The following is a 288,358-nucleotide window of genomic DNA, read 5'->3' as shown; positions in this document are numbered from 1 at the left end:
TTTAGGTTCTCATTATGACCATACATTGTTGCACTAAGATACCTGAGCATTTTAAAAATCATTATTTTAAACTCTGCATCTGGTAGTTTGGATACTTCCATTTTATTTACAGTGGTACCTTGAGATACGAATTTAATTTGTTCTGTAACTGAGCTCGTAAGTCAGTCAACTTGTATAGCAAACTGCCAAAACTGGACCCGAACACCAATGCTCCAACTAGCGGCAGCTTCCCGAATCACGACTCATATCTCGGAATTTCGCTTGGATCTCGAACAAAAATATTGACCGAGTTGCAGCTCATATCTTAAAAATTTGTATGTTCATCTGTTTGTATCTCAAGATACCACTGTAGTTCTTTTTCTGAAGAATTTTCTTGTTGATTCATTTAGGTAGTATTTCTTTTTCTGCCCATTTTGTCTGTTTATTAGGTAGAGCTGTCTGACTTTAAAATTTGTTGTGATGACATTATGAGGAAGATGGGCTAGGTGGTACTGACCTCCAGGACACCTGAGTTGCTTCTTCTAGGATTGTTTATTGAGGGTAGTATTTACCCTCTTGCTGTATGTGAGTATTGAATTCAGTGGGTCCTTTTATGGGTGCTGTTATTCTTTCAGGCTGACTGGCTCTAAGGGTCAGCCTTGATCATGTGTATTAGACACTGTGCAGTGTTTATCCAGTTGGGCATATTTATATTCCATAGTGTCTGGTGCCTGGTTGACCTCTTTTTGGAGCATGCTGCTTGTTTAGCTAGCTGAGTCTAGCATTTGTGCTTTCTACCACCTATTACTCATTGTGTTTGTTCTAGATCTTCTTGGGAAGACATCAATTATTTTTTGTAATCTGACATGGGCTACCTGTATGGTGCTACTGCTCTGTTTTCTGTTTTTATCTGTGTTTTCTGTGCCTGAATACTGTTGGAAGGGCTAAGCTGTCTATAAGAATCAGCTTCTTCCTCCTTAGAGATGACAGAAACTCCATAAAAACCACAAACTCTGTAAAATTTGCCTCCACTATTCAGTTGCTACACCTCCTCTTAAAGCTGCCTGGTCTTCTCATGGACTCTTCTGTAGAAAGACTGTAGTATAGACCCAGACTGGCCTCACCCAAACATACCCTCTAGAAGTTTCAAGCTTGGTGGGTTAAGGCAGCTGAATTTGGGAACTTGACATTAGTGGGATCACCTACTGCAGAGGTCTCTTGGTCAGGATCTCTGTATGAGGAAAGTTGCCCTTGCTCAGAGCCTAATTTGTCAGCCACTACTGGATACCCAAATTTTATTTTTCTCCAGCAAGTTGAGCAGCAGATTCAGATTGAGTGGGGCCGACAGGCCCCTTTGCAGAAGTTCTTCCAGCTGGTGAGAACTTGGTCTCAGATAGTGTTGGTCAAATAAATTTGTAAATATGATATATATGTTCGCTTGCTTATAGTTTGCATTGGGTGTGGGGACAGGCTGTAAGCAGGCAGGGTGATTATAGCTTAAGGCTTAGTTTTAAGGCTAAGCTTTTCCCCACACCCTTGACTGATTGCATGATGTGGGGTGGTGCACTCTCATGAGGAATCCCATTATACCTCAGATAAGTGACTTTGTATCAAAGACTTCCTTATTTGCATGTTGGATTAAAGGTTTTGATTTCTACACTATAAAATAGGGGCAGACTGGGAGCTTGCTCTTTTGGTTCCTGAGATTAGCATTAGAGAGGAGAGCACAGAAGAGAGCGGAGGCCAGGAGAAGCAGCCAAGATGGCAGAGTGCTGAAGGAAAAGCCAGTTTGTGCAGGGAGAAGGAAGGAGATGGGGAACAGAGGTGAATAAGGCTAGTGAGCTAGAAACCTTTGATTCTAGGAAAACTCGGATAAGTCAGTAGCTTTGTGAGCACTGAATGAGTGGGTTTTAGAGCCCAGTGTGAGTTTTTACTTGCTCGCTGGGTGCAAGCTAGGATTAAAGATAATGGCCCACCAGTTTTTGGCTCTGTTGTTTCTTTACTGACTGTCTGAATTCAATGCAAACCTGCATGGGCCGGGTGGCTGTGATGGTGGCCCTGGCTACTGGCTTTACAGATAGGAAGACTGAAAGAATCCTACCCTGGAACTGACTATGCCCCCAAGATTTGGGTAATCTCCTCAACCAAACCCAATAATAGGCTTTAAATGTCAGTGCTCCAAACTTCTCTTCCTTCCCTCTGTGGAACCTAGCCTAGTGGGGAAGGATATCTAACACACATGCCAGCTGAATGTGAAGCTCCACCCTGTCCAGTGGACATGAGCTGCTGTGCTGGTGCTGATCACAGAAAATAGAACTTGCTTCAGCTGGGACAGGTGTGAGGAGACTTTCCTTAGGACATGCCACCAACAAGGACTGTTAGGTCCTGAACCAATGCTCTCCACAGCTGGCCACTGCATGTGCTGTGCCTGGACCTCCCTGGAAAAAACAGCACAGGCCACTGGGGGACACTACCTGTTACTGGTCCTCTGCAACCTTATTGGAGCTACAAACAATCCATAGTTTGTGGCTACCTTTGCTGGGCCCATGTGCACACAGAAATACCAAAAAGTACCCCTAGGCTGGCTTCTACCCACACTGGACCCAAAGGAAGGTCCACAATTTTTGTGGACCAAGGTTCACTGACTCCTCCTCCTACAATTTCTGTCTGCTGGCTGATTGTTGGGTTTGAACACTAAAAAAAATCTCTGCTAGAGTCTGTAGCCTGGGGTAATTCAGGGATTAGGAAGGGTGGTGGGTGTGGCTCAGCCCCAGGTGTCAGTTTGTTCAAACTTTTTTATTGACCTCAGTAGAATGTAGCCACCAGGAATCCATGGGTTGTTGCCTCTGAGACCCAAAGGTGTGGTCTTCTTGCAGTCTGGACAGTTTCTATTGAATCTTCCTCAGAAAGGAAGCACCAGTCATAGACTAGAAAGCATGCAGGGTAAAGCTCCAGCCTCAATGCCAGAAAACTGAGTCACTGATGCATACCCTGCTTCCTGGTTGACTTCTCAGAATAGCCCAATCTTCACTGAGTGGGGTAGGAAAGATTCTTGAGTGTAGGGAAGTTGCTTTCCCCCAGGCTGATGCTAAATGGAGGGGACTGTTCCACCCTAGAAAGATGGTGACTACAGTATTGAAGAATGACTCAGCATGAGTTCTGGTGGTTGTCCTCCATGGTGTTTCCACTATGGGCTTCCAACTTCACAGTGTCCTCACACAGCTTTAGTCTTCTTAGCACTTCCTCTGCCAGAGCCTCTGGTAAGTGGCTGTGAATAAAATTTTCTGCACTGGCCTTTTTATATGATGCCTGTGTCTTTGAGAGCTCTGTCTCTTTCTCACAGACAAAAACCTCAGCTCTTTTCACCACCAAAAGTTATGTGGGTGCCTTTTCTATGCTCTGGGCTCTAATCTATGGCATCCACCCTGGGGTTTAAGACCCTGTTGGTCAAATAAGTTTTTAAATATGATATATGTTTCCTCGCTTATAGTTTGTATTGGGTGTGAGGAACAGGCTGTAAGCAGGCCAGGTCATTATAGCCTAAGGCTTAGTTTTAAGACTAAGTTTTACCCCACACCCTTGACTGATTGCATGATACGGGGTGGTGCACTCTCATGAGGAATCCCATTATGCTTCAGATAAGTGACTTTGTATCAGAGACTTCCTTATTGGATTAAAGGTTTTGATTTCTACACTATAAAATGGGGGAAGACCAGGAGCTTGCTCTCTCTCAGTTCCTGAGATTAGCGTTAGAGAGGAGAGCAGAGAAAGGCCATGTGGAAGAGAGGAGAAGCAGCCAAGATGGTGGAGTGCTGAAGGAGAAGCCAGTTTGTGCAGAGAGAAGGAGATGGGAAACAGAGTTGAATAAGGCTGCTGAGGTAGAAACCTTTGATTCTAGGAAACTCAGATAAGTCAGTTGCTTTGGAAGCCCTGAATGGAAAAGGAAGTGTTTACCCACTTTATGTATTTCTTGCCCATCGAGTGCAAGCTAGGATTAAAGCTAATGGCCCACCAGTTCTTGGCTTTGTTGTTTCATTACCGTCTGTCTGAATCAAATGCAAACCTGCACGGGCCAGGCAGCTGTGCTGGTGGCCGTGGCTACTGGCTTTACAGACCCTCACTTTTCAGGGTGACCCTCCCCATAGTGAGAATCCCTATGGACCCTCAGCCACCACTAAATCCTGAAAGCCAGGCAGCCCTATTCATGTCTCTGCACTTCCTACCAGTCTCATTGTGGCTTCTTCTGTGACCCTTGTGTATAGACTCCTCTTCAATTAGTCTAAAGTTGATTTTTCACGATGATTGTTCTTAAATTAAGTTGTAATCTAACTTGGTCCTAGAAGGTGGCAGTTGGTATGTTTGCCTACTCTGTCACCATCCAAGATCATGATTTTGTTTACAGCAAATATATGCCCAGAAGTGGCATTTCTGGATTATATGGTCATCTAAATTGTTGAGGAACAGATATACTGTTTTCAAAATGGCTATATCAATTCACATTCCCACCAACTCTGCACATGGGTTTTCTTTTCTCCATATTCTTGTCAATAATTACCATATTTCCCATGTATAAGATGTACCTCTTTTTGAAAAATTTGGGGTCTAAAAATTGGATTTGTCTTATACAGTGATTGTAAATTTTTTTAATTGAATTTCCCACTTTTTCACTTGGATGAGGAATTCTATGAGTTTTATGATGAATAAAATTTGAATTCAATAATTTTATATAATACTATTTTTTTCTCAAATTGCAGGCCCCTAAAATTAATGAGAAACTTATACATTGGAGTATCTTATGCATGGGAAAATATCTCTTAGGATTTTTTTTTATTGCTTGTTTGTTTGTTTTGGTTAATAATCATCTTAACAGGTATGAGGTGGTATCTTATTATAGTCTGATTTGTATATATTTAATGACTAATGATGTTGAGCATCTGTTCATATACCTGTTGGCCATTTGTATGACTTCTTTGGGAAAATGTCTACTTGGGTCTTCTGCCCATTTTTTATTGAATTACTTCCTTTTTGCCATTGAGTTGGATCAGTATCTTATATATTTTGGATGTTGTGGAAGTGACACAGTGTGAGTCTGAGATGAGATGAGAAAATGTGATTTCCATTACTACTTGCTGGATCATTTACTCAAGGAGACTTGAGCCACCATATAAGGCATTTCACTATGCTGAAGTCACCGTACAGTGAGGATGCCAGCTATGTGCATGAGTCACATGTAGGCACTTAAAGACTTTGTGTTTTCCCATCTCAGGCATCTAAGTGAACAAGACTTTACATAATCTAAGGCCCTGACCATCAAGTAAACCCAGCCTTTGCTTGACTTAGTGGTGATGAAGTGAATACAGTGTCAAACTGGAATGCAGAGGAACTAGGTTTAAAACCCTGAGGTCACGGACTTGAGTGCATGTTTATTCAGCTTGAGCACAGGCTCACCAGCAGGAAATTCAAGTACGGGATTGCTGGCTTGAGCGTGGGATCATAGACATGACCTCATGGTTGCTGGTTTGAGCCTAATGGTTAATGGCTTGAAGTCCAAGGTCACTGGCTTGAAGAAAGAGTGACTCGCTCTGCTGAAACCCCCAAGTCAGTGAACATATGAGAAAGCAATCAATGAAAAACTAAGTTGCCACAACAAAGAATTGATGCTTCTCATCTCTCTCTCTGTCTCTTGCTGTCTGTCTGTCCCTATCTGTCTCCCTCTCTTTCTCTCCCTGTCTCTGTCACACACACAAAAAAAAGTAAGCCCAGTATTCAAGTTTTCCCAGGGAAGGTGCCAGACATCATGGAGCAAGAAGGCTCTCCTTTTTCTGCCCTTTCTAAATTCTTGACCTACTGATTTCATGAGCATAAAATCATGATTGTATTTAGGCTACTAAATTGGGCAGTCATTTGTAACTGTGTGTTTGAAATATTTGGTATTTTTTCAATATTTATTTATTTTTAAATTGAGATATAATTAACATATATACCACAATATTAGTTTCAGGTGTACAGCATAATTATTCACTATTTGTATATATTATAAAATGAACATGACAATAAGTCCAGTTTACTTCTATAATACTATATAGATTTTCATTTTTTTTTCTTGTAAAGGAAACATTTAAGACATTCTCTGTTAGCCTGACCAGGTGGTGGAACAATGGATAGAGCATCAGACTGGGATGCGGAGGACCCAGGTTCGAGACCCCAAAGTCGCCAGCTTGAGTGCGGGCTCATCTGGTTTGAGCAAAAGCTCACCAGCTTGGACCCAAGGTCACTGGCTCAAGCAAGGGGTTACTCAGTCTGCTGAAGGCCCATGGCCAAGGCATATATGAGAAAGCAATCAATGAACAACTAAGGTGTCACAACAAAAAACTCATGATTGATGCTTTTCATATCTCTTCGTTCCTGTCTGTCTGTCCCTATCTATCCCTCTCTCTGTTAGTAACTTTTTTTTTCTTTTTCTTTTCCTGAAGTTGGAAACGGGGAGGCAGTCAGACAGACTCCCGAATGCGCCCAACTGGGATCCACCCGGCACACTCACCAGGGGGCGATGCTCTGCCCATCTTGGAACGTTGCTCTGCCACAATCAAAGCCATTCTAGCGCCTGAGGCAGAGGCCACAGAGCCATCCTCAGTGCCCGGGCCAACTTTGCTCTAATGGAACCTTGGCTGCGGGAGGGGAAGAGAGAGACAGAGAGGAAGGAGAGGGGGAGGGATGGAGAAGCAGATGGGCGCTTCTCCTGTGTGCCCTGGCTGGGAATTGAACCCGGGACTCCCGCATGCCAGGCCAATGCTCTACCACTGAGCCAGCCAGCCAGGGTAGTAACTTTTAAATATATAATACAGTATTGTTAACTATCATCACCATGCTGTACATTGCATTATAGTCACATAATTTATGTTTTATATCTGAAAATTTGTAAATTTTGATGTTCTTGACCCATTTTACCAATAGGTTTCTTATATAAAAAAATACTGTGACATTTTATAGATAAAAAAGTCCAAATTTTACATCAGTCAAAAATATATTAACCATCACTTCTGTGTGCAGATAAAAACAAATTAAGGTATTTTTAATTTTAGTTCGAAGTGTAATTGTGTGCCATGTAAGCATTAAAAATGTAGCACAGGGCCTGACCAGGCGGTGGCGCAGTGTATAGAGCATCAGACTGGGATGCGGAGGACCCAGGTTCGAGACCCCGAGGTCCCCAGCTTGAGTGTGGACTCATCTGGTTTAAGCAAAGCTCACCAGCTTGGACCCAAGGTCACTGGCTGGAGCAGGGGCTTACTCAGTCTGCTGAAGGCCCATGGTCAAGACACATATGAGAAAGCAATCAATGAACAACTAAGGTGTCACAACAAAAAACTAATGATTGATGCTTCTCATCTCTCTCTGTTCCTGTCTGTCTGTCCCTCTCTCTGACTCTCTCGCTGTCTCTGTAAAAAAAAAAATGTAGCACAGGGTTCCCATCCCACTTCTTACACCGAAAAAAAATATAGCACAATTTGCTTAAGAAAGCAATGGTGCAGTAGTTAGATTGTCCCCCTGGGATACTAAAGACCCAGGTTTGAAACCGAGGTCCCTCGCTTGAGTACAGACTCATCTGGTTTGAGCATGGGGTCCCCACCTTGAGCATGGGATCATAGGTATGACTCCATGATCACTAGCTTGAGCCCAAGGTCACTGGCTTGAGCAAGGGGTCACTGGCTCACCTGGAGCCCCTAGTAAAGGCATATATGAGAAAGAAATCAATGAACAACTAAATTGTCACAACTACAAGTTGATGCTTCTCATCTCTCTCCCTTCCTGTCAGTTTCTCCTTGTCTGTCTTTCTCTCACACTAAAATATATATAGCACAATTTGAGTAACCTGTTTGGTATTTAAAATGTATGTCTATGGGGAATCTTAGTACCTGAAAATCATCCCCGTGTGTCTTGCTCTGTGAGAAGCCCCAGATGATACTAAAAACTGTTGTCATATGTACAAGAGAAAAACTGTCATATGTACAAGAGTTCTTTGTCTTATGAGTGCTTCTGCACCCCATCATTTTTTGCTACTGCAGATTTTTATCCCACCCTCTTTCATGTTATTGTTGTCACAGATTATCTTCGTTTTTATTGTGGCCTTGTTGGAGGTTTTAGTTTTGATTTGCGTGTGTGTGTGTGTGTGTGTGTGTGTTTGGTCAAATAATCTTCTTTAGTATCTCCTTCAGAGTGGTTTTTCTGGTAATTAATTTCCTCAGCTTCCATTTGTCTGTAAAAGTTTTCATTTCTCCTTCATATTTGAAAGATGACTTTGATGAATATAGTATTCTTGGTTGGTAATTCTTCTTTTTGTACTTTAAATATTTCAGTCCATTCTCTTCTGGATTGTACAGATTCTTCTGGGAAGTCTGATGATAACTTAATGGGCTTTCCTTTTATATGTTATGTTCTTCTTTTTCTTAGCTGCCTCAAGGATTCTTTCTTTGTCATTGATTTTTGACAATTTTATTATGGTGTGCCTTTCAGTAGATCTGTGTGTGTTGAGGTAACTCAGCATTCTGTTTGCTTCTTGGATTCAAGGCTCTAACTTTTTCCATATGTTTGGGAAATTCTTATCAATTATTTGTTTCAAAAGGCTCTTTATTCCCTTCTTTCTTTCTTTCTTCTTCTTCTGATATACCCATTATTTTTATATTTCTCTTACTGATGGAGTAAAGCAATTCTTGTAGAGCTCTGTTATTTTTTTAAATTTGTGAGTCTCTCTCTCTCCTCTTCTCTCTGTAGCATCTCTTCTTACCTGTCTCTAATGTCACTGATTCTTTCCTCTATCTGGCTTGTTATATTAGCTAAACTTGCTACCTCAGTCTTCAATTCATGTATTGAGTTTTTGATATCTGTTTTAAAGGTTTCAGTTTCCTTGGTGAGGTATTAATTTTGTACATTAATTTTTTTCTGAGCTCATTAAGTTTCCTATTGATGTCTTCTTGCATCTCCATTAATATTTTCAGAATTTCAATTTTGAATTCTCTTTCATTTAACTCCAGGGTTTCCATGTAATTGAGATATTTTTCTGGAGATTTTTTTATTTCCTGTCTGAACTCCATCTGTCCTGTGTAGCTATGGTAGTCAATTTCTTCTTGAATGTAGTTGAGAGTGGTATTGGCAAGAACCCTAACAACAACAAAAAAGCTAAATAAAATAAAATAAAAAATACAATAAATATAAAAATTTTAAAAATTATAACAAGAAGACAAACCACAGAAAAAAAGACTGAAAGCAAACAAAAAAAAATCAGAAATAAAACACTCAGAAAAAAACATAAAAATTTAAGAAATGAAATTCAAAAGAGAAAAAGAAAAAGTAAAACAAAAGAAAAAAGTGAAAGGGGAAAAGAAAAATTAAATTTAGTGTTGAGACATTTCTTCCAGTAGGTTTCACTTTATTACAATTTATTGCTCTCTGAAGTTCCTGAGCTATCCTCTACTGAGATGTTGCTGTGACAATGATGTAAGCAGGGCCCAAGGCACAGTGATGAGTGGGGTGTTTTGTAAGGGTTTTACAACTTTGACTTTATGGCATTGGATTTCCTGCTTTTCAGTTCGAGCAATGGTAATCTCAGGTCTCCAGCACTCTTTCCTAATTCTCAAGAGACCTGGGGACAGGACATGGAGCACCTCTGTTCTTCAAGGAAGAGAGTAAATCTGGAGAGCTAGCTGTGGGGTTTGTCTCTGCCACTCTCTGTACTGCAAAGTGAAGGAGGCAGGGCCTAGAAGGCTGGGAGGCTGCATTTAATTTTCTCTGTCTTTGCCAAGTACAGGCTGCAGACAGACTGTGGGAACACTGGCTATGACCCAGAGCTCTGGCCACTTTGGTTTATCTCCCCCTCTACCCTTCTACCACACTGTTCCTCCTGGCAGAAGGAGGAACAGTGAATTTCCCTCTCTGTATCCCTCAGACAAAACCCAGAGAGCCTGAGCTTCACTCTTCCACATAGTCAAGCAGAGAGAGAAAAAAAATCACTCCAGGTTTGTCTTCTCTCCTCTCCAAAATTCATCACAATTGTGTTTTATCTACTGCCTCCCTTTCTACCCCATCCCACCCTTAGTCCATTCAGTGCATGGATCTTTCAGATGAGCCTGCAAACCTAGCTGGGTTTCCTTCATTGCACTATAGTTGTTAAATTTGTTGAAACTTCAGTGGGCTAGATCAGGAATATCTTTCATGCCACCATTACCCTGACATCATCTGTCTAGATGTGGGGTTTTCAAATGCTAAGTCCCTTCTGTGAATTTAAATAGGATAGCAGCACACAGGGTTACCATAGCTACTGCTATATTGCACAGGCTTTTGTTTGATGCCAGAAAAGTGTGTGTGCCAGATTGTGGTCAGCCCATTCCCTGCAACTCTAACCTAGCCTTAGAATCTCCCTAATCTGCTAGAAAATACAGGCCTGCAGAAGGCTCTACACAAGCTTCTATCTGATTCTCAGTGACTGCCCAAGGAAACTCAACTTGCTGCTGCTTCTTTTGAAACTAATACATTATGCCCTGTGAGTAGGAGTAATTGCTTGCTGAGAGAACAAAAAGCTCCTCTACCTTTTTTTTTAATGGAAGAATGCTCTATCAACAAATGATGTGCCTTGGTGGTCTTTGGCCCTACCTCCCCTTGGCTCAGTGTCCACAGACTCTGCTAGGTTGGGGTTAACCTCTTCTATGTGTCCTTCTTTTCTTCTCATCTGTGCTCTTCTGCTCTTTTCTATTGTTTCTTCCTTGCATCATTTCCTCTTCCACCTTTCTTTCTTTTTTTAATCTGTTTTCTTTTCCCTCCTCTAGCTTTATGTTTCTCCTCCATCTTTTGGGCTTCCCACAAACCTTTCCTCATTTTACTCTTTTGTTGCCCTTTATTTGATCCTCTACTTTTTTCTAACTTATTTTTTTACATTCTCCTTTTCTTTTGCTTTTCTCTGTTTCTTGTTTTCTAATTACTTATTTCTCTCATCTTCTTCTCTGATCTCTGAGCTCAGCTTTATCTGTCATTCTTTATCCAAAGGTTGCAAACTGGTGACTTGTGTGCCAAACTCAACGCATAGTTGGGTTTTGTTTGGCCCACAGGGTATTTTTTTCTAATATATATATATATATATATATATATATATATATATATATATATATATATGTGTGTGTGTGTGTGTGTGTGTGTGTGTGTGTGTGTGTGTGTGTTTTCTAATATATGTATATATATATATGCATATATATTTGCTAACATTCAACAGTCATGACACTTTTTAAAAAAAATGGATTTTGAACTTTACTGGGAAAACAGTATCTGGTAAACTTGGCCCACATTCCCAAGGTGGTTATCTGCCAGAGTTGAGTTAAGCTGCCTTTGACAAGACAGGTACTCTTTAGTATGCCACAGGCCCAACAAGTCTGTTCCCCCCACAGATACTACTACCTGGTTAGCCCTTGTAAGTATAAGGATGTTTGTTTCCTTATCCTACATTCTTTATTTCCACAACTTCTATTTGGAGGCAGTAAACCCACTGGTTAAGCTCCTAACCTTTGAGGTCACTCAGACCTGGCATCCAATTTCAGTTTATCAAACTATGTGACCTCAGGTAAATCTCTCAACTTCCCTGAATCTTACTGTCTTCATTTGTAAAATGAATATAGGCTTATTAATGCATTAATGACTATCTTATGAATTTACTGGGGAAATCAAATGAGATAATTCCTGTAAATTATTTAGCACAGTGTCTGACACATTGTAGGCCCTCAATTAATTATACTTATTATAATTCTACTCTTATTTACATCTGCTCCATTGCTTTTCAGCCTTCCTTAATTCTTTTTCTTATAGCATTTCTTCCTTCTTTTTCGTTCCCTCCCTAGAGTCTGTTCACTTGTACATTTGCATGTATGCATGTGTATGTATGTGTATGTGTATGTGTGTGTGTCTAGACCCTATTGTTCTCATTTTTTGCTCTTATTTTCTTTCTCTATTTCTTCCCCTTCTCTCATTTTTTGGAGCTTGTTCAATTATTTACCGTTCCTCCACTCTTTCTTCCTTCCTTACTTGAGTTTACACCTTGCTAACTTTCTCCACATTGACATGCCCCAATCCTTCATGAGTTTAGACATATGAAGTTTTAGTACTGTGAAATATTAGTATATATATAATATTAAGATATTTCTCATTGTCAGACCTTGAAAGAAGTCTGGATGGAAATGGTAGAAATCTCAAGATTCTCCCTTGTGAGGCAAAGAAGAGCAAGAAAAATGCATCCCCTCTTCTATTTCTTTAGGCTCTGGTACAACATGCTCAACACTGTAGTCTGAGCTCTTTACTCTATCCAAGACACTGCATTCCCTGAAAACTCTTAAAAATTTTATTGTGAAATAGTAAAGACATACAAAAGGTATATGTACATTCTTGTTTAACTACCACTCAACTTTAGAAATAAAATATCACCAATGCAGTTGGAGCCCCCTTTGTGCCCCTTTCTGGCCACACATTTTTCTTTTTCTCCAGAGATTTCCTCCATCCTAAATTGGGTGATTATCAATATATGTCTTTCTTTATTCTTTTTACTTACATATGTATGTAGCATCAGGAGCTCTTTTAGGGGCTCTGTCGGGTTCGTAGTAATAAGTTTGCATCATCCGTGCAGAGATAACAGAAAGTGAAGGTTTTCTTGATTCTTTGGGGCAGCAAGTTTCAGCTTCACACAGAGTCTATGTGCTATATAGGCTGCTAAGAGCAGAGTGTGGTGGTTATTAGTATCGTTGCTTCAGCCACACTGACTGGGTCCAAATCCCAATGCTATACTTTCTACTTATATAATCTTGTAAAGTCTTTAAAAATAGTACCTGACACATAGTAAGTTCTTTATAATATAAGGTTTAATTAGTAATAGTAAAAGACACTTTCTAAAGAATGAAGATGAATGCCTTTTTACTTGAACATCAACAAAGAAAGGCTTTAGCTAGATATTGAATAGTCTTTGGGAATCCAAATGGGAGGAATATTTTTATGAATCTGGGTGAAATTCATCCAGAGTAACAGTGTTTTGAAACCTGCTTTACTCCAATTGATACCTTGCAAGGTGTTTGATCCTTGCAACAGAATTTATGCAAACCCCTTGAGATTTCCTTCTAAGAGTATATTCCTTATAGGAGCTTAGAGGTTATACTATGAAATGATAATATAATAAATGTGTATGTGATAATTATGAAGCTAATTTTGATCTACCACCTCTCTTTCCCTCATAAAAGAAGGCCAATCACAAAGAACAACAAAAACAGAAAAAAACAATGGATTCATCTTAAGTTTTTGCTGTTGACTTTGAGGTTTATTTCTTGGACCTTGGGAGTACAGTTGTGCCACTGATACGCATAGGAAAGTTGATATTGGGAAGATATTTTGAGTAAAGGACCCTGAGTTTAGATACTTTGAGCTGAAAATTATGATGTACTGTGTGAATGGCAGTGCTCGCTAAGCAGCCTTGTAAAGCAGTAAAACAATAGCTCTATCTGCTAATTGAGTAAATAAAAATTTAGGCAAATGAAATAATTTGTTCAAAATAAACAGCAATGATTCTTAATTTTAGGTTGTATCGATTGGTCTTGGTAAGGATCAGGAATCTCCATTTTAAATACTATTTCAAACAGCCCTGTTACAGGTGGTTTTTGTATGAAGCACACTTTAAAATTTTCTTTTTTTAAATTATTACAATTTTATTTAAATACTGAAGACATTTTAATTGAATTCTATTGTAGTGACACTTATTAACATTCCTGATACATGCTGTGAAAGAGTTTCATTTGGGGAAGAAGTTAGGGTTCCAGGATAATGCAAAGGATAAGCGATCAAAGACTAATCTGGCAAGCTCCTCACAAATGTTTGCTAGGAAGCTGCCCAGCTGAACCAGATGTTTCATTGATAAGTAGGTTCAGTTCCTTCCTTCCATTCCAATTCAGCCTTATCTGGTCTGACTGGGTAATACATCATATATATCTTTGCACTGTTATATTATCATCTAGTTGTTTTTTTTTTTGCTGTTGTTGTATCTGGATTGGGAAGATATGGGGAGTAATCAATGTGTGGGCACAAGGAAGTGTTTGCTGCATTGGGATGGAACCAAGGCCTCTGAGTTTTGCAGTGAGGTTGTACAGTGTAACATTTTCAAAGCTTGCTACTTTGAAAGAAATTGGTCTTCCTAATGGGGTGAAAGATCAGTACTATAGATGTATGTTTCAGAGATATTAGTGTAGATGATAGGTTATAGTGCCACTACACAAATTGATTTGGCAATTAAGCTGTCTATTTGTCAGTATGGACAAGTGATTTGAATAATTCAGGTCATCCACAATGACCATAAACTACATAATTGCCAACTCCCAATCTCACTTTGGACTATTGTAAGCATTGTTCCAGTTACCACTTGGGAAACTTGCCTTGGGAAAGATCAAATGAAAAGTGAAAAGATCTAGATAAAGTGAACTGAGCTTGAAGAATCATAGAACTGAGAATTGCTTTAAGATTGTCAAATCAGAGGAATACTAAGCCAAAAGAGACATAGACTGGGGGAGGGCAGCTTGAAGCTGTTTAAATTTCTGCTGTAACCAAAAAGAACCAACTGACTCCCACTCTTCCTTATAATCTACAAATAAATAAGGGATTATTCAGTGCAACCAATGGCAAATAAACATGGAACAAGTCAAATGAATCATGTATTCTTATAGTATGTGACCTTTCTGTGGAAGTCACTCTTGCAAGAAGCTGTAATGTTGAAATCATACTTTAGAATGGATGGCTAAATTCATAATCTGTTCTAATAACATCTGCCTCATTATCCTAAGTTAAGGAGAATTCATCTTCATATTCAAGTTCCAGGGCCTTAACTTGGCATGTGTGTGGGAGAGTGGGGGCGGTCAGCCTCAAGAAAGATTCATGTCTCCTAAGCACAATCTACAATTAGCACACAGCGTGGCTTTTCTTTAGCTGGTTTGGGTTAGTGTACAGGAGGCTGGCTCTGTTTGGCTCTCACTTCCCTTGGAGCTTTTTTCAGCTTCGCAGAATTCATGATTCATAAAACTCTCAGTACCACTCAATTCAGAGTTGTAAGCATGCTTTAAAAAGTTCTAGCTTAACACTGTCATTTTTCAGATAGAAAATGACTGACTTATGGTCACAAGCTTAGTTATGTGCATGGACAAAGGAAGAAATGTGGTCAAACTAGTATTTGGTCTGGTACAGATAAAATACTCAGGTGTTTGTCTGAATTGACTTCATCAGTGATTCTCAACACAGGTGGTAGAAGTGGTATTCAAAATATTTAATAATGGGTACAATACTGGGCACTGACTAATTAGAATGGAATCTGGCTAAATGCTGAAGCAGAGTTCTGGACGACTCCTGCTGGGCCAAGCATTAACCTTTAAGTTACTGATTGTGGAGAAATCTGGGGGTTCTGGGCTGGAAGAGGTGAAGTCTCCAGTGCACTTGGGTCTCAGTGCATTTGCCAAATTTTATTGAAAATATCTCTCAATATTTTCATAACTTGTATGGCTATACCAGTGAATCTTAACTTATCTTGCTTGGCCTGCACACTAGAATAATTTGAGGATCCTTTAAAAATATCAATACCTGAGTAATTTTAATGTGCAGCCAGGGGTGGGATGTTGGATTAGATGTTCTTAGCATCTAGCTCCTTAAGTTTACCTTAAAACCATCACTCAGGAACATAATTAGACTAAGAACCTGTGGTCAAGCTTGTTGGACTTCTTCTAAGATCTCTGGATTTCATCTTAGTTCCTAAATAAGCATTTCATGGCTTGTCTGAGAAGGCTCTGATGACACTACCTATGCCCCACTTTCTGTACAAACTGTCTCTGCAATAAACTGAAGTTATCATATTTGGTCTGGATGTAAAGGAAAACAAAAACTCCACACAAGGTCATCTTTCACTGCACAAGGGAAGTATATCTTTCTATGTCCATTGCATTTTCTCCTGTGCTGTGAGCTTGTATCTCTGCCAGTGTTAAGCCTGAAAGCTAATATTTTACAGTAGGAGCCAGCAATGGTTTTGGAGCCTCAGCTGGGACAGGGCAATGAAGAGATTCAGTGAACAAGCCAACTGTATCCCTTATCACCAGAGAACAGTCTGAAATAGAGTTAGTGATAAATATGAGATTGGTACGTGGTGGAGGAATAAGAAGTGTAAGGGGACAAGCTATAACCTAAGGAACAAAATCAGAAGAAAAAATTCAAATAGCAAATATGAGTGAGCGTGAAAAAGTCAGAAACAGAAAGAGATGTAGAGAGTAAAGAGATACTACTTGATGAGTCACAACCATCATTGTTTTTTTTCTTTAACATTTTACTATCAATATTTTAAAATATACAGAAAAGTTAGAAAAATTTCACAGTAAATATGCATAAACCAAGCACTTAGATTGTACAACTTACATTCTATTGTACTTTGCCTTATTGTATACTTCATTTCTTATCCCACTATTCATATTCATAACCAATCTTGTTATTTATGTACTTGTCAAAAAATTTCAGACAAAAATATGCTTCTCCCTAAATACTTCAGCATGTCTATCATGAACTAGAGTCCAGATTGTTTATGTTAATTTGTCCTTTTGAGTTTAAAGTTACATAAAATGATATGCATAAATCTTAATTGAACCACCAGTGAGTTATAAAAAATTAATACGCATGTGTAACCTAAACCCCTTTCAAGATATGGAACATGACCATCACTTCAGACAGTTCTTCAAGCCCTTTTCCAGCCAGGCCCCACCCTTCTCCCTGTCTCAGGCAACCACTTTTTATTCCCACCATCTCTTAATTTTGTCATTTCTGGAACTTTAGATAAATGGACTCATACAAGTTTTGTGTAAAGATTCTTTCAGCATAATATTTTTAAGATTTATTCATGCTGTTTTCTGTATCAGTAAGCCATTCCTTTTTATTGCTTAATAGCATGTCATTTTATGATTACCACAAGTTTTATCCATTCATCTCTTAATGTATACATGGACTGTTTCCAATTTGGATGTTTTATGAATAAAAATACTAGGAGCATTTATATAAAGCTTTTTGGATGAAAAAATAATTTTATTTTTCTTTGTAAAATATAGAGAAATAAAATTTTTAGGTATTAGGGTTGCTTTATATTTACTTTTATAAGTAACTTCAAGATATTTTTCCAAAGTGGTTATTGCACTTTATGCTGCAACCAAAAATGTATGCAAGTTCCAGTGGCTCTACATTCCTGTCCTATTTGGTGTAGTCAATCTATTTAATTTTAGCTATTCTTGTGGATGTATAATAACATCTCATTGTAATTTTAATTTGCAATTTCCTAATAACTAATGATGTTGACTATATATTCATGTACTTATTGACTATTCACATTTTGTTTTGTGAAGATTCTATCAAAATATATTGTTCATTTTTATTCGGTTGTTTGTCCTTATATATCCTGAATACCAGTTCTTTATCACATATATGTTTTGGAAGTATTTACTCATAGTATGTAACTTATCTCTTTTATTAACGGTATCATTTGATGAAGACATGTTTTCAATTTTTATAAAGTTTAATTTATCATTTTTTATTATATGGTTATTGCTGTCTGTGTCTTATCTAAGAAACTTTTGCCTACTCCAAGATCATAGAGATATACCCCCTGTGTTTTCTTATGAAAGATTTATGGCTTAAGCTTTATATTAGATTTGTGATCCTACTCAAATGAATTTTTGTGTATGCTTTGAGGTAGGAATGAAGGTCCACTTTTTTTTTTTTACTTGAATATCCAGATTCCGAGCAGCATTTGTTGAAAAATTTTTACTTCTGCATTGAATTGTTTTGTCACTTGTCAAAAATAAAATGATTTTTGGTGGAAGTATGAATCTATTTCTGTGCTTTATATTTTTTCCACTGCACTATTTGTCAATGTCATATGGTTTTAATTACAGTAGTTTTACATTTAGCATTGAAATCAAGTGATTAAGTTTCCAACTTTGTTCTTTTAAGTTGTGTTTTTAATATGTAGGTTCTTTGCATCTAGAAATAAATTTTAGAATTAGCTTATGCATTTCTGTGAAACAACAGATGGTACTATATTTAATATGTCATTGAGTATTGTTTTAGAATTTCATTTCACATTAAAATCTGTTTATTGGCTCTTTAGTTACATTTTGTTGTGTTATACATTTAGTGGATACCCTGGGGATTACAATATACATCCTTAACTTTTTAATCTTTTACATTTTCACATAAAATATAAACAATTTCATCTGTTGAAGTTAATTTACCTCCTTTCCCATCTACATACTATAGTTGTAAGATCTATTTTCTTTTCTTTTTTAAAATATTGTATTTATTCATTTTAGAAGAGAGAAAGAGAGAGAAGAGAGACAGAGAGAGAAAGAAAGGGAAAGGAGCAGGAAGCATCAACCCCTGTATGTGTGTTGACCAGGCAAGCCTAGGGTTTTGAATTGGTGACCTCAGAGTTCCAGGCTGACACTTTATCCACTGTGCCACCACAGATCAAGCTGCAGATCTATATAGTTTGAAGTATACTGACTACTTGCGTTGTCATCTACATTCTGCTGTTAAACCAATTTAGAATTTTTTTAAATTTTAAATATTGTATTTATCCATTTAAAATTTTTCTTTTTTCCTTTGTAACTTAAAAAATATTTGTTCTTTTTATTAATTTTAATTTATTGTGTTAACATGGATTCAAGTGTCTCACTAAATATAACATCCTCACCCCCAACCCTTGTAACCCATTGCACGCCCTTTATCCCCCTTTCCCTAACTCCCTCCCCTCTTCCGTCTGGGACTTCTGGGACTTGCTGCCCTGTTATCTGTATCCCTGTGTTATGTATATATAGTTTCACTAATCCCTTCAACTTATCTGTTCCTATTCCATCATCCCTCATCCCTCTGATCACTGTCCCTCTGCTCCCTGTGACCCCACCTCTGCCTCTAACTCATTCCTCAGTTCACTTTGTTAATTAGATTCCCCATATAAATGAGATCATATGATATTTGTCTTTGTCTGCATGGCTTATTTCACTTAGTACAATAGTATCCAGGTCCTTCCATGCCATTGCAAAAGGTAAGATTTCATTCTTTCCATGGCCACATAGTATTCCATTGTGTATCTGTACCACTTTTTTCATCCACTTGTCCACTGATGGACACTTGGGCTGTTTCCAGATCTTGGCTATTGTAAACAATGCTGCAATAAACTTGGCAACACATATCTTCTTTTGATTCAGGGATTTGATATTCTTAGGATATAATTCTAAAAGTAGAATAGTGAGGTCAAAAGGAAGTTCATTTTTAATATTTGGAGAAAAATGCTTACTGTTTGCCACAGTGGCTACACATGGCTGCATTCCCACCAGCAGTGCAATGGGGTTCCCTTTACACCCTCAACAGCACTTATTGTGTGTTGATTTGTTAATGAGCACTATTCTGACAGATGTGAGGTGATATCTCATTGTGGTTTTAATTTGCATTTCTCTGATGATTAATGATGTTGAACATTTTTTCATATGCCTATTGGCCATCTGTATGTCCTCTTTGGAGAAGTGTCTATTCAGTTCTTTTGCCCATTATTAAATTGGATTGTTTACCTTCCTGGTGTTGAGTTTTAGAAGTTCTTTGTAAGTTTTGGTTATTAACCCCTTATTAAATGTGTTAGCAAATATATTCTCTCATTGTGTGGGTTGTCTTTTTATTTTGTTCATGGTGTCTTTTGCTGTGCAAAAGCTTATTAGTTTGATATAGTTCCATTTGATTATTTTGTCCTTTATTACACTCACCTGTGGAGATAAATCAGCAAAAATATTGCTACGAGTGATATCAGAGTTTGCTGCCTCTGTTTTCTTCCAAGATGTTTATGGTTTTGTGACTTACATTTAAGTCTTTTATCTATTTTGAGTTTATTTTTCTGAATGGTATAAGTTGGTGGTCTAATTTCATTTTTTGGATGTACCTGTCCAATTTTCCCAACACCATTTATAAAGAGACTCTCTTTACTTCACAGTATGCTCTTATCTCCTTTGTCAAACATCAATTGATCATAAAGGTGTGAGTTTATTTCTGGGTTCTCTGTTCTGTTCCATTGATCTGTATGGCTGTTCTTATGCCAGTACCAAGTTGTTTTGATTACTATGTACTTGTAGTATATAACCTGATATCAGGAAGTGTGATACCTACCACTATACTCTTCATTATCAACATTGCTGAGGCTATTCACATTCTTTTTTTGGTTCTATATAAATTTTTAGAATATTTGTTCCATATCTTTGAAGTATGCCATTGGTATTTGAGTAGGAATTGCATTGAATCTGTAGATTGTTTTGGGAAATATAGACATTTTATGATGTTTTTCTTCCTATCCAGGAACACGATATATGCTTCCACTTGTTTGTATCTTCCCTGATTTCTTTTTCAATGTTTTATAATATTCTGAGTACAAGTCTTTTACCTCCTTGGTTAAATTTACTCCTAGGTACTTCATTTTTATTTTTTTATTATAATAGTAAAGGGGATTGTTTCCTTAATTTCTCTTTCAGGCAGTTTATTTTTGAAACATAAAAATGCCACTTATTTCTGAATATTAATTTTATATCCTGCTACTTTGCCAAATTCATTTATCAGGTCCAGAAGTTATTTGACTGAGACTTTAGGGTTTTCTAAGTACAGTATCATGTCATCAGCCAATAATGATAGTTTTACTTCTTTTCCAATTGGATATCTTTTATTTCTTGTTTTTGTCTGATTGCTGTGGGTAGGACTTCCAGAACTATGCTGAATAAGAGTGGTGAAAGGGGGCGCCCCTGCCTTGTTCCTGATCTTAAGGAGATTGCTTTATTTTTTGCCCATTGAGTATGATATTGGCTGTGGGTTTGTCATAGATGGCCTTTATCATGTTGAGGTATGTTCCCTGTATTCCCACTTTGCTGAGATCTTTGATCATAAATGGATGCTAAATTTTATCAAATGCTTTTTTAAAATCTATTTATATAATCATGTGATATTTATCTTTCTTTTTGTTTATATAATGAATTACATTGATTAATTTGTGAATATTGTACCAGCCTTGCCTCCCCAGTATAAATCTCACTTGATCATGATGTATGAATTTTTTAATGTATTGCTAGATCTGTTTTGCTAATACTTTGTTGAGAATTTTAGCATCTAAGTTCATTAGGGATATTGGTCTATAGTTTTTTTCTTTGTAGTGTCTTTACCTGGTTTTGGAATAAGGGTTATGCTTGCCTCATAAAAGGAACCTGGCAGTCTTTCCTCCTCTTGAATTTTTTTGAAATAGCTTGAGACGTATGGGTGTTAGTTCTTCTTTAAATATTTGGTAAAATTTGCCTGTGAACCATCCGGTCCAGGACTTTTGTTTGTTGGGAGTGTTTTGATAACTGTTTCAATTTCATTTATTGTACTTGGTCTTTTTAGGTTTCCTTATTCTTCCAGATTGAGTTTTGGAAGATTGTATGTTTCTAAGAATTTATCCATTTCACTCAGGTTGTCCAATTTTTGGCATATAGATCTTCATAGTATTTTCTTACAATCCTTTGTATTTCCGCAGCGTCAATTGTTACTTCTCCATTTTCATTTCTAATTTTATTGAGTACTCTTTCTTTTATTCTTGATGAATCTGATTAAAGGTTCGTCAATTTTGTTTACCTTTGCAAAGAACCAGCTGTTAGTTTCATTGATCTTTTGTGGGGTTTTTTGTAGCCTCTATGTCATTTATTTCTACTCTGATCTTTATTATTTCTTTTCTTCTACTTCCTCAGAGCTTTATTTTTGGTCTTTTTCTAGTTCTTTTAGATGCAGGGTTAAGTTGTTTATTTGAGCTTTTTTTTTTTTTTGCTTCTTAAGGTATGCTTGTAATGCTATAGACTTCCCTTTCAGGACTGCTTTTGCTGTGCCCCATTAAATGTAAGTTGTTGTATGTTCGTTTTTATTTGTTTTAAGGAAATTTTTTATTTCTTCCTTGATCTCATTGTTAATCCATTTGTTATTAAATAATATGCTATTTAGCCTCCAAGTGTTTGAATGTTTTTCTACTGTATTTGATTTCTAGTTTCATGCCATTGTGATCAGAGATGATGCTTGATATGATTTAAATCTTAAATTTATTGAGACTTGTTTTGTGTCCTAACATGTGGTCTATCCTAGAGAATATACCATGAACACTTGGAAAGATTGTATATTCTGCTGTTTTGTGGTCAAAGGTTCTAAAGATATCTATTAAATTCAGTTGATCTAGTGTGTCATTTAAGGCCACTGTTTCTTTGTTACTTTTCTGTCTGGAAGATCTATGCATTGATGTTAGTGGGGTATTATAATCTCCTACTATAATGGTATTGCTATTGATCTTACCCTTTATGTCAATCAAAATCTGCTTTATATATTTTGGTGCTCCTATATTAGGTGCATAAATATTTACAGTGGGTATATCCTCCTACTGGATTGCTCCCTTTATCATTATGTAGTGACCTTCTTTATCCCTTACTATAGCCTTTGTTTTAAAGTCTGTTTTGTCAGATATGTGTTGCTATTCCAGCTTTTGTTTGTTTGTTTTTTTGGGTTTTTTTTTTTTTTTTTTGGTCTGGAAAGTTCTTTATTTCTCTTTAAATTTTAAATAATAGCCTTGTTGGATAAAGAAGTCTTGGTTGTAAGTTCTTGTTTTGCAACACTTTGAATATTTCTTGCCAATCCCTTCTGGCCTCAAGTGTTTCTGTTGAGAACTCAGATGTCATCCATATAGGGACTCCCCTGTAGATAATTAACTATTTTTCTCTTGCAGCTTTTAGGATTCTTTCATTGTCTCTTAACTTTGGCACTTTATTTATGATGTGTGTTGGTATAGACCTTTTTGGGTTCCTCCTTCATGGGACTCTCTGTGCTTCTTGAAGTTGTGTGACTTTTTCTTTCTTCAATTAAAGGAAGTTTTTGTCTATGATGTCTTCAAACAGATTCTCTATCCCTTGTTTGTTCTCTTCTCCTTCAGGAGCCCCTATGATACAGATGCTGTTTCTCTTCCTCTTGTCACAGAGGTCTCTTAGAGTTTCCTCAGTCTTTTGGGGCCTCTTTTGTATTTGCTGCTCTGCTTCTATGCTTTCATTTATCTTGTTCTCTAAATGCTGATTTGATCCTGCTGTTGATTCTTTCTAGTATAGTCTTTATTTCTCATATTATATTTGTCTTTTCTGACTGGTTCTTTTTATGATTTGAATGTCCTTTTTGATGCTTGCTATCTCTTTATTTAGGTGCTCATTATGTCCATCCATTGTTGCTCTGAGATCCTTGAGCATCCTATAAATCATTATTTTAAACTCTTCATCTAGTAGTTTGGTTACTTCCATCTCATTTAGTTCTTTTTCTGCGGATTTCTCTTTTTGATTCATTTGGGTCACATTTCTCTGTCTTCCCATTTTGTCTGTGTATTAGATAGTACTGTCTGACTTTGAAATTTTTGTGGTGTCTTTATGAGGAAGATGGACTCAGTGGTACTGACATCCCGGCCACCTGTTTTCTTTGTTCTAGGAATGCTTCTTGAGGGTGCTATTTTCCCTCTTGTTGTATGTGTGTATTTAATGCAGCTAGTCCTTCCATGGGTACAATTATCCCTGCAGGCTGTCTGGCTTTAAGGGTAAACCTTGATCACATGCAGTGTCACTGTCATTACACACTGTGCAGTGTCTGTCCTGTTGGGTGTATTTATTCTTCACAGTGTGTGATGCCCACTACACTCCTCCTTTAGGCATGTTGCTTGTGTAGCTAGCTGAGTCTAGGGTTGGTGCTGTCTATCACCCACAATCAGTTGTGTTGGCTCTAGATATTCTTGGGTTGGCATCAACTGTTGTTTGTAACCTGCTGTGGGCTACCTGTCTGCAGCTACTGGACTTTTTGCTGTTTTTGTCTGCCTTTTCTGTGCCTGGGTGGTGTGGGAGGGCCAACCTTTTGTATAAGGATCAGCTTCATTCTGCTTAGAGAGCTCTGTAAAATTCCCAATTTCCATACAATTTATCTCCACCTCCCAGTAGCTCCTTCTCCTCTTGCAGCTGCCTAGTCTTCATAGAGTCTTCTGTAGAAATACTATAGTGTGGGCTCCGACTGGCCTCACCCTACCAACCCCTCTATAGATTGCATGCTTTATGATTTAGGGCAGCTGAAATTCTGAATACAATGTTAATGAGACCTTGTACTTCAGGAGTCTCTTGGTCAGGAGTTCAGTACAGAGAATGTGACCCCTACTCCAGAGTTTAATCCCTCAACCACTACTGGATACTCAAATTTTATTTCTCCCTCAAAAGGTGAGCAGCAGGTTCAGACCTAGTGGAGCCAACAGTCCCCTCTGCTGAAGTTCTTTCAGCTGGTGAGACCCTGGTCACAGGGAAGAAGGCTGAGAGAGTCCTCTCCTGTGACTGACTGTGCTCCCTAAAAAGGTGGCTAACCCCCCCAACCAGATCCAACAATAGACTCACAGGGACCCACACATTAAATGTACATGCTCTAAGCCTCTCTCCCTTCCCCTTGTGGAATCTAGCCCAGCAGGGCAGGATATCCAGCACCCAGACAGGCTGACGGTAAAGCTCTACCCTATCCAATGCACATGATCAGCTCTGCCAGTGCTGATTACATTTAGTAGATCTCGCCTCAGCTAGGCCAGGTGTGAGGAGCCCTTCCTTAGTACACCATTTTAGCAGAACTGTTAGGTTCTGAACTGGTGCTTTCCAAAGCTGGCCACTAGATATGCTAGCCTTGGGCCTCCTTAGCAGGAACCCAGTGAGGGACATTGCCAGTAACTGGCCCTCAGCAACCTTCTTGGAGCTACAAAGCAATCAGGAGTTTGTGGCTGCCTCTGCTGGGCCCAGGTGCACATGAAAATACCAGCTGCACACCTAGGCTTGCTTTTACCCACACTGAGCCTAGGGGAAGGTCGCTTAAAAGATCAAGTTTCCCTGAGTCTCACCTCCTGCAGCTTCTGTCTGATGGCTGCTTGTGGGGCTCAGTCACTGAAAAAACCTCTGCTAGATTCTAGAGCCTGCAGTAATTCAGAGATTAGAAAGGGTGTTGGGTGTGGCTCTGTTCCTCAGCCCCAGGTAAACTTTTCATCTTTTTCTTTTTTATACATTTTTTCTCTTCTGAGATTTCTAATTTTCAGTTGATTTTAAGCATATTTTGATTCACTAAGTATAGTTACATTAGTTGCTTTATGTAAAGTCAGTAGCCACGGCCACCATCACAGCACCCTGGCCCATGCAGGTTCGCATAGGATTCAGACAGATGGTAATAAAACAATGGAGCCAAGAACTGGTGGGCCATTTGCTTTAATCCTAGCTTGCACCCGGCAGGCAAGAAATACACACAGTGAGAAAACACTTCCCTTTCCATTCAGGGCTCCCAAAGCCACTGACTTATCCAAATTTTCCTAGCATCAAAGGTTTCTACCTCAGCAGCCTTATTCACCTCTGTTTCCCTTTTTCTTCTCTATGCACAAACTCTGCACAAATTGGCTTCTTCCTCAGCACTCCGCCATCTTGTCTGCTTCTCCTGGCCTTCTCCACGTGCCCTTTCTCTGCTCTCCTACAGCATGGGCCTCTCCTAGAATGTAATAACTCTTCTCCCAGAACAACATGATCTCTCTTCCTTTTAAAACAGGAGTTGGGAAACTTTTTGGCTGAGAGGTTCCCACATATTTTAAAATGTAGTTCCGTGAGAGTCATAAAATATGTTTAACACTAAATACAAGTAAATGTGTGCATTTTATGTAAGACCAACACTTTTAAAGTACAATAAGTCTCTGAATTCTTTTTAATAATGTTGTTATGCTGTTGCTATCCAATGATGAATAAAGTACTTCTTACCATTAATATGACTCCTGGTGCTGCATGGTTTTGCTGATGGCTTTGTAGTCTGGTTGATACGTGGTGAGGTTAAGCTTCATGCAGGCGTTGAGACTTCCATCCGTTAATCGTGATCATAGGTTGGTCTTAACTTTCTTTAGATGTGAGAAAGACTGCTCACATGCATACGTAGAGCCAAACATTGTCAGTACAGCAATACTCACTTGCTGCAGTGTGTGGTATGTGACAGGAAGTGTGTTCCAAATTTTGACTATCAGCTGGTCTGTGGGTTGAAGTTTTTTCATTTCTCCCCACATGTGTTTGCTTGCCAACTCTGTTTGCTGTCGTGCTAGTCTTTCAAAATCTTCATTCAGTGACTTGAACTTATTCACCCACATGTCTGAGGCCTTCAGGTCAGCAGCTTGTAGCTCAAAATCTCTGAAGGAGACACCAGGGATCTAACTCAGGTTGACGCTGTCCACTGCACACTCGTGTGGATGGGTGATGAACTTAAAAAGATGAATGCACTCACAAAATTCTCCAAAGTGCACTTTGAATGACTATAGGAGATTAGATCTGAAGCCCACTAGCTGCTAGAGATCAAGATGTTGAGCAGGGTCACTTGCTGTGCATGCATCATTAAACTCTTCCAGTTTTTCAAAGTATAGTAAGCAACCTGTTTCAATGTCGGTGATGAAGAGTTCCAGCTTGTTTTCAAATGCAAACACTGCTTGTTGAAGGGATAAGATGTATTTCCAATGCCTTGCATTTTCATATTGAGCTGGTTCAGATGTTCAGTCATGTCCACGAGATAGTAGAAGTTCAGGAGCCACTCAGTGTTATCTAACTCAGGATGCTCGACATTTTTCATTTCAGTAAAAGTCTGGATTTCACTCAGACAAGCCACGAAATGGCTGAGCACCTTCCCTCTTGACAACCAACACACATTGCTGTGCAGAAGCAGATCAGGATAATTATTCCCAACTTCATCCAGCAGTGTTTTAAACTGACGAACATTTAAAGCTCAGGCAACAATAAAGTTGGCCACCCGAATGACCAGCGACATCACCTCACCAAGCTGCTTGCCACACATCTGAGCACAAAGCGCCTCCTGACGTAGGATACAGTGAAAACTTAGGAAGGGTCCCTTTTCATGTTCACGAAGAAGCACTACAAATCCTCTGTTCTTCCCCACCATGCACGGAGAACCATCAGTACACACCAAAATAAGTTTATCCATCGGTAGATTTTTTTCTTTAGTGATCTCAGTGAAAGCCTTGAATAAATCCTCCCCTCTTGTTGTCTCTTTCATAGGCAAAACAGCAAAAGTTTCCTCACATAGTGTGTCACTGACAGCATACCTTGCAATCACTCTGAACTGGGATAAATGGCTTATGTCTGTTGACTCATCCAAAGCGACAGAAAAGAATGGTGCTGCATTTATGTCCTTCACTTGTGTTGCCTCAATTTGATTTGCCATCATGATGGTAGGATTGTGAACAGTTCTTGCCAACAGAGGCACGTCTTTTATTTGTTTGATTATCTTGTCTTTATCCAAAAAGTTCATTGGCAACATCAAGCATGAATGTTTTGGCATACTCCCCATCTGTGAATGGCTTTTCATTTCTCACAATTGCTAAAGCACCAGCAAAGCTAGCCGAATTCCAGTCAGCTTGTTGGTCCAAACACGGAGTTGCTGCTGACTAGCTTGCACTCTTCACAGTAGCTCTTGACATGCTTTCTTCCTGTAGTTCCCCGCTGGATATTACAATGCAAATATAGTATGGCATGTGTCAAAGTGCCGCTTTATATTTGACCGTTTCATCGATGCAATTTTATCATGGCATATTAGACACACTGCTCTCTCCAGAAAGGTGAATTCCTCTGTCCATTCCTGCTAAAAAGTACGATACTCCTCATCTTCTTTCTTTTAGCCATCTTCTTCATCAAAAGGGTTTCTGCAATTAGCTAGCCGACTACTCGATTAAAAGGAGGGAAGTTTACTTCCTGACCTCACAACAACCCATGTACGTTATGCATTATCCAATAAAACTTGGTGTTGTCCCAGAGGACAGCTGTGATTGGCTCCAGCCACCCGCAATCATGAACATGAGTGGTAGGCAATGAATGGATTGTAATACATGAGAATGTTTTATATTTTAACTTTATTATTGTTTTTATTAAAGATTTGTCTGCGAGCCAGATGCAGCCATCAAAAGAGCCACATCTAGCTCATGACCCATAGGTTTCTGACCCCTGTTTTAAAACCTTTTGGCACAAAAGCCCTCCCCAACACATATTAACATAATCACGCCCATTTCAAGCAATCACCTGGGTGACAGGCTTCCATGTGGGCAGCGCCATCTTTAACAAAGTGAGCATAATATATTTTATCTGCCTAACACTTTAAAATCCTTATTTGCTAACTTCAACATGAGCTATTTCAGAGTTGATCCTTAATTAATGCTTCTTCTCCAGAAAATGTGTCATATTTTTCTAATACTTCATACATCACATAATTTTGGACTATAGCCTGAACTTTGTGGGTTTAGTTGATTCTAAACAACATGGGGCTTAGGGGTGCTGACACCATCCCATGCCATCAACTATTGTCACATACTAGTCAACACATGATGGATGGAGATGCTAAGAAATTTTTTTCTACTAGATATTTCTTAAGAGTATAAATATGTTATTTCCCTCATTCTTAAATCCAAAACCTCTTCTTGAGTCCAGTTCCCTCTCCTACTATGGCTCAATTTTCCCCCTTTTTCTCTTTATATAAAAACTCTTAGAATGTACTGTCTAAACTCTCAAGTCCCCTATTTCCCCCCTCCTACTCTTCCTTGAATAGACTTTAATAATGTGTTGGCTTTCCCCATTTCTCCAAAACTGTTTCTATCAAGGTCACCAATGACATGCACATATTAAATATAAGATCAAACAAGTTTGTAAATGTGATATATAGGTTTGCTCGCTTATAGTTTGCATTGGGTATGGGGGACAGGCTGTAAGCAGGCAGGGTTGTTACACCCTAAGGCTTAGTTTTAAGACTAAGCCTTTCCCATGCTAAGTGACTTTGTATCAGAAACTTCCTTGTTTATATATTGGATTAAAGGTTTTGATTTCTACACTATAAAATGGGGCAGACCAGGAGCTTGCTCTCTCTCGGTTCCTGAGATTAGCATTAGAGGAGAGAGCAGAGAAAGGAGATCAGATAAAGGCCATGTGGAGGAGAAGAGAAGTAGCCAAGATGGCGGAATGCTGAAGGAGAAGCCAGTTTGTGCAGAGAGGAGGAGATGAGAAACAGAGGTGAATAAGGCTGGTGAGCTAGAAACCTTTGATTCTAGGGAACTCAGATAAGTCAGTGGCTTTGGGAGCCCTGAATGGAAAGGGAAGTGTTTTCCCACTGTGTGTATTTCTTGCCCACTGGATGCAAGCTAGGATTAAACTAATGGCCCACCAGTTCTTGGCTCCATTGTTTTATTACCATCTGTTTGAATCAAATGCAAACCTGCATGGGCCAGGCGGCTGTGATGGTGACTGTGGCTACTGGCCTTACAGTTCTCATCTTAATTGATCTATCAGCATACTTTTTCACAGCTTATCACTTTTTTCTCAATATATTTTCATCACTTGGCTTCAGGGTACTTCATTTACATCTTTATTCTTCTTCCTCTATGGCTACAATTTATGTGTCCTTTAATAATTTCTCCTTTTCTTCTCTTCTAAATATTGGGCTGCCCAGGGCTCAACCATAGTACTGATTATCTTTTCTATCTACAGTTATTCTTTGGAAGATCTCATTCAGGGACTTAATTTTACATAGCATCAATACAATATAATTACAGCTACTTATTTGATATCCATACTTATAAGTCAGTTATGTATCTTAAACTTACATGGTAATTCTATTGTTAAATTTTTGAGGAACCACCATAATTTCTTCCATAACACTGGGGAACAAAATTTTTGCTGCATCCACAAAAACACTTGTTCTTACCTAACTCGAGCATGCTGATCTCAAATCTGACATTAGTTTTTCTCAGTAAGTTACAGTTTTTTTGCAATTCAAGATTTTAGGTTTACATCTTTTCGTAAAATTTTCAACATTTAGTTTAACATAATGAAGTAGAATATCTTCTTGGGCATTATCTTTGTGAAAATATAATAATATATATAATGCAATAAATACACTAATACACTAAAAGATATGATTGCATCAGAATTTGTCTACAATTTTGAAATAGAACATATTAAAACACTTATTTTATTCATAAAATTTGTGCTAAACTCATTTAAATTCTATTCTAGCAAAAATTTGCGTTTGTAGTTCTTGCATTTGTGTATTTGTTGAGGACAATCTTGTTTGATGCTCTAGAAGTAGTCTGCTCATCAATAACAATTCCAAGATTTTTGGGAAACTTATCAAGGTGACTGTTCAGGAAGTGAATCTTAATGCTCATGTTATATCCAATGTCACAGAAAGCCAACAGCATCCTTTAAACCAGAAGTTCCTAGTTTTCTGCTTTTCTGTTGCCAAGGAAGTTCTTTGTAAATGCCATGCTGCTTTCTCCTTCTTATTTATCTTTCTGGCAAATTCTTCGTCACAGATGAGGGTTCGAATTTGAGGTCCATCAAATACACCTGCTTTTATCTTCTCAAAAGACAAGGCAGGAAAAGCAGAAATCATATGTTGAAAGCATTCACTTTCTCTATTCAAAGCCTGAACACAGCCCTAGCTGGTTGGCTCAGTGGTAGAGCATTGGCCTGGCGTGCAGGAGTCGCGGATTTGATTCCCAACCAGGGCACACAGAAGAAGCGCCCATCTGCTTCTCCACCCTTCCCCCTCTCCTTCCTCTCTGTCTCTCTCTTCCCCTCCTGCAGCTAAGGCTCCATTGGAGCAAGGTTGGCCTGGGCGCTGAGGATGGCCCCATGGCTTCCACCTCAGGTGCTAGAATGGCCATGGTTGCAACAGAGTGGTGCCCCAGATGGGCAGAGCATCGCCCCCTGGTGGGCGTGCCGGGTGAATCTCGGTAGGGCACATGCGGGAGTCTGTCTGACTGCCTCCCCATTTCCAATTTCGGAAAGCTACAAAAAAAAAAAAAAAAAAAAAAAAAAAGCCTGAACAAACTGCTTTATTAAGCCAAACTTGATGTAAATTGGAGGAAAATGATTCTGTCTCAATTAACTACAGCAGGGGTAGTCAACCTTTTTAAGTTACCACCCACTTTTGTATCTTTGTTAGTAGTAAAATTTTCTATCCACCCACCGGTTCCACAGTAATGGTGATTTATAAAGTAGGAAAGTAACTTTACTCTATAAAATTTATAAAGCAGAGTTACAGCAAGTTAAAGCATATAATAATAATTACTTACCAAGTACTTTATGTCAGATTTCACTAAGTTTGGCAGAATAAATCTTTATAAAACAATTTACTATAATTAAATCTATCTTTTTATTTATACTTTGGTTGCTCCGCTACTGCTCACCATAAAAGCTGGAACGCCCACTAGCGGGTGGTTGGGACCAGGTTGACTACCACTGAACTACTGGTTCATTCACAATATTTTGCATCCCTACTTCCAGAGCTTCACGTTTCAGCCACTCCTTCTGTGTCCAGTGTTTCTCCTGAGTTTGGCTGTCCCACAAACAAAATAAGAGGGTGTTTTTTATCAGATACTAATTTTTTACATTTAAAAACAACTACAATTATGTCAAAGTGATGTTTGTAAAACATTAATTGCCTTGTGGTTATGTTCAATCCAAGAGTCGTTTGCCCTTTAACTCCAATTTAAAAACCAATGCATGCCATTAACTGTAATAAAAAGAAATTAAAATTGCATAAAAACTAGAGCATGCACCAAAAATAGACTTCAGATTTGGAATCAGCAATGCAGAAATATATAGACACAGTTCTAAAACCTCATGCAACAGTAAATGAAAAAAAATGTGTTCCCCAGTGTAATAATGGTTGTACTAATTTTTATTCCCATTAATAGTGAATGAGGGTTCCTTTTACTCCGCAGTCTCTCCAATGCTTGTTATTATCTGTCCTGTTGATTGCAGCCAACCTAATTAGTGTGAGATGGTATCTCTGTAGTTTTGATTTGCATTTCTCAAATAGCTAGTGAAGCTGAGCATTTTTCATATATTTGTTAGCCATTTCTATGTCTTCTTGGGAGAACTGTCTGTTCATATCCTCTCCCCATTTTTTTTCTTTTTTTCCCCCCACTTTTTTTATTGGAGTGTTTGCTTGTTTGTTGCTGAGCTTTGTGAGTTCTTTATCTATTCTGTATATTAATCCCTTATCAGAGTTATTGTTTGCAAATATCATCTCCCATTTTGTTGACTATTTCTTTTGTAGTCAATTTCTTCTGCTGTTTAGAAGCTTTTTAGTTTGATATAGTACCATTCACTTATTTTTGCCTTTACTTCCCTTGCTTTTGGGTCAAATTAATGAGTTGTTTTCCATGGCCAAGGTCCATTAGTTTAGTAGCTATGTTTCCTTCTACACAATTTATTGTTTTAGATCTTATATTTAAGTCTTTGATCCATTTTGAATTATTTTTTATGCAGAGGGACAAACTGAAGTCAGGTTTCATTCTTTTGCTTGTCATTTTCTAATTTTCCCAGCACCATTTATTGACGAGCCTTTCTTTTCTCCATTGTGTGTTTTTGGCTCCTTTGTTAAAGATGATTTGCCCATATATATGTGGTTTTATTTCTGGGATCTTGATTCTGTCCCATTGGTCTGTATGTCTGTTTTTTGGCCAATACCATGCTGTTTTGATTATTGGGGTTCTATAGTATAATTTGAAGTCAGGTAGTGTGATACCTCTGGTTTCATTATTTTTTCTCAAGATTTCTTTGAATATTTAAGGTATTTTATGGTTCCATACAAACCTGGTGTTTTTTTTGTGTTTTTTGTTTGTTTGTTTGTTGTTGGTTTTTTTTGTTCTATTTCATTAAAAAATGACATGGGGAATTTGATGGGGATTAAGTTAAATTTATATATTGCCTTTGGGTAAAATGACCATTTTAACAATGTTGATTCTTCCAACCTATGAACATGGAATATTTTTTCATTTCATTGTGTCTTTTTCAATTTTTTTCAATAATGCTTTGTAGTTTTCTGTATATAGGTCCTGCAAATCCTTTGTTAAGTTTATTCCAAGGTTTTTTGTTTATTGTTTTTGTTGAAATTGTAAATAGAATTGTTTTTCCGAGTTTATTTTCTAAAGTTTCATCATTGACATATAGAAAAGCAAAGGATTTTTTATATTAATTTGTGTATTGTGACTTGACTGTGTTTATTGTTTCTAATAGCTTTTTAGTGGAATCTTTGGAGTTTTCTATATACAGGATTATGTCATCTGCAAAAAGTGATACTTTTACTTCTTCTCAATATGGATGCTTTTTATTTCTTTTTCTTTCCTGACCAATCTAGCTAGAACTTTCAGTACTATGTTGAATAAGAGTAGTGAGAGTGGACTGTCATGTCTTGTTCCTGATTTTAGAGTAAAAGCTTTTAGTATCATTTAGAATGATACTAGCTGGTAGTTTGTCATATATGACCTTTATTATATTGAAATACTTTCCTTTTATACACATTTTATTGAGTGTTTTCAACATAAATGAATGTTGTATCTTATCAAATGCTATTTCTTCATCTATTGATAGGATGATATCATTTTTGTCTTCTTTTATTGATGTGGTGTATTACATTGATCGATTTATGCATGTTGAACCATCCTTGTGCTCCTGGAATAAATCCCACTTGATCATGACATTTTATTTTTTTAATGCGCTGTTGTATTTGATTTGTTAGTATTTTGTTTAAGATTTTTGCATTTGTATTTATTACAGATATTAGTCTATAGTTTTTATTTTTGTGTTGTCATAGTCAGGTTTTGATACGAGGGTTATGTTGGCCTCATAATATGTGTTGGAGTGTATTGCTTCTTCTCTTTTTTGGAAGACTTTCAGAAGGATAGGTACCATATCTTCTATGAATGTTGGGTAGAATTCACTAGTATAACCATCTGGTCATGGACTTTTGTTTTTAGGGAGGTTTTGGATAGTTGTTTTTACTTCCTCTTTGCTTATACGTCTAGTTAGGTTTTCCACTTCTTTGAGACTCAGTCTAGAAAGATTGTATAGTTCTAGGAATTTATCCATTTCCTTTAGGTTGTTGAATTTGGTGACATATAATCTAACATAGTATTCTACTATGATCCTTTGTATATCTATGATGTCTATAGTAATTTTTCTTTTTAATTTATAATTTTGTTTATATGAGTCTTTCCTCATTTTTCCTTAGTGAGTCTAACCAGTGGTTTGTCAATTTTATTGATCTTTTCAAAGAACCAGCTCTTTGTTGCATTAATTTTTTCTATAATATTTTTGTCCTCTATTTAATTTAGTTCTGATATAATTTTTACTATTTCCTGTCTTCTGCTAAATTTTGTGTTGTTTTTTTTTTGTTTGTTTTTTAGTTCCTTAAGGTGTGATGTTAGGTTGTTTATTTTGGATCTCTCTTGTTTCTTTTTTTATAATTAATTTATTTATTTATTGTGTTTACATAGATTTTAGTGTCTCCCCAAAAGCATCCCCCCTCCCCTGTATTCCCTTTAACATCTTTTGTTTCTTGATATAAGTCTGTTATAATATAAACTGTCCTCATTACTGTTTTCACTGAATCTCAGAAATTTTGATATGCTGTATTGTCATTTTCAATTGGCTGTATAAATATTTTGATCTCTGCTTTTATTTCTTCGTTAACCCATTTTTTAGAAATATGTTAATTTTCATATGTGTGAGTTACTTTAGTTCCCTTTTGCAGTTTAATTCTAATTTCAAAGCATTATGGTCAGAGAATATAGTTGCTATAATTTCAATATTGTTGCCTTTGTTGATGTTAGTTTTGTGGTCCAAAATATAATTTATCCTTGAGAATATTCCATGCACACTAAAAAAGAATGTATAATCTGATGATGTGGGATGACATGTTTTGCAAATGTCTATTATGTCTATTTTGTCTAGTGTGTCATTTAAGGCCAATACAGGGGGTACTATGTTTATGACAGTCTCGATATATGACATTTTGAGTGTGTGACATTCATTTTCATAAAAACTTGAAGAAATTGGGACATGAGTGTTTCATCTTATGCCATTAGTGTCATGCTTACAGACTACGTGGGCAAACTAGTTTGGTTGTGTGCAGCAGAATACACAGTAATGAGGGTGTTTGAGTGAGGGAATTGGCATCCTCCAGTACACTTACCTACACCATTTTGGATTGTTAAAAGCACAAATATTTTATTTTTGTAAGGGTAGGTTGTGTTTTGACTTACACAAAATTTGGGATACATCACTGTCATAGGAATAGAGCTTTGTTGTAATCCGAGGACCCTCTGTATTTCTTTACTGATTTTTTGTTTGGATGATCTATCCAAAGCTGTCAGTGGTGTGTGAGATATCCAAGTATGGTTGTATTTTTGTCTATTTTTATTTTTAGATAAGTTAGTAAATGTCATATATTTTGGTGCTCCCTGATTTGGTGCATATATGTTAAGAACTGTTATGTTTTCTTGGTTCAATGTCCTTTTTATCATTATAAAATGTCCATCTTTGTCTCTTGTTACTTTTGTTGTCTTGAAGTTATCATTGCCAGATATTAGTATGCTACACCTGCTTTTTGGGGGGTATTATTTGCTTTGAGAATTGCTGTCCCACCTTTTACTTTGAGTCTACTTTTGTAACTGCAGTACAGATGTATCTCCTGAAGGCAGCATATGGTTGGTTTGGTTTTGGATCCAGTCTACTGTTGTGCTCCTCTTTATTGGTGAGTTCATTCTATTTACATTGAGTGTAATTATTGACACTTGAGGATTTCCTGTAACCATTTATGTTTTGTTTTCTAGTAGCTCTGTGTCTCCCTTGGTTCTTTCCCTTTTTGTTTCTGTCAATTGTTTTTGTTTGGGTGTAATACATGTTTCCCCTCTCTATTTCTTCTTCTTTTAAGTATACACTTCAGTTTTGGAAGTTTTTTTGTAGTTTGTTACTGTTACATTATTGAGAAAGAGTTTTCATATATAAAAAAATCCTTTGTTTTGTGAGTGCTTCTGCACTCCATTCTCCTTTATTATTTCAAGACCTATATCTTCTCCTCTTTTATGTTTTTCTTCTCACAGATTATCCTTGTTTATAGTATAACCTTGTTGAGGCTTTTACTTGTTGTTTTCTGTTGTTTGGTAGCTGGTAGAATAACTCCCTTGAGTATTTGCTGCAATTGGAATATTTTGGTGTTAAATTTCCTCAGGTTCTGTATGTCTGGAAAATTTTTTATTTCTCCTTCATATTTGAAGGATAACTTTGATGGATATAGTATTCTTAGATGGTAATTATTTTCTTTAAGTATTTTGAATGTTTGAGTCTACTCCCTTCTGACCAATAAGGTTTCTGCTGAGAAGTCTAATGATAACCTGATGGACTTCTTTTATTTGTTATGTTCTTCTTTTCCCTAGCTGCCTTGAGGATTCTTTCTTTGTCTTTGATTTTTGACAAGAATTTTACACTGTGACTTAGGGAAGGTCTGTTTGGGTTGAAGTAACTCTGCATTCTTTTCACTTCATTAGTTCAAGGGTCTAACACTTTCCATAAGCTTAGAAAGTTCTCATCAATTATCTGCTTAAATAGGCTTCCCATTCCCTTCTTCCTCTCTTTTTCTTCTAAATACCCATTACTATTTTTTAATTATTTTTATTTTTTTAAATTTTTTAAAGCAAGAAAAGGGGAGATAGACAGAGGTGTGCTGGAATCCACCCAGCAACCCCCATCTTGGGCTGATGCTCTGTCCATCTGGGGCCATGCTTACTACCGAGTTATTTTCAGTGCCTGAGGTGGAGGATCCATGAAGCCATCCTCAGTGCCTTAAGGTCAACATCTTTGAATCAATTGAGCTGCAAGAGGGAAAGAGTGAGAAAGAAAAAAAGAGGAGGAAGGGTGGAGAAGCAAATGGTCACTTCTCCTGTGGTCCTAACTGGGAATTGAACTTAGAATTTTCACATGCCAGGCCAATATTCTACCACTGAGCCAAGTGGCCAGGGCCAAATACCCAGTATTCTTATATTGCTTTTTCTGATGTAGTCAGACAATTTTTATTGAACATTCTCATTTTTTACATTGTTGAGTCTCTTTCTTTTTCCCTCTTTATCATCTCTAGTTTGTCTTCAATGTCACTGATTCTCTTCTCTATGTGGCTTGTTCTGTTAGCTTAACTTGATAACTCATTTTTCAATTCATGTGTTGAGTTCTTCATCTTTTTTTAAGGTTTTATCTTCTCTGTGAAGTATTCATTTTGTTCATTAATTTGTTTTCTGAGCTCATTAAATTGCCTAGCAATGTTTTCTGCCATCTCAGTGAGTATTTTCAGAACTTCAATTTTTTTTATATAATTTTATTTTTTTAATGGGGTGACATCAATAAATCAAGATACATATATTCAAAGATAACAAGTCCAGGTTATCTTGTCGTTCAATTATGTTGCATACCCACCACCCAAAGTCAGATTGTCCTCTGTCACCTTCTATCTTGTTTTCTTTGTGCCCCTCCCCACCCCCTATCCCTCTCCCATTCCCCCCTCCCCCCCGTAACCACCACACTCTTATAAATGTCTCTTAGTTTCACTATTATGTCCCACCTACGTATGGAATAATACAGTTCCTGTTTTTTTCTGATTTACTTATTTCGCTTCGTATCATGTTATCAAGATCCCACCATTTTGCTGTAAATGTTCCGATGTCATCATTTCTTATGGCTGAGTAGTATTCCATAGTGTATATGTGCCACATCTTCTTTATCCAGTCATCTATTGATGGGCTTTTTGGTTGTTTCCATGTCCTGGCCACTGTGAACAATGCTGAAATAAACATGGGGCTGCATGTGTCTTTACGTATCAATGTTTCTGAGTTTTTGGGATATATACCCAGTAGAGGGATTGCTGGGTCATAAGGTAGTTCTATTTTCAGTTTTTTGAGGAAACACCATACTTTCTTCCATAATGGTTGTACTACTTTACATTCCCACCAACAGTGTATGAGGGTTCCTTTTTCGCCACAGCCTCTCCAACATTTGCTAGAACTTCAATTTTAAATCCGTTATCATTTCTTTCCAAGGTTTTCATGTAATTGAGATTGATTTATGGAGATTTTTTTAAATTTTCTTTTTGAATTGTGTCTCTTTCTTTGGTAGCCATGTTATTCATATTTGTTTTTTTTCTGCCTGGAGGGCATTTTAGAGTGGCATTTTAAAGAAATTTCAAAAGAAACTCACCAACATAAAAATAAAGATGAAAATAAAAATAAAATAGAAGACTCACAAAAAAACCCAAAGATAAAAACCAAAAATCAATAATCAAAAACAAACAAAACAAAAACAAAGAAGATAATGAAAAAAATCAGAAGAAAAATGTTCCCCAAACACTCAAGGAAACAGATTTCTGAGAGGTTTTTCTATTTTTTCCAGTAGGTGGTGCTGGATTACAAGTTTAACTCTGTGAAATTCCCAAACTGGCCTCTGCTGAGAAGCTGCTATCATGATGATGGAGGCAGGGCTGTAGTCACAATGATAGTTGTGGTGTGATGTGAGGTTTATGTCTGGCAATGGCAATCTCAGACCTTCAGGAATTCCTCCTTGCACCTCAACAGACTGGGAACCAGACATAGAGTACCTCTGTACTTCATGGGGGAAAAGTGGCTCTGTACAACTAGCTGTGGAGTATGTTTCCATCACACTCTGTACTCCACAAGGTGAAGGAGGTGGGATCAGGGAGAATCAGGGTGCACTTTGTTTTTCTGTTTCTTTGTGGAATGTAAGCTGCTGATAGGCCTCAGGAAACTGGCCATGATTTCTTGTTTTGCTGCACTTTGGTTTAGTTTCTTCCTCACTGCCCCTCAATCTCACTGCTCCTCTCGGTAGAAGAAGACCCAGTCACTCTAGATTTCTTCCCTCTTCAAAGCCCTGGCAGACAAAAACCAAGACATTTTGGGGTTTTCCCCTCTGGAGCTGACCATTTGTGCATCTTATCTTCAGCTACCATTCTCAAACCTTCCTACCTCTAGTCCATTTCGTGCAAGGATCTTTCAGGCAGGCTTGTGAGCCCAGATAGAGTTTTTTTGCAAGTTATAGCTGTTCAATTTGCTGAAATTTCAAGAGGAGAGATCGAGGGTATCTCTCACTCCACAGTTAATGTGACGTCATCGGTGTATTTTAAAAAATCATTATCAGTAGCATATTTTCACTTTTTCTTCTATGTTTCACCTTTCATTTTTGTGTATCTTGCATGTTTGTGGGAAGTGGACAAAGAGATGAGTGAAGAAAAAAGTAGTGTCCCAAAATAATTTTCAACCTCTTTTGCTCCTTTGATATCCTTATCATTGCAGCTGCCAACAAATACTTCTTAAAGGTGTATGTACATGGCAATAATATGGAGAATAAGCTTTGAATTGACAACGGAAGTTAAGTTAAAGGAGTATAAAGCAACACCTCGATGCCCACTGGCTAAAGAAGATAAAACAGTGACTATCCCACTGCCCCCTCCTGCAAGCAAAGAGCTGCCTGATCTTTTTTCCTTAAATCAAAGTTTATAAGCCATAGACTATGTAATTGAAAAGAAAAAATATCCTTTAAGCAGCTTCCATGTTTAAATAATTTTGTAAGTATCCTTCCTTTTGAAAACACACATACAAACACACACACACAAACACACCACAAGCACACACAATTTACAACCAAAATCTCCATTAAAACATTTTAAAGTGTTTTTCCGCTACGTGAAACTTGCTAATATCATGAGGTACTTAACTGTGACAGAAAGAAAAATACATTAAGAAATATAAATTGGATATATTTGGGCACTAGTGATGGAGTTACTTTAATGAAGTCAGTGTTCTTAAGTAAATGGAGAGAGAATTTAAAATAGGACTAGAGGATACTAACATCAATGCTGAGCTAAGAATCACATTTTTTCTTGAATTTTTCCTTCCTCACTTATCTGTCTTATGAGAAAAACTAGAAAGAGAAAGAAGATGAAATAGGTTAAGTGGTGTACATTTTACCTTTGAACAACATGTTTTTGAACTGCACAGGTCCACTTATATGCAGGTATTTTTCAATAAATACATACCTTTAATGTTTTCAGTCTGCAGTTGGAAATCTGCAAATGCAGAAGGCCAATGGTATGCATTGTTCTATACTATTTCATATCAGGGGGTTGAGCATTTGGTATCCACGTGGTGGTGAGGGGTTCTTGGGACCAATAAATATCCTGTGGATACTAAGGGACAACTTAAGTTTATGGGGATCCAAATGTGACATGCAAATTTTAGGGTAATGTGCATCCCTAACCGCCTCCTTGTTCAAGAGTGAACTGTACTGTATTTTTACTATCAAGACTAGGATTTTAGAAAACAAGTCCTTTCAGGTGCTTTTTCAGGGGGTCATCCCCATTCTTCTCTCCATTTAACCAATGAATGTCATGCTTAAGGTTTAATTGTGAAAAGAAAAAGAAAACAAAAAGAAAAAAGGACAGAAAACAAAGCCATTGAGTTTGTATCTTCAAACCAATGTATGGTTTCCTTCTAAGTGTTTCCTAGAAGTTTCCTGGAGTTATTCCATTATTATTTTCCCATTCAAGCTGATTCATTAAAATCAGCATTCATCATCTCATAGTATGGATATCACAGCATGAATAATGGTATAAAGAAAAGAGTCAATTTGTTGGCTTTTAAACATCATAGAGAAACAAACCAAATGCCCATCCTTGTGAGTCTGGATGAATAAGCTATGATATGTTCACATGATGCAATAATGTACAGCCATCTAAATAAATGATCTAGAGTTACATACACTAATGTTGATGAAGTTGACAATATAATATTAAATGAAGAAAATAAAGTGCTGAAAGATTTTCATAAAAATTGATATTCCTTTAATAGAATTAAAAGCAACAATGATTTTAAAAAGTAAAAAAATAACTTTTCATAAGACATGTAGATAGAATAAAATTATATCAAAAAGAAAGCAAGAGAATAATGAATATGAGATTCAAGATAAAAGATGGATCAGGTAGGGATGTCAAGGGAGGCAGGGCTATGATGGGGTGGAACATATGGTTAAATGTAAGATATTATTAAGGTTCTAACTTTCTAGCCTTTGATTTGAGTGAGGGTGTTTTGAGTGTGTATTACAATTGTTACAAATAAATTGCTAGTTTAAGTATATGTGGAGCCATATGTGGAACAATAATAAATATGTCTCTTAAAACAAAGATTATGATGAACCCACTTCTGTGAACCGAAAGACTTATTTAAAAATAATAGAAAGCAACAAATATCTCTTAGCAGATAGTCATTTAAGAACAACACGTTTTGAGCTTACTTTTCACTTAGCCTGAGACGCTGGGCATGAACAATGCCTATGGAGAAGAGTCTTCTGCATTTCCACAGCAATACAAAGATCTTCCAAAGGGGGAGTCAGAGAGGCAATAGGAAAACTGGTACTGAGTAAGCATAGTGATCCCTGAGTGAGAGGCCCTGTTTCTGATACTTCAGTGGGAGAAACCTTGGAGACAAGAAAAACCATGGACTTTGCAGCTAGTTTAGGAAACCAAAAAGGAGAGTAATCCTGTGAACCTGAAAAACACAAAAAAGTAATTACCCACACCACAGATTATGTGAGATTTGTAGAAATGTCTCTTAATGAGTGTGAGGCAACCCCACTGGATTTCTTACAGCTCCAAAGAGACAAAGTGAGGGGGAAATCTTGTGTTCCATGGGCCAGAGAGACATGAAAGTGGTTGAGAGGAAAGCTAGACCTGAAGAATTCCTATGATGGAGAGAGCAGGACAATATATCAGCAACCTGCTTGAATTCACTGCCAAGAACCAGACAAGATACTGCACATACAAGCAGATGCCAACATTTCCCCTCCTCTAGTATCTCCCCAACCCCATTTTGGGTAAACTCTGGAAACTCTTAAGAAGCTAGGTACAACTCAGCAGAAAGGGGAGGGACCCAAAATGAGAAGACCAGAAGTGACTAAGATTGATAGTCTACTACTGACCTGAAAGAAGACTTTATATAGAGATCAGATTTAGTTATAGAAGATATAACAAAATCAGATTTTTTAAATATAACTGAGCTTGTGGCCTGAGATATAAAATTCTTGCATGCATAAGCTATACAGTCAATCTTTATGAATATCTGATATGGAGGCAGAACATACAGATTAGCCTGATCTTGGATCATGTGACCTTTAGCAAATCTCTGGCCCTCAGTCTAATTTATATAAAATAAGGATGATGGCTAGAACTCAAGTCAAGCTCTAACCCTGCCAGTAAATCATTGTGTTACCTTAGACATGTCTCTTTCTTTCTCTAGGTCTCTGGTTCCTCGTTTTTAATACAAGGGAGTGAGATGTAATCTACGTATTTTTTTTTTAGCTCCAACAATCTATAATGTAACTTTTATTTGAACTTCAAATGGTGTGCTTACAGCTAATATCCTCTGGTTTCACTATTTATATTAAAGTAATTCTTATTTTCTTTTAAAAATTAGACAGCCAAATTGAATTGTAGAGTGTCATTTATCCAAATCTACAGCCTGTCACTCAGATGTCCAGAAATAGCTGTTAATATTTAACCATGAATAATCAACAGGATTCCTTGACAGAGTTACAGTCAACTTTTGTTACTATTCTAAATATTATTGGCTTGGTTGTTTCTTCTTGAGAATGGTTTCTAAGGTTATGAATATAATCAGAGAGTCTTCTTCTTCTGATCCAACCTTTAAAAAGACAAAATAGGTCTATTTTTTTAGGACTGTGCATACATTTTGGCTCCCTGCTTATTCTATTTATTTGGCTGTGAAACACCATAAAGATGAGAAAGTGCAGAGAATAAAACACGATGGACATAGATCTGGTGAGATAGAAATCTGGGGATGGGGAACCAGAGGCATTCCCTATCAGGGAGTGTGTGGGAAAATATAAGCAGTGGTACCTCCTAAGATATGTGTAGACACATGGCCTGCACTTTTGAACCCTTGGAGATACAGAATGGATGGGATAGCATAGGTTTTAGATTCAGACAGGATGGGTTTGAGGTCTGATGGTACTTCTTACTAGCTGTGTGACCTTTCTAATTTGTAATAGATGAGGTGAAAATAATAGCACCAACCTCATAGAGTTGTTATGAGTCTTAAATATAAGAATACAAGTAAAATTACTTAGCATTATGCCTCACAGAGTTGTACATAATAATTGGTAAGTAGTATTCTGGTTATTAGTAATTTCAATTTCACAGATTCCCAAAGTTAAGAAAAACTCTTAAAATCACTTAATTCAGTCCCTTGATTGTAGAGATGAAGTTACTAAGATCCAGAGAGGTGAAACAATTTTCTGTTGGCACATAGCTAGCTAATGACAGTATCAGGACTAGGGGATGGTCTACAGAAGTAGGTTCCTAAAATCTTTCCCCACATGGAATATATATACTTCGTCGTAATTGTGATAAGGGTCACTTTGGTCCTTTATGAACTTCCACACCTCTTTTGCCCATTCTGGTCTGAAGACAAAGGTCTGGGTGATTCTTATTTAGGGTAGATTTAAATCCCTGAAAGCTGTCTTAATGTTATGAAAAATCATGGCAGATAAGAGTTGCAAAAGCAGCTTTGTAAGTAGCCAGAGCTACCTTCCACTAAGCATGCTCTCTGCACACCTACTTTGTTGCATCTGGACTTTACTAGATGCCTTCCTCTATACACGCAAGCTTGCTGCAGTGCCAGTGCTCATGGCTTTGGGACTGCCCTTGGGACTGCCCTTGGGAGTTAAATAGCATGCTGTTGTTTTTCTGACGATCATATGAGCTTTTTTTCAATAAGTTTATCTTCAGTACCACCATCAATTTTGTGTTGTACTTAGCGTGATATCCAAAATTCATTTCTAGTCCAGCAAAGGCAGTAACCAACTAGAAAACATGTCAGAAATTCCACTGTCACAGAATAACGAGGGCCTTCTTCTCTGTCAGCCAGTAACACTTTAGGTGTAGATCATTGGGAGAACTGAAGTGTCCCAGGAGAGGGGCAGGAACAGTGGGAGCTTCAGGGGACACTTGAGGAAGCTTGGGTACAACTGCTCTGAAGCTTCCTGCTCTATGTCATTCTGGATGTACTCAAGTAAGGCTTTAAGTGTGATGCTGACATAAGGAACCAACCAAAGCTGGACCTAGAACTCTAGAAGAATTCTAAAACAGCTGAACAGAAGTATGGAACCCCTTGGAACCACTGCCTGCAGCACATTGTTCCAAAGGTTAATAAGTCTTTCTGCCTAGATCTTTAGCATCTACTGACAAGGATCACAGGAACTTTAAGACATTGAACTTACTACTTTTAAATGAAGAGTCTTTGTTTTGCAATGTATGTATGTATGTATGTATGTATAGATGTATGTATGTATTTATTTATTTTGAAGAGACAAGAAGGGAGATGAGAGAGAGATGAGAATCATCAATTCACAGTTGCTTCACTTTAGTTGCCCATTGATTGCTTCATATACATGCTCTGACCAGGGGGTTCAAGCTGATCCAGCGACCTTGGGCTCAAGCCTGCAACCTTTGGGCTCAAGTCAGTGACCTTGGGATCATGTCAGTGATCCCATGCTCAAGTAAGTAACCCTGTGCTTAAGCTGGCAAGCCTGTACTCATGCTGAATGAGTCCATGCTTAAGCTAGTGACCTCAGGATTTAGAAACTGGGACCTTAGCATCCCAGACCGATGCTCAATCCACTGCACCACCACCAGTCAGGCGATTTCATATTGTTTTGAAAAGGAAATGAAAGGAAAGGCGGTGCTCTGCAGGGGACCCCAATATCTTTTTTAATCCTGATGATTTGCCACATAGCCACTCTCCTTCTTCTTGTCTTATGTGGTAAGGTGTTTCAAGAAACCACAGAATCACTGGATCTCAAAAATGACTCTCCAAAGGCATATTTAGCCTACTTTGTTTTGAAAAAAGTCAAGCTCGTCAAATGGGCTGCCTGAAGATGATAATTAAATTAAATAAAATTAATCCCAAGAACTACTATTATGGGATTGGCTGATTACATAGGTAGCTAAGACCCACTAACTACCATTTTCCCTGCTGGACTAAAAAACGACATTTTTCTTATGGATGAATAAGTAGTAAGAGCAGCACTGCTCTGTCCACAAAAGGAACTCTTCTTTACATGTAGTGTAAATTGAGAGGCAGGACAGAGTCCACGCGTGCACTTTAGCCTTACGGTATCCAGCCTGAATGCTCCTTGCTGTGCTATGCCACCATTAATCAAGCTTTCTAGGTTTTAGTTAATTTCAGGACCCCAATAAATTGGTTTGTACTGGCATTTGGCCAGCCTTGATAATTTCACAGCCCTGTGCTTGGAAACTGCTACAAGTTTGCACAGGACTTAGCAAGCAGGGAGCTGGTGGAGAAAGCATAAAAGAAACTCTTGTTTGGCTTCAGTTCCATTAATAGTAGGGAAAGCTGAACTCTAAGTGACAGAAAAACATGGTTGAGCTCATGGACTTTGTAGATGGGAGTGAGTTTCTCTGCGTTCTTTATACCCTTCCCCCAGCCCCTGCTAGATTTGAAAACAATAAAGTTAAATAAACTCAAACTTTAATTTGACATTTCTCTGTGTCTGATTGTTCTCAAATTTTTGTCTCTGATTTTACAAGAATCCCTTAAGGAATAAGCACTGGAACCCATAATCTAGTAAAAGGTTCCTTTAGGTTTAGACTTTTTTGTTCTTAAAGGTATGATTCTTGGAGATTTTTTTTTCTATTATAAGCAGCTTTTGTGACTGAGAGGTTACTAGGAAAATTTAAAGGTAATAAGAGGAGGAGTCTCTGACCATAATAGATATTTGGGGTTGCCTGTGTAAATTAGTTGCTGTGGAGAACAACCCCAACTACCAAGTTTTGTAAGCTTTCTGGGACTCAGCAATGTCTCTGGCACTTGGGTTCTAAAATGTTCTATAGCTACCAAAACTCAGATTGAAATAGGTCAATAAGCTAAATGAGCAGGCACCTATAATACAACTTTACAATCAAAGATTCTTAGAGCTTGTACTAACTTGAAAAATCAGTTCCACTCTTGCATTTTACATATGGGGAAACAGGCACACAGTGACCAAGAGTTAGGAATATGACCAACACAGGCAGTTATAGGACTGGAGCCAAGAGTTCTAAATCTCAGTTACAGAATTTCCCCACATTCTGATGCTGCTTCTCTAGTGGCTAGAACATCATATTTTCTTTACTATGAAAAGGGGAAAAAGATTTTGACACTTGGTTATAAGGCCAACATGAGAGTGGCTGTTTAGATTTTCAGATTTTCTTGGCAAAACTAGCTGGACGTGCAGATTCTCTCTGCTAGGTTTTAAAATCATCCAAACACAGAGCAAACTGGAAATGAGTGTTTGACTCTGTCTACATGATGCCTAAACAGACAGTTGATTCAGTCAAAAAATATTATTCATGTTGCTGGTTTGGCAACACAACTAGTTGGTGCACTAAATCTTTCACTTTTTAACTCATTGAGACACAGTATAAGGTAGAAGAAAAAGCCCATATTGGTTATCAAAAAGCCTGGCTTCCAGACACATTTGAGCTAATAATACTTCTTTATCTGTGCCTCAGTTTCTCATGTGAATTAATCAGATTTGGGCTAAGTTGTCTCTAAGGTGCCTTAAATTTTTTACTTTCTAGGGTACTATTATATGCATAGTGAGTCATATTCCAGTATAGAATCGAAGAGGATGATGCCCTTGTTAGTGGTATTTGCCATCTGCACATGTGTTCTGCAGCCTCACAGTTCTAGTTTAGAAGAGGTTTCTGGATGTAATTCACAGTTTGTTTCCATTTCACTCCGACCTTGGCTTCTAAATAGGTAGCTGGAGATGACGTCAGAGTAATGGCGGAGTAGGAAGCGATACCGATAAATCTCCCCCAAACCTCAACAAGATCTTCAACCAGAAACAGAAAAACCTATCCTTGGAGCCTCCAGATGTTTCGCAATACACCCAAAGGTATGATCGAGCAAAAAAATGGCTAAATATATAACCAAACCCCGAAGGAAATAGGGAGTAAGAAATGTTCCACCTTTCTCACTAACCTAAACAGGGCGATTTTCACTGGAAACTGAGAATATAGAAACTAAGGCGGGCAAAGGGGGTGAATAGATCCAGGCCACGGCACAAACGGCCGAACCAGGCTGTGGCACGGAGATCTAAGCCAAGGAAAAACTGTTCCTGTGACAACCTGGGCAATACAGCTAACACTCGCGCCAAACCCAGACAAAGAAAGACAAGCGGGGCAGCCATTTTACCTGATCCCCTGGTAGGCGCATAGTGGGCGAGAGATTCCTTCCAAAGCCCCCAGAGGGTGCACCCGTGTTACCCCACAGAGAGGCAGAGTCAGAGGCCTTTGTGTGGGCCAAAAGCCTCCGGGCTGCCCCAGCGCCCGGGGAGAGCCGCACACGGGGAGGAAGCGAGAGCTAATTCCAACACTGGAACTTTTCAGTGCGGGCGGGAGGTTTCACTCAGAGGGCGAGACTCCAGCCTCACATCCTGGTCTGCGCGCACGGAGAGTGGGAAGGAGACTCCTCCCAGCATCTCCAGAGTGGGAGCCCGTGTTGTCCCACGGAGGAGCAGAGTCGGGGGCCTTTGTGTGGGCCGAGGGCGGAGTCACGGGCTGCCCCAGCGCCTTGAAAGAGCGGCACACGGGGACGAGCAAGAGCCAATTCCAACATTGGAACTTTTCAGTGCGGGCGGGGGGTTTCACTCAGAGGGCGAGACTTCCAGTCTAACATCCTGGTCTGCGCGTGCAGACCCGCCCGTGTTACTGGACAGAGTGACAGAGCCAGAGGTCTTTGAGTAGGCGAAAGCCCCGGCTGATTATGTTAGCAGCTCTGACTGACTGAGCCTTACCCAGAGCCCTGTGCTGAGTGGAAATAAGAGTGAGGAGTTGCCCGCTCTTTGAGCCTCTTACTATCCAGGCAGAGGCAGCAGCAACCCCATAGCTGGATTCTCAGGCTGCTGGTTGAGGAAGGAAAGACTAGGAGAGAGGCTCCTGGAACACGGACTCTCTCACTGTCGGAGCCTATAAACGCTAATGAGCCTCGACTGCCAACGAGACTGAAGCACAATACATGACATCGCCATAGAGACTTATCAACTGCAAACCTCTACCTGAGCGTGCCAAAGGGGCAGAACCCGGGGTACAGAGTCACCGACCAGGAAGAGGGAGAGAAAAGAAAAAGCAAGAAGATAACCTCTCAAAATCAGAATAATCCGCAGACTTTATAACCTATCACATTTTATTATATTTGTTCGTTTGTTTCTCTTATCTTCATCTTTGATTTTTTTTTCTTTTTTCTTTTCCTCCTCCAATTTGGTCGTTTAACTCCCTACCAGTCTTAATCTCTCCTCTCCTTGAACTACACTACCCATAAGTGTTACATCTCCCATTATCTTTTCTTTCCTCTTCCTTTCTCTCTATGAGGGTTGCACTCCAAAACCCTTAACTCTCTCTCTCTCTCTCTCTCTCTCTCTCTCCTCTTTTTTCTTTTTTCTTCTTTTAGTGGTTCCCTCTTTTTTTTTATCTCTCTCTCTTCTTTTCTCCCTCTATATTAGTTTCTTCCTTTTTCCTTTACATCTCCTCTTATTCAAACCTCAATAACAAACAAATAATTTTATCTGGGACTCAAACTTATGTTTGTGGCATTTTGGGGGGGTTTTACTTCACCTTTTTAACTCACTAGCAGTGCTCCCATCCCTGGCTCTCCATTTTATCAAGCTCTTGTTCCATTAAATACAATAGTAATTTTTTAATTTGTCCCCCCATTTTCCTGTTTCCCTCTTACTCCTCTCATCATAACTCTTAGTCAACCAACACCTAAACGCTAATCATTTTTTTCTTGATCCAAATTTTTTCATTATTTGCTTTTTGTGGGTCCATACCCCCACCCCTTTATTTATTTATTTATTTTTCTTGCCCCTTTATTACTTTTCCCCAATTCAGGCCCTCCATTACAGGCATTGTTTGTTCTATTAAATACAATATAATTCACAGTTCACCACAAGATTTTCTCAAGAAAGAGGGGAGAGGAGAGGAGAGAAAAAAAAGGAGGGGGGGAATAATTTCCTTTTTTTTAATTTTTATTTTATTTTTCTTTATTTCATTATTAATTTTTTAAAAAAAAACTTTTTTCAATTTTTTATTTTTTTAACTTTTTATTTTTTATTAAATCTCATTAATACTATCAACAAAACCACCCTCAGATGCCATTAAGGAAGAGAAAATCGAATATCATGGATACAAAAGAAAGAGAGGTAACACAGATAGAAGAGGAAAAATCTATGGAGAAAAAATTTAATATATTGGAAACCTTGGAGTTAAATGACAGAGAATTCAAGATAGAAATCCTAAAAATACTCAGAGATATACAAGAAAACACAGAAAGGCAATTTAGGGAGCTCAGAAAACAACTCAATGAACACAAAGAATATATGTCCAAGGAAATTGAAACTATAAAAACAAATCAAACAGAGATGAAAAACTCAATTCACGAGCTGAAAAACGAGGTAACAAGCTTGTCACCACAGAAGCATATGAGATAAAAAAGATAGCAACAGTGGAAAGATGTATGGAATACAACTAAATAAAAACAAAAGATAAAAAAATGAAAGAGAAGGATCAAACAAGACACAAAACTAACAGAAAGCAATCTATAAAATGGCAATAGGGAACTCACAAGTGTCAATAATTACACTAAATGTAAACGGATTAAACTCACCAATAAAAAGACACAGAGTAGCAGAATGGATTAAAAAAGAAAATCCAACTGTATGCTGCCTACAGGAAACTCATCTAAGTAACAAGGATAAAAACAAACTCAAAGTGAAAGGCTGGAAAACAATATTCCAAGCAAATAACATCCAAAAAAAAGCAGGCGTAGCAATACTCATATCTGATAATGCTGACTACAAGACAGCAAAAGTACTCAGAGACAAAAATGGTCATTTCATGATGGCTAAGGGGACACTGAATCAAGAAGACATAACAATTCTTAATATATATGCACCAAACCAAGGAGCACCAAAATATATAAGACAGCTACTTATTGACCTTAAAACAAAAACTGACAAAAATACAATCATACTTGGAGACCTCAATACACCGCTGACGGCTCTAGATCTGTCATCCAAACAGAGAATCAACAAAGATATAGTGGCCTCAAACAAAACACTAGAGCACCTGGATATGATAGACATCTACAGGACATTTCATCCCAAAGTGACTGAGTATACATTTTTCTCCAGTGTACATGGATCATTCTCAAGAATTGACCATATGTTGGGCCACAAAAACAACATCAGCAAATTCAGAAAAATCGAAGTTGTACCAAGCATATTTTCTGATCATAAAGCCTTGAAACTAGAATTCAACTGCAAAAAGGAGGAAAAAAATCCCACAAAAATGTGGAAACTAAACAACATACTTTTAAAAAATGAATGGGTCAAAGAAGAAATAAGTGCAGAGATCAAAAGATATATACAGACTAATGAAAATGACAATACGACATATCAGAATCTATGGGATGCAGTAAAAGCAGTGATAAGAGGGAAGTTCATATCACTTCAGGCATATATGAACAAACAAGAGACAGCCCAAGTAAACCACTTAACTTCACACCTTAAGGAACTAGAAAAAGAAGAACAAAGACAACCCAAAACCAGCCGAAGAAAGGAGATAATAAAAATCAGAGCAGAAATAAATGAAATAGAGAACAGTAAAACTATAGAAAAAATTAATAGAACAAAGAGCTGGTTCTTTGAAAAGATCAATAAAATTGACAAATCCTTGGCAAGAGTTACCAAGGAAAAAAGAGAAAGAATTCATATAAACAAAATCCAAAATGAAAGAGGAGAAATCACCACGGACACCGTAGATATACAAAGAATTATTGTAGAATACTATGAAAAACTTTATGCCACTAAATTCAACAATCTAGAAGAAATGGATAAATTCCTAGAACAATACAACCTTCCTAGACTGAGTCAAGAAGAAGCAGAAAGCCTAAACAGACCTATCAGTAGAGAAGAAATAGAAAAAACCATTAAAAACCTCCCCAAAAATAAAAGTCCAGGCTCAGACGGCTATACTAATGAATTTTATCAAACATTCAAAGAAAACTTGGTTCCTATTCTACTGAAAGTCTTCCAAAAAATTGAAGAAGAAGCAATACTTCCAAACACATTTTATGAGGCCAACATAACCCTCATACCAAAACCAGGCAAGGATGGCACAAAAAAAGAAAACTACAGACCAATATCTCTAATGAATACAGATGCTAAAATACTAAACAAAATACTAGCAAATCGAATACAACAACATATTAAAAAAATAATACATCACGATCAAGTGGGATTCATCCCAGAATCTCAAGGAGGGTTCAACATACGTAAAACGGTTAACATAATACACCATATCAACAAAACAAAGAACAAAAACCACATGATCTTATCAATAGACGCAGAAAAGGCTTTCGATAAAATACAACACAATTTTATGTTTAAGACTCTCAACAAAATGGGTATAGAAGGAAAATATCTCAACATGATAAAGGCCATATATGATAAACCATCAGCTAACATCATATTAAATGGCACAAAACTCAAGGCTTTCCCCCTTAAATCAGGAACAAGACAGGGTTGTCCACTCTCTCCACTCTTATTTAATGTGGTACTAGAGGTTCTAGCCAGAGCAATCAGACAAGAAAAAGAAATAAAAGGCATCCATATCGGAAAAGAAGAAGTAAAGGTATCACTTTTTGCAGATGATATGATCCTATACATCGAAAACCCCAAAGAATCCACAAAAAGACTACTAGAAACAATAAGCCAATACAGTAAGGTCGCAGGATACAAAATTAACATACAGAAGTCAATAGCCTTTCTATATGCCAACAATGAAACAATTGAGAATGGACTCAAAAGAATAATCCCCTTCACAATTGCAACAAAAAAAAATAAAATACTTAGGAATAAACATAACAAAGAATGTAAAGGACTTATATAATGAAAACTATAAACCATTGTTAAGAGAAATTGAGAAAGATATAATGAGATGGAAGAATATTCCTTGTTCTTGGTTAGGAAGAATAAATATAATCAAGATGGCTATATTACCCAAAGCAATATACAAATTTAATGCAATTCCCATCAAAATTCCAATGACATTTTTTAAAGAAATAGAGCAAAAAATCATCAGATTTATATGGAACTATAAAAAAACCCGAATAGCCAAAGCAATCCTAAAGAAAAAGAATGAAGCTGGGGGCATTACAATACCTGACTTCAAACTCTATTATAGGACCACGACAATCAAAACAGCATGGTATTGGCAGAAAAATAGACACTCAGACCAATGGAACAGAATAGAAAGTCCAGAAATAAAACCATATATATATAGTCAAATAATTTTTGATAAAGGGGCCAAGAACATACAATGGAGAAAAGAAAGCCTCTTCAATAAATGGTGCTGGGAAAACTGGAAAGCCACATGCAAAAGAATGAAACTGGACTACAGTTTGTCTCCCTGTACTAAAATTAACTCAAAATGGATCAAAGATCTAAACATAAGACCTGAAACAATAAAGTACATAGAAGAAGACATAGGTACTAAACTCATGGACCTGGGTTTTAAAGAGCATTTTATGAATTTGACTCCAATGGCAAGAGAAGTGAAGGCAAAAATTAATGAATGGGACTACATCAGACTAAGAAGTTTTTGCTCAGCAAGAGAAACTGATAACAAAATAAACAGAAAGCCATCTAAATGGGAAATGATATTTTCAAACAACAGCTCAGATAAGGGCCTAATATCCAAAATATACAAAGAACTCATAAAACTCAACAACAAACAAACAACCAATCCAATAAAAAAATGGGAAGAGGACATGAACAGACACTTCTCCCAGGAGGAAGTACAAATGGCCAACAGATATATGAAAAGATGCTCATCTTCTTTAGTTATTAGAGAAATGAAAATCAAAACTGCAATGAGATACCACCTCACACCTGTTAGATTAGCTATTATTAACAAGACAGGTAATAGCAAATGTTGGAGAGGCTGTGGAGAAAAAGGAACCCTCATACACTGTTGGTGGGAATGTAAAGTAGTACAACCATTATGGAAGAAAGTATGGTGGTTCCTCAAAACACTGAAAATAGAACTACCTTATGACCCAGCAATCCCTCTACTGGGTATATACCCCCAAAACTGAGAAACATTGATACGTAAAGACACATTGTTCACAGTGGCCAGGACATGGAAACAACCAAAAAGCCCGTCAATAGACGACTGGATAAAGAAGATGTGGCACATATACACTATGGAATACTACTCAGCCATAAGAAATGATGACATCGGATCATTTACAGCAAAATGGTGGGATCTTGATAACATTATACGAAGTGAAATAAGTAAATCAGAAAAAACCAGGAACTGCATTATTCCATACGTAGGTGGGACATAAAAGTGAAACTAAGAGACATTGATAAGAGTGTGGTGGTTACGGGGGGAGGGGGGAAAGGGAGAGGGAAAGGGGGAGGGGGAGGGGCACAAAGAAAACTAGATAGAAGGTGACGGAGGACAATCTGACTTTGGGTGATGGGTATGCAACATAATTGAAAGACGAGATAACCTGGACTTGTTGATCTTTGAATATATGTAACCTGATTTATTGATGTTGCCCCATTAAAAAAATAAAATTATAATTAAAATAAATAAATAAATAAATAGGTAGCTGACTGCTTTCCCTGGTTTCTTACCCTAGTTGCCTCCTCATAAGGAGAAAAGGAGTTCAGTATTCAGTTGACAAGAAGAACTCAGCAGTACTGTCAGGAGGCCTGTAATTTGTCATTTGGTCTCATCAAGCTGGTGCCAACACTTCATTAGTCCACAACTACTTTCCAGATTACCTATGTTCAAAGGCTGAATAATTTCCCTGTGGGATTTTTAAAAAGAGGTGGTGCCCCTCTTTTTAAAAGAATGAAACATGCAAAAGAATGAAACATGACTACAGTTTGTCCCCCTGCACAAAAAATTAGTTCAAAATCAATCAAAGACCTAAATGTAAGATCTGAAACAATAAATTACATAGAATAAAACATAGGTACTGAACTTATGGACCTTGGCTGTAGAAAACAATTTATGAATTTGACCCCAAAGGCAAGGGAAGTAAAGGCAACAATAAATGAATGGGTCCTTATCAAACTAAAAAGCTTCTGCACAACAATAGAAACTGACAACAAAACAAATTAGGCATCCAACTATATGGGAGATGATATTTGCAAAGGACAGCTCCATTAAGGAGTTAATATCAAAAATATATAGAGTGAAAAAATATATAGAGGGTGCTCGCTTTGGCAGCACATATACTAAAATTGGAACAATACAGAGAAGATTAGCATGGCCCCTGCACAAAGACTACACACGGGTTCGTGAAGCTTTCCATATTTAAAAAATATATATATATACATATATATAAAATATATATATATGTATATATATATATATAAAATATATATGTATATATATATATATAACTCACAAAGTTAAACAACAAACAAGCAAACAATCTAATTAAAAAATGGGAAGAGGATATGAACAGACACTTCTCCTAAGAAGACATGCAAATGGCCAACAGATAATGAAAAGATGCTCATCTTCACCAGCTATTTGAGGAATTCAAATCACAACTACAATGAGATACCACCTCACACCAGTTAGATTGGCTATTATCTACAAGACACATAATAACAAATGTTGGAGAAGCTGTGGAGCAAAAGGAACCCTCATTCACTGCTGATGGGAATGTAAACTGGTACAACTATTGTATTATAGATGAAAGTATGGTGGATCCTCAAAAGATTAAGACTATAACTACCACATGATCAAGCAATTCCTCTACTGGGTACCTACCCCCAAAACTCAGGAACATTGGTATATAAAGACACATGCAGCCCCATGTTCATCACAGCATTATTTACAGTGGCCAAGACTTGTGTCGCTCGACAGAGGATTGGATAAAGATGTGGTACATATATACAATGGAATACTATTCAGCCATAAGAAATGATGATCTATTGCCATTTACGACAATATAGATGAATCTTAAGAACATTATACACAGTGAAATAAGTAAGTCAGAAAAAAGAAAAAAATTAAGAACTTTATGATTTCACACATAGGTGGTATATAGAACTGAAGCTCATGGACATAAATAACATTGAAGTGGTTACCAGGGGAAGAAGGTAGGTGGAGGAGGTGGTGGAAAGGAGTAAAGAGGGACAAATATAAGGTGATGGAAAATGATTTGCCTTTGGGTGATGGGTATACAACATAATTAACTGTTCAAATGCTATAGAAATGTTTACATGAAACCTATGTACTCTTATTGATCAATGTCACCTTGTTAAATTTAATTTTCTAAATAAAAAATAAAGAAAAAGAGGTAGTGCCCATCAGTAGGTGAGTGGACCAAAAAGCCATGGGTCATGTACACAACAGAATACTAGTCGGTTGTAAAAAAGGAGGAAATCTTACTTTTTGTGACAACATGATTGGACCTGGGGATTATTATGCTAAGTGAAATAAGCCAGTCAGAGAAAAACAAGTACCATATGATTTCACTCATGTGTGGAATCTAATGACTAAAATAAACTAACAAACAAAATAGAAACATACCCAAAGATAAGGAGAACGGCCTGACAGTTGTCAGAGAGGAGTGTAGTTGTGGATCTGAGTGGAAAGGTGAAAGGGTTAAGCAAAAAACAAAACAAAACAAAACAAAATAATACCCCAAACCAAAGGAAAATAAGCCAAATAAAACCTCACAGACACAGAAAACAGTAAAGTGATTACCAGAAAAAAGGGGTGGGAAAAGTAGAGAGGGTAAAAGGGATTAATAGTGATAAAAGGAGACTTGACTTGGGGTGGTGAACATACAATACATTGTACAGTTGATGATTATAGAATTGTACATCTGACACCTATATAATTTTATTAACCAGTGTTACCCCAACAAATTCAATAAGTATTAAAAAAGTGGTAGGAGAAAAGGAAATAGTGTTGACTTAATGATGGGTTCCATGTCAGGTGCTGAATCTATTTGTGGTTAGTTTCTGACTCTTACCTTGTGAATAATATCTCTTGGCTCAGGCCCCTGACCATCCCATTTACTTAATGAAGCTTTTTTGAGTGGATTCAAGTCAGTGGTTATTTGGAGTCAGCTCTCACCAGATTATAGGAGACAATTGTGTGCATCTTTTATCAGCTCTACATTAAGTGACAACACATTGGTAGTTTGAAATCAGCCATTTTGGAAACAATTACATAACAAAAATTAGAAATTTCTACAAATAAGAATGACTTTTCTCCCTAGAAAGCCAGTTCTTAAACAGTTATCACTGTACACTATGGTTCAAACTCAAATATCTCTAAAGTCTAGAGAGTTAATATGAACAAGGAAAACAGGCTTGAAGGTGCCATAAAAAAATGATGACATATTGCCATTTGCAACAACCTGCATTGATCTTGAGAACATTATACTGAATGAAACAAGTAAATCAGAAAAGCTGAGAACTATATGGTTTCACACATAGGTGGGTTATAAAACTGAGACTTACTTGACCTGTGATGGCGCAGTAGATAAAACTTTGACCTGGAATGCTGAGGTCGCCAGTTTGAAACCCTGGACTTGCCTGGTCAAGGCACATGGGAAAAGCAACTACTAGTAGTTGATTCTTCTTCGTAGCCCCACCCTGCCTCTCTCTCTCTCTCTCTCTCTCTCTCTCTCTCTCTCTTAGTCCTCTCTCTAAAAATCAATAAATAAAAAAAAACTGAGACTCATGTACATACATAAAAGTAAAGTGGTTACCAGGGGCAAGGGGTGGGAAGAGGGAAATAAAGTGCAACAAATATATATATATATATATACTGTGTAGGTGGGATATAAAACTGAGATTCATGGACATAGATAAAAGTGAAGTCCTTACTAGGGGACAGAGGTGGTGAAGAGGGGAGTAAACAGAGACAAATATACAGTGAAAAAAAAAAAGGTTTGACTTCTGGTGATAGGTACACAATGCAAGCAACAGTTCAAATGTTATAGAGATATTCACCTGAAACCTATGTGCTCTTATTGATCAATGTCACCACATTAAATTTAATTTCTAAATAAATTAAAAACACAGACCTGAAAGTAACAATAAGGACAAGGTAGGGGATGGTGGGAACTGTGTCAATTAATGAACATATCTGCTCTATAAAAGTAGCAGCCACTATTGTGTTCTATCTTATGTTACCAAGCAGAGAAGTCAGCCTAGTGTTGGCAGCAATTCTAATTTTTAAAGAGGAACTGAAAGTAAAAACTTTTGTGTGAAATCTCCTAATTATAAAAAAATAATCATAATAAAGATTACTTGGAACCAGTTCAAAGTTTGAAAAAGAGTCCCTTTTCAGCCCAAGCAAAACATGTGGACAGACTCTCCTCAGCATTTGGTTATGCAGCTTGCCATCTTGCTTTTTGGATCCCCTTTCTCCTGTTCTTATTCTCTGGGTTATAGTTCTGATGTTGAGTTGCCAACATCGTTTCCTAATCATAAACAAAGAACAGGGAATTCAGATCTGAGAATATCCAGGTGGCTTCTTTTGATTCTGGCTTGTCTTGTTTCTTGTCTATGTGCCATGAAGCTGGAGAAGATGATCCTAGGCCCAAATCTTCATCTAAGATTTTAGTATGTTCTTCCAGCACCAGGACAATACCTGGTGCTTGTACACCTGGGTGTGAGGAGTGAGTGACTTCCATTTTGGCATCAATCTTTTTACTGTTCTACACGAAGGCATGTTGGCACTCTGCTTTCCAACTCATTCCCTGCCTAGAAGAATAGGGTAGGAAAGTGAGCTAATTATTGGTTTTCTCTTCCTGCTTTTATCCACACTTTTTTCTAAAGATAGGCAAACTGAAGCCTGAGTAGCTAATAAAGGACTTCGCTAAATGTGAAATAGCTCACCTTTGGACTAAGTAGATAGGAGCAGAGAGGGCAAAGTGAGCATGGAAACAAATAATGAGCACCTACTGTATGTTAGGCATTATGCCAAGCACTCCATATAAGTCCGGCCATTGAATCTCCACAGCAACATTATTATCATTTCCCTTTTATCCATAAGGGAAGAGTTTCAGAAAAGTTTTACACAATCTTTGTAAGACTGCCAAGAAATGCAGTTAAACTACAAATTTTCAATCAGAAGAGAGTATCTTTTATGCTTTGCCTATTTGACTCATTCATAATAATAGTGGGCACACTACTTTTGGATCAAGGAATGCACTACCATTCTGCAGTATAATGAGTTTGCCTTGTTTTTTAAAATAAATCTATTATCGAAATTTTTATAAACCAAATCTTACTTTTTGAAAGGCCTTTTGGGTAAATCTGAAGACATGCTCCATTGAGAACATTGCTTATAATGCTCCCAAAATACCATATAATCACTTACAAAAAATATTTATACAAAAATATCATTCAGATATAACACAAAACCCAAATAAAAATACCTTGGGCCATATTTATTTGATTCAATACTGGAAAATGACACCATAACTCAAAAGAATATATTGAACCAAAAGAAAAATGCTGTATTAACTCTGTTTTTAAGATTTTCTAAACTACTCTCTTTACTTCTCTGGTTTTCATAAATTGCTAAGAAACAAGATTGTTCTTACTCTTTGTATCAAGTGGGATTAGCCAGATTATACTGCAACATTAAGCAACCTCTTGAAGCCTGACACTCACTTTAGATATCCAAAATAGTGAGTCTGCAGAAGGGGCTTTGCTCATCTTAAGCACTCAGAATTCCAGGCTTCATTTTAATACATGTGTTCATGATTCTTGTGATAGTGTGAGGGAATAGGGCAAACCATGCACTGGATATTAATTTTTCCATCCAGAACTGACATGTCACTATTGCTAAAAAATCACCAGCCAAAGCAAATCTGATGGTCATGCTCAACCCCAAAGAGAGAAGGGGATAAAGTTTTACCATGAACCTGAAAAGAAGAAAAAGCTGGAAATATCAATAGTATGTGAACCACACTAATGACAAGCAATTCTGTATTCTAGCACTTTTTTATAAATGACTATCAGAAAGAAAATACAACAAAAAGATATAAATTTGGTAACAAATGAGAATATGTACAAGAAATAAAAACAACCATATTAATATAAAGCTTAAGGGCTCTAAAAGGTCCATAAAGTTATAATAATTGTCACCTTCTAAATATGAAATTGAGTATCTGGTTAATGCCAACTCTAGGTTGTTCTGATTTTATTTATAAAAAGTAAATGTATACCATAATATAGTCCTCATCAATCTTTATGTACCCTGCCAATTTTTGGGAAGTTAATCAAATAACTCAAGTTTCCCAGATTCAAATGTGACAAGAAGCATTTGAAAGGCTAAAATCTCTATCCTCAAAACATTGTTCAATATTAATCATTCTGTAATACCTTCACTTTCACATTCATTTCTGCCATTTGTAACAACATAGTTGTACCTTGAAGGCATTATAATAAATGAAACAAGTCAAAAAGAGAAAGACAAATACTGTATGATCTCATTTATATCTGGAATCTAAAGAAAAAAATTGTGGAAACAATAGAATAGTGCCTGCCAAGGGCTAGGAGCTGAGGGAAATGCAGAGATGTTGGTCAAAGGCTATAAACTGCCAGCTATAAAATGACTTAGTTCTGAGTATCTATATACAGCATGGTGACTATAGTTAACAATACTGTATTATATACTTAAAAGTTGCTAAGAGAACCTTTTTTAAAACATTTTTTATTTATTTATTTATTTATTTATTTATTTATTTATTTATTTATTTATTTTGTGACAGAGAGAGTCAGAGAGAGGGACAGACAGGAAGGAAGAGAGATGAGAAGCATCAATTCTTCATTGCCGCACCTTAGTTGTTCATTGATTGCTTTCTCACATGTGCCTTGACCAGGGGGTACAGCAGACTGAGTGATCCCTTGCTTGAGCCAGCGACCTTGGGCTCAAGCTGGTGAACCTTGCTCAAACCAGAGGAGCCTGCGCTCAAGCTGGCGACCTCAGGGTTTCAAACCTAGGTCCTCCACACGCCAGTCAGACACTCTATCCAATGTGCCACCGCCCGGTCACGTGCTAAGAGAATCTTAAATGTTCTCCCTACAAAAGCATTGTAATCATGTTAGGTAATAGATGTGTTAACTTTATTGTGGTAATCATTTTATGATATATACATATATCAAATCATCATATTCTACACTTTAAATTCAAACAATGATATCCAACAATTACATCTCAATTAAGTGGAAAAATAAATATAATGAATATGAGTTCTGCAAACCACAGTATACAAAATCTGCCGACAACAATTGATGGTGTCAATATATCATAACAAGGCATATTGGAAACTGAAATTTAAAACACCACAATATTTACAACGGCACCAAAGAAGATGTAAAATATATAGGTATGAATCTAAGAAAACATGTTCAGGATCTATATGCTAAAATCTACAAAGCACTGATGTCTAAAATCAAAAAAGACCTCCGTAAATGGAGAGAAATACTGTATACAAAGATTGAAGGATGTAACACAATAAAGTTGTCAATTATTCCTAAATTGATCTACAGTCTTACGGCAATTTCTATCCAAATCCAAGAAAGGTTCCTGTAGACATAGATGAGGTTATCCTAAAATTTTTTACAGAAAAGTATGAGGCCCAGTTTAGCTGAAACAATCTTGAAAAGAATAACGTGAGAGTAATCAAGATTGGTAAGTATCAAAGCCTATTATATGTCTATAGTGATCAAATTGGATGTTGTTGATACAGAACAAAAGAAAAAAAATACAGAAATAGACCCACACAATGCCTAACTGATATTTGATCAAGTTGTAAAAACCGTTAAATGGAGAAAAGATAGTTTTTTTTAAAAAAAAATGATTCTGGAGCAATGGACATTCATAGACAAAAAAGTGAACCTTGATCTAAAGTCCGCACCTTATATAAAAATTAACTCAAAAAGGACAGTAGATATAAATGTAAAACTTAAAACTATAGCACTTTAAAAATAGGAGAAAATGTTTGCGATCTAGGGTTAAGCAAAAAGCCCTTAGAATTAATTTTAATACAATCAATAAAAGGAAAAATTAATAACTTGTACCTCATAAAATTAAGTTTTGTTCTATGAAAGCTTATGGGAAGAGGATGAAAAGACAAAGTATAGTCTGGGTGAAAATATTTTCAAACCATGTATATAACAAAGGACTAGTATCTAGAATATATAAGCAACTCTCAAAATTCAACTGTAAGAAAACAATCCACCAAAGAGAATATATGCACATCAAATAAACACATAAAGAGATAGTAGATATTATTAGGTATAGTAGGGGTCCCCAAACTACAGCCTGGCCGGCGGGCCGCGTGTGGCCCCCTGAGGCCATTTATCTGTCCCCGCCGCACTTCCGGAAGGGGCACCTCTTTCATTGGTGGTCAGTGAGAGGAGCACATTGACCATCTCATTAGCCAAAAGCAGGCCCATAGTTCCCATTGAAATACTGGTCAATTTGTTGATTTAAATTTACTTTTCCTTTATTTTAAATATTGTTCCCGTTTTGTTTTTTTACTTCAAAATGAGATATGTGCAGTGTGCATAGGTATTTGTTCATAGTTTTTTTTTATAGTCGGGCCCTCCAGTGGTCTGAGGGACAGTGAACTGGCCTTCTGTGTAAAAAGTTTGGGGACCCCTGAGGTATAGTATTAAGGAAATGCAAATTAAAACATAAATGAAATATCACTTTATGCCTATCAAAATGGCTTAAATACATAAATAATGACAACACATGCTCACAATAATGCAGAGAAATTGGATCTCTCATGTGTTACTGGTGGAATATAAATAGCACAATTCTGAAAAAGCACATGGCAGTCCTTACAAAACTAAATGTACATTTACCATACAATCCAGGAACTGCACTGTTGGGTCTTTATCCTGGAGAAATGAAAATTTATGTTTATGCAAAATCTGTAGACAAATGTTTATTTTTAATTACCAAAATCTCAAGTCAACCCAGATGTCCTACAATAAATGAATGGATAAAAAAGCTGTAATACATCCATACCATCGAATACTACTCAGCAAGAAAAGAAAAAAATGTGTACCTGTTCAACTTGAATGGACATCCAGAGAATTAATGTTGAATGAAAAAGGTCACTCTCCAAAACATACATAGTGTATAATTCTATGTAATATTGTTTTTTTCAATTCATTTTATAGTGCTTTATTTTTAAAATTTATTTTTATTTATATTTTTCAATTATAGTTGACCTTCAATATTATTTTATATTAGTTTCAGGTGCACAGCATAGTGGTTAGACAATTATACAGTTTACAAAGTGACCTCTGTGATAATTATAGGACTCACATGACATCATGCATAGTTTTTACAATATTTTGACTATATTTCCTACATTATGTTTTATATCCCTATGGCTATTTTATAATTAAAATGTGTACTTTTTAATGCCTTCACCTCTTTCACTCAGCACCTAACCCCTCCCCCATCTGGGAACTTTCAGTTTCTTTTCTGTATCTATGAGTCGGTTTCTGTTAGTTTGTCCAATTACTTTGTTCTTTAGATTCCACATATGAGTGAAATCATGTGGTATTTGTCTCTCTCTGTCTGACTTATTTCACATAGTATAATACCCTCTAGGTCCATCCATGTTGTCACAAATGGTAAAATTTCGTTCTTTTCTATGGTTGAGTAATGGTTTATTGCATATGTCTACCACTTCCTTATCTACTTGTCTGATGATGAGAACTTGTGTTTCAATTTCTGAATATCAACTTTATATTCTGCTACTTAACTGACTTCATTTAATAGTTCTAGTAGTTTTTTTGGTGGAGGTAATTTTTAAGGTTCTCTCTATATAATATCTTGGTAATTGTAAATAACACTTCAGTGAACATAAGGATGCATTTAACTTTTTGAATTAGTGTTTTGGATTTCGTCTGATATATACTCAGAAGTGGAGTTGCTGGTCATAAGATACTTCTGTTTTCAATTTTCAATGAAGCTCTCTATACTGTCCTATGCAGTGGCTGCATCAATTTGTAATCCTAACAATAGTGCACGAGGATTGTTCCACATTCTCATCAACATTTGTGTTTGTTGATATTGGTAACAGCCATTAAGACAGCTGAAAGGTGATATCTCATTGTGTTTTTTATTTACATTTCTCTGATGATTAGTCATGTTGAGCATCTTTTCAGGTGTCTATTGGCCATCACTATGTTCTCTTTGGAGAAAAGTTTATTCAAGTTCTCTGCCCATTTTTTAAAATTAGATTTTTAAAAATTTTATATATATATTTTTGGTGTTAATTTGTATAAGTTCTTTATAAATTTTGGATATTAATCCCTTATGGGATGTATTATTGTTGAATATCTTTTTCAATTAAGTAGGTTGCCTTTTTGTTTTATTGATAGTTTACATTACTATGCAAAATCTTTTTTGTTTTATGGAGTTCCATTTGTTTATTTTTTTCTTTTGCTCCCTTGCTCAAGGAGATATATCAGAAAAAAAAATGTTACTAAGAGCAATGTTAGAGTTTATTGCCCGTGTCTTCTTTCTAGGATGCTTATGGTTTCAGGTTTTACATTTAAATATTTAATCCGTTTTGAGTTTATTCTTGTATATGGTGTAATAAGGGGGTCTAGTTTCTTTTTTTTTTTTTTCATTTTTGTGTTCAAATTTTCCAACACCGTTTACTGAATACTCTGTCTTTACCCCATTGTATATTCTTACCTCATTTGTTGTAAATTAATTGGCCATATAAGCATGGATTTATTTCTCAGTTCTTTAATCTGTTCCATTGATCTATACGTCTGTTTTTAGGCCAGTACTGTGCTGTTTTGATTACCATGGCTTTGTATTATAATTTGACCTTAGGTAGCATGATAGTTCCAACTTTGTTCTTCTTTCTCAAGATCGCTATAGTTCCATATAAATTTTAGGATTAGTGTTCTAGTTTTGTGGAAAATGCCATTGGTATTTTGATAGGGATTGCATTCCATCTATAAATTGCTTCAAATATGAACATATTAACAATGTTAATTCTACCTATCCATGAGCACGATAATATGCTTCCATTTATTGTATCTGCTTTAATTTTTTTCTTCAACGTATTAAAAATTTCTGAGTACAGGTATTTTAACTAAATTAAATTTATTCTTAAATATTTTATTTTTTGGATGCAATTGTAAATGGAATTGTTTCCTTAATTTCTGCTTTTGATAGTTCATTATTGGTGCATAAAATTGAAACCAAAATTTCTGTATATCAACTTTATATTCTACTTACCTGACTTCATTTCATAGTTCTATTAGTTTTTTAGGGGAGGTAATCTTTAGAGTTCTCTCTATATAGTATCATCTCTTCTACAAGGAATGACAGCTTTACTTCTTTCTCCTTTTCCAGACTGGATGCATTTTATTTCTTTTTATTCTTTGATTGCTGTGGCTTTGTTTTCCAGTACTATGTTGAATAGCAGTGGTGAAAGTGAGCTTCCCTGTGTTCTTCCTGATTTTTTTTTTTTGTATTTTTCTGAAGTTGGAAACGGGGAGGTAGGCAGACAGACTCGCGCATGCGCCCGACCGGGATCCACCCGGCATGCCCACCAGGGGGCGATGCTCTGTCCATGTGGGGCATCGCTCTGCCGCAATCAGAGCCATTCTAGTGCCTGAGGCAGAGGCCACAGAGCCATCCTCAGCGCCCTGGCAAACTTTGCTCCAATGGAGTCTTGGCTGCGGGAGGGGAAGAGAGAGACAGAGAGGAAGGAAAGGTGGAGGGGTGGAGAAGCAGGAGGGCGCTTCTCCTGTGTGCCCTGGCCAGGAATTGAACCTGGGACTCCCGCATGCCAGGCCGACGCTCTGCCACTGAGCTAACTGGCCAGGGCCTGTTCTTCCTGATTTTAAGGGAAATGTTTTTAGTTTTTGCCTGTTGAGTATTATGTTGGCTTTGGATTTGTCATTTATGGCCTTTATTATATTACACTGAGATATATTTCCTCTATTTCCACTTTGCTGCTAGTTTTTACCATAAATGGATTCTAAATATTCTCAAATTCTTTTGCTGCATCTATTGATATAATCATTTGATTTTTATTCTTCATTTTGTTTATCTGGTGTGTCACATTAACTGATTTACAGATATTGAAACAACCTTGTAAATCCTACTTGATGATAGTGTATGATCTTTTTAATGTATTTCTAAATTTATTTCTATATATTTTTTCTGTTCTTATTGAGGTGTTTTCTGCTACCTTATTTTGCAAATCCCTGATTTGATTTTCTGTTGCATTTAATCTATGGATTTTTTAAATAATATTTTTATTTTTCAATTACAATTGACATACAACATTATCTTAGTTTCAGTTGTATAGCCTAGTGATTAGACCAGGGGTAGTCAACTCTTTATACCTACTGCCCACTTTTGTATCTCTGTTAGAAGTAAAATTTTCTAACCGCCCACTGGTTCCACAGTAACAGTGATTTATAAAGTAGGGAAGTAACTTTACTTTATAAAATTTATAAAGCAGAGTTACAGCAAGTTAAAGCATATAATAATAATTACTTACCAAGTACTTTATGTTGGATTTTCACTACGTTTGGCAGAATAAATCTTTATAAAACCACTTATTATAGTTAAATCTATCTTTTTATTTATACTTTGGTTGCTCCGCTACCGCCTACCATGAAAGCTGGAACGCCCACTAGTGGGTGGAAGGGATCAGGTTGACTACCACTGGATTAGACATATAATTTAGGAATTGGTCACTCCAATAAATTTAGCATCCATTTGACACCATGCATAGTTATTAGAATATTATTGACTATATTCCATATGCTGTATTTTACATTCCTCTGACCATTCTGTAACAACCTGTTCATATTTCTTAATCCCTTCTCCTTTTCACTAATCTCCCCAATGCCCCTGCCATCTGGCAGCCACCAAAATATTTTTCGTATCTTTGAGTCTGTTTCCATTTACTTCTTCATTTATTTTGTTTTTTAGATTTAATTATTGATAAATATGTATTTATTGCCATTTTATTATTTATATTTTTGTATCTTCTTTTTTTTCTCATTCTTCTTAAAAGAGACCCTTCAACATTTCATGTAATACTGGTTTGGTGGTGATGAACTCCTTTAGCTTTTTCTTGTCTAGGAAGTTTGTTATATGTCCTTCAATTCCAAATAATGGCTTTGCTGGGTAATTTTTGTTGTAGATCTAGTCTACAGTTGATTGCTTCTCATGTATTCTTCAATTTCGCCTTTTTTTTTATGGTTTCTGTGTCATTTTTAATGTTTGCTATCTCTTTATTGAAGTGCTAAGTTCCTTGAGCATCCTTACAACCAGATTTTTTCTTTTTCTTTTTTTTCTTTCTTTTTTTTTTTTTTTTACTATATATCTATCTGGTAGATTGCTTGCATCCATTTCATTTAGTTCTTTTCTGGGGATTTTTCCTGTTCTTTCATTTTAGAGATTTTTGTTGTCTCCTCATTTTGCCTTCCTTTCTGTGTTTATTTCTATGTACTAGATAGATTTCCTATATCTCCAAGTCTTGGCAGTGAGGTTTTGTGTAGTGGGTGTCCTGGGGGGCCCACTAGGACAGTCTCCCTTGTCACCTAATCCAAGTGCTCTAAATTGTCTTTTGTGTTGGTTGTGTTTGTCCTCTTGTTTTAGTTAAGTGTTCATTGCTGTTAGCACTTCAATGGGTGGGACTGACATTCAGACTGCTTAGTTGTGAGAATTGGCCACAACCATAGCTATGAACTGCTGTGCAGGAGATAACCCCATGAAGAAAGATTTACCCCAACAGAATCTGGTACCTGCCAAGATTACACTTTAGATGTGCTATTTTTGAGCTAATCAAGTGGTGCTCTGTTTTGTTCTGAAACTGGACACTGGGTGTGATGGTTCTAGGGCCTATTAAGATGGGTTCTGGTACATGCCAGTATCAGATGCTGTCTTTGACAATTCCAGGGCTATCTGTTAAGAGTTATAAAGCAATAAGTAATTGGTAGCTAGCTTTCTTTACTAGGCGTGACTGCACATAGCACAGGCCCTGCTGTGAACTGGGGCTATCATAAGTACTGAACCTGGGGCAGGCCAGCATAATGCATGACACTCCAAGATCTGCCACCACTTACCAGATGCTTATAAGGCTCAGCTATTGAAAGAGCCTTAGGTAGTCTTTGAGTTGAGTGAGGCAGGGTCTCAGGCAGAGTCACCAGAGTGGGTCGTGTAGTGTTCAATATGTTATTTAATAATCAGATTTAGTGCCAGTGCTGAGCCTGAGGCCACTCAACAGAAGTCAGTGTACACCAAAACTAGCTGTCGCCCACATGGGGCCTGCAGACCTTTGCAGTGGGGCAGGGTGTCATCAGGGTGGAGCTAGTAGAGTTCACCAGGTTAATGCATATTCAGATTTAATCATGTAGGGGAAGGACTCAACATTAACCCAAGGACAATGGTGACCCCCCCCCCAGGTCTCATACTAAAGTCACACAACTCAGTTTCCTGTATATATGGTATCCTCTGAGGTTAACTGGAGTTCCTGGAGATGTTTTTGTTTTGTTTTTAGAAAGGCTGCAATTCAGGCCCAGGTTAGCTGCTACTAAAAGAGTTTAGGATAATGCATGACTTGGCTATGATGAGGTCTCAGGAAATCATCAGGTTGGAGTGGGTGGAGTTCACCAACCAAGCTAATACAGATTTAGATTTGGTAATGTTGGAGGAGGATGGGTTGTAGGAGTGCTCAGCAAGAAAGATGAAAGCTGTGAGCCATATGGAAGATGGTTCAACACTAGGACAATGGTGGTTTCTCTCTAGAGCTCACCCTGAAACCACACACCTCAGTTTCTCCTTTTATGTCTATGGTACTCTCTGAGCTGATGCCCCTCTGGTCGAGTCCAGGGTGGGTGTATTTGAGCAAGAGTTTTTGTGCACACTTTTTAAGGAAATGCTTAGGTTTCCTACCAACCTTCTGTCTCACCCTGACAGATGAAAATCCCCCTTATTTTCACAGCCAGATGTTATGTGAGCTTCTCCCCCACCACTGGTGTTCTGAGTTGGGGAGTCCTGTGGGACGGAGACCCCTCACCCCTAAACAAGGAACACTGCAGCTGAAATATTCTCAACATGTAAGTATGAGGCCAGCCCATTTAGCATCTCCATTCCTCTTACCAACCTTGATGCAGCTTATTCTATTTAAAAAAAATTTTTTTTTAGAAAATTAAATTTAATGGAATGACAATGATCAATAAGAGTACATAGGTTTCAAGTAAACATCTCTATAGCATTCAAACTGTTGATTGTGTTGTGTACCCATAACCCAAAGTCAGATCACTCTCTGTTACCACATACTGGTCCCTCTTTATTCCCTTCTCCCATCCCCCCCACAATGCTCTCCTTCTGGTAACCCATGTGGCTTATTTTATATATCCTTAGTATAGAACTTATGTTCACTTAATCTTCAGATTATATTTCAATTGATTGCTCTATTATTTAGTTGTAATTTTGATGTGGTCATGGGAGGAAGTGAATACAGAATCTACCTACTCTGAAATCTTGAATAAAGCTTTTCTTTATTAAAAATTCTAATTAATTCTTTTTCCATTACAGTTGACATTCAATATGATTTTATGCTAGTTTCAGGTGTACAGTATAGTGGTTACACATTTTATAATTTATGAAGTGATCTGCTCTGACTAGTCTACTGTCCACTTGGCACCATACATAGTTACTATAATATTATTGACTATTTTCCTATGCTATACTTTATTCTGAAATGAAATGACAAAATTATAGACATGGGCAACAGTTTAGTTGTTGCCATAAAGTAAAAAGAGGGGAAGAAAAGATAGATGTGATTATAAAAGATTAACGCTGGAAGTTCTTAAGGTGTTGGCACTGTTCAGCATCTTGACTCTTGTGGTAGTCACATGAACATACACATGGAATAAAATTTCATAGAGTGATAGATACAGGCAAATAGATGGATATAAAACTGGTAAAATTAGAATAAGGTGGATGGATTATATTTATGTCAGTTTCTTCTTTGGGATATTGTACTACAGTTATGCATGATGTTACTTGTAGGTGAAGGGTATTTGGGATCCCTCTTAAATTTTTTTTGTATTTTTCTGAAGCTGGAAACGGGGAGAGACAGTCAGACAGACTCCCGCATGCGCCCGACCGGTATCCACCCGACACGCCCACCAGGGGCAATGCTCTGCCCACCAGGGGGCGATGCTCTGCCCCTCCAGGGCGTCACTCTGTTGTGACCAGAGCCACTCTAGCGCCTGGGGCAGAGGCCAAGTAGCCATCCCCAGCGCCCGGGCCATCTTTGCTCCAATGGAGCCTCGGCTGCGGGAGGGGAAGAGAGAGACAGAGAGGAAGGAGAGGGGAAGGGGTGGAGAATCAGATGGGCGCTTCTCCTGTGTGCCCTGGCTGGGAATCGAACCCAGGACTTCTGCATGCCAGGCTGACGCTCTACCACTGAGAAACTGGCCAGGGCCATCCCTCTTAATTTTTATTAACTTCATGTAAATCAACAGCTGTCTTGAAATAAAGCTTTTTAAACAATGAGTATGAGGTTTATGTTTTAATGGTCATTTAATAAATAGGCATAGAGAAAGTCATCAGCTTATTTTGAATAAGATCTAGAAAGAAGTCTAAGTTAAGACTCACTCAAATTGGAGTTTCCAATTCAGAAATCAAGACTTGGAGTAATAAAAGGACCATAAGAATTTATATTAATGAAGAACATTTCAGAGAATTCCAGCAGCCCCTTACACATTTGTCAGTTATATGACATTCCAAGCAAAAACTGCCCAGTTGAAAGAACTTTTGTATCATAATAAGTCATTTTAAACTTTTAAGGTTTGGGGATGGTTTGTTATGCTGCAATCAGAATACTACATCAAGCTAGGAGAGTAAGTGGTTGTAGCCAAATAGATGAGTTCTGAAATCTCAGTGAGTCTACTGATTTGAAATGTTAGGATCCATGTTTGTCCCAGGCTAGTTTGTAAAACCCATTTTCCTGAATACTCTCTAAGCATGTCAAGAGTGATGACAAGGGTTTGGATACACAAGGAAAAAGGAAATTGAATAACCAGTCCTTACCCATGAAGAACTCACAGTCTAGTGAGACAAAACATCAGTGCATTAAGTAGCATGAGAACAGTTATAAGGCAACAAATCAGTAAGTTCAAAGTAATATACTACAATGGCAATGTATGGTTACCTAAGCACCAGAATGAAGCTAGACATTTTTGGCCCTGAAGGCAACATTTCAGAAAGGACCCCCCTTTTTTGTTAACAGTGAAATAAACATCTCCAGCAATGCTGGAGCCAGATGGATGATATTAATACTTCTGTAGAAAGAAAAAAGATGGTTAAAAAAAAGAGAGAGAGATTAACATTTAGGGACAATTATTCTTGTTTTAATTTTCTTCCGATCTCTTTTCTTGATATTTGTATTGTTGGCAAGCCACAATTTCACTGAGCATCTATTTCCTCATCTATAGAGTGGACATAAAAAACCAGAGAGTAGTTGTTTGAAAGTCGGGAAATATGAATTAGAATCTCAAGTATATCACTTATTGGTTGTGTAACCTTGGATACATCACCTCCCCTCTCTCCTCTTCCCCATCAACTTCCTCTTCTGTTAAATAAAAAGGTTGAGTTGAATGGTACCAACTATAAGTTTGAGGCCACAGATAGCTGATACTTTGTTGTGAGAGTTTAAAAAGTATTGTTGATCTATATGAAAGTACTCTGTAAGTCATAAAATGGTATGCCACTGTTAAGGATATCAATATTATCCAGGTCTATGTCCTGGAAAAAAGGCCTGTAGCTCTCCTCCAAGTTAAGGGGCTTAAAATATAAATTGGTACTGTCTGTCAAGGCAGTGCTTTCAGGCCTTAGACATTTCTGGTAATTCTTTGTAAATACTGATCACTGAATAAACACAAATTTAGAATGGTCTTTCACAAGCTCACCAAGGCATAAGCAGTGCTATTGTGATTTCAGGGTTGAGTTCTTGACGGAACTCAGAGTGGTATAAACTACTAAAACTAGAGGCTATGCTGAGCCACTCCAAGTTTTCTTCAAGACCCTTAATGATCATAGAAGTCCTTTCCAGGGGACTTGGGAGCCCTCTTTGTGGGAGAAAACATATTTCTAAGTCACTCCCTCTCCCTCCATGCACACCCTCATCTCCACCCTGCCTTTAAGTACACCAACCCTTTATTAGTTCATTAGCTGCAATGAGAATTTGGGAAACGCCCCAAAATGCTAAGCAGCCTACTAGGACATAATTCATGAGGCCAGCTCATCCTGTGCCCCATGCACCAGCTCAGAACCAGACCAGGTGCATGCACTCAGAAAGGCCATTGTGCCAGAGGAGACGGGTGCAGCCTTCTAGACAGGAAAGTGGTTTGGTAGCTGGGGTCTCATGGCGGCGCAAGAGGTGGTGAGCTCCTGTGTGCATCCTGCTCAGAGGAGGAGAGGCCTGACGAGATGTGCGGTCCCTTTAAGACCCCAAAGCTTGCTTAGCCAGCGGAGGGTGGGTGCAGTGAGGGCGCTGTGTGATGGGAAAGTCGCCGGCTGAGCCTCACACTTTCTCCCGATTCCTTAATTTTCGGGTGTGGGGAACAGGAATAAAGCCTTAGTGCGGGGGCCGAGAACGGGTGCGGGCTGGCAGCGGCTGCGCACTTGCATACTTCCCGCCTGCGCCTAGCAGCCGGCCTTGCGGGCCAAGTGGGGAGCGGGGAGCGGGAGCGGACGGCGGGCAGGTGGCCCCGGGCAGCCGGCGCCCGCGCTTTGGCTCTGCCCCCGGGAGTTGAGCGAACTGCTGCTCCCTCGTGGTGTGAGGGCGGTGATGTTTTTCCTCCCACCCACTTTTGGGTCCCCCCGCCCCCGTCGCGCGCAATCTAGCTCTCGCCACAACCTGCAAGCCACAGACCTCGGAGGAGCGCCCTGGGGAGCTCGGAGCGCGTGCACCCGTGGAAGCCGGAGGAGGCCAGTGAACAGGTCAGTGAGTAGTGTCCGGCGTCTGCTTCCCCAACTATCCTTTCCAGTCTTTGCACAGGTGGGGTATCTTCTGCTGGCCTGAGCCACTCCTGAAATTTTCCCGTGGACGCCTCAAATTCTCTTGACCTGCCACCCAACTCGCTCTAGGTTCCAGCTGCCAGCTTCCCCGGGTGGAGGTGAAGCCCAGGATACAGGATCTAGACAGATTGGGGACTCTGAATTCGAACTCACTACTCTCCACTCCCTACTCAGCCTTCATATTTCCATGTTCTGGTGTTTCTGGAGGCCAATTGGAAAGCTACCTAACGGATTCTGCAATTCCCTTAGTTATCGCGTGTATCCTGATCCCTTTTTCTCACTTGCTGAAGTGCCCTGGACCAGTGGGGTGATTAATACGTGCTAAAGTTAATGAAACAGGGCAGGACGGGGGAGAGGCTCCTCTAAGTCTCTGGGCGATTGCCTCATTTTCCAACCTAAACCACTGGGGTCAGAGTTTGAGATGCTAGGCTCAGAAAGCAATGCAGTATTTCCAGAGTTCAGGGCCTGGAAAGCCTGCATTCTAGTCTCTCTGGCCTAGCCACTAAGTCAGTGAGAAGGGATAATTGAGTGCTCTTAACTCGAGAGTGCCTGAGGTTGTTGTGGAGGATAAAATGAAGTTATAACAAGGTGTTTTGCAAGCCTTTGTTTGTCAATACTAAATAGTAATGAAGGGATTGACGCTGACAGGAGACATGAGGGCTAGAACTGCCATTTTTCAGCAGCAATCCACAATCAGTGAACTGAGGTTTTCTTGTTGGGAGATGGAGTGGGGGAAAAATATTAGCCAGCACTGCCTGAGCCTGCGGTGTCTTCTTATTGTCAGAAAGAGAATTGATACTCTGAGGGCTGTCTCACAGATGATAGTGAATGTGAGATTACAAAATCCTTCTAGCCTCTTAGGGAGGATTAAAGAGACACTGTGGGGCGTGAAGAACTGGCTGACATGTGCTCAGCCCTTAGCCTTCCTTTGAGAATGTTTCTGGTTCTGTTCTACCCAAGAAACCTCTTCTAAGAATGGACAGGCTACTGACAACTTGATGGTATAGACTGCCTTGCAGTTACAGCTGAGCAAGGAGACTTTGGGTCCTTGCTGGATGCAAATGAACAGTGCAAATGCTTGTATCACGCACACACCTTAATCTACACATTTCTTTAAGTTCTGACATGTTTCTTTTACTCTTGTAAAGCCCACTCTCTCTTTCCCTTCCTCAGTGTTAGTTGCAGAGTTTTGTTTTCTTTGTTGTTCTCTCGTGGCCTGGATACCCCTCCAAACATGTCAATGGCTACATTTCTTAATATCCTATAAAGAACCAGTGCGAGTTCAGTGGCACAACAGCCTGTGTGAAGCAGAGAGTTAATGCAGAAATAACTCCAGTTAACTGGGTCAAAGTATAATCTGAAAAATTAAGGACAGTTTGGCTCTTTGCAAGTGTAAGAGTCGGCATGTTTGCTGAGCAATTCTTGCTTGTTTATTGCTACAGTCCCAACAAAATGTCTTGTACTACCCCACTCCACAAAAGAAAAAAGTAAAATGGATAAAGAGAAATTGAATGGTGAGGAGATCTGGGTAGGGAACTCTTCCCAGATTATTTTTCTGCACAGAATACAAAGGCAGGACTTCAGGATCTTGTAAATCAAAAGTAAAGATTTATAAATGATTAGTTTTCTGATTTTCTCTATCAAAGCCTGGGAGGCCACACAGATGACAGAAACACCAACACAAATTAATTGCTCTCTCATCACAAACTTTTCTATTTGCTCATAACATTAGTTGGGACACACACACACACACACACACACACACACACACACACCAATCAGTAAATAAATAAAATAAAACTTCTAAGAGCCATTTTCTTGCCAGAATGAGTTATGAAGCAATACTACTGTTCACCGAGTCACCCAATCATTGTACAAAAACAAACAAACAACAAAAAAACATTGGTTCTTGCATAGGAAGACCTGAAAACTGTGGTTTGATAAATACCTTCTGAGATCTATATGTGACTGTGATAAATTGGATTTTAGTGGTTTAAAAAATCTTTCTCGTTTGGAGGCTGGGGAATAAGCTTATTCAAGTAGAATCAAGAAGAACCTCCCAAATGTTCATGCAAATGATTTGGTTTAAGGGAACCTGGTAGTTCTCAGAACACAAACATTCTGAAGGTGGACCACAAGCTCACAGAGACCAAGACATCAGAGCCCAGACCTTTGGAAGGCTACAAATATGTCCCAGGAGAATTTAGTTCTTGTTTAAGGAACAAGGAGGAGGTAGAGAAAGCAAAATGATACCGCAAATCCTGGCTGATGACACAAATTATTCTCTATGATTATGCTTTAGTTACATATTCATATTTTGAAACCATGGATTTCCAGTTATTCAGACAACTTCATAGCATTTAAATTAGGAGCTGTGATATCCATATCACAGCCCAAAGACAATTCAGTTCTTCAGAATAATCATCTTGCATTCTTTCCAGCTCTTTATACTAGATATTTAGGTTGAACCTTCTGAAAAGATCAATGAGCTGAGTTCCCATTCAAGGTTAACCCCAGATTGAAATGTGGTGTTTCTGGAATACTTAAATATTTTTAAATCACAAATTGGAAGAGTTTTGCAAAGTCTAAAGCCTATGAAATGACTTGTGACTGGATGAAAACTAGAGCCAACTTTCTGTGGTTGAAGGCTCAAGAAAAAATTGAGACTTCTACACCTTAAACTGGAAATGTCTCATATATTTTTAATTTTTTAAAAATTATTTTTATTTATTTATTTACTTATTCATTTTGGAGGAGAGAGAGAGAGAGAGAGAGAGAGAGAGAGAGAGAGAGAGAGAGAGAAGGGGGGAGGAGCAGGAAGCTTCAACTCCCATATGTGCCTTGACCGGGCAAGCCCAGGGTTTTGAACCGGCGACCTCAGCATTCCAGGTTGACATTTTATCCACTGCGCCACCACAGGTCAGGCTAGTCTCATATTTTTAATCATGGTTGCTTTAATGGTCTTTTGTATGGTTGTGTAACGTGAAGACATAACCTATTTAATTTTGCCTAAATTCTCTGAGAAGCATCCCGTTTTAAATTTCCAATTCACAACATGCCTGAGCCATTCAGGTATTTCACTGCATCCATTTACTGATTACATTTATGTTTTCCAACATAAGTAAGCCAAACTGAAGAGTCCTATAGATCCAGTGGAAGACACAGGAGACACACTGATCAATCTGTGCCTCTTCCCTGAAGGATTAGTAAAATAGTAGTCTTGAAGCTAAGATCAGTTACTTTTCATTTCAGAAATTGTTTGGATCCCATGCCTATTATTTTTATCTAGTTTGCCAAAGTAGCTGTTTTGCAAACCCCAGTTTCCCTTTTCTCCCAAAGAAAATCTCTTGAGAAATCAACTTTAATTCCCTTAGAAAGGAAGGTTTTAAAATTTATTTTTATTTCCCTATGACATGCCTGTAAGGATTTTGCCTTAACATTTGGATAGGAATGCATGTTCATCCACTTGAATTTTTCCCCAAAATCTTTGCAAGACAGGAGGGACAGTTTCTCTTTTATACACAGGAAAACAGTGCTTGCACTTATGTAAATTCTCCAGGTTTTTTTTTTTCTTAGCAGTTAAAAGCCTAAGCATCAGTAATCTTTATCACTTTCAGAGGGTCCGTTTTAACTCTTCTTTCTGCTTTCTTCTCAACAGCTTGACTACACCAGGACCTGAATGTTTTAAGTTGCCTTTTGCAGTGGCAAAAATGAGAAAAAAGTGGAAAATGGGAGGCGTAAAATACATCTTTACCTTGTTGCTGTTCTTTTTTTTCCTAGAAGGAAGCAAAACAGAGCAAGTGAAACGTAAGTGTCTCAAGTTTAAAAGACAGGATGCTCTCTTGTAATTTCTTTCAAAATATGGTTATAATCTATGTTGATTGTGATGCAGCCCAAATGTGGCCATGCCATTATTCTTAAAGAAGAAAGTGAATATTACTTGTTTATGAATGAGTTGATAGAAGAATAAGAGCTTTGAATCAGGCCAGATAAATTAGGGTTGTTTTTCTGATTACAATATATTTTTCATCTCATAGAACTGGTGACACATTAGCCTATTTTTCTTTCCCTGTTTTTAACTGTACAAATCCCATTACATTTACCATAACTCTAGAAATATCTGACAGATGAGCTGGATTTTTACCCAAATTTCAGACACTTCAGCAAAGATTTTCAGTTTATGAAAAAATAATAATAGAAAAAGTAAAAGTAAATTGAGCTCTACCTGTTCTCTTATGTCAAAAAATAAAGAAAGAAAAAGCTTTCACATGAACTGGATTCAGATGAAAAATCCTTTGAGGAAATTGAGATTCCAGGGGCTCTGAGCAAATTGGATGCCATTTATTGAAAGGAATAATTCCCCACAAAGCCAGGGAATATTTCTAGAAAGTCAGCGATCCGTGTGATGGGCTAACATGTTGGAGAAAGCAGAGTAGCAGGAAGGGGGGCTAATTAACCCTCCTGCCCTCCACATTTGGGAGATTTATGAGTAACCGTTGACATCTCTGCTCTTGTTAAGGCACTTTCTGCTGCCTTCACACAGTATGAGCCTCACCTTCTTTGGACCACCTGCAGTCACCTTTGAGGTGGACACTTGCTCCAAATCTGAAAGAAAAGCCATAACTCTAGTTCTTCTTTTTGGCTGTATCAAAAGAAGCACAAAGTGGAACTGGTCCAAGAAGGGCATTCTCTGCTCCGCTGAACTTATTCATTAGAAGGAATTGTGAAAATATTCTTGGTAGGAGCTGAAGCAGCATCTGAAGTCCATCATTTATACATTTATTTCCTTCATCAGCATAAGTTAACATATATTAGCCATGAGGTTTGTTGACAGGGATACAATGTCAAGCCTATTTTATTGTTTTGTGTGTTTCTGTACCACTGTGATTGTCATGGTAAACTTAGACTTCTTTCTGGGAGAAATAGTGATTTTAATTAGGCTTTTAAATATGAATGATGTATGGTGATATCTAGCATGATTGGGCCATAAGAGGAAGTTGAACAAGGCATGATCTCAGCATGGAAGCAAAATCAGCCTCTTCCCTTGTATTCCTTAAACAACTTCCTTCTCCTAACACTTAAATATAGTCCATCAGATCCCTCTTTTCTAGAATTCCTTCTTGATTTAAGTGGACCTGATAGAAAAGTTGTCCATCCATTCTCAGCTTGGCTCAACCAAAAATCAGCTGGGATTTAAAAACCTTCCTCTCTTAAGAAGAAACTTCTCTTATGGTCTGTTAGTAATGGCACCATGGGGAAATTATGCTACTCTTAGAACACCATCTCTTCTGGGAAGCCTTCCATAATTGTGAAAAATTGAGGAATATTGTTCATTCAATATAGAGCTTAGCTGACAAATCAAAGGACAATACAGCTTAAAAACTACCATATTTCCCCATGTATAAAACACTTCCATGTATAAGGTGCACCTTAATTTTGGGGCCTGAAATTTGAAAAAAAAAATATATATATATACAGTGTATCCTTAAAGGCATGGTGCACTTTTAATCGGTCACAGGAAAGTAACAAAAGATGATAGAAATGTGAAATCTGCACCAAATAAAAGGAAAACTCTCCCAGTTTCATACCTATTCAGTGCAGTTTCGATGTGGGCTTACGCACGGATTTTTTACGGCTTCTTAGGTAGCTATCCCATATAGCCTCTACAAACTCGTCACTGACTGATGGCCTACCAGAATGGGGTTTCTCCACCAAACTGCCAGTTTCCTTCAACTGATTATCCCACTGAGTAATGTTATTCCTATGTGGTGGCACTTCATTATAAATGTGCTGATATTCACATTGCACTTTGGTCATGGATTCGAATTTAGCGAGCCACAGAACACACTGAACTTTCCTCTGTACCATCCACATCTTGACTGGCCGTGGGCTGCTCCGCTGTATACACGGTTGTTACATCATCATCTGCACAGCGCACATGCTGCCACATCATCCTACAGAAACCGGGAGGGTTTTCCTTTTATCTGGTGCAGATTTCACATTTCTATCGTCTTTTGTTGCTTTCCTGTGACTGGTCAAAAGTGCACCATGACTTTATGGACACACTGTATTACATAAAGTTATTGAACTTAAGTTTTATTCATCATAAAATTTATACAACTCATCACTGTCAAAACTCCCACCCATTAGCTTGTCCTCATCTGTGTCTGATGACAAATCACTGTCTTCATATATTGCCTCATCCTCAGTTCCATCTATGGCATTTGAAATGCCACATTTCTTAAATGATTTGACAACGATCTCAATCTTCATATTATCCCAGAATCTTTTCATCCAGGTACAAACTTCTCCTATAGTTGGTTTCTTCACTCTTCCTGCTGGTGTCAAATTGTCCCCAGAAGACTTCGTCCATTGGTTCCATTCATCTCTCATGGCAGCTTTGAAGGGTTTGTTAATGCTGGCATCAAGTGGTTGAAGCTAGGATGTCAAACCTTCAGGTATAATGGCAAGTTTTGTTTTTTGCTCTGCAGAAATCTTCTTTGTGTTTTTTGTTATGTGTGCCCTGAACTGATCAAGCACCAATAGGGCAGATTTGCTTAAGAGCCCACCTGGTCTCCTTCTCCAAACATTCTCAGACTAGATCTTCATCCCATCTGGATTCATCCAACCCTTGTCATGAACGTGGGCAATCACTCCTTGAGGAATGTCTTCTTTTGGCATTGTTTCACACTTGAGAATCACCATAAGAAGCAGCTTGGTTCCGTCAGCACAACAAGCTAGAACAACTGTATAATGACTCTTTTCATGTCCACTTGTCTTCACAGTTACAGTTTTCACCCCCTTCTAATCAACAGTTCTGTTACTTGGGACATCAAATTGAAGGGAGACTTCATCCATATTTGAAATCTGTCCCAACTCAAACTGATGTTGAGTGTCAAAATGATGACATTTAAGGATCTTGTGCTCATATCTTTCAGGCATCCTTTGGGCATGTCTGGTGCATGTACACATGCTTAGTCCATTTATGAACCTGAAGCACCAATTGTGTCCTCCTTTGAAATCAGTAACTTCTTTTTTCATCAGCAAGTCTTCTTGCCTCATGCTGAACCATCTTTGTGGACACAGGAATTCCAATTTCCCTTTGCTTTTCAATCCATATTTTTAATTCTCTCTCTAAATCAGGTCATTTTTCTGACTTGCCTCTCATGGCCGCCTTCTGCTGTGGCAGTTTCAGTAGGGATTTTTCTTCCTGTAGCCAGTCTCGGATTGATTTCTCAGTTGGAGGAGGACCAAACTTATGTTCAGCAGCATGATTTCCATTCACTTTTGCAAACTGGATCACTTTTAACTTGAATTTAACACTGTATGAAAATCTTTTCTGAGTTATTTCTGGGAAGAACATGGCAAAACGTAACCTACCATAATATACCAGTAACAAGTGCGAAACAATGAGCGCAAAGACAACAAGTGTGAAAAAGCAGGAAATGCAAGTAAAAAAATCTACAAGCACTGTATAAGATGCACCCAGTTTTTAGACTCCAAATTTTTTGAAAAAGTGTGTGTCATATACATGGGGAAATATGGTATTTACAAAGCAAAAACTATGCCTTTTTAAGGTTTCCCACTGCCCATGAATTTGTCCCAAGCCCTTTTGATATTCAGTTAGTGTCAAAATGATGATGTAACACATGGCCTAGAGCAGTGGTCCCTAACCCCTGGGCCGTGGACCAGTCCCGTCCGTGGGCCATTTGGTACCAGTCCGCAGAGAAAGAATACATAACTTACATTATTTCCATTTTATTCTTATTTAAGTCTGAATGTTTTCTTTTTAAAAAATGACCAGATTGAGCCCCTGGAAATGGGCAAGGAGGCACCTGATTGGTGGTGCTGTTCTTATATCAGTCAGGGGCAAAGCAGGTGTTCAGCCCTAGTTCATCCTAGCTTGATACCTGTATTGGTGGCCAGAGCTGTTTCATGCCTAAGGCACATTAAAAAAAAAAAAAAAAAAAGACCAGATTCCCTCTGTTACATCCATCTAAGACTCACTCTTGACGCTTGTCTTGGTCACATGATACATTTACCCGTCCCATTCTAAAAGCCGGTCCGTGAAAATATTTTTGGTCATTAAACTGGTCCATGGCCCAAAAAAGGTTGGGAACCACTGGCGTAGGGTACCAGTTTTGGTCTGGTGTTTCTGGCTTATAATCAGAGGATGAGGTCAAGGTAATGGCCATTCCCTGAATGAGCCGTTCAGCATCATTCTTTGAGTCCATACCAAGGTTTACTGTTTCAAAGACACATGCGAACTTATCTCCACTAAAGGAGAAATCTCAAAGGATATGCCCTATGTATGTTGCCTACACATACAGCCCCCCCCACACACAAACACAAACACACAAACAGTGCATGCACTCTTTATACTGCAGCTCTACCAGTGAGAAATTAGAAGCAGTGGAAATATCAATCCACTGGGGAATGGTTACATATTACATGTAATGTTTTATCATGCAACTATTAAAAAATCTAATTATTGAAAATTTGATAGCCCTGGAAAATATTTATATTAACTTACTATATTAACGTATTTTAAAATGTGTTATATTATAAAATTAATAATACTCTACAAAATGATATGAAAGTATATAAAGAACATGTATTCCACAACTCCCATCCCACTCCCTGGAAGTAGCCATTATTAAGTTTGCTATGTGTTCTTCCAAACACTTTCTTTTGTGTTATAAAAATAAACATATGTCTGTAGAAATTTTTCTTTTACAAAAAGATGGGACATATGTATTTTTCTATAATTTCCTTTTATTCAGCAATGTGTTTAGGACATCCTTCCATGTCAGAATATTGAATATAATAGTACCATATTTTTTCTAATGTCTTCATAGTTTCCAGGTGTGTGTCATGGTTTATTTAACCAGTATCTATTTGTAAATATTTAAGTTATTTTTAATTTTTGATATTAAAAGTAAGGCATTAATAAACACTGTTAGGCACTTAGACAAGTATTTGTGAGGAATTGTAGGTAGAAGTATATGGTCAGTTTTAATCTTATAAGTACTGTCAAGCCTGACCTGTGGTGGCACAGTGGATAAAGCGTCAACCTGGAAATGCTGAGGTTGCCGGTTCGAAACCCTGGGCTTGCCTGGTAAAGGCACATATGGGAGTTGATGCTTCTAGCTCCTCCCTCTTCTCTCTCTCTCTGTCTCTCTCTCTCCTCTCTCTCCCTCTCTGTCTCTCTCTCTCCCTCTCTCTGTCCTCTCTAAAAATGAATAAATAAAATAAATTAAAAAAATTGTCCTCCAAAACAGTTTTATCAATTTATACTTCCATCATCTTTGTATCAGTGTCCATTTCTAATTCCTTCACCAAAAGTTTTATTAATTTTGCATTTTAGGGTAAGTTTAATAGGGAAAACCTTATATCAGTTTTTCTATGATATTTTCTCATTAAGAATTTTAATGTTTTACCTGACCAGGTGGTGGTACAGTGATAGAGCATCGGACTGGGATGCAGAAGACCCAGGTTCGAGACCCCAAGGTCGCCAACTTGAGCACGGGCTCATCTGGTTTTAGCAAAGCTCACCAGCTTGAGTCCAAGGTGGCTGGCTTGAGCAAGGGGTCACTCGATCTTTGGCAGCCCCCCCTGGTCAAGGCACATATGAGAAAGCAATCAATGAACAACTAAGTTGTTGCAATGAAAAACTAATAATTGATGTTTCTCATCTCTCTCTCTCTGTTCCTGTCTGTCTGTCCCTATCTATCCCTCTCTCTAACTCTCTTCTCTGTCTTTGTTAAAAAAAAAAGGAATTTTAATTTTTTTGTGTGTATTCAAAGCTGTGATTACTTTCCTTTATGGCTTCTGGGTTTCTTCTTATTCCTTGGAAGGTCTTTTCAACTCCATATTCTTGTAAATTCTTCTACTGCTTCCATAATTTGTGGTTTTATTGATAGTTCTCTATTCCATCTGAAACATATTCATGTGTAGTGTGTAATAGGGAACCAATTTTCTTTTATCTCCGGGTGATGTAGGTTCATGAATGTCATTTTTGTTCAACTTTGTGCTTCTATTTATTCCAAAGTCCTCCCAATTGGAAATAATTACTTTTCCAAAAGAAGAAAAGACCTTTAAGGTAAAAAATATATATAATTTCCCATTTATTACTGTCCTACTCTAGAGAAGTGTAGGCATGAGAGTGGAATAATGAAAGAGAGGTTTAAAAAAAAACTAAGAGAAACCTGAAATAACTTCAGGACACATATAAGTATAAGGGTAACAAACCTTTACATTTCTTCTTGTTGCCACATACCGTTTTACCCAAGGAGGCCAAGGTTTTTGATCTTTCACGAGATGGTTAGAATATAACCTTCTAGATCAAGGAAGGTGCTCTGTAGCCTGTTTGCTCTTCTATTTTGGGGTATCAGGATGTAATGAAGGGGAGTGCCATTATAGTCAAAGATATTCGATTGGCATAAAATCTGAAGAAGTCTTGGAAAAGGCTATATTTGTGGAAAACTATTTATACAAGGAAATGTTAAGGTGGGTGCTACCATTTGCTAGTACCTAATTATCCATAGTTATAGTTGCCCTCCCAGGAGAGAAGACAAGCTCAGGAACCCAGGAAATACTAATGGTGCACTGCAGCGAATGAATGAGCCATTTGTGTCTTATATAAAAGTTTGTTGCTGTCCAGAATCAGCAAGGTTTGAGTTTTAACTGGAAAATGTCTTTCTATAACTCCATTATGCTCTGTTGTTAAAGTTCTGGTCAAAGAGGCCAGGAAGCTCTTTTGAAATTCAAAGGAGCGTAACATTTAGTGCATAATATTCATGCAAATATGGGACAAATGGGCTGAAGAGTTTGCCTCTTTTGGCAGCTCTAACTTAGGTAATGAACTACTGATCAAAGTGAGGTGGAAGAATTGAGTTGTGAGGAATATTCAATTACGTACTTTGAATGGATCAGCCTGTGCCAAGTCTGGCAAAGGTTCTAGAGAGAGAAGTTGCTCGAGTACTTCACAGAGTCCATTCCTGATTTATAAGATGAATTATCTGGATCTTCCAAGGAACTGGAGTCTCACGTATATATCTCCTCAGGAGAAAACTTCCAACATTCACATTTGGCTGAAAATGGGCCACTGGAGTTCTCAGGAAGGACAAGTCTCCAAAAGATATAAGGGAAGGAATAAGATACTTAGAAAATGTCCAGATATGTGAAGCATGGCCTTATGGAGCCTACCCAGAACCTCTCTATTGTTAAAAGCAATGAGACAGAATTGAATTTCCTCATCCATATTCTCACTTCAACATTTGAAGTGATTATTGGATAATAGAAAGAAGCAAGGAAAAGAGTAGACCTATTCATGTCTTAGAACTTTGTCAGTGAAGTAGAAGAATGGAAGAATACCTTAAAATTAGAAAGCTTAATGCTTTTGAAAGGACATTTCTAACTATTTTTTTATGTTGGAGAGGCAGTGCAGTTGGGTCTAGAGGCCCTGGAATCCACTTATATCAAAATTGATCTCCATGACTTTCTTTTCTACTTTGGGAATGTCCCTTAACCTCTCCAGCTTTAGATTGTTTTGTTTGTTTGTTTGTTTTATCAGTACAGGGGGGGGGTGCAAATAGTAGCATAATGACCATCAGTATGGGCATTTGGAGAATAAATGAGATTGTGTACACCAAGTGATTTGCAAAAGTGGCTGACATATAGTTAGTTTTTAGCAAGTGATAGATATTAGAATAACTCTCTTGAAAGCCAAGTGGTATTATCCACTTAATTTTTTTATGAGAATCTTGAAAATGAAGTCAAGTGACTTTGTACAAGGACAGACAGCAAGTCTAAACTAGGACCAAAACTCAAACCCTGGTCTCCAAATTCGGTGTTTTGTTCACTGTACTAATTTGATTAACAATTCTCTGAGAAAAGTAGTTGTGAGGCTTTTAAATAGACGCCTAGTCTTTTGCACATGGCAGCCAATTATCACATAAGAGATGAGCCAGGTGAATGAATAAAGAACTTTGTAATCAGAACTCCTAGGAGACAATATACAATGTGAGAATTAAAAGACAGAGACTAAGACTAAACTTATTCATAAACCTAAAAAAGCTAAACCAGAGGAGATTTGTGAGGAAGGTTGAAAATATGTGTCTTTATGTCCATACTTCTTATATTTCCCTGACTTCTCAGTAGGATTGGAATGCCCTCAGAGGCTAGTGGAAAGAACACTGTGCTTTAAGTCAGGAGACCTGGTTTTTGGTCAGCTTTGTTTTTTTCTGTGTGGTATTGGTTGAGTCATTTATGCTCTCTGAACTAAAGATTCTCTACTTATAAATTGAAAGGAATTCTTGCTTTCTGGACAGCAAACCAAAGGATGCCAGAATAGTGTCTAAGGAGGTGAAACAAGGGAAACCATGGCTCTGATTTTATGTTCTTGGAGCACACCTGGATTTTGTCACAAGATTTTTGCAATAAGTACTGTATTCATTTAAGACTTATAACTTGTTTGAGTATAAAAATATTAGATACAGGTTATATGTGAAAGAATAGTTGTAAGATAATGTTTTTAAGGATGAAACAAAATAGAGGCCATCTGAAGAAAGTAGAATGAGTGGATATTTTTAACACTTGGTTTGGTACATTATAGTATTAGCACTCTAAATTTGGCTTGTGCTTCCTGGAAGGCTAAAAAGAGGAACTTTGGGTTTGTTGGTAAGAGAAAATGACAGTTTCATCCACAAAAATCACCTCCCACCTATTCAAACAGTATTGACCATGGGATGTTTGAATAAAACACATCTGTAACCTTGTTTTCAGAGAAGAAAAAAGAATTCTCTGTTTGACATTTCTTTATTGACCTTCTGTAAAGGAAGAGGGCAAGTATTAAATTATAACTCAGTAAAGGTCTTCCTACAAGTGCTAAGAAAATGTGGTCCAGGCACTTTAACTTTACATGATCTAAGTTAATAAAAGGTTAGAACATGGACATGTTAAACAAATGGCTGTTTAATATATCTAGTAGAATGTGTTTTCAGTTAACAGATGGCCTAAGCAAGCTTTATATTAACATAATTTCCCCCTGATTTTAAAATAGATTCTCTTTGTTGAATAAGCATTCAGAAGATACATGAAAGTTTAAGGAAAACAAAATATATTGGTAATCTCAACATACAAGATAACCATGGTTAATTTTTTATGTATACTTCTACTCATTCTTTTCTGTGCTCAGCTATATATACATATTATTTTACAAAGATAAAGCACTGTCATATAACCAGTTTGGCTTATTATGACAATTCACAATTGATTTTTAAAATACACCTGTAGTGGAAATAGATCCTAAGTTGTCTGAAGTGAAAGCTTGGTGTTTTAGATACCAATAACAGGGCATGCAAAGTTGACTTTGTTGTGAAAAGTTCAAGATCATAACTTGAATTCTTGACCAAACAGACCACCTTTAGCAGAGATTTGTGCAACGGAGGCGCTGATTGGGGGAAAAATGTTTAACAAGAGTTTTGATTTTGCCTAAAATCCTATGACAGGTGACATATAAGAGATAGTTTAAGGCAAACACACATTCAAGTCAGAATATAACCAGCCAAGCAGTCTTTCTGTAGAAGAATCTCCCCTTAGCTTCATAATGAAGACTGATGAAAATACCATCAACTTCAAGTTATCTGTGTAATGGCGGGAATTTTTTAAACTTTTTTTTAGAAAATTAAATTTAATGAGGTGACATTGATCAACAAGAATGCATAGGTTTCAGGTAAACATTTCTACAGCATTTGAACTGTTAATTATAGTGTGTGCTCATCACCCAATGTCAAATCATTTTCCATCACCATATTATTTATCCCTCTTTACTCCCTCCTACCCTTCTCCACTTGGTAACCACTTCACTTTTATCTATGTCATAGTGGGAGTTTTCTTCCAACAATTTAAGTTTTTCACTCCACGCTCTTTATGTTTTCATAGTTACTGAAGAGAAATCAGATATAATTCTTATCCTTGTTCCTCTATAAATAATGTATTTTCCCTCTGGTTTCTTTCAAGATGTTCTTTATGTCTTCAATTTTCTGCCATTTGAATATGATATGGCTGGAGTGTAGAATTTTTCATATATATTGTGCTTTGTGTTCTCTTCTCTTCCTTGATCTGTGCCTTGGTGTGACACTTATTTTGGAATATTCTCAGCCATTATTAATTCAAATATGTATTTTATTCCTTCTGTATAGAGAAAAACTATCCTTCAAAAGTGAATGAGGCCCTGGCCGATTGGCTCAATGGTAGAGCATCGGCCTGGCGTGTGGGAGTCCTGGGTTCGATTCCCAGCTGGGGCACACAAGAGAAGCTCCCATCTGCTTCTCCACCCTTCCCCTTCTCCTTCCTCTCTGTCTCTCTCTTCTCCTCCCACAGCCAAGGCTCCATTGGAGCAGCGTTTGCCCGGGCGCTGCGGATGGCTCTGTGGCCTCTGCCTCAGGCGCTAGAATGGCTCTGATTGCTGCAGAGCAACGCCCCAAGATGGGCAGAGCATCACTCCCTGGTGGGCGTGCCGGGTGGATCTCGGTCAGGTGCATGCGGGAGTCTGTCTGACTGCCTCCCCATTTCCAACTTCAGAGAAATACAAAAAAAAAAAAAAGGAAAAAAGTAAATGAGAAATAGATTTTTCAGACAAAAATAAGAAATCTGTCACATGCCTTGCAAGAAATGTTAAAAAAAATGTTTTAGAAAGAAGGAAAATGATATAATTTAAAAACTCAGTTCTGCATAAAGACAGGAAAAGCATCAGAGAAAGAAAAATAAAGGTAAAATAAAATATTGTACTTTTTATATTCTTAATTTAAAAAATAATTATTCAAAATAATCATAGCAACAATGAATGATTATAACTTAGAAAAAGTTGAAATGAATGACAATAATTTTATAAAAGATAGAATAAAAGGGATTGGGAATACACTGCTACAAGGAACCTGCACTATCTGTGAAGCAGTATAATGTTATTTGAATGTGCACTTAGATTAGTTGGGCTACTACTGATTTTTTTAAAAAATTACAATTGTTATGCTAAGAGAAGAAAGAAAAAATATAATAAAAAATGCTCAATTAAAATCAGCAAAGGTGGGAAGAAAGGTACACACACACAAAAGAAAAATATCAAGGTCAATGAATAGAAAATCATTATAAATATGGTCAATATTAATTTAGCTGAATCAGTGATTACTTTAAAAGTGAATTATCTATACACACCAATTAAAAGACATCATATCAGAATGCATTAAAAACAAGAACTGACTATATGTGGTCTATAAGAAAGCCATGTTAAATATGAAGATGCATATACATTAAAAGCAAAGAGATGGAGAAATATAAAGCATGCTAATGCTAATGGAAAGAATCATGGGAATAGCTATATTAATTTCAGATAAGTCAGACTTCAGAACAAGAAAAATTATGTGTATGCTACTAACAGCATCAAAATATGAGAGGCAAAAACTGTTTAAGTTTAATTTATTGGGGTGACATTGGTTCACAAAACCATACAGGCTGCAAGTGTACAACTCAATAAAACATCATCTGCATAGTGCATCAGGCACCTATCACCCCAAGCAAAGTCTCTTTTTGTCTTTGTGCTCTTTGGAGAAGTGTCTATTCAGACCCTTTGCCAATTTTTTTAATTGAATTGTTTATTTTCCTGGTGTTAAGTTCTTTATATATTTTTTAATTTAAGCATTTATCACATGTATCATTGACAAATATGTTCCCCCATTTATTGGGTTCCTTTTTCATTTTGTTGATGGTATTAGTTAGCTGTAGTCCCATTTATTTATTTATTTTTATTTTTTCCTTTTGCTCCAGGAGATATATTAGCAAAAATATTGCTACAAAAGATTTTACTACCTATGTTTTCTTCTATAATTTTTATGGTTTTTTGACTTACATATATTTAAGGTTTTTATCCATTTTGAGTTTATTCTACTATACATATGGTATAAGTTAGTGGTCTAATTTCATTTTTTTTGCATGTACCTAATTTTCCCTACACCATTTATTGAAGAGACTGTCTTTACTCCATTGTATGCTCTTTCCTCCTTTGTCAAATATTAATTGATCATAAAGGTGTGGGCTTATTTCTGGGTTCTCTGTTCTGTTCCATTGATCTGTATGCCTGTTCTTATACCGGCAGCAGGCTGTTTTGATTATGATGGCCTTGTAGTATATTTTGAGATCAGGTAATATGATATCTCCAAGTCTATTATTCTTTCTCAATGTTGCTGGAACTATTCAGGTTCTCTTTTGGTTTCATATAAATTTGCGAAATATTTGTTCTAGAACTGTGAAAAATGCCATTGATATTTTAATAGGAATTGCATTGAATCTGTAGATTGCTTTGGATAGTATTGACATTTTTTTTTTCTGAAGCTGGAAACGGGGAGAGACAGTCAGACAGACTCCCGCATGTGCCCGATCGGGATCCACCTGGCACGCCCACCAGGGGCGATGCTCTGCCCACCAGGGGGCGATGCTCTGCCCCTCCAGGGCGTCGCTCTGCCGCGACCAGAGCCACTCTAGCGCCTGGGGCAGAGGCCAAGGAGCCATCCCCAGCGCCCGGGCCATCTTTGCTCCAATGGAGCCTTGGCTGCGGGAGGGGAAGAGAGAGACAGAGAGGAAGGAGGGGGAGTGGAAAAGCAAATGGGCGCTTCTCCTATGTGCCCTGGCCGGAGTCGAACCCGGGTCCCCCGCACGCCAGGCCGATGCTCTACCGCTGAGCCAACCGGCCAGGGCCTAGTATTGACATTTTAATGATGCTAATTTTTTCAATCTGTGAACACAGTATATGCTTCTACTTGTTTATATTTTCCTAATTTTTTTTTCTTCAGTATCCCAGAATATTCTGAGTATAGGTCTTTTACCTCTTTGGTTAAATTTATCTCTAGTACCTTATTTATTTATTGCAATAGTTAATGAGATTGTTTTCCTAATTTCTCTTTCTGATAGTTCATTATTGGTGTATAGAAATGACACTGATTTCTGAATATTAATTTTGTATCCTGTTACTTTGCCGAATTCACTTACTAGATCTAGTTTTTTACAGGTCTTTAGTGATTCTATGTAAAATATCATGTCATCGGCCAATAATGACACTTTTACATCCTCCTTTCCAATTTGGATGCCTTTTAATACTTCTTCTTTTCTGACTGGTGTGGCTAGAACTTCCAGTACTATGTTGAATAAGAGTGGTGAAAGTGAACATCCCTGTCTCATTCCTGATCTTAAAGGAAACACTTTCAGTTTTTGCCCATTGAATATGATGTTGGCTATGAGTTTGTCATATATGGCCTTTGTTATGTTGAGGTATGATTCCTCTATTCCTACTTGATGAGAGTTTTTAACATAAATAGGTACTAGAGTTTATCAAATGTTTTGGGGTTTTTTTGCATCTACTGATTTCATTTTGTTTATATGATGCATTATGTTTATTGATTTGCAAATATTGTACCAACTTTGACTCACCAGCATAAATCCCACTTGATCATGATGTATGATCTTTTTAATGTATTGCTGGATCCTGTTTGCTAATATTTTGCTGAGAATTTTAACATCTATGTTCATCAGGGATATTGGCCTATAATTTTCTTTCTTTGTAGTATCTTTATCTGGTTTTGGAATTAGGATAATCCTGCTTTGTAAAAAGAGTTTGAAAGTATCCCCTCTTCTTGAAATTTTTTGGAACAGTTTGCAAAGCATAGGTGTTAGTTCTTTGAATGTTTGGTGTAATTTGATTGTGAATCCATCCAGTCCAGGAATTTTGTTTGCTGGGAGTTTTTCTGATTACTGCTTCAATTTCATCAGTTGTAATTGGTTTGCTCAAGTTTTCTAATTCTTCCTGATTCAGTTTTGGAACCTTATATGTTTCAAGGAATTTATCCATTTCACCTAGGTTGTTCCAATTTGTTGGCATTTAGTTAGTTATTCATAGTATTTTCTTAAATCCTTTATATTTCTGTGGTGTCAGTTGTTACTTCTTTATCATTTCTGATTTTCTTTATCTGGGCCCTTTTTTTAAATTCATGAATCTGATTAAATTTTCATTAATCCTGTTTTTTCTTTCAAAGAACTAGCTCTTTTTAAATTTATTTTCTTTGTCTCTATGTCATTTATTTCTGCTCTGATCTTTATTATTTCCTTTGTTCTACTTACTCTGGGCTTTGTTGTTCCTTTTTTCATTCTTTTAGGTGTAGGGTTAGATTGTTTACTTGAGATTTTTCCTGCTTCTTGAGGTAGGCCTCTAATGCTATGAACTTGCCTCTCAGAGCTATCTTTGCCCTGTCCTATAGATTTAAGCTGTTGTGTATTAATTTTCATTTGTTTCCAGGTAATTTTGACGTTTCCTTTAATCTCATTATTAACTATTCATTATTGTTTAATAATAAGTTATTTAGCCTTCATGTGTTTGAAATTTATTTCTGTAGGTGATTTCTGGTTTTGTACCATTGAGGTCATACACACTGCTTTCTAAGTTTTCTTTTTTTAATTTTTAATTTATTTTTATTTATTATTTATTTTTTAAGTGAGAGGAGAGGAGATAGAGACAGAGTCTGGCATGTGCCCCAACTGGGATCTACCCAGCAACCCCCATCTGGGGCTGATGCTCAGGTTAGCCCAGCGATCTTAAAAACCTGAGGTCAACACTCAGACCAGTCCAGCTTTTCTCAGCACTTGGGACTGACACTCAAAGGAATTGAACCACTGGTTGCAAAAAGGACAGAGAGAGAAGGGGGAGAGGGAGGGGAAGAGAAGGAGATGGTTTCTTATCATGTGTGTCCTGACTGGGGATCAAACCCAGGATTTCTTCATGCTGTGCTGATGCTCTATCTATTTACTAAGCCAACAGGCCAGGCAGGACCTATATGTTTTCAATCTTCTTGAATTAATTAAGACATTTTGTGTCCTAACATGTGGTCTATCTTTGTAAATGTTTTGTGTGCACTTGAGATTAATATACATTCTGCAGCTTTGGATGAAACATTCTGTAAATATCAATTAAATTCATACAATCCCATGTGTTGTTTATGGTTCCTGTTGCTTTGTTGACTTTTTGTCTTGAAGACATCCATTGATGTCAGTGGGGTGTTAAAATCCCCTACTGTGACTGTATTTTTGTCAATCTCTCCCATAATGTCCTTCAAGATTTTTTTTTAATATACTTAAGTGCTCCTATGTTGGTTGTGTATATGTTTACAGGGTTATATTCTCTTGTTGGATCAATCCCTTTAGTATTATGTAGTAACATTTTGTCCCTTGTTATAGCCTTTGCTTTGAAGTCTTTTTTTTCTTATACTGATACAAGTATTGCTACCCCAGGTTTTTTCATTTCCATATGCATGAAATATTATTTCTATCCCTTCACTTTCAGACTGTCTGTATCTTTTGTTCTGATGTTCTGAGGCAGCTCTCTTTTAGACAGCTTTTATATGGATCATGTTTTCTCATTAATTCAGCTACCCTAGGTCTCTTGATTGGAGCATTTAATCTATTTACATTTAAGCTTATTATTGATAGGTACTTATTTATTGTCATTTTTCTTTATAACTATGTTTCTCTCTCTCTTCTTCTCCTTCTTCTCCTTCTTCCTCTTTTTTTTCCTCTTCCTCCTTCTCTTCTTCCTCCTGCTTCTCTTCCTCCTCTCCTCTTCTTTTCTTCTTTCTCAGGCCATATAATATTTCTTGGAATATTGGTTTGGTGGTAATAAACTCTTTTAGCCTTTTTTTTTCTGTTTTTCCGTTTGTGGTCTAAGAAGCTCTTTATTTTGGCTTTAATTTTAAGTGATAGTCTTACTGGATAGACTATCTTTGTTGTAGTTCTTTGCTATTCATCACTTTGGGTATTTATGCCAATCCCTTCTGGGCTGAGGTGTTTCTGTTGAGAAATCAGCTGATAGCCTTATGGGAGCTTTCTTACATAACTGTCTCCCTCTTGCTTCTTTTAAGATTGTTTCTTTGTCTTTAATATTTATCGTTTTAATTATGATATGTCTTGGTGTGGGTTTCATTGGATTCATCTGCATTGGGACTCCCCATGCTTCTTGAATTTGTTGTGAATTTTCTCTTCATCTGGTCAGGGTAGTTTTCAGCCATAATTTCTTTAAAAAGTTTCTTTATCTTATGCTCACTTTCTTCTCCTTCTGGTATCCCTATTAAGTTGTCCCAGAGGTCCCTTTGACATTTCTTATTTTTTAAATTTTCTTTTCTTTTTGATGCTCTGCTTGGGTCCATTATGTTATCTTGTCCTTTGAACAACTGATTTGATTATCTGCCTAATCTAACCTGCTAATGATTCTTGCTAGGATATTTTTCAATGAAGATATTCCGTCTCTTTATTTCTGACTGTTTTTTTTTTATTCTTTCTATGTCCTTTATAATGCTTATTATTTATTTGTTTAAGTTCTCACTGAGATCATCTATTATTCCTATAAAGTCCTTGATCATTCTAATAACAATTGCTTTAATCTCGGCATCTAGTAATTTGGTTGTTTCCATTTCATTTAATTCTATATCTTAAGAATATTTCTTGTTCTTTCATTTGGGACATATTTCTTCATCTCCTCATTTTGTCTCTGTGTATTAAGTAGATCTGCTATGACTCCCAAATTTGTTTTGATGCCTTTATTCTAATGATGTCTTGTTGGGCTTAGTGGTGCAATCTTTCAGACCACCTAAGCTCCATGCTCTAGGAATGTTTCTTGTGGTTTATGTGCAACCACTTGTTGTAGTTGAGTCTTGAATGTTGTTGACATTTTCAGGGGTGGAGTTAACACTTCAGGCTGACTGGCTGTAAGGATAAACCTCAGTCACTGTTTATAAGTCTCTGTGCAGAGGCTTCCCTTTGAGGCAGAGTTGTTCCCAGCAGCATCTGGTGCCTGCTGGACTCCCCTTTTAGGTGTGCCACTTATGTGCCTAGTTAATTCAAGCTCTGGTGTGGTTGTATTGGTTCTGGGTTGACTTGGGTGGGTTTTGGGTATAGGTCAATGACAGACATTGTGTGTAACCACCCTTGGATTACCTGTCTGAAGTTACCACACTGTTCACTGTAGGTGGTTGCCTCTATTGGGCCTGGGTGTACATGGAAGGGGCTAATCTGTGTACAAAGGTTGGCTTTCTCTAGCTTAGAGCTGAAGGCAGATTTATAAAAGTCCTTGACTCTCTGAGTTCCATCTCTACCTGTCTGCTATTCTGCCTCCCCCTGTTGTAGTTTAGTCTTCCTCTAGAGCCTTCCAAAGAAATAATGGGCCCAGGATGGCAACTACCCACAGAGACTTCCACAGGTCGTGAGCTTGGTAGGGAAGGATGACTGGATTCTAGAGGATGGGGTTAGTGGGTCACTTTCTTGAGAGCCATGTGGTCAGACACTCAATGAAGGGAAAGTGGTCTCTACTCCAGAACCAAACCATTCAGTCTCTGCCCAAGCCTCCAACTCTGGCTCCTCCAGGGGAGGACACACTGAAAGCTCAGGTTGGATGCAGCCAGCCATCCCCTCTGAAGAAGCAAATTCAGTAGATCAGAACTTCTGGGGTGAGGTAGGAGACAGATCAAAAGAGTCTCCCATTGGGGTGGTGCCACCTGAGGGGTCCAAGAACTTTGTCCTGATCCAAAAGAATAGCCTTCAAAGGAGACACACTCTGAAGGCCCAGCTTGGGACTGCCTTCCCCCTTGGAACTGAGCTCAACAAGGTGAGACCACTGAAACTTGGGGGAAGACAGATCTAAAGAGTCTCAAATTAGGGATGGCGACAAGCCTTTAGGAGGGTGATGAGCACTTTTCCACTTCCCAGAATAGTACAGGCTGAGCTTTCAGGAGAGATAGAAGTACCCCCCACTCTGCAGTGTAGCCACATAACCCAGCACCCACCAATCTAATTCCCCAGACAAAAACCTCCCTGGGCGATGACACTACAAAAGTCCCAGCTCTAAACAGCACTCTAGTCCCTCTGTGCTATTGAAATCAGCAAGGCAGGACCACGAAGTACTAGGACAGGCCCAGTGATTCAACAGGTTGGGGCAGTGGCAGCTGTGCCCTGGAGGTGAAAAAGAATGGTTCCCTTTCCAAAATTCATAGTTCAATCAATATCTGAGTCTGCTAAGAGCTTCTCCAGAAAAAGAGCTCCTCAAACATCCCTGCAAGATGCAGCCAGCAGATCCCTGTGGAGGACCTGAACATGGCACAGAGGTGTCATAAGAAGTTAGAAAGCTAGACAGTGCACTCCCCAGGTTGGTGCTATAAAAATAGGAGGGTTCAACCCTGGGAAGATGGCAACTGGGCCTTTATCGAACTTCCTTCTTTCCCAAGTGGACTGAATCCCCACTGATTTTCACCACCAAATGCTATGTGGGCCCCTCTTCATGTTTCTGTTGCTGTGGGTTAGGGATCCCAGGGATGGGGAGTTTTGTAGTTGCAGTATCCCTCTGGTTTCTTATCTACCCTTTCTGAATCTCTGCCCTTCTTACCAGTCTAAGTGTTTGTTTGTTTGTTTTCTGTAAATCCTTGGTGATAATATTTCAGTTCAACTATCCTTCCCTTAATTATTCAGGTTGAATACTCTATAATTTGACTGTAAATCCAGTTTGGTGCCAGCAGCAAGTGAGTGTAGCTTTCACCTGCTCTGCAACCATCTTGGAATACTGAGGCAAAAACTGTTATAACTGCAAGGAAGAACAGATAAATTTACTATTATATTTGGAGATTTTATACTCCTCTATTAGTAATAAAGAGATCCAGAAGATATAATATCAGTGAGGATATAGTTAAACTGAAGAGCACAGTCAATCAATCAGATCTAATTGACATCTATAGAATATTTAGTCTAACAATAGAATACGCATTTCTTCTCAAGCTCACAAGGAGCATGAACAAGATAGACCAAATTTATGCATCATAAAACACATCTTAACACATTTAAGACAATGGAAATTATACCAAGTATGCTCTCAGACCACACTGCAATTAAACTAAAAATGAATAACAGGTAGATAGCTGTAAAAATCCCCAAATATATAGAGATTAAACAATATACTTCTAAATATCACATGGGTCAAAGGAATCTCAAGGGAAATTTTTAAATATTTTGAATTATTTAAAAATTAAAATATAACATCAAAATTCATGAGATATATTGAAACTAGTACTTAAGATAAATTTATAGCATAGATTAATATATTAGAAAATAAGAAATATATCAACAATTTAAGCTTCACTTTAGGAAACTAGAAAAAATCAAATTAAACTAAGCAGAAGAAAACAAATAAAAGCAGAAATCAATGAAAGTAAAACCAGGAAAACAATGCAGAAAAATTGAGACCAAAAACTAGTTCTTTTTTAAAGTTATTTTTAATTTATTGTATTGACATGGTTTCAATTGTACCATTCAATATAACACCCTCTATAAACTTTATCATGTTGCCCTTGCCCCATGCAAAGTCTATTTCCACCCCCACTTACCCCCTTTACCTCCAACCTCCACCCCACTTCCCTTTGGCAATTGCTAACCTGTTGTCTGTATATATGTGTTATGTATATATGATTTTGGTTAATAACTTCACCTTCTTTGATCTGATCCTCTCTTCTCCCTTCTCTCTGATAGCTGTCAGTCTGTTCCTTTTGACTTTGCCTCTGTTCCTATTTTGTTCCCTATTTTATTGTGTTTATTAAATTCCACATGTAAGTGAGATCATATGGCATTTGTCTTTCTCTGCCTTATTTCACTTAGATAATAATCTCCAGGTCCATTCATCTGGTCATAAAAGGTAACATTTCCTTTTTTTATGGTCACATAGTATCTGATTGTGTAAATGTACCACAGTTTTTCTATCAACTTGTCCAGTGATGGACACTTGGACTGTTTCCAGATCTTGCTATTGCAAAAAATGCTGCAATAAACATGGGAGTACATATCTTCTTTTGAATCAGTGATTTTGTATTCTTAGGATATATTCCTAGAAATGGGATGGCTGGGTAATAAGGCAGTTCCATTTTTAATTTTTTGAGGAAATACCATACAGTTTTCCACAGTGGCTGCACTAAGTCTGCATTCCTACCAATCGTGCATGAAGGTTCTGTTTTCTCTACACCCTCGGCAGCATTTGTTTGTTGATTTTGATTTGTAAATGAAAGCCAGTCTGGCAGGTGTGAGGTGATATCTCATTGTGGTTTTAATTGCATTTCTCTGATGATTAATGACATTGAACATTTTTTCATATATCTATTGAAATACAGATCTTGGTGATCTGTATGTCCTCTTAGGAGAAGTGTCTATTGAGGTCCTTTGGCCATTTCTTAGTTGGAATTGTCTTCCTGGTGTTGAGTTTTATAAATTCTTTATAAATTTTGGTTATTAATGCCTTATCATATGTATCAATGAATATGTTCTCCCTTAGAGTGGATTGTATTTTTATTTCCATAATGATGACTTTTGTTGTACAAAAGCTTTTCTTTTTTTTACATTTTCTTTAGAAAATTAAATTTAAGCGGTGATCTTGATCAGTAAGAGTACATAGTTTTCAGAGAAATGTTTCTATAGCATTTGCACTGTTAATTATGTTGTATACCCATCACCCAAAGTTAGATAATTCTCCATCATCATATATTTGTCCCTCTTTACAAACTTCCCCCATCCCCTCCCCCTCAGTCCCCTCCCTGTTAACCACTTCACTTTTATCTATGTTCATAAGTCTCAGTTTATATCTCACCTATGTGTAAACTCAAACAGTTCTTAGCTTTTTCTGATTTACTTATTTCACTCAGTATAATGTTCTCAAGGTCCATTCATTTTGTTGTAAATGGCAGTATGATATCATTTCTTATGGCTGAGTAGTATTCCATTGTATATATGTACCACTTCTTTTTTTATCCAGTTATCTATTGAGGAACACTTTGGTTGTTTTCATGTCTTGGCCACTGTGAATAATGCTACAATGAACATGGGGGTACATGTGTTTTACGTACTACTGTTATCGAGTTTTAAGGGTAGATACCCAGTAGAGGGATTGCTGGGTCATGTGCTAGTTTTTTCTTAACTTTTTGAGGAAACACCATACTTTCTTTCATAATGGTTGTGCCAATTTGCATTCCCACCAGCAGTGAATGAGGGTTCCATTTCCTCCACAGCCTCTCCAACACTTGTTATTACCTGTCTTGGTGATAATAGCTAGTGTAATCGGTGTGAGGTGGTATTTCATTGTAGTTTTGATTTGCATTTCTCCAATAGCTAGTGAAGATGACCATCTTTTCATATATCTTTTGGCCATTTGTATGTCCTCTTAGGAGAAGAATCTGTTTAGGTCCTCTTCCCATTTTATTGGATTGTTTGCTTGATTGTTGCTGAACTTTGTGAGTTCTTTATATGTTTCAGATATTAACCCCTTATTTGGAGCTGTTGTTTGCAAATATAATCTCCCATTTGGTTGGCTGCCAATTTGTTTGGTTGTTGGTTTCCTTTGCTGTGCAGAAGCTTTTCAGTTTGATATAGTCAAATCCATTTATTGTTACCTTTACTTCCCTTGCACTTGGGGTCAAATTCATAAATTGTTCTCTACATCCAAGGTGCATGAGATTAGTTACCTATGTTTTCTTCTATGTAATTTATTCTTTCAGATCTTGTATTTAGGTCTTTGATCCATTTTTAATTAATTTTTGTGCAGAGGGAAAAACTATAGCCACATTTTATTTTTTTTGCATGTGGTTTTCCAATTTTCTCTGCACCATTTATTGAAGAGGCTTTCTTTTCTCTGTTGTGTGTTTTTGGCTTCTTCATTGAAGATGATTTCTCCATGTATATATGGTTTTATTTCTGGGTTCTCAGTTCTGTTTCATTGGTCTGTATGTCTGTTTTTCTGCTAAAATCATGCCATTTTTATTATTGTGGCTCTGTACTATAATTTGATGCCAAGTAATGTGATATCTCCAGCTTTTATTCTTTCTCCTTAGGATTTTGTTAGATATTTGGGTTTTTTTATGGTTCTATACCAACCTGGTAACTTTTGTTCTATTTTTTTAGAAAATGACATTGGGATATTGATGGAAATTGCATTAAAATTTGTATATTGCTTTGAGTAATATGACCATTTTAACTTTATTTATTCTGCCTATCCAAGAGCAAGGAATATTTTTCCATTTCATTGTATCTTTTTCTATTTCTTTCAATAATACTTTGTACTTTTCAGTATATAGGTCCTTCACATCCTTTGTTAAGTTTATTCCTAGGTATTTTTGGTTGTTGTAATTGTACAAGGAATTTTTTTTTTGTATTTTTCTGAAGCTGGAAACAGGGAGAGACAGTCAGACAGACTCCCGCATGCGCCCGACCGGGATCCACCCGGCACGCCCACCAGGGGCGACGCTCTGCCCACCAGGGGGCGATGCTCTGCCCCTCCGGGGCATCGCTCTGCCGCGACCAGAGCCACTCTAGCGCCTGGGGCAGAGGCCAAGGAGCCATCCCCAGCACCCGGGCCATCTTTGCTCCAATGGAGCCTTGGCTGCGGGAGGGGAAGAGAGAGACAGAGAGGAAGGAGGGGGGGTGGAGAAGCAAATGGGCGCCTCTCCTATGTGCCCTGGCCGGGAATCGAACCCGGGTCCCCCGCACGCCAGGCCGACGCTCTACCGCTGAGCCAACCGGCCAGGGCCTACAAGGAATTTTTTTTAAATTTATTTTCCGCCTGACCAGGCAGTGGCGCAGTAGATAAAGCATGGGATGCTGAGGACCCAGGTTCGAGACCCCAAGGTAGCCAGCTTGAGCACGGGCTCATCTGGTTTGAGCAAAGCTCACCAGCTTGGACCCAGGGTCGCTGGCTCGAGCAGGGGGTTACTCTGTCTGCTGAAGGTCCATGGTCAAGGCACATATGAGAAAGCAATCAATGAACAACTAAGGTGTCATAACAAAAAACTAATGATTGATGCTTCTAATCTCTCTCCGTTCCTGTCTGTCTGTACCTGTCTATCCCTCTCTCTGACTCTCTGTCTCTGTAGAAAAAAAATAGAAAAAAAAGTATTTTCCGAAGTTTCATCTTTAGCATATAAGAAAACAATAGACTTTCTTATATTGATTTTGTATTCTGCAACTTTACTGTATTGGTTTATTGTTTCTATTAGTTTTTTAGTGAAGTCTATGGGATTTTCTATATACTGGATCATGTCATCTGCAAAAAAGCAATATCTTAACTTCTTTCTCAATATTGATGCTTTTCATTTCTTTCTCTTGCCTAATTGCTAGGGCTAAAACTTCTGGAATGTTGAATAAGAGAGGGAAAAGTAGTCAGCCTTGCTTGTTTCTGATTTTAGAGGAAAAGCCTTGATTTTTTCACCATTTACTATATTAGCTGATGGTTTTTCACATGTGGTCTTTATTTTGTTGAGGTTTTTTCATTCTATTTTAATTTTATTGAGTATTTTAAACATAAATGAATGTTGTATCTTATCAAATACCTTTTATGCATCTATTGATAGAATCATATGATTGTTGTCCTTTATTTTATTGATATTTGGGTATTACATTGATCAATTTTTGTATGTTGAACCATCCTTGAGTTCCTGGAATGAATCCCATTTGATTGTGATGTATTATTTCTTTAATGTGTTATTGTATCTGATTTACTAGTATTTTGTTTAGGGTTTTTGCATTTGTATTCATTAGAGATATTGGTCTGTAGTTTTCTTTTCTTGTATTGTCCTTGTCAGGTTTTGGTATCAGGGTTATATTGACCTCATAAACTGTGTTAGTGAGTAATGCTTCTACTTTTTGGAAGACTTTGAGAAGGATAGGTACCAAATCTTCTTTGAATGTTTGGTAGAATTCACTAGTGTAGCCATCTGGTTCTGGACTTTTGTTTTTGGGGAGGTTTTTGATAGTTCTTTTTACTTCCTCCCTGCTTATAGATCTATTTACGTTTTCTACTTCTTCATGATTCAGTCAAGAAAGATGGCATTGTTCTAGAAATTTATATATTTCATTTAGATTGTTGAATTTGGTAGCATATAATATTTCATAGTATTCTACTATGATCCTTTGTATATCTATGATGTCTGTGGTAATTTTTCCTCTTTCATTTCAGATTTTTATATGAGACCTTTCTCTTTTTTCCTTAGTGAGTCTAGCTAGTGGTTTGTCAATTTTATTGATCTTTTCAAAGAACCAGTTCTTTGTTGTTCTAAATTTTTTTATAGTTTTTTTGTTCTCTATTTTATTTAGTCTGCTCTAATTTTTACTGTTTCCTTTCTTCTACTGACTTTGGGTTGCCTTTGTTCTTCTTTTTGTAGTTCTTTAAGATGTGATTTTAGGTTGTTTACTTTGGATCTCTCTTGTTTCTTCATATAAACCTGTGATAATATAAACTTTCCTCTTATTACTACCTTTACTACATCCCAGAAGCTTTGTTATGTTGTGTTGTCATTCTCGTTTGTCTGTATATATCTTTTGATCTGTGCTTTTATTTCTTGTTTGACCCAGTCATTTTTTTAAAAGTATGTTGTTTAATTTACATATTATTGTGGGGTTTTTTACTTCATTTTTGTCGTTGAATTCTAATTCCATAAGCTTATGGTCAGAAAATATCTTAGTATAATTTCAGTCTTCTTGAATAGCCCAACATATGGTTTATCATTGAGAATGTTTTATTATACACACTTGAAAAGAATGTATAATCTGTTATTTGGGGACAAAATGTTCTGTAAATATCTATTATGCCCATTTGGTCTAGTGTGTCATTTAAAGCTGATATTTCTTCATTGGTTTTCTGTTTGGATGATCTATCTAAAGCTGTCAATGGTGTGTTGAGATTTCCAAGTATGATTGTGCTTTTGCCTGTTTTTATTTGTATATCAGTGAGTAGGTGTCTTATATATTTTGGTGTTCTCTGATTTGTTGCATATATATTAAGAAGTGTATCTTCTTGATACAATGTTCCATTTGTCATTATGAAATGTCCATCTTTGTCTCTGCTTACCTTTGTTGTCTTAAAGTCAGCATTGTCAGATGTAAGTATGGCTACACCTGCTTTTCTTTGGGTGTCATTTGCTTGGAGAATTATTTTACAACCTTTCACTTTGAGTATATTTTTGTTCTTGCAGCTTAGATGTGTCTCTTGATTGCAGCATATGGTTGGAATTTGGTTTTTAATCCAATCTGCTACTCTGTGCCTCTTTATTGGTGAGTTCAGTCCATTTACATTTAGGGTAATTGTTGACGCTTGAGGGTTTCCTATAGCATTTTTATGTTGTTTTTGTTTTTTTTCTTGTAGATCTATGTCTCCTTTGGTTATTCTCTTTTATGTTTGTATCAGCTGTGTTGGTTTGGTGGTATTTCATACTTCTTTCCCCTGTTTCTTTCTTCTTTTTTTAATCTATGTGTTTCAGTAGTGACTTTTTGTGGGTGGTTAACATTAGTTATTAAGAGAAAAAATGTTCATATGTACAGGATTCCTTTGTCTTATGAGTGCTTCTGTACTCCATCCTCCTTTGCTACATAAAGTGGGGAGACCCTTTTATGTTATTTTTGTCACAGATTATTCTTGTTTTCATTGTAACCTTGTTGGAGCTTTTACTTGTAGTTTTTAATTGATTTGTGCCTTGTATCTGGTCAAGTAACCCCCTTGAGTATTTCCTGCAGTGGGGATGTCTGGTGATAAATTCTCTAAGTGTGCAAAATTTTTATTTCCTCTTCATATTTGAAGGATAATTGTGATTAATATAGTATTCTTGGCTGGTAATTCCTCTCTTTTAGTACTTTGAATGTTTGTGTCCACTCTCTTCTGGCTTTGTAGAGTTTCTGCTGAGAAGGGTGATGATAATCTAATGAACCTTTCTTTATATAAAATACTCATTTTGTTCATTAATTTGTTTTTTGAGTTCATTCAATTGCCAATCAGTGGTTTCTCACATCTCATTGAATATTTTCAGAACTTCAATTTTTAATTATCTTGTTTAACTACAAGGTATCTTTGTGATTGAGATTGTTTTCTGGTAATTTTTCATTTTCCTTCTGAACAACATCTCTGCCTTATGTAGCTATGGTATTTGCTTTCTTCTTCCCTGATAGCATTTGAGAGTGATATTGTTAAGAACTTTAAGAAAAACAACTTTATTCCATTTGGTGCATGTATCTTTCAGGCAAGTCTGCAAGCCCTGCTGGGATTGCTTTGCTGTATTATAGCTGTTCAATTTGTTGAAATTTCAAGGGGAAAGATCAGGAGTGTCTCTCATTCTGCCATTACTTTGACATCAGCAGTTTCTCTCAAAGCTATATGTGCCCTTACTATCTAATCTATCAACCATCCTTCTAGGTATTATTTATATAAATTTAAAATTTCTTTCCACACAGAAACCTTCACACAAGTGTTTATAGCGCTTAATACACAATTTTCAATAATTTGAAGCAACCAAAATGTCCTTCAATAAGTGAATTGATTAAACAGGCTCTATGCTCCATTCAATTTATTATTTAATGATATAATATTATTTAATGATATAATACATGAGCTGTCAAAACATAGAAAAACATGGAAGAACTTTAAATACATATTGGTAAATGAAAGGTGCCAGCCTGGGAAGACTGCATGACCTATATGACATTGGAATCTATATGACATCTTGAAGATAAAACTTTAAAGACAGTAAAAATATCAGTAGTTTTCTGGAGTTTGCGAGATAGAGGGTATAAGAGATGAGTAGGCAGAGTACAGGGATATTTAGGGCAGTGGGATTATTCTGTGTACTATAATGGTAAATATATGTCATAACACATTGAACTATACAAAACAAAGAGTGTACTCTCCTGTAAACTATGTGCTTTAGTTAATATTAATATATCCGTATTGGTTCATTAATTGTAACAAATGTACTATACTAACAAAAGATGTTAATAAGAAGGGGAAAGGGAGTGGGGAAAGAGGAGGATATGTGGGAAGTCTTTCTATTTTCTGCTCAATTTTTGTAAACCAAAAGTTGCCCCAAGAAATAAAGTCCATTAATTTAAGAAAAAAGAAAGAAAAAAAAAAGACTAGAGGGACATTACTAAATAGTTAAAGTTTTTATATCCTGGTGGTAGAATTATATGTGATTTTTCTTTCTTTTATATATTTCTTTTAATTGTTTTATTAAGGTATGATTTAAAAAATTTACCTTTTCTCTTGAATACAGTTTTGTGAATTTTGAAAAATACATACCGTTGTTTAGGCAGCACCAGAATCAAAATATGAAATAGCTCCACCACCCAAAATTTTTACTTTGTGCCTTTTCATAATAAAATCTTTTCCTCACCCGAGTCTTTGACAACTATGGACTGTTCTCAATCCCTGTAGTTTTGCCTTTTCCAAAATAAAAATATTTGGAATCATACAGTTGGTAAAATTTGAGTCTGGCTTTGTTATTATTATTTAGCATAATACCTTTGAAACTCATGTTTGTGCACATCAATCTTTCATTTCTTTTTATACCTAATATTCCGTTGTTTGGATGTTTATAAATTCATCAGTTAAAGAACATTTCACTTGTTTCCAAGTTTTGCTGACAACTAATAGAGTCACTTTATAGATCTATATACAAGTTTTTGTTTGAATATACATTTTTACTTCATTCAGGAAAAAATACCTATGAATGAGATTGCTAGGTTATATAACAAGTGTATTTTTTACTTTAAAATTAACAAATTTTTTTCCAGAGTGTATGTAACTTTGCATTTCCACCAGAAAAGTATGGGAGAGTTCCATTTGTTCATCAGCACTTACTATTGTCAGTTTTTTGTTTTTTGATTTTAGTTTAGCCATTTTAATAGGTGGGTAGTGAGATCTCATCATGGTTTCAATTTCCATTTCCCTGATGACTCATGATATATTTAATATCTGTATATCTTCTTAGCTGAAATGTCAGTTCACATTACATTCCTATTTTTTAAATTGGGTTGCTAGTTTTCTTATTCTCAAATTTTAAGGTTCAATGATTTTTCTAGATAAAAGTTATCTATCAGAAATTTTATTTGCAAATTATTACTCCTATCTATAGTTTTTCTTTTTCTTTTTCTTTTTATTTTCTTAACAGTATTTCAAAACCAGAAGTTCTTAATTTTGATAAAATCCTATTTTATAATATTTTATGGGTTGTGATTTTGGTGTCATATCTAAGAAATCTAGGCCTAGCTGAAAGACGCAAAGATAACCTCTAATGTTTTCTTCTAGATGTTTTAAAGTATTAAAGCTTACATTAAAGTCTATTGATGAGTCACTTCAAGTTAATTTTTGTATATGGCATGAGTTATGGATTAAGGTTCATTTTATTTTATGTTTTGCATATGACTATTAAAATATTCTAGCAGCATTTGCTGAAAATGTTTTTTTTTCTTCATTGAATAACCTTTGCAACATTTTTGATGATCAATTGACCACATAGTTGTGGGTTTATTTTTTGATTTTTCATTCTGTTTTGTTGACATATTTGTCTTTTTTTTTTTTGCCAATTCCACATTGTCTTCAAAACTCTAGTTTACAATGTCTTGAAATCACATAGTATGTATCCTCTAACATCTTTCTTTTTCAAAAGTGTTTTGACTATTCTACTTCTTTTGACTTTCCATATAATGTTTTTAATTAGATTACTAATTTTTACAGAATATCCTGCTCTATTTTGATTGCAGGAATCTAAAAGTCACTTTGGGAAGAAGTAAATCCTTAACAGTATTGTGTCTTCTAGTCCATGAACAACATACAACTCTCCATTTCTTTTTAGGCCTTCTTTGATTTATTTTACCAGTATTTTGTTGTTTTCTGAGTGTACATCTTGCACATATTTTATTAGATTTATACTCCAATATGCCATGTTTTGGTGGAGTTATATTATAAGTGGTACTTTTTCTCATTTCAATTTCTGCTCTGCAGTCCGGGCTCTTGCCTGCTGCACCAGACCTGCCTGCTCTCTAATTTCAACTTCTAATTGTTCATTAAAGATTATATAAATGTGATTGGCTTTTGTATACTGACCTTGTATTCTATGAACTTACTAAATTCTCAACTATTTATAGTTACTTTTTTTCCTTTTCTTTATAGTTACTTTTAAATAGATTATTTGAGATTCTTTTCTTTGTAGACAATTGTATCACCTATAAATAGAAATAGTTCCTGCTCTGGCTAGATAAGTTGATTGGCCATGGTCCAGATAGTCAATGGTTGCTGTTTGATTCCTGGTCAGGGCACATATAGGAACAGATTGACATTTCTGTCTCTTTCTCTCTCCATTTCTGTCTCTCTAAAATCAACTTTAAAATAGTTTTACTTTTTATTTATTTCAATATGTGTGTCTTTTACTTCTTTTTCTTGCCAGATTTCACTGGCTAGTATTTCCAAGAGTAATGAAACATACATCCTTGCATAATCCCAAGTCTTAGGCAGAAAACATTGTTTTGACATTAAGTATGATGTTAGCTGAAGGTTTGATTGTTTTTTATATATAGATGTCCTTTATCAGGTTGAGGAAGACCATTTCCTAGTTTGTTAAGAGTTTCTGTCATGAATGGATGGATGTACAATATTATCAAATGATTTTTCTGCATCTGTTGCAATGATTATATGATGTTTCTTCTTCAGTTTGTTGATCTGATAAATTACATTGTTGAGTTGTGAATGTGGAATTAGCCTTTTATTTCCAGAATAAATTCCATTTTCTCATAAAGTATCCTTTTTATGTATTGTTAGATTTAATTTGCTAAAATTCTGTTAAGAATATTTGTATCTATGTTCATGAGGATGTTAGGATGTAGTTTTTTGTGTTTTTTCTTGTAATGGCTTTATCTGGATTCAGTACCAATGTAATGCTTACATCAAAGATTCTTTTGAGAAGCACTCCATCCTTTTCATTTCTTTGAAATATTTGGTAGAATACTTGATAGAATTAACCAATGAAGCTATCTAACCATGGAGTTTTCTTTGTGAAAAAGTTTTTAACTCCAAATTTAATCTTTTTAAAAGTTATGAAACTATACAAATTATCTGATCTTTCTTGAGTGACTTTGATAATTATTTCTTTCAAGAATTTTTCCATTTTACCTAAATTGTTAAGTTAGTGTAAAGTTATTCATAATATTCCCTTTTTATGCTTTTAATATCTGTAGGATTTATAATGCAATCTTCCCTTTTATTCTAATATTGATAATTTACATCTTCTCTCTTTTTATCTTTGTTACTCTTGTTAGAAGTTTATCAATTCAATTGGTCTTCTTGAAGAACCAGGTTTTGGTCTTATTGATTTCTTTCTATTAGGTTTCTGTCTTTAATTTTATTAAATGCTATTTTTTATTTCTTTCTTCTATTTCCTTTTGGTATATTTTGTTCTACTTTTTCTAGTTTCTTAAAGTATTGATTTCAGATTTTTCTTCTTTTCTAATATAGGTATTTAGTAATATAAATTTCCCTTTAAATATTTCTTTAGCTGAATTTTGATATGTTGTGTTTTTATTTTCACTTAGTACAAAATACTTTAAAATTTACCTTTTGATTTTTTTTTTCTTCAACACATGAGCTATTTATAAATTACTAGCATATTAAAAGTGGTTGTCTTCTTATGCTGGATTTGTGTGTAATATTTATTTATTCTATATATCATACCTTTATGTTTTTATTTTGTTCTTTTTCTGTATCTCTATATGTTTTCCAATTTTCTACATTAAACATTTTATTTTTTAGTTATAAAATAATTAATATAAATTTACATTCTATATTTTATAGCACTTTATAATTGATAAAGAGCTTCATTAAATCCTCCAACATCTGCATGAATATTTCTCACATAAACCATATCTCCCACATGTTGAAAACCGAGATTGAGAGTTTAGATGACTTGCTCAATGCCATATATGTAGGCTGAGCAAAGATTCAAACCCACATTTTCTGATTCTAGTTCATCATTCTGAAGAAGTTGAAAATAAAGATTTGAAACATAAATTTTAATTTATTTTATGGATTGTTGGAAAGAATCATAGAGGTCTTTGAAACAATAAAGTGACTTGAAACAGTAGTCTCTGTGTAGTTTTCACTTGAATTGCTGATTACTGGGGACGCAAACATTTTTTCGTTGATTTTCTTTTTTTATTTCTTCTCCTCTAAATTGTTATTTCTGTCCTCCGACAATTTTTCTAGTAGATTTGTTGATATTTTACTGATTGATTTGAATAATGAAAGATGTGCAGATACTAATATTTCAAGTGTTGGAAATATCTTCTCCAGTTTCTTGATCATCTGTTTCTTTTCTTTATTTTTTCAATATTAATCATAAGGGAAATGTGTACTCAATATTGAGGGGAATCAATGTCTTTGTTTTAAGAGGAGTCTTTGTTTATTTTGACCTGAATCATCGGAATCAAGAAATAGAAGAGTATGGGATTAGAAGACAAACTACATGGTTTTAAACATCATCTGTCAATTATTTCTATTTATTAGCCAGTATGCTAGGCCATGTGATAGAGTGTAAATTAAAAAATAAAAAGGTTGCCTACTTTTAAGAACCTTTTACCCTGACAGAGAAATAAGATATGTAAAATAAGAGGCATAATATAGTATGTGCTTAGGTAACTATGGTCTAAGATAAGCTGTCACAATCAAAAGTCCTATACCAGAAAAGGGGAAGGAGATAATACTTTTGAGTTAACTGGGGAGTTGTTGATGCATGAAGAAGTCGATTAAGTTGAATGAGAGCAAGGACTGTGTGTATTTTTATTACCATTTTATCTCTAGTGCTTAGCATGGTACCAGACAAAAAGTGCTCAGATATTTGTTTAATGATTTAATGATGTTAGCATTTATGGGCAAAGCCATTTATACAGACCTTACCTAATGCATTTAATTCATCAACCTTCCATCACCACCAGGCAACTCTGAAAATGTTCTGATTGATCAGCATTTCAGACATTAGCCTATTTTTACAAAGCAAGGTAGTGCAACCTTTTCCAAAAGGACATATGTCATGCTCCTTTATCTTACCATGATAATAGAGCAGTAGTCATGATGCTGGTGACTTCACTGTCAGGCAAATGTGGTTTTGAGTCTCATGTCAGTTACATACTGGCTATATGACCCTCATCTATAAAATGAGACTAACAGTAGTGGTTATCTTACTGAATCATTGTAGGATCAAATAAACAAAACATGTAAAACTTTTAGCTGTAGTAGGTGTTCTGTAAATATTCCCTATAGTTCTTCCTTTGACGGACATTAAAACAGATGGAACTTGTGATTGCCTTTGGATTTTGTGACTTGGTCATGTTTTCTAACAGTCATATTCTCCATCTCCTTCCTCACAGATTCAGAGACATATTGTATGTTTCAAGACAAGAAGTACAGAGTGGGTGAGAAATGGCATCCTTACCTGGAACCATATGGTTTAGTTTACTGTGTGAACTGCATCTGCTCAGAGGTACAATCCTTCATGGCATGTGATTTCCCAGTTTTTTCCTCAGCATGAAGAGGTGTTTCAGTGCCCAGATGGCCAAGGAACATGGTTGTTAAAATCCTAAAAGAAGAAACAGATCACAAGAAAAAATACACTTCTCCTGTCTATTTTCTCTATTACTTTTTGTCTTATTTTTCATGGGATCTCTGGATATTTTCTATGAATGTATACTGATGATATCTTAGCTAATTTATATAGGACATGATAGGAGAAGGCAAAATAGCTTGATAATTAAAGTAGAGGAAAAAGTTCAAAATAATGTCTGCATTGTCAGATTAAAAATATTCTTTTGAAAACCATTTTTAAGACTGTCCTTTAGAAAAAAAGAATAGGACACATTATACACTGGTTAATTGAGAGACTGTATTTTATGCTGTCTCAGTCAATAACTGTAATTAGGACTGAAGTTCTGAAACCTTGGCCTGTACCTGGTGAGTATTAGAGTTCTTTGGCTTTGCCTTGGTTCATGTCAAGTCACTCACAGTGGCGTTTGGATAACTTAAATACTATCTTTGCAATAAACAAAGAAGGTAGTCCCATTTTCTTTACATGACCTTAATCCAGGACCACAGCTGTGGTCCATTTTTCTCTAGGCCAGGGTTTCTCAACATTAGCACTGTTGACATTTGGGAACAGGTAATTTCTTGTTGTGGGGAATGTCTTGTGAATTATAGAATCCCGGACCTGTACCAACTGGGAAATAGTAGCTGTAACCCTAGGACGAGTGATTTTTGATGTGCTTTGATCTCACTTCAAGATGATACACCTGGCTCTGAGGACTGATGCTTAAGGGGGACTCTGCGATATTTCCAAACATAACACTCCAAAAGTTTCTTCCAGAAAGCACATGAGAAAAGGAGGAGGTTTGTGGTAAGGTGACTCAGATTTGGATAAATGAAGCCTGCCTTTTTAAATGACTAGGCAAGCTATTGAAAAGAGCATCTAGGCCCTGCTTAACTTCCTGGTATGTCACGATTATATCAGATTCTTTACCAACACACTGGAAATGGAAAGCTAACCTTTGTAGGGCTGAGGCTTTGCTATTTGCAATACAGTGAAAACGTTAATATGATCTCTGTGGCAGTAAGTATTTCCTTTCTCCATCTTCTTCATCACCTTCTCCTCCCACAATAGCTTGACAGAACAAGTAACCCTCTCTTCAACTGAATTATGGATAGAAAATGTTGATGCAAAATTGATTTTCAAAGTCTTCCTTTTATTCTAGCAATAGTTGAGAGCTGTCAGAGGTAGAAATTTTGTAACTGTAAATCAGGCAAGGACTCAGTCACCCTACCCAGGCATACTAACTAATCAGTTCAATTTCAAACTCTAGCTTGTTCTCAAAAAAACAAAAATTATTATTATTATTATTTATTTTTTTACTAAAAGGGTAAATGAAGGGTAAATGAAGAAAGAAGGCACTCAACCTTCTGGATCAAAGCAGAGTATATGAAATCTAAGATCCCTTTGCTAGGAATGTCTCTGCCCAGGAGTGGGTAGCGGCTCAGGAGACCCATTGCTCATTATCCCTTTCCTTCCATGACATTGGGCAGGTAATTATGAAATAAGACTAGGCTCTTGGAAAAGCTGTGCAGTTAGAACTGGGGAATGGTAGAAACACCATAAAGCCAAGCCAGAAGGAGACTCCCAAAATTAGCGGAAAGCTTTGAAAACTGAAACAGTAGTGATCCCATCTTAGAAAAATACGTCGTTAAGCTATCAACCAACCCAGCGGCAGTGCTAGTGATGAGAAAAGGAAAGAAAAATGCTGATTTCATTCAGTTTCTCAGGAATGCGTTATTCACTGTCTGGGTGAGTCCTTACATAGTTATTTCCCAAACTGGCATGATCCCAGTGACCTTTGAAAGAAATTTGATTTTTTTTTTCTCATTGATTCTTCTCTTTCAGAATGGGAATGTGCTTTGCAGCCGAGTAAGATGTCCAAGTCTTCATTGCCTCTCTCCCGTACATATTCCTCATTTGTGCTGTCCTCGCTGCCCAGGTAAACTGGTTCACCTCTTCCTTTCCCAGCTGTGGTTTTCCTTTTTCCCTCTTCTACCCAACCTACTTCATCTCCCTAATTCCCCAGAAGGGAAATTTCCAGACAGAAATAACAATAGGACACTTTTAGGCAGCCCACACTGGCCCCTAAATACTGTTTATAACCCAAGTGGGGCACATTCTAGGCACTAATAAGTTATTGGGTACCTAGTAACTGATGTTCATTGGACTTTTAATCATTTGAAGGTCGATGTCAGTGGGGGGAAGGGAATTGTGGCCCAGAGATTTTTTGCTGTAAACAGCCTCTTTCTGCCACGGGCAATTGGCACCGGGGGAGTTGTAGCATAGCGGCACGTGTCCTATGCAATTAGTGCTGGAATTGAATTCGAGCATAGCTTCTAAATGATGATGGGCTATTCATAAATCAAAGGAGCTGAGCCAGTGAATTTTATGACAGTATAAACCAGCCTGCCTGCTGAATAGTCACCTCTTCCAGACTGCAGTTACTATATACACATTGTTAAGAGCAAATCTAAAAGGAAGGCAGGCAGAGACTTTTTCACAAGGCTGTTAGGATTCTACTTTCACAGTTTGTGGCTTGCATGTTTGTCTGAGGCAGGGGCTCCCTCAATGACACTTTGTTCACATCTGGCTGAGGGTTGGCTCCCACACCAGAGACGTGCAAGTGTGGAATGATTCAGAGAATGCTTGTGGGCCCAACGGCAGTCCTAGGAAAAGCTAAAAGACAGTCTCAGAATCTGGTTAGTAGAAGCCTTGTAGTCCTCTAAATCTTTTTTGTCTCTCTCTCTAATAAGGAGATTCTACAATTAGGGTTTGTAGGTGAGCTTTTTGGGGTCAGAGAACCCTTTTAAATTGTTTTCAGTTTTTGGTGTAACTATATATGTGTGTAAATTCCTTTAGAAAGGATTCATAGCTTTATTGGTATTCCTAAAGGTGCTGGGTATGACCCGAAAAATGTGAAGGACCACTAGTCTAGGGCATAGATGATACTTTTCTAGGTAGTAAAGAGAGAACTTATATAAGAAAGAAAGCAAAAATTTTGGGCAAAAATAACAGGAATGGGGTTATGAATGAGATTTAGTAAAAACTCAGTTAACTGAAATGTTACAGGAATACATTTTTGTTTAATGGGAAAAAAATTCCCAACCCTTTTTGTCACCACCTTTATAGAATGAATTTTCCTGTATCAATAAATGAACTCTGATGAACACAAGGAATTCTTGACTAGATGGCAAAAGACCATCCTATGTCATAGTTGTGCTATTCTTGTTGGTGATGATACTATATGCTCCAAGACGTAAGAAGGTGTTTAAGAGACTGACTCAGCATATGGTCTACCTAAAAGTTATTTTTAGGAATCAATCCCTAAGTAAATGAGGTTTATTATTTTTGTATCTGCTTATTTTCTTCTTCTACTTTAACTGAATTTTAAAAATGTGCTGTGGGAGAGATTTGGGTAGATTGGAACAAAAGTTCAGATAAAGAGGCTAATCTGCAGAGCTTTTGTTTTTAATCTTCCAGGTTACTTGTCATACATAGCATTATAAAAGCTGTTTTTTTCCACTTGAATACTACAAAAGTGGTCTAAAGTCATAGGAATTTTTTAAAACTGATATGTAGAGATTGTTCTTCTCTGAAAAAGAGGTTAAGGCACTAGGCAGACACGGCATACAGGTCGAAAAGCATAGAGTGGATATAGCTGTCCTTTACCCCAGCTATATAACAGGAAGAAAATATTGAAAAAAAGAGCAAGTATAAGCTAGCAGTTGTTTTGAGAGAAAAAGAAAGTATTTAAAAATTGAGGTCATAAATTCCAGAAAAGAGAAAATTGAAAGAAATAAACACATTGTCTAGAGGACTTAAAAAGCCCATTTTATGGAGTATAGAAACCAGCTGTTCCTTTTCTTTTTTTCTTGTTCTTGCAGGTTACTTCCTTGTGAGTTTATTTTTCTTCTCGTTAACTCTAACCTTTAACAGTTCTTCTTGTTGGTAGTGGTACTTAAAGTTCCCTATTCCTTCCATGCAAAAATGTCTTTATTTTGCCCTCATTCTTGAGTGATAATTTGGCTGCATGTAAAATTATAAGTGAATGTCTATTTTCCCCTCAGAACTTTGAAGATATTAATAAATGGTTTGTTGACTTCCTTTGTTTGTGGATAAGAAGTATGCTGTTTGATTGTAGTTCCTTTGTAGGTAACCTGTTTTCTGCTTCTTCTAGCTTTCAATATTTTATCTTTTTCGTTGAGGCATGCTATAAGATGTGTAGATGTGTGATCCATTTTTATTTATCCTGATCAACTCAAGAATTTTTCAGCTGAACGACTCAAATGTTCCTTTATTTTTAGTCATTAGTTTTGAAAATTTATCTCTTCCCCTTCTTCCTTTTTCTCATTCTTAAAGTTATCTTTGGTGTATGTTCTTGCTGTTCATTGAATTTATTCTCTGTGTCTCCTTTTTTAATATCTTATTTTAATGATTTTGAGAGAAAGGAAAGAGAGACAGACAGACAGACAGGAACATCAATCTGTTCCTGTATGTGCACTAACCGGGAATCAAAATGGCAACCTTCACACTTCAGGACAATGCCCTAACCAACTGAGCTATCCAGCCAAGGCTATCCTCTGTGACTCTTAATGTCTCCTTTATTTTTTTCCATTTTGGTATATTCCCTTTAATGATATATTACTTCAATTCTGTCCTCCAATTCATGAATTATTTCTCCAACCATTTTATGCCTATTACTTAGGCCATCTGTTGAGTTTTGTTTGTTTTAATTAATTTATTTATTTATATTTTTAGTGAAGGAGAGAGGTAGAGAGAGGGACAGAAATGGATAGACAGAAAGGGAGGGAGATGAGAAGCACTTTAGTTGTTCATTCATTGCTTTTTCATTTGTGCCTTGACTGGGGGTCTCTAGCCGAGCCATGACCCTTTGCTCTAGCCAGAAACTTTGGGTTCATGCCAGTGACCTTGTGCTTTAAGCCAGCAACCTTTGGGATCAAGCCAGGAACCATGGGGTCATGTCTGTGATCACACGCGCAAGTCAACAACCCTGCACTCCAGCTGGATGAGCCCATGATCAAGCTGGTGACCTCGAAGTTTTGAACTTGGGTCCTCAGTGTCCCAGGCCAGTGCTCTATCCACTGTGCCACCACCTGAGTACATGGATTTTGTTTAGAAAATTAAATTTAATGGGGTGACATTGATCAATAAGAGTACGTGGCTTTCAGATAAACATTTCTATCTGTCTCCAGCTCTCTGTATCCAGTCCCAGCTGCCAGTGGAGCATATGGCTTTGGCTTCTATCACTGTTGTACTTTTTTTACTTCTGTGTTTTATTTCTCAAGAGTCTTCTTCGTCTCTATGATTTTGAAATTTTAAAGTTTATTTTTTATTTTAATTTTGCATTTTATCTGTAACTCTTCTTTGGCAAAGAGCAAGGGCTATTCTCTTGTACTCTCTGCCATATTGAACTGAAATTCATACCAGCTTTTCTTCTTTATTTCTTTTTTTCTATTGAAGATAAAACATGAGTAAATGGGTTTAAACCATAGTAGAGAAAGATGGAATTTGATAAAAGGAAGAACTTTAGGACAGAGTGGTTGTTAAATCCTAGAATAAATGACTAAGGATATTTTTAGTCTCTTTGTTTTATATTTCTGGATATTAAAGCATACCTACCCATTTGAGATAGAGTTGGCATAGTTATGCTTTGAGACAGGGCAATGGATATGTTGACTCCTCTGTATTTCTTTCACCCCAGTGATTATTTGGCATGAGGAAGCTCATGCCTTCAGGGCCACAGGAATGTTCAGTCAAAGGAAAAGGGTCTAATTTTCTCTCTTAGCCTAATGCAAGGTACTGTGATGAAAATTTCCTGACTTAAATAAAATATTTAAAGTTATGATAATGAAAAAGTCTTATATAAAAAAGAGAAAACAGACAAGGAAACCATAAACCCATGGCTATGGTTTTACACATTATTGTATAGTAGTATCAACATCAGGGAGTGTTCAGTGGAGTAGTGATCAACTTGGTTGGTAAGTCCAGCTAGGCATGCCTGTTGCTTATCTTCCATTGAAGAGGACAGAGGAACCACCTCTTCGTTCATGTCTGTGTTTCTGATGACCTTGTTTTCTAATCTCCCTATACCTGCAATTTTTAAGGTCCCGACCTGCATTTGAGTTTATCTTCTGAATCTCCTGCTGAATGGTGAAAATTAGAGTATGCAGATGCTTTTCCAGAATTACAAGAGAGGGATCTCTACTGATTCCCATGAAAAGCAAATTAATTTTTTTTTCATTAACATTTTCCAAAGTTTCCATGGCAGAGGTCACATCTTGATCATAGGACTTTACTGGGCCCTAAGAGGGCCCAGTATTACATTGAGGCTAGAAGATAATTAATGGAAAAAGTCAAGACTGTGTGGAAGTCAGAAAGGCCATGAAAACTACCCCAGTCTCTAAGCAAGACTCTATGTAGCCCCAGTAATAAGATATCTGTAAGAGTGAAATTCCATATCTTCTCTTTTGGGAAAATGAAGTGGTAAAGGAGAGAGGGGAAGTGAAAGACTATGATGTGTCTCCATTAGTTCTTTATATATAATTTTATCAACAAAAGAAAACTTTTATAAAGACTATGAGCCTAAATCATGATAATATATGATTATTTTTTCAGTTTTATTTAAAAAATTAAATTTAACAGGGTGACATTGATCAATAAGAGTATATAGGTTTCAGGTAACTATTTCTATAACATTTGAACTGTTGATTATGTTGTATACATCTCCTAAATGCAAATTATTTTCTGTCACCATATATTTGTTCATCATTATTCCTTTTGCCCCACCCTTATCCCCCGCCCCCTCCCCTGATAACCACTTTACTTTTATCTATGTTCATGAATCTCAGTTTAATATCCTACCTATGTGTGAAATAATATACTTCTTAGCTTTTTCTGATTTACTTATTTCACTCAGTATAATGTTGTCAGGGTCCATCCATGTTGTCATAAATGATACTACGTCATCTTTTCTTATGGCTGAGTAGTATTCCATAGTGTATATGTGCCACATCTTCTTTATTCAATCTTCTATTGAAGGGCACTTTGGCTGTTTCCATGTCTTGGCCACTGTGGATAATGCTGCAATGAACATAGGGGTGCATGTGTCTTCACATACCAATTTTTTCAAGTTTTGGGGATATATACCCAATAGAGGAATTGCTGGGTCATATGGTAGTTCTAGTCTTAGTTTTTTGAGGAATCACCATACTTTCTTCCATAATGGTTGTACTAATTTGCATTTCCACCAGCAATTAATGAGGGTTCCTTTTTTTCCACAGCCTCTGCAACACTTGTTATTACCTGTCTTGTTGATAACAGCCAATCTAACAGGTGTGAGGTGGTATCTCATGGTAATTTTAATGTGCATTTCTCTAAAAGCTAGTGAAGGTGGGCATTTTTTCATATATCTGTTGGCTGGCCATGTATATGTCTTCTTGGGAGAAGTGTCTGCTCAGGGTCTCTCCCCATTTTTTAATTGGATCATTTAACCCAGTGTAATTTTTTAAAAGAAATAGAACAAAATCTCACCAGGTTTGTATGGAACTACAAAAAATCCCAAATAGTCAAAGCAATCCTGAGAAAAAAAAAGAATGAATCCAGAGGTATCATACTACCTGATTTCAAATTGTACTATATAGCGACGAGAATCAAAACAGCATGGTTTTGGCAGAAAAACAGATATACAGACTAATGGAATACAATCAAGAGCCTAGAAATAAAACCACAAATGTATGGACAAATCATCTTGGACAAAAGAGCCAAAAACACACAATGGAAAAAAGAAACCCTTTTTAATACATGGTGCTGGTAAAATTGGAAAGCCACATGCAAAAGAATGAAACCTGACTCCAGTTTGTCCCCATGCACAAAAATTAATTCTAAATGGATCAAAGACCTAAATATATAATCTGAAACAGTAAATTACATAGATGAAAACATAGGTACTAAACTCATGGACCTTGGCCGTAGAGAACAATTTATGAATTTGACCCCAAAGGTAAAGGAAGTAAAAGCAAAAATAAATGAATGGGACTACATCAAACTAAAAAGCTTCTGCACAGCAAAAGAAATGGACAAGAAAACAAATAGGCAGCCAACCAAATGGGAGATGATATTTGCAAGCAACAGCTGCAATAAGGGGTTAATATCTGAAATCCATAAAGAACTCATAAAGATCAGCAACAAGCAAGCAAAGAGTTTCTATTTTTTAATGGTTATCCCATTAAGAATTTTCTATTTAGAATTAATATATTTGAGTTCCCTTAGACTTTTTTTTCCAGCATTTTCAGGTCATTAAAGTGCTGTATAAAATTGCCAAAATATCTTATTTGATCTGTTACCAGATACCTAATTCACAGTGTTCCCTTTCCACGAGGTGTAAAAGTGTTTAGTTCTATGATATGGTTTTAATATAGGCAGTAACAGTGTGTTTTTGCCAAGAGAGGCACCACTCACCCCAGCCATTTAAATTCAAGTTTGGTTAAGGAAATGACTTTTACAGTGATTCACTGTAGTCTGTGTATTTCTGTAAGGAGAAACGGGGAGCCCAATGCCATTTTTCTCTCAACAGTATTTAGGTTGTGAGTTAGCTAACGAATACAGGCATTTATACTATAATGCAATATGTCCATTTATGAAAATTCTCACATTCTTCAACATTCTACTCTGAACAATAACAGGGCTTAAGGAAAAAACAAAATTGGAGAAAACAATTAGAAACATGTGTGACTTTGTAACCAGAGTACAAACACAACAACTATACTAATAAAATACTAGCACAGTTTTAGAAGGAATGTTAGTTAGCTTTCTAATAAATAAAAGGATATTACTTTAACTATGGACTTCACCTCTTAAAATGGCAACATTTACTTGAAGGAAGAGAATGTAAGGAAGCGTTGGGGTTTCTTAGTTATAGAGACAAGAGGAAAATGCACAAAGATTAGAAAGAATCATGTAATAGGTATTTATGAGACAGCATATTATCAAATTGAGCCATGAGGAAGAATGTGGGGTAAATGGGAATAGATTACTGTATTTCTTCATGGTTTGCTGATTTCAATTTTTTTCATGCACTTAACATTCACCTGCTGTCACTTGAAGGTGCAAAACATAAATTTGCTAAGAAAAATTATGTATGAACTAATGCAATTTTCATATTATGATACCATTTTCTTATACACCACTCACTTATGAACAAGTTTGAATTTCACAAATCTATACTGTAGCAGAAAAATCAGTAAAAGATGAGGTAGACTTGTGTTTGACAGTTTGGGGTGAGTGTTGCAAGTCACTGGACCAATATGAATCTATTGATTTTTTTTGTCTGTGATTAATAACCTATTTACACATTGTATTGTTCCTCTCCATCTCCTACATGTATATAAAAAGAGGGTCTAGTTTGATGCCTATGTCTATGTGCATATCTGAGACTTCCAGTATTAACAATAATCAAGTACACGGACCTTTATTGCTCTTTTCAGTTTTGTTTTTTAAAGGCAAAATCTCTAGAGGGGGTGTATTTATTTTAACTGTGGTAACATGTAACATAAAATTTATTATTTTAAAGTGTACAGTTCAGTGGCATTAAGAACATTCACAGCATTGTGCAATCATCAGCACTAATCTAGTTCCTCAAAATTTTCACCACCCCAAGAAGAAATCCTATGTCCATTAAATAGTCATTCCCCATTACCTCCCAGGAACCAGACAACTTCCCAGGTACCAGACAACCTCCTTCTTACTGCTTTTTTAGATTTTCATATTTTGCAAATTTTATATATAGAATTATATAAGAGATGGCTAATTTACATACTACCTTGTCTTCTTTCATTTAGCGTAATATTTTCAAGATTTATCCACAATGTAGCATGTATCAGTACTTCATTTTTTATGACTAAGTAATATTCCATTGCATTGATATGCCACTTTTGTTTATCCATTTATTAGAAAATAGGTATTTGTATTGTTTCCACCTGTTGGCTCTTTTGAATAATGCTGCTATGAATAAGTACAAGTTTTCATGTGCAAGATTTTATGTGGCATATGTTTTAAGTCATTTGGGGTATAATGCTAAGAGTGAAATCTCTGGGTCATATGTTAATTGTATGTTTAACTTACTGAGGAGTTTCTCTCTAATTTTAAAACCACCCCATCTTTTAGTTTATTTCTTTGAGTGTTAGCTTCCTGCTATCCTCACATAGCTGCTGATTTCTGCTGATACTATCATCCAAGACTGATGTCCCTTGCTTTCTTCTAACTTCTTTTGTTCTTCTCTGAATTCCATATTCACGTACCTCTTGGATTTTATTTTAAAAGGTCAGTGATTTGACGTTAGTTAACAGGTATACAACACAATCAGCAGTTCAAATACTATAGAGATGTTTACCTGAAACTTATGTATTCTTATTGATCAATGTCACCCTGTTAAATTTAATTTTCTACATGCAAAATAAAAATAATAAAAATAAAAAGGTCAATTTGTTTTAAACAGTCACAGCCACTTAGTGTATTGCTTTCCTTCAGTAAGGTGGCTACAATAGCTATGGTATGCAAGATGCTCAATTGGAGACCATTTACATTTGACTGCAAAAGACTAGTGTATTAAAAAAAAAGTCATTCTTGATTAAGACTATCCAAAATCCTGAACAATCTAGAATTTGGTCTCTGTGTAGCAGAGGTTTCACTTTATTGTTATTGTTGTCATTGTTAGTATTCTTAAAATGATTGGTGAGATGTAGCAACAAACATGTTCACCATCAATTACTTGATCCTCCGTATTCATATTGATTTCTGTCTTGCCTCTTAGATCCCTTTCACTATCTTCTATGCTTCATTTTCATTATTTTCTTCATATACCTGGTCCTAGAACATTGTGCAAAATGTGAAGGGTTAAATCCTTATTGGGAAAGTGGCACCAACCTGCCTTCCACCAGGTTAGATGATCTTTGTCATGGTAAATCCTGGGAATTTTGTTGCTTTTTAAGAAGAATGTAATTTTCCATTAGCATGCTTAGAAGCCCTTATGTCATATAAGAACAAGACTTAATAATAATACTGTGGGTTCTATGTTCTGGTAGAACAGAACTCTTCTATTTTTTTAATGGACATTAACCATAGATGGCTCCACACAAAGGTGAGGAATACCAAATAAATATTCCATTGATTTGTTCTATTTAAGAAACCTCTACCATTACAATAACTATTCTGGGTGAAAGGCAGTGTTTCGCAAAGTTTTTTTTGCAAGGAAAACAATTTTATGGGATGATAATAGGTTTTACTGGGGAAAACATTTATGTGATCAAATAAACTTGAGAGTTTCTGGACTAAGGAAAGATAAACAGGTTTATTTTAATGCAGGATTTCTCATAACCTTTAATATACATATTAATACACATTGTGAATCTAAAAGAAAAGTGTACAGTATATTCCAAACTTATTCAGCCACAGGACCAACTTTTTTACAGAGCACTTTGCAGGATTAGAGCTCTTTAGTATATGTTTTAGGAAATCTTGTATTATGCCATTCACTTTCAGAAGTTATTTATGTTATAGCATTAAACTATTGGTATATACAGTGTTTTAGTTTAGAGAAGTTCATGAGTCACTTTCAGACAAGACTGCAGATTAGTGTTAAGCAAACATTAGTGTAGTTAAGGATCACCTTCTGAGAGTTGAAAAACTGCAAACTCCCAGGCCCTACACTAAAAATTCAGATTCATTTTGGTTTCGGTGAGTATTCTGCCCTTTAAACAGCACCTCAGTTCTGATGCCATTGGACTGGAGATTGCAATTTGGTAGTTGAGCTCATGGAACATCTTAATAAAGGGGGTCAAAAGGATTGCCTACAGAGAACAGTCTGGGATAAGATCTTGGAGTAGAGCACCATGTCTATCTGCAGAGGTCTAGGGGCAACATGATAGCATTGTTTCTCTGATATTGGAGGATATAAGCACACTGGAAACATGTTTGACTCTGTGATAGGGCTCCAGGGCCAAGCCTGCAGTAACATGCATACATTGTTTCATCTGGCCAGCTTCCCTGCTTTCCAGGAGCTCCTATCCAAAGACTCGCTCTTCTGTCATCTTCCACATTCACAGCCTCTGGCTGTCATGTTCAGAAAGAAGGACCCTCTGTGGGAGCTACTCCCTCAACCCCACCCATTGTCCAAGACTTGTTTTTGGCGAGAAATGAATGGCATTTCTCGGAATTAGCCCAGGAATTTCTGCTGATAAACAAATGAAACTCTCAAAGGGAAAGGCAATCAACATAGTTTGAAATAAAATCAGTGTTTTCAGCTTAGTCTGTTTTCAACTTATTTTGAAACAAGAGTCACTTCTTAGGGTATTTTAAATAAAGGATTAGTAAAATGTCCTTTAGTGAGCTTTCTTCCTGGTTCCAGGGCTAACGCTTAAACCAGCGCCTGCTCTCTGAATAAGCAGAGTATGTGACTGTTACCTTGATTTCCTGTAACCTGTGGTTCCAAGACCTCTCCAGCCAGTATTGTGTCAGCCTCCCCTTCCCACACCTCCCTGCCAAGTTGCCCAATACCTGAAATGCTATCATTATCACAGCTTCATCTTTTGAATTAGGGCTTTGATGCCTCATAAATTCATCTATCTTTAAAAGTGGTCATTTAGCTATTAAATTAATCATTTTAATTTAATATGCACAGAGGATCTATAAGGTAGAATTTGATGGTAGAAATGGGTATTGGCTGAGAGATCCCAAGGCCATAGCCTGGACACTTGGAAGAGTTCCTGGATTGGAGGGAGGTGGTAGCATTGAAGAGGGAAACCAGGGAATCAGGCTTTAAAACCTTCTTCCCAATCCTGCAGTGCACCAAACCTCTCCATAATATCAAGGATAGGTTCTTAGTTCGTGTCGGAGGACACAGTGGTTTCTAAGATAAGTTGTCACCTCTCAATTTATTCACTTTGATGTTCATTTAATTCAGTATGTTCTTGAAGTAACCAAATATTCTCCCTAACTGTTGCCGAGAGCTGACAGGTTTCACTTCAGGGTATTGGATGCAAAATAACTATAACCCAAAAGGTTTACCAGATTATTTACAGCCACTAAAATAAATAACAGTCCTTATTAGAATGAGTTTCATTCATTTTTTTGTATTTAGATTTTTATACCATCAGCTATTCCTTAAAAATGATTTTAAAAACTGGTAGATTTGTGGTGTCAGTTATTGAAATCTGTTACAAAATGCACCTCCTCATAGGACTCCATTTTTTGCTATCAAAGTAGTCTATTTTATATAGTAACAAACTATAGAAATGATCCCTGAAAGTATAGTCTTGAAAGTATTCTATTTTATAAATGTCTTGATGTGTCATCTCTTGTATTTGCTACATATAGGCTAAGACCCAGAGTGGGGCCTGGGCTGGCTACTGAAACAGATTTTTTTTTCTACTTCCTAAGTTGATGAGAGGCTATGAAGTATATGTACTGTATCTTTAAATAATGGGATAAATCAAAGTAGTCTTTAATACAGGAAGAAAGTTGTTTGGATTTTTTTTGATTGGGGTGAAAGGGAAAGACATCAAACTTGGGAGTGGAGGTTATTTTGAAAATGTAAAAAGTAGAAAAGTGTCCCTGCAAGCTTTATTTTTTTTCTTTAACAAATTTATACAATTTTGATTTCTCTACCTTCACAAGATCATGTTCTTAGGGATCTAATGCTAAGCCAGAGTCCACAATGACCATTGTACCTTTTATATTGTGTGTTCCTTTATTATGCTAATAGAGAAATGGGGACTGAGAAAGAGGGGCAGGCACATTTGACTTTCTTTCTTTCTTGCTTTGTTTCTCTGTTTTCTTTTCACACTCTGCCTTTACTCCCTTCTTCCTTTTTATTTTCTTTAAAAAATTATTGTAGTAAAATATACATAATTTACCATTATAACCACTTTTAAGCATACAACTGTGTGGCATTAAGTGCGTTTACAGTGTTGTGCAACCATCATCATCATCCACTTCCAGCATTTTTTTATCTTCCCAAACAGAAACTCTGTACCTATTAAGTAAGTCTGCATTTTATCCTCTCCCAGCTGCTGGCAAACCCCACTCTACTCTCTGTCTTCTATGAATTTGACTAGGTACCTCATATAAGTGGAATTCTACAGTATAGTATATATTTCTTTCTGTGACTGGCTTATTTCATTTAGCACAATGTCTTTAAGGTTTATCCATATTGCGTATCTCTCTCTCTTTCAAATTTTAAAGAACATGGTAAAGAAATTTGAGAAGAAGCCAGTGGTAGAAGTGAGGAAGTCAGGAGACAACAAAAGGGTGTTAGAAGAATCTAGAAAATGTTGGTTTTCAGAGAACATATTTCAGAGGATGAGGAAGATACCAGAGACCACACTGTTTTGAACAATTATACCAATGACAAGCTGTAACTGTGTGAAAGACAGACCCATTCCTTATTAACATTTCCCAGGGACCTTCAGAGAGCATCATCTATTAGGAACTAATTACTTGCAGGTTTTTTATCATTTGGAGAAATCCATAGGACTACAACTGTGTCCCTGTTTCCATTTATTTGGAAAAGTACATTTCCAAATGGGCCTTTCCTGAGATTGCTTTCTGAGGGAAATCATGTTTGGCTCTATCCAGTATGGTTTTATCAGAAAGATTATTAAAGGATTAGAGTATCAAACCTATAAGGCAATGTTGAAAGGAAAGTATAATTACTGAGCCTGGTGAAAGAAAGACTGAAGAGACTTCAACAATCTCCAAAAAGATAAATGGGTCTTAGAGGACACTGAGCAGTTTTCTCCTTACATCTCCAAAAGGGGAGCAGTGGTGAGTAGAAATGAGCTTTAGCATAAAAAAGGGTAAGTACAAGGAAATACTTCTAGGCATGGATACGGGGAGCAGAAGTCTTTTAAAAGTCAGTATATAACAGCTCAAGTTCAATGTTGAGTAAAAGCAAGAGACATATACGTACAAACATGCACAATGTGATGCAGTTAATATGAAGTTCAAAACAGGTAAAACAAAATGATACCTTTAGGGAGCTGCATAATTAAGATAAAACTTTAATAAAAAGCAAAACAATGACTTTTCCCAAATTTAAAATTGTGATGATCTCCAGTCAGGAGTGAGGGGGCTTCTGGATTGTTGGCAGTACTTTCTTTCTTGACCTGCATGGTAGTTACAAGAGTGTTTTACAATAATCATTTCAATTGTACATTTGTATTTTAGTTACATTTCTCAGAATAATATATTTTAAATGATACTACATTTTCATTTGTTTTAGATGGTTATGAAAGGAGACAAAAATGACCAGGAGACATCTAAGTCTTACAATCAAGTATAGGATTGTATATGTGCATCTGGCTGTTGAGGGTGTTGTTGTTATTTTTGTTTAATTATTTACATTATTTTGGTCATCTTTAGTGTTGGTTTGTTTTGGGGTGTTTTTTTTTCTCCACAAAGCAGAGCAGTACTAAAGCCTGGGTAAGCATATATTCTCTGCCCTCAAAATGTGCTCTTGAAATTAGTAAAAAGGCGTTTGGACAATTTGAGGTTTTATCTAAACTCTGAGGCACAGAGTGTACTAGTACTTTGGCATCTGGATGAAGCTGTCTGGGTTCAGGGCTATATCATTGACCAGAGGGCCCATTTGGCTCCCAGAATCAGGACCACATTTGGGAAAATGAGATAGCTTTGTTCCTACGGGATATATGTTTTCTCCCTCAAGTTGAGGCTGAATTGTGCTGTCATGTGTGGAAGAAGACATGGAACCAATAAGTAGATGGGCTCTAACCTTGCTCTCCCCCAACTCACTATGGGACTTTCACAGAGAGGCGTAGCCTCTTTAGGCCTCTTTATCAACGTGGAAATATGAGTTAGAATTCTTACCTTGTTCTAAGATTTACACTGACAGTGAAAACTAAGTTGATATGGGAAATTGCTTTGGAAAGTATAAAGAGTTATATATAATATAAGCAAGGTCATGTGCAGAAGGGGAGCATTTAAATCCTGAGTCCCCCTATTATATCATTAAGAGAGAATGTTAGCAAAGCCTGAATTAAACTGGTATTTTGGTACTTGTTCCCATAGATCCCAATAACAGCAGCCACATAACCAGGCACTGACCATTATTGTCTCCAGCCTCAGAAACTATTTATAAATGGGCTAAAGGAAACAGATGACAGGTTAATGATGTCAGACAGAAAGCATAAAATAAATGGCATCACCTCTGCCTTTCCTTTCTATTTCTTTGATTTTCAGAGGTGTCCTGTGTGAGTGTGCTGCCCAATAATGCTGATGCTCTTAAAGTAGAGTGAGCCCTTCGCAGAAACATTGGGTCATGTTAAGAATGCACTCAGAGACAAGGTAACAAGGTCTGTGCTGCCTTGTAAGCTTGGTGGGGATCCTGCTTCAATTTTTGGCTTGTTCTGACCCCTCCCAACCCCAACCCACAATCTTAAAGTCATTGAGTCAGATTCTTTGCTCTGTATTGTGGTGTTCTGATTAAGCTGCCATAATTCTTGCTAGCAGGTCAGAACTGCTTTAATCCCTTACTTTCTTGTTAATTCACATTCAGGCTGGACCCATGAGCATATTGCAAGGGTTTTCTCAGGCCACTGGATGAGGTAAAGGAGCCATTGCTGTAGTGCTGTTTCCCATCCATGGAGGTTCAGCCTTCCCCCTTCTCCCAGGGCTTTAGAAATGTTGGGGAACGTTTTGGTCATCACAGTGATTTGGGTAATGCAGTTGGCATTTAGTGAGCAGGAACTGGGGATGTTAAATGTTCCACAATAAATAGGAACACAATGCAGTGAGGAAGTGGCCCACCCCAAATTCCAGTGGTGATCCTATTGAGAAATCCTGGATAACCGCTCTACCCAGAGAAGCCAAGGGAAGGGAGTCTCCTCTGAACTATAAGTTGGTGGTATACATCTACTCATCTATTCACTCAATCATTCATTCATTCATTTCACAAACATTAACTGAGTGCAAGCTTTGGGCCAGGTCCCATATATGGTGCTGAAGTTTCAGAATTCCTGCTTCAAGGAGCTTACAGTCTAATGGGGGAGACAGACAACAAGATCATTAAAATATCATGAGATGAGTACTCTGGTAAAAGTGTGAACAAGGGCTAGAGAGTCATAGAGGGAAGAGAGAGAAACATTTTACAAGATCCAGGAGCAAGGCTCCTCAGAGAAGAATGAACATTCAAACTGGGTTCTGACGGATGAATCAGACTTTGCCAGATAGAGAAGGGGAGGAGGGAGAGTAGGCCCAAAAAGCATGTGTGAGACCAAGACTGTGGTGTGTGTGGTGTGTGTGGCAGGAAGGAAGCTTGAAAGGTCAGGTTGATGGAGATCCATGCACAAAGGATCTCCTATGCCCTACAGTTAGACATTATTTTGTAGAGCGAACCCACTGTAAATATTGAGAGTAAATGAAGTTTGTCTTCCATGCTCCCGGGCATCTTTCTTGTATTCATTTCCTCTCTCTTAGTACCCCACATCCTCACCTCTCTCTCAGCCACTAAATTCCCACATAGTCATTAACAGCTGATGAGAATGAGGCTGGATTATTCCTTCAGGGGGATTAATTCTTTAGCAGAAAAAAGGTCAATGCTTATCTAAAATAATTCACTACCAGTAGAATTCTAGATGTCAGTAGAGAGACTATGTAAGAGGAGACCTTGAAGAACTGAGTACTGAGGAGACGTGCGGAAGGCCTTCATTAACTTTATACACAACTCAATGCAAGTACAAGTGTATCTGAGGGGCATTTCTGAGTGTGTGAGAGAGGCTTTGTGAGGGGTAGTAATAATTCCTGCCTCAGATGATCACTGCAAGGATTAAATGAATTAATACATGTAACAGGCTAAACACTGGGCATGGCTTATAGTATGCCCTTGATAAATTCAAGCTCTTTTTTATTGTTTTAGAATGCAGGGCCAGAGAGCAATATGAGGAAGTGGAGAGAATCTTGCCAGGAAAGAGATAAGTATTTTATGCTGAGACTTAGGTGGCCATATCTGGCTGGTTTCAAATATGTACCTAGGCCATATTCTAACACTGGAGCAATACAATTTTTCAGCATGTGACTTAGCAAAATGTCAGGATTTGTTTTTTTAAGATGGAGCCATATCATTAGTTTGTATACATTTGAGTTGACTTTCTCCTGTCCTTATAGAACACATGGCAGGTGAGAAGGTTTTACAGACAATGCAAACCTGCCTTGAGGCCCTGGTCAGCAGTCTGTCCACATGTGTGGAAACACAAAATAGAAGAACTACTGCATTTAGGGCCAGAGCCAAGGAGATGCATTAGAAAGAAATTAACTTGGGAGGGGTTGGATGAAGGAACAAAAAAATCTTAGCTGGGAGAGGAAAGAAGCAGGGTGGGGGGGCTGGAAGGATAGGATACAGAATATCATCCAAATGCCCCCAAACTGAACTTACAATGTTTTCTGTGTTCTCTTTGGGAGAGAAGTTGGCCTGTCCAGCATTCAATGGAAACTTGTTGATTGACACTGAGTTGGGCAAAGTTCAGTGTGAGTGCGCCTTCAGCTATTTATTTGATTTTTTTTTAGTTGCACACTTTGCAGTAAGACTGTTTAGTTTCTTTTGGCGCCCCAGGGCAGTGAGTTTAGATTGTTAAAATAGCAGCCATTAACATTATCTGTGTTATGACACTGTCCTCCCTGCCCCCTTCAAAGGAATTAAGCATGCATTTGTTCAACAAAAGTTAAATTCTCCCCAAACAAGAAAAACAGAGAGGCCTGCTCTGAGTCAGAGGACATTTTCTTAACCCTCATCATAAAGCCACCAAGTCTACCTCCCCCAAAGAAGTCCTCACTGACACACACGTGACCCTCATAGAGCACACTAACTCTCACATGGGCTTTTACACACTCACACCCACACTCATCTCATGAGCTAGAGGAAGCCTGGGGAACCACTGGGGAGCCCTTGCGCCTGTCTTGCTGTTCCTTTGTTTTGCTTTCTTTTATTTGTTTTGATTTGCAATCTGTCTTTGGGATGAAATCGGATAATTTTTTTATGTTATTAATAGTGCTGTGGAGGGAGCATGTAAGGTCTTTCTCCTCAGTTTGGGCCATGCTTGCTTCTCCCAACTAGTAAATAGTATAATACTGGCTTTCACTGATCAATCAAACTGGTCTTTTAGACTTTATATACTATAACCCTTGGGCGAATAGCCCAGGGAACTCTAAAAGATGTATGAATTGCTGGATTATCTAGATTATTCATAGGTCTGTTTAAAGGGAATTTTTTATTAGAGGACTGGATGGTTGTGGCTTTCCCAAAGGCCCTGGGGAGAGATCAAAGGAGTAGACTCAGTGGAGGAAGTGTGGAGTGGCGGAGCTCTCTGAGCCGAGCAATAATGGTGGCCAGAATAGAGCCACACTGTCTGGACAGGTCAGCACTAGTTACAGCTGAACAGCCACAATGAGCCCAGGCCTTGAAGGCATAGAGGAGAAGTTCTCTACTTCTTGGACATTGACACATGTTGTTTACATTGGTATATATACTGCACAATAGAATTTTTGCAGTGATGGAAATATTCTAGATTTGTACTGTTCAGTGTGACAACCACTATCACGTGTGGTTGTTTGATACTTGGAATGTGACTGAAGAACTAACTGCCCGATAAATGTATTTAATATTAATTAGTTTAAATATAAATTGACACAGGTGACTAGTGGCTGCTGTAATGAATGGCAGAGCTTTATACCATTCACTGGACACCTTTTGCTGGATTTAATTTAATTTTCTTCCTTCCATTTATCTGATCAGTGACTTGCAAATGGATCATAAACTTTTTGAGGGCAGGAATACTATATTTTGCAACCACATAAAATTATATCTAGAAAAGGTTATTTCTCCAGCCCTTTTCCTTTATGTTTGTCAAATGGAGAAACTGAGAAAGACTCTATAACTTCCCTGAAGCCACAGTGCTCATTATAATTAGCACAACCTGCCTAGAAACCATGTCTCCCTGCCTCCTGGAATATGTTTCTGTCACATTTTCTTGCAAATAAGTTTCAAAAAAGTAAATATTCTCTTCCTTTCCACTCTCTTCACTGCTTGTAACTGAGATTAATCTCCTATGATATGAAAATAACTTATAACTCAATAATTTATCTCCTCATGTGCCAAGGCACAGTGTAGGCTCTGGGCAAATGTGTGTGGAATAAATGAACTCTCTAAGGCTTTCCTATTGTCTATTATGTTTAATGTTACATGTTTCAAGAAAATCTGTTTCTGTCTCTCTCAGTGCTTTGGAGCCAGTCAGCGCTCATGTTGTCTTAGCGAGACGGCCTCAGCTCTGAGGACATGGCCATGGGCTGTGCAGGTGGTTGTGTACAGACTAGATAACCTTGGGAGGCTGCCTGGCAAGCTGATGAAAATGTTCTATCACTTTGGGTTTCAGACCTCACCTGCATTCCAAATTCTCTAAACTTGATGGTAACCAAGAACATCAGGCATAACTCCCTCTCTCCTCCATTTTTTCTCTGGAAAATTCTGAGAAAACACCTAGTTTAGACTAAGTTCAGAATCAACTGCTAAAAGACAAGACAATTTAACTCATAGGTCCAAGTAAAGTATCCTTTTATCTTCTTTCTCCTATTTTCCATCCCAGGCCTTTGGCCCCTCGCCCAGTCAACCAACGGTAACTCATCAATAGCTGAATTGAAGAAAAACCTGTTAACAGCCACCAAAGACCAAGTTTCAGCCAAGCAGCTGGCTTCTCCAGGCAGCCCTGCCAAGAGCCAGGCCAAGGCATGGGAGCAAATGGCCAGCATCCCATCTGCAGGGGAAAGGCCAGCTCATTTGCTGGTACCACATAATGAAGGAGTGATCCGGTACTAAGATAGAAGGCTTCCAAGGACCTGCCCAGCCTTAAAAATCTTAAGTCCAAGTATAGTCATTGGATGCCAGGGACACTGGAGAAAGTCTTTGGAGCATGTAGAACATCATGCCAATTGGAGTGCCTGCTAAGCCAGCCCAGGATTCCTAGCATTCCAGCCAGACCATGTACACCCCCACCCCCAGAGGGCAGCCAATGGCCACAGCAGAAGCAGTTTCCAGCAGGCTGAGACCCTCATCAGACTCTCCAAGAGCCTTTTCCCTCAGTAGGGCTTGTCTGCTTGCCCTGTGTTCAGTTCAGGGAGGTGGACAAACCGTACCGTCCAGTTTAGCCTAAGAATCTCACTTGCCATGGAATCTCCAAGGCAGTGAATCATTTTGAGCAAGCACTTAAGCAACTTTCCACTGAGTCATTCTGAGGATTGTCAGGTTTACTAATCCTGACATATACTGTGTATATCCTTTGTTCAGATCCTGTCTCCATCCTGATACTGGGGAAGGGGTGGGGAGGTGGTAATCAACAGAATTTTAAAGATATTCTTATTGGAAATCATTTCTATTAGTGCTTCTTTCATTTCTCTACCTCCAAAAAGGCCTGAAACACTAATTAAAATCCTGACAGTACCAACTCTCAATCTCTGTGTAATCCTGGCTACATGGCTACCAAGAGTATGTGCTCTTTACTCTGAGTGGCAGGGCGTGTTGGATTTCTTTTCCGGACACTCCATGGATTTATTTTATTTGGCTCCTTCTAGACCAGGAGGTAGGAATTTATTCTAAGGGCCAGATAATAAATATTTTAGGTTTTGCAGGCCATATAGTCTCTGTTGCAATACACTTCTACTGTAATATGAAAGCAGCCATAGACAATATGGAAATTACTTGGTGTTGCTGTATTACAATGAAATTTTCTTTACAAAAACAAATTGCAGGTCAGATATGGCCCATGACCCCTGTTCTAGACACAGTGGGCTTAGTCAAATAGGTAAGTAAGTCCTGGTTTCTCTTTCTAGAGTAATTCTGATTATTACCTTGTGGAAGGATCACACTTATCCTGAAATTTTGGGAAGAGATATAAAAATTATAGGAATATTTTTTATCTTCTCCATTTTTTTTTTGAAAGAGAAAGGGTGAGGAAATCAGAGAGATGAGAAACATCAATTTGTTGTTGAGGCACTTTAGTTTATTGATTGCTTCTCATATGTGGCTTGATGGGGAGGGGGCTCTAGCCAAGCCAGTGACCCCTTGCTCAAGCCAGCAACCTTATGCTCAAGCCGGTGACGTTTGGGCTCAAGCCAGCGACCATGGGGTCATGTCTATGATTCCATGCTCAAGCTGCTGACCCCAAACTCAAGCTGGTGAATGAGCCTGAGCTCAGCCAGTTGAGCCTGAGCTCAAGCCAGCAACCTTATGGTTTTGAACCTAGGACTTCAGTGTCCCAGGTTGATGCTTTATTGGCTGCACCACCACCAGTCAGGCTGATCTTCTTCATTTTGAGTATTAAAGTTCATTCCTCATCAAGGATGGATACCTTACGACAATAAGTATAGGCTAAATTATGATGCAGTCACATCATACAAATCTCAGTGACTCAAAACAATAAAGGTTTATTTCTTACACTGCATATCTATTTCAGGTTGGCACATGTCATTGTCACCTGGGGATGCTGGCTGACTCTCCTTGCCATTTGGAATTTAGTTCCAGTGGCATGGGACAGCAACATAGCAAATTGTGCCCTCTTTTTAAAGACTTCTAGAAATGACACAGATTACCTTTACTCCTATGTCATTGGCCAGAGCAAGACATATGGCTAAACTTTGACATGGCAGGGAAGTGCAGAGCTACCATTGTTTTTAGCAGGAGGAAAACTGAAATATTGATGAATAGCCCTAATAACTACCACATATTCCAGGAACTTCTTTCCAGCTTTCCTCCTCATGTTCTTTCTTGCCTAGCCCTATGTTATCTAGCCTAATTGTCCTTTTCCCCAAAAACTATCTGGCTTTCTTCAGTTCTACTGGTCAATAACATTGACACATAAGGGAATACTTAGGAACTAAAGCATTGGGACAGTAATCATTCCCTAAAATGCTATGCAGACCAGCCATGAACATCAAGTCAAACCTCTGAGGCAAGTCCCACATGCCATTGGATCCAAAGGTTGATTGCCATTAGGCAGCAGGCCTGAGAACAATTGGACCTCACATGCCTCTGGGTTTAATTTCACTTGGGTTTGCTTTCAGTGGGAATTTGAATCAGAGTGGAAATTCTAAGCATATTAACTCTAAGAATTTCCTGTCCTTAGTGCTATGGAGAGCTGTTGTCAAGATGAAAATGGGAGGTAAAAACTGAATGGCAGAAAGTGTAGGTGATATCAATGTAATATTATGGGCTGAAGTGAAACTTTATAGCTCGTGATTTTAGTAGAGGGAATGTATTTTTAAAGACAAAGGGATTAGTCAGGACAAGCCAATTACTCTAATTCAACACCTCAGTGGCTAAACATGATGGGAGGTGGGGCTAGGGATAGAGGGAGGGAGGGCTGTGCTCCATACAGTAATTCACTGACCCTGGCCACTTTCACTTTAGTGTTTAGTGGCCTCTCCATCCTCTGGGGCTTCAGGGTCCTACACTGGGTACTCTGCAAGTGTCCCTTGGTCTAGGTGTGTGTGTGTGTGTGTGTGTGTGTGTGTGTGTGTGTGTGTGTGTGTGTAAAGCAGTGTTGTACAGAATGTTTTGCAGGTCAGGTTTCAAAGATGTGTACATAATTTATCACCATATTCCATTGACTAGAAGTGATTCGAACAGCCCCACTTAACTACAGATTAGGCTGTGAATTGTCCTGTGGCTGAGCATTGGGGCCAGAGTGAAAGAAAGATAAAAAATGGGTTTGATGAGCACAGAACACTGCTGTATACTTGTCTTCAGCAAAGATAATTTTGTGGGGAAAGGGCTTAAACTGTTGGACCTTAAACTGAAGTCTTCACCGACATCCTGTCATTTAAATGTTTGCTACTTGTGGACCATTGCAGCCCTATATGGGATACAGTGGTCGGCAAACTCATTAGTCAACAGAGCCAATTATCAACAGTACAACGATTGAAATTTCTTTTGAGAGCCAAATTTTTTTAACTTAAACTATATAGGTAGGTACATTCCTTATCTAGGTAGCACACGCACGTGGTATTGTGGAAGAGCCACACTCAACAGGCCAAAAGAGCCACATGTGGCTCGTGAGCCACAGTTTGCCAACCAGGGGATAAGAGACCAGTTCTGCCCTTAGAGAACTTGCATTATAAGTAAAGCTAAAAGCAGTTCCCTCAAACCTCACCTTTTGCTTTGTACTTCATATGGCCTCTGGACCCATTGATAAGGACAATTCATTTTTGTTGGTACAGAGGCTTGGGATGTGTGTCCTAGGGACAGGATCGTGAAAGAGGTAACATTTAGTGTAGTGGTGTTCAGTGACCCTGGAGAAATCGTTCTGAATCTTAAACTATTCATAAATTCATAAATTACTCTTAGAAACTAAAAGGCAGCCACTAAAAGGGAAAACTATAATCTTTTCTTTTTTGCCCTGGTACCAGGGAAGTCAGAATTCTTTATTTTTATTTTATTTTCTTTTATTTTATTTTTTGTATTTTTTGTATTTTTCTGAAGCTGGAAACGGGGAGAGACAGACAGACTCCCTCATGCGCCCGACCGGGATCCACCTGGCATGCCCACCAGGGGGCGACGCTCTGCCCACCAGGGGGCTTCGCTCTGTTGCGACCAGAGCCACTCTAGCGCCTGGGGCAGAGGCCAAGGAGCCATCCCCAGCGCCGGGCCATCTTTGCTCCAATGGAGCCTCGCTGCGGGAGGGGAAGAGAGAGACAGAGGAAGGAGAGGGGGAGGGGTGGAGAAGCAGATGGGTGCTTCTCCTGTGTGCCCTGGCCGGGAATCGAACCCGGGACTTCTGCACGCCTGGCCGACGCTCTACCACTGAGCCAACCGGCCAGGGCTGGCAGTCAGAATTCTTTAATGCTCACATACAAAAATATGTTAACTCTATTTGGATGGTATTTCTGGTAGCTACTTTTTGGTTTGGATTTTTTATATTTAATTTTTAATTACTTCATGATATATGCTTTTACATGAAGAAAGGGAAATTAAGAAATGGTTTCTTTTTTATTTCATGCTAATTTTGAAAATTGGAATTTGTGTAAACAATTTTCTGTGTATATCATGAATTCCTGAGCAGTTGGTTTTACATGGTATAGTTTTGGAAAAGAACTTTTGTTCAAAGAAAGACTCAGCTCTCTATGCCAAAGTATATACTACTCTTTGAAGGGAATCTAGAGCTTTCATGTTTAACACATAGCTGCTGATCAGAATGTAGTAAGCTCTGTCAGGTTCCCTTTTTTTGAAGTTATGCTTTGAATATTTAAGGATCTGATCATTTGTATATATTATTTCATTTAATCCAAGGTTTGTCTGGATTTCAAACTAGATAATTCTTTGTTGTGGGAAACTGTCCTGCGCTACATGGGGGATGCTTAGCAGTGTCCCTGGCCTCTACCCATATACACCAGTAGCACACTCCCCCACTTGTAACAAACAAAAATGTCTTCAGACATTGTCAAATGTCCCCTGGGGGAAAATTGCCCTCACAGAGAACCACTGCTGTACTCTTAAAGTATTTGTGATTTTCCATAGACATCCTCATTTCCCCATGATCCTTATCTTTACCTAAATGCATTTTGCCATTTCTCACAGATAAATTGAAGACAAATTATGGGTGGCTTGGAACAGAGTTCTAAGATTGCCTGATTTATTACCTAGTAAAGCATAGATTGAGGCAGTGTAGAATAAATGCTGCATGGGTATGCTCGGAACTGGGAATATAAAGCCTGCCCAGTGCTTATTAACTTTTGACTAACTGACTCATTTCTAGGACATCATTGAAGGTTCTGAAACACAGATGTTGATTCATAAGTCTTGGTGGGGGGAGGGTGGTCTGAGATTTGGTATTTCTAACTAGCTCTCAGGTGACACTAATGTTGCAGATCTCCATACCACAATTTGGGTATGTTAGTGGTCTCCAATAAAAGGACCCAGCCATCTGATACCATGTTCAGGTTCTGTAGAGGGATTTGTTCTATTCCAAGATTATTTTATTATACCAGCAACTAATAAGGTAATATGGAGGGTTTTTATATTTTTTAATTTTATTTTATTTTATTTTTTACAACAGAGACAGAGAGAGAGGATAGACAAGCAGGGACAGACAGTTAGAAAGGGAGAGGGATGAGAAGCATCAACTCATTGTTGTGACACTTTAGTTGTTTATTGATTGCTTTCTCATATGTGCCTTGACTGGGGGAGGGGGGGCTACAGCAGAGAGAGTGACTCCTTCCTCAAGCCAGCTACCTCTTGGGCTCAAGCCAGCAACTTTAGGGTCATGATGATAATCTCACAATCAAGTACTCAAGCCAGATGATACCGCAGTCAAGCCAGTGACCTCAGGGTTCTAACCCGGGTCCTCATCCATCCAGGTTGACACTCTATTCACTGCATGCAAAGTCTCTTTCCATTCTCATTCACCCCACTTGCCCCAACCCCCATGCCCTCTTCCTCTATGAGAACTGCTACCCTCTAGTCTGTATCTATGTGTTATGTGTATATAATTTGACTAAACCCTTCACCTTCTTGATCCCATCCCTCTTCCCCCTTCCTCCTGACAGCTGTCAATCTGTTCCCTGTGACCCTGTCTCTGTTTCTATTTTGTTTCTCCATGTATTGTGTTCATTAGATTACACATATAAATAAGATCATATGATATTTATCTCTCTGTGTCTAGCCAATTTCACTTAGCAGAATAATTTCCAGGTGCATCCATGCTATCTCAAAAGCTAAGATTTCTTCATTTTTCATAGCTGCATAGTATTCCATTGTGTAAATGTAGCACAGCTTTTTTATCCATTTGGCTACTGATGGACACTTAGCCTGTTGCCAGATCTTGCCTATTGCCAACAACACTACAATGAACATGAAGATGCTTATCTTCTTTTGAATTCCTGTTTTGGTATTCTTAGAATATATTCATAGAAGTGGGATAGTTGAATCATAAAGCAGTCCAAGGATTTTTAATTTTTTGAAGAAACACCATACTGTTTTCCACAGTGTCTGCACAAGTCTTCATTTCCACCAGCAATGCACAGGATTCCCTTTCCCCCACACCCACATCAGCACTTATTGTGTGTTGATTTATTAATGGTAGCCATTCTGGCAAGTGTGAAGTGATATCACACTGTGGTTTTAGTTTGCATTTCTCTAATGATTAGTGACGTTGAACATTTTTTCATATGCCTATTGGCCATCTGTATGTCCTCTTTGGAGAAGTGTCTATTCAGATTCTTTGCCCATTTTTTTTATTGGATTGTTTGTCTTCCTGATGTATTTCATAAGTAATTATAAATTTTGGTTATTAACCCCTTTTCAGATATATCAGCAAATATGTTCTCCTATAGAGTAGGCTGTCTTTTTATTTTGTTAATGGTGCCTTTTGCTGTGCAAAAGCATAATAGCTTGATGTGGTCCCATTTGTTTATTTTTTTCCTTTATTTCACTTGCCTGAGGAGATATATTGGTAAAAATATTGCTACCTGAGAAGTCTAAGAGTCTACTACTTATGTTTTCTTCTACGATTTTTATGGTTTCATGACTTACATTTAAATCTTTTGTCGTATTTTGAGTTTGTTTTTTGTAAATGGCATAAGTTGGTAGCCTAGTTTCATTTTTGGGGGGATGTACCTGTCCAATTTTTCTAACACCATTTATTGAAGAGACTGTCTTTACTCCCTTGTATGCTCTTGCCTCCTTTGTCAAATATCAACTGACCATAAAGACATGAGTTTATTTCTGTTTTTTTTGTTCTATTCCATTGATCTGTATGCCAGTACCAAGTTGTTTTGAGTACAATGGCCTTGTAGTATATAACTTGAAATCAGGAAGTGTGATATCTCCCACTTTGTTCTTCATTTTCAAGATTACAGAGGCTATTTGGGTTCATTTTTTCTTCAAGATAAATGTTTGGAATATTTGTTCTAGATTTGTAAAGTATGCTATTGGTATTTTAATAGCCATTGTATTGAATTTATAGATTGTTTGGGGTATTAGAGACATTTTTCGTTTTGTAACAAAGACAGAGAAAGGGAAAAATAGGCAAGAAGGGAGAGAAATGAGAAGCATCAATTCTTCATTGCAGCTCCTTAGTTGTTCATTGATTGCTTTTCTCATATGTGCCTATACTGGGGGAGGGTGCTACAACAGAGTGAGTGACCCCTTGCTCAAGCCAGCGACCTTGAGATCAAGCCAGTGACCATGAGATTATGTCTATGATCACATGCTCAAGCCAGCAACCCTGCACTCATGCTGGTGAGCCCGCACTCAAGCCAGCGACCTCGGAGTTTCAAACCTGGGTCTTCTGTGTCCCAGTCTGATATTCTATCCACTGTGCCACCACCTGGTCAGGCAGTATGGACATTTTAATAATGTTAATTCACCTTTCCATGAACATTTTATATGCTTCTACTTGTTTGTATCTTCCTCCATATCTTTTTTCAATGTCTTATAATTTTTTGAGCATAAATCTTTTACCTCCTCAGTTAAATTTATTTCTAAGTACTTTATTTTTGCTGTTGTGACAATAGTGAATAGGGTTATTCCCTTAATTTCTCCTCTGACAGTTTATTTTTGGTGTATATAAATGCCATTGATTTCCAAATAGTAGTTTTATATCCTGCCACCTTGCCAAATTTATTAATCAAGTCTAGAAGTATTTTGGCTGAGACTTTCCGGTTTACTATATACAGTATCATGTCAACAGCAAATAATGACAGTTATATTTCTTTTTCCCAATTTGGATGCCTTTATTTCTTTTTATGATCTGATTGCTATAGCTAGGACTTCCAGTATTATGTTGAGTAAAGAGTGCTGAAAGGGGCCAACTCTGTCTTGTTTCTAATCTTAAGGGGATTGCTTTCAGATTTTCCCATGGAGTATGATGTTTGTTACTGGTTTGTTATTTATGACCTTTATTATGTTGAGGTGTGTTCCTTGTATTCCCATTTAGCTGAGAGTTTTGATCATAAGTGGGTACTGGATTTTATCAAATGCTTTTTCTGCATCTATTGATATGATCATGTAATTTATTATCCTTTATTTTGTTCATGTTATGAATCACCTTTATTGATTGGCGAGTATTGTACCAGCCTTGCTTCACCAGAATAAATCCTACTTGATTATGAAGTATGATCTTTTTATTGTTTTCCAGTAACCGGTTTGCTAATATTTTGTTGAGAATTTTAGCATCTATGTTCATCAGGGATATTGGCCTATAGTTTTCTTTCTTAGTAGTGTCTTTACTTGATTTGGAATTAGAATAATGCATGCTTTGTGAAATGAACTTGGAAGTCTTCCCTCATTTTCAATTTTTCGGAATAATTTGAAAAGAATAGGTTTTAATTCTTCTTTGACTGTTTGATAAAATTTGCCTGTGAGGCCATCCAGTCCAGGACTTTTGTTTGCTAGACGTTTTTTAATAAGTGTTTCATTTTCATTGTTGTAATTGATTCACTCAAGTTTTCTGGTTTTTACAGAGTCAGTTTTGTAAGATTGTATGTTTCTAGAAATTTATCCATATCACCCAAGTTGTTCAATTTTTGATGTTATATCTTCATAGTATTTTCTTACAATCTTTTGTATTCCTGTGATATCAGTTGTTACTGCTACTCTTTCATTTCTAATTTTATTTATTTCAGTCCTCTCTCTTTTTTTCTTGGTGAGTCTGGTTAAAGGTTTGTCAATATTATTTACCTTTTCTAAGAACCAGCTCTTGGTTTCATTCATCTTTTCTACTGGCTTTTTAGACTCTATGTCATTGTTTCCTGCTCTGATCTTTATTATTTTTGTCCATTTCCTTGGGGCTTTATGTGTTGTTCTTTTTCTTTTAGGTGTAGGATTGTTTATTGGAGCTTTTCCTTGCTTCTTAAGGTCTACCTGTAATATTATGAATTTCTCTCTCAGGACTCCTTTTGCTGTATCCCATAAATTTTGGGTTGTATGTTCATTATCATTTGTTTCCAAGAAATTTTTGATTTCCTCCTTGATCTCATTGTTAACCCATTTGTTATTGAATAGCATGCTATTTAGCCTCCAAGTGTTTCAATATTTTTCAGTTTTTCTATTTTAGTTGATTTCTAGTCTTATGCCATTGTAGTCAGAGAATATGGCTGATATGATTTCAATCTTAAATTTAGTGAGACTTATTTTGTGTCCTAACATGTCTGTCCTAAAAAATGTATCATAAGCACTTGAGAAAAGAATGTATATTCTATTTCTTTGGGCTGAAATATTCTGAAGATATCAATAAAATCCAATTGATCTCGTATGTCATTTGAGGCTGTTGTTTCTTTGTTGATTTTCTGTTTGAAGGATCTATCCATTGATGTCAATGTTGTGTTAAAAATCCCCTACTATTATTCTGTTGCTGTCAATCTCACCCTCTATGTCCATCAAAATCTGCTTTGTATATTTAGGTGCTCATATATTGGATGCATAAATATTTACAATGGTTATATCCTCTTGTTGGATAGTTCAATTTATCATTAGGTAGTGACCTTCTTTGTTCCTTATTGTAGTTTCTGTTTGAAAGGTTATTTTGTCAGAAATAAGTATTATTTCCCCTGCTTTTTCTTCATTTCTATTTGCATAGAAAAATTTTTTTCCATCTCTTCACTTTCATGTGTGCTGAGTGGGCCTCTTGTAGACAGCATATATATGGGTCTTGTTTTCTTATCTGTTCAGCTACCCTGTGTGATTTTTCTTTGTTTGTTTAGCTAGCGTGCAAGAGAAAGAGACGGACAGACAGGGACAGACAGACAGGAAGGAAGAGAGATGAAAAGCATCAATTCTTTGTTGTAGTACCTTAGTTGTTCACTGATTGTTTTCTCATATGTGCCTTTATTGGGGGCTCTAGCCAAGCCAGTGACCCCTGCTTGAGCCAGTGACCTTAGGCTTAAGCCAGGGACCAGGGGGTCATGTCTATGTTCTCACGCTTAAGCCAGTGTCCTGTGCTCAAGTTAGATGAGCCTACACTCAAGCTGGTGACCTCAAGGTTTCAAACCTGGGTCCTCAGCGTCCCAGGCCAGTGCTCTATCCACTGTGCCACCGCCTGGCCAGGCTACGCTATGTCTTTTGATTGACACATTTAATCTATTTATATTTAATGTTATTGATATGTATTTATTTGTTGTCATTTTATTCTTTAAACCTATAATCCTCTTTCACTTAATTTCTTTCTTTCTATTTTAATCTTTCCTCTTCTTATACCACACTCTTTAACATCTCTTGCAATATTGATTTGGTGGTAATGAACTCCTTAACATTTTTTTTTTTTTTTTTTGGTCAGGGAAACTATTTCTTTTCCAATTTCAAACAATAGCTTTGCTGGATAGAGTTGTCTTAGTTGTACATTCTTGTTTTGCATCATTTTGATTATTTTTTACCAATCCCTTCTGGCCTGAGTATTTTTGTTGAGAAGTCAGATGTTAGCCTTTTGGGGGCTCCACTGTAGGTAATTAATTGCTTTTGTCTTGCAGCTTTTAGTATTTGTTCTTTGTCTCTTAACTTTAGCATTTTAATTATGATGTGTCTTGGTACGAGCCTCTTTGGGTTCATTTTTAATGGAACTCTCTTGCTTCTTGCACTTGTGTGACTTTTTTCATCATCACATTAGGGATGTTTTCATCTATGATTTCTTCAAACAAGTTATCTATCCCTTTTTCTCTTCTCCTTCAGGAACCCATATGATGCGGATCTTTTTCTCTTCATGTTGTCACAGAGGTTGCTTAGAGTTTCTTCGGCCTTTTTGAGCCTCTTTTCTTTTGCGGCTCTGCATCTGTGCTTGTGTTTATCTTGTCCTCTAAATCTAAATCACCAATTTGACCCTTCTCTTCAGTAATCTGTAGCTTTAAACATTCCTTCCTTCTTCCACTCTCAATAGGGTACTACCCAAGATTATAACCTGTTTTCCCTCCCCTTTTGCTCACTCTCCCTAACAACTTGAGGCTAATAGGAGGTGACATCATATTCTTTAGACCTTATATAGCAAGTCCTCTAATAATGTTGTTTCATTCAATGTTGTTTTCTTATAACAGTAATGAGATTCCATAGAAACTTAACTCTGTTAGTCCATGGTAAAATAGTTTTTGTTTTATGTCATTTAGCTTAAAGTTGCAGAACATATTGGTAATGTTATGTGGAGACTTACTGTATGTGCCTGTGTATGAATGAGACAGAGAATGGTTTCATTCTTTAAGAAAACAGTGAGAAGAAGTTTAAAAACAACTAGAATGACAGAAAGGGTTTTATGTGCCTATTTTATCCTATCTATAGTATCAGATAATGCAACCTAAATCTTGAGGGCTATATAGTATAGCTTCACTTCTGGACTCAGGGATGGTCCTATTTCCAGTTTGATTACTTCCTAACCTTACTTTCTTCATCTGTAAAGGGAGATGATAGCAATACATACCTCACAGGATGGCCTTACGGAGAACAGAGCTGGACAGAAACATACAGCACTTAGCAAAGATCCTGCTTAGTGTAAGTGCAAATCATTCAACATAAGCTGCTAATGGTTTTTGACGTTGTCACAGTAAGTACTGGAACTGTGACTCTCAAATTCTTTTTCTGCCTCTAATTTTTCTGTGTGTCACACTCCCAGAAGAGATATTTCACATTATTATTCTCAGTGATTCTCACTCAGGGATGGACTGATGTATGTAGCTTGAAACTCCTCTCACCAGAGACCATGATTGACTAAGAATGAAGAGGTCCCCCTTTGAGAATAACTGGTCTAAAGCAATGACTGAGCCTCCATACTGCTTTCCCAGTCTTGACAAATCCAAAAGTGACAATAAACTTAATTTACTTATTTAATCTGACCCTTACAATCACCTTTCTTCCTAATAACTTTACAGTGAGAAGAAGGGGGCCATCATATGAGGCTCTGGCTGCCAAAAGACAATCCCAACTTCAGACTGGAAATTGGAATTAATATTTCATATTTCTCTACTATCCATGTCTTCATTTTCTGAGGAATAGTCATCATCTCATGGCAATCAGAGTTCTTTTCAATATAGTTTCCTAACACTTCCTTTCCATTCTTTGTATTGTATACTCTTACCTATATTATTTTTTGCCCAGCAGGTACTTTGGCTTCAATTCTTAAAGGATTTGCTAGGAGAAGAAATATACTTTCTCTTTTCCTCTAGTAGTACCATGACATGGCAATTCCAAGAGCTGCCTCCTTTGGTCTCCAGAAAAAGGTAGACTGCCTTTTCTTAAGAGTGCTCTGACTGCTTCAGCAGCCTGGAGTCTTCATCTGCCACCGCCTTAGCTGCAGCCTCTGCCAATGGCCTCCAGGGACCACTTTCTGAAGCCTGCTGCTAACACTTTTCCAAACACAACAAAACCTGTGTTTGGGGATAAGTTTTCTCAATTAATCCTCAAGGACTGAATACCTCTTTTATTCCTTTAGTATGTAATGTGATAGCAATAGGCTCTTTCACTAGCCTCCTGACAGGTCCTGCCTCCAACCTCATGTCTCTGCTCCAGTCATCCCAGAACAGACTGTCAGAAATGTAAATCTTGTCAAATAACTTCACTGATGAAATCACCTCACTTACTTCTCATGATATACAGGAAACATCCAAACTCCTGGGCTTAACTTCTTTGTACCCCAGTGCCTGATAGCATTAGGCTGTGGCTACAAGTGCCAAACAGTGTGATTCAAGTTAATAGCACTGTACAGTATTTCACAGGGCCATATTCTCTTGGTTCACAGGTCTCCCTAATGAATAAAAGAAAGAAAAGATGCTACATAGCTTCCTAGGAGAAATGTGTTAGGTCTCAGCTGAAGGATGAATGACTGAGAGTATGAATGGAGTCCTGAATTGAATAGTTAATAGTATCCATGAGGTGGCAAACATCCAGATCCTCAAAATATCTAATTATTAGATGTGGTACCAGACACCACTTCCCAATACTGCAGTCATATCTGACTAGGCTTTTCATAGCTGTTACATAGATGGAAAACAAAGTCTGATGTTTCAGTAAAGCCAGACAGAGAAAATACTGTGTTGTTGTTAAACAGGTTTCTTTACTATGGTTTTCTGAGATTATTTTTACACGCTGAAAGGGATATTGTGAACATAGAATATGGACCTTTTCCCAATTTTATTTGAAGCACAGAATTTTGTTTGCACAGAGCATCTTGTGGACCAGGAATTCTCTGCAGAGCGGACTTGGGAAATGCTGGTGTAGGCAATATGAAGGAATGCTTGACTGCACTCCCCACTGTCTCAGCCAGATGCCTTGCATTGTTTCTGTAAATGCTGCTTTAGGGTAGTGACTAATTTGTCCATTTCAAAGGGTCATTGATCTTCAAAAACCATAAAGAAAGAAAAAGAAAAGCCTAGTTTCCAAAGGATTAGAACTAACCAAGTAATAGTAAAACTCATTCTTAATTTATTTAAGGAGAAGAAGAAGAGAGTGAGTGACACATGCTACTACAAAACCTATAATTAACAATTAGATATCATACAGAATAGTTGATTAAGTATTTTCATTTCAATTTCAAGTCCATTTATTACACTGTTGATTAATTTGAAATTTAAAAAGCTCATAGTATAATAGAGAAGTAAGACAAACCTATCAGATACACTGCAGAAGGCGTTCTTTTGTTGAACTACATAATCCAAATTCAGATGAAGACTCTGATTCAGGAATTGGCCCTTGAAAACACAGGCATTCATGTTTTATCTTCTTCCCCAGTTGTTGGACTGGATTTTAGTGGACTTCTCTAACCCTCATATTTTGTGGCTCTAGGTAAAATAAAGAGACCTAGGTCTGAATCCTTGTTTTGGAACTGAATAATGGTGTCCCTTTGGCAGCTCTGGGCCACATTTCTATCTGTCACATGAGGAGGACATGTCCAGTTCCCTCTTGAAGATATATATGGGAATCACTATAAGGTTTATGTAATGAGACTGGGATGGTCTTTGAGTTCAGTAATGGAGTTGATGATAAACCTTTTCAATAAAGTGGAAGAAGATATTGTGATGGGACAGAACTTGGAGGTTCCCTCTGCAGGCTGGATTATGGGCAGTGTTCACAAGTAGATGCTCTCAGAACACAGAAAGCTGAAACTGAGCAGGCATTATCTTAAAGCCCTAGAACTAGACTGAGCTACATGTGGAGTTCCAAGCCTGCTGAGGTGAGACTCACTGGCCTCTCATTTTGTACTGACATAGTGGGAGTACTTATTTGGGGTCATGAAATATTTTGAGAACATGATAATACCCATAACCTTTCTACCCGGAATAATGTATGTGCATTCATAAACTCAAAATTTTGTAACTCACTTCAGAATCCCTTTGGAAGGTCATACTTATTTCTCTCCAGCTCTGAGACTTTAATGAAGAACCACTTTGCCCATAGCTAGAGACATTTACATCTTAACAGAATTAACAATAGGCTTTCAACATTTGAGCATGTATCCCTATTTGAATGTTTGTTCCTCCTTTCCAGTGATAGAGTCAGGAGGAGATAGAGAAGTCAAGACATAAGGTATCTTCCTTGCAATCAGTACACCTATTATCATGTGCTGGACTACAGGGTACAGACAGACAACCGTTAGAATTGTTGCAAGAAATCAGAGTGCATTTTACAGATGGTGAGGGCTGGGTAGGATATAAGTAAACAAAGTGTAGCCAATGAGGGTGGTTGGTTCTAGCATGAGTCAAGGCAGAAGTGGCAAGAAGCACAATAGAGCCAGGGACTGGCTGGTCTGAAGTAAAGCATACATTAGTCAAGGGCATTTCTCTTTGAGATGAGGTTCATTACCATGTCAAGCCCATGCCAGGCCATACTATGATTTTGGTCCATACCTAGAGCTTCAGCCCTTGGATGCTTGCCTACAGACAAATGATTGACACTGCAAGGCTAGAATTAGTACATGGAAAGCAACAAACCACAAGCTGATGAGCCTTTTTGGAGTTGGTATAACCTTTATAGGATGTAGTAAATTCTGGACAATGGACTGCTGGAGCAGACGCAATTATAAATCCATTTTTTTCCCCTGGCTGGATGGCTTGGTTGGTTAAGGCAGTGGTCCCCAACCTTTTTTGGGCTACGGACTGGTTAAATGTCAGAAAATATTTTCACGGACCAGCCTTCAGGGTGGGACTGATAAATGTATCACGTGACCGAGACAAGCATCAAGAGTGAGTCTTAGACGGATGTAACAGAGGGAATCTGGTCATTTTTAAAAAATAAAACATCGGCCCTGGCCTGTTGGCTCAGCAGTACAGCGCCGGCCTGGCGTGCGGGGGACCCGGGTTCGATTCCCGGCCAGGGCACATAGGAGAAGTGCCCATTTGCTTCTCCACCCTCCCTCCTTCCTCTTTGTCTCTCTCTTCCCCTCCTGCAGCCAAGGCTCCATTGGAGCAAAGATGGCCCAGGCGCTGGGGATGACTCCTTGGCCTCTGCCCCAGGCGCTAGAGTGGCTCTGGTCATGGCAGAGCGACCCCCAGAGGGGCAGAGCAATGCCCCCTGGTGGGCAGAGCGTCGCCCCTGGTGGGCGTGCCGGGTGGATCCCGGTTGGGCGCATGCGGGAGTCTGTCTGACTGTCTCTCCCCATTTCCGGCTTCAGAAAAATACAAAAAAATAAAAAATAAAATAAATAAATAAATAAAAATAAAACATCGTTCAGACTTAAATATAAATAAAACGGAAATAATGTAAGTTATTTATTTTTTCTCTGCGGACCGGTACCATATGGCCCATGGACCAGTACCAGTCCGTGTCCCAGGGGATGGGGACCATTGGGTTAGGGTATCGTCCTGAAGTGTAGAGGTTGCCAGTTTAATCCTTGGTCAAGGCCCACACAAGAACAGATTGATGTTCTTTTCTCTCTCTCTCTCTCTCTCTCTCTCTCTCTCTCTCTCTCTCTTTCACACAACAATAAATTAAAATAAAAAATAAATTAAAAAGTAAATCTCTTTTTGTCTTCAGATGGAATACATTTGGTAAGCTAGAAATAACCATAATAGTTGGTTGTGTTGTATGTAGCGTCTTTCTCCTTGAGCCTTTTCAAAAAGTATAATCTCATTTGTTCTTACTATGTCCCTGTGAGGTAGAAGCAGGTAAAGTGATTACCCCCCAACAATCACACACATACAAATGCAGAAAGTTCTTCTGAAACTGAGGCCCAGAGATGCAAAATGACAGCAATCTCATTACACAGCAAGTCAATGGCATTACCGAATCAAAAACACATATGCTCCCTTTCCCCCTAGATCATGTGCCCAGTCAGTCAGCACCTCTTGCTTCATAGAGATATGGTCTTCCCTTACACACACCCTCTCCTTAAGCCATCCTTCCCAGCAGTTGTCTGACAAGATGGCATATTCAGGCACAGTCAGCTACTAACTAACAGCAGCTGAAACATTAACGGAAGTGGGGCGAAAAACAGCTCATAGATGGGTTCCGGATGAGGAGGGGAAGAACTGGGATTACACCATGGTGTGAGCTTTCAGCACCCTCTTCCACTCTCTTCAGCTGGACCGGCACATGACTGTTTCTTCTCACTCGGCACCTTCTTGGTTGGGATGGAGTGTTGTGTCTGTCTGTAGACCTGCAGAGTGATTGACTAAATCTGCTGCAAGAATTTCCTGGCCTGGGACCCCACTGGGGGTTAGGTTGGGGGTGGGAGGAAAGAAGTGACTTGTCTTGCTGAAGTGTCAGCCCACAGAGACTCTCCTTGAAGATTCCAAGCAAGAAAATTCTTACCCCTGTTGGTCACATCCTTTAGCTCAGCTATCTGGTCAACCTACCCATCTCCCAAGGTGGGTACCCCATGACATGGCCAGGAAGCACAGACAAATTTATGACTTGCCATTGACCCCCTTGGCCCATTTGTGGTTCTCCTGTTTTCATTTATCTTTCCCTTCTTTTCTTGCCTCCCTATTACCAGGGTATACAGCACCTTCATTCTGTTCAGGCGTGCCCCACTCTGATACTCAGCCTTTGTGTTTGCATTGTAGGATTTTTAGCAGTTCACATTTCTGGATAAGAGTGTTATTGAGATATAATTCACATAATGTTTACCTTTTTAAAGTGTATAGTTTAGTTAGTTTTAGTGTATATACAAAATATTGCAACCATCATCCCAATATTTTTATCATCCCAAAAAGAAACCCCATACCCACTAGCAGTCATTTTCCATTTTCCCCTCACCACAGCTTCTGGCATCCATTGATCTACGTTCTGTCTCTATAGCTTTGCCTATTTTGGACATTTTATATAATTGGAATCATGCAATCTGTGGCCTTTTGTGTCTGGCTTCTTTCATTTTGCACAATATTTTCAAAGATTATCCATTATAATTGAATATATTGCTTTGCTATGGATATGTATTTTGTTTATCCATTCATCTATTGATGGACACTTGGGTCAGTTCCACCTTCTGACTATTGTGAATAATACTGGTATGAATATTCGTGTACTATATCTGTTAAGAGTTCTTGCTTGCAGTTCTTTTGAGTATATACCTAACAGTGGAATTATTGTTTCATATGGTAACTGCTTCACTTTTTGAGCAATATCCAAACTGTTTTCCAAAGCAGCTGTAGCATTTTAAGTTTTTACATTCCCACCAGCAGTGTATGAAGGTTTCAGTTTCTCTACATTATTGCCAACATTTGTTATTATTGTCTTATTTATTACAGCCATCCTAGTGGGTATGAAGTGGTATCACTGTAATCTTTTGTCTCCTACCCCAAAAGCTTTGCACTTTGCTGAGGGACTGTTCCAGTCTTTGGTACTCATTACTATGAACTTACTAAATCTCTGGGAAAAACAAGGCCCTTATCTGACTAATACTTGAACTTAGGGCCTTGTCAGGTACTCTGGCAATGCAAAGAAGAAGAGAAATTAGGGACAGAGTGAACTTGCCACCATTGGAAACTGATGTAGAAGGAGCAGTCAGCTCTACCAAGCAGCTGAGAACTGATGCATAAGGAGTATTTTTAGTGAACATGATGGCCCAGAAATGACTCTGGTCATCATTCGGAATCTGGCAACATTTGAGAATTCTACACAGAAGTGAAGCATACTCAGTTTTGGTGTACTTTAGTAAAAATACTGTAGACTGCTTAAACAAAATTTATTTCTCACAGTTCTGGAGGCAAGGAAGTGCAAGATCAATGTGTCAGCAGATTTGGTATCTGGTGACAGCCCACTTCCTGGTTTATAAACAGCCACCTTCATGCTGTGTTCTTACATGTCGAGAGAAGAGATCATCTCCCTTTTGCTTCTTATAAAGGCACTAATTCCATTCATGATCACTCTATGATAATGACCTAATCATATCTCAAACACCTCACCTCAAAGTACTATCATATTTGAAGTTAGATTTTCAACATAAATTTGAGAAGGACACAAACATTCCTATTCCTTTAGGCACCCTAAAGACAGGCAGCCCCACATCTCTTTCCTTACCAGCCTGCTTTCTGCCTTCCAGGAACACTATCAAGTATAGCTAATAGTAATATAACAATAACAGCATTTATTAAGCATTAATATGCACCCAGCATTATGCCATGCAAGTTACATGTCTTACCGCCTTTGATCCTCATAACAATTTATGGGGGTAGGTACTATTATCAGTCTAATTTTATAGGTGGGGACACTGAGGCTCAGAAATGTAAAGTGATCTGCTCAGCTAGTAAGTGATAACTAATAGTGGAGTTGGAATTTGAACCTCAGTGGAATACTCTGAAATCAGACCTTTCCTCCCACTAGGACAGATCTTTGAGGCTATATTTTCAGTAATCTCCCACATGTAAGCCCTAAGTTCTGGAAAGTTTCATATTACTTGCCCTGGTGCTCTACTGCTTCATTATGGATAAAGCAGCAAAGTTACAACTTAATTATCTAGAAAAATAACCTGTTTTCAAGCATTGTCTTCTGTTGGTACCTTAGTATGAATTAGTTAATGAGATTAATCCTAAGCTTCCCTAGCAAGACATCAATGTGATGGGCCACAGGAGAGTTAAGTTTCTGTGGCAGAGGAGTGTTTGGAGAAGATCTGAAAATCAGTTCTTTGCCTGAGGAAAACAGGTCTAACTAAGTCATAACTTTGAGAGGTTCAGGGAAGAAAGAAATGATAGTGGTCAGAGAGCTGGAAGGGAGAATCTAAATGGTAGGTATCATTGGTTTAGCTGGTGTACTTATTTGAAGCAGTACCTTTGCTTTTAGTGAGCATCCCAAATAAAAACACATCTGAACACACATGACCTCAGAGGATGAGCATTGTTCCTTTTTGGAAGGGGACTATGGACACTCACTCTTTGGGATGCAGTCGTTCTGCAAGATGTGTCACATTCTTGCTATATGCTCTGACATAGTCTGACCAAGATGCCGTCTCTAGTTGTCCCTCCTTCCACTACAGTGGCTCTGCTTGGAGGAGCACAGGTAATTTCTTACTAGCACCATTATTTGTCTGCTTTCCTTCCATCCAGGCCAAGACCTAAAAGCCTGCCCACACTTACACATTTTGGAACAATATGTTTTAGAAAGCAATATAACAGGCTCCACTTTCCCCAAAGGTGCTAAATAGCACCAGTTGGAGAAAACAATTTCACTGCAGCGGATTGGGATGACAGAGTCTGTCCCACTCATAGGATAGAGCTGGGCTACTATGACTAGCCTTGTAGGATGGATTTTCTATGGTTGGGAGGGACCCAAAATGGTCACCTAGTCTAGCCCTGGATTTCAAGTAGAATATTTTTTCAAATATAAACTCTTCAAATTTAATTCATGAATGAAAAATACAATTGGGAATATTTTCTATTCTTTAATTTGAATCCTTAGTGATGCAGTTGACACTCTTTCCCACTTGGCATCACTTGGCAATTAGTAATAATTTAACCTCTCCTATTCTTAACCCTTACATGCTATTTAATTATATTATCATCTGACACTTTTTTGTGCTGGCCCCTCCAATGACAGCAGAATTCTCCTTGAAGTCAAAGACATTTCTTATTTACCTTTGTAGCGCTAACCTAGCATGGTATCAGCTATTATCAAGAAATTGTTAAGGAGCTGTTAGTGAGGTATAGTAAAACACCTCCATAATTACTTTCGAATGAAGAAGGAAAAAAAGAGGGAAACAATGTCTTAACTGTCCTTTTTCTTTTTTATTTTCTTTTTTTTTAAGAGAGAGAGGTACAGACAGGAATGGAGAGAGATGAGAAGCATCAACTCATAGTTGTGACACCTTAGTAGTTCATTGATAGTTATCTCATATGTGTCTTGACTGGAGGGCTTCAGGCAAGCCAGTGACCCCTTGTTCAAGTCAGTGACCTTGGGCTTCAAGCCAGCAACCTTTGGGCTCAAGTGAGCAACTATAGGTTCATGTCTATGATACCTCACTCAAGCTGGCAACCCCATGCTTAAGCTGGTGAACCCATGCTCAAGCCAGCAACCTCAGCGTTTTCAACCTGGGTCCTCAGCATCCCAGGCCGATGCTTTATCCACTACACCACTGCCTCGTCAGGCTATCTTAACTGTCTTTATCCCACGTCACCTCCCATACATGTAAACACAAAGCAAATATCTTTTAGTTAATTGTCCAGTTACCTATGGAAACAAGGAAAATCCTTGCATGCTTTTCAAATTTATAGCTTTCTTCTATATGCCTTCCTTTAGAACAGCATCATTTACCATGAACTTGTGAATTTTGTTATGTGTTACATACTTTTGAGCTGTTAAAAATAAATTATCTCTAAGCCTCATGGTCATGTAAGATAGATTGCACACTCATTTTTAAGGACGAGGAAGCCAAGGTGAAAAGTGATTAAGTAGCCTTCCCAAAATCACAGAAGAAAGACATGCCAAAGCCAAAATTTGTACCTAATGTTTGTGGACCCCAAAGACAAAGCTCAATTTTTTTTTTTTTTTTGCTTACATCGTTATAAGATACAGAGCTGAAAACCACTGCATACAATCAGTACCTTACCACACAACTTCCTTTCCTAGCCCTTTTGCCATTCTCTCCTTGTGTTTCTGAGATCTAGGGTCAAGCTCTTTGGACTAACAGTTCGGTTTTGTTATGTGTGTGTGTCTATTTGTTTGTCTCATGGTAATTAAAAGGAACTTAACCTTTTCTTTCAAGTATTTCACCCTCATCTCCACATCCTGCCTCCACCACCATCTTCAAAATGGCCTGCAGATATGCTGGGACTACAACAGTAGGATGACAGACAACCAGAACAGAAACATCAGCATAAGGCTGTCAACACAAGGAATGTCCAAACCTATAGAGAATTTTTATAAGTGTTTATCTGAGCCAAACAGATGATATTGCTGGGAAGCAAGATCTCAAATGTTCCAAAGAATGACATTTTTGCAGTTTCTTTTATATATTTGGAATTTAGAAGGGAATGTACGGGGGATTATGTGAAGGTGGGAGATAGTAATGCTGGGATAGGCTTACAGGATCATTAACAAACTTATGTGCCCCCTCCTGGCCTGTGGTGATTCAGTGGTAAAGCATTGGCCTGGAATGCTAAGGTTGCTGGTTCAAAAACCTAGGCTTGCCTGGTCAAGGTATATAACAACAAGCAACCAATGAACAATTAAAGTGAAGTAACTATGAGTTGATATTTCTCACCTCCCCTCCTCTCTCTGTAAAATCAAAAAATAAAATCTTTAAAAAAATATGTGCTCCTTCGAGAGTGGTTATACCTTCCAGGGGTCTGAAAAAGACACATTTTAAAGGTGTGTTAACCTAAATACACAAGAACAGTGGACAGGGCTCACTTAAGGCACAGGTTAACCTTTCAGTAAGGAAGTTATAAGCCTGAGTGCATGACTATGCACCATGAGCTACCCAGTTAGGAATTTATAAGGGGATCATCCTGTGAGGATACTTTCCATTACTGAACTTATTCATACCCTTTCTTCATCTACAAGGCTCAGCCACTAAAAGTAAAGTAGGAAACTAACGTTAGCAAGGGCAGAAGAAGTGGGACTTGGAGTCAAGGAGATTAAGAAATGACCCCTGGGAGATCTAGACAAGTTTGTATTTATTGCACTAACACTAAGAGCTTATTTGCCATCTGCTATAAAGAAACAGCCTTTTTGACTAACCAAGAACTGCTCCACTATGAAAATAAAGATTTGAGCATAGGTGGAGTGGAGAAGAGAGTAACCAACCTGAGGATTTTTGGTTCTAAAGAGTTGGAAGAAGGGTAGTACCAGTGGGGAGAAAATGGTGTACCAAAAGAAGTAGTATAGGACCACAGACTTCTTAGTGAAATTTGCCAGTTTCTCTAAAAGGAGGAGGGGGGAGAAGCCTGTAGCAAAATTATTTACACTAAGATGTTAGTGACAGTGTTCAACCTCTCACAGAAGTTTTGGCATTTATAAAATCTGATTGCAAAAAGACAGATACCCCAAAGGAATGAACTTCTAATGATGATAGTTTAGACATCTGTGAGAGGTGTTGAGGATAAGAGTTTTCCAAGCCCCACAAAAATCATAGTTCTGTTTACATACAATAAAAATAAAACCATCCCTCTGGGGGAGAATAAACCTTTTTCCCCAGTACAACTGTACTCAGATGCCTTAGTGCTTTTTGCCTGCTTGCCCCATGATATCCTCATTCATTTCGTAGAATGCTGAGTGGGATTTGACTGGAAACACGAGAAATGGCTGAATCTAGATGCCATATAGCTTGGTCACTTGTGTTGTAGTATTTTTCTGAGGAGCCTTGAAGCCAGCTTTGCTTTGGACTGATTTTCTGCCAGTTTTCGGCCAGGAACACAATGTGTTTCAAGGATAGTTGGTTAGAAACCCAGCGACCTTGGAAAATCTGGAATGGGGAAGGGTAGAGTACGAGGTGGCTATTTTATTCTGTGGTTCTTTGCATGCTGTGTTGGGCCTCTAAAAATGTAAGGGGAAATTTGAGTTCCACATCTCATTATTAGATAGAAAAATTGAGACCCACACAAGGAAAGTTGTTTGTGTGTAAGGATATGAAGAGTGGGTACCAGATCTTGGGTTATGACTCAGTCAGCCTCCACCCCACCCCAGTTTTAAAAATGTTCTTTAGTAAAAATTGTATATATTTAAGGTATACAACATGCTGATTTGCTAGGCATATATATTGAAAAGATTACTACACTCAAGCTAATTAACATTATCTCCTCACATTGTTACAATTTATTTTGTTGTAAAGGCACCTGAAATCTACTCTCTTAGCATATTTCCAGTATACAACACAATGTTATTAACTATAGTCATTATGCTGTACATTACATATCTAGACTTATTCATGCTACATAACTGCAACTTTGTACACTTTGTAAAATATCTCCTAATTTTTCCTACCCCCTACCCCTGGTAACCACTGTTGTATTCTCTATTTCTATATATTGAACTTTTTACATAAATTACACATAAGTGAGCTCATGCAGGTTTATTTTTTTTCCTTTTCATATCTGGCTTATTTACATTGGCAGAACATCCTTCACTTTTACTGATATTGTTGCAAATGGCAGGACCTCTTTTTTTAAGGCTGAATAATATTATTTATATTATATACATATGTATACATACAAATATATATATCACCATTTCTTTATCCTTTCATCCATCAACAAACAGACTCTACGATTGTTTCCATATCTTGGTTACTGCAAATAATTAAGGAATAAAACATAAGAGCATAGATATCTTTCTAGGTACTAATTTTATTTCTTTTCTCTCCCTAGTTTTAAAATAAAGAGCACAAAGTTTGAGGTAGGAAAATTATATTTCTCAGTTGGCTCTCCTAACAAATAGCTGTGTAGCATGGGCCTAAACTTTTTTGTCAGTAACCTAATTTTTATAGTTCCCCCCACCACAGTAGTGATAGTAGAAGAATGAAATAAGAATAAATGGGAAGATGTTAAATTTATTGTATAAGACTAGTATTAAGCATGAAAATAAGTGGCTCCTTTTTTTAATTCTGTTTTATTTTTCTCTTGTTTTTTTCCCCATTTTCTATTGAGTAAATTAATATATTCCAATGTCAGATTACTCTGAAGATTATTACAAGAAATACTCTCATGGTCAGGAAACCTTGCACTGCAGTTGCCTTGCCATTGGTCCCTTTGTGGAGTATACTTAAAAATTAATTCACATAATTTTGAGGCAAAATAATTTATAACATTTTCCCCCTTTGGTATTCCAAAGATCTACCAGCTCCTATAAGAATCACGGCACATATTATTAATATATTGTAGGTCATCCTAGTTTTTCTTCATCAAAAAATACTGAGATTTGGTATAATTAGAGCCCAAGGGGCAAATGACCCTACTCTTGTCCTTTCCCCAGTGAGATTTACTCACTCCTGTCTTGTATACTAGCGGCAGCTGTCTGCTTGAGTGTATTTGCTGGCAGGAGCAGGACTCACAGCCCAGATCAGAGAGTCAATTAGTATGAGTTAAACTTTTTCTAAAAGCTAAGGCTGCGTCTTTTTAAGGCAAAACTAAGGACCTTCTTTTGTGTTCTATTAATGTGTGTCATTAATAAATAGTTAAAACCCAAGGGATTAGGTACCCAGAATTGAAGTTTGATAAACTTATATAGCAAAGTATAGACTTGAGTTAGTCACCAGAATGACTGAAGCCGAAGAAAGTGTGATATCAGTTTTCCAGGTATTTTAGGCTGAAACACTTAGAAGGACAAAGTAGCCTTCTTTTAAATTGACTGGTCCCTGGCCTGACCTGTGGTGGTGCAGTGGATAAAGCGTTGACCTGCAACACTGAGGTCACCGGTTTGAACACCTGGACTTGCCTGGTCAAGGCACATATGGACACTGATGCTTCCTGCTCCTCCTCTGCTTTGCGCTCTCTCTCTCTCTTCTCCCTAAAATGAATAAAATATTTTTTTAAAATAAATTAATTAATTAAATGATATCTTTCTCATTTGATGTGATTGGCATCTTCCATGATAGTGGCTAGGAGGAAAGATTCTAGAATCAGTCAGACATCAGTTCAGATCCTGGTGCTAGCACTTAGCAAGTTGTATTACCTGGGCCAAGTCAATGAATATCTTAAGCCTTAGTATCCTCATCAGCAAAATGGGATAATCCTAATGTCTACATGAGAGCTTTATTAATAAGAGCCAATAAGATAATATAAGAAAAACCACCCACCATTTGTCCCTGACATATTAATTAAGGCTCAATAAGTGTTAACTATTGAATTATTATTATTAGCCTTTATCATTTTCACCTATATCCTGAGCATAAGTCCATTCTGTATTTTAAACAGTTATATTGCAGTGTAATTTACCTCTAAGATGAACTAATTTTCATTATAACTTTGACTAATGGGAAAGAAAGAATTGTCTAACTCTTGAAACCTTCTGCTAATGAAACACAACTCCCTTAATTCCATATTCTGAAGCAGAAACTTGCCAAACTCTGCTTGTATCTATTATTAATTTGTATATCAATGATTAGCTTAATCAGAGGCATTGTTCACTGTTGTTGGTGTGAGTGTGTGTGTGTGTGTGTGTGTGTGTGTTTCCATTTGCATGAACCATGCACTTTAAGGAAGTCCAGTGAAAAGGCTTCTTGAGACCATTCACTTAGAGTCAACTCACCATGTGCACTGACTTTTTGCTCCATGGCAATCCTGAGCTAGACTCCATGGAGAAAGAGACATGAAAGGCAAAGTTTCAGTTCTCAAAAAGCACTATGTACACAGGGGTTAACAGGAAAAAAGATAGAATTTAGGGTCAGGAGATCAGATTTCAATTCCCTTTTTGTTTTTCCACTCACTAACTTGGTGACTTCAGATAACTCTCTCAACCTCAGAAACTTGTTTCCTTCCAATGAAAAAATGAAGATAAGAATCTGACTTATTTGACTGACAAGGTTATGAGGCTCCATTGTAATCATTTGTCAAATCTTTTTGTAAATTGTTGGCTAGGTGACTATTTTTCACAAATACGAGGAACAGTGTTATTCGAGTGCCAGACTGTGTGCTTCAGATATCAAACACCTTGAAAGATCCAAATTGTAGGCTGGAGCTGTTAAGGAATGTTTTCTGGGGAAAAAAAAGACTTGTTACTGAGTCTTCAAAATTAGATAGGAAATCAATAGGTGGAAAAGAGTGGGAGAGAGGGTGTAATCTTTGTGAAGGGATTAAAAATAATCAAAGACTTCTGAGGCTGGACAAGCATTCAAGTACATTCCAAGTGATATAAAACATTGGAGGGGGTAAAGTTATCAGAGTAATTATATACAATAGATGATTCTTCTTCTGAAAGGACTCCCTCCTTCTCAGCAAGTTAATACCTTATTCTTCTAGGTCTGCCAGCTCCATCAAGGCCGGGTCTTTGCCTTCCTTATCTGATCTCTCTCTAGTGTATATCACAGAGAATGGTTGCACAATAAATGCTCAACAAATAAAGGGATGGATAACGGTCATGTCAGTTGCTATTCTTGTCTGCCTGCTTTAATGTAGGCATACCTCAGAGATATTGTGAGATTGGTTCCAGACCACCTCAATAAAACAACATCACAATAAAGCAAGTTGTAATCTTTTTACTGGTGGAGGGTCTCTCCTTTAATTTGTAAAATTCGCAGTACTTATGAGGCACAATAAAATGAAACAATAAAGTGAGGCATGTCTATATTTTTTCATCATCAGCCACTGAATTAAGAACTATCTTTTAACTCCTTCAATGTAGTAAAGCCCTAACTACTTTTGGAATTTATTAAATTCTGTACAATGATGCCAGTACTTGGTATGGTTTTTCTCCACCCTGTCCCAGAAGAATCTTTATCCCCAGTGAACAATAAGGTGACCAGCAAGTCATGTGAGTACAACGGGACCACTTACCAACATGGTGAACTGTTCATGGCTGAAGGACTCTTTCAGAACCGGCAACCCAATCAGTGTACCCAGTGCAGCTGTTCGGTAAGATCTTTCATCTTATTGTCCCTGATAGTCCCTACCCAAATGTGAGAGCTTCCTCTGTACTTAAACCTTTAGTTTGAGCCTACACTGTAGGGTGTTTGAATGGAAGATGAAGTGCATTTAAATCAGAAGCATCCCTGTCAATGCATACTCCCTGAATTCATCAACCCTATAATTTTTGAAGAGGTTAGACCTAGTCATATCCTGGCCTTAAAGTTTTAGGACTACTTAAATGAACAGAGATGAGCTAGTGGTCTTGACATGCACTTCCTTTAGCAATACTTACACCACTAAAGCCTTCATCTGAAGGAGTCAATTATTTGAAGCTAAGGGTGAAAAAACCACTGGCACCATTTAGGACCACTCAGCAAAATTCACTAGAAAATGGGATGTCTCTTGGTTTCATATCTCAAGTATTCTGTTAACTAGTTCATCCCTGGTGCCCTACAATGAGAACTCTCTTGACAAAACATGATTTATCTTATAACATTGATTTTCAAAAGAATATGTATACTTTAGCAATAAAGTACAGTGATTATATCTTCATCTAATTTTGCATTCTAGCAAATGAAATAGTTAGAACTAGAAAATGGAGCACAATGGGTATTTAAACTGCAATGTGAGGGAATGAAGTTAGATATAGAAACAACTATTTTTCCTCTAAGGGGTAGTTAATGCTGGATTGCCAAGGAAAGTTATAGAATCTCTTCCCATGGGGATTTTAAGTAATATCGTGTCTCAGTAGTTTGGGGTAATTTGGTTGTGGCTTTGCCTTCCTGACCTTTCCGAAACCCTTCTAGCCCCAGAATTATATGCTTCTAAGAACTAAGAGCAAGGCTTAAGGAGTAATGTTTGGAACGTAGAACTTTGAGGAATGGAGATTACGCAAATACAGTCATAACAGCAAGTAAATTTAATCCTCTCCTTTGCTTCTTGCTGGACTGAACTGTCAATTTAGATCATTTGTATAACTTTATATTACCTCAGAGAGCTCGTCTCCTGGGATTGGAAGGGGTAGTTTAATGAGAGTTACAGAAGATAGCTATCATGCAATCCACATTCCATGAAATCCCCAATATCCAGTTGAAGTATAATGGTGATCAAGAGATACAATGAACAGAGGAGAGAGGAATAAGACTGTATTGGTGGTTTGGAGGTCCACAACAGCCCTCACACTGAAGACTTTTTGCCATTTTAAAGCAAGATGAACAAAAGGACTGCCAACTCTTCTGTGGCTTAGTCTCTGGTGTGATGAAATAGTAAACAGAAAAAGAATGTTTAGTAAAATTTAAGAAGTACCTAGAATCAACTGTGGGAGCACAGTGGGGAAGAACATGCCATGTTTTGAGCCTCTTCTCATCCCAGTTACCTAGCTAAATCTCCTTCTGACCTTAATTCTGTTTCTTCTTGGCAGGAGGGAAATGTGTACTGTGGTCTCAAGACTTGCCCCAAGTTAAGCTGTGCATTCCCTGTCTCTGTTCCAGATTCCTGCTGCCGGGTATGCAGAGGTAGGTATTCCATATCTCAGTACCCATAGTGCTACCAATCTGAGTAGCAATACTAAGAAGAGAGGAAAACATCTGCCTAGTATCCTAGGGAAAGTGAAATTTCTGTTTTAGCCTTAGTTTCTAGGGATGCTTTCATACACAAAAGGCACAAAAACATAAAAGCACTAATTTTAAGGGCCACTACTTGACTTGAAAGAAACTCTGCAGGAGTGTAGGAGTGTGGCAAGACAAGTGGGGCGGGAGTCATCTACTGTGAAAATTAGTGTCTTTATCTGTCTTTCCCTAATCCTCTCTAGTTTGGCCCCCACGGTGATGTATTGTAACACACAGGATATTTTCACACACAGCCTTTAAAGACAGAATGGGTCTTGCAAAACATTGATGTGACCATTCTGAAGACTGTGCAGGGAAATTTTATGTTATTCTTTAGAAATTCCATCATAAGATGGTGATAAACTCAATAAAAGCAAAATGTAAGGCATCATTTTCTCAAATTATATCTAAAATAGAATAATCTTTTCTCAAGCCAGTTTTTTTTTTCTTCTTTGGGTTCCATTTATTTGATATTAAATGCCACCACTGTTTTTTTTTCTAGTTTCCTAAGATCAAACATAACCACCTTCTCCTTTATTACATGTTTTCAAATTACCTAATTTGTCAGCAGTCTTCTGTATTCCTCCCTTCTCCTGTTTTTCCTATGGCAATATTCTAATTTTGTCTTTTTTCTTTTCATCCAATCAACATATTTATTGAGCATCTACTATATGCTCAACATTGTACTAGAAGCTGGATACATATTGGTGAATATAGTAGACTTACAGGGCACCTGCCAGACTGTATAGCATCTTTATATGAATTACAAAAGTGATCCCTTACTTAAGACACCTTGCTGCTATTGGCCAAAAGTGCTTGTGAATACACCCCCATAGTTGTGGCACCCTTGTGGAGTACACAACCTATATAACTATATCTGGAATATATAGCAGGAAAGTTATATTCTTTGTTATGAAACTCACATTATGGAACTCACATTCTACCAGAGAAGACAAATAATAAGGAAACAATAAACAAACATCTAAATATGAACGGTGCAAGTACAGTTGGTCCTCCGTATTTATGGGTTCACATCTGTGGGTTCAACCAAATACAATTTGAAATATTTGAGGGGAAAATCCAAAGCAAAACTTGAATTTGCCATGTGCTGAGTGCTATGGTAAACCTAAGTGAATAAACTGACATGTAGGCATACCCTGCAGAAGTCTATATGTAAGTATGGGCTGTATGCAAATACTATGCTATTTTATATGAGGGACTTGAGCATTCTCAGATTTTGGTATCTGCAGGGTATCCTGAACCAATCTTCTGGGGACACCAAAGGACAACTGTACTATGAAAAAAATAAACAAAGAGCTGAGATAGGAAATATGATGTGAGGGCATTTAGGTTGAGTGATTGAGGTCACTGTGAGGTAACATGTAAGCTCAGACTTGAAAGATGAAAAGGAGCCATCTATGCAAAGATCCCGGGTATAGAGCATTTTAGGCAGAAAGAAAAACAAGTTCAAATGCCTTGGGCATAGGAGAGCGTAGAGTATTTGAGGAATCTAAGGATCAGTGTAGCTTGAATATAGTGTTTGTGGTCAAACTTGGCATAAGATGGGGTTTACAGGAGTCAGACCATGCAGGATATTCAAAGCTATGGGAAGGAGTTTGGATTTCAGTTTTTAAGTGCATTGGAAAGCCATTAAAAGGTTGTACACAGGGACATGACATGATCCAGTTGATGCCGTTAATGATCATACCAGCTGCTGTGTCCAGACTAGATTTGAGGGAGGCGATAAAACAAGTAAAGAGACAAGGAAGAAGGTGAGTTGAGTGGTCTTGCTAGTGTGGAAGAGCAAAAGTCTGGTATGGGGTCACAGTGCAAATTAGTGGTTCAAATGGAGCCTCTGGAGCTAGATTGCCTTGGTTCTAATTCCAGCCCTGCTACTTTCCAGCTGGGTGATTACGAGCAATGTACTCAAGCTTCCTAACAGTATTTAAAATGAGGATAATTTTAACATCTACCTCCAAATGGTTGTGAGATTTGAATGAGATAAGGCAAGAAGAGAACCTAGCAGTGTCTTGCATATAATGAGGATTCAGTAACAAAAAATGGATAAATTTGAAATATGCTTAGAGCATTGGTACTCAATCATGTGCGCATATCAGAGTTATCTTAGGAAATTTAAGTCCATGCCTGAGGTAGGTGTGATGGAGGTAATTCCAGTGTGCAGCCAAGGTTGAGAACAACTGAGAAGAAAAAATATGTATATTTATAGAATTTTCTGGTAGAGAATGAATATACATTACTACCAGCTTAATTTTCCCAAAAGATAGCCTTAATCATTATAACTCCTGCTCAAAAATCTTTATACGGACACATATACTTAACTATATGACAGCAGTCACAGTTCTGAACACTTTACAAATATGAACTCATTTAATCCCATGCATGATCTCCATTTTATTTCATTTTTAAATTTATTTGTTTTAGAGAGGAAAAAGGGAGAGGAAGAGAGAATGAGGGGTGGGGAGGAGCAGGAAGCATCAACTCCCATATGTGCCTTGACAGGGCAAGCCTAGGGTTTCAAACTGGCGACCTCAGTGTTCCAGGTCGATGCTTTTTCCACTGAGCCACCACAGGTCAGACACATGATCCCCATTTTATAGATGATGAAACTGAAGCAGAGAGAGGTTAAAACTTTGTACAAGGTCCCATACATAGTTATTACAATATTATTGACTGTGTTCCCTGTGCTATACTTTACATCTCCATGACTACTTTATAACTACCAATTTGTAGCTCTTAATGCCTTCACCTTTTTCATTATGTATGGTGCCATGTAGGTACTGGAAATATAGGAAGGAATACTTTGTAAAGTATGTGATTATCTAACCACTATACTGTATGCCTGAAACTAATACAAAATGATATTGAATGTAAACTATAATTAAAAATAAAATTAAAAAATAACCTTGTCCATGGTCATGTAGTTAGTGAATCAAGGAGCTAAGATTTGAACCCTGGCTGATTGGTTCCACATTTCAGACTCTTAACTAGTCCAGGCTCTTCACCAATCCACTGTGCCACTGTTGCCAGTTAAAATCAAATCAACCCCCTGACTCTGACAGTGAAGGCTTTCTGAGATCTAGCCTCAATTTCTTCCATTCACGTACCTCAGGCTCCACTCACATTGTTTCTGTGCTCTTTTACTTTTGTGCCTTTGCTCTCTCCTCCATCCCTCAATATTTCTGAAATTTTAACTTGTCACCTGAAGAACTTGTTGAAATTCAGACCCTCAGACCACAATTATAGAGATTCTAGTTCAGTGGCCTTGGATTGGGGCCCCACGGTGTGCATTTTAATAGGCCTCATCGTTCATCCTGAGCAGGTGGTCTATAGGCCACTACTTTAAGAAACTATTCCTAAAACCCTGTAGATGACTGGGTATGTCCTGAAATTATGGTTTACAACGTAGTTTGGTGCACTTAAATTGAGACTATTAGAATCTGCAAGTTGAGTAAAGCACTAGAAAAGTAAACAACGGCAGTCTCTAACTGGTTGGAGCATCTAGTTCCAAACATGGCAACCGAGTTTGGAGTGAATGAGTGGAGGCTACTTCATGATGAGAAATAGGAGTGAAAGGAGAGAAAATGGCTGCTTAGGTAACAATTGCACATGCACAGTAAGGGTTGGGAGGAGGGAGTGTTTTTTCTTTCTGGAAAACCCTTTCTCTGCATCTCTGCCTATGAAAATTCTGCCACTTCTTCGAGACCTAGTTCAAATGTGGCCTCTTCAGATTGTAAAACAAGTAGTCCTCAGGTCACATTTTGAGATATACAAGGTGGAAGGCCTTTCTTTTTTTCTCTGCCTTCCTATCTCCATCCCTAATTTCTCTACCCTAAATCCTGCTTATCCTTCAAAGGTCAACCAAAATACCACCTTCACTATGAACCTTTGGGAAAATGTTATTAAAACATAGTTGTTATACAATATTTTATTAGATTCAGGTGTGCAACATAGTGATTCAACATTTATCTACCTTATGCTGTGATCACCATGATAAGGCAAGTTACCATCTGTCACTGTGCAGAGTTATTACAATATTATTGACTATATTCTCCCTGCTGCACACTATATGTTCATAGTTTATTTTATAACTGGAAGTTATTAATTTTCTAAATTAAGAGTAAACCTCCTTCCTCTCTAAGACCCCTCAGCACTTCACCTGTGTTTCACTAGTAGCATTTATGACTTTGTCACAATTTTTTTTGGTTATTTGTGCCCATGTTTTATCATCCCTACCAATGTATAATAAGCTCATTAAGTAGGAAACTATTTCTGGTTCATCTTTTATTTTCTCCCACTGTGCTCAGCGTGGGTATATGCTCTTTGAATGAATGCACACTAGCTAGGAAATATTGCCAGAAAGTTAACGATGGTTTCAATGTGATGCCATTAAATAGGATAGTATTGTTGCGCTTTCTTCCTCTGAATTACTGATTGACCATAGTAGGTTGGAATGACTACACATTCGTTCATGTTCAACAGATAATTATCTGGTATCATTTCTGATCCCCCATGTTGTTTTATCCTTCCATCTCACTTAAGGACGCTATAGTTAATAATTCTTTTTGAAAGAAATGACCTTATTCTGAGTATCAGTATATGTTCATCCCTTTTAGTATGTTCTTTGTACCACCCCTCACAAGTAAATATAGATTTATTTGCAGACTAATTTGATTTATGCTTCAATAAGGCCCTGTATATTTTATGCTCTAATTCTAACATATGGGCTGTACCTCAGTACAAGTATTTTGTTTCAACCAGGAAACATGGGTATTTTGCTCCTTACCTCTTTTTCCATCCTTGCTTCAACTTAATTTGAGTCTTCTCCAAAGGAAAGAAAGTCCATACTGAGCAGAAGAGCATACGTGGTTGCTAATATAACCTGCTAGTTGCTATAATCCAGTTCTTAGGCTTTTTTTTTCTGAGAAAAGGACATATGAAATCTAAACTGAGGAACAACCAATAAAAGAATAGAAATCCAGCCCTGGCTGGTTGGCTCAGTGGTAGAGCGTCGGCCTGGTGTGCAGGAGTCCCGGGTTTGATTCCTGGCCATGGCACACAGGAGAAGCGCCCATCTGCTTCTCCACCCCTCCCCCTCTCCTTCCTCTCTGTCTCTCTCTTCCCCTCTCACAGCCGAGGCCCCATTGGAGCAAAGTTGGCCCGGGCGCTGAGGATGGCTCTGTGGCCTCTGCCTCAGGCACTAGAGTGGCTCTGGTTGCAACAGAGTGACACCCCAGAGGGGCAGAGCATCACCCCCTGGTGGGCATGCCGGGTGGATCCCGGTTGAGCGCATGTGGGAGTCTGACTGCCTCCCCGTTTCCAACTTCAGAAAAATACAAAAAAAAAAAAAAAGAAGAAGAAAAGAGAAAAAAGAATAGAAATCCAAAAGACATATTACTGTATCTAAGAGTTAAAAGACATAACTCTGAAGCCAGATGGACATAGATTTGACATAGCAGAGCTACCACCTACTAGAGAAGTTACCTTGGGCTAGCTACTTCACCACTCAGAATCTCAGTTTTCTGAGCTGAGGGAATGGAAATTATAATATCTTTCACCCATGGAAACATTGTAAAAATTAACTGAGATGACAGAGAGTGGTTGGAGAAGGTCTAGTACAGAGTTATTGCTTAATAAGTGATAATTATTCTATGAAACCAAATATATATTTATTATATTTATTATATATATTTATCATATTTATTAGGTTAAATAGAATTGTACCTTCTCTATGTTCGATAGTCTTGACTTTTTATTTACTTAAGCTACATATACAGAACTTTATTTCTAGTCCTTCTTGTAGTAACAAATCTTGGAACTAACCATCCTATCAAGAGTTCTCTTGTCACAATTTAAATTTCTTTAATCATGTTCTTGCAAGAAACAATATAAGCTAGTTATTACTGATCATGTATTGTCCCTTCACGTAGTTGACAGTTCTTTAAGTCCTTTCTTTGCCATTTCTTCTCCAGCCTAAATAAACCATTCTCTTTTATCTTCCTCTATAAAGACTAAATCCTACACTTTCATAAATTGATGCTTTTTTATCTGCCTTTAATTTCTTTGTATCTTTCCATTGCATATAATGTGATTGAATCGTCTTTGAAAAGTTTTAATTTCTGAAGCATCTATTTTTTATGTTGAAATAATGTTTTTTACAAAGGTGTATCTTGTATATTACTCACATAGCAGTGAATCCAGATACACTTCTCCCCTATGCTGGTCACCCTAATTGCAGGCAAAATACTGCAGAAGAAATAACCTTTGAGTGCTGAAATTGCAAATCTTAGTATAAAGGGCCCCATTGAAACTGGCTCTCTGTGCTGTCACCAAATACTAATGCATGCCTTTCTTCCTGGGTCAGACAGCAATATTAGCCACAGATTGAATCTCAGCCTCACTTGTTTAGACATGTCTCTGAGGCTAGGACAGTCAAGAAAGTGTTGGCAGGGTGCGTGTCATTGCTGGCACTTCAGCAAACCTCATCTGGATCAGAAGCATAGCACAAATAGCCACTGGAACCTTAAGGGAAACTTGATCAGAAGAAAACATCTCTTCAGGGATTGTATGGTTGCCATATTCTGGGCAGGCAGGCCTCAAACCCAAACCCACACTCAGCTTCCCTCTACCGTTTATCATTTCTGCTTCCTGTCGCATGCTTATCTTGCCAAAGCAAAGGGAAAGGCTATGTACTTGGACTCTAGACGAGGGAGAGGTATTTGGGGTAGGCTATTGGCTATTTTGAGAGCCAAACTTGCATTTGATAAATGGTGTACATATGTAACACTTACTGTGTACCAGGCAGTGCTTGAAACACTTAGATGTATAATAGCCCATTTGGTTCTCACAACGAAGTAGGAACAATTATTACCCACATTATACAGGTGAGGGAACTGAGGCAGAGAAATTCAGTGATTTGCCCAAGGATAAAAGTAGTAAGTAGCAGAGCCAGAATTTAAAACCTATCAGCCTGGTTCTAGAGTCCCAAATTCTTATACTACCTGGTGGGAAGTATTCATAGGAATGTGACAAGTCCCTTTTCTAGCAATAAGAAGTGAAAGGGGAGAGAGGATATCTGTAGCATATTGGCATAGGCAGATAATTTTAAGAACACACTATCCATCTATCCTCATTAAAGCTTCAACCTTCTCACTCCCAACTATAGGGGAACACCTTTGTTCCACTTTTCTTTCTAGGCTTAAAGACACCTGAATGGAAATATCTACCATCTCTCATTCAGCAAGTATTTGTCAAGCAACCACTAAGCACCTGGCGCTATGCTGATGTTGGAGATACAATAGTATACCGAACAGTTATGGAACTTGCCCTGGGAGAGTTTAGTGAGGAAGACAGATATTTATCAAACAATAACACATGTAAATATGAGACTGCAACTGTGCCACATGATAAAAAAGAAAAGACATCATAAAAGCCAGTCATTGAGAGGGGTCAATTTGGTCAGGGAGGTGAAGGAAGACTCCTAGGACTCTCCTTTCAGCCTCAATTCACACCATGTACATCTTCAGTCTCTGTACCACAGGGTAAAGGATGATTGGTTCAAAAGTTAAGGAGGTAACTGGTGGCTGTCCTACACTCCCAGGATGCCCAACTTCTCATCACCCCATGAAACTAGACACCTGGTGCTGTAAGAGTGTCTAGATTGTTTTTCCTTCATTGTTCTTGCCATACAGTATTCTAGGTTTTTCATCTTTTTTCCCCCAATGTTTATGTAATTGATTTTAGAGACAAAAGAAGGTAGAGAGAGACAAGAAGATCAATGTGTTTATGTATGTACCTTGATGGGGTATTGAACCAGCAATCCCTGTGCTCTGGGACAATGCTCTAACCCAACGAGCTCTCCAGCCAGGGCTAGGTTTTTCTTCTTACGAAACTATGTGATCATGTTGGCCAGTGCTTACCATTTCTTACCATATTGTATAATTTTAATTCTTTGGCTTATTATTTTATTTTATTTTTCAATTATAGTCGACATGCAATATTATATTAGTTGCATGTGTGCAATATAGTAATCAGACATTTATATAACTTACAAAGTGATCAACTCAATAAGTCTAGTACCCATCTGACTCACTACCTATTACAATATTATTGACTATATTTCCTATGCTGTACTTTACATCCCCATGAGTGTTTTTAAAACTGACATCATAAATGGACCTAAAGACTATTTATTCTAAGTCTTCAGCTTGTATTTTTTTCTTTTTTTTAAAGAAAGAGAGCCAGAAGGGTAGAGAGAGAGAGATGAGAAGCATCAACTTGTAGTTGCTTCACTTTATTTTTTTATTTATTTTTAAGTTGATTTTTTATTTTATTTTATTTATTCATTTTTAGAGAGGAGAGAGAGAGGGAGAGAGAGAGACAGAGAGGGAGAGAGAAGAGAGAGACAGAGAGAGAGAAGGGGGGAGGAGCTGGAAGCATCAACTCCCATATGTGCCTTGACCAGGCAAGCCCAGGGTTTCGAACCGGCAACCTCAGCATTTCCAGGTCGACGCTTTATCCACTGCACCACCACAGGTCAGGCAACTTCAGCTTGTTTTATAAAAGTCCTCTGAAAAACAACCTGACACTTCCTTCACAAACTACTACCTTCACTCCTGTTACGTGCCTGTCTTAACTTTTACTCCTCACAAGCTTCTCTCCTCTCTGTTACTAACTGAGATCCTATCCATTTTTCAAGAGCATAATTGAAGTCAGACGTTTTCTAAATAGTTATGCCTGATAAATCAAGTCCTTCTTGGTCTTCTTTGACTATTTTTAGTGCTCAGTCTGGTTAGTAGCATTTGAAAATATTTTTGTATTGTTCATTGTTTCATGGGTCTTGGCTTCTCAACTGTGAAGCTCTATAAGAAAAGGACTGTCTTCATCTTTATGTTTCCCCTCATAATATTAGCATACCTTTTGTGGTGGATTTATTAAAAAGTAGAATCACAGTTATAAAAGGCTCTTTACAGTGCTTCAAGTGCAGTTCTAAATAGGGAGGCAGGAGAAATGACTGAATTTACAACTGAACCCAAGCTCATTTATCCAACACATCTCTAATGAATCCAAGGAGAAAATTGAAGATAACTAAATTTCAAAATAACTGAAACTAGAAGGAGCTGTCTAAAATCAATCTGCCAGTATTCAAGACAACTGCTGTTTTACCTAGGACTCTCAATTGATCTGTCAAAAACAGCCAAGTTGCACCTCATATGCCAGCTTAACTGGGGACCCAGAGATCTCAAGGGAAATGGTCTATGAGATATTTCGTTTTATTACATCATAAAAATATACCAAAAAATTTAAGTTTCAAAATCAAAGAAAACTGGAGAAAATAACAGCAACTTTAAATACAGATCCTCAAAAATCAATCTAAAGTTATTTTCGTTCTTTCCCACATTTTCTACAGAAATACTACCATCTCCTGGACATAATGTTAGGAAAAAACTACTTAATAAGAAACACTACTTTTTTTAGTTTTCATGAATGGTTCCTTTTAATTTTATTTAGAAAATTAACAGGGTGGCATTGATAAATAAGAGTACATAGGTTTCAGGTAAATATTTCTACAGCATTTGAAATGCTAAAATTCTATAGATTGCTAATTCTGTGATCAGTGGCTCAGTTGTTGAAATACATATGCCATGACTTACTTTAGGGACAAGGCCCTATTTATCAGTTAATGGGTTAATAAGAGAGATGCTAATTAGAAAGCAATACAGTTATAAAGAGGTTTAGAAATAGTGATGACAATACTCATTCATCTAATTTATTTTAAATTTTATTTAGAAAATAATCTTTAACAGGATGACATTGATTAATAAGAGTAAATAGGTTTCAGGTTACCATTTCTATAGCATTTGAACTGTTGATTCAGTTGACTACCCATCACTCAAAGTCAAGTCATTTTCCATCACCTTATATTTGTCCCTCTTTATACTCACCTACCTTCCCCCACATCCCCTCCCCCTGGTAACTACTTCAATTTTATCTAGGTCCATGAGTTTCAGTTTTATATCCCACCTGTGTGTGAATTCTTAGCTTTTACTGATTTACTTATTTCACTCAGTACAGTATTTTCAAGGTCCATCCATGTTGTTGTAAATGTCACTATGTCATCATTTCTTATGGCTGAGTAGTATTCCATTGTATATACATACCACAACTTCTTTATCCAATCCTCTATTGAGGGACACTGTGGTTGTTTCCAATGTCTTGGACACTATGAATAATGCTGTGATGAATATAGGGGTGCATGTTCATACCAATGTTTTTGAGTTTTGAGGGTAGATACCCAGTACAGGGATTGCTGGGTCATATAGTAATTCTCTTCTTAATTTTTTGAGGAGTGACCATACTTTCTTCCATAATGGTTGTACTAATTTTCACTCCCACCAGCAGTGAATGAGGCTTCCTTTTACTTCACAGCCTCTCCAACACCTGTTTTAACTGTCTTATTGATAATTGGCAATCTAACAGGTGTGAGGTGGTATCTTATTGTAGTTTTTATATGTATTCCTGGAATAGCTAGTGAAGATGATCATCTTTTCCTATATCTCTTGGCCATTTGTATGTTCTCTAAGGAGAAGTGTCTGTTCAGGTCCTCTCCCCATTTTTTAATTGGATTGTTTACTTGGTTGTTGCTGACCTTTGTGAGTTCTATGTATGTTTTGGATATTAACATCTTATTGGAGCTTTTGTTGGCAAATATGATCTCCCATTTAGTTGGCAACCTATTTGTTTTGTTGTTAGTTTCTTTTGATGTGCAGAATCTCTTTAGGTTGATATAGTTTCATTCATTTATCTTTGCCTTTACTTGCCTTGCCTTTGGGGTCAAATTCATAAATTGTTCTCTACGGCCAAGGTCCATAAACTTAGTACCTATATTTCCTTCTATGTTATTTATTGTTTCACATCTTATATTTAGGTCTTTGATCCATTTTGAATTAATTTTTGTGCAGGGGGACAAACTGTAGTCAAGTTTCATTCTTTTGCATGTGGTTTTCCAATTTTCCCAGCACCATTTATTAAAGAGGATTTATTTTGTCTATTGTGTTTTTGGCTCCTTTGTTGAAGATAATTTGTCCATATATATGTGGTTTTATTTCTGGGCTTTCAATTCTGTTCCATTACTGTGTATGTCTGTTTTTCTGCCAATTTCATGCTGTTCTGATTATCATGGCTCTATAGTATAATTTGAATTCAGGTAGTATGATACCTCTGGCTTCATTCTTGTTCTTCAGGACTGCTTTGACTATTTCAGTTTTTTTATGATTCCATACAAACCTGGTGGATTTTTGTTCTATTTCCTTATAAAATTATATTGGCATTCCAGTGGGGATTGCATTAAGTTTGTATATTGTTCTGGGTAATATGGCCATTTTAACTATGTTGATTCTTCCAATCCATGAACGTGAAATATTTTTCCATTTCATTGTGTCTTTCTAATTTCTTTTAATAATGTTTTGTAGTTTTCAGTATATAGGTCCTTCACATCCTTTAATTAATTTCTAGGTATTTTTTTTGTTGCAATTGTAAAAGGAATTGCTTTTTTTTTTTAAGTTTCTTTTCTGAAGTTTAATCATTGGCATATAGAAAAGCAATAGACTTTCAGATATTAATTTTGTATTCTTGTACTTGATTGTGTTGGTTTCTTGTTTCTAATAGTTTTTTGGTTGAGTTTTTGGGGTTTTGTATATACAGGATGATGTCATCTGCAAAAAGTGATATTTTTACTTCTCTTTCCCAATATGGATGCATTTTATTTTTTTATCTTGCCTGATTGCTCTGGCTAAAACTTTCAGAACTATGTTGAATAAGAGTGGAGAGAGTGGTCAGCCTTGTCTTGTTTCTGATTTTAAAGGAAAAGTCTTTATTTTTTCATCATTTAGTATATAAGCTGATGGTTTGTCAGTTTTTCACCATTGTCATATATGGCCTTTATTATGTTGGAGTACTTTCCTTCTCTAAACATTTTACTGAGTGTTTTAAACATAAATGGATATTGTATCTTATCAAATGCCATTTCTGCATCTATTAATATGTTCATATAATTTCTGTCCTTACTTTTTATTGATGTGGTTTATTACATTCATCAATTTATGTATGTTGAACCATCCTTGTATTCCTGACATGAATCCCACTTGATCTTGATGAATTATTTTTTGTGTTGTTGTATTCAATTTGCTAGTATTTTGTTTAAGATTTTTACATCTGTATTTATTATAGTTATTGGTCTGTAGTTTCTTCTTTTGTGTTGTCCTTGTCAGGTTTTGGTATGAGAATTATGTTGGCCTCATAAAATGTGTTTGGGAATATTGCTTCCTCTCCTGTTTTTTGGAAGACTTTGAAAAGGATAGGTACCAACTCTTTTTTTAATGTACAGTTTTATTTATTTGAATAAATCACAATTTTTTTTTCTGAAAGCATGGATTACGCAGCAATAAAAAAACTATTTATGTCCCACTACTGAAACAGAACTATTGTTTTCATTTTTGTATATTATTTTCTAGTATCTTTCTTTCATTTGCATATTTCATAGAATTATATACATATAGCATTTCTTTCTATGCTTTTCACTTAACATGTCATTCTTGTACTTTTATTCTTGAAATCTTTATATAATCATAATTTTAATACATATTTAATACACTGCCTAATAAACATAATGTCATTTATTTATCCCATTTTTCATTTTGGACATTGAAGTGGTTTTCACTTTTTGCTTTTATGAATAATTCTGAAGTAAACATTTCATGTGACTATTATGATCAATACCTCTGATAGTGCCTAAAGATTCCCTGCAGAATGATTACAGGATCAAATGAAGTGAATGTTTTTTACCATCACAGACTCACATTGTCAATGGGCTTTCCTCAAAGGATATGACAATATCACTAATAGTATATGAGAAACAGTTTACAAGGTTTTATTCCCACTGAGTGTTATCACTTAAAAGTAAATCACTAGTTTAATAGGCAAAATATCTGCCAACTGTTTTATTTTGTGTGTGTGTGTTAAATTCTTCTTTTTTATTGCCTGACCTGTGGTGGCACAGTGGATAAAGCGTCGACCTGGAAATACTGAGGTCGCCAGTTCGAAACCTTGGGCTTGCCTGGCCAAGGCACATATGGGAGTTGATGCTTCCAGCTCCTCCCTCTTCTCTCTCTCTGTCTCTCTCTCCTCTCTCTCCCTCTCTGTCTCTCTCTCTCCCTCTCTCTCTCCTCTCTAAAAATGAATAAATTAAAAAAATTAAAAAAAAATTCTTCTTTTTTATTAATTTTAATTTATAAAAAAGTTAGGGGAAGGATGAAAAAAGGGGTGTAAATAGGGGCATGAGAGTGGGGTGTGAGGTTGTTATATTCAGTGGGACACTTGAAGCCATGTTAACAATTTTCATTATTAACCCCTTATCCGATGTATTGGTGAATATGTTCTCCCATTGTGTAGGTTGTCTTTTTATTTTGTTAATGGTGTCTTTTGCTGTACAAAAACTTTTTAGTTTGATACAGTCCCATTTGTTTTTTTTGTTTTTTTTTTTTGTCCTTTGTCCTTTATTTCACTTGCCAATGGAGATGTATTGGCAAAATTATTGCTACAAGAGATATCAGAGAGTTTACTGCCTATGTTTTCTTTCAAGATGTCTATGGTTTCACAACTTATATCTAAGTCTTTTATCCATTTTGAGTTTATTTTTGTGAGTGGTATCAGTTGGTGGTCTAGTTTCATTTTTTTTTTTTTTTTGCCTATACCTGTCCAATTTTTCCAGCACTATTTATTAAAGAGACTGTCTTTACTTCATTGTATGCTCTTACTTCCTTTGTCAAATATCAATTGACTATAAAGGCGTGGATTTATTTCTGGGTTCTCTGTTCTGATCCATTGATTTGTATGCCTGTTCTTATGCCAGTACCATGCTGTTTTGATTACAATGGCCTTGTAGTATAACTTGATATTAGGAAATGTGATACCTCCCACTTTATTCTTCATTTTTAAGATTGCTTAGGCTATTTGTGTTTTGTTTTTGTTTTTTTGGTTCCATATAAGTTTTTGAAATATTTGTTCTATACCTTTGAAGTATGTCATTGGTATTTAGATAGAAATTGCATCTCTTGCTGCTTTTAATATTCTTTCATTGTCCCTTAACTTTAGCATTTTAATTATGATGTGTCTTGGGGTAGGCCTCCTTGTGTTCATCTTTAATTGGACTCTCTGTGCTTCTTGAACTTGTGTAACTTTTTCCTACATCCATTTAGAGAAATTTTCAGCTATGATTTCTTCAAACTGGTTCTCTATCCCTTGTTCATTCTCTTCTCCTTCAGGAACCCCTACAATATGGGTGTTGTTTCTGTTCATGTTGTCACAGAAATCTCTTAGAATTTCCTCAGTCTTTTGAGCCTCTTTTAATTTTGCTGCTCTGCTTCTGTGCTATACTTATCTTGTGTTCTAAATCACTGATTCAATCCTCTGCTTCATCCTCCCTGCTGTTGATTCCTTCTAGTGCAGTCTTCATTTCTGATTTTGCATTTGTCATTTCTGACTGGTTGTTTTTTATGATTTCAGTGTCCTTTATGATGCTTGCTATCTTTTTATTTAGGTGCTCATGTCCATCTATTGTTGCTCTAAGGTCCTTGAGCATCCTAGAAATCATTATTGTAAACTTTGCATCTGGTAATTTGGTTACTTCCATTTCATTTAGTTCTTTTTCTGGGGATTTCTCTTTTTTATTAAAATTTAGGTTGCATTTCTTTGTCTACCAATATTGTCTGTGTATAGACTCCTCCTTTGGGCATACTGCTTGTGTAGCTAGCTGAGTCTAGGGTTGGTGCTGTCTGCAACCAGCTACCAGTTGTGTTGATTCTAGATCTTCTTGGGTTGGCATCAGCTGCTGTTTGTAACCTGCTGTGGGTTACTTGTCTTCAGCTACTGCTCTTTTTTGCTATTTGTGTCTGTGTTTTCTGTGCCTGGATAGTGTGGGAGGGGCCAACCTGTGTATAAGAATCAGCTTCCTCCTGCTTAGAGATGACAGTACCTCCATAAAAGCTTCAAGCTCCATGAGATTTGCCTCCACTTTTCAGCTGCTCCACCTCCACTTGCAGCTGCCTGGTCTTCACAGAGTCTTCTGTAGAAAGACTGTAGTGTGGGCCCTAACTGGTCTTCCCCAACCAACCCCTCTTGACGTTGCAAACTTGTTGGTTTATTGCAGCTGATGTTGGGAATACAATGTTTGTGGGATCCTCTACTTCATGGTTCTCTTGGGAAGTAGCTCAGTATCGGGATTGTGACCCCTACCTTGGAGCCTAATCCCTCAGCCACTGCTAGATACTCAAATTTTATTTCTCTTCAACAAGGTGAGCTGCATATTCAAATTGAGTGGGGCTCACAGTCCCTTCTTCAGAAGTTCTTACAGCTGATGAGACCCTGGTCTCAGGGAGGAAGACTGAGAGAGTATTCTCCTGGGGCTGACTGTGCCCCCCAGAAGGTGGCTAAGCCCCTCAACAAGATCCAATAATAGGCTCACAGGGAATCACACTTTGCATGTCTATGATCCAAGCCTCTCTCCCTTCCCCCTTTGGAGTCTAGCCCAGCAGGGTAGGATATCCAGCACCCAGGCTTACTGACTGTGAAGCTCCCCCCTATCCAATGCACGTGAGCCACTGTGCCAGTGCTGATCATAGAGAGCAGAATTCACCTCAGCTACGCCAGGTGTGAGGAGCCCTTCCTTAGGATACCACTCTAGCGAGGGTTGTTAGGTCCTCAACAGATGCTCTCCACAGCTGGCCACTGGATGTTCCAGCACTGGGCCTCCCTGGCAGAAACTCAGCACAGACCATTGGGAGACACTGCCTGTGTCTGGACCTCAGCAACTTTATTGGAGCTACAAAGAAATCCGGAGTTTGTGGCTGCCTCTGCTGGGCCCAGGTGCACATGAAAATACCAGCTGCACACCTAGGCTGGCTTTTACCCACACTGAGCCTAGGGGAAGGTCGCTTAAAAAATCAAGTTTCCCTGAGTCCCACCTCCTGCAGCTTCTGTCTGATGGCTGCTTGTGGGGCTCAGCCACCGAAAAAACCTCTGCTAGATTCTAGAGCCTGCAGTAATTCAGAGATTAGAAAGGGTGGTGGGTGTGGCTCTGCCTCTCGACCCTGGGTGTCAGCCTGTCCAGACTTTTGTCATAGACCTCAGTAGGGTGAGGCCCCAGGAGTTTGGTGGGTATGACCTCTGAGTCCCAGATGTGTGGTCTTCCTGCCTTCCAGACAGTTTCAACTGGGTTACCCCCTGAGGTGGAAGCACCAGTCTTGGAGTCAGGAACATTTTGGTGGTGGTGGGGGGGGGAAGCTACAGTCTCAACACCAGAAAACTGAGTCACTGGCACACCCCTGCATCCTGGCTTCTCAGCATGACCCAGTTGCCATGACTGGAGGAGGAGAGATTCCCAAGGGGGGAGCAGTTGCTTTTCCCCAGGCTGATGCCACTCAGAGGGGATTGCTCCACCCAAGAAAGATGGCAACTGTAGTTTTGGAGAATGACTCAGCACAGGGGTTCTGGTGGCTGTCCCACACAGTATCTCTCCCTAGGCCTCCAACTTTACACCCTCATCACACAACTCCAGTCCTCTCAGGTGTCCCTCCCCCAGAGCCCTGGGTAAGTGGCTGTGAACGAGATTTTCTGTACAAGCCCTTTAAAACAGAGTTTGCATCTCTGAGAGTTCTGTCAATTTCTAGCAAACAGAAACCTGGCTCTTTTCAGCTCCCAATGCTATATGTGCACCTCTTCTAGGCTCTGGAGCTCTAGGCTGGGGCTCCAGGCCTGAAGCTGAGGATCCACACCTCTCAGGGCAATTCTTCCCGCAGGGAGAGTCCTTCTGGACCCTCAGCCATCACTCGCTCCCGGAGCAAGGCAGCACTTTCTGCGTCTCCTTCCTTCCTACCAGTCTTGGTGTGACTTCTTCTGTGATCCTTGGTTATAGACTCCTCTTCATTTAGTCCAAAGTTGGTTTTTCAAGATGATTGTTCTTAAGTTAAGTTGTAGTCCAGTTTGGTTCTGGGAAGTGCCAGTTAGAACATCCACTTTCACCATTGCTATCTTGGAATCCCCTCCACCAACTCTTCTTTGAATGTTTGGTAGAATTCACTAGTATAGCCATCTACTCCCAAACTTTTGTTTTTGGGGTTTTTTTGGTAGTTGTTTCTATTTCCTCCCTGCTTATAGTTCTATTTAGATTTTCCACTGCTTGGTGACTCAGTCTACAAAGATTGTATAGTTCTAGGAATTTATCTATTTACTCTAGGTTGTTTAATTTGGTGGCATATAATAAATAACTGAATAAGTTTTGAGTTAGTATGCTCTCATCTAAATTTCAAAATGTATTGAAACACTGTGATATTTTCATAGCTACAGAAGAACCTGACTACCAATGGTAATCTCTTTTCAAAAGTGAATCATTCATGTTCATGATCATGGGAGCATCTTAGAGATTTTCCATTCTTGCTTGCCTCTCTTATTCAGGTTCTTTTTCTTCTCTCTCTATCCTTTGCACTCAGAATTTATCTTCGCATGCTTGCTAACTGTCCCAGAACTCCCATCCCTCTAAAGTCATCATGCTCTTTTTTTAGCATGTCTCTTCCATTTAGAATGTTATTTTCTTAGAGAACTCTTCCAATAGTGGATGATGTAGCATTTACTTTCATACTGAGCTTAACAAATTAATAGCAATGTTTCCTAATTGGCCATCTGGGATATCCTGTCAAAGCCAATAATGCCCCATCTTATTGTGGAATTAGAGAGAATTTTTTTAATGTGTATAAAAGTATGGTTCTACTTTTTTTTTTAAAAAAAAAAAGGAACTCTCAGTGGAGCATTTCAGAGCAATTATTTCTTCACGGGTGGTTAAAGCCACTCTTCCTTCAACCTTGTCCTTCTAACTACTTCAAGGGATGCCATGACTGCCCCAAAACACACCACTGGATATGCACATTACTCTCATTAGAATAGTCTTCAAGAGCATAGACCTCGACATTTATAGAAGTTACTCTGATTTGTTGACTGATAGTATAAACAGAGGAAAAAGAAATACGAGAAAGAGAACCACATGATGTCAGGAATCATATTTAAATATTACATACACTACAACTGTAAGAACTTACCAAGTCCAGGTCTCCATAGCCTGGACAAAATGGACAGTTGATACAATTATTCAGTTGATTCATTCAAATTGATGAAATGACTATATCCACTTTTCCTTTGGCTATTAAAACCAGATCTACATCCCATACTCCCAACAAATAGTCCAGTTTTCTTTGAATAGGGCCAGGAAGTTAAAGTGGTGTTTACAAAAAGGAGAAGGACCTTTATCTGACTGCTTTTATTCCCAAGTTGACCAGGCAGTAAACATTGGTAGATTATCGAGTTTTCCTTCTCTATCCTACTTGTTCTTTTCCATTAATGGGTGCAGTAGCACAGGATTCTACCTTATTTAGGTACTTGGATTTTTACCACTCTATTTTATGACAATGTAACTTGTACTGCTTCTCAATGAAGCAGATATCTGTCCTCTTCAGCCTTCACTTTAAGCCAAGAGAGAAAATGAATTTAATTAAAATGTAAACTTCTTTTATAAAAGGATGGAAAGAAGAAGAGGACTTGCATAATTATGAGAGAATCTAAGGCACTTCAGAAAATGAGCTGAAGGAATCTCTGCAGACTCTTCTTATAATTATTATTAGTAATATTAGTATTAGTATTAGTATTAATACAATATCTTCAGGACTCTGGCTTCTGATGATTTAGAAGTTAAATGATTCCCTTTCTATGTGCAGGCATTTATTTTCTCTTTTAACTAGGCTTTGTTTGTTCATTTAATCCAAACCCTTTCTTTTGTTAAATACCTAGCCCACTTGTAAGAATACCTTGCGCTGGGTTTTCCCCACATGTAAGCTGCTCTCTAATAGGAAGCATAAATGGAAGGGAAGGATGGGAAGAAGAGGGAGAGGGAATAATGGCTAACAATTACATGACACTCACAATGTGGCAAACACTCTTCTAAGCTTTTTACATACACTAATTAATTTCACCCTCATAACCCTATGGGATTGTTATTATTGTCTCTATTTTAGCAATTAGGAAAAGGAGGCACAATGAATTTAATTCAGTTTTCCAAAGTTACAAAGGAAAGAAGGGGACAGAGTGACAATTTGGACCCAGGCAGTCAGGGTCTGGGCTGTTCTCTTAGTCATTATACTATACTGCTTCTGAACTTGGGGATGTGAACAAACTTTGGGGATTCTGTTAACTCAGAGGCTACTGAGAACAGTTTGTGATAACTCTGCTCCCAAAGACCCAATATGATATACTTTCAGCTCTTTTCATTGGGACTACTCTGGGATACAAACACCCCATTTCTTTTTTTTTTTAATTTAAATAAATTTTTATTAATGTTAATGGGGTGACATTAATAAATCAGGGTGCATATATTCAAAGAAAACATGTCTAGGTTATCTTGTCATTCAATTATGTTGCATACCCATCGCCTAGAGTCAGATTGTCCTCCGTAACCCTCTATCTAGTTTTCTTTGTGCCCCTCCCCCTCTCCCTAACCCTCTCCCTCCTTCCCTCCCGCGTCCTCCCTCTCCCCACCCCTGGTAACCACCACACTCTTGTCCATGTCTCTTAGTCTCGTTTTTATGTTCCACCAATGTATGGAATCATGTAGTTCTTTTTTTCTGATTTACTTATTTCACTCCGTATAATGTTATCAAGATCCCACCATTTTGTTGTAAATGATCCAAAGTCATCATTTCTTATGGCCAAGTAGTATTCCATAGTGTATATGTGCCACATCTTCTTTATCCAGTCTTCTATTGAAGGGCTTTTTGGTTGTTGCCATGTCTTGGCCACTGTGAACAGTGCTGCGATGAACATGGGGCTACATGTGTCTTTACATATCAATGCTTCTGAGGTTTTGGGGTATATATATACCCAGTAGAGGGATTGCTGGGTCATAAGGTAGTTCTATTTTCAGTTTTTTGAGGAACCACCATACTTTCCTCCATAATGGTTGTACTACTTTACAGTCCCACCAACAGTGGATGAGAGTTCCCTTTTCTCCGCAGCCTCTCCAACATTTGCTATTACCCATCTTGTTGATAATAGCTAATCTAACAGGGGTGAGGTGGTATCTCATTGTAGTTTTGATTTGCATTTCTCTAATAACTAATGAAGATGAGCATCCTTTTTTTTTTTTTCTGAAGCTAGAAACAGGGAGAGACAGTCAGACAGACTCCCGCATGCGCCTGACCGGGATCCACCCGGCACGCCCACCAGGGGCAACGCTCTGCCCCTCTGGGCCGTTGCTCTGCCACGACCAGAGCCACTCTAGCACCTGGGGCAGAGGCCAAGGAGCCATCCCCAGCGCCCGGGCCATCTTTGCTCCAATGGAGTCTCGGCTGTGGGAGGGGAAGAGAGAGACAGAGAGGAAGGAGGGGGGGATGGAGAAGCAAATGGGCACTTCTCCTATGTGCCCTGGCCGGGAATCGAACCCTGGTCCCCTGCACACCAGGCTGATGCTCTACCGCTGAGCCAACCGGCCAGGGCCAGCATCTTTTCATATATCTGTTGGCCATTTGTATTTCTTCCTGGGAGAAGTGTCTGTTCATGTCCTCTTCCCATTTTTTTATTGGATTGTTTGTTTGTTTGTTGTTGAGTTTTATGAGTTCTTTGTAAATTTTGGATATTAGGCCCTTATCTGAGCTGTTGTTTGAAAATAACATTTCCCATTTATTTGGCTGTCTGTTTATTTTGATGTCAGTTTCTCTTGCTGAGCAAAAACTTTTTAATCTGATATAGTCCCATTCATTTATCTTTGCCTTTACTTCTCTTGCCTGTGGAGTCAAGTTCATAAAATGTTCTTTTAAACCCAGGTCCATGAGTTTAGTACCTATGTCTTCTTCTATGTACTTTATTGTTTCCGGTCTTATATTTAGGTCTTTGATCCATTTTGAATTAATTTTAGTACACAGGGACAAGCTGTAGTCGAGTTTCATTCTTTTGCATGTGGCTTTCCAGTTTTCCCAGCACCATTTGTTGAAGAGGCTTTCTTTTCTCCATTGTGTGTTGTTGGCCCCTTTATCAAAAATTATTTGACCATATATATGTGGTTTTATTTCTGGGCTTTCTATTCTGTTCCATTGGTCTGAGTGTCTATTTTTTCTGCCAGTATCATGCTGTTTTGATTGTCGTGGCCCTATAATATAGTTTGAAGTCAGGTATTGTAATGCCCCCAGCTTCATTCTTTTTCCTTAGGTTTGCTTTGGCTATTCAGGGTTTTTTATAGTTCCATATAAATCTGATGATTTTTTGTTCCATTTCTTTAAAAAGTTCTGGCCAGAGCAATCGGACAAGACAAAGAAATAAAAGGCATCCATATCAGAAAAGAAGAAGTAAACGTATCACTTTTTGCAGATGATATGATCCTATACATCGAAAACCCGAAGGACTCCACAAAAAGATTACTAGAAACAATAAACTGATACAGTAAGGTCGCAGGATACAAAGTTAACATACAAAAGTCCATAGCCTTTCTATATGCCAACAATGAAATATTAGAAAACGAACTCAAAAAAATAATCCCCTTCAAGATTGCAACAAAAAAATAAAATACCTAGGAATAAACATAACAAAGAATGTAAAGGACCTATATAACGAAAACTACAAAGCATTGTTAAGAGAAATAGAAAAAGACACAATGAGATGGAAAAATATTCCTTGTTCTTGGATAGGAAGAATAAATATAATTAAAATGGCCATATTACCCAAAGCAATTTATAAATTTAATGCAATTCCCATTTCTAACCATTAAAAAATTGATCTATTTAGTCACATCACCATTGAAAGAGCAGAGCACCATCTAGTTAATAATTTCTTTATTCCCTCTTCTCTAATCTCTACCTGCAAAGACATATACTCTCACAATGCATTTTCTAATGTACATATCTCTGATTTTTATGGATAAATGCTTTTGTACTCTTCAGATTTGGCTTGCTACTGTTAGCAGGAGCTTTTCCTTGTGTTTGTTTTAGTGTTTCTCAAGCAGATATTTTGTTTAAAATATTGAGAGAGCCCAAAAAAATAAACAAAAAAGTGTCTCTGTATGTTTTACAGGACACTGGAGGACTTCTTGCAGTACTATATCTCATTATTGGAAGCTCAAATGTCTACCAGTGGAGAATTATTATACCAGTGTTTTTCAGAGTTTTCCTCAGATTTCACCACACTTGCTCCCCCTCAACAGAATTTGTAGAATTAGATGTTTGGCAGAGTGGCCCCCCACCCCTGCCAGAGAGCTTTTCACTTCCTCTTTCATCTTTTGCTTGGTACTGAGTACTGGCTCTAATGTGGCCCACTATAGAACCTGATAATATTTTTGTAATCAGTTTCTTCCTCTGTGCCCTCTCTCCATTTCCCTGAAAATCTCTTTAACCATTTCCCCAATTCTTGTGATTTCAACTTGTTTCTCTAAAAATGCAGACATAATTTTCCCTTGTTACAGAGATCACATGCCCTTGTCTCTTGGATTCATTTAATTTCTATTTGCCTTATGATTAGAGTGACCATATAATTTATCATCCAAATGAAGACACTTTTGAAAGTGTAAGAGTCAATTCTAATGACTATGCCTTCCAGAATAACAGGCATAAAACTGGGTTTTCCCAGATACATTGGGATCTATGGGCAACACCCCATAGTTACCAATGATGTTGTATGTGGTTCAGAATTGGCCATATGCCAGTTTAGTTTTGCTATCTTCAGTTAACCTTCATGAATATCTCATAACCTCATTGTCCTTTTGAGACAACATGGTTTGTTTCTGTGATCTGCTTAAGCCACCCAAAGATTAATGGAAGCAATGGGAGTTATAAACAGTCTTAATTTTAGCCTAGCTCTTGACCATTTTCAAATACTTGTTCTCCTATTACCAGAAAGCCAAGCTACTCCAGCTCCATAGGGTACCACTCAGAGTATAATTGAGGTTTGAATAAACAACACATGTGGCTTTTAAGGTTAAACGAATATTGTTTGACATACAGTACAGTAGAGTTGCTTTTCATTTTAGTTTAAAAATTGGTTAGAATTACATCTTGTTGCTTCTTGGAATTAACTAAAATCCATCTGTCCCCATTAGTATCATTGTTGTTGTTTTAAAGCCTTGGCTGAAAAAAGAATCTCTCTCTTACTCTAGATAATTTGTCCAGTGAATCGGAGGGGGGGGGGGCAAAGAAACAGTTCTTTTAGGGCATCAGTGTTTACTTTTTTATTTTATATGTTTTGTCTCTTAAATGTATCTATGTTGTAACATACAAAGTATAATATCTCAGATTGCAAATGGACAAATCAAATTTTAGCTGCCCAACAGACCCTGCTCAGGTCTAGAAAACCACTTATAGCTGTTCAAAATGTTAGCATCTAAGAAGATAATTCTGGTTTAACTATGGTTTCAATTAAATAGAACAACTAAAAAGTTAAAACCTTTAGCAGCTACTTATAAAACATTGCAGTTTAAAGAATGATATTTCGATGAATTTGAAGTAGTTTCTGCTTGAAAATATATATACAGAAGTAATGGTTCCAGTTTTTAACAAAGTGTAATAGTTCAAATTTAGGTACACATACCTGACTGCAAATGCTTAGGTGATTGTGGCATATTCATCTGAATTTGTGTTACAAGATAGTAATAGTTGGTTTTCATACTTGATATCCAATTGCCTCATTGCATTGCCATGTTCCCTTTCTGCTCATTTACCAAGGACTGTATGCTTCTATATTACTTTGAGACTCTGACTAGACTATAAGGATTTAAAGACTATTTAAAAGCCCTTTTAAGACTGAAAGGTCTAACTGGAATATATTGAACTTTTCAGATGGTCATGTTGAATAAACATTTCATGTCAACATCAATCATTAACTTTACATTTAAAAGGGCATTTGATGAGGAGAGCTTTTTTTAATTTTCTTCTTTTCTAACTTGCTCTCCTTTGGATACTTAGATTAGGCTTGAAACCATATCCTATAGCTTTAATATATTGGTTTGTCACTTGCCAGTGAAACTTTTGTGGTTTAAAGTCTTCCCTCTGGACTCATTTTTATTTTGCTCAGAACATAACTTAGAGCAGGCATGGCCAACATACTGCAAAATGAGTTTATGTGGCCCGCGATTAAATTTTTAATATTCTCCGCACAATGCACTGTGGAAATGAAATAAGTGGTACTTTTAAATCGTTATAGGTAAACTACAATATCTAACCATTGTACAACAATGAAAGTTAAAATCTCAGCTACTCAGAAGCAGAAGCGTCTTTGATTATTGGAAATCGAGATATTTAAGATGATAGTGATACACAGAAAACAATTCCACGTGTGACTAATCTAGGGTTAACTTCCAATAATTGGTCGAATGGATTCGCAATACTTCTTTATTTTTTAAAAAATTTCCATTATAAAGATTTACAACTTTGTACTCATCTATGCAATTTTTATAAGCAATTGAATACTGGAAAATATGGAAATTAAAAAAAAAAACTTGCCAAAGAATATTTAATAATCTTCAGCTCAACTTATATTTGTGAACAAACGTTTTCTTTAATGAATCTAAATAAAATTACAACAAAATCAAGATTGAATGATTTATATTTGGAGGCTGTGTTAAGAATAGCTACTACAAGTATAGAGCCAGATATTAAAAAAATAATAGGTGATGCAAAGCGCCTCAACACGTCACATTAGTTTTTTTTAATTTGTTGTACTAAATTACTTACATTTATTCATAAACAAATTACATAATAAAATTTTGTTTACATAAACAAATCATTTTTGTATTTAAAATTTTTTTATTTTAATATTTCGTCCAGCCCGTGAAAAAAGTTTTCTTTCTAATCTGGCTGGGGTGCAAAAACTGTTGGCCACACCTAGCTTAAAGTCCCCAGTGTCAGCTAAAATGGAATAAGTATATCCATGTGCACCCCCAATCAGTCACTGTCATGGGTAGTACCATTTTCCAACTCTCCAGATGTGCAACAGTAGAGTCATTTTATACTATTTTCTGTTTGATTAGCAAATCTTCCATTGGGGTGTTTTCATTTCCTTTTTAACTATAGAAGTCTGACTTAACCCTTCTTTTCCATTATTTTATAGATTCTCATGTTCTATCACATATTACTACAACAGGCTCTTGGTTTGCCTCCCAGATACCAGTAGCTTCTTCACTCATCAATACTCTTGCCAGAATATGCTTGCACAAGTACCATTTTTACCATAGGAATCTCTACATAAAAACTGGTAGCCAGATCATGTGTGAATTCTTCAGCCTCTTTTTGAAATTCATGAAGCAATTATTGACCACCCATAACTACCTCAACACCCCACCCTCCTTATTTAATCCCTCCTTCTCTCTCTCCCACTGTTTTCACCCTCCCAGTCCCTGTTTCTATTTCCACCAGCCTCATTTCTTTAGTTTCACGTCAGGTTTCTATTCAAGCTAAACCTTGCTTGCCATCACCAGTGTGTGACCTGCTATTTCAAAGCTCTGGCCCTTTGAAAATGCCATTTCTTTAGTTTTAGATACCGTCTGCCCATATCACTGTCTTAAAAATTATTTAGGGAAGCTCTCACAATTGCATCTGACTAATTACTTCACCTATTCAATATTTCCTAAGCACATACATTCCATTTATATGTTCAGTTGCTACTCTGTTCAATGTTTTAGGCTGTTTCCTATGTTGATTTCCTGTTACTTCCAAACAGGTTGTAAATATATTGAAGGCAAAGGCCGAGCCTGATTTCTCTCTTCCTCATGCCTTATTATGAGGTTCTCCACCCAAAAGGGTTTCATTGCATGTTAACTAACTTTTGGGCATTATTTTCTAGACAGAACCAAAGGTGAAATCGTCCTCACTGTTACAGAGTCAGTCAGGGTTTTGACACAGTTTGCTTGTGGTCTTTGTCTACCATCTTGACCTAGATGTGGAAAAACCAGAAAGAAGTGAGTATACAGTTGTATAAAGCACTTATTTATTTGTGATGGTACTTCAGTTTAGTACATATATTGAGTAAATGATGGAGACCCAGTAAAATGCTAAGTGTCCAGACAAGTTATTCTCAAACTCAAACACATCACAATCCTTATGAGGGCTTTGCAAAACCCAGATCACTGACTCCCTACCCCAGAGTTTCTGACTTTGTAGGCCTGGGGTGGGTTCCAAAATTTTGCATTTCTAACAAGTTCCCAGTTAATGCTGGTGTTGCTGATCTAGATACCACACTTGGCACTCTAGTGATCTAGGCAGTTCAGAGTGGTTTCTAAGGCATGGTTTCCAGTCTCTAGGGATTTACAGTTTCTTCAGGGAGACAAACCAGGCTCAGGAAACACTTAACAACAGAAAACATTATAGAATGTTTTAATATTTGTATTCATTCAAGAAATATTGAATAAGTACTAACTACATGCCTAGTACTGTTCTAGTTACTGGGGTTACATAATTGAACATGATAGACAAAAATTCTTGTTCATATTTCAAGTCTAATTTTATAGAGTAATTCTAGTGGGAGAAATCAAACAATAAATAAAATATATAAAATGTAAGATAGTTTAAGTGCTAGAAAGAAAAAGCAAAGAAGGGGGATAAATATCAGAGGGGTGACAGGTTCAAAACCTCTAAGTTGCTGGCTCGAGCACAGGCTCACCAACATGAGTGTGGGGTCGCTGGCTTAAGCGTGGGATCATAGACATGAGTCTATGGTTGCTGCTTTGAATCCCAAGGTCACTGGTTAGAGCAGCGGTTCTCAACCTGTGGGTTGCGACCCTGGTGGGGGTCAAACGACCAAAACACAGGGGTCGCCTAAAGGTTTTGGTCGTTCGACCCCCACCGGGGTCACGACCCACAGGTTGAGAACCGCTGGGTTAGAGCCCAGCATCATTGGCTTGAACAAGGGGTCACTGCCTCAGCTAGAGTTCCATCATCAAGGCACATATGGGAAAGCAATCAGTGAACAACTAAGGTACTGCAATGAAGAATTGATGCTTCTCAGCTCTCTCCCTTTCTGTCTTTCTGTCCCTATTTGTCCCTCCTCTGTCTCTCTCACAAAAAAAAAGAAAGAAAAGAAAATATCAGAGGGGTTTGAAATTTTAGATAGGTGGTCAGATAAGGTCTCCAGTCCCATCATTTGAGAAGTATTTATAGAGTGAAAACTATGTGGCAGGAAATTGTTACAGATGACATTGATACTGCCATAAATGAAACAAATAATAAACCCTGCCCTTATATAAGGGACATACTTATTTGAGAGCCAAGAAATCTGAGGTTTCCTGTTAACTCTCACAAACCCATTATGTGACTGAATAGCTGATACTTTTCCTCTCTGAGGCTTTGTTTCTCCACCTGTTAAATGTAACAGTTAGACAAAGTTATGCGTGAACTCCTATCCGTCTCTCAGGTTATAGGACGCTAAGTCCTTTCGGCAATTGGGAATATGTAAGAGTGCTTGAAGAAGACTTTGCAGAGGAAGAAATACTTATTGGTTTTCATAGACATGGAAGATAAATAAGGTTGGCAAGGTGGAAAGAGAATTTCAAAAGAAGAATAACATGAGCAAAACCATGGAAGCAAGAATGGGAGATACATAGCCAATGAAGAGCAAGGAGGTCAAAGGGTTCCCATTGTAATGTAGCTGAGATAATTGGGTGGGTGGTGAGTGCTCAATAAAGATGAGGTTGTAGCTAATTATTGAGCATCTTTGATGAGAACCCACTGAGGGTTTTGATCATGGAATGTTATAATTATACAAAGTGGTGTTTTAAGAAGGTTAACATAGCAACTGGAGTTAAATCTTCAAAATTCATAATTTTTTCATAGCTGATCTCTGAATCATAAAGAAATAAAGTCATAATTTGTAATACATTACTGACTGATTATAATATTGCTCTCAAACACATTTTGAGGTCTTTTTCAAGTCCTGAAAAAGCCAAAGGTACTACATAATTTTCCCTAAGAGTACTACTATCATAAGCTTGAACCAGAAACATGTTACTATTTATTTCCTCTTTTTTAATGTTTATTTTATTGATTTTAGAGAGAAGGGAGAGAACAGGAGAGAGACAAGAACATCTGTTTCTATATGTGCCCTGACCAGGGATCAAGTCGGCAACCTCCATGCTATGCCCTAACCAACCAAGCTATCTGGCCTGGGCAGAAACATGTTACTATTTAGACTTAGGTTTTGAAATCTTGGGAGATGAACTGAAATAGAGAATTCTTAATGTTTATATTCTTTTGTATTTCTTCTTATCCCATGAAAAATATGGTTGAGTTGATAATGTGTTTAATCTCAGCCAGATATATAGATAGATAAATCTATATCTATATGTATCTTCAGCTCTATTTCTACATACACAGCATACATGTGCACACACACATACGTAAACAGTTCTCACTTAGAGTGGTGCAAATACTTCTAGGACCAAGCTTTTCCTATGTGCTTGTTTGGTCATAGGTAACACAGGACATATTCATGGGGATTATCTTCTAGTTTTTTTTATCTTTAATTAGTTGAGAAATCATATCTATCGTATGTTTTTTGCTCTCCAAGCTGAAAGTAGAATCTTCCTTCTAAAGGCAGTTGCTCTGGAAGACAGCAATGGGTTAGCTAGCTGTTTGAAAAGTGGATATATAGACTTATAGAAAGGTGTCTTAGGCAAAAAAAAAATAAAATAAATAAATAAATAAATAAATAAATAAATAAAAATAAATAAAGAGAGAGAGAGAAGGATATTTTCAATGTTGGTTATGTAAACACCCCAATCTTAGCAACTTTTACCTTAACTTTCAGATTATATCATAACTTCTCAGAAATGCAATGGTGAATTCAACAAATCATAGCAGACCAAATAATCAAAACTCTCATTTGTTAAAGGTAGTTTAAACAAGTAGTTTTCAACCTTTGGTCCATGGACTGATACCAGTCATGCAGAAATTTCATGCCAGTCTGCAAAAGAGTTAACCACCCTGATGTTGTATGAAGATTTGTAAGAGTGGTTAACTCTTTTGCAGACTGGCATGAAATTTCTGGGAGACTGGCAGTTGAAAATCACTGGTTTAAATACAAGTTAAATATGACCTGAAAACTACTTAACTATAGCTAGAATAAGATAAGAAAAAGTGACAGTGATGGTTATATTAAAATGGAAAGTGATTATTTTCCAAATTTTGGGTAATGTTGCTTTATGGTCTATTTTTAGAAAAAGATAACTTTCTTTGGAGTTGTTTTGAAAAACAAGGCATATTCAGAGAGAAATCAATTAAAGCTGCTTTTTGAAGAATAGCTGAACAGACTGGAGAACTATGGGATTGTAAGACCAAAAATGTTACTGGGCCACAAGGGTGATATTTTTCCTTCTATGTAGGCATGATTTAAAATTTTTTTTTAATAAACAGGGGATGGAGAATTGTCGTGGGAACATTCTGATGGTGATATCTTCCGGCAACCTGCCAACAGAGAAGCAGTAAGTGTGAATAACCCAAATAATTCAACACTTTACAGCATTAGGCCAAACTTTCCTCTCTCCATGGCTACATTCCCGGCAATTCCATAAAAGGGCCTATTTCATTTTTTTTTTTTAGTAAATTTTTATTAATGATAATGAGATGACATTAATAAATCAGGGTACATATATTCAAAGAAAACATGTCTAGGTTATTTTGTCATTAAATTATGTCGCATACCCCTCGCCCAAAGTCAGATTGTCCTCCACCTCCCTCTATCTAGTTCTCTGTGCCCCTCCCCCTCCCCCTAACTCTCTCCCTCCCTCCCTCCCATGTCCTCCCTCTCCCCACCCCTGGTAACCACCACACTCTTGTCCATGTCTCTTAGTCTCGTTTTTATATTCCACCAATGTATAGAATCATGTAGTTCTTGTTTTTTTCTGATTTACTTATTTCACTCCGTATAATGTTATCAAGATCCCACCATTTTGCTGTAAATGATCTGATGTCATCATTTCTTATGGCTGAGTAGTATTCCATAGTGTATATGTGCCACATCTTCTTTATCCAGTCTTCTATTGAAGGGCTTTTTGGTTGTTTCCATGTCTTGGCCACTGTGAACAGTGCTGCAATGAACATGGGGCTACATGTGTCCTTACGTATCAATGTTTCTGAGGCTTTGGGGTATATACCCAGTAGAGGGATTGCTGGGTCATAAGGTAGTTCTATTTGCAGTTTTTTGAGGAACCACCATACTTTCCTCCATAATGGTTGTACTACTTTACAGTAAAAGGGCCTATTTCTAACACCACTTTTTCATTTTCCTCAAAAATTTAAATGGCATCATCATCAACCTATAACCATTTAAGTGCACTATGTAATTGGCAAACAGGGCCAGGACATGAACACAAAGAAATTGTAGCCACAGCCACAGCCACAGCCCTTGGCAACCCTTCATCTAGATTAGAAGTTGGTTCCCTTTCAGGATGACTGCCAAATGTTTGTGTTCTGTGAGGAAGGCAGGTCATTACTCCTATTCTTTTTTCTAAGAGTATGAGTGAGAGCCTAAGGCTTAGGAGAGGGATATGGACATGTCCAAAGTACCTCTGCCAAAAGAGTGGGCTGCCCACTTTACAATCCACAGAACATCCTCACTGTTGAAGATAGTCATGGTTTCCCTTCCTCGTCCTGAGACATCTTCTCATTTCCATTCTTGGTGATAATGCCAGAATAAGCTTTACAAGTAAGTGTCTTTCTATCTATAGTAATAACATCTCTAACAAAATATAATCTCTCTCTAAAAATATATATATTTAAGTATAGCAACAATTCAAACTTCTTAACATCTAAAAGGATGTTTCCAGTTCAAATAATTTATCAAACTAAAGGACTTACAAATGTGTACAAAATGTACAAAGGCATCACTGCACATAAATGGGTATTCATTGTACCCTTATACAGAAAAAAGTGTACAGGGGCAGTCAATGCAGCATTATTTTCATAAGAACAAGACAGAGACAACCTAAGTTTCTATCAACGGAAGTCTGGTGCAACACATTATCTAAGGAACCTGTGCAGGCCTTAAAAAGAATACAGGACATAGAAATGTAGTCAAGTTGAGACATGTCAAATATATATTATGGAAACAAAATGAGGTACAGGATAAAATTTATACTATCATGTCCTCATGTAAAACATATGTATGTAAATGCATATAAAAAATCTAGGTCATATACCAACATGGTTGAGTGGTAATCTCAGAAAGTAGGAGAATTGATCAGGAGGACAGGTTGACTTTTACTCTTTTATTTTTTTTACTTCTAAATTTATATTTTTTGTATTATTTGATATTTTGCGAGTATGGATTAGTGATTTTTGTTGTTGTTATTTACTTTTTTCCTTTTTTTTAGTGAGAGAGAGAGAGAGGGGGACAGACAGAAAGGGAGAGAGATGAGAAGCATTAATTCTTCATTGCAGCCCCTTAGTTGTTCATTGATTGCTTTCTCATATGTGCCTTAACCAGGGGCTCCAGCTGAGCGAATGACCCCTTGCTCAAGCCAGCAACGTGGACTCAAGTCAGTGACCTTGGGCTTCAAACCAGTGACCTTTGGGCTCAAGGCAGCAACTATGGGTTATGTCTATGATCCCATGCTCAAGTCAGTGATCCCATGCTGAAGCTGGTGAGCCTCCACTCAAGCTGGCCACCTTGGGGTTTTGAACCTGAGTCCTCAGCATCCCAGTCCAATGCTTTATCCACTGCACCACCACCTGGTCAGGCTGAATTAGTTTTTTAATAAATAATATTTAAAGGATTTTCTAAAGCCCTAGAAATTAGTTTTCAACTTGGATACAAGGCAAGAGTCTATGGAATTATAGGATAGACTTATAGTAAGGGTGTGAGGAAGGTGTTGGTAGGAGACAAACTAAAATGACCATTACAGATATAACAGTGCTACTTAGCCTGCATTTTCCACTTATCACATATGCTCCTTCTGACTGACATGCTACCAGCATGCTAGCACCCTCAACCTTCATTTACTGTATCAGGAATTTTCTGTTTCTCTCAGCCCAAATTTTTGGTAGTAGTAGGAAGTTGAGAACAGCTGAATTAGTGGCTGTCACCAAGATGTCATTCTTCATTCTAAAACAAATTTATGTCTCAGTCACTTTAAATTGTGTGCCTTAATCTGGGTGCCTTAGCTCCCAGTGCTAAACCCTGTGGCCACCTCAGCAATCTTGCTGGTAATGTCATTAATTAAACTTTCTTCTTGACTTCATCTTATGCTGCCCCCAACTCCATCCCTTGACTTTTAGCCTCATTGTTCTTCCAAAACTGCTGGTGATAGACCTGGACTTAATCCAGTATGCCCTGTAGTAAAAGAGGTTAGGTACAGCATACAGGGCCTCGAAATGGTTTTGATTTTCAATAGAGTTCAAGACCAAGAAAGAAAAAAAAAGGGGAGAAAAAAACTCATAGACACGCACAACAATGTGATGATTGCTGGGGGGAGTGAGGGTAGTTGGAGGAGGTGGTGGAGGAGAGTATAGCGGATATAAATAGTGATGGTTGGAGATTTGACTTAGGGTGGTGAACACATAATACAATGTACAGATAATGTGTTGTGGAACCGTGTACCTGAAACCTGTATAATTTTGTTAACGAGTGTCACCCCAATGAATTCAGTAAGAGGGGGGAAAAAGGCCTATCTCTAAAAACAAAAATTTGGGCCTGGTAGACCAAAATGTCCAGATAGTTGCACTTTGTTATAAATACATATTTTCTTTGATCTGAAAGATATAGATATTTGGCATATGATTTGAATAATAGATAGCATCTATAATAATGGAAAAGTATGTACCTGGCACATAGTAGGCACCCAATAAATACCTGTTAAATGAATGGGTGTGAAAGTTGGAGTGAAATGTGTATGTGTTGGGACAAATGGAAGCTTTTTATTAATATCAATATATAAGAATTTGTTCCAAATCAGACAGAAATTCTTGAAATATATTATTTGTTCTTTACCAGTCAAAAATTAGAAGGTAGATGATTCCCTTCTGAATACACTTTGCAGCCCAACTTTCTGAATGGGAGAACAAAAAGAGACTTAACAACACACTTCTAATTTATCAACTGTTTCTTTAGTAGACTGTGTTCATTTAGAGGAAACCCTCAAAGTCCCAGTTCAACAGAAATACAGCTGATTGTTTTATTTTGCCAGGTTGGCTGAAAATCGTTACTTTACCAAGTTTAATGAAGTACACAGGAAGGAGAACAAGTGGTTCAATTATTACCCCTTTGTAAAAACTTAAAACAGTTTCTGTTTGATTTCTGGATCATAATTTCACATGAACGGGTCCTAGTATCACGAGGGGAGAGGAGGTGTGTGTGGAAAGGAGAATGCAGAGTGGAGAGCCAAACTATGAAAGCAAGCATAACTTTGTTTTGGATAACAGCCAAACTCTGATTTGCCCCCAATATATTACTCATAGATTTACCATTAGAAGAGTGTAAGAGTTTGAGGTAGGAACACTATGAAACATAAAAATTCATGTCTCACTTACATTGTCAGACCAATGGAAGAAAACTGGCCTAGGTATCTCCCAGACAGAGAAAGTCCTGGTTACAAGTGACAGAGATATAATGTGATCATAACTATGTGTATTTAGAACATTTTATGAAGGCATTTTAAAATTAAAGTTTTTATTTTGCCATAACTCTAGATTCACTTGCAATTATAAGAGACAACCCAGAGAGAGTATGTGTGACCTTTACGCAGTTTTCCTCAATGGTAACGTCTTGTAAAACTCTAGTACACGATCATAATCATAAAGACCTTCTCCCTTTCTGAACCCTCAGAACTTATCTGTCTCCACCAGTAGAACTTTATATCTTAGACCTTACAACAAGTAAGGAAGAAATTCCTGGGGAACTTCTCCATTGGTGGGGATATTCTGACACCAGAAAAGAACTGTGTAAGAGCCACCTCAACAGTCTGAAATATTCAAGTCAATAAGTCAACTACTGAGCAGAATAAAACAAAGCATAAACTAATACAAAATAATATTGAAAGTAAACTTTAATTGAAAAGTTTAAAGAGATTTTTTAAATGGTTAAAAAGGGCATACCTGTATGGTCATTTGTACTTAATTCGTTATTTTATTTCATTTTTTTACTGAGGTAACATTACATAAATTTCAGGTGTACAACATTATAATTTGATAGCTGTAGGTGTTATAGTGTGTTCACCACTAAAGTCTACTTTCTATTCATTACCATTTATTTGACCCTCTTTACCTAACTCTCCCTCCACCCACTACTCTTCCCCTCTGGTAATCGTCATTCTCTTGTCTGTATGAGTTTGTTTTTCTTTTGTTTGTTCATTTGTTTGTTTCTGTTTTATTTTATATTCTACATATGCATTAAGTAATTTGGTTCTTGTCCATTTTGACCTACTCTCTCAAGCAGCCTACTCACAATTGGTTTGGAAGATAAGTTCCAATTTCACTTACAACTCCAAGGCATTAATGCTTTTTTCTCCTTTACTGTAAGTTGCAAGATCAGAATGGCTCCTTGTATCTTTCATTTGTTTAGGGCAGCAACTCTAAAAGAGCCATTACTTAAATCAAAATTACACATTGCCAGCCCCACTACTAGCCTAAAACAGAAGATCCTTTATGTCAGTGATTCTCAACCTTAGCTTCAAATTAGAGTCCCCTGAAGGATATATAAAAGTCCTGATGCCCAGGTCTTACCCCAGACCAATTCCATCAGACTCCCTGGGGGTGGCACTCAGGCATCAGTATTTTTACAGCTCTCCAGGTGATTGTGTATGTAGCCAAAGTGGAAACCAATAGCATGTATGGTTGTGAACACTGTAGCAGACTTCTATATCAGAAAAAAACTTTTCTTCAGAGAAGCTTTTAGCTAAATATTTGTAGACCACTGAGCTTGATCTGACATTATGTCTTCCACCTTCTCCTCTTCTTCCTCTTTGTCCTCCTGTATGTCTTCCTCTCTCTCTCTCTCTCTCTCTCTCTCTCTCTCTCTCTCTTCACTCCCACTCTTCTGCCAGCTACAAAATCTCAACCTTCATCATCACCCTGAAGAAAAAACCCTCTCCTCCTTGGGCTCAGTTTCTCTCTCTGTAAAACAAAAGACTTACATAAGATGAAGTCTGGGGAGCTAACAGTTTCTGACCAAAATCCCTGAGATTTTAGCATTTTTTGTGTGTGTAACAGAGACAGAGAGAGACAAAGAGAGGGACAGACAGACAGGAAGGGAGAAAGACGAGGAGCATCAATTATTTGTTGGGCACTTTAGTTGTTCATTGATTGCTTTCTCATATGTACCTTGACCAGGGGGCTACAGCAGAGCCAGTGACCCCTTGCTCAAGCCGGTGACCTTGGGCTGAAGCCAGCAACCTTGGGCTTGAGTTGGTGAGCCTTGCTCAAACCATATGAGCCCATGCTTAAACCAGATAAGCCCACGCTCAAGCTGACGACCTCAGAGTTTTTAACCTGGGTCCTCTGCGTCCCAGCCTGACGCTCTATCTACTGTGCTACCGCCTGGTCAGGCTTAGCATTTGTTTTGTCTTCAGTCAATTTTCTACCCTTATCATATGTCTGGGGTCTGAGTCCCTGGTACCAAAGAACAGTTTTTCTTTTTGCACTAATCTCATGAATCAAAGAATTTCTTGTACTTGCAGTTTATCCTGGGTCAGCAACCTTTCCTCTCAAATACTAGTCTTGTCTAACTTACTCCTTTTAGCACCAGTAGGACACCCACAATCAAAATTTCCTCTCAATGTTCCTTTGGAAAAATGGTGCCAAACTCCAAGAAGGACAGAACTATTTGTAATGGCCTTTGTGAAATGTGAGTGATTATGGCAGAAAAAGAGATAGGAGCCATTGAGGGAATGAAAAATACTTGCACTGAGAATCCTGTCTGTGTGCATGAAAATAAATGATGCACACACTTACTTATGTGCATTTTACAGCAGTGCACCATGATGGGCTCTTCTTAAATAGGGAAAATCATTTTCTCTCTCTTGTACTCTAGCTTCTGTTCACTCTCTGCTTCTACCACCGAAGTCTCCTCCCCCCAGAAAAGAGTAATAATAATTCCCAAAGCTGAATTTGCAACATATGTGCCTATGGAACATAACTGTATCAAATGTTTTATGGGCCCCTGGCCAATTGGCTCAGTGACAGAGTGTTGACCCAGCGTGTGGATATCTCGGGTTCGATTCCCTGTCAGGGCAGAGAGAAGAGGTGCCCATTTGCTTCTCCACCCCTCCCCCTATTGCCTCTCTCTCTCTCTCTCTCTCTCTCTCTCTCTCTCTCTCTCTCTCTCTCTCTTCCACTCCTGCAGCCATGGCTAGATTGGAGCGAGTTGGCTCTGGGCACTGAGGATGGCTTCATGTCCTCAGCCTCAGGTGCTGTGAAGAGCTTGGTTGCTGAGTAATGGAGCAACTTTCAGATGGGCAAAGCATTGACCCCTAATAAGCTTCCTGGGGATCCCAGTTGAGACAAATGCAGGAGTCTGTCTCTGCCTCCCTTCCTTTCACTGAATTAAAAAAAAAGTGTTTTATGGGACTGTGGAGTCATGAGACCCCCATATCTTCTCAAATTTCCCTGCTCTTTCTATCACTGAATATAATAATCTTCCTTTTCAATTGACTGCAAAAGAATTTATAAAGGGGTTTCCCTACTTGACTGCTAAAAATTGTCTCTAAAACAAAATGTTACTTGGTTTTAAGCAATAGGTTCTAGTCTTCATTAATTCCATCCTCCTCTATCTTCACTCTACCTTAGCTCTTAGGACAGGGGTGGGTAGCAGAATAGTGGGCTCATTATTTGTCTTCCCCCCTTGCCAAAAGAGCAATGATTGGATTATTTATGCTGCAAGATTCTATGCTTTCAGTAGAGACCACAGCCTCCATTCATTTATTCAACAAGTTTTTTTATGAGCATCTTCTAGATGCTAGACACCACTTTAGGCATGGGAGATATAGTAGTGAATAATGAAACAATGACCTCACCTCTGCAAAGGTGAATTCTAGTACTGGCATACACTGTCGGTTCTTCTATCTATGAAATATGTGTGCTGATCTATTATTTCATGCCATTACTTATGTTTAGTCTCAGCAGATTTATTTGGACTGTACTTGAGTTCTATCTCTTCCTCTTATCTAGTTCATCCTATGCATTCTCAGGGTACAATGCTTGGAAACAGTGTCAACTGTTATTCTGCTTTAAAAACATCCTCAAATGCGCCTGACCTGTGGTGGCGCAGTGGATAAAGCGTTGACCTGGAACACTGAGGTCACCAGTTCAAAACCCTGGGCTTGCCTGGTCAAGGCATATATGAGAGTTGATGCTTCCTGCTCCTCTCTCTCTCTCTCTCTCTCTCTCTCTCTCTCCCTCTCTCTCTCATTCTCTCTCTCCTCTCTAAAATGAATAAATAAATAAATAAATTTTTTAAAAATCCTCAAATGCTTCCACACCCTCACCTCTGTTGCCTACAAAATAAAGTACTGACCCCTTAGCCCAGGGGTTGGAAACTTATGGCTCGCAAGCCAGATGTGGCTCTTTTGATGGCTGCATCTGGCTCGTAGACAAATCTTTAATAAAAAAAAATAACATTAAAATATAAAACATTCTCATGTATTACAATCCATTTCCTACCGCTCATGTTCATGGTTGCAGGTGGCTGGAGCCAATCACAGCTGTCCTCCGGGACAACACCAAATTTTTACTGGATAATGCATAACGTACGTGGGTCGTTGTATGGCTGTCATGGAATTACATTTTAAAATGTGTGGTGTTCATGGCTCTCTCAGCCAAAAAGGTTCCTGAGCCCTGCCTTAGCCTATCATTAAAAGTCCTCCAGCCTGACCAGGTGGTGCGCAGTGGATAGAGCATCAGACTGGGATGCAGAGGACCCCGGTTCAAGACCCTGAGGTCTCCAGCTTGAGCGCAGGCTCATCTGGTGTGAGCAAAGCTCACCAGCTTGGACCCAAGGTTGCTGGCTTGAGCAAGGGGTAACTCAGTCTGCTGAAGGTCCACGGTCAAGGCACATATGAGAAAACAATCAGTGAACAACTAAGGTGTCGCAACAAAAAACTGATGATAGATGCTTCTCATCTCTCTTTGTTCCTGTCTATCTGTCCCTATCTATCCCTCTCTCTGACTCTTCTCTGTAAAAAAAAAAAAAAAAAAAAAAAAAGGCCTCCATTATCTGGTGCCAACCTACTTTCGGAATGTTATCCTTCAAGTGTTCCCTTTTATGGACTCTATGGTCTTGTGCTGCACCTTCTCAACTTGGAAACCTCTGCCTGGAATACTCACCAATTCTGCCTCAAAAAGTCTATTCACCCTTCATGGTCCAGCTCACAAATCCTCCCCAAAGAGAAGCTCTCTTTCTTGTCTTATTCTGCCAAGTAGTTTATACTTCTGTCGCCTCTGTCGCATACTGCCTTCTGTTGCAGACTGTTACCTTAACTCTTAAACCTAAATATGAGAGTCTTGGAAGCAGGAAGGACACTTTTCTCTTTTTAGCTGTTTGCTCCTTCAGAAGTTTGTAGGTGAATCTAATCCAATCTTCTATAAGAAGAGAAAAAAATTATCAGCATGTTTTCAGGCTCGCTTTACTTTACATCCCTATTTCTCTGTTGGTGTGGGTGGACATGCAGTTCAGATCAGAGCTCATCAAAAAAAAATATTAAATACCTTATAATGTATTTAAGGCCATTTCTGCCTTTTCATTGGTGGATTTTGGGGACTAAATTTGTCCTTGTCATTTTTCCAGAGACATTCTTATCACCGCTCTCACTATGATCCTCTGCCAAGCCGACAGGCTGGAGGTCTTCCCCGCTTTCCTGGGGCCAGAAGTCACCGGGGAGCTCTTATGGATTCCCAGCAAGCTTCTGGCACCATTGTGCAGATTGTTATCAATAACAAGCACAAGCATGGACAAGGTAAGTGTCGTATTCCTTTTGTACTGCATCCACATCATGGCTTTGGCAGCCCTAGTCTTTTGAGGGTTCAAGCTGGGAAAGGACCCTATGCATATAAGATATTCACATGAGAATCACTAACTATGAAGTCTACATATTGAGTATGGACAAGTGACTCCAGAGGACACTTAGGATTTCCCTAAATACAGCCCAAATTGCATAGCTAATATTTCAAGTGTATTTGTCTTTATTTAGAACAAAGGGCAAGAAAGCAATGAACCTAATATAGCCCTCAGCATTTTTTTAGGTTGCCCCTGAGGATTCAATTATATTTGGGAAAGTTCATTGGGCCTTTAACAGAATGAAAGGTTGTTCATTTTCTAGTAGGGGACCCAATATTCAGAGGTACTCAGTGCCAAATGCTTTTGAAGCTCTTATCCTTAAAAATAGCAAGTCTCTCACCTTAGTGTACCCCAGAGCCTTAAGGCTCTTGAGAAAGATACATTTCCCAGGCCAAAGGCTCAGAAATTCCACGTCATATGAGGAGATTGTCCTTAGGAATGAGTAATTCAGTGAGAAAAATCCAGAAACCTCTTGGCTTAGGACCAGGAAGACTGATCAGGTTTGTACCCACATGCAGCCCACTCAGCCGGCCAGCTGGCTGCAGCAGGCATGCACACACATCCAAGGCCCATTCCTCCCTGCACAGTCCTCCAGCCTCCACACCCCCAGTAGCGGGGTTGGGAGGAGGAGGAATTAAATCAAACAATTGACTGCTTCTTATGTTTTTAGGCATTGTGTCAACCACTCTTCAGAGCAAGAGCTCAGCTGGTTGCTTTTTATGAAACCATAAACATGTTTTGTTTCCTAAAGGAAAACCAAATCAAAGGCATTTCTCTGAATGGGTTAAAAGTAATAAATTAATAAACCAAATGTTTGAATAACATGGGTGAAAAACAATCTGTTACAAAGAACTCACTATAAATCTCAACAAAGCTAGTCAAGCCAAATCTAGTTGATCACATCTGTTACTAGTTAGATATAAATTTCAGATTACAGATAAAAATATCAAATTGCTTTAGAAACTAATAGGCTTAAAATAAGAACTTTCGAATGAAAACTCTTAAGTAAAAATGGTGATGTATTAGAAGAATTGGAAATATTTACTACTGATCTAGGTTTGAGTTGAAATTTATTATTTTTAAATTCCAAGGCATTTTGATAGGAATTTATGAAATGAGGAGAAGCAATTAGGTAAAAATGCAGTTTGATTTTCAATAATAAAATGCCTCCAATAGATTCCATTTGCTCTGAAATTATTTCACAGCCTTAAAATACGTGTGAAGAAATAGACTTTGAAAATTCTAAATTCCAGAATTTCTACAGGCTCATCCTTTGACTTTCTCCATGTCCTACAAAATCCCCAGCTGGTTCACATTTATTCATTGCCCCCATCAATTTGGTTGCAGCAGTTCTTTCCTGACCTTTCCATTATAGTTCACTAAAGAATCACTTGTCCCTACTCCTAATTCCCAACACCTTAGATAGATGCATTCAAAATTATCTTGAGGATTTGTTGATGTAGAGAAGGTTGTGTTTTTCTCTAGAGAATTAACTTCACCCTATTGCACTTCAGATTATAGGCTTTCATTCAGTCCAGATTATTTCCTTGGTTCAAACATTTAGGGGAGAGAGAACCTAGCTATGTAATACTAGGGGTCTTGCCTGTTTCTTTGTTTGTTTGTTTGTTTGTTTGCTTTGTTTTGTTTTTAGCTCTCCTGCTAAACATATGCTCCTCTGAGATACAAGTACTTACTCTCTTGGTAGAGTCAAACAGGAGAAGCAGCAGGACTCTACCATTTCGAACTTGAGTCCAGCCTACATTTTCTTAAAGCAGAGAGTGTTCCCACTTGATTGCATTGCCTAGAAGAGAGTGTCACTGTCTGTGGAGGAGAGAGAGAGGTGAGGGCAGGAAAGACAAACATATCTTTCCTATCTTGTCATGTGATTCCATCCACAGCCTTGAGCCTCACAGTTCATATATCAAGTCCCTATTCTCTCTTACTGTAATGTTGGGGACTTCTCTGATTTTTGTTATTAGTTTCTTGGAAATCTTTACGTAAATTGACCTGTTAGAGTGCCTAGTACTCTAGCAGCTCTTGCAAAGTACAGGAAAAGGCAGCCAACACCATCCATGTTTCCTAATGTGACCCAGTGGACTTGATGAGAAAGAAATAGCCCAATGATTCATCCTTCTGAGGCCACTGTCTTGCAGCCAAATCAGTCAGTTCCTAGAAACGCCCCAAGTGGGGCTATTTCTCCCACCCTAGCCCTGCCTTAAGTGATACATCCCACCCTAGAGATGTTGTTGATCGGGATGCCGACAGGTCTCCCCGGGTATGATGAGGTGATGGTAAGAATAAGAAACACACCCAGTCCAAGTCATGGCTTGAAATCTCCAAAATGTCTCAGCACTTTCAAAAAGGGAGACAACTCATTCTCAGACCTCCACATTCACAGTCATGCACTTTGTGAAATATTTATTTATTGACTTCCAGGCACTTATGAGCATCCAGAGGCTACTGCTGAAGAACCTGAATAGTTGCTGATAGTAAAACAAGGCCCAAGATGTAGTTTTAGTTAGAAGAGGCTACCCTGTAACTGTATCTCCATGGCCATATAAAGCATAAAGGATGCTTGATGTCTTGATGGTTTCTGAGCACAGGGGTCCATTTCAGCTCCTTAGCCTTTAATTTCCAGTATTGTGTTCTTTTCCAGTTTGTGTTTCCAATGGAAAGACCTATTCTCATGGCGAATCCTGGCACCCTAACCTCCGGGCATTTGGCATTGTAGAGTGTGTCCTGTGTACTTGTAATATCACCAAACAAGAGTGTAAGAAAATTCACTGCCCCAACAGATACCCCTGCAAGTACCCTCAAAAAATAGATGGAAAATGCTGCAAGGTGTGTCCAGGTAAAAAGGCAAAAGGTGCGTTGGTTGGAAGCCCCGCCTTTGGTTGACTGGTCCTCACATAGTCCTTTTCAGTGTGCTGTGAGCATAGGAACATAATCATCTTGCCGTAGCATTGTAATGATAGTAGTTCTACTAACAATAAACTTCATCCTCTCCTCTCTTGAAGTATTTGGAAGAAGATTACTTAGAAGAAATGCACAACTAAGAATTAGACTGAATTTTTTTGTGTCAGCCATACCTTTGACTCCATGTAGCCCTGAGTGCTAAACTTTAGCCATGGTTTTATAAATAGTAGAGAAATTAGGTTATGATGATGATTAGGAAAAACAGTAGAATATTTTGTTTATATTACTATTTAACTCATCAAAGCACAATCACATGAATATTCCCTTTTTTTACAGAGACAGAGAGAGAGTCAGAGACAGGAATGCATAGGGTCAGACAGACATGAACAGAGAGAGATGAGAAGCATCAATCATCAGTTTTTCGTTGTGACACCTTAGTTGTTCATTGATTGCTTTCTCATATGTGCCTTGACCATGGGCCTTCAGCAGACTGAGTAACCCCTTGCTCGAGCCAGCGACCTTGGGTCCAAGCTGGTGAGCTTTGCTCAAACCAGATAATCCCGCACTCCAGCTGGTGACCTCGGGGTCTCGAACCTGGGTCCTCCGCATCCCAGTCCGATGCTCTATCCACTGTGCCACCGCCTGAACATTCTTTTGAGATAGAACAAGAGGCAGGTGAGGTGTAGTGGAAGGAGAGTAGATTCTGTTCCTAATCTAACTTGCTATGCAACCCTGGAAATGTATGCAATCTGCTCTGGGCCTCATCATCCTCATCTGTACAATGAAAACCTTGGAACAGTTGACCTCCAAGATCCCTACCAAGATTAAAATTCTATCATATTATTTCCCTGTTAAAGGTAAGGAAACTGAGTTGTATAAGTAGTGACTTTCCCAAAGTCACACATATAGATAATAAATCCAAGACCTGGAAGCCAGATCACCTACATACCATTGTCTTTTCCAGGCCATAAGAAAATATAAACTGATTAAAAATGGCAAATTAATTTTTAAATAATGGTTTTAGCACATGAGCTAGATTAAAATATAGTTTGTAGTATTGGGGTTGACACAGTATGGGGTTGGTAATCAAATATTCTAGGCCTGGCTCTGCCATTGGTTGCCTGTGTGACCTGGACCAAGTCACTTCACCTCTCTGAGTCTTTTTTTCTCTCGCTCTGAAAAATGAGAGGGTTAGAATAGAATAGATTATTTCTTAGGGTTCTTCTTGCTTCAAGGACATGAACTTATCATTTTTTTATGCCTATATGCAAAGCAATTTGCAGTTGAGAAGCCAAACATTTTACATGTAGGCAGACAGCTAACTTTTTTCCCTTCAATTTAGGCAATTCCTCATGAGTATCAGGTAACAATGACCTAATCAATGTATATTTTTGAGCATTTTTATTTAAGCCAATGGTTGGTTCCCAAAGTGGTCTACACATTGTAATCCTCTGGAAAGCTTCTAACATTACCTGTGGCTGATCCTTAGAGATCATGATTTAATTAATATGAGGTATGGTCTGGCTTTTGGAAGTTTTAAAAGATCTCCAGATGGTAGTAATTTGCATACAAGTTTGGGAAACCCTGCTGTAGGCCCAGGTTAGTTTATGGTCTTGATATTCAAAGTGTGGTTTGTGGACAAGCAACACTAGGGAGCTAGTTAGAAATGCAGACTATTGGGCTCCACCCTAGGCCTACTGCATCAAAATCTGTATTTTTAACAAGACTCCTCAGTTGATTCCAGTACACATTGAATTTTGAAAAGCATTTATTAATGGCACAAATTAAATATTTCTTAATGTAACTACCTTCATCTTCCAACCAGGTGTGGATGTGTGTATAGGAAGGACAGGTGCTATCTGATCTGGATTTGGGGGTTGGGCTATTAAAATTGGTGAAAAAAGTACTCATTGGGGTAATGAGAAAACACATTCTGATGTCGATGTGAACATGGGTGCCACCTAGCCACAATGGCCTATGGTGACTTTCAAGTCTATGATCTCACTGCATCCTCAAACATTTTACTGTTACTTAGGAGCTATTCTGCCAACAGTTTTCTCTTTGGTCAAGGCTCTAATGCCTGTAGTCATATAAGTAATACAGCACAATAATTTCAGATTAAACCAATAGCTACCTAAACTACTCCAGGTAAGATAAAGCATCCCACTATATGATATTCCAATTTGAATCTCAGACCTTGAGACCAAGTCCCATTTCATTGCATACTCAGGATTTTATTGATGCAGGTGTTTCAAATAAGAAGTTAGTGAACCAAAAAGGTGTGAGAGCAGACACAGAACAGGCACTGCCTTTTAAATAATTGCCTCTCAGATTGGTAATATTTCTAGAACCTTGCTTTCCATACTCTTTGGCTAAGCAATTTCATTCCTAAGAATCCTAAAAAAATAATGAGACATACACAGATATACAAGCAAGGATTTTTGCTGCAGTGCTGTTTAAAATAGTAAAACATTGTAAACAATTTGAAATTCTGGAATATGGTGATAGTTAAAGAATATATGGTGTATCTACACTTTGACATAGTACACAACCATGAAAAATCATTGTAGATAAAGATTAAATGGCACAGAAAGACTTTGCAATATATTTGTTAAGGACAAAGGGCAAGTTACAAAACTGTATGTATAATATGAGCCCACTTTATGTGTTAAAGAAAGTGTTCATAATATACTTTAAAAAATGACTGGAAGGGTGTTTGGCAGAATATTAATGGTAACTATCTTAAGGTGACTGAATTATGGGTAATCTTATTTTCTTATTCTTTTGTTTTGTAGTGAAAGGAGAGGAGGCAGAGAGACAAATTCCACATGCACCCCAACCGGGATCCACTGGAAAACCCACCAGGGGGAAGTGCTTTGCCCATCTGTGGCCATTGCTCTGTTGCTCGGCAACCCAGCCATTTTTTTAGTGCCTGAGGTGAAGGCCACAGAACTATCCTCAGTGCCAGAGGCCAACTTGCTTGAACCAATCAAGCCATGGCTCTGAGAGAGGAAGAGAGAGTGATAGAGAGAGAGAGAAGGAAATGGGAGGGGTGGAGAAGCAGATGGTTGCTTCTCCTGTGTGCCCTGACCAGGAATCAAACCCCAGGCATCCACTTGCCAGGCCAATGCTCTACCACTAAGCCAACTGGCCAAGGCCTATTTTCTTCTTTTTGTTTATCTCTATTGCCAAAAATTTCAATGTATATTAATTTTGTAATTAAAAAATTAAATGTATTATTTTAAAAACTGCCCTGCAAAATTCCAGTTGGCAATATATCAAAGATTCTGATTGACTAAACTGCTTTCTCTGAAAAAACCTAGAGGACTTATTGAGCAACATGGGAGAGTGTCCCATTCTGTGTACCTGTCAGTGAGCCAGACATTAGTATCTGCATATTAATGACTCCTGGTAGTCATGTTAACTAACATGAGTCACCCTCCAGAAGCCAGAGCACCAGCATCAGGTACTCAGCAACTTCAGAGTATCAAAGTTCATACATTCAATCTGGAAATATATATTCTGTGCCTACCTTATGCAAGACACTGTTGTAGACATTAAGACTAGATAGATGAATAAGACAGACAAAGGCTAGTTGCTGGCATGCACCTTACATTCTATTGATAGTTGGAGAAAAAAAGACAGTGAATGCAAACCAATAAGTTAATCTTAAGTTGTGATGAGCACTATGAAGAAGAATAAGTAGAATCAAGTGATAGTGAGTAGGAGGGGTGGCACTTTCAAAAGATTTATCAGGGGCCCTGGCCGGTTTGCTCAGTGGTAGAGCATTGGCCTGGTGTGCAGGAGTCCCAGGTTCGACTCCCAGCCAGGGCACACAGGAGAAGTGCCCATCTGCTTCTCCACCCCTCCCCCTCTCCTTCCTCTCTGTCTCTCTCTTCCCCTCCCACAGCCAAGGCTCCATTGGAGCAAAGTTGGCCGGGACACTGAGGATGGCTCTATGGCCTCTGCCTCAGGTGCTAGAATGGCTCTGGTTGCAACAGAGCAACACCCCAGATGGGCAGAGCATCGCCCCCTGGTGGGCATGCCGGGTGGATCCCGGTCGGGCGCATGCAGGAGTCTATCTGACTGCCTCCCCGTTTCCAACTTCAGAAAAATACAAAAAAAAAAAAAAAAAAAAAGATTTATCAGGGAAGGCTTCTGTGATAAAGTGATAGTTGAATAGAGTCCTAAATGATGTGAAGGGGTGAGGGAAGACCATGACATCACTGGCTTCAAACACATGACAGAGGAAAAGAAACAAAGGGTTGAGGAAGGAAAAAGATTGATGGGAAAAAAGAACAGTAAATTTGTTTATTCCTTTTGAGAAGGGAAAAGAGACAAACTTTGCTGATGATCGAGCCAAAAGTTTCACTATAACAAATGATTGCAGAGTCCTTCAATAGTGTATTAGCGCCAAAATAAATGATGTGAGATTCACCTCTCTCTCTTGCCTTGGCTTTGGTAGAGGCTGCCTTGCATGGCTTATCAGTGGCCACCTACAAGGTTATGCAGGACTTCCAATTCCTGAAGGTTCCCCAATTCCCCTCTCATCCCACTGTACCACCCTGATACCAGGAATTCCCATAATTATACCTCCTTTGGGATTACAGCATAAAAAGCTCCTGCTAAGACTTAAAAGTTTCCTGAGCTGGGATAAAATATCTTCGTCAGTCATCACCATTTCCATAAGGAAATGATTTCTTAATTTCTTAGTTCTGGAGAGCTTAGGGCAGGAGCATTCCCCTGGGAAGTGAGAATGGCCAGAAATGACTTCAAGCATGGCATGCTTCCCTTGAAGGAAATGAAAGTAAGTGAACATGGAGTGATCAAAAAGCACCTTGAGGTGGAGGGTATGGAATGAGGAGGATGCTCCTGAGTAAGTAGTTCAAAAGACACACTTTGTTAACACTTAACATTTTCAAGTGCCAGCAAACATTGAGTCACTAATGGATATTGTGGTTTATAGATCCCTCCTGGTGAGTGGATTAAGGTCTTGGAGAGGAAGGGGTGTTGGTGCAGGATGACTCTTTAAGACACTGGAAGAATTTTTAGCATATTGTGGGTATTTCCAGTGCCATCATGAATTTCATATGGCAGTTATAGCCTTTGAGAGTGTTAAGCTGGTAAGTAAATGTAACAAATGAACTCAGCTTTCATTCTAAAGGTGATAATTATATATACAGGGAGTCTCTGTACACTTAGTGATGTACTCCCACTTTACCCATTTGAAAAGTGTTAGCACACCCTTTAAATACCTATCACTTTTTTTTAGACTGGTCCACTGAGTAAATAAGTAACCAAAAAGGAAGTCTAAAGGAGAAAGGAAGCTTGATTCAAGGATAATCTAAAAATTGAGTTATCCAACCTGGAATCATTAAGAGAAGATTTGGTTTTGTCCTTACTGTGACAATGTGGGGGTGGGGTGGGAAGGCTAATTAGGTCAGCAAGAGACATGCAATAGCAATTTGTTACAATCTCTTGTCCAAATATGTCTCATTGGCTAACAGTAATCTTCCTAATTAGAGTCACAGATCCAAAGCACTCAACATTCAATGCTTTTATCAGACACTTTTACAGATGGTGCCTGCACTTATTCAAAGTTTTCAGAGTGTCCATGGTTTCTTTTTCTTGTTCCTAATTTGAGTGTACACTTTAAATACATAGCTGAAGAAGGTGCTAAGTGGTCCACAAATAACAAACTCTTTTTGGTAAGGGTCTGAGGAATGAGGAGGTTAAAATGGAATAGGGAGTATCAGGAGGTAGTACCTTTATGTCTGGAAGCTGAAATCCAAGTTTAGCTTATACTTGAAATGATCCATAGTTGAGGGAGTTGACCAATTTTTTGTGTCTCTCAACCGTTCATTTGGCATAGCATGCATATGACTAATCTGACATCTAGCTTTTGGCACTGGCATTTATTCGGTATTATCATTCCCCTTACAAACAAATCAAAGAGCATTCAGAAATGTCAAGCCAATTTAAATAGATTATTTGGGCAAGTACATGCACATTTATGAGTGCCATAGATGTTTTTAAGTATAAGTGATGTCAGGGAAGTTAACCAAGGCCCTGTTTCAGCCCATTCCCTAGGTCTCTGTTAGTAACACTGAGCTAGACAGACCATAACATGATCCCTACCCATCATGGACAATCCTACATTCCCTTAATTGCCTGAGAGAATCATACCTGGCCACATTCTACCTCCTCGTGAAGGTCCACTTTTCATGTGGTGGTTGGTGGATCCATTTCAGTTTGTGGGCAAGTGTTCTGCAGAACTATGAATTATGTCATTATTGGATTTAAAGGTCATGTGTTTCTTTGTGATTTTGTGGAGCTGTTACAAGGGAAGTCTAAGATGACAGTGAAATATGGGTGTAACTTCTATCTTTTTAAGAATATTCTTGTTGATTGTCCACTTTTGATGAGTATGCAGTGTTACAAACAATGAAATGCATAAATTCAGAAGTTTGCTTCTACTTTTAGAAAACTGTGACAAACTACCTGCTTTGTGATTCTAGAAGAACTTCCAGGCCAAAGCTTTGACAGCAAAGGCTACTTTTGTGGAGAAGAAACAATGCCCGTGTATGAATCTGTGTTCATGGAGGATGGGGAGACTACCAGAAAAATAGCACTGGAGACAGAGAGACCACCCCAAGTAGAGGTCCATGTTTGGACCATTCGAAAGGGTGAGCAAAACAACATAAATCTTTGTTTGTTTGTTTGCTTGTTTGTAAAGGGAATACAGGGAAAGAGGGAAAGACTCACCTTCATTTTGCTTTAACCTGTTCCTCTATTTGGATCAGAAGAATTCCTGATTGCTTAGAAACTAACACATGTCTAATACAGTTCTTATTATGACCTTTAACATTAACCTTGGTCTGAGCTAAAAAGTAAGTATTGACCCTTGGTGTTTGTTGTCTTTCTCACATTACCAAGGCTAAAGGAGTGTTTTTCAATGCTGGCCATACATCAGATTTATCTGGGAGAAGTATTTTTTAATACTAAATGGCTGGGCCTACCCCCAGAGATTCTGATTAATTGGTTGGAAGGGGTTCCTGGGTTTAAGTGGTTTTTTTTTCTTAAGTTCCACAGGTTAAATAGCCAGGGTTGCAAACTATCAAACTGTAACTACATTCTGTTCAGCACAAAGCATCACAAACATGAAAATCCATTAATTTGTTAAGAAGCAAAATTTCTTGAATCACGCTGTGTACTCTAGGGTAAAACTAATTTAAAACATCATCCTTGCCCTCAAGATTATAGTCTCACTGGAAGAACAATCTCAGTCATAATGTCCAATTCCTCTTTTTTTAAATTTTTGATTATTCACATTACCATAGCAAGCCACAGTTTGCTCATTGTAATCCTAGAACCATCCCATAGATAAAAAGATGAGTGCTGCTCTAATCTGGTCATGTTTTCTAGGAATCCAAATGTATAGGTGAGATATCAATTGGAAAATCATGCACATCTTTTTTCTACTGGCACCTGCACAAGGCTTGAGAGTGCCCAGACTGTAGTATGTTTCAGCATCATGCAAAGAGGTGGCTTAAAAGACACCTACTTGACACCATCCATGAAGGGAGATGTCAGTAGACTGGTAGGTTCTAAACTTCTGTATTTTTAACGAATAGACAGGTCATTCTAATGCAGATGGCACTTGGGCCATATTTGGAGAAAAAAACTGTTCTAGCCCTGGCCAGTTGGCTCAATGGTAGAGTGTTGTCCCGGCGTATGGAAGTCCCAGGTTTGATTCCCAGCCAGGGCACACAGGAGAAGCACGCATTTGCTTCTCCACCCTTCCCCCTTTCCTTTCTCTCCGTCTTTCTCTTCCTCTCCCACAGCCAAGGCTCCAATGGAGCAAAGTTGGCCCAGGCGCTGAGGATGGCTCCATGGCCTCTGCCTCAGGCAATAGAATGGCTCTGGTTGCAACAGAACAATGCCCCAGATGGGCAGAGCATCGCCCCCTGGTGGGCATGCCAGGTAGATCCTGGTTGGGGGCATGTGGGAGTCTGTCTTTCTGCCTCCCCACTTCTCACTTTAGGAAAAAATAAAACTGCTCTAATATTTGTGGGCTTTTTTTCTCTCCCTTTTACAACCACCTTTCTTCCTCAAAACAAAGGGTTCCTCCTTGCCTAAAAATATGCTAGAACACACATATGTTTCTCATCCATATTTGCTTTAAACCTATAATGGTGATTTTCGATCTCTAACTCCCTAACTCCTCTGTATCTGGCCACCTAGGACTAAGTGCTGTTCTGTTGGTATACCTAGTGGTGGGCCCACTATTCATCATGCAACATGTCACACCCCATAGAACTGTGTGGATGTTTTTTCAACTTGCTACTGTAGCATCTAAATAATCTTCTTTTTTTTTTTTTTTTTTTTTGTATTTTTCTGAAGCTGGAAACGGGGAGAGACTCCCGCATGCGCCCGACCGGGATCCACCCGGCACGCCCACCAGGGGCGACGCTCTGCCCACCAGGGGGCGATGCTCTGCCCCTCCGGGGCGTCGCTCTGCCGCGACCAGAGCCACTCTAGCGTCTGAAGCAGAGGCCAAGGAGCCATCCCCAGCGCCCGGGCCATCTTTGCTCCAATGGAGCCTTGGCTGCGGGAGGGGAAGAGAGAGACAGAGAGGAAGGAGGGGGGGTGGAGAAGCAAATGGGCGCTTCTCCTATGTGCCCTGGCCGGGAATCGAACCCGGGTCCCCTGCACGCCAGGCCGACACTCTACCGCTGAGCCAACCAGCCAGGGCCTAAATAATCTTGTTTTTAGTACTGGGTAATAAAGGTCTGTGCATTGCACCCTGTAGACCTCTTGAGGATTAGTTAATTGGACTGGTAACATGTTGTTCTTAACTAAAAGGCTATTTTCAGTTATTTACATGTTATTTTGATAAAAGCTGTTCGGGCTTGGTTGAGACTATGGAGCCCTCTTATTTCAACTCTGCATTTTTATAAGAGTAAATGAAAGGGCTGTGAACATTCCCCAAAGGAAAATATGCTTTTTGGTAAATTCAAGAACAGAAATGGCTTCTCTATTTACACAAATAACCTGTTTGCAATCCCACTGCTGGCTCTCACTGCTTAGCCAAGCGGGGAGCTCAGTGATTTGGCAGAGACATCATCTAACCAGATTTAGGGCAAGACAGAATTTCAAATACTGCGTTTGGCTGCAGAAGCTCCAAGCAGCACCCATGTTTGATTCCATTTGGCTTTCCCTAGGAGGGTGTCCCACAGTCAGCAATATTATTTCCCTTATCTCCATCCTCTGGAGAACCAGGGGGAGGCCAGTGAGCCAAGTAAACAAATGGAGTTAATTATAACCCTTGAGCCATCCAAGTTCCTGGTAAAGCATATTACACAGCCCAGCTTGATACTCCTAAGCCCCACTAATGAGATGATATGCTCAGCCCAAGCAGAAAAAGAGGCTGGTGGTTCCAGATTGAAAGTGCCTAACCACCTGCCCCACTTTTACTTGGCCCCAGGCATCCTTCAGCATTTCCATATTGAGAAGATCTCCAAGAGGATATTTGAGGAGCTTCATCATTTCAAGCTTGTGACCAGGACAACCCTGAGTAAGTAATACCTTTCTTTCTTTACTCCTCCCTGGAAAACTCACCCAGTTTCCAACAGAGCATAGCCCCAAATAAAGTCCCTCTGCATTCTCAGTGAATATTAACAATGCTCAATATCAACATTAAAGGATGTTCTATCTCTCTTCTGGGTGATTTAATGGGGAATGGGGTGTCTGGATATGAACTGAAGAGCCTGGGCCTGGTGAATATAAATCAAGATATAGTTGACCATAAGCTACCTCAGACCAAGGTTCCCTGAATATCTTTAATGAAACTGCTAAAACCGGAGTCTCAAGATGACTAAAGTAAGCTCACAAAATTCCAGATCTGGCATATTTGTGGAGACTTCACAACTGGAAAGATATGTCTTCTATTTTTGGGGATGAAAAGCCAATAAAATGAATGCCTATCAATTTCTGTATTGTATCAAAGCTCTGTTTGGCTATTTGGAACTGCCCCTGGGTGGTAATGTTATTTTTTTAAGTGTTTAGACACTCAGGCATACTTAGCTCTCTCACTTTCTACACTAGATGGAGCCTAGGGACTAAATACTGCTAGGTACTAGGGGGTGGGGAGCACTTCAGAAGGAATAAAAGACAAATTTTCTATCCACAGGGAATTCTAATGGGCGAGACAGAACATGAAAATGCCTTCACTATGAATTAGTATACTTCTGAGGAGTTAAATACCTAAGTGCTCAGGGGAGTCTGCAAAGAACAATGAAATGAAAGCCAGGTGGGCTTAGTTGGGAAAGGCTTTAGGAGGAGCTATATTTTTAAAGAAAAGGGTGTGCCTGGGCAACGGGTCAGGGAATCAGTCCAGGAAGAGAGTGCAACTGAAGAGAAGACTTAGACAGGAGCAAACAAAAGGTGTGGGTGTGGATGGGTGGGTGTGGGTGAGGAACAATTACAAAGACCACATAGGGAGAATAAGAAGATGAGAAGAATTGGAGGTAGGAAGTAGTAGAGAGGGCCTGAAAGAAGCTAATGAGAAGTTTATATGTAAGGCAAGTATCGTTGGTAGTTGCTCTATACTTACAAACAGTATAGTGATATCAAAATGGCCTTTGAAAAGATGTCTCATGGCTGTCAGATGGATTTATTAAGCACCTACTTCTATAAGGCTAGATTCTATGGAGCCCAGTATGCCAAGAATTTGCACTTGATCTTCAGACCAGAGAACAGCAATCATGGTTTTAAGCAAGTTAAGTGTGCATTCAGATCTGTTTTATAGAAAAAGGCACTTGCTTTGTGGAGTGAAAGTTGTACTATTAATGAAAGAGCTGGTGATAATCTGAATTAAAAAGTAATTATACTGTATTATGTTAAATAGAGGAGCACAGATCACTGTAAGAAACATTTCTGAGGTTAAATCATCAACAGTATCAAAGAGAGAAATTATTTTGGATGACCACAATATTAACAACTTTAAAGACTGGGTAAAATAGTAATACCATTCACCAACAAGAAACTCTAAAGCAGGGGTAGGGAACCTATGGCTTGCGAGCCAGATGTGGCTCTTTTGATGGCTGCATCTGGCTCACAAACAAATCTTTAATAAAAAAAATAACATTAAAAATATAAAACATTCTCATGTATTACAATCCATTCATTTCCTACCACTCATGTTCATGGTTGTGGGTGGCTGGAGCCAATCACAGCTGTCCTCTGGGACAACACCAAATTTTTAGTGGATAATGCATAACATACACAGGTCATTGTATGGCTCTCACAGAATTACATTTTAAAATATGTGGCGTTCATGGCTCTCTCAGCCAAAAAGTTTCCTGACCCCTGTTCTAAAGACTAAGCAGGTACTAGTGGGGGGAAAATGAGTTTCACATGAAACATTTTTTTTTAAGTGAGAGGAGGGGAGATAGTGAGATAGACTCCCATATGTGCCTCACTGGGATCCACCCAGCAACCCCCATCTGGGGCTGACGCTCAGATCAACAGAGCTATTTTTTGCACCTAAGGCTGACACTGGGATCAACTGAACCATCCTCAGCACTGGGAGCCAACATTTAAACCAATCTAACCACTGGCTGTGGGAGGGGAAGAAGGAGAGAAGGGGGAGAGGGAGAGAGAGAGAAGCAGATGGTTGCTTCTCTTGTGTGCCCTGACCGGAAAGTGAATCTGGGATATCCATACACCAGGCCAGTGCTCTATCCACTGGAACAACTGGCCAGAGCCTCACATGGAACATCTTTATCTTGAGATACTTAAGAGCCATCTGAGAAGAGTTATACAATAAGCCTTTGGAGATAGGGTTGATTACATCAGTGGTTTGTTCTACAGGACAATGATAAACAAGGTGGGCAGTAGGAGAATTCAAATTGAAGAGTTGGGAGTCTTCACATGTGAGTAAGGTATAGAGGAGGCAGAGTCTAGATCCCAGGATTACCAACTAATTTCAGAGAATACATTTCTGTACATACTGTGAATGAGGCACTGTGCTAGGCACTGGGGGACTTGAAAGATTATTTATATAATCTTTCTGCTAGTAACAGGATTTGAGATGTATAAAGGGCATAGTAAGTGTGTGCTTCAAACTCTGTGCAGCTGATGAAAGTAGATAATGAGAGGAACCTGCAGAGTCATCTAGGGACAAATAAGAACCACCCTGGCCCCTTTATATAATGTGTCTCTCAGATCCTGGCACACAGTAAGGCTTCAGTAAAAGCTGGTTCCTTGCCCAAACCTTCTCTCCTTTTTCCTTCTATCTTGTCATTGAGTTGGATAAAATAGGGAAATAGGAACAGAGAAATTGAGTCTGTAAAAAAGAGGGTCATGTTCTTATGTGGCTAGTAAAAAGAAAAAGCAGTTTAACATAGCTTCTGAATTAAAAGGAGCTTACTAAGATTGAACTAGGAACTTTCCAGGTGTGACATCAAGAGTACAGGAATTTGCAAAAAAAAAAAAAAAAAAGAGTGCAGGAATAAAAAGAAGACTGAGAAGGCTATCCAAGATGGGCAGTTTATTATATAGATTATTTGACAGGACAAGATGATAGCAGGAGAAGGAAGATCTTGCTACTCTCAAGGACCAAGAGTCAGAAAAGGAATGGGCCAGAGACCTGGAGTAGCTTCCAGTGCTCAACACAGTCTATACTCAAAAATGTTTGCTCAGTTAGCATAGCAGAATGCAAGATAGAGAAGTTGGTAAAGATACTTTGGAAGTGTGGACAGTTTCATGGAGGGAGAGAAAAATAGTAATAAAAGGGATGCAGCTGTGTTTACCTGGATTAGAACGCGATCACATGTGGGATGCGAGAATGGAACTCTACAGGAGCCATTGGAGGGAAAGGAAAGGTACTCAAGGTGGGGTAAGGACAGACTGGGTATAGCAGAAAGCAAAGTTGAACAGTTCTTAACGAAGCATGGCAAAAATGGAAAAAGAGCTGTAAATAATCATGTAACCCATACCAACATTTGGAACCCCACAGTAAGCAAAGCCCCAGTAATGTAACAGGTAGTGTTTCCCAAACTGCCTTTATTTTACCTGGTGCCGAGTGAACCACTTAAATAGTAAGAACGTGATAGTGGAGCATTTTGCAAATGCTAATTATACTGTAAAAATTCCACGAATAAGACTTTAATTTAAATCTTGAGGAGTCGTTTATTTTGGGGATTCTTACAAATGTTATGTGTTGAAATGAAAATTCCATGCCCCTTTTTCTATATCTGCCCCAGAAAAGTGTTTTGGGGGCTGTTTTGCTGAAACCACCTGACATTTGTATCCCAGTTTCCTTGGCCAATGCATGAGCGGGGAAGGATGGAGGATATTGGTTATACTCCTTATTGGTTCTGCTCACCTCTTACATATCTGGGCCACTTTGTGTTTGTCTTTTAGGCCAGTGGAAGATATTCACTGAAGGAGAAGCTCAGATCAGCCAGATGTGTTCAAGTCGTGTGTGCAGAACAGAGCTTGAAGATTTGGTCAAGGTTTTGTACCTGGAAAAGTCTGAAAAGGGCCACTGTTAGATGAAACAGACACTATTGGATAGATTAAAGCAAGAAAACTGAAGCTGCAGCTGGACTGCAGGCTTATTTTGCTTAAGTTCACACTGCTCTAAAACCCAAATTCAAATGCAGTTCACGCCATGCACAGCATAACTTGCTCCTTTCTGTGGAGTGTTTCGTCACCCCTTAAACATCTTCTCCAAAGAGACTAGGAGAGTCTTGAATTATTTGTAGGAAAAGGAAAGATGGAGCACCATAACTCACTCTAGTTTCTGGGAGAATCACCTTTCTTTACAGGTTAAAGAATGAACAAAACCCCAGGGTTTCTATCTAGAAAGCTATTCTAATGAAAGAAAGAGAAGGGAATTGCTTCTTAGTAGGACTTCCATAGTAGAGAGTAAATATTTGTATGAAATTATACTCTTTGAATTTTAGAATGTCTTGAGTTTAAAAAAAATCTCTCTCTCTCACTCTCTCTCTCTCACTCTCTCTCTCTCTCTCTCTCTCTCTCTCTCTCTCTCTCACACACACACACACACACTAAACTACAGCTTTCATTCTGAGGCAAGGCCAGGGAAACTCTCCCCTCCTTTTCTTGGCCTGGCTCCCAAGTAGCTTGGCAGTTGTTGATACCCAGGACTACTGTGAGCAGAAGGCTCTGCCTTTGGGTCTGTAGTGAAGTTGTTGAAGCCACCAACTATGGCGGCAGGATGAAAAATAAGAATACTATGTCATGACCGCATTCACTTCTAAGTGGTAACTAACTTTTCCTTAATGATACCACTTTCCTTTTCTCTCTGAACCTACTGGGCCTCCAGAAAGAAGTTAGAATTGGGTAACATTTTTAGAAACTAAATCCATGTAAGACAAATAACTGTTGCATAAAGGAGTTGACAGAAGTCAACAAGGCCATCTTTGTGTTTTCAAGTTAGTAAAACCCACCAATTAGTAGTGCAATACTCACTAATTTTCTTGAGACCATAGTTCTCTAGTCTAAAAATTTAGGTGTGATGATTAAATTGTAGAAACTGCTTGAAAAGGGCAGTTTCTCTTCTCAAATTACAGGAATTGATTTTTACTTTACAAAAGGGCTCATTCTTCATGACCTGAGTGTTGGCTCTTTAGTTAGGAGGATTATTGCTTATTTGGGAAGATGGGAATTCTGATACAGATCTTTATTCTAAACTTCCTACCATTCTCATTCCATTCATCAAGCATGGATTTGAATCACGAATCCTAGAGAAGGCTGGTCCAAAAAAAGTCTATTTGGAGCCCAATACTAGAGCATAAATTATCCATTCTGAAGCCTGGCTTTAGAAATGATTTTTGTGGAAAAACTATAAATTCTCCACAGCAATAATGTTAATCCTGCCTTTTAGATTTATCTCCTCTGAAGGGCATGAATGAACTCTACTGAGTACTTAAAAATATTAAGGATCCAGAAATCCAGTATTTCCCACTCTATGACCATAGGTAAGAGAAACACATTTTTTTCTTAGAGTATGAATCCAATGGAGAAAAATGTAAAAAAAAAACTTCAGTCTTTATGGCAACTTAGCATTAATGAGTTTGTTCTCATAAAAGAAACACAGAGGTTTTATGCCCAGGCCTTCGTGGAACAGCCTCTAACCAGCCCCTCACACACATTATCCTCAGGAAAGGGAGATAAGACATTCAGGACTGAAAGGCTATGTAGCCTTGTTAGGGGAGGGCATTAGTTCTGCTGTCTCCCTCCCAAAGTTGGCAATATTTCCAGATAATGGAAAGAAGTAACCAATATTGAAGCAAAGCAGTAATTTCCTTTTCTCAGTGACTCACCCCAAAGCCTTCCCACTCAGGTGTTCTCTGAAAGTTCAACCTTCAGGGAACATCCAAAGAGCTTCCCTAGATAGACTCCTGCCTCCAGGTGATAGGGTACATCTTTACAAAGTGCTGTGTAAACCAGTAACTGGAGAACTGTGCTGGACCAACGTAGAACCCCTCTAGTGTTTGGTGTTGTGTAGGGAGTAGGACATAGGAAGAAGATGCCAAGCACCTGTAGTTAGTACAGAAGAATGGATGTGGTTTTTCTTGTGTATTTATTTGTATCATAACACTTGGATCAACAAAGACCACAAGTACCATTTAGCAGTTGTAGCCATTTTATAGTTAACTCATATAAACAATTAAGAGTAACATAACAGTATTAGTCTTTCACTCTTCCCACAGGACATGTACCTAAATATGGTACTTATTTATGTAGTCACTGTATTTCTGGATTTTTAAATTAATAAAAAGGTTAAAATTGAAAAATCATGTACAGTAATGCTGTGTGAGTGATTCTCTGGACAATGCTGATGTTGGATTGGATAACAAGTGAAGGGTAGGCCTGGCTGTTTCTCACTCAGACTGATGCCACACACATACTCACATACATACACACTATAGCATAAAGGGTAACAGAGGGAATTTTGTAATCAGACTATTAAATAGTGGATAATAGTGGTACCATTGCCTTTTGCCCACAGTCTTACAGTGAGGTTTAATTTAGTCAATGCAAGTGATCAAAATAGTGTCTGGTATACAGTGAGCATTCATTTTTGACCACGGATGTTCCAGAATGGTATGGCACTGAAAATAAGCATTAATTTTGGGTTTCCATTTAGGCTAAGACATTTAAGAGATTGGGGACAGAAGGCCATTGACTTGGATTTCAAGAGGCCTCAGTTTGGTCTCTTTTCAATGGCAGATATCTAGAGGAAGCAGGGTAGGAGTTCTGTCACATATGTTGATGCAAACTCTATTCCCTCAAACCACTAATGCCAGCTAAATTTGTACTATCATAGAAACCAAGATATAAGAGATCTGAACTGTAAAATAGCATAAGGACAAAAAAGAATGCATTGGTGTTAGCAACACAGAAGTCATTGGTGGTGAAATGTTGGGAAAGTGTTAGAAGCAGAGGCCAGAAGTGATTGGAAAGATAAGGAATTGGAGAAATCAGTAAGAGATAGCTCTTTGGAGACAGCTTAATTACAGTGAGTGGAGAAATTAGGTGAGGAGTTAGCTGGAGAAAGATATAAGGTCAAAGAAAAGACTTTTTTGTCTGATACTGAAGGGAAGGATACTATAGAAAGAAAAAAGATTGAAAGTGATGGGGAAAGGACAGTTAAACTGTTGTGTGAGGTACATGAGAAACCATACGCCCATGCTGAGCTCTCGAAACTCATACTTTTTGACCCATAAACAGGACAGAGTTTTGGCCTTTAACTGTCAAACATTTACTTTGAATTAGTTGAACCTAGTTCCCCTCAACCCTGTTAGCTTGGTCCCACTTTACATCCAACATACGTGGCTTTTGGTAGACTATAAGTTCCAACATTCCTCCACCTCCACTGAAGGGCCACATATCACTCAAACCAGACATCTTGGCTCCATCAGCACTCTTCACTTTCCCTGATCACGCACATTCAAATTGCACCAAGTCGTATAAATTTCCTTTCCTATTGATTAACACTGGAATTTTGAGCTGCCCCAATTCCGAACTAAGCTGATTCACCCCTACTTAGTTACAAAGTAACCAAGGGGATATAAAGTACAGCATAGGAAATATAGTCATTAATATTGTAACAACCATATATGTATGGCGCCAGGTAGGTCCTTGAGATATCAAGAGGATTCACTATATAAAGTATATGATTGTTTACCACTATGCTGTACACCTGAAACTAATACAAAATATAAACTGTAATTGGAAAATAAATTTTAAAAAACTCTTCTAAATGTAGCCCATGTTTATTGGCCTTTGCTGTTACCTCCTCTTGTGGGATCTTTTTCTCTCTAGTCTCTCCTCCTTTTCCCCTCACTAATTCACAGGAAGCCGCAAAGATCAACTCATATGGGTTCAAGGGCAAATCCTGCTGTTACCACACATTACCCACCATTTTATTCCTTTCTTGGTTTTATCTTCCTCTGTGATAGGCACTGCTAGAAAAAGTGACTACCTATTGCCTCCATCACCACTTATATAACATCCACCATCACTGCCAGCTATGATATTGATGGTGGGTGCTCCTTTTGCTGGCCTGGATATCCCACCATACTGGTAGTGCTCTGAAATCCCCAGTGTTCCTCTGTGGCACTATATCCTGTGCACAAGTAGAGAGAATGTCCTCCTCCCTCCCTACTTGTAATGTTACACTTGGCCATTGTACTTTAAACAAGTTAACACATAATTATTGAATGTGTATTATATGGAAATGGCAGGGTCTCCTTGTACCTCTGAGTCTTCTGAGGTTTTTCATGGAAACAAGTCCTTCATGCCCCACTTTTAGCCCTCCTCATCTCAGGGCCCAGTTGTCAGTATGTAGAAACTGTGCTAAGTGTAAGCCTCCAAGACAAACAAGATTGTCTTCCTAATTCCTTTCCCCTTTGGTCCACATGTACTGCTTCTATTTCCCACCAAATCCCTCATGCAAAATGACTTCAGGGGGCCCATCCCACCAGTCTGCCAAACAAGCGCAAGACCTCTAAAACTTCTAAGTGGGAAAGATGAGTCCTTCAAAGCAGAGGTCTAGCTGCAGCATAGTTTCCAAAACATACATTTACAACTTGTGTCTTTGTATATGCTCTTCTTGCCATTAGAATGTTTTTCCTTCTTCCTTGCCTAGCAAACTTCTACTTATCCTTCAAAACCCAGTTGAAATGTCACCTCCTCTTGCCTGGAGGTGGATCCTTGCCTGCTTCCCTCCTAGTTTGCTACCATTTTCTCATTCTTCCTATGTACTGCATCCTTCAACTAGGCCAACTCCATCCTCCTGGAACTTACTATGTCCTTAATATTTCTGTGCCTTTGCATGCAGCTCCCTTTGCATGGGCTATTCATCCCCTGATATCTCTACTTAAGGAACACATACTCATCTTTTAAATCTAAGATTTCAACCACCTCTTTCAGGTACAATTAGTTTTTCCCCCTCACTCCCGTGCTCCTAGGAAATAACCAAAGCACTTACCCTGTGACAGTCACTTTAGTAATCAATAAACGTGAATGTTTTCTCAGTTAATCATTACAGACCTGTGTGGTAGGTTCCATTATTGAATCTATTTTAGAGATGAGGTCCTTGAGAGCATTCACCTTTACTTGTCATTATATATAAAAATATGAACTATTTTCTCAGTCATAGTCTCCTAGATTACACTGGAGAGGTCCAAGAAGGCAAAGACTCAGTACCCAGCACTTCCAGACATTCAATAAATATTTTATAAGTGAATAGTCAATCTGCTAAGATTTGTTCCTCCAGTTGGGGAAGAAAGCAGTCCAGAATTTACTTAAATACCCAGTGTCAGGCAGTTTCTCAGGACATTTTCTCCGTGCCTCATTCTAAGAAAAACTAATAAAATCTGGATTAATAAATCCAAATGCAAAAGTGCTTGTTTGTCTTGCAAAATAATTTGTCGTAAGGTGTCTTGTAAAATAACTAAGAACTGTTGGATTTACACATAGGGTTTTTGTTTGTTTTTTTAGTGCTTAAATCAAGATATCCCTGCATTTGTGGCATAGACCTCACAATGGTGAGGGATTCTTGTTAAGACCTCAATACTATATATGATAAGTAGTATCTGTATTCCTACATATACTATCAGTAGTGTAATATAATATTTAGAATAGCTAGAGTGTATATTGCAATACTTTTTATCTATCCTTGTGTGTGAATAATGACTCCAACATGGTGTGTGTGGCACCTTCACAAAGTGGATAATACAAGAGACTTGAGGCCTGGATTCAAGGTAGTATAGAAAAGAGGAGTTGTGAGTTACCTCCAAGTATAAGTATTCCCTGATCTAAGAATGAAGTTTTAGCCAAATCGTTAGAATCCAGCATGTATTTTCTTATAGAAACATCATATTTGATGCTCAGGATCCCAGGCCAGTCCACACAATATTCTTGAACCCTGAACAGAGCCAAGTTAGGTATAGTGTTAATCAGTACCTGCTTATGCTCAGACCTGGAAGTAAGGGCAGTCAGTGTGTGAGGAGAGAAGAGCGAGAAGGAAGTTTCCTTTCACTTTTCTGGGTGGGATGAGTGGGAGTGGATAAAGAGCAGGCTCTAGGCAAAAACTTCAAAAAAGACAAAGTATAAACCTGACAGCCTCCTCTCTCTATTTCATCATACACTCTCCTGGTCCCCAGTACTGTCATTCCACCTCTTATATCCACCTATCCCAGACCCAGACCTGCCTTGCTCCACAAAGAACTTCAGGCTCTGCCTTTAATGACCTCGCTCAACAATCAGAAATGAAATCCCTTCAGGGCAGCTGTCTGGGGCTTAGAAGGAAGCACGTTTAGTGAAGTAAATGAGAGTTGCTTAACCCTCAGATACCTTTTCACATTTAAAGACTGTATTACTCTTTATTACCCTCAAAATGAATTCTCCAGTCACAAAATTACAGGCAGAGGGCTGAGTGAAAACCTTTTGGAAATGGATGCAGTAGAAGGAAATTGTGCATATGTGTTGGGGTGGAATGGTGGTTGACATTTCTGGGGATGGGAAAAGTAGGTGCCACCAAGTAGGCAAGCCACATGTGGCTTTCCTGTCTGAATATCTGCAGTCTCTACCTCCACAACTTGTAACCAGCACTAATACCATTCCTGCTTGTCTAGCTTTCTCATTCTTTCACTTCTCTAAAATGCCCAGGTTTGGGTTTGTTTATAGTGCAGACTAGCAGTTCCCATGGCAGCAGAGACCTTGGTGAAGAGGGGTAGGGATACTTGTTTACTACTGCCATTCAGAGCTTTCTGTATGGCTGTTCATTTGGCACTCACTTGGCCTTGGCCCTGTGCCGGCCCTAAGAAGAAACACTCAGGAACAAATTCTGAAACTCAGGAATGTATCTGTATAGGGAGATGGCTTCATCAAGAGGTAATGACAGAGAAAAGAAACACTGGAAAAAGGCTTTAGATACTTTGAGTCCTCCAATCGTCACAAAAATTGATAATAAAAGTTTTCAGTCAAACCTAGTGAGGACTTCAGTCCCATTAAGAAATCAGGAAAAGACAAGGAGTTAGTATTTATAAACAATTTACATTTCTTTCCCTTTCTTTCTGTGTCCTACATCTCTGAATCTCAGTTTTCTTATCTGTAAAGTGAGGATAAGAGTAGTCCTGACCTCACAGGGTCCCTGTAAGACTTAAATGAGATCATGTAAGTGATTATGATACTGACTGGCACATAATAAATACACAGTAAATTCTATTTTTTTAATTAGGTGAATAATTTGTTTTTAAACTTTAGTAATTCAAAGTAAGGGAAAGGCAGTTGATACTTGGTTTATTTCAGGCACAAAATGGAACCTGAGCCTAGTTTTGAAGGAAGTTCCAACCTGAGATAGCTAAAAAGGAGAAGGCTTTTGGGATTCTGATATAGAAAAGAATGGAGGATATCCCCACAGGGCTTCAGCCAGGATCAAGCAAGATCAAGATTTTCATGTCAAGGAAAGGAAGAATAAATATACCCACTAGAAAGTAGGAGTTATGGCTGCTGCATTTAATTTTAAAAAAGTTATCACATAGCTAATAGGTAGGAAAACCTGGTAAAGCACATTTTTTATTTTGGAAAATTATCATAGTGTTGTTTACTATAATTTCAATAAAATCCTACAGTGTGATATGTGCCAAGGCTATTTCTAATGTTCATTTACTTATAGGTTGTAGTAACAAGAAGGCTTCTATTCATTCATTCACTCATTCATTTATTGAATACCTACACAGGTCCAAGTACTGTGTACACTTGGTTCTGGAATTCCAGTGGTAAATAACCTAGGCCTAGAATCTGCCTACACAGAACTTATAGTCTACCAGGGGATATAGACACTGAACAAAATAATTCTAAGTGTGACCGGTGGTATTAAAGAGCAAGTCCAAGGTGCTATGAAGTGTAGGTCATAAGAATTTGTCCTCATCATGAAAGGACATGGATAATTACTCTGAGGAAATGACATAGAAGATGAGTCTTAAAGAAGACTTAGAAGGTTCCACATATGTTTTGTAAGAAAACAGATTCATTGCTTTAAAAGGGTTAGAACAAGTGTTTGCCTAAAACACTGATTCTTCAGGTGACTCCTATTAAAATGTAGGTGCTCCTGGTAGGGAGAGCTGGGTACCCACTGTAAGTCCTCCCCAAAACAAAATTCCACAAAGGAAAGTAGAGAGCATAGCCTTAAGGCTATGAAACACACAACAGGGATATTTTAATGGAAAAAAGGGATATGAATCTGAAGTATTTTCCTGAAAATTCAACCACAAATATGACTCTCCAAAGGTAATGAAGGAACCACCTAGGTGCTGGACTAGTATTTGGCATACCAAAATGTATTTTATCACTGACATTGTTTAGAAACAGAACATAATGATGATAAATATCTGACCAAATTTTAGTCTTTTCTAATATACTTTTTAAATTCTCTGCAGACATGCACCCATTTATTACTACACCCTGAATACCACTCCCACCTCTACACTCTGATCTTCCTGCCACATGCCACTAAGTGGCAGGCAGACAGAGGTTGGAGAAAGGCACAAAAATTTTCAGCCCAGTTCTCTGAAGCCTTTACTCTGCAATTTTAAGAAAATCAGCTCTCTGGAGTACCGTTTGAGATATGGCCTCTTCTCAAACAACTGAAGTCATTGTACAGTTTCCTTGTTAGTGCCAAGGAAAGTAGCCACTTATGGCCCTGAGGTCGTGTCAGGCGGAGAGGAGAATTGCAGCAATCAGCTGGTTGTCAGGCAACACAAAACCTCCTTCTTCAGGGGCTGGCCAATTGTTTCCTCAAATATCTATTTTGCTTTGGCTAGTGGAGACCCAGCCTGAGTATAATTACTCTCCTGGATCTGAAACAAAGACAAAATCACATGAGGGTGGGATTGGAAAGGATCAGATATTAACCCCAAGCCACAGTCAGGGGGATGCCTGGAGCAAGACAACAAGCTTGAGAAGGTTCTGATGCAATGCAACAGGGAAAGAGGAGGGTGTTCGGTTGAAAGGAAAAGGTCGTTGTGCATTTGAAGTCAAATCCGTGGCCTATGGGATGCCCGAAGTTTTGGAAATTGAGGATATGCTCCAAGAATATTGAGACACTCTGGCAACTTTGGAGATGGAACCCCTCCAGAAAAACCCAAAACAATTCTAGCTGATTCAACAGCTTTGGATAGAAAGTGGGACTTTGCGTTGGATGGAATGGGGAACATTTGCAAGCAAGTATATGGGAAGGACGTTCTAGGAAAGAACAAAGCAAAGGGAGAAGTTCAAAAGGAAAGGAAGTGTAAAGTAGTCTGCTAAAGCTTTGGGGTAGACATTACTATATCCTTGCCGTCCCAAGAAAGAAGTAGGCAGATTTGGTCTTGGTTCCATATTTGACAACCCCTCCTCCCTTTCAGTCTCCACCCCTGGTGCTTAGCACCCTCTTATTTCCCCCTTAAGTGTTTTTCAACACTGGAGGAAGTTGGAGAACATTTGGGGTTTGACTCTTTGGAGTATTACCAAGAAAACAATAACTCATGAAAGTTTGACTACTGTCATAAACACAAAAATAATCAATTTCCTCAAGCACAAATGGCACCCGAAGATTGACCTCTGTAGTCTACTAGACCTGCTTGGGGCCATATCTGATCCCCACTCTGCTTTTAGGGTGGAATAGTTCAATAGCCTAACCTAAAGCAATCCAATTATTTCGGACTGTTACGTTAATTACTGCTGATAAGTTGATGTCCTATCAAGCGAAATTTTTTGTTCTATAAATAAGGAAAAAAAAACTCATGGATGATGTCAGATCCTTTATTTCTTATTTAATTCAATGGTTCCTGAGATATTTTGAGCCCACATGCCCTGTTTTGTCAATCAAAACTTTCTCTGATTATCCCATGAGAGCTGTTTATTGTACATATCTTCTGATTGAAGAAATATATAATGAAAAAAAGTTTTTAAGAATTCATCAATTTTTAGAAGATTTTATGCTTTATTTAATCACACAGCAGCCATCAATGTTTTAGAAATAGTAGTAAATATACGTATAAGACATATTTATTCAAGATAAAAACAATATCTCACTCACAGGCAGATTTGCAACAGATTCCTGGTTAACCTAAGGGTTGTGACATCAAATTAAGAACCATAGTCTTAACTACAAGAAATGATTGAAACAAGAAGTTCAATCTCTTTGAAAGTTTCATACTAAAGATACTTTTGTGCCAGCAGAGTAGGGTGGAACCTCACTCATGTACCTACCTCACAGATGTAATTTCCCTAAGAAGTCTTGACAGGGCTAAGTTAATAGCTGACAAAAGAAAAATGAAAAAATAAATGTGCATGGCCTGTGGTGGAGCAGTGGATAAAGTGTCGACCTGGAATGCTGAGGTCACTGGTTCAAATCCCTGGGCTTGGCTGGTCAAATACATATGTAAGTTGATGCTTCCTGCTCTTCCCCCTCTTCTCTCCCCTCTCTATACTCTCTAAAATAAATAAATAAAATCTTTTTTAAAAAAAAGAATGTTGGAGGAGTGACGTCATGGAAATGGCGCCGTGAGCAGCGCGTCCGACAGATCTCCCCAAAATCACAACAAATTTATCAACTAGAAACAGGAAAATTTATCTTCGGAGCATTCCGGAGTTCCACACAAACTGAAAGCGAAAGGACTGTTATCACTTGAATCTGAGAGACGAGGGTGTGGAGGAAGTTACCGCAGGGACGTTCATTCAAGCTGCGAGGAAGTGCGCCTGTGGTGGTGGTGAGTCAGCCCATACTCGGGAGCCGCGAGCCGCCGCCGCGAGCCGCCGCCACGAGCAGCGCCCGGTTCGGTTGCAGAGCGAGCACCACCGCCGCGAGCAGCCGCCGCGAGCAGCCGCGAGCAGCGCCCGGTTCGGTTGCAGAGCGAGCACCGCTAACGTTCCCAGCGGCCCGTGCACGGGGAGCGGGAGAGGCCCCAGGGCGGTATTCCCTACTTGGGAGATTCTCTCCGCGGGCGGGGCACCTCACCCAGCCATTCAAGCTAACAATCAAGCGTTGGGGGAGGGGCGCGCGCAGGCAGCCTGAAATACCTTCGGGAGCACAGCTGCGACCCAATTACTGAAATTAACTTAACCCGTGAAATCTGCGCACCCTTGGTTCTAATTGATAAGATCTCTCTCAGTTCAGCGACCCAAGACAAGAGGCGTGATATTTTTTAGTGCCTCTTGCTAAAGGGGCGGGGGCAACTTCTGATTGATAGAGCCTCCATATTCAGGGATAAACGCTAACAAGAAGGACTTGGCAGATAATAAGATCTATACTACACTAGTCACAAGCAGAGACTAGTGCCTCTTCTTCCCAGCCAAAACAGGCTACAAAGTGTGGAAAGCCTGGGTTGAGAGGTCCAACTGAATGCTAGGCGCTGAACAGTCACCTTGACAACAATTGACTCCCACCCCCGCCTGATTACACTGGAGGCCCTGACTGCCAGAGCCTTTCTCAAAGCCTTGCACTGAGTGGGGATAGAGTGGGGATTTCCCAGCTCTTTGAGCCTCTTACTCCCCAGGCAGAAGCAGTGACAGCCTTATAGCTGGATCACCAGGCTGCTAATTCAGGAAGGGGGGACTAGGAGAGAGAATCCAGGAAAGCAAACTCTCTCATCGTTGGACCCTGCAAACGCCAACAAGCCTTGACTACCAGCAAGACTAAAGCCAATTATATGACATTGCCATAGAATCCCATCAACTGCAAATCCCTACCTAAGTGTGACACAGGGGCAGAGCCTGGGGTACAGAGTCACCGACCAGGAAGAGGGAGAGAAAAGAAAAAGGAAGAAGTTAACATCTCAAAATCAAGAAAAATCCACAGATTTTACAACTTGTTCCACTATTTTTTTTTTGTTGTTGTTGTTGTTGTTGTTGTTGTTTGTTTCTTCTATCTTATTGCCTTTATTTCTTCCACCTCGGTCCTTATATTCTCTGCCCATCTTATGCTTCCCTTTTCTTGAACTACACTACCCATAAGTGTTACATTTTATTTCTCTTCTTCATCCTCACCCTCCTTTAAGATTATACTCCAAAACACTTAACTCTCACTTTCTCCTCTTTTGTTTTTTTTGTTTGTTTTGCTTTATTTTGTTTTTTTCTATTCCTTTTTTATTTCTTCCTTCGTTTTTCTCTTTTTCTTATTTTTTCCTTTCTATTCGTTTTTTCTTTTTTTTTTCTCGTTTTACTTTCCTCCCATTTAATCCTCAATCACGAACAAATTAGTTAATTTGGGACTCAAGGCTTTTTTTTGGCTTTATTTTTCTTTTTCACTTTTGTTTTTGTTTTTTTCTTGTTTGTTTATTTTTGTGGCATTTTGGGTCCTCCCAACCCAAGATCTCCATTGTATTTAATCTCCGCTCCACTTAATACAACAGATTTTTACTTATTATTTTTATTTTTTTCTTCTTTATTATTCCCTTTTTTGTCCTTTTTTCTGGTTCCCTCTTATCCCTCTCATTATATCTCTTAGTTGACCATCACCCACAAGCAAATCATCTTATGCTTGTCTAAGATTTTCTTCCTTTTTTTTTTTTTTTTTGCATTTAGTAGGTCCCTACTCCCCTTTTTTTTTTGCCCCTTGAACTCTTCACCGCAAATCAGGCCCTCCATTATAGGCACGATATTTCCCTGAGGAGGGGAGAGGAGGGAAAGAGAAGAAAGAAAAAAAGGGGGAAATAATAAATTATTACTGCTTTTTTTTGTGGGGTGTTTTACCTTTTTTTTTTTTTTTCTACTTTTTACTCTTTATTAATTCTAATTAGTGCTATCAACAAGACCACCCTCAGATGCCAATAAGAAAGAGGAAATCGAATATTATGGATACAAAAGAAAGAGAGGTAACACAAATAGATGTGGAAAAATCTATGGAGAAAAGACTTAACATATTGGAAGCCTTGGAGCTAAATGACAGAGAATTTAAAATAGAAATCTTAAAAATACTCAGAGATATACAAGAAAACACAGAAAGGCAATATAGGGAGATCAGAAAACAACTCAATGAACACAAAGAATATATTACCAAGGAAATTGAAACTATAAAAACAAATCAAACAGAAATGAAAAACTCAATTCACGAGCTGAAAAACGAGGTAACAAGCTTAGCTAGCAGAACAGCCCAGATTGAAGATAGGATTAGTGAAATAGAAGACAAACAACTTGAGGCACAACAGAGAGAAGAAGAAAGAGACTCAAAAATAATAAAAAACGAGAAAGCCCTACAGGAATTATCTGACTCCATCAGAAAGAATAACATAAGAATAATAGGTATATCAGAGGGAGAAGAGAAAGAAAATGGAATGGAGAATATACTCAAACAAATAATAGACGAGAACTTCCCAAGCCTGTGGAAAGAACTAAAGCCTCAAATTCAAGAAGCAAACAGAACACCGAGTTTTCTTAACCCCAACAAACCCACTCCAAGGCACATCATAATAAAGATGACACAAACCAATGACAAAGAAAAAATTCTCAAGGCAGCCAGGGAAAAGAAGAGTACAACATATAAAGGAAGGCCTATTAGATTATCATCAGATTTCTCAGCAGAAACTCTACAAGCTAGAAGAGAGTGGACCCCAATATTTAAAGCCCTGAAAGAGAGGAACTTTCAGCCAAGAATACTATACCCATCAAAGCTATCCTTCAAGTATGAAGGAGATATAAAAACATTCACAAATACAGAAAAGATGAGAGAATTTATCACGAGAAAGCCCCCACTCCAGGAAATACTAAAGGGGGTTTTCCAACCAGATTCAAATAACAAAAGAAAACAACACCACAAGTAACAGCTCCACCAAGAACACAATAAAACCAAACTTAAACTGTGACAACAAAGGAAAAAAAGGGGGGAGAGGATGGAGATTAACAGTAGCAAAGGACGATGAAGTGCAGAAATACTTATAAGATAGGGTACTACAATGAATATGGTAGGTACCCTTTTCATTACTTAATGGTCACCACCCTAGAAAAAACCACCACAAAAACACATGACTTAAAAAAGGTAGCAACAGAGGAAAGAAGTATGGAACACAAACAAACAAAAACAAATGATAGAAAAACAAAAGAGAAGAATCAAACTAGATACAAAAATAACAGAAAGCAATTTATAAAATGGCAGTAGGGAACCCAAAAGTGTCAATAATTACACTAAATGTAAATGGATTAAACTTACCAATAAAAAGACACAGAGTAGCAGAATGGATTAAAAAAGAAAATCCAACTATATGCTGCCTACAAGAAACACATCTAAGCAACAAGGATAAAAACAAATTCAAAGTGAAAGGCTGGAAAACAATACTCCAAGCAAACAACACCCAAAAAAAAGCAGGTGTAGCAATACTCATATCTGATAATGCTGACTACAAGACAGAAAAAGTACTCAGAGACAAAAATGGTCACTTCATAATGATTAAGGGGACACTGAATCAAGAAGACATAACAATCCTTAATATATATGCACCAAACCAAGGAGCACCAAAATATATAAGACAGCTACTTATTGACCTTAAAATAAAAACTAACAAAAATACAATCATACTTGGAGACCTCAATACTCCGCTGACGGCTCTAGATAGGTCATCCAAACAGAGAATCAATAAAGATATAGTGGCCTTAAACGAAATACTAGAACACCTGGATATGATAGACATCTACAGGATACTTCATCCCAAAGCGACAGAGTATACATTTTTCTCTAGTGTACATGGAACATTCTCAAGAATTGACCATATGTTGGGCCACAAAGACAATATCAGCAAATTTAGAAAAATTGAAATTTTACCAAGCATATTTTCTGATCATAAAGCCTTGAAACTAGAATTCAACTGCAAAAAAGAGGGGGAAAAACCCACAAAAATGTGGAAACTAAACAACATACTTCTAAAAAATGAATGGGTCAAAGAAGAAATAAGCGCAGAGATCAAAAGATACATACAGACAAATGAAAATGAAAATACGACATATCAGAATCTCTGGGATGCAGCAAAAGCAGTAATAAGAGGAAAGTTCATATCACTTCAGGCCTATATGAACAAACAAGAGAGAGCCGAAGTAAACCACTTAACTTCACACCTTAAGGAACTAGAAAAAGAAGAACAAAGACAACCCAAAACCAGCCGAAGAAAGGAGATAATAAAAATCAGAGCAGAAATAAATGAAATAGAGAACAGAAAAACTATAGAAAAAATCAATAAAACAAGGAGCTGGTTCTTTGAAAAGATAAAATTGACAAACCCTTAGCAAGACTCACCAAGGAAAAAAGGCACAGGACTCAAATAAATAAAATCCAAAATGAAAGAGGAGAGATCACCACAGACATCATAGATATACAAAGAATTATTGTAGAATACTATGAAAAATTATATGCCACCAAATACAACAATCTAGAAGAAATGGATAAATTTCTAGAACAATACAACCTTCCTAGACTGAGTCATGAAGAAGCAGAAAGCCTAAACAGACCAATCAGCAGGGAGGAAATAGAAAAAACTATTAAAAACCTCCTCAAAAATAAAAGTCCAGGCCCAGACGGTTATACTAGTGAATTCTATCAAACATTCAAAGAAGACTTGGTGCCTATTCTACTCAAAGTCTTCCAAAAAATTGAAGAAGAAGCAATACTTCCAAACACATTTTATGAGGCCAACATAACCCTCATACCAAAACCTGGCAAGGATGGCACAAAGAAAGAAAACTACAGACCAATATCTCTAATGAATACAGATGCTAAAATTCTAAACAAAATACTGGCAAACCGAATACAACAACATATTAAAAAAATAATACATCATGATCAAGTGGGATTCATCCCAGAATCTCAAGGATGGTTCAACATACGCAAAATGGTTAACGTAATACACCATATCAACAAAACAAAGAACAAAAACCACATGATCTTATCAATAGATGCAGAAAAGGCTTTTGATAAAATACAACACAATTTTATGTTTAAGACTCTCAACAAAATGGGTATAGAAGGAAAATATCTCAACATGATAAAGGCCATATATGATAAACCATCAGCCAACATCATTTTAAACGGCATAAAACTGAGGACTTTCTACCTTAAATCAGGAACAAGACAGGGTTGTCCACTCTTTCCACTCTTATTTAACGTGGTGCTAGAAGTTCTGGCCAGAGCAATCAGACAAGACAAAGAAATAAAAGGCATCCATATCAAAAAAGAAGAAGTAAAGGTATCACTTTTTGCTGATGATATGATCCTATACATCGAAAACCCGAAGGACTCCACAAAAAGATTATTAGAAACAATAAACCAATACAGTAAGGTCGCAGGATACAAAATTAACATACAGAAGTCCATAGCCTTTCTCTATGCCAACAATGAAATATTAGAAAACAAACTCAAAAAAATAATCCCCTTCACGATTGCAACAACAAAAAAAAAAATACCTAGGAATAAACATAACAAAGAATGTAAAGGACCTATATAATGAAAATTACAAAGCATTGTTAAGGGAAATCGAAAAAGATACAATGAGATGGAAAAATATTCCTTGTTCTTGGATAGGAAGAATAAATATAATCAAAATGGCCATATTACCCAAAGCAATATACAAATTTAATGCAATTCCCATCAAAATCCCTATGAGATTTTTTAAAGAAATGGAACAAAAAATCATCAGATTTATATGGAACTATAAAAAACCCCGAATAGCCAAAACAATCCTAAGGAAAAAGAATGAAGCTGGGGGCATTACAATACCTGACTTTAAACTATATTATAGGGCCACGATAATCAAAACAGCATGGTATTGGCAGAAAAATAGACACTCAGACCAATGGAACAGAATAGAAAGCCCAGAAATAAAACCACATATATATGGTCAAATAATCTTTGATAAAGGGGCCAACAACACACAATGGAGAAAAGAAAGCCTCTTCAACAAATGGTGTTGGGAAAACTGGAAAGCCACATGCAAAAGAATGAAACTCGACTACAGCCTGTCCCCGTGTACTAAAATTAATTCAAAATGGATCAAAGACCTAAATATAAGACCGTAAACAATAAAGTACATAGAAGAAGACATAGGTACTAAACTCATGGACCTGGGTTATAAAGAACATTTTATGAACTTGACTCCAATGGCAAGAGAAGTGAAGGCAAAGATAAATGAATGGGACTACATCAGAATAAAAAGTTTTTGCTCAGCAAGAGAAACTGATATAAAAATAAACAGACAGCCAACTAAATGGGAAATGATATTTTCAAACAACAGCTCAGATAAGGGCCTAATTTCCAAAATTTACAAAGAACTCATAAAACTCAACAACAAACAAACAAACAATCCAATAAAAAAATGGGAAGAGGACATGAATAGACACTTCTCCCAAGAAGAGATACAAATGGCCAACAGATATATGAAAAGATGCTCAGCTTCATTAGTTATTAGGGAAATGCAAATCAAAACTACAATGAGATACCACCTCACCCCTGTTAGATTAGCTATTATCAACAAGACGGGTAATAGCAAATGTTGGAGAGGCTGTGGAGAAAAAGGAACCCTCATTCACTGTTGGTGGGACTGTAAAGTAGTACAACCATTATGGAGGAAAGTATGGTGGTTCCTCAAAAAACTGCAAATAGAACTACCTTATGACCCAGCAATCCCTCTACTGGGTATATACCCCAAAACCTCAGAAACATTGATACGTGAAGACACATGTAGCCCCATGTTCATTGCAGCACTGTTCACAGTGGCCAAGACATGGAAACAACCAAAAAGCCCTTCAATAGAAGACTGGATAAAGAAGATGTGGCACATATACACTATGGAATACTACTCAGCCATAAGAAATGATGACATCAGATCATTTATAGCAAAATGGTGGGATCTTGATAACATTATAAGGAGTGAAATAAGTAAATCAGAAAAAAACAAGAACTACATGATTCCATACATTGGTGGAACATAAAAATGAGACTAAGAGACATGGACAAGAGTGTGGTGGTTACCAGGGGTGGGGGGAGGGAGGACAGGGGGAGAGTTAGGGGGAGGGGGAGGGGCACAGAGAACTAGATAGAGGGTGGCGAAGGACAATCTGACTTTGGGCGAGGGGTATGCAATATAATTTAATGACAAAATAACCTAGACATGTTTTCTTTGAATATATGTACCCTGATTTATTAATATCATCCCATTACCATTAATAAAAATTTATTTAAAAAAAAAAAAAAGAATGTTTAAAAAAATGCTGTTACAGGGAACCACCCTAAATGCTCATTTGAATGACTTCCACAAAGACCAACACTGGAGGAAGCTGGTGGACCATTCAGGGTTTGGCGTCTGGGAGCAGGGATGTCCAAACAGTAGGCCATTAATCATAATTTGACTACTGTCACAAATACAAAAAAAAATATTTCCTAAAACAGGGCTAATAAAGAGCTGCACAACTCTTTGAATATAATACAAACTATTTAACTGTACACTTTAAAAGGGTGAATTTTATGGTACGTGAATTATATCTCACTCAATGAAAGTATTACAGTATTTAAAAAATACTTAACCACAGGTGTCATTGAGTTAACTTGATGTATTGAAGTCAACACAGTTGCTATATTAAAATTCCTACAGCTGAACCCCTTACACCCCTGATATCCAGATCCACTATCTGACTTTGTATATAATCTGAGGTTACAATGAGGAAAAACATCAAGTAGTGAAGTGTAGTAGAGTGGTTAAAACACTGATAATAAGTCAGTGTTTTATTGCTGTATGACCTTGGGTAAGTCACATCACCTCTCTGAACTTCTTCTTATTGTTTCATTTTATTACTTGCTCCTGTCTCTTGAATTTTGAGAAATAAATGAGTTAATGAACACAAAATGCTTAGCATAATAGCTAGCTGAGGCAAATTAACCTAAGTCACTTAGTAATGCTAAGTTAATAGTGATAGCTGGCAAACAAATTTGAAGTGGTGAAGTCTAGCTACTCCTCTATGCTCCAGCTACCAGATTATATATAAAAATATATTTTAAAGGGGGTTAAATTCTGCCTCATATAGATACTCTACATTAATAAAGTAGGCACAACACATTATAAAACCTTTTCTATATGCTTGATAAAATCCCAGATAACTGTTCTTTTAAGTGCTCTGAGCATATCCTTATGAAAGATAAAGCCCAAACCCTCTGCTTAGCATCATGCAGTCAGAAGTTCTCCTAAACTAATGGCTAAGCACAAGACTCATTCAGGATCAATGTTATTTGTGTCATCCTATGAAATACAGGGTTAAAGCTTTGGTGGATTCTTATACTTTATGAATGCAAAGTTAGGGACTGTTGTTGGGTGAAGTGTTTTATAAATGGAAATCAGCCCTGGCCGGTTGGCTCAGCGGTAGAGCGTCGGCCTAGCGTGCGGAGGACCCGGGTTCGATTCCCGGCCAGGGCACACAGGAGAAGTGCCCATTTGCTTCTCCACCCCTCCACCGCACTTTCCTCTCTGTCTCTCTCTTCCCCTCTCGCAGCCGAGGCTCCATTGGAGCAAAGATAGCCCGGGCGCTGGGCATGGCTCTGTGGCCTCTGCCTCAGGCGCTAGAGTGGCTCTGGTCGCAACATGGCGACGCCCAGGATGGGCAGAGCATCGCCCCCTGGTGGGCGTGCCGGGTGGATCCCGGTCGGGCGCATGCGGGAGTCTGTCTGACTGTCTCTCCCTGTTTCCAGCTTCAGGAAAAATGAAAAAAAGAAATAAATAAATAAATAAATGGAAATCAGCTCAAGTTGTTGATAGTGTTATTCCAGTCTGCTGTGTCCTTACTAATTTTCTGTATGCTTGCTCTATCAGTTCCTGAGAGAGGAGTGTTGAAGTGTCCAACAATAATTGTAAATTTGACTATTTCTCATTATTTGTATCACTTTTTCCTCAAATTTTTGAAGTTCTTTTAAAGTGTTATATGTCCAGGAAGAATTGACTCCTATATAATAATGAAATGTCTTTCAGTATTTCTGATAATATTCCTTGTCCTTGGTAATTAGGATTAGTCACCTCAAGCAACACCGTAATTCTCTTCTTTCCCTGTTGATTCAGGGACACGAAGAGCTGCAAGTGGCAGGGCAGCAAGCAGTCTTACCTTTCAGTTTAATGTAATCATTGTAGTGTCTTCTCATGAAAGCATTCTTCCTTCTGGAATTAAGTCCTCTAGGCCAGCAAATATAAAATTGTGGGAACAGGAAGCAAAAATTTTGCTCTTGGGTCACTAGAGGTAATAAGCAGTGCTACTCCCACTTCTATTCCTTGATTCCTGGGCCCGTGAATACTGCCTATTGCAGAAACAGCACTGTACATTGGACACTTATTCAGATCATAGAGCCTCTGGAGAATCTTGCCACAGTCCTGCAAGATATTTCCACTTAGCCAGTGCTGGAATTGAGTCTAAAAAGACTGTTACACTGTCTGGTCATGACAGTTGCTTCAGGATGGGATGGAACATGGTAAGGCCATGAATTTCATAAGCATAGGCCCATTGATACACTTCTTTTGCTGCAAAGTTACTTTCTTGATCAAAGCATTACTGTGTGGAATATCATGATGGTGCATAAAACATTTTGTAAGTCCATAGATTATAGTTTTGGTAGAAACATTTCATGCAGGAAAAGGAAATTTGTATTCAGAGTAAATGTCTATTCTAGTAAGAGCAACACTCAATCCCTTCCATGATGGAGGTGATCTAATATAATCAAGCCACTATCAGGTAGCTGGCTCATTACCCCAGAAAATGGTGCCATATTAGGCAGTCAGTGTTGATCTTTGCTGCTGGCAACTTGGGGATTCAGTGGTAGTTATAGCCAGATTTTCCTTATTGATCAGAAGTTTATATTGTTGAGCCTATATGTAATCTCTGTTCCTGCTACCATGGCCACTTTGTTCATGAGCCCAATGAACAATGAAAGAAGTGGCTGAGGAAAAAGGCTGACTGGTGTCCACAAAACAGGTCATCTTGTACACATGATTATTAAAATCCTCCTTTGCTGAGGTCACCCATTGATAAGCATTCATATATGACATAAGTATCTTCACCTTTCTTTGCCGTCTAGAGTGATCTATCCGTATACCTCTTCCCCAAACTTCTTTGTGACTGATTTTCTGATTATGATCTTTGTAAGTCCCTCACTATCCAGCCAAACCATTGGCTACAGCCCATGAATTAGTATATAATAGCACATCTGGTCCTTTATTCTTCCCAAAAAAGTGAACAACCAGGTGCGCTGCTAGGGTTCTGCTCACAGAAAAGATTTCCTTTCACCACATCCTTCAGGGATATCCCAAACAAAAGCTGTAGAGCTACAGCTGTTCACTTTTGGGTGGTACCTACATATTATAGAGAAACATCTATAAAACAAGCCTATCTTTCTTCCTCTATCTCTTAATAATACAGTACTTCCCATAAGATCATAGGCACAGACAGGGAGAGAAAAGGCAGAGTAGCAGTATTTGGGTCACTTTTTTATGTAACTTACTTGGGCTTACAGGGTTGTTTGGGCTCCACCATATATATACTGCTCACAAAAATTAGAGGATATTTTAAAATTAATATGAAGCTATAAAATATCCTCTAATTTTTGTGAGAAGTTTATACTCATTCTATTTGAAGTGCTGCTATGCAAACCCAACTTTATGGCTTGGGGAGTCTGACAACATTCAATTTGTGATGGGCAACTCAGGTCACATGTTAACTTGGTGGCCCATTGTTAAGCATTCAGTTTCAAATGCCCAGTAGCAGGCCAAGAGCTGTTTCTCAGAAGCAGAATAGTTTTCTGCAGGATGGTAGGCTTTTGCTTCAAAATCCTAAGGACGTGCACTAGGATTCACATTAAACCAAGAGAGATCTAGCATTTCTAACACACTCACTGTGGGCTGTCTTTTAGCCCATGTTTGAGCAACCTGGTAGAGCCCTTTCTAACTTTCTGATCTTCAACATTAATGAAGAGTCTCTCTCTGCTTAGTGAGACCATATCAGTACATTCAGCCTAATTCAACCTTATGTGTTATCTATCATCACCTCATGTTTATAGTATTTATTTCCACACATGGTCCTCAGATTTGTTTATATAAATTAGAAAACATAAATATTTCTTTTGGAGCATAATGCATTTCTTCATGGGTCAACAAATTGTATCTCACATTTAGAGGCCTGCTAGGACTTGAGTCTAGTTATAGGTCTAGCAGCAAAGAAAAGTAGTTGGGGTGGGTCCTGAGTAGAATCAGCAATGTCTTGCATGGCAACTACCTCACAAAATGCCATTAAAATTTCCTAAGGCAATGTAGGGTTCATTTCTTCAGATGGAAATGGAAAAGCCAATACCTCTGTGGGAAAGTGGCCACTTCCAATGGGAGGTAGGGAAACTTCTTGTGTAAGTAAAGAAGAATAATTAGAATTTTGGGTCTTAATATTCCTAGCTTCATCAGGGTCATGTTCCCATTCCAACTTATAGGATCTAATTTTCTCTCAATGCCCTCGCTTTAACAGTAGACACCCTGTGAGACTGAAAGTTCTACTTGCATTGTAATTCAGTCAGTTACAAAATGAGGCTCTGTGATTTTCATAAACTTCAGCCTTATGGCTATAGGAAATAAAGCTATCCTTCAGAGCACAGATAGAAACTCCAAAGTCATTTATGAGGTGCTTGCACTGGGGATCCTAGTGCCTGGACTCAACATTTTCTTGTACCACTTTGTCCTTCAATTCAAATATTTGAAAAAATCATATACAGAGTCACTTAGGGGTGGTGGGAGAAGATGAAGTATAAGATGGTGATGGAAGTAGCATTTTACTTTTATTTTTAGGAGAGACAGAGAGAGGGACAGACAGACAGGAATAAAAGAGATGAGATGCACCAATTTTTAATTGTGAGACCTTAGTTGTTCATTGATTGCTTTCCCATATGTGCCTTGACTAGGAACTATAGAAAAGCAAGTGACCCCTCACTCAAGTCAATGACCTTGGGCTCAAGCCAGTGACTTTGGGCTTCAAGCCAGTGACCATGGGGCCATGTCTTTGATCCCATGCTCAAGCCAGCAACCCTGCACTTCAGCTGGTGAGCCTGAGCTCTCATCTGATGAGCCCGCACTCAAAACTGCAACCATCTGGATTCCAAACCTGGGTCCTCCATGTCCCAGTCCAACACTCCATCCACTGTGCCACTGCCTGGTCAAGTTTTTTCCTTTTTATAAGTGGTTGATTAAGAGTATCCTAGGCAGATATTTTGTGTAGTTTATAAACAGTTCCTACTTTGGAATATCAGTGCTCTCTACCACTGAGGAAAGAGTCTTTAGTGTCTTTAAATCTAACCACTAAAGATTCAATTTGGAACCTCAGAACAAATTCAGAAAATTCATTCTTAAATTTAATCAAGGAAGTGAAAGATCCATAAACTGAACACTCTATCCAAAGAAACAGAACCAGTGTGATACAGGTATATAGGTATAGACATATATCTTCTGGTAGATTATTTATTTATTTATTTGTTTGTTTGTTATGAGGAATTGACTTATGCAATTATGGAAACTGAAAGTCCCACAATCTGCCATTTTTAAGCTGGAGACCTAAAAAAGCTAGTGGTATAATTCACTCTGAGTCCAAAGGCCTGAGAATCACAGTAATCAATGGTGTATGTCCCAATCTCAGGGCCAGAGAAGATAGGATGTCTACCTTACACAGTGAGGAAGGAAAAATGGGGCAAATTTGTTCTTTACCCACTTTTCATCCTGACTGGATTAGATGATGCCCACCCACTTTGTGGAGGACTAGTTTACTCCACAGAGTCCACCAATTCAAATGCTACTCTGATTCAAAACTCTATTCTCACAAACACACCTAGAAAATTAATATATTTATATAATTTGTGTACTGCATAGTCAGTATTGTTGACACATAAATTACCCACCACAGCTGACTCTTGTGTTTCTATGCAATCTGACAATCTCTGTCTTTTAATTAGTTGTTTTAGATAAGATCCATTAATTCTTTCAGCAAATGTTTATTGAGCATATAATATATATCAGGCATTACACTAGGGACTGAGAATACAATGGTGCAGAAAACAGCATAGTATAATGGTTTAGAACACAAACTCTGAAAATAGACTCCGCAGTTTGAGTCCTGGCTCTGTCATTTACTATTTTTTTAACTTTTTATTTTATATATTTATTTTAAAATAATTTATTGTGTTAACATGTTTTCAAGTGTCCCACTCAATATAACACCCTTAACCCCCTCCACATCATTACTCCATGCTCCATGCAAAGTCTCTTTCCACACCCATTTTACCTACCTTATTCCCCAACCCCCCCACCTTCATCCCCTCTTTCCCTCTGCGATGTGCTAGTCTGTTATCTTTATCTATATATTATGTATATTACTTTGGCTAATCCCTTCACCTTCTTTCATACCATCCCGTTATCCTCCTTCCCTCTGACAGCTGTCCTTCTCTTCCTTGTGACTCGTCCTCTGTTTCTACTTTTTTCCTCAGTTTATTATGTTCATTAGATGCCACATATAAGTGAAATCATATGATATTTGTCTTTTTCTGCCTGGCTTATTTTATTTAGCATAATAATCTCCAGGTCTACTCATGGCATCACAAAAGGTAAGATTTCCTCCTTTTTCATGGCCATGTATTATTTCATTGTGTAAATGTACTACAACTTTTTTATCCACTAGTCCAGTCGTCCCCAACCTTTTTTGGGCCACAGACCGATTTAATGTCAGAAAATATTTTCACAGACTGGCCTTCAGGGTGGGACAAATAAATGTATCACGTGACCGAGACAAGCATCAAAAGTGAGTCTTAGACGGATGTAACAGAGGGAATCTGGTCATTTTTAAAAAATAAAACATCATTCAGACTTAAACATAAATAAAACGAAAATAATGTAAGTTATTTATTCTTTTTCTGTGAACTGGTACCAAATGGCCCACAGACCGGTACCGGTCCACGGCCCGGGAATTGGGGACCACTGCAGTAGTCCACTATTGGACACATGGTCTGTTTCCAGATCTTGACTATTGTAAACAATGCTGCCATAAACATGGGGGTGCATTTCTTCTTTTGAATTAGTATTTTGAGATTCTTAGGATATATTCCTAGAAGTGGGAAACCTGGATTTTAAGGTAGTTCAATTTTTAATTTTTTGAGGAATCTCCATACTGTTTTCCAAAGTGGCTGCACAAGTCCGCATTCCCACCAGCAGTGCAGGAGGGTTCTGTTTTCTCCACATCATAGCCAGCACTTATTGTGTGTTGATTTGTTAATGAGCGCCATTTTGACAGGTATGAGGTGGTATCTCATTGTGGTTTTAATTTACAGTTTTCTGATAATCTGTGACATTGATCATTTTTCCATATGCCTATTGGCCATCTGTATATCCTCTTTAGAGAAGTGTTTATTCAGTTTCTTTGCCCACTTTTTAATTAGAATTTTACTTTCCTGGTGTTAAGTTATGGAAGCTCTTTAAATTTTGGTTATTAACCCCTTATTAGACATATCAGTAAATATGTTCTCCCATTGAGTGGGTTTTAATTTTATTTTGGTAATGGTATATTTTGCTGTGCAAAAGTTTTTTAGTTTGGCTTGACCAGGTGGTGGCTAAATGGATAGAGCATCAGACTGGGATGCAGAGGACACAGGTTTGAAACCTTGAGGTCGCTGGCTTGAGCGTGGGCTCATCGGGTTTGAGCAAGGCTCACTAGCTTGAGCAAGGGGTCACTCAGTCTGCTGTAGCCCCCCAGTCAAGGCACATATGAGAAAGCAATCACTGAACAACTAAGGAGCCGCAAAGAAGAATTGATGCTTCTCATCTCTCTTCCTTCCTGTTTTTCTGTCCCTATCTGTCCCTCTCTGTCTCTCTCTCTCTGTCTCTGACACACACACACACACACACACACACACACACACACACAAGATTTTTAGTTTGATATAGGCATATTTGTTTATTTTGTCCTTTATTTTACTTGCCCACAGAGATATATTGCAAATATTGCTACAAGAGATACTGGGGAGTTTACTGTCTATGATGTCTTCCAAGATTTTTATGATTTTGTGACTAACATTTAAGTCTTTTGTCCATGTTGAGTTTGCTTTTGTGAATGGTGTAAGTTGGTAGTCTAGTTTAATTTTTTTTATGTACCTTTCCAATTTTCCCAATACCATTTATTGAAGAGATTGTCATTACTCCATTGTATACTCTAGTCTGGCTTTTACCCACACTGGGCCTGGGGGAAAGTCAGCCAAAGGCCCTAGGTTTCCTGAGATTCACCTTCTGCTTCCTCTGTCTGCTAGCTAATTGTTGGGCTTGGCCACTGAAAAAAACCTCCTTAGAGTCTAGAGCCTGAGGCTATCCCTTCAGCCCCTGGTTACAGTTTGTCCTGACTTTTTTCACAGATATGACTAGGGTGTGGCCAGTGGGTGTGGCCTCTAAAAACTAAATATTTAGTCTGCCCACAGTCTGGACAGTTTCTACTGAGTCTTCTATGAGGCAGAAGCAGCAATCTTATTCTTGGGAGAGTGTGGAGGAAAGCTCCGGCCTCAACACCAGAAAACTGAGTCACTGATGTGCCCCCTGCTTCCTGACTTACTTCTCAGAAGGACCCAGTCTCAGTAAGGTGGGGGCAGGAGAGATTACCAAGGGTGGTGCAGTTGCTTTCCCCCAGGCTGTTGCTGTGGGGAGGGGACTTCACCCAAGAAAGATAGAGACTGCAGTATTGGAGTATGACTCAGCACAGGGGTTTCAGTGGGTGTTCCCCACCACAACTCTCCCCAGGCCAGCCTTTTTACACTCCTCTCAAAACTCTAGTCCTCTCAACCCTTCCTCAACTGAAGCCCAGGGTAAGTGGCTGTGAACAAGATTTTCTATGTGGGTCCTTTAATCTGAGCCTTTCTCTGAGAGCTCTCATCTCTCTCAGAAACAGAAACCTTGCCTCTTTCACAGTGAAATGCTGTGGGCACCTCTTCTAAGTCCTGTTCCTCTAGGCTGGGGCACCCGACCCGGGTCTTAGGACCCTCACCTCTCAAGGAAAATCTCCTTGCCACTGAGAATCCCTCTGGACCCTCAGCTGTCATTTGCTCCTAGGAGTGGGGTTGCCCTTTTCATATCTCTACCCTTCCTACCAGTCTTGGTGTAGCTTCTGTGACTTTTTGGTTATGGATTCCTCTTTACTTATTCCAAAGTTGGTTTTTCAAGATGATTGTTCTTAAATTTAGTTTTAATCCAATTTGGTCTTGGAAGGTGGCAGTTGGGACATCTCCTTACTCCATTACCATTTTAGAATCAATTTATTATTTTTTTTTGAGCTTGGAAAAGTTACTCTGTATCTCGGGGTCTGTTTCTTCCACATATATGGCAATAATAATGACTCATGGAGTTGCTGTGAGAATTAAATGAGTTAATATTACAAGCTGCTGAGAAAAATGCCTGACATATAGTAAAAATTATAAATGTGTTTGTTAAACAACAAACACTTAGGTCATCTTTGTCCCCAATGATCTTAGAGTCTAGTGAGAGATAATTATTTTAATCTAAAAAGCATACAGTAAGTGTAAAATGTAAATGGGATCAGTGCTACATAGAATATTTACATGGAGCTATTAGAGTTTGCAGTATAGAGATTTCATCAAAGAAGGTATCTATGAAAAAGTGGTATTGGAGCTGAAGATGCCTAGGAGTAAATTAGGTGAAAACTATGTTTTTGGAAGGAGTATGATAAGTGATTCTCTATTTCCTGTCTTTCTAATTAAGCACTCTGTTGAATAAGAGTATGACCCAAATCTCAAACTTCTGTATTCTTCATCAAGCCCAGTAACAACAATAAGCATCCTGGACAAGTCTAATGATGTTGGTGACAAGAAAGTGCTGCCATTCTGGAGGTTTGTTCTTCTCTCTTCCTGCCTGGCTACCACAAATCTGTGAAATCAACCGTACAAAGAATGCTAGAGAGTGTTGAAGGACTCTGTCTAGAAGGCAAGGCTAGTGAAGGGAAACAGAAATTGGATGATGAATGTTAACTCTTTTTGTGTAAGCATTTTGACTATTTCATTTCAAAAGCACTTATTTCAGATTCACTCTTGAGAATCTAAAAAGCTGTGCTGAACAGAGGCACGGGGCTGAAGCTCCTCATGCTTCTCTGTGTCATTTAATTGTAAAGTCCATGATTCTCTGGAGGGGCATTCTTTACAAGCCAGGTCTCCATTTTGTCACATGTGGCTAACAGAATGGAATCATCAGGCATCTGCAGCAATTTTTATTTCTAGGATTATTTCTCTTGTCAACTACAGATCAGGAAACAAATGTATGAAAGAGGATATCTTTTTTCATTTTTCAGTGTAGGAGCATCTGACATAATTTGCAGTATAGAACTGCTGAAAACCTTTAACAATTCACTTCAGGGCACTTTCTAGAGAACATTTCCATCTGGTGTAGAGATGTGTACCAATCCAACCTCAGGACCCACCTATTTTGCTTATTGCTTTGCTGTATTTTAAGAAGTTTCATGTCCATTTGTAAGAATAGATAAAGATAAACAACAATATATCAGTTAGGATAGTATTCTTTGTTTGCAAGTCACTAAAATCCCAATTTAAATTATTGTGTGGCCCCTCGAAAAAGAACTATTTGCCAATGTAACTGTATATTTCAAAGGCAGACCCAGCTTCCAGTGAGTTTATTCTGCTCACCCAGTCTCTTTCTTTCTCTAGTTTTCTTTTTCTAGTTTTCCTTAGTGAGGGCTCTGTTTTCAGATAGATTCTTCCTTCTTGGTCTAAAGAGGGACTTGGCTGCTACTTCCAGGGCCAGGTTCTACCCCATTGATGTCAAAAAAAATAAAGAAGAAGAAGCCCCTTTCCCTCCAGTATTCTGAGCTGAAGTCTGAATATTTGGTCTGATTTGAACAGCTTGGGTATATTGTCCATCCCAAACCAATCATTGTGGCAAGGGGATGAAATGTGTAACTGTCTTATCCTAGGCCATGCATTTGACCTGGGATAGATTCAACTGTCTCAAAACCACAGGTATACTCAAATGGGAATCAGAAGGGAGAAAGTGGAAATGCTTGGTGGGAAGGCAAATAGGAAAAAGCTACTTTATGCAACAATTATTGTTACTTGGTTTTGCTTTAAGCTTGTCTAAATCTTTTCTTGTCCATTAGCATACTAGTTCTTTGTAACAACCCTCAAAATTATCTAAGACTGTATATATTGTTTCCATATAGCCAAAGAATCTGAAGCCCAGATGAGTCAAGTGAATTGAATAAGGCTACACTCTTGCATAGTGTTAGAGACACTTGACTCAAAGACTGTAAATATCTGTATTCTCTAAACACCAAATCCATATATTTTAGATTGTGTTCTTTTATCTTGTTTTGTGTTTTTTTTTTATTTTTTTATTAATTTTATCTTGTTTTTAACTGCATAACCCATTCCCATTCCTTTCTTTCTCCCTATGCCCATAGTCATTCTAATGTTTCAGTTGTAGCTTCTGTATTTGAATGTGTTCTTTCAAGGTGTGTATTATTTCATGTTCACATATTTTTTATAAGTAGTACTATGTTATATATATATATATATATATATATATATATATATATATATATATATATCATTTTGTTTCTTACTATTTTCATTCAGCATTATGTTTTTAGGCCAGTCCATGTTGCTATGTGTATATTTAATCTGAATTTTCCAAGTGTTGCATAACACTACATGGCATTGCATCCACCACATTTTACCTATCCACTCTCTCAGTCAAGGGTTCCCACTGAGATTATACTATCCTTCCACCACCACAAATAACACTTCCACAAGCATTTTTATACTTGCCATTCTAAGGGCTTGTATAGGAATTTTCCTAGATATATCTACTCAGGAGCAAAATTGTTGAGACATTAGATATGTGAATATTTAATGTGACTAAGTAAGCTACATGACCCTCAAGATAGCGAGGCCTTCCTTGGTCACCATTTCTTCAATTTTAACCCCCATGTTAGTTACATTTTATTTATTTATTTATTTATTTTTGTATTTTTCTGAAGTTGGAAACTGGGAGGCAGATAGACTCCCACATGCACCCGACCGGGATTCACCCAGCATGCCCATCAGGGGGCGATGCTCTGCCCATCGGGGGCATTGCTCTGTTGTGACCAGAGCCATTCTAGCACCCGAGACAGAGGCCACAGAGCCATCCTCAGTGCCTGAGCCAACTTTGCTCCAATGAAACCTTGGCTGCGGGAGGGGAAGAGAGAGACAGAGAGGAAGGAGAGGGGGAGGGGTGGAGAAGCAGATGGGCGCTTCTCCTGTGTGCCCTGGCCGGGAATCGAACCTGGGACTCCTGCACGTCAGGCTGATACTCTACCACTGAGCCAAATGGCCAGGGCCCCCATGTTACATTTTATATCTCTCTTTCTTTCTTTAATTTTTTCTTAGCAATTATAACTAATAAATTAAATAATTGATGTATTTTTATAATAAGTAATTATTGTAATAAGAATTTAACAGGTTTTTGATTGCTTTGTTCACTGCTTATATCCGAAGCACCTAAAACAATACTTAACACATAGATTGTGCTCAATACACATCCTTTGAGTGAATGACCATTACTAAATTGTTTTCCAGAATCACTAAACCAGTCTTCATTATGCAGAACACAATGGTTCTTATAGCACCATATCCTTATCAGTACATGATCAGTGTTTTAAGTTTTGCCAGTCTGAGAGCTGCTTAGTTTAACTTATATTTTTTCTAATAACTAATGATTTTGAGTAGTTCTTTATAGCTGTCATTTTATCTGAGTCCTGCCCTTGGAGGGAGCTCTTTGTTACTAAAGAGGCAAAGTAAGTTCTAGTAAAGATTCGTAAATAAATGCCCTGAGTTGCACATCTATATTCCTAACTAAAAGCAAGCACAGTCCGGACGTTTAATGTTCAATTTGCTAAGAAAACTCTAAATCCCAAAATATCAAGAGTTTACAACATCAGTTTCAACTCTACTTTCCAAAATCTGTATCTTTTGGCTGCTAGAAATTCCTTAACAAAGCCTATGGAAGAGACTGAATGAATTCCATGGCAGTCTTCACTTAGTTATTATAAAAATTGTTTGAAGAGCCATTTTTTCCTCATTAGCCCTAGTTAACATACCCAAGGAAGTAATGAAGCTGAAGTTTCAAATGCCATACACACCTTTTTAAGGCCTGTTTTAGATCCCCTGAGACACACAGTAGAAAGCAGTTTTCAGCTTCATTTCTTCTGGTCTATAAAGCCTGGTATGCCAAATGGGCAAAAAATTCAGCCAAGGAGATGAAGCTCTAAATAGTCATTCATACCACCATTATTGAGAACCTACAATGTATCAGCACTCTAGGCACTGGGGATATAGTCATTTACATCAGGCAATGTACAATATTGTGGGTTAAGAAACACACTATCGAAGCAATTACATTCAGAGACTGAGATATGATTGTTGCTGGAAGGTAGCACCGAGTGTTGGAAAGTACAATGGAGAAGCACTCAACCTGGTATGGTAATAGAGAATTGAGAATGTATGAGACAGAAGAGGGTTCCTCAGAGGCATATTGCTTGTACTGAAACAAGAATATTAAGTAGAAACTTGCCAGAAGAATTGAAGGAGGGGGCTTAAAAAGAACTGCCTACACACATTCTAAAAACATCAATAGCTCATTGTGGTTTAAAAAGAGGGTAGGAAGGTGTGGTAGACTGTGGTGTTTTTGCCAAAATTTCCAGTTTTCTCTCACCCTATTTATTTGAGTACATGGTAAAATTGCATTTTCTGCCCCCCCACTCTTGTGTGCAGAGAAAGCCAATGAAATATAAGTAGAAGTAAGCTTGTAATTTTCAGGCTGAGCATTTAATTGCCAGAGTGAGTCATTAGGCTATCTTCCCTCTGATATGGTGACAGGCAATGCTCCAGGTGATATAAGTTCCATCAACCTTTGTTCCAGAACGAAAATGAAGTGGAACAGAGTCCTTGCTGACTGGCAAAAAACAAGCAGAAGGAGTGAGAAATAAACTTAAATAAAAACCCCACTAAGATTTGGAGTTTGTTTGCTTGTTTGTTACTGCAGAGTAACCTGGTCTATCCTAACAAATATGGAAGAAAAAAGTTTAGCTGGAGTGAAGAATGGAGCTAAAGAGGTAAACAAAAGTTTAATAATGTTTAACTTCTTAAGCCATGCTAGAAATCTTTACCATATAGGATTAGTAGTTGGTAACCCCCACTCTCCATAGCCTTTGGTGCATCACAGAGGCTAGAAGATAGGCAGTATTCAAAGACCCAGGCCTCTGACTCTGATTTCAATAAGACAGTTCTGTTTTTAGTTGTATTATGTACACATATATGTATGTATGTGTGTGTGTGTGTGTGTATTTAAATATTTCTTTAAAAAAAAGACTTCACTTCAACAACAAAAATGACAAAACTCCAGATGGAACATAATCAAACTTAATTTTAGAAAGATTACTCTGGATAATCTTTGGAAAATGGATTCTTTAGGAAACTATTGCAGGAGTCCACATGAGGAAAAAATGATGAATTGAACTAAGGAGGTGGTTGGTGGGGGTGAAGAGAGTGAATTTATTTTAAAGGATTTTTTAGGAGATAGAATTTACAGACTTAGTCACAGATTGGCTATGAGGGGGATAAGGAAAATAAATGTATCAATGATGACTCTTAGCTTTCTACTTTGGCCAAAATGACAGTCTCATTTACTAAAATGGGGAACACAGGAAGAGAAGCAGGTTGGGGAGGAGCTAATGAGCTGAGTTTTCAACATGTTGATAGTCATGTGCTTGTGAAACAATAAAGTAGTGAGAAATCTCAGGAGACAAGTCTGGATTCAAGATGTCCCAGTTCCTTTACTTAGTAGCTATGGGAACTTGGGCAAGTCAACCACTCTGAGCCTTACTTTATTTATGTGTAAATTAAAGTGACAAAATACTCAGCTTCATCAGTGTTTTTGGTTTTTATCAAATGTAAGATTTTAAGTGAGATGGTGCTATGTAAATTCTAAAATATTATATAAATGGTAATAATGAATTTTTCATCGGCAACAAAATGGATGTAGAGAAGAGAGATTTGTCAACATACATTCAGGAATCCTTTGTACTACATGGAAACTACAGAGCTGTGATTCGTGGTGGCATTACTAGGGACATTCCAATCTCTGGGAAAATTATATCTACAAACAGATTATTTCCAGTGACTTGGTGTCATGGCAATTTAACTGATTTGGGCCAGGTTTGGGGAATTTGGAGAAATGCTACCTAATCCTGGGTAGTAGGAAATTGGGATAAGGTCAATATAAATGTGGCTGGATGGGAACATTTTTGCTGACAAAAGATTTTTGAATTTGTTTTTTATGATAAAATACACATAACATAAAATTTACCATGTTAAACATTTTTAAGTGTACAGGTCAATGGCATTAATTGCATTCAATGGCATTAATATCCATCTCCAATATTCATCACCAATATCCATCTGCAGAACTTTTTCATCATTGTAAACTATTCTGCATCCATGAAATAATAAATCCCCAGTGCCCTTCCTACAAGCCCCTGCAGTCACTATTCTACTTTCTCTCTTTTTGGACTTGACTATTCTATGTATTTCATATAAGTGAAATCATATAATATTTCTCCTTTGTGTCTGACTTATTTCATTAGCATAATGTTTTCAAGGTTATTTGATGTTGTAACATCAACAGACCTTCATTCTTTTTTAAGGCTGAATAATATTCCACTGTGTAACTGTACCACATTTTGTTCATCTATTCATCCATTGATGGATACTTGGGTGGGGCCAATATTTTGACTACTGTGAATAATGCTGCTATGATTATTGATATACATATATCTGTTCAAGTCCTTCCTTTCAATTATTTTGAGTATATACTTAGAAGTGGAATTTTTGAATTATATGGTAAGTCCATATTTAATATTTTGAGAAACCACTATACTATTTTCTACAGTGGCTGCACCATTTTACATTCCCACTGGCAATGTGTAATGATTACAAATTTCCACATCATTTACCAGCATTTGTCATTTTCTGTTATTTCTTATGGGTGTTAAGTATAATCTCATTGTGATTTAGTTTGCATTACTCAAATGATTAACAAGGTTGAAAACTTTTCCATGTGCTCATTAGGCATTTGAATAACTTTGTTTGAGCAATTGAAGTTCTTTGTCCATTTTTGAGTTGGGTTGTTAGCTTTTTTAAAAATATATTCTGGATATTAACCCCTTACTAGATATACGATTTGCAAAGCTTTTTCTCGTATTTCATGGTTTGCATTTTCATTCTGTTGCTGGTATTCTTTGTAGCACAAAAATTTTAATTTTTATGGAGTCTAATTTATCTATTTTTTCTCTCGTTGCATATGCTTTTGCAATTATACCCAAAAAATCATCTCCAAATCCAATGTCATGAAGCTTTTCACTTTTGTATTTTTTCTGAGAATTTTACAGTTTTAGCTCTTATGTTTAGGTCTTCAATCCCTTTTAGGATAACTTATGTACGTGGTGAAAGTAAGCCTTTGGGTTGCCTTTGTTTTTCTTTTTCTAGTTCTTTAAGATGTGATGTTAGGTTATTTACTTGGGAACTCTATTTTTTCTTAATATACTCCTGTAATGACATAAAGTTCTTTCTTACTAATGCTTTCACTACATCCCAGAAATTTTGATGTGTCATGTTCTCTTTTTCATTTGTCTGTATATAGCTATTGATCTCTGCTTTTATTTCCTTTTTGACCCAGTCATTTTAAAAGTATGTTGTTTAATTTCTACATTTTTGTGCATTTCTTTACTTCTTTTTTGCAGTTGAATTCTTATTTCATAGTCTTATGGTCAGAAAATATGCTTGGTATAATTTTAATCATCTTGAATTTGTTGTTGTTAGTTTTGTGGCCCTACATATGGTCTATCCTTGAGAATGTTCCATGCACACTGGAGAAGAATGTATAATCTTATGTTTTTGGGATAAAATGTCTTGTAAATGTCTATTATGTCCATTTGGTCTTGTATTTTGTTTAAGGCTAACATTTCTATATTGATTTTCTGTTTGAATTATCTATCTAGAGCTGTCAGTGGTGTGTTGAAATCTCCAAGAATGATTGTGTTTTCATCTGTTTATAACTGGAGATATCATGCTACCTGACTTCAACTTATATTATAGAGCCACAATAATCAAAACAACATTGTATTGACAGACCAATGGAACAGAATCAAGAACCCAGAAATAAAACCACATATATATAGACAGATCATCTTCAACAAAGGAGACAAAAACATACAATGGAGAAAAAAAAAGCCTCTTCAGTAGGTGGTGCTGGGAAAATTAGAAAACCACAAGCAAAAGAATGAAACTTGACTACAGTTTGCTACCCTGCACAAAAATTAATTGGATCAAAGACCTAAATATAAGATCTGAAACAATAAATTACAGAAAAAGACATACATACTAAACTCATGAGCCTTGGCTATAGAGAATAATTATAAATTTGACCCCAAAGGCAAGGGAAGTAAAGGCATAAATAAATAATGGGACTACATCAAAATAAAAAGCATCTCCACTGCAATAGAAACTAACAAAACAAATAAGAAGCCAACTAAATGGGAGAGTAGATGATATTTGCAAACAACAGCTCCAATAAGGGGTTAATATCCAAAGTAGGTAAAGAACTCACAAAGCTCAGCAACAACCAAACAATCAAATTAAAAAATGGGGAGAGGACCTGAATAGACACTTCTCCTATAGATATATAAAAAGATGCTCATCTTCACTAGCTATTTGAGAAATGCAAGTCAAAACTACAATAGGATAGGACCTTATAGCTGTTACACTGTCTACTATCAACAAGACACATAATAACATGTGCTGTAGAGGCTGTGGAGAAAAACAAAACCCTCATTCATTGCTGAGGGGAATGCAAATTTGTACAACCAGTATGGAAGACTGTATGGTGGTTCCTTTAAAAATTAAGAATAGAATTAGTTAATGACCCAGCAATCCATCTGCTGGGTGTCTACTCCACAAACTTGAAAATATTGGTATGTAAAGACACATGCACCTGCATGTTCATTGTAGCATTGTTCATAGTGGCCAAGACATGGAAACAACCAAAGAGTTCTTTGATAGAGGATTGGATAAAGAAGATATTTTACACATATACATTGAAATACTAGTCAGCTACAAGAAATGATGATATACTGCCATTTACAACAATGCTGATGGACCTTGACAACATTATACTTAGTGAAATAAGAAAAGGCTAAGAACTATATGATTTCACATATAAGAGGAATATAAAATTGAGACTCATGGACAAAGAAAAAATTGAAGTGGTTACCAAGGAGTGGGGGTTGGGGAAAGTGGGAGGGGAAAGGAAGTAAAGAAGGACAAATTTACCATAACAGAATATGATTTGACCTGGTGTAATGGGTGTACAACATAATCAACAGTTCAAATGCTATAGAAATGTTTACCTGAAACCTATGTACTCTTATTTGAAAATTACTAAAAGAGTAGATATTTAAAGTTCTTATCACAAGAAAAATGTTATAATTATATGAGATGATGGATGTTAACTAAATTTATCATTTTGCAATATATACATATTGTATATCAAATCATTATGATATGCACCTTATACTTATTTAGTGTTACATGTCAGTTAAATCTCAATTTAACTGTGTAAAATAAAAAATAAATGTTAAATTTCATTGGAAAAAGAAGGTTTTCAGATGCATGGAGTTGACTTTATACTTGACTTTGTTAAAGAAGGGTGGATGGTGGAGTTGCCAGCCTTACCTAATGGGTTTGAAATTTTTGTTCTTGGAGGGAAGCACCATTTTGACTCTCAACATAAGGGTAAGAATAGGCTGCACAATTACTACTGCTAAAAATTGTTTTTACATTATTTTACTAAATAAAAGAAATTATTGCCCATCTGACTTGTCCTACTCTTGAAAGCAGAAGAATGGTGAGAATGGCTTCTTGATGTCTTCTCTGGTTCCCAGGATTCTAAGATATCAGTTTTTGTTCTTTGTTCTGTTTTAGAAAATTTAATTTAACCGGTTGACATTGATCAACAAGAGTACAAAGGTTTTAGGTAATTATTTCTCTTTTTAACCAATCTCTTAGTCAAGTGATGGTGATGAGCTTGGGGCTAGAAAATCTGTTAGAATGAGACCCAGTACCTCTGGAGCATCTTTTGAGTAGAAACAGTAAGATTTGAAATTAAACATTTATGAATGGTAAGACCAGCTCTGAGACAAAAAAGAGCGAGTGGATCTTTTGTGCCCATCTGGCCTACTCATCCTCCAAGGAGCCTTTCAAAAGAAGGAAATAATGAAAGGGTGCATTTGCCACAGCATAATTATTCAGGCTCATAAAAACAAAGAGACCGCTGTTGATGGGGTTGGCAACCAAAAAGTGGGGGCTTAGAGCTGGATTTCCTCCAGTATCTCAGGGTTGCTGAAAGATTGAATCATTGGATTTAGAGCCTCATGTAGCTTTTTAAAGCCTGTTCCATCACTTGATAATGGCCTCAACTTCAAGCTGCCACAAATTTTTTTATCCCCCAGGAACTGTGGCTTGGGTAGAACAAAAAAGAGGCTGCTACTTTGGAGGCAGGGGGGCTTGAGGGTGAAAGATGAGGTTGCAGGAGAAAAGGTTTGTTGGACCTAATGAGCTGCCTGTGGTGCTGCTGTCACTGCCATTGCCACCACAGCTGCTCATATGCTGTTCTTGTTCTCAAACAACTGACTAGATGGGACATCCTCATATGAAATAAAAATGAAAGTAATTGCCCTACTTACACTGAATAACATAGAGTGGTACCAAGCAAGAAAACTGAGTCCTAACCTCTCTGCTTGGATGGAAGAAGACTGAACTGAATAGTGATGAAGATAGGGCCCCTGAAGGGCTAATTGGTCATTCAGAAACAAAGCGAAGTAAAAGTTCCAGGACTTTCTTTTTGGATGCTACCTTTTAAAGGTGTGTGGGTCAAGGAGCTATCTTAGAAAAAATATAATAATTATGTCACTGAATCCCAGATATTTTTAACATCTATGGGTCTCCACTAGAAGCTGGTTTCCAATAACTTGTTCAAAAAAATTGTTAATGCCTTCTATGTGCCAGGAACGGTCTTAAGCCAATTGAATATAACATTGAAAAAGGAAAATTTCTCTCCCCTTGTGGAGTTTATACCTTAATGGGTGAGATAACAAACCATAATCAAGATAATTTATTAGATAAATACTGTGCCAAATAATGGTGGATGCCATAAAATAAAATTAAAAAAGTAGGGTTGACAAAGATGGGAAGTACCAAATTTGGCAATGAGGGTTCATGATTTCAGACAAGCCAGGGAAGAGCTTATGGAGAAGTAGATATTTGAGAAGAAACTTGAAGGAAATGAGGGGCAGAGTTATATGAATATCTTGGGAAGATTGTTCCATGCAGAGAGAAGATCATGTGGTTAAGCCTGGCATAGCTGAAGAACATCTAGTACAGTTGAAATGATGTAAAGGAGGAGTCGAGTGGTAGGAGTTGAGGTTGAAGAGGTAAGTAACAAGGGCCAAATGGTGAAGTGGATTATAAACTAAGGTTATGAACTTTATCATGAGTGAGATAGGAAGGTACTGGAAGTTTTTCAATACAGGAGTAACATAATCTTATTTAAGTTTTAAAAGAATCATTCTGGTTGCTACTTAAGTAGTCTATAGGGAAGCAAGGGTGGATGTGGGAAGACCATTAGGAGGAAGTTGTAATAATCTAAGGAAAAGAATATGGTGATTTGGGCCAATGAGGTAGTGGTGGAAAGATGAGAGGTGGTCAAACGTTTATATACTTGGGAAATAAGCTGACTAAATTTGCTGACAGATTGGATGTGGATGATGTAAAGAAGGAAAGTTAGAGGTCAAGAATGACTACAAGGCTTTTTGCTTAAGCAATTGGAAGGATCAGATTACCAGCAACTCAGATGGGAAAGATGAGCATAGGAGCAGATTTGAGAGGTGGGAGGACATCAGAGTTTGATAATTAATGGATTTGGATTCACTCAGGTCTACAGACACTAGGAAAAAAAGTTATAGCAGGTGGCTTCACTGGATGGGTGATGGAGAAAAGGTGGACTGGAACAACTTCAGTATAGCTGTAGATAGAGCTGGTTGATAGTGGTTTGAGGAAATTGACCCAGTTATGCCTGAGCTTCTTTTCCTTTGTATTTCTCTTCTGTGTGGAACCCAGTGCCTGCACTGCCCCTGCTTGGTCAGTCCCTCATGTCTAGTCGAGGGGCTGGTAAACTTTCTGTAAAGAGCCAGGTAATAAATACTTAATACTTTGTGTCCCAGTTGGTCTCTGTTTTAGTTTCTTAACTCTGCCAATGTAACATATATATATATATATATATATATATATATATATATATATATATATATATATATATATACACACACACACACACACACACACACACACACACACACACATATGTATACATACATACTCAATGTATGTATATGTTTGTGTACATATATATGTAGGTTTGTATATGTATATATAGCAGTCATAGACAATACATAAATGAATGAGCATAGCAATGTTCCAATAAAACTCTATTTTCAAAACAGACCATGACCTGATTTGACTCATGAACTATAGTTTTCTATTGCTTGCTCTAGACCTGTGATGAGCTACCCGCAGAAATACAGTCCTCATGGCCAACCAAACTTGTAAACCACAATCTAATTTCAAGGTGATATATTAGAAAGGTATCTCTGGGTAACTGTCTTGAAAATATGGCTACATATTAATGTTTTAGTAAAAACCAATGTCCTCATTGGCATCCATTTAGTCTAGAAAGTGAATAATCCATACTGGAACTAAATAAAATGATTTTCATTTAAAGTAAGGGGAAACAAAATTTGCTTATAAGCATTTAATCATTTTCAGAATTGGCCCTCATTTGTTTTTAATTACTGGAGACTGCTCTAGAACTGTCTCTGCTCTCCCCAAGCCAATCAATGCATCCCAAGTCCTGTCCTACACAAGACCCTCCCAGGTAACTGTACAAGGCGTGATAAATTGTTAATGGCTTTCACTTCCAGAAAGTTTACAATTCAAAGTCTACTTTTGAGGGTTTGGCACAAAGTGGCCTATCTTTTTTCATGTCAGTACAAGTTTTTTGTCATGGTTTTTCAGCTCCAAGTGTATAGAACATTTCAGCTCATCTGAATAATAATTGGAAATTGGTGGACCTTTGTTAGATGGGCTGTTGTAATAAGCATATTTGAATAATACTTTTTATTTATGAAAATGTTAGATATATTAAAATATATAGAGAAAATGTAATGAACAACTTATACATTCACCACCAACCTTAATAAATAAATACTTTAGATACAGTTGAAGTCCTTTTTTTACTCCTCCATGATCTCATTTTTCTCCATTTGTTCCCAGAAGTAACCTCTATCTCGACGATGGTTGTATTCTTTTTTTGTACTTTTACTACATATAAATGTATACACATGAATGTATCCCTCAACAATATATAGTATTACTTGGCATGATGATAACCTTTGCATCAATGATATAATCATATAAATATATTTGCAAGTAGGGTACATAATTGATGCATGTACTTCAATTTTATTTATTTGCGCTATTTTATATTCTTCCATTGTAAGAATATACCATGCTTTATCCATTCACCCATCAATGATTCCTTAGGCTGATTCCAATTTTACACTATTTCAAATAATGCTGCAGTGAACATTTTGGTTTAGCCTCCTGGCACCATATGTGAGAGGTCAAATGTTGCTATTTTGATGAGCTCTTCAACCAATGTTCATGGAACCCCACTCTCTATAAAGTGACACATGTGAAAAGACAAAACCTCCTCCTAGAGAACCTAGTAACCAAAACACTCAAAGGACTTCAGAATTCACTTTTCTCATTGTGGTAGGGCAAATATGTAGTTTTAACATAAAGTGAAATGACCAAGTCAGGAGAAGCTGAAATGACAAGATCTAGGACTTTACCCTTAATTTTCAGTTCAGCATTTTTAGAGTCAAAGCAAAATAATTTTGTTTGGTCACAAAGTCTTTTTGCCTGCTCCAGTGGATTCACATGTATTAGTGATGGAAGGAGACTTAAACAGTCAATAAGAATCAGGTTGCAGTGTCACTCCACCAGGTATCATATGTGACAGGAGATTTCCAGATGGTCTAGTAAAAACCAGGATGTCTTCCAGTGCAAAGACAGAGGTGAAATAGCAGCCATTCCCTGGATTTCCAACTTGTTCTCCAGGTGTTTCCTGCTGTTTTTCTGTTGTAGAACTGTACAAGGAGCATCTGATGTTTATGAGTTTCTACTGAGGAGAACTCATGCCATAAGTCAGTGAGAAACTCACCAGTTTGGACATTCATGTGAACTGCTTTATATTTTTTTAGAAAAATTCCTCAAGATCCTCTGTTCCCCTATGTGTTCGCATTTGCCCATTTATACAGCTGCCCCTGGAGGCTATTATTGTCAGGGTCTTCCAGAAACAATGGGAAAAAGTTTTGAAGAATGAGTGAATAATATCATTTAAATCAAGTTATAATGAAGATACTTTTTCACTTTTCACTTCTATTCATTATATCCTTTATTTCAAAAATGCCTGATGCCACTGTCTGTAAACACCCAAGGAACTAATGCATCTTTTTGTTTGTTTGTTTGTTTGTTTTTGTTTTGGGCATTTATTTCAAATTTTATTTTATTTTTTTAATTTATTTTTTTTTCATTTTTGATTTATTGTGTTGACATGGTTTCAAGTGTTGTACTCAATATAACATTGTCTACACATCACATCATGCCCCTCTATAATTCCTCTTTTTTATCTACAGATGGCATCTCTGCATTGTGTTTGGGCAAAATAAAACTTTTATTTCTATTTTTTTAATTTTTATTGAATTTATTGGGGTGACATTGATTAATAAAGTTATACAGGTTTCAGGGGTATAATTCTACAATACATCATCTATATACTGCATTGTGTGTTCACCATCCCACGTCAAGTCTTTCTCCATCACCACCTATCCCCCCTCTACCCTCTCCCACCTCTCCACCCCTTCTCCTCCTGCAATCTGCACACTGTATTTGTGTCTATAAGTTTTTTCTTTGCTTAATCCTGTCACATTTTTCACTCATCCCCCTATCCCCTCTGACAGCAGTCAGTTTAAATTTTTACAGACATAGCCCTGGCCGGCTAGCTCAGTGGTAGAGCATTGGCCTGGTGTGTGGAAGTCCCTGGTTCAATTCCCAGCTAGGGCACACAGGAAAAGCGCCCATCTGCTTCTCTACCCTTCCCCTCTCCTTTCTCTCTGTCTCTTTCTTTCCCTCCCACAGCCAAGGCTCCATTGGAGCAAAGTTGGCCCAGGCACTGAGGTTCCATGGTCTCTGTCTCAGGTGCTAGAATGGCTCTGGCTGCAATGGAGCAATGGCCCAGATGGGCAGAGCATTGCCCCCTGGTGGGCATGCCAGGTGGATCCTGGTCGGGCACATGCAAGAGTCTATCTCTCTGCCTCCCCACTTCTCACTTCAGAAAAATACAAAAAATAAATAAAGAAATTCTTATATGTTTACTTTTTTAGAATATGTCCTTTATTGCTACCACATACTTTCTCTGTGAATTCCTTTTAGGTATGTAGCCTGAAGCCTAGTAGGCAACCTGAATTACTGTAACAACTCTCATGCCCTATTCCTCACACAAACTCTGTTTTCCACTCCATACTCTGATTCTTTTCCAGGAAAAGTTTGAAGGAAATATAGAAAAATAAGGCTTTTATATATCCTAAATAAAGATATAAACTAAAGTAATTCAGTATTATCTTTATAAATTATTCACATAATCATATGAAAAATACATCGTTGAATAGATTGCTTTGGATTGTTGTCAATAATTTTGGCAAACGTGGTATTTATAACCAAGAGCAAATGCAAAATAAAAGCTTGCAAAAAGAGTCACTTTAAATTGTCTTTTTTCTATTTAAATATAGTTGTCAACCATCATTACATTAATTTCAAGTGTACAACATGATTCAACATTTATATATCTTATGATATGATCACCACACTAAGTCTAGTAATGGTTTGTCACCATGAAAACTTATCAAAATATTATTGACTACATTCTCCTTCATTTATTTCACCCATCTTCCTAACACTGTCCCCTCTGGCAACCATCTGTTTGATCTCTGTTCCAATGAGTCTGAAGATTAATTTTAAAGAAATTTTGTATTTTACATATGCTAGAAAAATACAACTATTGAATTAGATTAACTTCTTTTTCTTTTTCTTTTTTTTTTTATTAGTGAGAGGAGGGGAGTTAGAGACAGACTCCCACATGTGCCCTGACTGGGATCCACCTGGAAAGCCCACTAGGGGGCGATGCTCTGCCCATTCGGGGCCCTTACGCAGTTGCAACCAGAGCCATTTTTTAGCACTTGAGGTGGAGGCTATGGAACCATCCTCAGCACCCGGGGTCAGCTCACTCTAATTGAGATTTGGCTGTGGGAGCAGAGGAGAAGAGAGAGAGAGAGAGAGAGAGAAGCAAGAGGAGGAGGGCTGGAGAAGCAGATGAGTGCTTCTCCTGTGTGCCCTGGCTGGGAATTGAACCTGGGACATCCACATGCTGGGCCGACACTCTACCACTAAGCCAACCAGCCAGTGCCTAGACTCAATTTTTTTCAGAACTATTATTGCTTAGTATTAGGCCATGTTTTCTTTAAAAAAATTAAGTTAATTAATTGAATTTACTTAAAATATTAAGTGAATAATAGGATTGGTGGTTAATGGATATGGCAAAAATAATGAAGATAGAATGTAAATTAATGAAGCCTAGAAAATACTTCTTTAGGTAAATGTTGGTGTTATTTTTCCTTTCGAGGATTCTGAAGAAATGCTCCAGGAGTTTTGAAACCAATTTGAATATTATTTAAAGATATTTGTAAATGACACACAATCTAGTAACTAGAAAAATATAACTAAAAAATATACACATTTGAAAAGTTTACATATGCCAAATTTAAACACATAGAAGACCAACAGTGCATTAATTTGAACTACTCAGTAGATTCAATTTTTTGTGCAGAACCCATAATTAACTTCATTTGTCATTCAGTTTAATTCAGAAAAAAACATACCATAATTCACAGTTTGCTACTGGATGAGGGAATAAATATTATTACCATTTTCAAATATTTATCTTGTAGGTCAGAATATCCTCACTAATGGACAACCAAAAACAAATTACAGAAGTAGACTAATATAACTATATCAAAGCTCCTGAACTCAACTGTGTTTATCAAAACTTTGGATATGTATTATTTTTTATAATAAGTAAATGAACAATTTTATTAATAATAAACTATTACCTTTACTTATCTTATACATAGAAGTCCTATATAGAACTTTATTTAAAAAGGTTTCATTAATAAATAGGCTTGAAACTAATAGTGAAAATAAAACAGACAGTTGAATTACTATATTTTTTCACTATCACAATGTATTATAATTGCACATAAAATGAAAGAGATCTTTCTTAATAATAAGAGTAAACATTCCCTGGGACTACATCAGAATAAAAAGTTTTTGCTCAGCAAGAGAAACTGATATCAAAATAAACAGACAGCCAACTAAATGGGAAATGATATTTTCAAACAACAGCTCAGATAAGGGCCTAATATCCAAAATTTACAAAGAACTCATAAAACTCAACAACAAACAAACAAACAATCCAATAAAAAAATGGGAAGAGGACATGAACAGACACTTCTCCCAGGAAGAGATACAAATGGCCAACAGATATATGAAAAGATGCTCAGCTTCATTAGTTATTAGAGAAATGCAAATCAAAACTACAATGAGATAGCACCTCACCCCTGTTAGATGAGCTATTATCAACAAGACGGGTAATAGCAAATGTTGGAGAGGCTGCGGAGAAAAGGGAACTCTCATCCACTGTTGGTGGGACTGTAAAGTAGTACAACCATTATGGAGGAAAGTATGGTGGTTCCTCAAAAAACTGCAAATAGAACTACCTTATGACCCAGCAATCCCTCTACTGGGTATATACCCCAAAACCTCAGAAACATTGATACGTAAAGACACATGTAGCCCCATGTTCATTGCAGCACTGTTCACAGTGGCCAAGACATAGAAACAACCAAAAAGCCCTTCAATAGAAGACTGGATAAAGAAGATGTGGCACATATACACTATGGAATACTACTCAGCCATAAGAAATGATGACATCAGATCATTTACAGCAAAATGGTGGGATCTTGATAACATTATACGGAGTGAAATAAGTAAATCAGAAAAAAACAAGAACTACATGATTCCATACATTGGTAGAACATAAAAATGAGACTAAGAGACATGGACAAGAGTGTGGTGGTTACCAGGGGTGGGGGGAGGGAGGACATAGGAGGGAGGGAGGGAGAGAGTTAGGGGGAGGGGGAGGGGCTCAGAGAACTAGATAGAGGGTGACGGAGGACAATCTGACTATGGGCGAGGGGTATGCAACATAATTTAATGACAAGATAACCTAGACATGTTTTCTTTGAATATATGTACCCTGATTTATTAATGTCATCCCATTAATATTAATAAAAATTTATTTAAAAAAAAAGAAAGAAAAAAAAAAGAAAACTCATGAAAAAAAACAAAAAGAGTAAACATTCCCGCCTGACCAGATGGTGGCGCAATTGATAGTGCTTCAAACTGGGATGTGGAGGACACAGGTTTGAAACCTTGAGGTCACCAGCTTGAGCACGGGCTCATCTGGTTTGAGCAAGGCTCACCAGCTTGAGGCCAAGGTCACTGGCTTGAGCAAGGGGTCACTATCTCAGCTGTAGCCCCCCGATCAAGGCACATATGAGAAAGCAATCAATGAACAACTAAGGTGCCTCAAGGAAGAATTGATGCTTCTCATCTCTCTTCCTTCCTGTCTGTCTGTCCCTATCTGTTCCTCTTGCTGTTTCTCTCTGTCTCTGTCACACACAAAAATAAAGAAAGAAAAAGAGAGTAAACACTCCCTATATCTGTCAGAATAAGTAACATATGTTACAGTAAAAAGTAATTCTAAAATGTTAGTTGTGAACCACAGAGGATTATTTCTCACTTACGCTGTGTCCATTCTAGCTTGGTTGAGCCTCTGTTCCATATTTTTTTCACTCCAGGACCCAAGCTTATAGACTAGCTTCTGTTTGGAACACTGCAGTAGACATAGCAGAGGAAAAAACGAACACGACAAAGTTGCCTGTTCATGGCTCCTTTTTTAAAATTTTATTTATTGATTGATTTGAGAGGGAAAGAGAGAGGAAAGAGAAAGACAGACACAGAAAGACTAATTTGTTGTTCCAGATATTTATGCATTCATTGATTGATTCTTTTTTTTTTTTTTCATTTTTCTGAAGCTGGAAACAGGGAGAGACAGTCAGACAGACTCCCGCATGCGCCCGACCGGGATCCACCCGGCACACCCACCATGGGGCGATGCTCTGCCCACCAGGGGGCGATGCTCTGCCCATCCTGGGCGTCGCCATGTTGCGACCAGAGCCACTCTAGTGCCTGGGGCAGAGGCCACAGAGCCATCCCCAGCGCCCTGGCCATCTTTGCTCCAATGGAGCCTTGGCTGCGGGAGGGGAAGAGAGAGACAGAGAGGAAAGCGCGGCGGAGGGGTGGAGAAGCAAATGGGCGCTTCTCCTGTGTGCCCTGGCCGGGAATCGAACCCGGGTCCTCCACACGCTAGGCCAACGCTCTACCGCTGAGCCAACCAGCCAGGGCCCTGATTCTTGTAGTTGCCCTGACCTGGGGTCACACCTACAACCTTGGCATACTGGGAAAATGCTCTAACCAATTAAGCTACTTGGCCAGCCCAAGCACACACTTTCTCCTAATGCCTTTGCCTGTATGTGACACATGTCATTTTTGCTCATATCTCACTGGCCAAACCACATCACATAACCATGCCTGAGTTCAAAAGGGCAAAGATGTGTAATCATTCCACAGGGAAGGACACTGCAAGAAGGGGCAGGGAATATAGGTAAACTGTTACAATCTACTATACTTATATGTGCCAGGCCCTCTTCATTTATGCTTTACAACAATACCTTGGGAGGCACTACAATTACCACATTCTAGAGATGAAGAAACAGTGGCTTAGAGTTTCCTGATTGCTGAAGGTCACACAATTGAGTAGTATACAAGTTGGCAATTAGAACCTAACCAGTCTGACTCCAGAGCCTGTTCCTAACCACCATGTATAGTGCTTAGGTTCAGCTTCCCATCCAATCCATGGGTACTGTTTTTCAGCCCTAGACCACAGTTGGCATTTAAATAAATTATGAGATTATACCAAAGGTTGTTACTCTAGAGAAGCTATCAGTATAATTCTATAGCCTATTTAATAGGCTAACGTATGAATCCAGAAACACAGAGTTCTAGTCATCTTCAACTATAAAAGTCAAATGCATTCAAAATAGTGATAGTTTATTTCAGCTCTGTTTTTGGAACTAAAAAGAAACTTTGTATATTTATGAAGATCTCTGCCAACCTTGAAATTAAGCAGAACATATCATCTTTTGTGTGTGTGTGACAGAGACAGAGACAGAGAGAGTCAGAGAGAGGGACAGATAGGGACAGACAGAAAGGAAGGGAGGAAGATGAGAAGCATCAGTTCTTCATTGTGGTACCTTAGCTGTCCATTGATTGCTTTCTCATATGTGCCTTGACTGGGGGGAGGGGCTACAGCAGACCAAGTGACCCCTTGCTCTAGCCAGTGACATTGGGCTCAAACTGGTGAACTGTGCTCAAACCAGATGAGCCGGTGCTCAAGCCAGTGACCTCAAGGTTTCAAACCTGGGTCCTCTGCATCCCAGTCCAACGCTCTATCCACTGTGTCACCACCTGGTCAGGCAAGCAGAACATACAATCTAATTTTTACCTTTCTTAGTATAGAAATAGCCACCAATAGATTCACTTAAGCCTGCCTTCAGGGTTTGCCGTAATTTATATTCAAGGAAAAAAATGATCCCAAAGCAAGGACATTCATTAGGAAGACTGACTAAAAAAAAAACCCATGGGCCTTAGGGTCTGGGTATACTAATTCTTGGGAAAAATACAGTCGTCCCTCGCCATATCCCAGTTCACTCTTCGTGGTCTCACTGTATCACAGATTTTTAAATGGTATATATCTAATTGTGTATCACAGATTTTTTGCTATATCACAGGATTTTGCGGTATATAAATATTTTTATATATTTATTATTTTAATTTTTGTGGTAAAATAAGCATTTTCTAACCTAAAAAATTGAAAACAATAAAAAATATAAAAAATATTAATTAAAACATTAGTATTCACTGGTGAGTACCCACAGAGAATTTTATATGCTGTTAAAATTACGTAGGTTTAAGAATGTAAAAAGTGTTTAAGAGTATAGGAAGTGTTATGAGTGTGGAAAAGGTTAATAACTGTGTGGAAAAGGTTAATAAGGGTGGGGAGGGTTTATAAAACCTTAAAATATATATAAATAATAAAATAAATGTAAGGTCGCTACTTCGTGGATATTTCCTATCCTGGGGGCATTCTAGAACCTAACCCCTGTGATAGACAAGGGACCACTGTACCACTAATATTGCAGCTTCAGGGTGGAGCCAAGTCCTTAGACTTTGTATAGACATGATGCCCCTAGGACCAAAGTAAATCAGGAAACAAACAAGTAACTGGGCTGACATTTTCATCAGTGCAGAAGGCAGCTGAAATTGTGAAATTCAGGACCCTTAACAAATTCTTGGCCACAAATTGACCAGATTACAAGTTGAAGTCCAGAGGGAAATTCCTTTGGGATAGATTTTATCTATATCATAGTAACAATCTCTGGACCTCTACTGCCTAATTTCTTAATATTCATGACTTTTCCTGGAACACTTATAAATTTTCGCAGGTAAGTAAGTAGAAAAAAATCTGCTTTTAATATAAAATCTGCAAAACATTTCAGTTGAGCATACCTTGCCTTTAACTCATTTTGTCTTAGTAACAACCCCATGAGGGAGCTACTCAAATTAACCTGACTTTATAAATGAGTAAACTAAAATTTACAAAGTTATGGTAATTGTTGATGCTCCAAGAAGGCAGAATGTATCTGTGTCTCTGTATTTCTAGCACTTCCACAGAGTACCTAACACAGAGTTGATGCTCAGGAAATACTATAGTTGAATAAATGAGTAAATAAGCAAGCAATTGATTCTTTTCACACTATGTACAAGTCATTGTGCTGCACCCCTACTATGTTCTCACCTATCTCATCCCTCACCAGTTAGACTGGGCCACTGTCACTGTGTGACCTTCATTAAGGCTTAAAGTGGGATGGCAGTGGGAGAAAGCGGTTGCTTAGCCAATCAAATTCAAATTCTTTGTTCCCGCATTTGCCTTTAGGATGCAAACAAAGTAATGCAATCTTGGTAAAAGCAGCTCTTGGGGAAAATGTTTTCCCACCACGTGCCTCATATGTTTCCAAACAGTCTCCACAGGCCCCACAATTTTTTTTTTCTCTAATGAAATTTGCACTCTCCATCTAAACAAGGCAGTTTGAAAAGGGTACCATTCTGTATTAAAAATTTTGGTCTTGATTTCCAGCCATCAATGGAATAAACCACATTTTGGCCTTAGAGAGGTTGCATTCCTGATTCTCTCTGCCATCTCACTTATAAAAGCAGAGAAGGGAAGTGGGGTGCCAGGGAAAAGGCATCAGCTTGGAGTCTGTGGCATGACCACTCGGGAAATTCCATTCTCTGCAAAATTCATATCTCCTTCCTGTAGGTCCTGTGGTTGGGGCTCACAGCTAGGGACAGAGGCCACACAGCTATTCTCTCCTTAGAACTACTCCCTACACTTATCAAAATCATAAATGTGATAATACCCAGATATCCAAGGGGATAAGGACTTTGTCTTCTAGTATCTCCTTCCATAAAGATTCTTAAAGTCTCAGGAGGAGAATTTTCTTTGTTTGAACTAAATCCTGAACACACTAACTCTTCCCCCGCCATTTAAAGATGATTTTTGAAAAGTTGAGCCTAGCACCAATGCTATTGCCGGGTCTCCCACTAAGGAAGTGGTTTCCAAATATTTCTTAGCTATGAAACTCTAAAAATGAATCTCAGTATATAAAATAGACAAAAATGGCCCTGGCCAGATAGCTTGGTTGGTTAGCATCTGGAGTGCAGAGGTTGCTGGTTTGATCCCTGGTCAGGGCACAAGCAGGAACAGATCTATGTTCCTCTCTTTTTTCTCTCTCTCTCTCCCTCTCTCTCTCTTTCCCATTCCTCTCTTACTGAAATCAGTAAAAATTTTAAAAAATAAAAATAGACAAAATACACTTACTTTGAATAATGTAGAGAAAAGGACATAGACCTCTGACAGTTTTGTTTTCTTTTAACAGCTTCTGAAGACTCCCCATAAACCCAAGGGGGTGGAGAATACAATCCACAGCCCTTGACTATAAGCTCCAAGATGGAGGAATGTTGACCCTGTCTGGCTTATAAGGCTTTCTGTCCACAGTTTGTGTTGTAAGACTGGCACATGGTAGGAGCATCATAACCATGTATTAAATAAACAGGAAAGACCAGCATTTTGTGGCAGGTGCTATTGGTTAGGTGACTTTTCCTCCCATAAAGTATGTGTGTGCCTCTATATACACATTGAGGGGAAAGGAACTAAAAGCTGAGAGTTGAGTGCACTGGAGTTGAGATGAGTGACGTCTTTGATGGTGAGTTTGCAACAGGTTGGAATATAAAGAGAAGCTGAATGGTGAATGGCTTAGCAGGTTGCTAGGTCCTGCAGATTTGTTGGCAAAGCTGGTTGATTTGTTCATTTGTTTGTTAGGTAGTTATTGATTTTATGCCATGTGTCAGATTAGCTCTTAAGAGACAAGGATGACTAAAACACAGCCCTTGCTCTGAAGGAGCTTTTGGTCCAGTGGAGGAGACATATATGAAAAAAAATCACTGCCAATAAAATAATGTAATGGCTATAATTATGTGAAAACTCTTACACTGACATAGCTTTCATTCTGTAAAAGGTTTTGATGTCCAAGGGTTCACCAGATCTATGGGTTCCCACTCTTCAAGGGGAAGTGGATACTACCCAAAACAAGTCATTGCTTAGCTCTGTCAGATTAGACTGTTTTATTTTTAGTCCTTAGATGAGTTGTTGTTTTTTGCCATGAGATCCCCTGTTAAAAGAAAACACACAAAAAAGAAGTGCATCTTAATTTTTCCTAATCTTTCACTAAAAATTATCATTTACTTTCATTATGAATGTAGGCAACACACCACAGTAATATTAGCCATACCTGTGACTTTGTCATCAATAGAAATCACATTTTCATGTCACATTAATAATGCTGCAGCTATCTTAAAATATTATTTACTTTTACAATTACTTCAGAATTATGGTGATTACAAAACCTGCCAGTAGATAATGCATTAATAAAGGAGCACCAATATTATTCTAGCATAATTTTTATGTTTTGATAACCATATTTTGATATAATTGTTTTCCTCTGTAAACCTATGTACTTTATTTTCTATATTTAAACATAGGCACCATCAGACTGCTAAAGGAGGTCATCATGTAACAAAATGGTTAAGAATACCTGTTAGTCTTAAGAGTGAGGTTTTATCAAGGAAGAAAATAATTTTCAAATACCAGCAGATCCCTTTATATATTCTAAGAAAAACCTGGAATCTTATTATAAATCGTAAGTAGAGAGAACTCAGTCTAGGATGTAAAGGAAATTCCCACTCACCTGAGGAATAAAGAGCATTTCTGACATTGAAGATGTGGAACCATAAAAGAAAAAAGAGGAGAGGAACAAGTGGACAGATATCAGAGGGCCTTGTAGAAACCATCAAAGCAGTGAGGGGTGTTTTCTCACCTGAAACAGACTCTGAAGACATAAAGCCCTTTGGAAGAGACCTGCATTCACCTTGATGCTGGAGCAATCTGGCATCCAAGTGGTAGCACATCAATAGGGGAGCAAGGGCCTTAAGTGCATGGCCCTGATGAGGCACTTCTGTTTCATCATAGCCTGTGTCTAGCATGCAGAAAATCCGAAATCTGAAGGATTAGAGGTCACCAAAGGCCTGTGTTTGGAATAAGGAGGTTACAAAATCAGGGAGCTTTGTGACCCCAAAAAAGTACCTAGGACTATGGATTTCAACAACAGGTGCAACCAATGAAGTCTCTAAAAGACCAAAAGGACCCACTTCACTTGAGCAAACATCAGCACAGGAGTGTAAGGATTATTGCAGACTAGCCATTCCATAGAAGACACTAGTGAGCACACAAAAAAATGAGCATGAGTCCAAGGCTCTATTCTCTCTAACCCCACTTCCCCAGGACACCATGTTTTATAAAATGAAGAAAATGAAGTTTAAACATTAAAAGCTAAGCATTTATCCAAAGAGGCTAATTCTTTCAATTGGCACAATGAATAGCGTGTCTGCACTTCCTCCTCACTAGGAGTACAGGATGGGAAGTTTCTGAGGTAGTTTAGTTGCAACTCTAGTTGCACATTTGAGTTGGGGCATATACATGCCAACCCTGCTGTAGATATTTTGGCATTATGATATAGAAGTCAGTTCAGAGTCAAGAACAGGACAAAAGGAGAAGTGTTCAGTTATGTGAGAATGTGGGTGGTGGGATAGGTGGGTCAGGAAAAGCTGTGCTGAAGAGGGAACATAGAGTTGCACCTTGAAACATAAGCAAGTTTTTCAGGGGTACTTCACTTGAAAAAGATCAACCTTCTTGGTCAAGAAAGTAGTAAGTCTATATAGTTTGATTTGAAAAGTACCAGGAAGAACCTCTAAAGCCCCCCAATGGATTTCAGAATATCACCATTAAAGATCTAATTTTTGCTCTTAAATGTCTCCTAAACCAGTGTTTCTCAAACGCTAATGTGCATATGATCACATGTGGATCTTGTTAAGCACCAAATTCTGATGCTGTAGGTCTATAGCAGGGCCTGCAACACTGCATTTCTAACATGCTCCCAGGGAATGTTGATGTTGCTGGTCCAAGGACCACACTTTCAGTAGCAAGGCTCAAAAATTCCTTAATAAATGTGGCTAATAATTTACCACATTCTTATTATATGGCAGGCATTGTATGAAATCCTTATACATGTTCACACTGCATTTTATCATTATGGCAACCTTATTAGGGAACTGAGACTTTCCAGTAATTTGAGAATTACTGAAATTTGAAAGGCAGAGAATTTTCAGTAAACTGAGATTAAATGCAGGTTGCCTCATCCTGGACACTGACTCTCAGCTATTAAATGACTGTCTCCTAGAAGGAGTAATACCTTAAGGTGACAATTTCAGTTTTGCTTGTGTGTATGTGTTTCTATGAAGCTGGAGGATTCAAAGATGATGACGGAATAGGCGGACATTCCACCTGCCACCTCGCAGGACCAAATTGGATTAAACTTAATTTAAGAACAATCATCTTGAAAAACCAACTTTGAACTAAATGAAGAGAAGTCTATAACCAAGGATCACAGAAGAAGCCACACCGAGACTGGTAGGAAGGTGGAGACATTGAAAAGTGCTACCCCCTTCCCAGGATTGAGTGGCAGCTGAAGGTCCAGAGGGACTTGCACTGCAAGGAAGGTCACCCTGAGAGGTATGGGTCCTCAACCCCAGGCCTGGAGCCCCAGCGCCTAGAAGAGGCACCCACACAGCATTTGGCAGTGAAAAGAGCTGGGTTTCTGTCTTTAAGAAAGAGATGGAGCTCTTAGAGACAGGCTCAGTCTTAAAGGGCCTGCACAGAAAATCTTGCTTACAGCCACTTACCAGGGGCTCCAGTGGAGGGAGAGCTGAGAGGACTAGAGTGGCATGAGGAGAAGTTGGAGGGCCAGGGAGAGACACTGCGGGGGACTGCCACCGGAAACCCTGTGCTGAGTCATTCTCCAGTACTGCAGTCACCATCTTTCTTGGGTGGAGCAGTCCCATCTGAGTGGTACCAGTCTGGGGAGAAGCAACAGCTCCACCCTTGGGAGTCTCTATTCCTCCAGTCATGACTATTAGGTTGTGCTGAGAAGCCAGGAGACAGGCGAGCATCAGTGACTCAGTTTTCTGGTGTTGAGACTGGAGCTCACCCCCCACCACCACTGCCATGCTCCTGAGTCTAAGACTGATAAATATCCTTCACTGGAGATTCAGTGAAAACTGTCCAGAGTGCATGCGGACCACACCTCTGGGTCTCAGAGACCACACTCAGCATACTCCTGGGGCCACACCCTACTGAAGTCCATGAAAAAAGTCTGGACAGATTGACACATGGGGCCGGGGGTGGAGCCACACCCACCAGCCTTCCTAATCCCTAAATTGCTGCAGGTTCTAGAATCTAACAGAGGTTTTTTTTAGTAGTCAAACCCAACAGGCAACCTGCAGACAGAGTCTGCAGGAGGCAGAACTGAGGAAACCTTGGTGTTTTAAGCAGACCTTCCCCAGGCCCAGTGTGGGTAAAAGCCAGCCTAGGTGTGCAGCTTGGTATTTCTGTGAGTGCCTGGTCTCAGCAAAGGTAGCCACAGACTCTGGATTGCTTGTAGCTCTAAGAAGGTTGTTGAGGGAAAGTCACAGGTAGTGTCTCCCACTGGTCTGTGCAAGATTCCTGCTAGAGAGGCCAAGGGCTGGGAAATCCAGTGGCCAGCTGCAAAGAGCATTGGTTAAGTACCTAACAACCCTTGCTAGAGTGATATCCAAAGAAAGGGCTCCTCAACCTGGCCCAGAAGAGGCAAATTTCGCTCTCTGTGATCAGCACCGGCACAGCAGCTCATGTGCATTAAATAGGGTGGAGCTTCACAGTCAGCTGGCCCAGGTGCTGGATATCCTGCCCTGCTGGGCTAGATTCCACTGGAGGAAAGGAGAAAATCTTGGAGCATGGACATTTAAAAGGTGAGTCCCTGTGAGCCTATTTTTAGATCTAGTCAAGGGGCTCAGCGTCTTTCTAGGGGGGCACAGTCAGCCCCAGGAGAGAACTTTCTCAGTCATCCTCCCTGAGACCAGGGTCTCACCAGCTGTAAGAACTTCTGCAGAGGGGACTGTTGGCCCCACTTTGATCTAAAACTGCTGCTCAATTTGATGGGAAAAATAAAATTTGAGTTTCCAGCAGTGGCTGTGATATTAGGCTCTGGAGTAGGGGCTACATTTCCCATACTGAGCTACTGACCATAGGACCCTTGAAGTAGAGGTGTCCCACTAATGCTGTATTCCCATCCTCACCTGCCCTAACCCAACAAGCTTGTGACCTAAAGGGGGGTTGGATGGCTGAGGTCAGTCTGGGCCAACACTACAGTCTTTCTACAGAAGACTCTTTGGGAAGACCAGGCAGCTGCAAGAGGAGGTAGAGCAGCTGAAAAGTGGAGGCAAATCTTACAGAGTGTGGTACTTTTATGGAACAGCTGTCATCTCTAAGCAGGAGGAACTTAATCCTTATACACAGGTTTGACCCTCCCATACTACCCAGGCACAGAAAATACAGACACAAACAGTGAAAAGAGCAGTAGCTGCAGACAAGTAGCTCACAGTGGGTTACAAACAACAGCAGACACCAACCTAAGATCTGGAGCCAGCACAACTGGTAGTGAGTGGCAGACATCTCCAACCCTAGACTCAGCTAGCTACACAAGCAGCACACCCAAAGGAGGATTCCAGCAGGCACCAGACACTGTGGAGAATAAATACGCCCAACAAGACAGACATTGCACAGTGTGTAATACACATGATCAAGGTCGACCATTAGAGACAGCCAGCCTAAAGGACATACCCATGAAAGGACCAACAGCATTCAATACTTACAGACAACAGGAAGGAAAATATACCCTCAAGAAGCATTCTTAGAACAAGGAAACAGGTGCCCTTGAGGTCAGTATCAACAAGCCCATCTTCTTCATAAAGACACCACAAAAAGTTCAAAGTCAGACAGTGCTACCTAATACACAGACAAAATGGGCAAAGAAATGCAACCCAAATGAATAAACAACGAATATCCCCAGAAAAAGAATTAAATAAAATGGAAGTAACAAAACTACCAGATGCAGTTTCAAATAATGATTTTCAGGATGCTCAAGGTTCTTAGAGTAACAATGGATGGACATAATGAGCACCTAAATAAAGGGATGGCAAGATCAAAAAAGGACATTGAAATCATTAAAAAAAAAAAAAGAACCAGTCAGAAAAGACAAATACAATATCAGAAATGAAGGCTGCACTAGAAGGAATTAACAGCAGGCTGGATGAAATAGAGGATTGAATTAGCGATTTAAAAGACAAGATAAACATGAATACAGAAGAAGAGCAGCAAAAGGAAGAGTCACAGAAAGACTGAGAAAATTCTAAGAGACCTCTGTGACAACCTGAAGAGAACCAATACCTACATCATAGTGGTATCTGCAGGAGAAGAGAACGAAGAACAAATAGAGAACCTGTTTGAAGAAATTATAGCTAAACACTTTCCTAAATTGAAGAAGAAAAAAGTCACACAAGTTCATGAAACACAGAGAGTCCAATTAAAGAGGAACCCAAGGAGGCCTACACCAAGGCACATCATAATTAAAATGCCAGTTAAGAGACCAAAAAAATACTAAATGCTGCAAGAAAAAAGCAGTTAATTACCTACAGAGGAGCCCCCATACTTCTCAACAGAAACACTTGAGGCCAGAAGGTATTGGCAAGAAATATTCAAAGTGATGCAAAACAAGAACCTACAACCAAGACAACTTTATCCAGCAAGGCTATCATTTAAAATTGAAAAAGAAATAAAAAGCTTCCCAAACAAACAAACAAACAGAAAAAAACAAAACAACAACACTTAAGGAATTCATTAACACCAAACAACTGCTGCACAACATGTTAAGGGACTGCCTATAAGAAGAAAAAAAAAAGAAATCAAGAAAAAAAGGAATGTAGATTTAAAGAATAAAGTGGCAATAAATAAGTACATATCAATAATAACCTTAAATGTAAATGCATTAAATGCTCTGATCAAAAGATATAGGGTAGCTGCATGAATAAGAAAACAGGACCCCATACATATGCTGTGTACAAGAGACCCACCTCAGAACAAAAGATATATATAGACTGAAAGTGAAGGGATGGAAAAAAGTACTTCATGCAAGTAGAAATGAAAAAAAAAAAAAAGATTAGGTAGCAATACTTATATCTGACAAAATAGACTTTAAAAAAGGCTATAGTAAGGGATAAAGAAGTTAACTGAATAATGATAAAGGGAGCAATTCAACCACAGGATATAACCATTGTAAATATTTATGGCCTAAAATAGGAACACCTAAATATATAAAGCAGATTTTTATGGACATAAAGGGTGAGATTGACAACAATACTATAATAGTAGAGGATTATAATACACCACTAACATCAATTGATAGATCTTCCAGACAGAAAATTAACAAAGAAACAGCAGTCTTAAATGACACACTAGATCAACTGGATTTAATTGATATCTTCAGAAACTTTCACCTCAAAGCAGCAGAATATACATTCTTTTCAAGTGCTCATGGTACATTTTCTAAGAAAGACCACATGTTAGGACACAAACGAGTCTCAATAAATTTAAGAAGACTGAAATCATATCAAGCATTTTCTCTGATTACAATGGCATGAAACTAGAAATCAATTATGATAAAAAAAAACTGAAAAACATTCAAACACTTTAGGCTAAATAGTATGTTACTAAATAATGAATGGGTTAACAACAAAATCAAGGAAGAAATAAAAAATTTCCTTGAAACAAATGAAAATGAACATAAAACCACTCTAAATTTATGGGCCACAGCAAAAGCAGTCCTGAGAGGGAAGTTTATAGTATTACAAGCATACTTTAAGAAGCAAGAAAATGCTGAAATAAAAAATTTAAACCCTGCACCTAAAAAAAAACTAGAAAAAGAACAACAAATAAAGCCCAGAGGAAGTAGACAGAAGGAAATAATAAAGATCAGAGTGCAAATAAATGACAGAGGCTAAAATAAATAAATAAATAAATAAGATAGAGCCTAAAAAAAAACCCACGAAGATCAATGAAACCAACAGCTGGTTCTTTGAAAAGGTAAACAAGATTGACAAATTTTTTACCAGACTCATCAAGAAAAAAAGAGAGAGAACTCAAATAAATAAAATTAGAAATGAAAGTAGAAAAGTAACTACTGACACCACGGAAATACAAAGTATTGTAAGAAAATACTACGAAAGTTTCTATGTCAAAAAATTTGACAACCTAAAAGAAATGGATAAACTCATAGAAACATACAATCTTCCAAAACTCAATCAGGAAGAATCAGAAAATTTAAGTAGATTAGTTAGAACAAATGAAATTGAAACAGTTATCAAAATATTTTCAGCAAACAAAAGTCCTGGACCAGATGGCTCCACAGGCAAATTTTACCTAACATTCAAAGAACTAACACCTATCCTTCTCAAGTTAATCAAAAAAATTCAAGAGGAGGGAAGATTTCAAGCTCTTTCTATGAGGCAAGCATGATCCTCATCCCAAAACCAGGTAAAGACACTACAAAGAAAGAAAACTATAGGCCAATATTTCTGATAAACTTAGATGCTAAAATTCTGAACAAAATATTAGCAGACTGGAACCAGCAATACATGAAAAAAATCATTCATCATGACACACAATGGATAAAAGAAAGCCTCTTCAACAAATGGTGCTGGGAAAACTGGAAAGCCACATGCAAAAGAATGAAACTCAACTACAGTTTGTCCCCTTGTACTAAAATTCATTCAAAATAGATCAAAGACCTAAATATAAGACCTGAAACAATAAAGTACATAGAAGAAGACATAGGTACTAAACTCATGGATCTGGGTTTTAAAGAGCATTTTATGAATTTGACTCCAAAGGCAAGGGAAGTGAAGGTAAAAATAAATGAATGGGACTACATCAGACTAAGAAGTTTTCTCAGCAAGAGAAACTGACAACAAAATAAATAGACAGCCAACTAAATGGGAACTGATATTTTCAAACAACAGCTCAGATAAGGGCTTAATATCCAAAATATACAAAGAACTCATAAAACTCAACAACAAACAAACAAATAATCCAATAAAAAAATGGGAAGAGGACATGAACAGACACTTCTCCCAGGAAGAAATACAAATAGCCAATAGATATATGAAAAGATGCTCATCTTCATTAGTTATTAGAGAAATGCAAATCAAAACTACAATGAGATACCACCTCACACCTGTTAGATTAGCTATTATTAACAAGACAGGTAATAACAAATGTTGGAGAAGTTGTGGAGAAAAAGGAACCCTCATTCACTGTTGGTGGGACTGTAAAGTAGTACAACCATTATGGAAAAAAATATGGTGGTTCCTCAGAAAACTGAAAATAGAACTACATTATGACTCAGCAATCCCTCTATTGGGTATATACTCCAAAAACTCAGAAACATTGATTCGTAAAGACACATGCAGCCCCATGTTCATTGCAGCATTGTTCACAGTGGCCAAGACATGGAAACAACCAAAAAGCCCTTCAATAGAAGACTAGATAAAGAAGATGTGGCACATATACACAATGGAATACTACTCAGCCATAAGAAATGATGACATTGGATCATTTACAACAAAATGGTGGGATCTTGATAACATTATATGGAGTGAAATAAGTAAATCAGAAAAAAACAAGAACTGCATTATTCCATATGTAGGTGGGACATAAAAACAAGACTAAGAGACATTGACAAGAGTTTGGTGGTTGGGGGGAGCAGAGAGAGGGGAAGGGGGAGGAGGGGAGAGTCACAAAGAAAACTAGATAGAAGGTGAAGGAGGACAATCTGACTTTGGGTGATGGATATGCAACATAATTGATTGACAAGATAACCTGTACATGTTTTCTTTGAACATATGTACCCTAATTTATTGATGTCACCCTAGTAAAATTAATAATAAATAAATAACAAGTCCAGTTATAAAAAAAATTCATTCATCATGATCAAGTGGGATTTATTCTGGGGGGGCAAGGCTGGTACAATATTTGCAAATCAATCAATGTGACTCATCACATAACAAAAGAAAAGAGAAAAACCACATGATAATATGAATAGATGCAGAAAAAGCATTTGATAAAATCCAGCACCCAGCCTGACCAGGTGGTGGTGCAGTGGATAGAGTATCGAACTGGGATGCAGAGGACCCAGGTTCGAGACCCCGAGGTCGCCAGCTTGAGCGCGGGTTCACCTGGTTTGAGCTAAAGCTCACCAGCTTGGACTCAAGGTCGCTGGCTCGAGCAAGGGGTTACTTGGTCTGCTGAAGGCCCACGGTCAAGGCACATATGGGAAAGCAATCAATGAACAACTAAGGTCTCGCAACAAAAAACTGATGATTGATGCTTCTCATCTCTCTCTGTTCCTGTCTATCCTTCTCTCTGTCCCTGTAAAAAAAATAAAAATGCAGCACCCATTTATGATCAAAACTCTCAGGAAAGTGGGGATACAGGGAACATACCTCAACATATTAAAGGCCATCTATGACAGACCCACAGCCAACATCATACTCAATGGACAAATGTTAAAAGCAATCCCCTTAAGATCAGGAACAAGGCAGGGGTGTCCCCTTTCACCACTCTTATTCAACATAGTTCTGGAAGTCCTAGTCACAGCAATCAGACAAGAAAAAAAAAAAGTACCTAAATTGGAAAAGAAGAAGTAAAACTATCATTATTTGCAGATGATATGATACTGTACATAGAAAACCCTAAAGTTTCAGTCAAAAAACTATTGGACCTGATAAATGAAATCAGCAAGGTAGCAGGATATAAAATTAATACTCAGAAATCAGAGGTATTTTTATACACTAAAAATGATCTGTATGAAAGAGAAATTAAAAAAACAATCCCCTTCACTATTGTAACAAAAAATATCAAGTACCTAGGAGTAAATTTAACCAAGGAGGTAAAAGAATTGTACTCAGAAAATTATAAAGCATTGAAAAAATATATTAAGGAATATACAAACAGGTGGAAACATATACCGTGTTCATGGATAGGAAAAATAAACATCATTAAAACGTCTATATTACCCAAAGCAATCTATAAATTCAATGCAATTCCTATTAAATTACCAATGGCATACTTCAAAGAGATAGAACATATATTCCAAAAATCTATATGGAACGAAAAAGAAACACGAATAGCCTCAGCAATCTTGAAAATTAAGAATAAGGTGGAAAGTATCACACTTTCTGATATCAAGTTATATTATAAGGCCATTGTACTCAAAACAGTTTGGAACTGGCATAAGAACAGGCATACAGATCAATAGAAAAGAACAGTGAACCCAGAAATAAACCCACGCCTTTTTGGTCAATTGATATTTGACAAAGGAGGGAAGAGCATACAGTGGAGTAAATACAGTCTTTTTAACAAATGGTGTTGGGAAAATTGGACAACTACCTGCAAAAAAAATGAAACTAGACCACCAACATACACCATTCACAAAAGTAAACTCAAAATGAATAAAAAACTTACATGTAAGCCACAAAACCATAAACATGTTGAAAAATAACATAGGCAGTAAGCTCTCCAATATCTCTCGTAGCAATATTTTTGCCAATTTATCTCCACGGGCAAGTGAAATAAAGAACAAGATAAACAAATGGGACTATATCAAAGTAAAAAGCTTCTGCACAGCTAAAGACAATAAGAACAGAATAAAAAGACAACCACCCAATGGGAGAACATATTTGCCAATATGTCTGATAAGGGGTTAATAACAAAAATTTATAAAGAACTTCTAAAACTCAACACCAGGAAGGTAAACTATTCAATTAAAAAATGGGCAAAAGAACTGAACAGACACTGCTCCAAAGAGGACATACAGATGGTTAAAAAGCATATGAGAAAATGTTCAACGTCACTAATCATCAGATAAATGCAAATTAAAACCACAGTGACATACACCTCACACCAGTCAGAATGGCACTCATTAACAAATCAACACATAATTAGTGCCTGCAAGGGTGTGGAGAAAAGGGAACCCTCCTGCACTGCTGGTGGGAGTGCAGACTTGTGCAGCCACTGTGGAAACAGTATGGAGATTCCTCAAAAAATTAGAAATGGAACTGCCTTTTGACCCAGCTATCTCACTTTTAAGAATATATTCTAAGAATACCAAATCACTGTTTCAAAAGAAGATATGCACCTCCATGTTTGATGCAGCATTGTTGTTGTTTTTTAATAAATTTTTATTAATGTTAATGGGATGACATTAATAAATCAGGGTACATATATTCAAAGAAAACATGTCTAGGTTATCTTGTCATTAAATTATGTTGCACACCCCTCGCCCATAGTCAGATTGTCCTCCGTCACCCTCTATCTAGTTCTCTGTGCCCCTCCCCCTCCTCCTAACTCTCTCCCTCTCTCCCTCCTATGTCCTCCCTCCCCCCACCCCTGGTAACCACCACACTCTTGTCCATGTCTCTTAGTCTCGTTTTTATGTTCCACCAATGTATGGAATCATGTAGTTCTTGTTTTTTTCTGATTTACTTATTTCACTCCATATAATGTTATCAAGATCCCACCATTTTGCTGTAAATGATCTGATGTCATCATTTCTTATGGCTGAGTAGTATTCCATAGTGTATATGTGCCACATCTTCTTTATCCAGTCTTCTATTGAAGGGCTTTTTGGTTGTTTCCATGTCTTGGCCACTGTGAACAGTGTGATGCAGCATTGTTTACAATAGACAAGATCTGGAAACAGCCCAAGTGTCTGTCAGTGGATGAGTGGATTAAAAAGCAGTGTGGAGAAAAGGGAACCCTCCTGCACTGCTGGTGGGAGTGCAGACTTGTGCAGCCACTGTGGAAACAGTATGGAGATTCCTCAAAAAATTAGAAATGGAACTGCCTTTTGACCCAGCTATCTCACTTTTAAGAATATATTCTAAGAATACCAAATCACTGTTTCAAAAGAAAATATGCACCTCCATGTTTGATGCAGCATTGTTTACAATAGACAAGATCTGGAAACAGCCCAAGTGTCTGTCAGTGGATGAGTGGATTAAAAAGCAGTGGTACATATACACAATGGAATACTATGTGGCCATGATTAATAAGGAAATCTTACTTTTTGTGACAGAATAGATGGACCTGGACATTATTATGCTAAGTGAAATAAGCCATACAGAGAAAGACAAATATCATACGATCTCACTTATATGTGGAATCTAATAAACAAAGTGAACTGAGGGACAGAATAGAGGCAGAGGTGGGGTCACAAGGAGCAGAGGGACAGCTGTCAGAGGAAAGGGGAAGGAGGAGATGAGATCAGAGAAGGTGAAGGGATTAGAGAAATTATAATTATGTAACACAGAGATACAGATAACAAAACAGCAAATCCCAGAGGGAAGAGGAGAGGGAGTTAGGGAGAGGGGGCAAAGGGAGTGTAATTGGAGACACAAGGGTGGAGGGTGAGGGTGTCATATTGAGTGGAACACTTGAATCCATGTTAATACAATTAATAAAAATTAAAAAAACAAAAACAAGGAGTTCCCAGTATTCATATTTTCTAAATGTTACAATGCCTCACCCTGTTCTCCCTCTTACTTGTACTCTCCAGAAGGAGAAAACTCACATCCTGGAGACCTTGAAGATTTTACATCTGCACTGCCCACTAAAAAGTCCATACCACAGTGTAAAGACAGAAGCTACGGCCAGGGCTACCATCACAGCCGCCTGGCTCATGCAGGTTCGCATTGGATTCGGACAGTCGGTAAAGAAACAACGGAACCACAAACTGGTGGGCCATAGTCTTTAATCCTAGCTTGCACCCGGCGGGCAAGTAAAAACATACACTGGGCTCCAAAACCCACTCACATTCAGTGCTCACAAAGCTACTGACTTATCCGAGTTTCCTAGAATCAAAGGTTTCTAGCTCACCAGCCTTATTCTCCTCAGTTCCCCATCTCCTTCCTTCTCTCTACACAAATTCCACACAAACTGGCATCTCACTCAGCACTCCGCCATCTTGGCTGCTTCTCCTGGCCTCATTACCTCTTTCTGCTTTCTGCTCTGCTCCCTCTGCTCTCTCATGCTAATCATCCCAGGAACCAACAGCAAGCTCCCGTTCTGCCCCCATTTTATAGTGTAGCTTCACAACCTTTAATCCAATATACAAAATAGGGTAGTCTCTAATACAAAGTCACTTCTCTGAGGCATGATTGGATTGTACTGCCCCACATCAAAAAGGGTGGGAAAGGCTTAATCCCAAAACCAAGCCCCAGGCTACAGGGATTCGGCCTGCCCACAACACACATTAATATCACCTGGGTAATGGCCTCCACGTGGGCAGTGTCATCTTTAACAAAGTGAGCATAATACATTTTATCTGCCCAACACGCAGACTTCTTCCTTTGATCTGTGGAGCTTCTCTTTTCACAGGAGGGTATATAAAATGGCCTTGCACATTCCCTGAAACATGTTAGTAACTCAATAATGAAGTGAATGAAAGAGAGAGATGGCTATAGAGATGGTGGATTAGCTAGAAGAACAATGATCCTTTTTTTTTTTTTGTATTTTTTCTGAAGCTGGAAACAGGGAGAGACAGTCAGACAGACTCCCACACGCGCCCGACCAGGATCAACCCGGCACGCCCACCAGGGGCGACGCTCTGCCCCTCCGGGGTGTCATCGCTGTGCCGCGACCAGAGCCACTCTAGCACCTGGGGCAGAGGCCAAGGAGCCATCCCCAGCACCTGGGCCATCTTTGCTCCAATGGAGCCTCCACTGCGGGAGGGGAAGAGAGAGACAGAGAGGAAGGGGGGGGGTGGAGAAGCAAATGGGCGCTTCTCCTATGTGCCCTGGCTGGGAATCGAACCTGGGTCCCCCACACGCCAGGCCGACGCTCTACCGCTGAGCCAATGATTCTTATAATGTATAAGAATTGTTCACAGTGAACAATTCTCCCACCAACATCCAAGGGTAGAATATCAAAATCAGAATCCTTTTTTAAAAGCACATTTAACATTACAATTATAGGATTCAAGTTCAAAAATTCATTTACAAATTTTTAAAACTCCCCAAAATATAGAAGAGATGGTTTTCATGATACAAAATATTAAAAGGACATGAGCTTTTTCTTTCTTGAAAGGTCAGTGTTGGGCAGATAAAATATATTATGCTCACTTTGTTAAAGATGGCACTGCCCACATGGAAGCCCGTAGCCCAGATGATATTAATGTGTGTTGGGGGTGGGCTGTGGGCAGGCAGGATCCTTGTAGCCTGGGGCTTGGTTTTATGACTAAGACTTTCCCACCCTTTTTTATGTGGGGGTGGTGCAATCCCAGCATGCCTCAGATAAGTGACTTTGTATTAGAGACTTCCCTATTTTGTATATTGGATTAAAGGTTTTGATTTCTGCACTATAAAGTGGGGCAGAACAGGAGCTTGATCTCTCTCAGTTCCTGAGATTAGCATTAGAGGAGAGAGCAGAGAAAGGAGAGCAGAGAAGGGCCACGTGGAGGAGGCCAGGAGAAGCAGTCAAAATGGCGGAATGCTGAAAGAGAAACCAGTTTGTGCAGAGAGAAGGAGATGGGGAACAGAGGTGAATAAGTCTGGTGAGCTAGAAACCTTTGATTCTAGGAAACTTGAATAAGTCAGTAGCTTTGTGAGCACTGAATGAGTGGGTATTGGAGCCCTGTGTGTGTTTTACTTGCCCACTGGGTGCAAGCTAGAATTAAAGCTAATGGCTCACGAGTTTTTGGATCCGTTGTTTCTTTACCAACTATCCAAATCCAATGCGAACTTGCATGGGCCAGGCGGCTATGATAGTGGCCCTGGCCACTGGCTTTGCAGTCAGCATGGGATTAAATGGTTGCAGGTGACACTGAACTGACAGTCCTAGGGCAGTTCTCTTGAAAATTCTGTGATTCTAAGCCTGTGCACATCCCATAGCATGTGATCCACTCTACAACATCTCTTTCCTAAGAAGTGATTTTCACAAAAGAAAATGCTGTTCAAATTGTTTTCCTAGATGAAAAAAACAAACAAAGACAAAAACAAAATAACCCTCTAAGCCACATTTGCACTTAGGCCAAAGCTTGAATGAGCATTAACAAGAAGAGGGGGCTATGAAACAAAGGTGAATTTTTTCCTTCCTTCCCTCACCCACACTGATCACATTCCATTTTTCAAGGCAATGGCAGCTATCCAGCAGGCACTTGATTTATGCAAATCCACAGCAACTCATAGATAGAATTGACACAGCAAGGGGCTGCAGACAACAGACCTTGATGTTCTAATTGAGATTCTGTTCCCAAATGGCTGTGCGGAATCTAAAGTACCTCATTTACAATCCAGGTTGCATCCATTAGTGTCCAAATCAACTGCAAGGTGAGGTGGATCAGACAGCAGTAGGCTTTAACCTTTTAAAATAACTGTTAAAAATAATATTTACTCATTGAGAAAAATGAGTAGAATATAAATAGTCAGGAGGGCATAAAAATTAACAACCCAGGGATACCTAATAGTAATATATTGATATTCCAGATCTTTCTGGAATGATATATATAATAAGCATGTACATACACATTTTCAAAACAAGGGGTTATAACTTACTATTTTATGGCCTAATATTTTTTTACATAGAAATGCATTATAAATATTATTCTTTGTCAAGATATGAAAGCCTACATTATTAATGGATGGTTTTCAGTTTTTTACTATATAAACATGATTGTAACCAACACACTTACAAATGAATATGTAATTTCTTCTTATATATATATATAAATGTGACATTTCAAGGTATGTAGATTTTAAGAATTATGATAATTACCTCTTTTCTGACATTTGGCATTACCGTATACCTATACTAAAAATATTTATCATTATCACTACTATTATACAAGCAGCCAAAATTTATTGAGATCTTACTATATTCCAGAAACTCTCCTAAGCATTTTATACTTATTAACCTATTTAGTCCTCCTATAGTTATATGTGGCTCTCATTTTACTAATGGAAAAACCAAGGTAGAGACATATTAAGTAACTGGATTCAAGTTACACAGCTAGCAAGTGGCAGAGTACAGAATAAAACTCAGAAAGATAGTAGTCTATAATCTTTTTTTTTTTTTTTTTGCATTCTTCTGAAACTGGAAACGGGGAGAAACAGTCAGACAGACTCCCACATGCGCCGGACCGGAATCCACCCGGCACGCCCACCAGGGGCGACGCTCTGCCCACCAGGGGGCGACGCTCTGCCCCTCCAGGGTGTCGCTGTGCCGCGACCAGAGCCACTCTAGCGCCTGGGGCAGAGGCCAAGGAGCCATCCCCAGCGCCCGGGCCATCTTTGCTCCAATGGAGCCTTGGCTGCGGGAGGGGAAGAGAGAGACAGAGAGGAAGGAGGGGGTGGGGGTGGAGAAGCAAATGGGCGCTTCTCCTATGTGCCCTGGCCGGGAATCGAACCCGGGTCCCCCACACGCCAGGCCGACGCTCTACCGCTGAGCCAACCGGCCAGGGCGATAGTAGTCTATAATCTTAAATATTATACAGTCTTTGTGTGAGGTGTCTGGTCTCTCCAGAACTGGAAAACAGCCTGCACAAGATGGAGTTAGTATGGACAGGTCAGCTATTTCAGATCCGTCCATGTGTGACTAAAGGAAACAGGCTGGGATGGTAAGCATGCTTGCCCACCTTTTGTAACTGGTAATATCACCCTCACTTTTTGTAAACATGGCTTGGTGTCACTTTTGTGTTATTTACTATAAAACTCCTGCGAAGTGCACCAGGCTGCCACTGCCATACTACACCTGGCTGCTGCTGCCACCACCACCCAATCAAGCATGTATCATCTGCCTACGGGTCTGTGCATCTTCTTCTAGCTCCCAGCCCCTCACACCCCTCCATCCCTTGCCTCCAAATTCAGACCCAGCACTTTCCAATTTAATACAGCAAATGATCAAACTTTTAAGTTCTACCCCACAACTGGAGTTATAGGTATTTCTAAGTGTTTTCCAAATTTGTCCTTACCCAGATATCCTTCACCTTTTTTCATCAAAACAAGTCTTTTAGGTCCTCGCTGGTTGGCTCAGTGGTAGAGTGTCAGCCTGGTGTGCAGGAGTCCCAGGTTCAATTCCCAGCCAGGGCACACAGGAGAGGTGCCCATCTGCTTCTCCACCCCTCCCCCTCTCCTTCTTCTCTGTCTCTCTCTTCCCCTCCCGCAGCCGAGGCTCCATTGGAGTAAGGTTGGCCTGGGCACTGAGGATGGCTCTATGGCCTCCACCTCAGGCACTAGAATGGCTCTGGTTGCAACAGAGCAGCGCCCCAGATGGGCAGAGCATTGCCCCCTGGTGGGCATGCCGGGTGGATCCCGGTCGGGCGCATGCTGGAGTCTGTCTGACTGCCTCCCCGTTTCCAACTTCAGAAAAATACAAAAAAAAAAAAAAAAAAAAGAATAAAAGAAAAAAAAAAGCCTTTTATCCAAGAAGTCTGCCACTGCTTTCTTACCTGAAAAGACAAAATACCAAATGTAAAATTGTTAATTTTTTTTAAAGGCAATTGAAAACAATTCCAAAGGAAAACCAGTGCTTCTGCTTTGGCATCAGTGACAACTGCTGGTGACAATTCAGTTGAAATAAATTCTTACTTGAACAATATTCTCTAGTTACTTACCAAAAAACACCCCGTGTCACTGAATCTCACCTGAACCTCTCACATAAGTTTATATTCACTTTTTAACTGCAAATGTTTGTAATCAGGTATCACTGAGAATTTAGTAAGGTTTAGGTGACCTGTTTCTTGTAACTTTTACCTCTAAACATGGGGACTGCCAATAGGCACTGTTTTCTCTTTCAGTTTTAATCACCGAAGGTGCTTGAGCTTCAGCTCCATTTCTAACAGCAGAGGGGATGAGCATGCTTGACCTAGACTTGCATCTAGGTTTCACAGATAAAATCCATGGGACCTTCATAAGTTATTCAAGCTCAAGATGGCTTAGTTACTTTATCTCTAAGATGGGGTGATAAAATAGCATCTAATTTATTGGCATTTTGTGAGAAGAAATGAGAAAATGAGTGTAAAACACATAGAATATGAGCTATTATCATTAAGCAATGGTACCTACTTGTAGAGAACACAAATTTTGGAGTCAAACTCCTTAGATTCAAACATTGGCCCTGACACTTTTTAGTTGTGCAAACTTAGGCAATTTACTTATCTTCTCTGTGTCTCAATGTCCTCATCAGAAACAACATCGCCTACATCATAATGTTCCTATGAAGACTCAGTGAGTTAACTTATGTAAAGTGCTCAGAAAATTACCTATCTGACATAAAGTAATTGTTTGCTATTAATTTTATTTTTATTATTAAAGTGGTGCAAGGCTTATTTTTAAAAGGCTTAAAAATGTTGGTGAGGATGTAGAGAAACTGAAACCTACATTGTTGATAGGATTGTAAAATGGTGCAGCCTCTGTGGAAAAACAGTTTGTTAGTTCTTCAATATTTTAAACTTAAAATTACCATAGAATCCAACAATTCCTCTCCTAGATATTTATTCAAAGGAATGGAAAATTCATGTTCAAACAAAACTTATACGCAAGTGTTCACAGCAGTATTATTCACAATAGGTGAAAACAACCCAAATGTCAATCAGATGATAAATGGACAAATAAAATATGGTATACCCATACAATGGAATTTTATTTGGCTACATAACAGATAAGAGTACTGATAAAACTACAACATAGATAAACCCTGAAATTTTTATGCTAAGCAAAAGAAACCAGTCACAAAGCATTATATATCACATAATTTCATTTATTTAAAATGTTCAAAATAGGCAAATCCATATAGACAGAAAGTATTATAAATAGTTGTTTCCCGGGATTGCAGCAGAAAGGGAGGAAAAGCAGGAATGGCAAATGATTGCTAATGTTTATTTGGTTTATTTTTGAGGTGATGAAACTATTCTAAAATTAGATTGTAGTGATGGTTGTGCAGCTATGTAAGTATACTAAGAATCATTGAACTACCTACTTAAAATGATTGAATGCTATGGTATATGTATAATATTTCAGTAAAATTTGGTGTCTTTACAGGTTTATATATAAAAAAGAGGGTTAAGTTTTCTTCATAACACTTTTTCATCAGTTTTTGGTAAAAAAAAAATTAATGGGTTCTTTTGGGGGTCTTAACAAGAGAATGATCAGATCAATGATTGGTTTCTTTCCTGACCAAATGTTAACTAGATCTCACAATGGCCCTCCATGATTTTTGTAATCAAGTTATCTGCTTTATCTTACTGCAGCCATGGCAATGCTCACTGTCCTCTGGTCTAACATATTCAGGATAGATTGCATGCTGTGAATCCACCATAATGAAGAAGAAGGACCTCGTTTTATTCACCACTGTATCCACAGAATGGATAAATGCGGCACATTGTGGGTGCTACATAAATATACGATGAATGAAGAAATTGAGGGATAGACAGGCAATAGGAGTTGTAGAAAGACTTTAAAACCAGGGCTTGGGTTCAAATTTGATTTCCACTACTTACTTGATATATGTAATGTTGGTGGCTGAGGCCAGACAGGCTCTCACTGAATTCGGGCAGAAGACAGAGGAACTGTGGAGCCAGAAATCATCAGGCCATACCCATTTATTAGAGGCTCATGAAGACAAGCAAGCAAATGAACAACAAAAGGAAAATCTGCTTTTCACAGAAAGGGCAAGGGAGTAGGGAAAAACCACACATTACAGTGTTGGGGGAGCGATCTGGGAGAATCAATGTCCAGGGAAAGCACCTGAAGCCTTATTTTTTTAATCTTATTTTTATTAATTTTAATGCAGTGACATTGATAAATCAGGGTACATATGTTCCAAGGAAACATCTCCAGATTATTTTGACCTTTGATTATGCTGCATACCCCCCGCTCAAAGTCAAATCATCCTCCGTCACCTTCTATCTGGTTTTCTTTGTGCCCCTACCCTCCCCCCACTCCCTCCCTCTCCTTCCTCGCCCCTTCCCCACCCCTCCACCCCACTCCCTGTTACCATCACATTTTTGTCCATGTCTCTGAGTCTCATTTTTATGTCCCATCTATGCATTGGTTCATATAGTTCTTAGTTTTTTTCTGATTTACTTATTTCACTCCATATAATGTTATCAAGGTCCATCCATGTTGCTGTAAATGATCCGATGTCATCATTTCTTATGGCTGAGTAGTATTCCATAGTATATATGTACCAAAGCTTTTTAATCCACTCATCCTCTGACGGACATTTGGGCTGTTTCCAGATCTTTGCTATTGTGAACAATGCTGATATAAACATGGGGGTAAAGCACCTGCTGCCTTATATAAAGTACACACATATGGCACTGCCACGCACTCACGCACCAATCAGGCAAAGCGCTTGTAGCTGGTAAACTCGTGAGTAAGCCTAACAGGGCCATTTTCCCCACATTCTATCAATACACTTGCATCTTAGGCAGCCAGGTGCTGGTTGCCCAGGGAGGTAACTGGAGGTCCACCTCTTGCCCCTTTCCCCACGGTGCCAACAAGGCTACCCATCTCAGATGGGGGGCCTGTACAGTTCAGGGTCATGTCCATCAAAGCCATTGGCCTTTAAGGAGGGCTGTTGGGGCAGGCAAGAGCATGTTGCTCTGCTGTCCAAAGCCTGATTTGAGTAAAATGTCCTTGGTGCATATCTGCAACTGAATGGGGGCAGCTGCCCGGTGCAGGAGGGCCTTCACCAGAGCTGGGCACCCCCGTCAAGGTCTCTTATTCAAAATCTGTAATACTTTCCGCCAGCAGTATGTCCATCCAGTAAGGGAGCCAGTGCCCTCCTCCTGTTGCAGTCCCTGATTTAAGAGTCCATTATACCCCTCAGTGATACCAGCAGCCTGGGGGTAGAAGGGGACATGGTACTTCTAGTCCACCCCTAGGTCTTGAGCCCATTGCCTTACCATAGAACCTGTGAAATGGGGTACCATTGTCACTGTCAAGGACCAGTGGCTGCCAGTATGCAGCACTCATGTGGTCCAGAGCCTGTATGAGTGCCCTCTGGTCTGGGTTATGGGCAGGGTAAGCAGCAAGCAGACTGGTGGCAGTATCTACACATGTGACTGCATACCAGTACCTGTCCGACTTTGGTAAGGGTCCAACGATGTCTGTTTGCCACAATGTCAGTGGAACACAACCTCTTTATATCTGTACAGGTGATCTCCGAGGCTGCTCCTTGGAACACACTGCACATTGATCACAAGCTACAAGTACCTCTGCATAGGCCACAGGCAAGTTTAGTGCCTTAACCATAGCCCACTTAGTTTTTTGTTCCACAGGGAGCTGACACTGTCGGAGCCACTGTACCATATCACCTGCAGGCAGTGTCCAACCATTGTACACTCGCCAAGGTGTCTGCCTCATCATTCCCAGGATGGGCTAGAAGGGCATGCCCTGTGACATGATATACTGTCACCTATTTCTGGTGTCCTATTTCTCATAAGTTCTTTCACATGGCCTGACCTCATAGCAGATGATGCATTACCATCCACTGTGTACTGTGCCAAGTAGCAATCCAAAGGGTCAGTCCGTGATAGACAGCCCAGCTGTTGGTGCAAATCACCAGAGGTGAAGGTTCATTGTGGGTAACTAGCCATACGGCTCTTAATTCTGCCCATTGGCTGCTTTAGCCTGTACCTGTCAGGTCCATCCAAATACTCTCAGTGACCAGATAGAAGGTTATGGCCATCCACTTGGCTGTTTGGCCCCTGCTAGAACCATCAGTATACCAGGCATTCTCTGGGATGGGCATTTTCCCCTTCTGGTAAGGACTGACTTCAGTCAGGTTCTGCCTCCTGAGTCCCAGCTGCATCTGACTCTAAGGTCACATAGGTGACTGGACCCAAAACTTCTTGCAGTTCTGCTCTCAGTGGGCTGGTGCTGAAGCACAACATTGTTGCAAGTATGTACTTCATTTGGACATGGTAGAGCTTTGAGCCATACCACTACGAGGTTTGGTTGCCCAGTCTCTCACCCACCTTGCAATAGTGTATGTGGTCTTGACTGTAACTGGAGTTTTGGTCCTAGTACTCTCAGTGGCTAGGAGGACAGTAGACACAGCAGCCAATGGTTTCTCCAATAATGAGTAACAGTGCTTATAAATAATGATTCAGTGCCTTTTCACAATTGGGACCAAAACCAAATAGGTTGCTGTAGGCGCTCTGTTGCCACAAGCCCCATCCAAACCCCTCAGGGATTACATGGACATCAAAGCTCACAGGGCCTGGCAGGATCAAACACATTCAAAACCTGTGCAGCCTTGATAGCTCTCTTAGCTGCTGCAAATGCACCTTGTGCCTTCTCAGTCCAATTCTAGGGAACCCCTTTACAAATAAGGTGATATGAGGGACTCAGTAACTGAGAAAAATGGGGTATGAATGCTTGCAAGTAGCCCAACAGACCTAGGAATTCCTGCTTTACTGTAGTGGGCACAGGGTATGCTTGGATCTTATCTATAACTGCATCAGCGATGACCTTTATCTTACCCAACCAAACAACCCCTAGGTTCTTAACAGATAACCCAGGTCCCTGTAATTCTCCCTCGTTGACCACCCAGCTACACGCTTTCATATGGAATAGCAGGGTAGGAACTGCTTACTCCAATTCTGGAAGAGAGTCACTAGTTAGCATAGTATCATCAATGTAATTATACATATGAACTGCCTCTGGTTGTTTCCATTTAGCCAGGTCAGCAGCCACCAGCCCATGACACAAGGTGGGGCTATCCAAATAGCCCTGGGGTAACACTGTAAAGGTCCACTGCCTCCCTTCACAAGTAACGGCAAATTAGTCTTTTCTCTCTGCAGTTATATCAATAGAGAAAAAGGCATTAGCCAAATCTGCCACAAAGTGTTATGTCCCCAATTCACAACTTAACTGATCCACCAGGTTATCTATTGAGGGCACAGCAGCATGCAAAGGGGGAACAACCTTAATAAGTTCTCTGTAATCGATTGCCGTTCAGCAGGTCCCATCTGGTTTGGGCACAGGCCACATTGGGGAATTGTAAGGGTTGTGTGCTGGCCGGATGATCCCCACCTTTTCTAGTTCAAGGATTGTCCCAGTGATTTCTTCATTGCTACCTGGTAGGTGGTACCGCTTTGTGCTAGTTACACACTGGGGAATGGGTAATTACAAGGGGGAATGTGCTCCACGTACCTACCTGCAGCACTGCCTTCACTACCCAGACTCGCAGGCGGAATTCCCGGCTGTAGTTTCCAACCACAGTCCTTGTA

General features: G+C 38.2%; 1 protein-coding gene, 1 non-coding gene and 2 pseudogenes across 6 annotated transcripts; 3 read left to right on the top strand and 1 right to left on the bottom strand.

Annotated features, from left to right (window-relative positions):
- The first annotated feature begins 54,389 nt into the window (after nt 1-54,389).
- Nucleotides 54,390-54,496, top strand: LOC136386587 (U6 spliceosomal RNA). The gene has a single exon (XR_010747957.1). It is a non-coding gene; the product is annotated as a U6 spliceosomal RNA (small nuclear RNA).
- A 17,274-nt stretch (nt 54,497-71,770) lies between these two features.
- On the top strand, nt 71,771-214,958 carry CHRDL1 (chordin like 1). 5 transcript variants are annotated; one of them, XM_066356141.1, is made up of 12 exons: nt 71,772-72,186; nt 75,923-76,071; nt 108,556-108,668; nt 110,613-110,706; nt 156,604-156,746; nt 158,161-158,254; nt 187,846-187,913; nt 197,207-197,375; nt 200,133-200,327; nt 206,911-207,078; nt 209,880-209,969; nt 213,821-214,958. In XM_066356141.1, exons 1-12 carry the CDS (start codon nt 72,035-72,037, stop codon nt 213,949-213,951), a joined length of 1,566 nt encoding a protein of 521 aa, XP_066212238.1. In that variant the 5' UTR covers nt 71,772-72,034; the 3' UTR covers nt 213,952-214,958. The 5 variants fall into 5 exon arrangements, with proteins under 5 accessions (XP_066212239.1, XP_066212238.1, XP_066212237.1 ...); XM_066356140.1 differs by having other exon boundaries at nt 156,601-156,746; XM_066356138.1 differs by having other exon boundaries at nt 71,773-72,186; nt 156,601-156,746; nt 200,133-200,342.
- Nucleotides 80,073-80,216, top strand: LOC136386664 (small nucleolar RNA SNORA48; annotated as a pseudogene).
- Nucleotides 121,993-122,097, bottom strand: LOC136386558 (small nucleolar RNA U3; annotated as a pseudogene).
- Nucleotides 214,959-288,358: the final 73,400 nt, after the last annotated feature.

The sequence above is a fragment of the Saccopteryx leptura genome, chromosome X (assembly GCF_036850995.1).
Source record: "Saccopteryx leptura isolate mSacLep1 chromosome X, mSacLep1_pri_phased_curated, whole genome shotgun sequence".
NCBI classification, from domain to species: Eukaryota; Metazoa; Chordata; class Mammalia; order Chiroptera; family Emballonuridae; genus Saccopteryx; species Saccopteryx leptura.
The sequence above is the reverse complement of the archived record's forward strand: the minus strand, read 5'-3'. Positions and strand labels throughout refer to the sequence as shown.

What these genes read in the sequence shown, in the direction of transcription:
- CHRDL1 (XM_066356138.1), top strand. Translation starts at nt 72,035, where the DNA reads ATGTTTTTCCTCCCACCCACTTTTGGGTCCCCCCGCCCCCGTCGCGCG. An exon ending in GTGCTGTCCTCGCTGCCCAG is followed by an intron (nt 110,707 to 156,600) that starts GTAAACTGGTTC and finishes ACCCTGTCCCAG; the next exon opens with AAGAATCTTTATCCCCAGTG. An exon ending in TGTGACCAGGACAACCCTGA is followed by an intron (nt 209,970 to 213,820) that starts GTAAGTAATACC and finishes TTTGTCTTTTAG; the next exon opens with GCCAGTGGAAGATATTCACT.